This window comes from Capricornis sumatraensis, chromosome 6 (assembly GCF_032405125.1).
Source record: "Capricornis sumatraensis isolate serow.1 chromosome 6, serow.2, whole genome shotgun sequence".
Classification (NCBI taxonomy): Eukaryota; Metazoa; Chordata; class Mammalia; order Artiodactyla; family Bovidae; genus Capricornis; species Capricornis sumatraensis.
In genome coordinates, this window is record NC_091074.1 from 87589547 (window position 1) to 87877904 (window position 288358).

Sequence of the window (288358 nt, forward strand, 5' to 3'; positions counted from 1 at the left end):
CTTCAGATTCTCTCATGGGGGTCAGACACCATCTGCCAGACTTGAGGGGTCACATATCCAGGATTCCAATGACCTCTTGCAGCCCAGCTTGTTAGGAAAGAGAGGCTTCCTCATCCCTCCTCCATGAGACATGGGAGCGGGAGCAACAGCATAGCTCCCACCAAAGAAATCCCTTCTCTGACGTTCAGCTTCTTTTGTGGCCTCTCTGACCTCTCACAGGCCAGGAGTAGGTGGTCAGCCAAGGTCCATAAATCAGTACTTAAATAGCCTCCTACGAGGCAGAGGCAGCGGCAGCCTTTGACTCTAGAATGTGACAGAAATGACGCCTATGTTGTAGGGCTCCACCAGCGCTAAGACAGAATCCCATTCCTGCATCCTCTCTCTCATACACACACTCACATACTTCTTCATCTTCAAAGTTCAGCCGAAAAGGAAAGCAGGGAAGCCCACCATCTTGTAGTCTGCTGAGATATTTCTGAGGAAACTAGTAACCAGGTGTCATGGTTTCCCCATCTCCCTCCACCCCCCATGCTCTCACTTATAATCGTTCATAGCTGCATGGATTTGACATTTCCATTCCTATCCATGATGCAAGCTCAACACCTTCTGAAGGGGAGAGGGCCTTAGGCGAGACAAAGAACCAAAAGAAGACAAAGGCAGGCAAGAAGGCAGTTTTGTAATCATGCTGCTGCTGCTGCTGCTAAGTCGCTTTAGTCGTGTCCAACTCTGTACGACCCCATAGATGGCAGGCCACTGGGCTTCCCCATCCCTGGGATTCTCCAGGCAAGAATACTGGAGTGGGTTGCCATTTCCTTCTCCAATGCATGAAAGTGAAAAGTGAAAGGGAAGTCGCTCAGTCGTGTCCTACTCTTAGAGACCCCATGGACTGCAGCCTACCAGGCTCCTCTGTCCATGGGATTTTCCAGGCAAGAGTACTGGAGTGGGGTGCCATTGCCTTCTCCTTTGTAATCATGCCTGATACCAAACAGTCCAGAGAGGTCAGAGTTTTCATCAGGTCACTTTCTCCACCCAACTGTGTCCTCAGCTGCCACACTATTAATTAAAATTCAGAACAAATAAGCATTTCAGGACTTGAGCAGTTTCTGCAGATGCTAGAGAAAGCTTGGAAAAGTCATGGAGCCAGAGACACCAAACAACTATTCCAGATGGCCGGCACTACCAAGATGACTTGGGCAACCCCACACATGTAAAACATTTCTCTCCCAGAAAGACTGTTGAAATAATCATTTTCAATGATTCATTAATGGTTAAAAGCTTATGGCTCTTTCTTAGGCAGTTTTGGATTGGGAAGTCTTTTCTTTCAGAAGATCAGTTAATGAGACAGGAGATATGCCTTGGTGATGGTGATCAATGGCATTGTCGTGGCCTGTCCACTGGCTGCGGTTTCCACATTGTTTTACTGCTTCTCCAGGTGACCAGCCATGTAAAAGGGTAGTCTCAAACTAAATTAAAGAAAGGGCAAGGGGGTGAAGGAATGTGAAAGTACTGAATTAAAAAGGACAGGAAACAATAGTGCGAAAGAATCTCTCTCCTTATTCATTTTGGATTTATCTCTTCTCAAAGAGAATAGCTAGCAAATGGGAGGCAAGGAGACAGAGAGGGACACATTACTGGCTCAAGGCATTCAGAGAAAGAGAAAAGTGAAACATCAAGGTAGAAAGAACTGAAGCGAGAAGAAAGAATTAGAGAATTACCACCAATAAGAAATTTAGATTTTGTGAACAGAAAAAAATACACCCATATAATAAATATTAGTTTAAGTGCCTATCTGCCAAAATTTAGTCTCTAAAGCATTTATCTTGAAATTGTTTATTATTACAACAAATTAGAAACAACATAAGTGACCAATAGTATTTTAAATGGTTAAATAAATGATGGTCATTAAGACAATGATATGAGGGGGGAGGAGGTGGGGAAGGGATGGTTAAGGAGTTTGGAATGGACGTGTACACATTGCTGTGTTTAAAGTGGATAACAAATAAGGTCCTACTGTATAGCACAGGGAACTCTGCTCAATATTATGTAGCAACCAAGTGGGAAAATCTTCCTGCAATGCAGGGAACCTGGGTTCGATTCCTGGGTTGGGGAGATTCCTGAAGAAGGGAATGGTGACCCACTCCAGTACTCTTGCCTGAAGAATTCCATGGAAAGAGGGGCCTGGTGGGATACAGTCCATGGGGTCACAAAGAGTCAGACATAACTGAAGTGACTAACGCTAAATGGGAAAAGAATTTGGAAAAGAATAAATGTATGTATGTGTATAACTGAATCACTTTGCTGTATACCTGAAACTATCATAACATTGTTAATCAATTGTACTTCCATACAATATTAAAAGTTTAAAAAAGACAGTGAAATGATAGGTAGCTATTACAAATTACATACGCAAATATACTTATTGAAAGAGCACTACATACATACTATATTAGTAACTAAGGAAGACTGTAAGAGCAGATTGTAAAAAGTACAGGCAACCTGATCAAAACTGAAGGAAATAAGTTATATATGTATGTGTGTGTGTCTAGTCACTCAGTCATGTCCGACTTTTTGGGACCCTATGGACTATAGCCCACCAGGCTTCTCTGTCCGCGGAATTTTCTTGGCAAGAATCCTGGAGCAGGTTACCATTTCCTACTCCAGGGGATCTTCCTGACACAGAAATCAAACCATGTCTGTTGCATCTCTGGCCTTAGCAGGCGGATTCTTTACCACTGCGCCACCTGGGAAGCCCTATTCAGATACATGTGTGTAGAAAAATGTCTGGAAGGATGTACGCCAAATCATTACAAATAATTATTGTTAAGTGATGAGATTATAGGTGATTTTAATTTTCCGTTTTTCCTTTTTGAATATTTTTGCATATTATCCAATAAAAATATCTACATGTTTATCAGGTAATTAAAATGTGTAAAATTTTTATAAAAATAGGAAAACTTTCCAAGATAGAGAGTCTTTTACTGAGAAGCTGTACCTACATACTGGATCCCAAGGCTGATGCAAACTGTCAGTTTTGCCACCAGAGCTGAGACCAGTAACAGCTGTAAGGCAAGAGGGCCTCTTACTCTAAGGGAGGAAGCAGTCGGAAACAGGCTTTCTTATCGCCTGTTTTTTTTTTTTTTTTTTTGCTGCTCCCCTGAGTGCTGCAGCAGAAGAGCAGGCTGAGGAAGGAAATATTCCATGTCTTTGAACTCCTGCTTATGCTATTTGTTATATATATATATATATATATGTATGTATGTATCATAGAGTCCTAGGCTATCTTTATAACAGCACAATGGTATAGTTGACTTACAATGTTGTGTTAGTTTCTGATGTACAGTAAATTAATTCAGTTATGCATATACTGGGTAGCCAAAAAGTCCCTTCAGCTTTTAAATAAAAATAAAAGACACATTTTTCATTTTCACTAAGAACTTTATTAAACAACAAATTTACCATTTTGTTCTACTATGTTATGCTATTTTTCAGGCAACGTCATCTTTCCAAATTTTTTTAGTGTTTTTGAGCAAAGAATTGTTCCAGGTGCCCTTTACAGTTCTTCGGTGAATTGAAGTTTTTTCATTGAGAGAATTTTGTAAAAACCGAAATAAATGGAACTCTGAAGGCACAATGTCTGGTAAATATGGTTGATAAATCAGAACTTCCCAGCCAAGTTGTAACAATTTCTGCCTGATTATCAGAAAAATATGCAGTCTTGCATTATCCTGATGGAAGACCATGCATGTTCTGTTGACTAATTTTGGACACTTCATTGAGTACTGCTTTCAGTTGGTTTAATTGGAAACAGTACTTGTTGGAATTCATCATTTGGCTTTTCAGAAGGAGTTCATAATAGAGAACTCCCTTCCAGTTCCACCATGTTCACATCACCTTCTTTGGACGACAATTGGCTTTTGGTGTGATTTGTGGTGGTGCATTTCATTTGCTCCACAATCTCTTCCATTTCACATTATTGTACAGTATCCACTTTTCATTGCCCATCACAATTTGTTTTAAAATGAAACATTTTTGTCACATTTCAGTAGAGATTGGCATTCAGAAATATGGTCAAGAAGGTTCTTTTTCATTTATGTGAAACCCAAGGATCAAAGCAATTAATATAACAAAGCTGCTGCTGCTGCTGCTGCTAAGTTGCTTTAGTCGTGTCCGACTCTGTGCGACCCCATAGATGGCAGCCCACCAGGGTCCGCTGTCCCTGGGATTCTCCAAGCAAGAATACTGGAGTGGGTTGCTATTTCCTTCTCCAATGCATGAAGGTGAAAAGTGAAAGTGAAGTCTCTCAGTCATGTCCAACTCTTAGCAACCCAATGGACTGCAGCCTACCAGGCTCCTCCGTCCATGGAATTTTCCAGGCAAGAGTACTAGGGGAGATGATTTTCAACACTTGATTTGGATATTTTGAGTATGTTAGCTATTTGTCACATGGCATAATGTTGATCATTCTCAGTTAATGTCTTGATATGATCACTATCAACTTCAACTGGTCTACCCAGCCATGGAGAATCATCCAGCGAGAAATCTCCAGGACAAAGCTTTTTGCAAGCCATTTTTTACATATTCAATTAGCCACAGTAACTTCTCCATTTCTTGCATTTTAGTTGCAATTTAGCCTTTCTTGAAACCATAAAGCATAATATGCCAAAAATATTACTTTTTTCTTTCATCTTCAATATTTTAATAAAATGACTACACAAAAATTAACCAGTTTTGATAATTGTTTTAAATGCATTGCTGATATAACAGCTGTTTCCATACAATCTAGCAAAATTGTTTCAGATTAAAAGAAATGAAGCACTATTAGAGCTATTTTATAGAAACAACTAAACAAACCTTTAGGCCAACCTAAATATACGTATTCTTTTCCATATTCTTTTCTATTATGGTTTGTTACAGAATATAAAAGATAGCTCCCTGTGCTACACAGTAGAATCTTGTTTTATTTATATATATATATATTTATAATGTATGTGTGTATATATTAGTGTGTATCTGCTAATTCCAGATTTCTTAATTATCCCTCTCACTCTTTCCTTTTGGTAACTGTAATTTTGTTTTCTATGTGACTCTATTTCTGTTTTGTAAATAAGTTCATTTGTGCCATATATTAGATTTCACATATAAATGGTATCATGTGGCATTTGTCTTTCTCTTTCTGACTTCACACAGTATGATAATCTCTAGGTCCATCCATGTTACATGGCACACTATTCATTCTTTTTTGGCTGGGTAGCATTCCATCCTGTATATGTCCCACATCTTCTTTACCCATTCATCTGCCTATGGACACAGGTTGCTTCCATATCTTGGCTATTGTAAATAGCGCTGCTAGGAACATTGGGGTTCATGTATCTTTCTGAGTTAGAGTTTTCTGCGGATATATGTCCAGGAGTGGGATTGCTGGATCATATGGCATCTCTATGTTTAGTTTTATAAGCACAGTCGTGCACCTTTGAGGGGCACTGGGATGTTATAGAAAGAGTGATTGTCTAAGATATAGAAGTGGTGAATCCCAGTTCCGGCTCTGCCACTAAATTTGTTGACCTCAGGCAATTTCAATTCAATAAACATTTATTAAGCATTTTTTTATATGTCAGGCACACCGCTAAACACTAACATGCAAAGATGAATACAATGCTATTCCTACATTTTAATAACCCAAAGCATAGTCAGGGAGATAAGCAAACAAATGTGTATCAAACAATTTGGTATACATTATAGTAGAGATATAAATAAAATATTATGAGATTTCAGTGATGGGGAAGCCATATCTTCAGTCAAGGTAGGCAGGGTTTGGACATTAGAAAGAATGTTACTTAAGAGGTGGGCCTCTAAATGTAAGAGAAGGACACAGCAGGCAAAGTCACTTTCCTTTTTGGATCTCAGTTTTTTCATCTTAAAATGACAGCTGGACTGGAAAAACTGCCAACCTCTGCATTTCTCAGGATGGATTGACTGCCCACCATCCTGATAAAAGCTCCAGCCTTTGTTATGTGGCTAATGCTGTCCTGAACTCCTAATCACTCTGTTCAAGCAAGGTATTGGGTTACTGAAATAGTTCCCTTAAATTGAGAATTTGGATTAAAGCAATCATTTGTGTTAGAAAAGCTGGCTTAAAACTCAATATTCAAAAAACATTAAAAAAAAACTCAACATTCAAAAAACTAAGATCATGGCATCTAGTACCATCACTCCATGATAAATAGATGGAGAAACAATGCAAATAGTGACAGAGAGAGAGAAATTAAAAGATGCTTGCCCCTTGGAAGAAAAGCTATGACCAACCTAGACAGCATGTTAAAAAGCAGAGATATTACTTTGCCAACAAAAGTCCAAAGCTATGGTTTTGACCATAGCTAGTCAAAGCTATGATTTTTCCAGTAGTCATGTATGGATGTGAGAGTTGGACTATAAAGAAATCTGAACACCAAAGAACAGATTCTTTTGAACTGTGGTGTTGGAGAAGACTCTTGAGAGTCCCTTGGACTGCAAGGAGATCCAACCAGTCCATCCTAAAGGAAATCGGTCCTGAATATTCATTGCAAGGACTGATGCTGAAGCTGAAGCTCTAATACTTTGGCCACCTGATGGGAAGAACTGATTCACTGGAAAAGACCCTGATGCTGGGAAAGATTGAAGGTGGGAGCAGAGAGGATGACAGAGGATGAGATGGTTGGATGGCATCACCGAATCGATTGACATGAGTTTGAGCAAGCTTTCGTGCTTAGTGATGGACACAGAAGCCTGGTGTGTTGCAGTCCATGGGGTTGCAAAGAGTTGGACATGACTGAGCAACTTAACTGAACTGTGTTAGAAAAATGTCTCCAAACTGGGAAACAAGGCCAAAAGGATGACTGCAAACTCAATGCCATACTGACACCTTGCCCCTCTGGCCCAGTAGTGCTTATTTAATTCTATAGAAAAATGTACCTCTGTTGACATTTCTATTTACTATTGATTAGAGCTCAGACGCCGTGAGGTTATGTGCTAACTTGCAGATTTTTGTCTGGTAGAAATGCAAATTACTTCTGTTCAATAGAAGAGATGACCCAAAGGTTACAGTTGTATTGTCTTGTAGGCTATTCAGCAGATTTATCTCTCACTTACACACACACAAACAACCCCCCGCCCCACACACACACAGCACATGCACACATCATATTTCTGTGTATTTAATCCCTACTAGATTCTGTAAACCCCAGGTTCTTTAATGTTGCTTGCAGCTTTATCATCTTACTTGTTGCTTTAGTAAAAACTTAATACATTTCGACACTTGTTCATCTATATTTGAATGAGTCACGGCTTTATATTTTTTAAAATGATGATTTGTCATATTAAAAAAAAAAGATTGCTTCCTTCTTTTTCTGAGAATCAGTTGCAGAGATTTTGCTCTTTCCAATATTTGCTGCAGTGGGCTCCTGTTCTGTGTGTGGACTCACTTTATTGTTGTTCAGTAGCTAAATCATTTCCAACTCTTTGTGACCCCAGGAACTGCAGCACACCAGGCCTCCCTGTCCACTATCTTCTACTTTAGCTGGACTCACTTTAGCTGTCCACATTTACTTCTTGCTGAGCCAAGAGAGTGCAGCACTGTAACAGCATCGTATTTTAGGATTTGAAATAGCTCACTGGAATTCCCTCACCTCCACTAGCTTTGTTTGTAGCAATGCTTCCTAAAATTCACTTGACTTCACATTCCAGGATGTCTGGCTCTAGGTAAGTGATCATACCATCATGATTATCTGTGTCATGAAGATCTCTTTTGTACAGTTCTTCTGTATATTCTTGCCACCTCTTCTTAATATCTTCTGCTTCTGTTAGGTCCATATCATTTCTGTCTGTTATTGTGCCCATCTATGCATGAAATGTTCCCTTGGTGTCTCTATCTTCCTGAAGAAATCTTTAGTCAGTCCCATTTTATTGTTTTCCTCTGTTTCTCTGCACTGATTACTGAGGAAGGGTTTATCTCTCTTTGCTATTCTTTGGAACTCTGCATTCAAATGAGTATATCTTTCCTTTTCTCCTTTGCCTTTCACTTCTCTTCTTTCCTCAGCTATTATTAAGGCCTCCTCAGACAACTATTTGCCTTTTGCATTTCTTTTTCTTGGGAATGGTCTTGATCACTGCCTCCTGTAAAATGTCATAAACCTCTCTCCATAGTTCTTCAGGCATTCTCTCTATCAGACCTAATCCCTTGAATCCATATGTCACTTCCACTGATAATCATAAGGGACTTGATTTAGCTCATACCTGAATGGTCTAGTGGTTTTCCCTACTTTCTTCAATTTAAGTCTGAATTTGATAATAGGGAGTTCATGATCTGAGCCACAGTCAGCTCCTGGTCTTGTTTTTGCTGACTCTGTAGAGCTTCTCCATCTTTGGCTCCAAAGAATATAATCAATCTGATGTTGGTATTGACCATCTGGTGATATCCATGTGTAGCAAATTTGGAAAACTCAGCAGTGGCCACAGGACTGGAAGAGGTCAGTTTTCATTCCAATCCCAAAGAGAGGCAATGCCAAAGAATGTTCAAGCTGCTACACAATTGCACTCATCTCACATGCTAGCAAAGTAAAGCTCAAAATTCTCCAAACCAGGCTTCAACAGTACATGAACAGTGAAATTCCAGATGTTCAAGCTGGATTTAGAAAAGACAGAGGAACCAGAGATCAAATTGCCAACATCCGTTGGATCGTTGAAAAAGCAAGAGGGTTTCAGAAAAAACATCTTCTTCTGTTTTATTGACTACACCAAAGCCTTAACTGTGTGGATCACAACAAACTGTGGAAAATTCTTAAAGAAATGGGAATACCAGATCAGATTATCTGTCTCCTGAGAAATCTGTATGCAAGTCAAGAAGTATCAGTTAGAACTGGACATGGAACAACAGATTGGTTCCAAATCAGGAAAGGAGTATGTCAAAGCTGTATATTGTCACCCTGATTATTTAACTTATATGTGTAGTACATCATGAGAAATGTCGGACTGGGTGAAGCACAAGCTGAAATCAAGATTGCTGGGAGAAATATCAATAACCTCAGATATGCAGACGACACAACCCTTATGGCAGAAAGCGAAGAAGTACTAAAGAACCTCTTGATGAAAGTGAAAGAGAAGACTGAAAAAGTTGGCTTAAAACTCAACATTCAGAAAACGAAGATCATGGCATCCAATTCCACTACTTTACGGCAATTAGATGGGGAAACAGTGGCAGATTTTATTTTGGGGGGCTCCAAAATCACTGCAGATGGTGACTGCAGCCATGAAATTAAAAGACGTTTGCTCCTTGGAAGAAAAGCTATGACCAACTTAGACAGCATGTTAAAAAGCAGAGACATTACTTTGCCAACAAAGGTCCATCTAGTCAAAGCTATGGTTTTTCCAATAGTCATGTTTGAATGTGAGAGTTGGACTATAAAGAAATCTGAGCAGCAAAGAATTAGTGCTTTTGAACCGTGGTGTTGGAGAAGACTCTTGAGAGTCCCTTGGACTGCAAGGAGATCCAACCAGTCCATCCTAAAGGAAATCGGTCCTGAATATTCATTGCAAGGACTGATGCTGAAGCTGAAGCTCTAATACTTTGGCCACCTGATGGGAAGAACTGACTCATTAGAAAGACCCTGATGCTGGGAAATACTAAAGGCATGAGAAGGGGACAACAGAGGATGGAATGGTTGGATGGCATCACCGACTCAATGGACATGAGTTTGGGCAAGCTCGGGAATTGGTGATGGACAGGGAAGCCTGGCATTCTGTAGTCCATGGGGTCGCAAAGAGTGGGACACAACTGAGTGAGTGAATTTTACTGAACTGAATGGAATCAGGAGAGTACTTAGGGTTTGTCCTTCTGACAGTGATCAAGGTGAAGTTAACACCCCACACATACATGCATGTGGGTGTACATGTACACTTACCCTGCCGCCCACATACACACAAGATCTGGTTTGCTGATTTACTGAATCTTTATTAAAAATAAGGTAGATTTCTGAGACATCTTTATTTCCTAAGATGATCCTCACTCTTGGAGGTTATATATTTTTACATATGACCTTCAGATTGCTTTTACCCTGCATCATTAGTCATATGGTGTCTTGTATTTCATAAAAACACTTTTTTGTATGCTATCCCACTTATTCCTTAAATTATTCCTGTGTGAAAGCAGAAAGTACACAACCATATACAAAATAGATCACTAATAAGAACCTACTGTATAGTCAGGGAACTCTACTCAATGGCCTGTGGTGACCTAAATGAGAAGAAAATCTTTAAAAAGGTGGATACACATATATGTATGACTGATTCACCTTGCTGCATGGCAGAAACTAACACAACATTATGAAGCAATTCATCTCCAATAAAAATTAATTAAAGAATAAAATGTGATGCTACCAACTTTCTTTTTCTGACTCAGAGATGGATTGATTAAAAAGAGAACAATAATTCCAAAGGCATACTCTTTATGGGATTTTAACTAAGGTGAAAGTATGAATAAGAAAATATTAGAGAGTATATAGAGTTAGAGAAAGACTGCAGAGAAAATACAGACATTAAAATAACATTTTGCTATAAAACAAGGAAAAGGAAATAAAACGAAAATCCTCAGTCTAGTATCTCTGATTATTAACTGATGGGATATAAGATAAATCTGCATGTTAGAGGACATAATTATCAGCATTTCTCCACATTGGAAACAAGAAGCAAGATTAGCATAAAAAAAGATGGAGAAGAAACAGATGGAAGACAGTGATCTTCGGGACCAAGTTTAAAGTCAAAGAGGATAGTTCTTGGTACAAATTTAATCATGAATTATCCAGATCTGCTTTTCCTTCATCCCATGTCTCCATTTGCATTCTGTGCTTTTAGTCACAATGGGAATCTGTGTTAAATAATGTAATTAATTAATTCATATTTCAAATGGGAAATCATTTTTTTTAAAGCAGCATGTCATCTGGCACTGAAAAATCTAGCAAAGTTGCTGGGATCATTTGCGAAGTGTTTATAAGGACATGGAGAGTAGAATGTAAGTAACAACCCACCTGGGAAGCACACCATACAGTCCAACTCCTGCAAACTTAGAGTTTTCTAAAACCTCTCAAGCTAACACCATTCTCTAATCAAACTAACCACAGTTTTCAGGAATTCTTTCACATTTACCTTCTAATTAATTACTTTTGGGAGCTAATTAAACACATGAATTTGGGGAGTTAAGCTAAAGAAAGGATATTTATTATAAATAACTGATAACTCACTTTTAACAATTAGATACCCCAAGAATTGAGTGACATTTAATCAAATAGAGTACTTGTAAAATAGTACTTTTTCTGATATTTTTGTTGAATAAGTCAATTTCACTATCTTAATTTTACAGATGAAAGAGACACAGAAAAGTAACTTACTATGCTCACTCAATGAATCAATACATTATTATCAGGGCTATATTCTGACCTCATCCATAAGCCCTCAATCTTTTCTGAGGTTCAGAAAATACAATCAAAGCCTTCCTTTGCCTTTTCAGGCAGAAAAATATTACAAATTTTTTGCCCTATAATTTAGAAAACACCTCAATTGAAGCACTGTCACATTGCATTTCAATTAGTTACTTGCGTTATCAATCACATCAATTCACCTTTCCCAACTTTGTATCTGTGTTTACATGTGTGTTATTCGCTCAGTCTTGTCCGACTCTTTGTGGCCCCATGGACTGTAGCTCGCCAGGCTCCTCTGTCCATGGGATTCTCCAGGCAAGAATGCTGGAGTGGGTTGCCATTTCCTTCTCCAGGGAATCTTCCTGACCCAGGGATCAAACCTGGGTCTCCTGCATTGCAGGCAGATTCTTTACAGTCTGAGCCACCAGGGAAGCCCCATGTCATCTCTAATTATCTAGAAAACGTGAACAAAAAGTACAGTGGTCAAAAAAATTTGGAGAAAATCTGGATTAAGCATAAGATATTTCTTTACTGCAAGAGTTCTCAGAGGCTTTGAAAGTTACAATGTGTTATGAGTCTAAAGAATGAGATAGAGTATTTCTCAAATTTTTTGACTATGACTTTTTTACTCAAAACACTAATGAATCTGTCCAGAGTCTAGCTCTGTGCTGTGCTGTGCTTAGTTGCTCAGGCATGCCCAACTCTTTGCAACACCATGGACTGTAGCCCACCAGGCTCCTCTGTACATGGAGATTCTCCAGGCAAAAATTTTGGAGTGGGTTGCAGTGCCTCCTCCAGGGGATCTTCCGAACCCAGGGATGGAACCCATGTCTCCCACATTTCAGGCAGATTCTTTTTCTGTCTAGGCCAATAGGGAAGCCCAAGAATAGTGGAGTGGGTAGCCTATCTCTTCTCCAGGGGATTCTCCTAACCCAGGAATTGAACCAGGGTCTCCTGCACTGTAGGCAGATTCTTTACCAGCTAAACTACCAGGGAAGCCCAGAGTCTTGCTCAGAGAAGCCCATTTGGGAACTAACTGACATACTAATCTTGAGTGTATCTTATTCACTGTGTATTCACAGCGACTGCATGGTGCCTGGCACATAGTGGGTACTTTCTAAGTCAACGATTTCTCAGTTTATTTTCAACTCAGGTCTTTGAAACTCCATACTCACATATTTAACTGCCTATTGACATCTTCACTTAACCTCATGGGCATCTTGAATCCACCATTTCCAGAAATGAATTTTAGATCTTCCAATTGCAGTCTTCCTGTCTCAGTAACTGCCAACTCCATCCTTCCAGTTGCTCAGGCCTAAAACCTTGAAGTCCTTCTTCACTCCTTTTTCTTATCAATTCACTGTAAGGCAGCTTTTTCTCCACTTTAAAAATATATCCCTAATCTGACTACTGGTCACCATCATGGTCACTAAGCTGATCCAAACCACCACCATCTCTCACCTGGATTCCTGGGATGGGTTTCTCCCACCTGGCCTCCCTGTGTGTACTCTTGTCTTCTATTCTTGAGTCTCAGCATGGCAGCCAAGAGGATCCTTTTATTTATTTATTTTTTTACTTTATTTCACTTTACAATACTGTACCGGTTTTGCCATACATCAACATGAATCCGCCACGGGTGTACAAGTGTTCCCAATCCTGAACCCCCCTCCCACCTCCCTCCCCATACCATCCCTCTGGGTCATCCCAGTGCACCAGCTCCAAGCATCCTGTATCCTGCATCAAACCTAGACTGATGATTTGTTTCTTATATGATATTACACATGTTTCAGCGATATTCTCCCAAATCATCCCACCCTCGCCCTCTCCCACAGAGTCCAAAAGACTGTTCTATACATCTGTGTCTCTTTTACTGTCTCACATACAGGGTTATTGTTACCATCTTTCTAAATTTCATATATATGTGTTAGTATACTGTATTGGTGTTTTTCTTTCTGGCTTACTTCACTCTGTATAATCAGCTCCAATTTCATCTACCTCATTAGAACTGATTCAAATGTATTCTTTTTAATGGCTGAGTAATACTCCATTGTGTATATGTACCACAGCTTTCTTAGCCATTCATCTGCTGATGGACATCTAGGTTGCTCCCATGTCCTGGCTATTATAAACAGTGCTGCAATGAACATTGGAGTACACGTGTCTCTTTCAATTCTGGTTTCCTCGGTGTGTATGCCCAGCAGTGGGATTGCTGGGTCATATGGCAGTTCTATTTCCAGTTTTTCAAGGAATCTGCAGACTGTTCTCCATAATGGCTGTACTAGTTTGCATTCCCACCAACAGTGTAAGAGGGTTCCCTTTTCTCCACACCCTCTCCAGCATTTATTGCTTGTAGACTTTTGGATCGCAGCCATTCCGACTGGTGTGAAATGGTACCTCATTGTGGTTTTGATTTGTATTTCTCTGATAATGAGTGATGTTGAGCATCATTTCATGTGTTTTAAAACAAAGTAATATCATGTCCCTCCACTCACAAGCTTGCATCGGCTCCTCTTTTCATTCAGAGTAAAAGCCCATCTTACAATGGCGTGAAAGGCCCTACATAATCTGGGTCTTTGTTACTTCTCTGTCTCTGTCTCTCTCCACCAAATTCACTGCCCTCCAAGCTACTGGTCAAATAGACCAGATACTTTCCTGCCTTTGGCCTTTGAAACTCAGGTTCCTCTGATTGGAGCATACTAGACCCCACAGCCAACTTTCTCAGTTGTCAAGTATTTTCTCAAGTATCACCTACACAATGAGGCCTACCCTAACACATGTACTTAAAATTGCAACTTAGCCCCATTCCATCCCCTCCACTTCCCCTTACCCTGCTTTTGAAAAAATTTTTGTTCCATAGCTTTCGTCTCTCCTGCAGTTCTACATAATTTACAAATCTATACATTTTTTATACCTTCCTTCATTAGAATATAGGCTCCGTGTTTGATTCCATGATAACACCCAATGTACAAGAACAGTGGAGGGTACAAAATACATGTTCAGTAAGTGTTTATGGAATGAGTGAATGAGGTATAAATGAAATTCAGTGCATACTGGATACTAAATAGACTCAGACTAGTTCACTGTGAATTCTTTATGTAGCTGAGTTCTACTGGCAGAAAGCCAAACACTATGAGGCTTTTTCCCTTTCAAATGAAATAAAGATTATATTTATGGATTAATCAGACAAGCCCAGGGTGCATTAAGTCTGTGTTTACTTAACCTGACCAAGACAGAAACCACACAAAAGGCTTGGTAGTTAGCAGAATGTTGGTCTTGATGAACTTATTGAAATGTGATTACATGAAAGAGTGATGTCCAAGAGAGTTATGGAAAGATATATTAAAACCTCCAATGATATCAGTTCAGTTCATTCACTCAGTCATGTCCGACTCTTTGTGACCCCATACTGCAGTACGCCATCTTCCCTGTCCATCACCAACTTCTGCAGCTTGCTCAAACTCCTGTTCATCAAGCCAGTGATGCCATCCAACCATCTCATCCTCTGTTGTTCCCTGTTGTCTTGAGACTTCAGCCAAGTACTGCATCTTGGACTCTTTTGTTGACTATGAGGACTACTCAATTTCTTCTAAGGGATTCTTGCCCACAGTAGTCGATATAATTGTCATCTGAATTAAATTCTCCCATTCCAGTTCATTTTAATTCACTGACTCCTAAATTGTTGATGTTCAGTCTTGCCATCTCCTGTCTGACCACTTTTAATTTGCCCTGATTCATGGACCTAACATTCCAGGTTCCTATGCAGTATTGTTCTTTACGGCTTCAGACTTTACTTCCATCACCAGTCACATCAAAAACTGGGCATTGTTTTTGCTTCGGTTCTGTCTCTTCATTCGCTCTGGAGTTATTTCTTCACTCTTCTCCAGTAGCTTATGGGGGACCTATCAACCTAGGGAGTTCATCTTTCAGTGTCCTATCTTTTTGCTTTTTCATACTGTTTGTGGGGTTCTCAAGGCAAGAATAATGAAATGGTTTGCCATTCCTTTCTCCAGTGGACCACATTTTGTCAGAACTGTACACCATGACCCATCCATCTTGAGTGATCTAACACAGCATGACTCATAGTTTCATTGAGTTAGATAAGGCTGTGGTCCAGGTGATCAGTATGATTCATTTTCTTTGATTGTGTTTTTCATTCTGTCTGCCCTTGGATAAGAGGCTTATGGAAGCTTCTTGATGTGAGAGACTGGAGAGGGAAACTGGGTCTTGTTCTGATGGGTGGGACCATGCTCAGTTTCAGTTCAGTCGCTCAGTCATGTCTGACTCTTTGCAATCCCATGAACTGCAGCACACCAGGCTTCCCTGTCCATCACCAACTCCTGCAGTTTACTCAGACTCATGTCCATTGAGTCGGCGATGCCATCCAACCATCTCATTCTCTGTCATCCCCTTCTCCTCTTGCTTTCAATTTTTCCCAGCATCAGGGTCTTTTCAAATAAGTCAGTTATTCGCGTCAGGTGGCCAAAGTATTGGAGTTTCAGCTTCAACATCAGTCCTTCCAGTGAACATTCAGGACTGATCTCCTTTAGGATGGACTGGTTCGATCTCCTTGCAGTCCAAGGAACTCGCAAGAGTCTTCTCCAAGTTTGAACCACAGTTCAAAACATCAATTCTTTGGCGCTCAGCTTTCTTTATAGTCCCAACTCTCACATCCATACATGACTACTGGAACAACCATAGCCTTGACTAGACAGACCTTTGTTGGCAAAGTAATGTCTCTGCTTTTGAATACGCTGCCTATGTTGCTCATAACTTTCCTTCCAAGGAGTGTCTTTTAATTTCATGGCTGCAGTCACCATCTGCAGTGAGTTTGGAGCCCATAAAAATAAAGTCTGATACTGTTTCCACTGTTCCCCCACCTATTTCCCATGAAGTGATGGGACCAGATGCCATGATCTTCGTTTTCTGAATGTTGAGCTTTAAGCCAACTTTTTCATCAAGAGGCTTTTTAGCTCCTCTTCACTTTCTGCCATAAGGGTGGTGTCATCTGCATATCTGAGATTATTGATATTTCTCCCAACAATCTTGATTCCAGCTTGTGCTTCATCCAGCTCAGCATTCCCCATGATGTACTCTGGATGATAAACAGGGTGACAATATACAGCCTTGACGTACTCCTTTTCCTATTTAGAACCAGTCTGTTGTTCCATGTCCAATTCTAACTGTTACTTCCTGACCTGCATACAGATTTCTCAAGAGGCAGGTCAGGTGGTCTGGTATTCCCATCTCTTTCAGAATTTTCCAGAGTTTGTTGCGGTCCACACAGTCAAAGGTTTTGGCATAGTCAATAAAGCAGAAGTAGATGTTTTTCTGGAACTCTCTTGCTTTTTTGATGATCCAGCAGATGTTGGCAATTTGATCTCTGGTTCCTCTGTCTTTTCTAAATCCAGCTTGAACATCTGGAAGTTCATGGTTCACGTACTGTTGAAGCCTGGCTTGGAGAATTTTGAGCATTACTTTACTAGCGTGTGAGATGAGTGCAATTGTGCAGTAGTTTGAGCATTCTTTGGCATTGCCTTTCTTTGAGATTGGAATGAACACTGACCTTTTCCAGTCCTGTGGCCACTGCTGAGTTTTCCAAATTTGCTGGCATATTTATTGCAGTGCTTTCACAGCATCATCTTTTAGGATTTGAAATAACTAAGCTGGAATTCCATCACCTCCTCTAGCTTTGTTCATAGTGATGCTTCGTAAGGTCCACTTGACTTCTCATTCCAGGATGTCTAGGTGAGTGATCACACCATCGTGATTATCTGATGACCTATTTTGTATAGTTCTTCAAACTATATTGGGGCCATGCTCAGTAAATCTTTAATCCAGTTTTCTGTTGATTGTTGGGGCTGTGTTCCCTCCTTGTCCAGAGCTGTGTTCTCTCAGGTCAAAGGACCTGAGGCAAAAATATCCTGGAGGTAATGAAGAAAATGGTGACCTCCTTCAAAAGGTCCCATGCACAGGAGCTTTGATATATATTTTCTTCTGAAAAATAATATAAAAATCAGCTTTACTAGTATATCATTTACTCCTTGACTCTGGTTTTCTCACTTAAGCCGTGTATCTTGTAGTATGTTTAAGACGACAAGCATCTGGGGAAGAAAGGGGTTCACAGCCAGTGGCTCCTTCCCTCATTTGTTCCTTGTCAGCATCTTGTGATATACAATAGTTGTGCTTAGTCACTCAGTCCTGTCTGACTGTTTGCAGCCAAATTGACTCTAGCCCACCAGGCTCCTTTGTACATGGGGATTCTCCAGGCAAGAATACTGAAGTGGTTTGCCATGCCCTCCTTAAGGATATACTAGTTAAGTATCAGTTTTAAAAATGTATAATTTCTATTATTTGCCCAGTATTACATAAAATTAGACCAAAGTTATGTACTAAATTTTGTCCCCCCCAAATTTATGTGTAATGAATTTGAACCTCCATTGTGATGGTATCTGTAGATGGGACTGTTGTAATTAGGATTACGTGTCGTCCTGAGAAGTGGGAACCCTGCCTAATGGGGATGGAAGTGAAAGTGAAGGTGTTAGTTGCTTAGTCATGTCCAACTCTTTGAAACTCCATGGGCTATAGCCCACCAGGCTCCTCTGTTCATGGATTTCTCCATGCAAAAATACTGGAGTGGGTAGCCATTCCCTCCTCCAGGGGATCTTCCAGACCCAGGGATCGAATCCAAGTCTCCTCCATTGCAGGCAGATTCTCTACCATCTGAGCAACCAGGGAAGCCAATAAGCGCCCTGATAAAAAGAGATACCAGAGAGCTGACTCTCTCTCTGAGGGAAAGCCATGTGAGTACACAGGGGAAAAGCGGCTATGTACAAGCCAGGGAGAGATCTCTCACCAAGAACCGACTCTGCGGGCACTTTGATCTCAGATTTCCAGCCTCCTGAACTGTGAGAAAATAAATTTCTGTTGTTTAAGCTACCAAGTCTATCATATTTTGTTATGCAAAACAATACAAACAGTACAAGTACAATATGTTTGTCCCTAGGTATTAAAGGAGGATTGGTTTCAGGATGCCCAGCCCTTACCAAATTCTGAGGATGCTCAAGGCCTTTAATTAGCCCTCAGTATCCCTAGCTTCACATCCATGGATTCAACCAACCTCAGATCATAAATGTAGAACACACAGTTGGCTGAATCCTCAGATGCAGAAACCTGGATTCAGATGACCTGCTGTACTTTGTATATTTCTCCCATGAAATTGGATTAAAAGTAATACTAAAAGTGCAAACAGAATGAGCATAAAGAAAATGGTGGAGTGAGGCATTGCCTCCCCTATGAGCTCTTCATTAGCCGTATTACCAGGTAAAAATGATGATCTAATAATAATGATCCAAAATGTTGATAATTATTGAAAGCAAGTGAGGAAAGTGGGGGCTTCATTATACTATTCTCCCTACTATCATATATTTTAAACTTTTTTTCATATTTAAAAGCTTTTTTCATTAAAAATTAACTAAAAAGAAATATCAAGAACATTCCTTGAAATGTACACTTACATCCTTTATCATTAACACTAAATTTCTCTCTAGTATTTATTGTATATTGAGAGGTTAGCTAATGAAAGCGGTAAAGCCTCAGAAGAAGGAACACTTTCCAGTTTTGTGTATTTCATTTTGATGTTAACATCTTCACCTTCTGTATTTCTATGTATGTTTTATTACATACACATCAGCACCACAACATAGATGAATGGTTTATAAGTAACAACATACACATGTAATAACATACACATGTAGTGGGAGTACAAGCTCCAGCATGTTTATTGAGGGAATACAAAAAACAAAAAAAAAAAAGTTTGAGTTCTCGCTGCTTGAATGATAAGAGGAGAAGAGGTATATAAAACATAAATATGGAGAATACAAAATAGTTATTAAGGCTCAAATTAGGGAGGAGAGAGCCAATCATATTAGGATTATCTATAAGGTTAGTGCATGCATGCATTAGTTGTATACACACATATTATTTGTAACATGCATAAAGCTCTTCAAAATCCTTTGGAATGAAACATAAAACAGTATATTATTAATATTACCACTATATTGCATGCTTGTGTTTCTATATAAAGCTGCCAAAGGAGTTCTTTAATGGTCTCATTTTTCATGCTACTTATACTAAACTCCATTGAAGAGACATACATTAATCTAAATTATTGAGTTGAATTTTAATTTAATTGGACAAGACTAAAGCTTGGAGTGACTAAAGAGCAAGAAAAAAAAAATCAGCTCAGCACTCTGAAAAATAAACCTGAAATGACCTGGGACAATGGAGAACATATTTTTTGTACCCTTATATACTCATTCTTCAAATCGATGGTATACAGATGTCCTACAGCAAAGCACTCAGTGCAGTGGAAGGGCTAGTGTGAGGCTGAAAGAATCCTTTATTTTTATCTTTATGTGATAATGGTTATTTTTATTTTCAAGCATGATGGAATACTTTCACTTTGTAGTCTTAAATATAAGCCAAAAATATATCTTATTGCTATGTCATCAAGAGCACCATGATTTGTTTTGCTGATTTCAGTATGGAGACTCAATTTTTCTTTTTATAAAATTAGTTGTCCAAGTGGAAACAGATGGATTAAAGGGTTGCTATGCCCTGTGGAGGGTAGGTTGCCCAGAAAAGTAGAAGAAGAAGAATCATGACTGTGGGAACAATGCTGTTATGTTACATTTCTGCTTTCACTGCACGTTCATCAGTTTTCCACAAACTACATGGATTCTTGTAAGGTTAACCCATACTTCGTTCCAGAAGATAAAGACGTCATACTTATTAAAAGAGGTTATAGAGACCACAGTCTGTTCACAGTTGGGTGCCTAGGACTTCTGTCCTGACATCTGATGCTTTCTCCTCCTCCCGTTCCATCCCTTTTCCCAGTCCTGTGCTAAGTCCCTTCAGTCATGTCCAACTCTTTGCAATATCCATGGGATTCTCAAGGCAAGAATACTTGAATGGGATACCATGCTCTCCTCCAGGGGATCGTCTCAAACCAGGGACGGAACGCACATGTCCTGCAGCTCCTGTAGCACAGGCAGATTCTTTACCACTGAGCCACTGGAGAAGCCCCTTCTCAGTCCCACCCCCTCTATAATATTTATAATACACAGCTGGAAAGTTTATCTTCTTCCAGGCTGGGGATGTTTGTGTCTCTCAACAAGCCTGGGGATTTACTAACAAGTCCAGCCCTGACGACCACATGCCCAGAGAAGTTGCCCTGGCTTTAGTACCATCTCATCAAGAGATTCAGGACTTAAAATTTCCCAACCACAAAATCAGCTTCCTTACTCATGTGGCAAATCAAGGCTGCACAGAGGTCAGGAGAACCCGATCTGCTTTTGAAATCTGCCGGTGCTCTCTCACAGTTCCGCAGAGAACAAGTTGGGAGAACCTGGCCATGTTACCTACTGCTCAGTTGCAGTTTTCTCTCTGGAAAGCTAGGATGCTAGTGTCTTAAAATCATAGATGTACAGGATAAATAATTAATTTCTGCAAAGCACCTAGAGCAGGCCCTGTGTCTGCAGTGAGGACTCAGTGAATCATAACCACTACCAAGTAGCAACAACAAAACTATAGTACAAATTGTCCACATCCAGGAACCTGAAGTAAAATTTGAAATAAAATAATTGTATTAGTTTTCTAATGTTGCATAACAAATTGCTACAAGATTAGTGACCTCAATCCTTACAAATGTATCTTACAGTTCTGTAGGTTAGAAATCTAACCCAGGTCTCATTGTTAAAATCCAGGTTTTGACTGTATTCCTAGCTGGAGTCTACAAGAAGAACCCTTGCCTTTTCCCACTTCTGGAAGCTGCCCACTTTCCTTGGCTTTAGATCCCTTCCTCCACCTTCAAAGTCATCAGTGAACTGTTGGGACTTTCTCACATGGCACCACACTGACTTCCTCTCCCACCTCCCATCTTTCAATCTTAAGGATCCTTGCAATTACACTGGGCTCACCCAAGTAATCCAGAACAGTCCCCCTATTTGAAGGTCAGCTGATCGGCAACTTTAATCCATTTTTGCCACATAATACATTCAAAAGCTCCAGATATTGTGTATATTTGTGGGAGCAGGCAGTGCCTTTATTCTACCAACCAAAATTAAATAGAACCTCTCTGTCTCCAGAGTGAAACATATAGATTTTTTTTTTGACCAAGGAATTGCCAGAAGGAATGATAGGATAAATAGGAAACTACTAGAATGTAGACAGCTTCTCCTCAGCAAGGGATGGAAATCCTCAGACCCCCTCAGTACAAAAGTCGTTATCTTTTCACAAAGAATCTGTGAGAACCGTAAAACTATTACAACACCCTTCACCAAAGTAATTCACAGAGAACTTTAGACCTGAGAAGAGTCACCCTTCAGGTACCTTATGGATTTATGGATAGAAAAATTAGGAACCAAAATACCTAGCATGAAACAACCATACAAGTTGAAGGTCATTATAAGTTTGAAGACTGTGTCATCCAGGGGATCTTTCTGATCCAGTGTTCCAACTCGGGTCTCCCACTTTGCAAGCAGATTCTTTACCATCTGAGCCACCAGGGAAGCCAGAGAATGCCTTAGGATTTACCTAAGCTAGAGGAAGTGATCAGGGTTACAATTGTACTGTGGGAGGTAGACAGCTTTGGCCAACACAGTATCAACCAGGAGACCAAAACAGAAGAGGACTCACACCATACCAAGACCAGCTGGGAGTTTCTCCAAGGCCTTTGGTGGGAGGATGGGTGTCAGTGGTTAACATCCAGAGCCCCGTCATGCCCTGTTTCTGAACCTCTGCGTGTTCCACAAAGGCCAGTGGTGCCTAGCAAATACTTCCCAAGTCTGTCTCCAGTAACAATAATGATGCCTCTCATTTGTACAGTGATTTTCAGTTTTACAAGCATTTCACAAATATGACTTCCAAACAAAACATTTTCGTGGTATATTAGTACATTTAGAAAATAAAACTCTCCTCAAATTACTCCCTTCATGCCAAAAGTAACAAGTGCAGAAGTAATTAAGGTTTTGGTTTAGACATTACCGGGGATTATGTCATTGGTAAGAAGTGAAAGGTTTTTGAGCATGAAGTCAATTTAGCAGGCTGCCAACAGTCAATTTAGGCATCTTCTAATTGCCTTATCTTTCTTTTCTCACTTCAGGAAGGTGACTCAAAGTCCAGTTTGGAAAAGCCCTTGCTCCCCTAAGCTGATAATCCTTTCCATGACCATTATATATCCAAGGGATAAGACAACTTTGGATTTTTCTTTTTACAATAATTTTTTTTTTTGCAAATTAACAACGATAGTAATAACCTTTAGCAAGACAAGCAAGATTTCTGAAATCAATGCTATAGTTGAAGAGAATTTCCTTCAGAATAGAAAAACGCCTCTTCAAGGAGAATTAAGGCAAGGTTCCTCTGAGAAGCAGCAAAGGAAGAGTTTCCTGTCCCCTTTTGCAATGTCATAAATTAAGGAGATCAGTTCTGCCATTTCAATTTGCATTAGTCTGAGGGTCAAGCAGAAGCACATAGTAAATTCTATTTTGACTCCATAGATTCCACAGGTTCTTTCCATTGTGAAAACCTTGGTTTCAATCTCTACCTCCCAAAAATGTTTTCTCCACCATTAGCAAGTTATTCCCCTAAGTGGAAGGTTTGCCTCTATTCGTTAGGTCCAATGGGAGGGAAAAAACTCTAGTTGTTATTTATTCCTTCCTAAATTCTGGATCTATCCAAACATCCTCAACTAGTTAATACTGAAAAGGTTGTTCAAATTCTCTAACCACTTGCTTGGGAACATACCATGAAACCCTCTGAGGATAAGGCAAAGACATTTTTATGTCATTACAACACATTAGGGCGGAGAAAATGCCAGAAGGCATGACAGCATATTATTCCCACTCATAGGCAATACGGCTACCTGAAATGTTTGTTTGGTCTCTCTAACTGGATGGCATCACTGACTCAATGGACGTGAGTCTGAGTGAACTCCGGGAGTTGGTGATGGATAGGGAGGCCTGGCATGCTGCGATTCATGAGGTCGCAAAGAGTCGGACACGACTGAGTGACTGAACTGAACTGAGCTGAACTTGCCTACTTGGCTTAATGAAAATCATGTTAAAGGAAAGGGAGAGGATGGAAAATAACACAGCAGTCCATCATTGTCAGATACTCCCAACATTACATTAGATGCATCTTCAATGTGCTAAACCACAATCATAGAAGGGTTTTAAACAGCTATTAAGCACTAGGACCATGATGGGAAAGAGAAGTGTCATGGACGCTGTTACGGCCCACCCTGCTCCCTTTTAGCTGCCAGCACACCTGTCTACCAGCTACTATGAGCTCTCTGCAGCCCTCTTCTCAGGAAATCAATAACGCCTCTCTCCCTGAGACCCCAGGCTGATCAGGGGACAGGTTATAAAAGGCTGACTGCATGCCTCAAGGCAAAACCACTCTCCAGTGTTTTTCACTCTATGTGTCCTTAACCTATTTTCACAAATTCCTGCTCTGAGTGCAGTGGACTTCTCTGGGAGGGATTGAATTTATACATGCGTGTGTTATTGTTTTCCTTTTGATAAGAAAAATTGCTGGCCACTTCACAGAAGAGGTGGGGACAGTGGGGTGGTCTGCCTCACAAGTAGTAGTAGACACTCCCCACATCACTCCCATATTCCCAGCCCTTCTGGAATCCATCGGGAAACTTTTCCCTCGCAAGACCTCCCTGCATCTCTGTCTGAGGGTGATTTCCTACCACAGGCAAGTGCTCTGCCACAGGCAGGGCTGGCTAGAGGCTTGGGTATTGGCCTGACCCATAACAAATAAAGGATGTTGGTGGTGGTGGTCCTGGCCTTCTCCTGCAGCCTCACACTAGCAAGGAATAGAGGTTTGGAGGGTCTGAATCCAGAGATTCCTGGTAATTTAGCCAGGGATTCTTCCACAGAGGAACTCTGAAGAGATAGGAGATGATGAGGATGGTTACCATGACAGTGAGGCCTCCCAAGCATTTGGACTGTTTGGAAGTCAAGGACTTTGCCTGCGTGTTGGGTGCAGCTGATGGAGGTCTCTCCCATCTGAACTGCTACACAGCCCTACAGTGTAGTTGGCATAGCAACATAAGATCAGGGTTCCCCAGAACCAGATGCTCATGTATTTCCAGCTTCAGTGCAGCAAATGAGGGTGCAGTGAACGTGCAGGGAATCAGTGCTCCTGTCCCACCTTCTGGAGGTGGATGTTCAGCAATGCATTCTGGGAAGGGCTGGGATTTGGTGCCCTTTGTCCCCTAACCTGGGAGGGGCCTGCCTGCTATATATTTTTTTCCCCTCATTCCCTTGGTATTTGGAGTCAAACAAAATCTACTCAACTGAGTTTGGAAATTCTAAGAACCAAAGTAAATATATGAAGGCAAGTATGCAATGATTTCACCTGACTGCAAAAACTTTCATATTTTAGAAGAAACTAGAGTCAAAATTTTAAATATTAGAAACTGTGATTCTTTCCATGACATATTTCCAAAACACTTGACTGAAACTCAAACCACAGAGGAAATAAGATATGGCCAAAACTTCCAGAAAGAGAAAGGATGAAGCAAACGGAGCAGCTGAGAGTAGATGCATCATCTCTGTCAAGTCAATTAAGAACATTTAATTATGCACACGGCAAAGTGCTCTGCACAATATCCACCAAGCCTTCTGCATTATGGCCAGAAACGATAAACAAGGCTGTAAACAACAATCATCAAATGGCCCCACCGAGGTCACACAGCCATCTTCAGAAACCTCGGACGACCTTTTCATTTTCCAGCTAGTCACTACATTACTGCCTTCTATGGAACATGAAAGGTGGTTTGACTGACACATCAACTTCTTCAAATTTCCATCCAAGGACAATACAGAATTTTCTTCAAATTGTACCAGAAAGCCACTCCACCCAGGGAGGGTGCCATATTTAGCCCTGAGCCTCTATCTCTAAGGGAAAGTCAAGTCTTAATTTGAACTTTTATCCATAAAAGTTCTACTTCTGAACAAAGCCCTGAAATTCTTGACAGGTTGCCGCAGGAATGAGACAGAGTAGAGAGTAGAGCTGGGGTGCACAGGCAGGGGCATGGCTCTAAATCAGGTTTATAGATTGCAGTTTAGGAACTTTTATTCCATTTCTCCTCCTATGACTTCACACTCAGTTACCCCACAGTGCTGGGCTCACATCATCTCTTTTATCCTTCTTTCCACCATATCTGTGGCTCCCCCATCCTTAATAACATCAACAACCTTGTCTCTCATGACCTGGAGTTTCATGGGATCTGGAGGACCCTTGGCAGGGAGTGGGTGGGATTAACACTAAAATGAAAAGATGCCAGGACCATCAGTCCAATATCATCATTTTATCCGCATAACTGCAGTTTCCCATGTCACAGTCTGGAAGGCAAACAACCCCCTAGCCTGAAAACACCTCTTGCCTGAATTTTCAAAGGATCTAATCTTCAAGAGGACAGTCCCTCTTCATCTTTGTTAAGACTGAAGATCAGGTTGTATCCAAAGGGCCATTGCTAGTTGCTTTACTCTCATGACTGTAGCTAGAGCTTGGACCTATTCCCATGGAAAGAACCTCAGTGTACTCTCTGGAGGCTAGCAGCTCTTTTCTTCTTTGAATAAACTTCAGTGTAGACACCCACACTGCCACCTTCTCCTATGGAGGGCCAAGTGGGAAAGGGCTCCCACACTCAGCCAAACACTGGGTCCCCACCACCTTCCCCTGAGTCTAGGTGTGCACACTGTCTGTTGTTGGATGAAGCACAAGCTGGAATCAAGATTACAGGGAAAATATCAATAACCTCAGATATGCAGATGACACCACTTTAGGGCAGAAAGTGAAGAGGAGCTAAAGAACCTTTTGATGAACGTGAAAGAGGAGAGTGAAAAAGCTGGCTTAAAACTCAACATTCAAAAAACTAAGATCATGGCATTCAGCCCCATCACTTCATGGCAAATAGATGGAGAGGCAATGAAAACAGTGACAGACTTAATTTTCTTGAAAAAAAAAATCACTGTAGATGGTGACTGCAGCCATGAATTTAAAAGATGCTTACTCTTTGGAAGGAAAGCTATAACCAACATAGACAACATATTAAAAAGCAGAGACATTATTTGCTGACAAAGGTCCATCTAGTCAAAACTACGGTATTTCCAGTAGTCATGTATGGATGTGAGATTTGGACTATAAAGAAATTTGAGCACCAAAGAATTGATGCTTTTGAACTATGGTGTTGGAGAAGACTCTTGAGAGTCCCTTGGACTGCAAGGAGATCCAACCAGTCCATCCTAAAGGAAATCAGTCCTGGGTATTCATTGGAAGGACTGATGCTGAAGCTGAATCTCCAATACTTTGGCCACCTGATGCGAAGAGCTGACTCATTTGAAAAGGTCCTGATGCTGGGAAAGATGAAAGGCAGGAAGAGAAGAGGATGAAGAGAATGAGATGGTTGGATGGCATCACCAACTCAATGGACATGAGTTTGAGTAAGCTCCACAAGTTGGTGACGGACAGGGAATCCTGGCACGCCGCAGTCCATGGGATCGCAAAGAGTGGAACATGACTGAGCGACTGAACTGAACTGGTTATCTATTGCAGTGTTACAAATTCCCTACAACTTAGTGGCTTAAAACAACAACCATTTGTTTTTGCCTGTAAGTGTGTGAGTCAGCTGTGTGGTTTGCGGGCCTGGGCCAGACTCATTCATGCCGTTGTCTGAGGGGCTGACTGACCTCGGATGGCTTCACCACATGTCTGGGGTTTGCCTGTCTGGTAGCTGGAGTGACAGCAGGGACTGAGTCACATGCCCTATGTCACTCAACAGACTAGCCCGAGATGGTTCACATGGGAGTGGTAGTATTCCAAATGAAGGTCCCATGGTGCTTGTTGTGTAGCAGTTGAAACACGGAGATCTATACCTATATTTCCAACCATATTAAAGAAAATAAACAAGATTTTTTCCTTATCAACACATTTCTTCTCTGGTGTCATCTTTTGAGTTGATCAGGTTCAATGGTAAGGTAAGGAATAGACGCTCTTTGCACCTCCGTGCTTCTCCTCTCCCTCTCAGGCAACAAAGCCATGGAAGATCACTTTCTCTTGCACATCTCCTGTGGCCTAGGCTTGCAATTAGTACAGGACTAAGGGAAAATGGACTGTGCCCTTTGTTGGGAAGAGCTGCAAGGCCACATAGAAAAAGGCAGGCACACCGTGCAGATTGAGCAGCAAACCCATTTTTGCACATAATCTGTCCCACTAGGCATTTGGGATTTCCTAGTATAAGGAAAAGTTTCTCTCTTCTGAGACCTGACCTTATATGTTGTCTCAGGAATAAGTGGACTTTCTTTCAGGGAATCTTCATCTTGTAATGAGTGTGCAAGTGTCGTCACTCAATCATGTTCAACTCTTTGCAACCCTTTGGACTATAGTCCACCAGGCTCCTCTGTCCATGGGATTTTTCAGGCAAAATACTGGAGTGAATTGCCATTTCCTCCTCCAAGGGGTCTTCCCGACCCAGGGATCTAATCCGCATATCCTGTATCTCCTGCACTGCTGGCAGATTCTTTATCCACTGAGCCATTGACTAGACTATTATTGTATTATATTATATATCATTTAATTGTATTTGCATATAATTATACATTTCATCTTATATGTTACATATAATAAATGAGATAACATAAAAAATTTTAAAATGGGAGTGGTCAACTCTATCCACTGCAGCTGGGAGAACTTTTAAGATAAGATCTGAAGAATCTCCATCAATTGATCCCTAAGGGTTGGTCTGCTTAAGGCAAAACCTAGGGGTCAAACCCACATCTCCTGTATCTCCTGCATTGCAGGCAGTTTCTTTACCCCTTGAGCCAGTGTGTTAAAGCAGATGCCTATAACCTTCAGAAAAAAATGGTGAACCTGATCTGAACAGGTAATTCAGGCCGGTTACCCTGTGGGGCAGAGGAGTTCAGGCTGAAGAAAGGGGACCACACTAGCAATGAAGAGAGAAAGAGTGTGGACAAGCAATGCCCTCCAAATGCTGCCTGCATCTCTGCAGTCCTCCCCTGGTCCTGGGACACTGGGCTTCATTCAGCTCCCAGAGCTGCTGAGGTCACTGTGACTTGCGGAAAGAGGGGACATAGTCAACCTACACCCCTTTCCACTTCCAGCTCAGATATTCTCTGGAAAATGAGAACTGCATGATTGTGTTGGAAGAAGAGAGGGAGTGGGAATAGGAGAGACCTACTTCTTTCTAACGCCAATCTTCATCAACCCATGTTTGCTAAGATAATTGCATCCTGACTCTTCTCACATTCTGAGCAGTGACCCACACCCATCCTCCCCATTACTCTGTCCTGGAAACTAGAGCTTCCACATAAGTGGTGGTGCTCCCACAGGGATGTTTCCATAGCCTGACATGAGGATAACAAGTTACACTTCACACATGAAGGTGAACTTGTCAGCTGGACATAACATTTGAATTTCTAGCATCAAGGAGGCACTGGTCCCCGAAGCCATCATCACTTTACATCCCTTCTCTGCTATAACAAAGACATTTCTTCTAAATGCCTGAGCATTGTTTTAAGCGTGATTATTTTTAGAGTATTTTTTTCCTAAGTCAAAAATCCAATACAATTGTCTCATTAATTTATTCATTCATTCCACAGTATTTTTTGACGGCCTACTGTGTATCAGGTATTGCTGTAGGAGTCAGAGATACAATGGTTAGGGAGACCCAAAATCTTCCCCTTTTAAGAACTATTGTTTTGACTGATAAAAGAATAAGTTAATAGCAATATTATCAGATAATTGCTTTAAAGAAAAAGAAAACAGATAACGAGAATTCAATGTGAGGGAGCACAGACTCAGAACTAGGATGGTTGGAGAGGGCTTCTCTGTTGAACTGACAGTTGAACAAAGACCTAAAGGAAGTAAGAGAGTCATGTGACTGACTACCAGAGGGAAGAGAATTCCAGGGAGATGAAAGGTTTCCATTGCCTAGGACTTGCAACATCACTCGGGAAGAAAAAACTGATTTCTTATGGTCCATATTGCTTCTGCTCATCAAATATTTCACAATGGTTAAAACTATTTTAAAATTTCTCAGTTTATACTTTTGCTAATTAAACTGACAAAAATATGATCAAATTAGAAAATGTGTGAAGTTTTAGGGGAGGGCCTGCCACCCCAGCACATTCTCTTTCTAAATGTCTCCCAGCCCGTGTAGACAAGGTCCTACTTGTAGTCCCGAATGAATTAATGTCTTTAAAACTTAATTCTTAAAAAAAAGAACCAAAACCATATTTGCACACTCTCTCTCCACAGCTGTGATCCATGGGGATATAAGATAATGGGAGGGCAAACCCAGAGACCAATCTCAATAGTTAAGCCCTCTCTCAAACACCTGCTCAAGGAGAGGCCAAAGGTAAGGTCAGGAGAGAAGGGAGGAAGCCCCTGTATACACAGCCAGCCCCTCTAAGAATTCCTACCTCTATGCCCAGCTGGCTGAGAACAAGCCATTAGAAACACATGCAGATGGACGCCATGAAGAAAGTCAGGAGGCCACGGTAGAATGAGTCTTTAAGAAAAACAAACCTCAGGAGGTGCCCAGAGATGAGAAGATGGAATGGAAATTTTCAGTCCTGACCCTCCCAGAAATGCTCATGCCCTTGGGAGACATCAGGCTGACAGAACTAGAAATTAAAGGGTTCTGACAGGTGCCTTCACTATTTAACAACAGTTGTACCATGTTTCCCCCTTTACTTATCTCCCCATCATGGCTCTCCATGGCTTTCTCTCCTTTCCTTCTCAGTCTCTCTCTCTCTTTTTTTTTTGGCTAATCATCTATCAATTGCTTTTATTTTTGATCCACTTCACCCTCTTCTTTTTCCTTACTGTTTATAAAGTAAATATATAAAAAAATAAAAGTCATCAGTTCAGTTCAGTCGCTCAGTCATGTCCAACTCTTTGCAACCCCATGAATCACAGCACGCTGGGCCTCCCTGTCCATCACCAACTCCCGGAGTTCACCCAGACTCATGTCCATTGAGTCAGTGATGCCATCCAGCCATCTCATCCTCTGTTGTCCCCTTCTCGTCCTGCCCCCAATCCCTCCCAGCATCAGAGTCTTTTCCAATGAGTCAACTCTTCACATGAGGTGGCCAAAGTATTGGAGTTTCAGCCTCAGCATCAGTCTTTCCAATGAACACCCAGGACTGATCTCCTTTAGGATGGACTGGTTGGATCTCCTTGCAGTCCAAGGGACTCTCAAGAGTCTTCTCCAACACCACAGTTCAAAAGTGTCAATTCTTTGGTGCTCAGCTTTCTTCACAGTCCAACTCTCACATCCATACATGACCACTGGAAAAACCATAGCCTTGACTAGATGGACCTTAGTCGGCAAAGTAATATCTCTGCTTTTGAATAGTTATACAGAAATCCGATGAATGAAATGGTAGCTTACCATCTACAACAGTGTTTCTTCTTCTCTGCTCCAAATCTGAGGTAATAGTGCCACCCACATCTCCTGCCGGTGGCATCTTCCATCAGTGCTGTGCTCAGTCGCTTCATTCGTGTCTGACTCTTTGTGACCTATGGACTGTAGCCCACCAGGATCCTCTGTCCATGGGATTCTCCAGGCAAGAATATTTGAGTGGGTTGCTGTGCCTCCTCCAGGGGCTCTTCCCGACCCAAGAATTAAACTCATATATCTGGCGTCTCCTGCATCACAGGCAGTTTCTTTACCCATTGAACCACCTGGGAAGCCCATCTTCCATCAGTAAGGGCTTCAAATCACAGCTTTATATTGTGTAGAAAACATCACAATGTGTTCCTAGTCTGTGAACTAGTAATTAACCTCCTGGGAATATGTGCTTAGGTACTAAGTAACTTAAAGGAGCCAAAAAGTCATATGCATGCCAGTGTCTTTTGTAGTGTCATCTGTAATAACAGAATGTAGAAAGCAATGTAAGCATCCAAAATAGTTTAATGCATTAACAAACTTTGTTAAAGTGACTCAGTAGGAGACTATGTGTCTGTTAAAAATCATAATTATAAACACTGTGGAAACATGGAAAACTGTGTTATGTGAAAAGAGCAGAACACAAAATTCTATTATCCTCTAAGTACAGTTATGGGAAGCCAAATTGGAAAAGAGGATTCAAAACTAAGACTAGTTTTTCTCTTACATCAGAGTGGTGAAAATATAGACTTCTCTTTAAAAAATCTTTTAATGTTGTTATACTGTTTTTAATAATAAATATGTAAATAATACCAATAAAATATATTATGGAATCTATTAGAATGTCCAACACCAATCAATCATAATTCCCCACTAGTAACATTATAAGACAGTTCTTTTAATGTATTTGCAATAATTTTATGTTTCCCCATCCTTCCCATGTCACCTCCTTCTGAGATCCAGTTAAGGGTGTGAAACATTATTTAATTCCGGTGACTCTGTTTTACCTTGAGCAGTCAGTTCAGTCAGTCAGTTCAGTTGCTCAGTCATGTCCAGCTCTTTGCAAACCCATGGACTGCAGCATGCCAGTCTTCCCTGTCCATCACCAACTCCCAGAGTTTACTCAAACTCATGTCCATTGAGTTGGTGATGCCATCCAACCATCTCATCCTCTGTCATCCCCTTCTCCTCCTGCCTTCAATCTTTCCCAGCTTGAGCAGACCTGTTACCTATCTTCCATATCATGGTCACACTTTATCCAGAAAAGTTTATCCCTCACCACATCCTAAATGGCATCCGCTAAGCAGTCACCTTGCTCATTGACTAGCCTGCATCTCTATCTCTTTCCGTGAGTGTTTGGGATACCATATCTCTTTCCCTCCATCTTCAACTCTTGCCCACCTTCTAAGTCTATAACATCTCTACTGACCACCTCATCCCTCCATGATCTCTTCAAACTTCAATTTCCCCCAAAACTGATCATCTTTGCCATGTAATTCATATTACATGCTTGTTTCACAGCTTATTCTTATCTTTCCAACATTACTGCAAAATCCTTGGCGATAGGAACTATGTCTACACTTGACCTTCAAGCAAATCTCCTCTCAGTGCTTAGTCCAGAGTTACTGAATAATAGTGTTTATTGGGTGATCTATAATGGAATAGACTTAAGGGATCATCTGGGAACTGATGAATAGATTTCCATACCTTTTCTGCATCTCATCATGTGTCAGACATATTCAAGTGACCCAAACTGAGCCTCATTAACTCATTGAGAAATGCATGTGGACATCCATAAACATGAAGCTCTCTGTAGCTCATTTTCAAACCTATTAACAAGCACAGATGAATATGTATTACTAATGGGATCAGTACTTATTTGTATGGTCTTCTAGAGTAGATTAAAAGCTATAGGCAATATTATTAATAACCTAATTTATCTGTGGAGTAAATTTGTAGATTTAATGTTGTGGTTATAAAGATCAGCATGAAGAGGTTTTTGAAAATAGATGCTTTGAGTAATTTTATCTGACATATTAAATCATGAAAAGATCTGAGTTAGAATTTGTTAATAGAACACTTAAGCATGCATATTAAATGAATCATGTTTGTCACTTTTCAAAAAGCAGAGTGTTATACATTCCTAAATGGAAAATTTATGTTGTAGAATTAATAGTATAGTTGTTGCAGATTCATAAATCACTGACTATATTAAAGCAAAATGATCTGGTAAAGAGAAATTGAGCTATAGAGTTAGGAAGCTTGGGGTTCACATTTCATTCTTGCATGTGACCTTGAGGAAGTTACTTAACCTGTCTGTGCTTAAAATGCCTCATCTAAAAATAGCCCGATGCTGCCACCTTCACAGTGTTACTCTGAAGACTAAATAGTATTATATATGCAAAGCACTCAGCACAAGGGAAAGCAATCATTAAAAGATATGTATTATTATTGCTTTTACTGTTTTAAAATTATTACTGTTTTAACACAAATGAATGTCATCACAAAATTATTATTCTTATAAGAATATTCTTATAAAAACTGCACCAAAGTTAACATGAAGTTTATGAGTATTTTCAGCTGGACAAGGCAAAGATAATTTTTAAGACCCTTTTGATAAAATGAACTCTTGCTAATGTTGCCCACTGCAGCCAGCACAACTTTATTAATAACAAAGAGCATTAATGGAGCAATACTGTAGCAAGGAACCAGATTTCTCTTTTGAAGAAATCATAAATATTATTGATCTATTTTCCTTTCTCTTTTTTCAAGAAAGCTACCTGGAAGCATGTTCAGTCCTAATGGACCAGTGATGAAGGAGAAGGAATTGTTTTCTTTGAATCAGTCAGAGGAGGCTTACCTCCCACATCACCTATAGACAGAACTCTACCTCCCTGCCCAGCGAACCTTTTAAATGGCTGGGCTCTGTCCCTGAGCGCAGTCTATTACATGGTCCTTAATACACCACCTGGAAAAATATTCAGCTTTAATTAAGCTTGACAGTCTCCAAATACAATGGTGTTTAAGCAGCAAAGATTAAGTTTGTTTTCAATATGAGAGAAAATGGCAATTAGATGGAAAAGGAAACTTCAAGAATGCGGTCTCCCATGTGTGATGCTTTTGGAGGCAACTAATGAGAAAGAGAGACAGAGAAGTAAGCAGAGACATGTTTGTCTAAAATCCTCTTGGAAGCAGAGAAATCCTCTCTGAACCAGAGAAATCATGAGGGTAGAAGAAAATGATGTAGAACATTCTCTATAACTATCGTAATCATGAGGATAACTCTGTAACTGCACAGAGCAGAGCATTTTTTAATCTTGCAATTTTGAAACCACTGCTTTGTATCCCACTTTTATCACAAATGTACAGGAAAAATGTCTCGAAAGCCTCATGCGACCCCAGAGTGACCAAAGCCGATGACTAGTTCTCTGCACCACTGAACCTCTGAGGACTTGCCGATGCTGCTGTTCCCGCTGCTGCTCGTTTCCTCCTTGGGTTACAGACTTTCTCCATCTCTTCAGATCTCCCTTGCTCTGTTCCTGCCTCCACATCCCAAGCCCCATTCTCTTCCTGAGCATCGATTCTGCTTCAGGATGGCTTCATGGAGAAGGTCAGGTTTGAATAGGATTTGAAGGCTGAGCAGATTCAAATAGTCAAAGCAGTTAAGTTTGGAAGGGATGAATTGGGAGATTGAGATTGATGTTTATACACTACTATTAATAAATATAAAATAGATAAGTAATGAGAACCGACTTCATAGCACAGGGAACTCTACTCAGTGCTCTGTGGTGACCTAAATGGGAAAGAAATCTAAAAGAGAGTGGATATATGTACATGTGTAACTGATTCACTTTGCTGCACAGCAGAAACTAACACATTGTAAAGCAACTATACTCTAATAAAAATTAATTTTAGAAAAGGAACAAGAAGAAAAAAGGAAGAAAGAAAGGAGTATTACAGGTAAAATGATGACCATAGGCAGAGTGCAGATTTGCAGAAGAGATGTTTGGATGACAGTGAAGGTCTTCAAAGAATTCTTACCCTTTTCAAAGCAGACTTTCAGGGAGAGGATTTTTTCATGTTCTAGTGAAATGAAAATCTCTCAGTCATGTCCAACTCTTTGAAACCCCATGGACTATACAATTCATGTAATTCTCCAAGCCAGAATACAGGAGTAGGTAGCCTTTCCCTTCTTCAGGGGATCTTCCCAATCCAAGGATGAAACCCAAGTCTCCCACATTGCAGGCAGATTCTTTATCAGGTGAGCCACCAGGGAAGATCAAGAATACTGGAGTGGATAGCCTATCCCTTCTCCAGCGGATCTTCCCAACCCAGGAATCAAACCGAGGTCTCCTGAATTGCATGTATATTCTTTCCCAGCTGAGTTACCATCTTCTAGGGTCTTCTGTTTTTCTAAGTGCCAAGGGGCACTTTCTAGTGATTACTCTGCAAAGTTAAAAAAAATAACTCAAAAGGCAAACCCTTCCTTCACCCTTAACTCTAATGACACAAAAAACACTGTTTCAGAGGCTCCATTCACAGAAGTCTCATATCCCCCAGAAATTGTTCCCCTTGCCTAACTTTACCAGAAACACTCCTGGGCACATGGGGTATGATGATATTTGCTCTGTACTTCATTCTGAAGCAGTAGTTTGATTCCTACTGAGTTCAACTGCTGGTTTTCAAACTTTTTCTTCAAAGGAAGATCACCTCACCATTCTCACAGTTTTGATTCCTTGACTTCCTCTTCACAGAAAAGAAGACAAAGGCACTTAAAGGAAGTTATTACTTTATTACCAAATTCAGACTTAAATTGAAGAAAGTAGGGAACACCGCTAGACCATTCAGGTATGACCTAAATCAAATCCCTTATGATTATACAGTGGAAGTGAGAAATAGATTTAAGGGACTAACTCTGATAGATAGAATGCCTGATGAACTATGGACTGAGATTCATGACATTGTACAAGAGACAGGGCTGAAGACCATCCCCATGGAAAAGAAATGCAAAAAAGCAAAATGGCTGCCTGGGGAGGCCTTACAAGTAGCTGTGAAAAGAAGAGAGGTGAAAAGCAAAGGAGAAAAGGAAAGATATAAACATCTGAATGCAGAGTTCCAAAGAATAGCAAGAAGAGATAAGAAAGCCTTCCTCAGGGATCAATGCAAAGAAATAGAGGAAAAGAACAGAATGGGAAAGACTAGAGATCTCTTCAAGAAAATTAGAGATACCAAGGGAATATTTCATGCAAAGATGGGCTCGATAAAGGACAGAAATGGTATGGACCTAACAGAAGCAGAAGATATTAAGAAGAGGTGGCAAGAATACTCGGAAGAACTGTACAAAAAAGATCTTCACGACCCAGATAATCATGATGGTGTGATCACTCACCTAGAGCCAGACATCCTGGAATGTGAAGTCAAGTGGGCCTTAGAAAGCATCACTACGAACAAAGCTAGTGGAGGTGATGGAATTCCCGTTGAGCTATTTCAAATCCTGAAAGATGATGCTGTGAAAGTGCTGCACTCAATATGCCAGCAAATTTGGAAAACTCAGCAGTGGCCACAGGACTGGAAAAGGTCAGTTTTCATTCCAATCCCAAAGAAAGGCAATGCCAAAGAGTGCTCAAACTACTGCACAATTGCACTCATCTCACGTGCTAGTAAAGTAATGCTCAAAATCTCCAAGCCAGACTTCAGCGATACGTGAACTGTGAACTCCCTGATGTTCAAGCTGGATTTAGAAAAGGCAGAGGAACCAGAGATCAAATTGCCAACATCCGCTGGATTGTGGAAAAAGCAAGAGAGTTCCAGAAAAAACATCTATTTCTGCTTTATTGACTATGCCAAAGCCTTTGACTGTGTAGATCACAATAAACTGTGGAAAATTCTGAAAGAGATGGGAATACCAGACCACTTGACTTGACTCTTGAGAAACCTATATGCAGGTCAGGAAGCAGCAGTTAGAACTGGACATGGAACAATAGACTGGTTTCAAATAGGAAAAGGAGTACGTCAAGGCTGTATATTGTCTCCCTGCTTATTTAACTTATATGCAGAGTACATCATGAGAAATGCTGGACTGGAAGAAACACAAGCTGGAATCAAGATTGCCGGGAGAAATATCAATAACCTCAGATATGCAGATGACACCACCCTTATGGCAGAAAGTGAAGAGGAACTCAAAGCCTCTTGATGAAAGTGAAAGAGGAGAGTGAAAAAGTTGATTTAAAGCTCAACATTCAGAAAACGAAGATCATGGCATCCAGTCCCATCACTTCATGGGAAATAGATAAGGAAACATTGGAAAGAGTGTCAGACTTTATTTTTTGGGGGCTCCAAAATCACCGCAGATGGTGACTGCAGCCATGAAATTAAAAGACGCTCACTCCTTGGAAGAAAAGTTATGACCAACCTAGATAGCATATTCAAAATCAGAGACATTACTCTGCCGACTAAGATCCGTCTAGTCAAGGCTATGGTTTTTCCTGTGGTCATGTATGGATGTGAGAGTTGGACTGTGAGGAAGGCTGAGCACCGCATTGATGCTTTTGAACAGTGGTGTTGGAGAAGACTCTTGAGAGTCCCTTGGACTGCAAGGAGATCCAACCAGTCCATTCTGAATGAGATCAGCCCTGGGATTTCTTTGGAAGGAATGATGCTGAAGCTGAAACTCCAGTACCCTGGCCACCTCATGCGAAGAGTTGACTCATTGGAAAGCACTCTGATGCTAGGAGGGATTGGGGGCAGGAGGAGAAGGGGACGACAGAGCATGAGATGGCTGGATGGCATCACTGACTCGATGGACGTGAGTCTGAGTGAACTCCAGGAGTTGGTGATGGACAGAGAGGCCTGGCATGCTTTGATTCATGGGGTCTCAAAGAGTCGGACACGACTGAGTGACTGAATTGAGCTGAAGTGAACTGAGCAAGCTGTCCAAAATACCATTGTTATCTCCTGAGATCTATCCCATGACATATTAGGCAAACTTTGATTCAGAGTCTGCAAAGATTGTGATTTTTAATGTTAGTGAAAGAAAGGGAAACCATATTATGCATTTGGTTAAATCCTTATTTTATTACACAGAGCATGGTCATCTAAAGCATGGTCAGTACTCTCCTGAAAGAGAAAATACCTTAACTGGATGAATTCTCCCACTGAGGCATCCTGAGTTCGAAGCTAGAAATAATCTAACCTTCCCAACCCATGTCTCCAAAAATAACACATCTCCAAGAAGAAACACCATTTAATACATTTTTTGAGGCACATGTGGAGAAATACACACTATGTCATATGCCCATGTGCAAAATTACAAAAATCATTACTCTTTGCAGCTCATAAGTATAGAACATATTTCAAGGTTCAGTGGCTTAGGTCAGACGTTTGCTCTTCATCTTATAAGCTTATCTCTGAATGTATGAGCTTATGCTAGACATACTTTAATCTCTTCTTAGCTCCGATTCCATCTATTTCACTTCATAAAATATCTTTTAAAGGTATTTATGGGCTCCATAGTCAAAGGATAGAACACAAGCATTGTTTGTCTGCTGAAGACACTACCTCTTTCTTTTGTTTTGGATTACATATAGCGTGCACATCATAAATCTATTTCAAAAGTTCATTTTTCCACCTGCCTTTATGACTATCTTAGCATCTTTCTTTACCAAAAGATGTCTTAATGCCCACAATAAAATGTGTAATCCATACTAGTTACAAACTTTAGAAAAACCTATGAACATCTGCTTTAGATTATGATGGCAATAGTTCCAAAACCAACTGGGAAATCAGATAAAATACTAAAATACTTACTTGAAGGTATTGGAGAACTGCCAAGGTAACCAGGACTTGAGAGAGCAAGAGTCTATAGAGATGGGAAATGTAGGGAGGTGAGCTGATATTCTGTGAGTTGCTTTTGTCCTCAGGACATTTGCTGTATCTTGTCTTTACAATGAGTTAAAGTCTGAGAAACTGGGCAGAGAACTGTGGCTCAGAGACAAGAGAACCACTAGAACACTGGAATCTCAGGAATAGAGAAAAGAAACTACAGTTTGGAGCTGCCTGGTAGGCGGTAGTAAAGTGACCAAAAAATCTGGAGAGAGGGGAACATGAACAAATTATCAAAGTTTAGCAGAAAACTGCTGAAGACATCAAAGTTTTCAACAATCTGATGTGCTGATAAACCAAAAAGTACAGTTTCGGTACAACTCCCATTGATAAACATCCCTTGCTTTTATCCTTAGGAGGAGGGATGAGCAAGGTAGTAGAGAAGCCTTAGCAAAACTTCAGTCTAGTCTGAAGGTTTGCTATTAAAAACTTTCTGATTAGATTAAGAGAGCTGGGATCCCACTCAAGCTGCCTGTCATAGAATATGGTGAAACCTCTCTATAAGAAATTATCATTATCCCGAGTCACTGTAATTTTCATGTGCAATGTCTAGCATGCATCCGAAAATCACCAGGCATACCAAAAGAGAAAAACAAGATTATAAAAACATAAAGTAAAGACAAATCCACATGACCCAGTTATTGAAACTATTCAGAAACAGATTTTTAAATAACTATGTTTAATATATATTTTTTAAAAAAATCAGACAGCATGAGAATTTTACCAGAGAACTATAATACATTTTTTCAAAAGCATCAGATAGAAATTTTGTAACTAAAAAATTATAATAATTGAAACTCAGGGTGAACTGAATGAAAAAAAAAGAACAGAGAATTGATGAACTGAAAGATTGATAAGGATAAAACATACAGGCTAAATCATAGACTGCAAAAGAGATAAAGATATAGAAAGGAGCAAAATAAGGAAGATTCTGAAGTTAGGACACATCTGTAACTGAGTCCCATGAAGGGATGATAGAATGTGACAGAAAATATGTTTGAATAGTTTATAACTGAGAAGGTTCCAAGAATTCTGAAATATAGGAAACAATTTCAAGAAGTGCTACAATCATCAACCAGGATTACTATAATAAAAACACAGTAAGTATATCAGAGTAAAACTGAAGAAAAACAAAGGGAAAGAGAAAGTCTTGAAAGAAGCCAGAGGAAAAAAAGACATATTTACCTTCAAAAAACTAAACATAAGAGACAGTTGAGTGTTTTGTATAAAAATGTAGAAGCCAGAGAATAATGGAATATTACATTTAAAATAGAAAGTGAAAAAGAACTCAAGAGCCTCCTGAGGAAAGTGAAAGAGGAGAGTAAGATCATGGCATCTGGTTCTATCACTTCATGGCAAATAGATGGGGAAATAGTGCAAACAGTGGCTGACTCTATTTTGGGGGGTTCCAAACTCACTGCAGATGGTGATTGCAGCCATGAAATTAAAAGACGCTTACTCCTTGGAAGGAAAGTTATGACCAACTTAGATAGCATATTAAAAAGCAGAGACATTACTTTGCCGACTAAGGTCTATCTAGTCAAGGCTACGGTTGTTCCATAGTCATGTATGGATGTGAGAGTGGGACTATAAAGAAAGCTGAGCGCAGAAGAACTGATGCTTTTGAACTGTGGTGTTGGAGAAGACTCTTGAGAGTCCCTTGGACTGCAAGGAGATCCAACCAGTCCATCCTAAAGGAGATCAGTCCTGGATGTTCATTGGAAGGACCGATGTTGATGCTGAAACTCCAACATTTTGGCCACTTGATGTGAAGAACTGACTCTTTTGAAAAGACCCTAATGTTGGGAAAGATTGAAGGCAGGAGGAGAAGGGGACAACAGAGGATAAGATGGTTAGATGGCATCACTGACTCAATGGACCTGAGTTTGGATAAACTCCAGGAGTTGTTGATGGACAGGGAGGCCTGTCGTGCTAGGTTCATGGGGTCGCAAAGAGTCGGACGCAACTGAGCAAGTGAACTGAACCTTTAAAATACTGACAAAAAAATAACTGCAAATCTAGACATTCATACATAAGTGAAAATATCCTTCCAAAATGAATATGAAATAAATTTTTCAAACAAACAAAAATCGAAGGTATTAATCACCAATCAGTTCAGTTCCGTTTATTTCAGTCGCTCAGTCATGTTCGACTCTTTGTGACTCCATGAATCGCAACATGCCAGGCCTCCCTGTCCATCACCAACTCCCAGAGTTCACTCAAACTCGTGTCCATCGAGTCAGTGATGCCATCCAACCATCTCATCCTTTGTCGTCCCCTTCTCCTCCTGCCCCCAATCCCTTCCAGCATCAGGATCTTTTCCAATGAGTGGAAAAGGATCCTTTCCTTGCATGAGGTGGCCAAAGTTTTGGAGTTTCAGCTTCAGCATCAGTCCTTCCAATGAACACCCAGGACTGATCTCCTTTAGGATGGACTGGTTGTATCTTCTTGCAGTCCAAGGGACTCTCAAGAGTCTTCTCCAACATACTTGCATAAAAGATATATTGAAGGGAATGCTTAGGCAGAATGATCCCTGATGCAAACAGGGACATAATTCAGGGAGGAAAAATGAACATCAGAAAAAGTAAAAGTTCAGAAAAATAAAAATGAATATTGAGAGTGAAATAAACATAAATAATACATATTTACACATAATATACAGAGAAGGCAATGGCAACCCACTCCAGTACACTTGCCTGGCAAATCCCATGGGCGGAGGAGCCTGGTAGGCTGCAGTCCATGGGGTCGCTAAGAGCCGGACACGACTGAGCGACTTCACTTTCATTTTTCACTTTCATGCATTGGAGAAGGAAATGGCAACCCACTCCAGGGTTCATGCCTGGAGAATCACAGAGCAGGGGAGCCTGGTGGGCTGCTGCCTCTGGGGTCGCACAGAGTCGGACACGACTGAAGCGACTTAGCAGCAGCAGCAGTACACATAATATAAATATTGTTTTTGATATTTTGAATATATTATTTATACAGATATGTATGATATATGTCATATAAAATGCATATATAATTTCATATATCACGTATAATTTATATATTATAAATGTACACAATACACATAACATTCAAAATATCTTAATTATATTTATATATAATAATAGTGCCGATTATTATGATGATAATAATACAAAAGAAAGGGCTAAATGAAGTTAAGTATTAGAAAGTGCTAAGGTTATTTCAGAAAAGGTAACATGATAATAAATCAAGGATAGATTTTGTAATCACTAGGGCAACAACTAAATAACAGTAAAAGGAAATATAACTGAAAAGGTAATAAATAAAATAGGAAAAAATGAAAAAAGAAATTAGCATAAAGTTGATATCAAAACCTGACAAGATTATTATAAGAAAGAAAAATTACAATCTTCCCCATGAACATAGATGCAAAAATGCTTAACAAAATACTGATATATCCAATTATGCATAAAAAGGTAATACATTATGCTTAAGTTGATTTTATCCCAAGAATGCAAAGGTAGGTAATATTCAAAACTCACTTAATGCAGTTCCCACATTAGCAGAAAGAAAAAAAAGACGGGGGAGAAAAGTCAGCCATAGACAGTACATTTTTAAGAATTTACCATCTATCACCAGATGTTTAACCTCAGTCTCTGTGTTCTTCCCCTTTAAAAAAAAAAAAGCCCTACCTCAAAGTCCCCATTGGAATGGGTCTGAGTTTGTTTCCCCACTCTCTTGATTGGTAACTGCAATAAACACTATACTTTCCATCACCAAAAAATAAAAAAAACAACCAATCACCATTTAAAATAAACTATTGGAAACTAGGAATAAAATAAAACTACCTTGATCTCAAAAAAAGTATCTACAAAAAAACCCACAATGCATGTACATCATACTTTGTGGTGAAATATTAAAAGCTTTCCTTCTGCACTTGAGAATGAAACAAGGATGTCAGCTACCACCACTTCCATTTAACATTGTACTGGGAGACCTAGCCAGAAACAAAAAAAAGTCATACAGTACTGAGAGGAAAAATAAAACTGTCATTATTTTCTGATACGATTGTATAAATAGAACAAAAAGGAATCTATAAACTATTATCAGAATTAATAAATTAATTTAGTAAGTGTTCTGGATTCCTGGTCACTATACAAAAATCAATTGTCGAATGCAAATTAAAATCACTATGAAATACCATTACATATCTATCAGAATTGCTAAAGTGGAACAAAAATGAGTATTTGAACAGTTGGCAATGATATAAAGCAAAAATAATCCTGGGACTATAAATGTGTACAAGTAATCTGAAAAACTGATTAACAGTATCTAAGAATGCTACATATATCCACACCCAATTAATCAACAATTTGAGCCCTAAATATATACACAATAGAAATGCACCCAGATATGCATCCTCCTCCAAGAAAGAGAAAATATGTATACAAATACTCATAACAGCATCATCACAATAGCCAAAAGCTGGAAACAACTTTTCTATCAAGAGTAGAACAGATAAATAAATTGTGGTGCACTGATACAATGAAATATTATGCAACCATGCAAATATAGAACCTAATTCTACATGGATGAATGCTACAAATAAAACGCTAAATGAGAGAAGCTACACAAAAAAAGCAAATATCCCCTGATTCCACTTGTATAAAGTTTTAAAAGATCAAAACAAACCTATAGTGATGAAAATCAGAATGGTGATTATGTTTGAGGATGGTGATTTCTGGGAGACATCATGAGGCAGGCTTCTCAGGGGTTGGCAATATTCCAACCAATCACCATTTAAAATAAACTATTGGAAACTAGGAATAAAATGAAACTACCTTGATCTCAAAAAAAGTATCTACAAAAAAACCCACAATGCATGTACATCATACTTTGTGGTGAAATATTGAAAGCTTTCCTTCTGCACTTGAGAATGAAACAAGGATGTCAGCTACCTTATATTGAGTTGGGTGGTGGTTAAATGAAAGGAAGAAATAAAACTTACCTCCTTGCAAAAATGTATTGAGCTGTATGCTTATGATTTGTGTATTTTTATGTACAGTCCATTCTGAAGGAGATCAGCCCTGGGATTTCTTTGGAAGGAATGATGCTAAAGCTGAAACTCCAGTACTTTGGCCACCTCATGCAAAGAGTCAACTCATTGGAAAAGACTCTAATGCTGGAAAGGATTGGGGGCAGGAGGAGAAGGGGACGACAGAGTATGAGATGGCTAGATGGCATCACTGACTCGATGGACGTGAGTATGAGTGAACTCCGGGAGTTGGTAACAGACAGGGAGGCCTGGCGTGCTGCAATTCATGAGGTTGCAAAGAGTCGGACAGGACTGAGCGACTGAACTGAACTGAACTGAATTGATGTATCCTTCAATATCCTTCAATAAAATATTATCAACTACATCTATGAAGATTAACCATTCCTTTGTAAATTGGTACAACTAATATAGAAAACAGTATGCAGGTTCCTCAAAAAACTGAAAATAGAGCTTCCATATGATCCAGTAATTCCACTCCTAAGCATATATCCAGAGGCTATGAAAACACTAATTCAAAAAGATAAATGCATGCCAATGTTCATAGCAGCATTATTTACACTATCCAAGATGTGGAAGTAGTCTAAGTGTCCACCAACAGATGAATGAATAAAGAAGATGTGCCATATATATATATATATATATACGCATACAGACTAGGAATAAAATCATAAAATAATGCCATTTGCAACAACATGGATAGACCTAGAGGGTACTAGGCTTAGTGAAATTAGTCAGACTGAGAAAAGCAAATATTCTATGCTATCACTTATATGTGGAATCTAAAAAATAAAATAAATGAATGTATATAACAAAGTAGCAACAAACACAGATGTAGAGAACCAACTCATGGTTACCGGAGAGAGAGGGAAGGAGACAGCTGTAAGATAAGGCTATGAGATTAAGAGATACAAACTACTACATATAAAATAGATAAGCAGCAAGGAAAATATTGCTCAGCACAGGGAATATAGCCACTGTTTCTGTAATAATATTGACTGGAGTATAATCTATAAACAACTGAATCATTATGTTGCACACATAAAAATTAATACAATATTATAAATCAACTATACTTCGGTTAATAAAAACCACTCCTTTAGAGAATGTCTTTATGAGACCAGAGATTTTGATAAGATTTATGTAAAATGGAAGACATTTTGAATGGAAGGGTTAAATAAACATGTTGGGAAAGGACAGACATGTGAAAATGTAAGTTTCAACACAGAAACAGGGAGAAGTGAGTGTCTATCTGCATCAGAACTCCAGCTGTGTGCAGGCTGTGGAAATCGCTGGACCCTTGAGAATTCTCATTCTCCATCCCTTCTATAAGAGGTCTGGAAGTTACACAGAGGGAGTTGCCATATAGCCTACCTTCAAGTTCCTGTAAGTGTATTTTGCCCCTCTGTCAGTTGGAGCCTTGCTTTCTCCATTATTAGTTGGGACAGTCTCTGTGGAAGGGCAATGGTGATAAAAAGCCTGGGATCAGAAACCAGTGCAGCTGGATTCAAATTCTGGCTCCCTCAAGGTGTAAGGCTTCAGGTAGATTACTTAGTTATCTCTCTGTGGTGATACAATGATGGTAACAGCGGTCCCTAACCTTAAGCCTAGCTGTGGGCATAAAAAGATTTTATTCAGGTGAATTCCTTACCAAAGTATTTGGCAAATAGGATATTCTGAAGAACGATTAGCTATTGTTCATCAACGTCTGAGTTGTTATTTAGGAATAAGTGAGTAATATGTGAGGCCCTCCTTAAGTAGCTCCCATACAAGGAAAGATAGACAAGGAAACAACTAGCTACACGCAATCTGATAAAGCTGAGCGATGAGCATGAAGTAGAGATTAATTCACCCTAGTCATGGCAATCAGAGCCATGACATTTGAGTGTCACAGGCATCTAGAAATTTAATCCAAATGGATCAAGGTCAACTAGTATATCAATAGTGAGGTTTAGTACCTTTCAAAGGTAAACAGTAAATATTTTAAAATATCTCTTGGTTTAAACGTTCTAATCTTGTCATCATTATTGGTCCATTATTTGCCAAAAACGACAATGAGTTATTCCTTTAAGAGCTAAAAAGGACAACACCAACGAATTGTCTACAAACTTAAGCTGGTGACATGTGTGTTCCAAGATAGAAAAGAACCCTGGTGGTTAGTTTTAAGGGCCCAGTCTAGATCTCTAATTATTTTGACCCAGTCTTGACCAGTCTAGATTTAGAAGAAAGTTGTGAATTACATGAAATGTGGCCAACTAGACACTACCTTCATGCTGCAAAGATTGAGGGAATGTTCAGAGATCAAAGGAGGGACCAACAATAATATGTTAAGCATTAAAGAAGAGGTCTTCTCTGAAACCACAGACACAAGCAGCATTCTGTCTGGCATTCCTTAGTCATCACTAACTCCCAGCCTCACCAATTATTAATATCTGGATTAATGCTTTTTATGCACAAGGATTCTTCCTGTACCCAGGGCTTTGACCTGGAGCCATGGATAACAAACGGACATACAATCATGTGATTTAGTTAGCATTGATGGTGTGCTCCAAATGGGAAACCCAGTCTTCCGTGCTGTCTCTCAGAGAGTATCACAGTACCACTGTGGAACCTCAGGGCCCAAGCATAGAGCTGGATTGGGGTGAAAGGTGAGGGATGGAAGCGAGGCCAGGAAGGGAGATGGATGGGAAAGCAGAGGTCTCAGAATTTGGGGTTCTTTGTCCAGCATTCAAGGACTTTCTATTGTCCTCTTATAATTTTCCCAGCTCTGTGTAAGATCCCGACGACAAATTAGTGAACACGATGTAATTCCTCCTCTTTAGGTTCAAATTCTAGGTAGAAATAAACACAAACAACTACAAAAAGATGCAATAAAGATTGTTACAATGTGCAATGGGAAAAAGAGAGAGAGATGATCAAATATTCCTAGGCTGTGTGCTAAGAGAGGAGAAATGCCATTGAAGTGAATGCAAAAAGGAAGAACAGAAATTTAACAGAGGAAGTTCCACTTGCACAAAATCCAGAAATACACAAGTGTGCTCTCTCTATATTGGTTCTGGGATTAGCATCAGCATTATATATGCCAGTTTCTTCTAAGGTGAGAAAGGTTACCATATCCCTGTTGAAAAATGCTTCATTGATCCTAGGACCAGGATCAGTAACGAACTTCGGATAATTAAGTTATAGGACTCAGTGAACAGGGTTCTGGGTCAGAAATCCAAAGAAGCTGTTTGCTTTTTCCTTGGTCGTCAAATCCCTCCTTGTCTCCTCCTCACAAGCCAGCTCCTTTTCCTTTGAGACACACGTCAGGGGGAACCCCAATAGTTTGATTGGTGGGATTTCATTCTTGGAGTTTTAAGAACTTCACTCCTGAAGTTTTAGACTTGAAAGTCATGAGTCATTTCCATTGCTCAATTTTGCAATAAGATAGATTTTTAAATATTGACCCCTTGGAAAACTCAATGTCCACATATGATATGTGGAACTAGTATCATTTGACTTGAAAATTGTTGATTATTTACTTTGAAGTGCACCAGTCTAGTTTCCTATCAGTGAAAAGAAAAGCAAAGAGTAAGAACAAGGTACCATCCCACTCATTGCTATGGAGATCCAGTGTTCTTATGGGGGATTTAAAGAACGGGGTGAAGTGAGAAGGCACTCAGGCTCCCCGAAATTAGAGGTGTTTTCTAACCAATGGAAGTCACTGACTGGAGTTGACTCTTTTCCTGCTACAAAATTTTGAATTATATAAATTTTTACTATAGTCAAGTGATTCTGACCTTGCAAATGAGTGCCAAAAATGAATCAGTCCATAAAATGACTTTTTTGAAGTCTACCAACTTTAAAATATTAAGCACTAATTCAAAATTTCTCTGAGTTAGGTGATGCTGCTGTATTTCAAAAAATGAAATAATCTGCCTCCAAAATTTAAAGGAAACAAATGTAATAGATATTTTCACAAGGTTTTAACACTGAATATTTGAAACAGAGAATATAAAAGGAGAAATACTAGAAAATACTTTCATGAACTTTTAACAAAATATTAAGACCTATTACATTCTGTCATCAGCAATACCAGTGACCTTGAAAAATGGAAAAGGCATCAGATAAGCTGCAACAGTGAGTTCCTCCTGTAGGATCATCTCCAAGTAATTTAGACTCCAGGAAGCTTCAAAGAAAAGCACTGAAATCTTGGTTTACACTGCACCAAGCAAAATTTGGAGGATATGAGAAGGACAAATGCTTAACTCTTATTCAGAGGAGACAAAGCCTATGATGATTCCACCTCTTCCACCCCATTATTACAGGAATTTCTCTTGTAAAAGTTTGACTGTTGCTATCTTGACTCTAAGAATTGAAGATGACAAAAATAGCCTTTAATTAGCCAGTTACAAAGTATGATAATGGCTTTTCTTCACCTCTGGGCAGTTGCCTTGTGATGGTCTGACATGTGTACCTCCAAGGTCATTCCACAGTCTTTTGAAACAGTAATTTGTTTACTGCCAGTGTTTTTAAAATTTTTTCTGTTTGAGTGAAAGAATCTTGGGTGTGAGAGGTAAAGGACCCAGCTCCTGCAAGCCAGCAGATTTACTCAAAGGTCCTGACCTGTGTGAAGCGTGTCCTGGCCTGTAAACACGTCAGAATGACATTAGCTGTGTATTTACAAAGCACGGCCCTGAGTGGGTCCATTATGCCTGGTCTAATGGAACTGCATTCCTCTAAGTGCTTTTTAAGTTCTGTAGGCTGCATGGCCAATATCCCTTCGGGGTACCCAAATGCTTGATGGCCATAAATAGCAAGTGGGGCCTTCCAGGGTGATCCTTCGCTGCACTGAGCTACACTGAGAAAGGAGGCCCTGTCCAATTCGTATCTGTCACAATCTTGTCCTTTTGTCTGAGCCTCCATTACTCTTATTTATTCAACTTTCCCAAATAGAAAAGCAGAGAACAAATGAATCCATCTTTCCATCATTTGACTGACTATCCATCATCTGCTACCATCAGTTACTCTCATCAGTTGACTATGTCCCATCCACACACACTGTGCTAAGCAGTTCCCTGGGCTAACTTAAACTACCTCCATTCCTAATCCAATGAGCTAAGTACAATTACCACAATTTTACATGGAGAGAACCAAGCATCTTACAAACGTAGAGTGTGTTACTCTGTTCATTTACTACCCCAAGGTCAGCTTTGAGAAGTTAAGTAATTTTCTAAGTTTTCAGAGCTAGTAAGTGGTACAACTTGAAGTTCAAACCCTACTCTTTCTTTCCTCTGTAGCCCAATGCAGTTTGGTTTTGTAGATCTTAAATCCTGCTAGAATCCAGAAGGAAATAGCAACCCATTCCAGTACTCTTGCCTGGAAAATCCCATGGATGGAGGAGCCTGGTAGGCTACAGTCCATGGGGTCGCAAAGGGTCGGACACTACTGAGCAACTTCACTCTACTCTCTAGAATCCAGAAAGATTGCCATGACTACTTACTCTTCAATTTACAAACTGGATTTTTAACAAGTTAAGGTTAAAGAGCTAATACTCTGCAGTGTGTGTGTGAATGTTAGTTGCTCAGTCATGTCTGATTCTTTGCAGCCCTGTGGCCTGTAGCCCTCCAGGGTCCTCTGTCCATCGGATTCTCCAGGCAAGATTACTTGAATGGGTTGCTATGCCTCCTGCTTGGAGAGTTCTTTACCTTCTGAGTCACAGGGAAGCCCAATAGACAGCAGAGTATAATCCAATTCAGGACTCTCTTGTCACAGGACTCTTGCCCATACACCCTTGAGCAAACTTTCACCTGATTTCACTTAAGTGAAAAAGCTCTAAGGACCAAAGAAGGTCCACTGGCATGGGCATAAACATAAATCCACAATGTAATCAAAATGTAATTATAAAGTAATCCTAACTCAAAAAATAAAAATATCTTTATCATCTACTTGTTTTCATTAGTTACTAATATTTTTACAGAGCCACTCATTTCTGACAAGTCAATTATCTAAGATCTTCTACCTCCATTAAAATCAGCAGGGTTCTTGAAGCAAGTGATAATAGACTTGATTTTCTCTAACTATAAATTTGTGTTCATGTTTGTGTATGTCTGTGCTTATATATGCAAAAGAAGAGAAGTTAAAGGCAAAGGAGAAAAGGAAAGATATACTCATTTGAATGCAGAGTTCCAAAGAAAAACACAGATTAAAAAAAAAAAAAAGCCTTCCTCAGTGATCAATGCAAAGAAATAGAGGAAAACAACAGAAGGGTAAAGACTAGAGATGTCTTCAAGAAAATTAGAGATACCTAGAGAACATTTCATGCAAAAATTCGCACAATAAAGGAAAGAAATGGTATGGACCTAAGAGAAGCAGAAGAGATTAAGAAGAGGTGGCAACAATACACAGAAAAACTACACAAAAAAGATCTTCATGATGCAGACAACCATGACGGTGTGGTTACCCACCTGGAGCCAAACATCCTGGGATGGGAAGTCAAGCGGGCCTTGGGAAGATCACTGTGAACAAAGCTAGTGGAGATGATGGAATTCCAAATTCCAAATTCAAATCCTAAAAGATGATGCTGTGAGAGTGCTGCACTCAATGTGCCAGCAAATCTGGAAAACTCAGCAGTGGCCACAGCACTTTTCATTCCAATCTCAAAGAAGGGCAATGCCAAAGAATGTTCTCATTACTGCACAATTCCACTCATCACACACACTAGCAAAGTAATGCTCAAAATTCTCCAAGCCAGGCTTCAACAGTACAGTACATGAAATGTGAACTTCCAGATGTTTAAGCTAGACTGAGAAAAGGCAGAAGAACCAGAGATCCAACATCCATTTGATATCGAAAAAGCAAGAGAGTTCCAAAAAAAATCTACTTCTGCTTTATTGATCTACACAGTCAGACTGTGTAGGTCACAACAAACTGTGGAAAATTCTGAGAGCGATGGGAATACCAGACCACCTTAACTGCCTCCTGAGAAACCTGTATGCAGGTCAAGAAACAACAGTTAGAATTGGATATGGAACAAAAGACTGGTTCCAAATCGTGAAAGGAGTACATCAAGGCTGTATATTGTCGCACTGTTTATTTAACTTATTTGCGTAGTACATCATGAGAAATGCTGGACTGGATGAAGCACAAGCCGGAATCAAGATTGCCGGGAAAATATCAATAGCCTCAGATACGCAGATGATACCACCCTTATGCAAGAAAGTGAAGAGGAACCAAGTCTTTTGATGAAAGAGGAGAGTGAAAAATTTGGCTTAAAGCTCAACATTCAGAAAACTAAGATCATGACATGCGGTCCCATCACTTCGTGGCAAATAGACGGAGAAACAGTGGAAACAGTGGCAGACTTTATTTTGGGGGGCTTGAAAATCACTGTAGATGGTGACTGCAGCCATAAAATTAAAAGACACTTGCTCCTTAGAAGAAAAGCTATGACCTACCTAGACAGCATATTAAAAAGCAGAGACATTACTTTGCCAACAAAGTAATGTCTATCTAGTCAAGGCTATGGTATTTCCAGTAGTCATGTGTGGATGTGAGATTTGGACTATAAAAAAGCTCAGCACTGAAGAATTGATGCTGTTGAATTGTGGTGTTGGAGAAGACTCTTGAGAGTCCCTTGGACTGCAAGGAGATCCAACCAGTCCATCCTAAAGGAAATCAGTCCTGAATATTCATTGGAAGGACTGATACTGAAGCTGAAGCTCCAATATTTTGGCCACCTGATTTGAAGAACCTCCTCATTGGAAAAGACCCTGATGCTGGGAAAGATTGAAGGCGAGAGGAGAAGGGGACAACAGAGGATAAGATGGTCGGATGGCATCACCGACACGATGGACATGAGTTTGAGTAAACTCTGGAAGTTGGTGATGGACAGGGATGCTTGGCATACTGCAGTACATGGGGTCATAAAGAGTAAGACATGACTGAGCAAGTGAACTGACCTGAACTGAGAGATGTCTTACACTAATACTAGTAGTAATGCCTAATCAAAGTGTTTGACCTGTAGATATTCTCAATCAGTATTTATTGAATAAATGAATTATTTGTTGGTCAAATGGAATTTAAAATAGAATTCTAATATGTAAAATATTAACTTTCATTTAGGCACTGGGCTCCCAATTGTGATTAATAATACATTAATCATGGGCAAAATATCCTGAAGCATTAATATGTACCAGCAAAAATTTGTGCTTTAAACACTGGAACAAGAGAAATATTTCTGGGGAAAAAAAGACATTTAGATAGTCCTGAGAACTACTCTGAAGTTAAAAAAAAACATAGCATACTCAGAAAGAAATACCAATATAAAGTAAAATAGACCAATGGATTTGATTCCACTATGAAAGTGAAAGTCCCTTGGTCATGTCGAACTCTTTGCAGCTCCATGGACTATACAGTCCATGGAATTCTCCAGGCCAGAATACTGGAGTGGGTAGCCTTTCCCTTCTCCAGGGGATCATCCCAATGCAGGGATTGAACCCAGGTCTTCCGCACTGCAGGCAGATTCTTTACAAACTGAGCCACAAGGGAAGCCCTGAGTCCACTATATTAGTAGTCAAATATGAAGACACAAATCTATGCTATCTACAGGAAACTTCCAGTGAACACATAGTTAGAACCTTACACTATATCAAAGAGTCCAGTTGATCAATCCTCTCAGCCCATTAGAGTGTATGTGTGTGTATGTATATATATATATATATATATATATATATATATATATATATATATCCCATGTTTTCTCATTGCCTTTCTTTTAAACTTTGTGCAGAAACACAATTTCAGTGTATTGAAAAGTTCTATGAGAACCCAAATTTCACAGCCTCCAGATAAACCTAACATGGAGCCCTAAATCCTAGGTCAATACTGTCATATGCTGTTACTGAGCTCCAACAGAAAAGATAAAGATGGTTTATATCCAAGTCTGACAACACTACAAACCACATATGTTTTCCTAGTGGCAATTCATAAAACAAGAATCACCATGATGCAATAAGAGAGCCCTGTTTACTAATGAATGCTTTTATCAATGTTTTATCATGCGGCGGGTCAATAAAAAAGGCAGCATAAAAATAAATTAGCCGAGGATATGAGGTCTTCCCTTCAGAAATACAAAAGCTTTAACGTCTGCAACCCAGACCAGGGCTGCTGGATCACTGGAGTCTCTCCCACACTGAATGAGCAGCTTCCAGCTGCCAGTGGAGCTGGTTCCTGTGGCGACAGAAGGCTTTCTATATCTTCCAGTTACAGGATCAGCTTGGGGAATATGCTTGGTGGGGTCACAGGTCATGTGCTTAGGCAAGGCTTGAAGCAAACAGCAACAAGCCAAAACCTTCAATGGAATTTGCCCCATCAATGTGAAGAAAAACCTCACCAACTAGGCTGAAGCTCAGTAAATGGCACTGCACCTAGAGGCCTTTATAGGAGGTGGATTCTTCGACTGCACTTACAAGATGGCTAACTATATATTAGACAACAGCTATGTCATTGGCTTGTTGTCCACAAAGCTATATATTAGACAACAGCTATGTCGTTGGCTTGTTGTCCACAAAGCTCATTCATTTTCACACATACTGAGCCCCACAGAAAGTGTCTAGGTAGTGAAGATGCCCCAAAATTGCCCTGCAAGGTCCTTAGCAAGCTTATCTTTATCCTTCTGTATATCTCTTCATGGACAAGGCAATGGCACCCCACTCCAGTACTCTTGCCTGGAAAATCCCATGGATGGAGGATCCTGGTAGGCTGCAGTCCACGGGGTCGCTAAGAGTCAGACACGACTGAGCGACTTCACTTTCACTTTTCACTTTCATGCATTGGAGAAGGAAATGGCAACCCACTCCAGTGTTCTTGCCTGGAGAATCCCAGGGACAGGGGAGCCTGGTGGGCTGCCGTCTCTGGGGTCGCACAGAGTCAGACACGACTGAAGTGTCTTAGCAGCAGTAGCAGCAGCTTATATCTTCATGACCCCAACCACAATAACTTCTCACTTCCCTGAGCCCTCAAATCATTTCCAACCTGAGTCATCTGCATGACATTCACATTACTGCTCCATACTGTGGTGGTTAGTACTTTTCTGGCCACCTGCATCCATTCAGAGCCCCCAGGAAAGAGGCCTAACTTCTGATTTGGGCAAGTCATGCTGATCACCCTTATCAGAGTTTATCTCAGAGCTTTGACTTGAGCGATGGGAAAGAAGTGTTGAGTTATTATACAAGGCTTAAGCCCTGGAGGAATCATCCACAGGGAGCCTGAGAATGAAGCCTTCAAAGGAAGACAGCTGAGTCCAGCTGAAAGAAATATGAGGACCTCGCAGCTTAGTTTAAGTCTCACATCCTGTAATGCCCAAAGTCAACCTGAAAACTTGAACTTTCCAATTTCAGTAGGACAATAGATTCCTATTTTTTACCTAACCCAATTTGAGCTGTGTTTTCTTTACTTGGAAACGTGATGGTTAACTTTATGTGGCAACTTGACTGGCCTAAGGGATCCCCAGATAGCTGGTAAAAATATTTCCAGTTGTGTCTACGAGGGAGTTTCCATAAGAGATTAACATTTGAATCAGTTGACTGAGTAAGATTATCCTCACCAATGCAGGTGGGTATCATCCTATCCATTGAGGGCCTGAATAGAACAAAAGGATAAGGAAAAGGTGAGTTTGCTATTTTTGCTTGAGCTGTGGCATCCATTTCTGCCTTCAAATGTCAGTGTTCCTGGTTCTCAGGCCTTCAGAATCAAACCAGGGCTTATACCATCAGCCTTCCAGTTCTCCAGCATTTGAATTCACACTTATACCATCAGCTACCCTGGTTCGCAGGCATCTAGCTTTAGACTGAATTAGCATCAGCTTCTGTGGTTCTGCACCTTGAAGAAAGCAGATCATGGGACTTCTTTGACTTCATAGTCATGGGAGCCAATTCCTATAATAAATTAGATAGATTAATGATAGATATATAGAGGTATAGCTTATTGGTTCTTTTTCTCTGGAGAATCCTCACTAATAAGGAACTGAGAAGATTGTCATAGTTCCTCAGCATAACTTAACCTCACCAAGAGGGAAATATTCAGTAAAGTTCTGAACCTAGTACAAATATGTGAACTTAAATGTATTGCTTTATTGATCTTCTGGATTGTTCTATTCCATTTGATACTGAAATTAGAAAGTAGGCATAAACTCATGATGGCAATCGCAAACCCACTGGGTGGCTCCCAGAAGTCTGGTGCTCTCCAAGTCAGGCTGGTTGTGAATTTTTGACACCCTATGCAGAACTGATCACCCTTACCTCATTGCCTGGTTATTCAGAACTCACAGTCTAAATTGAGACTGACTTAAAAGATCATATTAAATTACTATTTTCTTTTTGTTGTTTTTGTTCAGTTGCTAAGTTGTGATGCTTTGAGACCCCATGGTCTGCAGCACACCAGACTTGCCTGTCCTTCGCTATCTCCTGGAGTTTGCTCAAATTCATGTCCAAAATGGTTAAATCTTCTGGACCCCAAATAAAGATATATGGGTATTTCCTATAAAATTGTGGCCATTTGGTCACTTCTTTCCACAGGTGGGTTAGTTCCACTTACAAATCTACATGAACTTCCCTGGGTAATTTGTTTCATGAAAAGTAGCCTAGTAGAATAACAAATTTACTTCAAATTTTAGGACTACTCAACATACAAACACTGTTTCCACAATTATATATTAAGAAGTTAGTAAAAATACAGATGCATGTTCAATGTGTGCACAGACATATACAGCCACTGAGGTAACCACACAATCACCTTGGTCAGAAAAGCAACCCATTGACTTCATCTACATTCAAAACTCACTGAGGCGCCGTGCATTATGAATCGTTTCTCAGTTCCTCTGAAGCCATAATTCTTCATTGAACATAATCACTTTGACCCTACTAGTGACATGTTGATACCTTAGGTCATCCCTGGTGGCTCAGACTGTAAAGAACCTGCTTGCAGTGCAGGTGATCCATGTTCAGTCCCTGGATTCAGAAGATTCCCTGGAGAAGGAAATGGCAATCCAGTCCGATATTCTTGCCTGGAGGATCCCATTGACAGAGGAGCCTGGCAGGCTACAGTCCATGGGGTTGCTAAAAGTTGGCCAGGACCAAGCAATTAACACTTTCCTTTTTAGAGCATTGAGGCTTCCCTGATAGTTCAGTTGGTAAAGAATCTGCCTGCAATGTGGGAGACCAGGGTTCAACCTCTGGGTTGGGATGATCCCCTGGAGAAGGGAAAGGCTATACCCACTCCAGTATTCTGGCCTGGAGAGTTCCATGGACTGTGTAGTCCACGGGATCGCAAAGAGTCTGGCACCACTGAGCGATTTTCACTTTCACTTTTTAGGGCATTATTGTTTACTCATCCAAAGTTTATCGGTGCCTGTTGTGCCAGGCAATACTTCCAGGAGTTGAAGCTACAGTAGTGAACTTGGTGGTCAGAGTTCCAGCATTCACAGAGTTGATACTCTAATAAAATGATAGGCATACATAAATAAATAAATGATTATGATTATTTCAGATAGCACAAAGCATTATCAAGAAAATACAATAGGATGATATGAAAGAGAGTGACTCTGCAGAATGGAAGAAGTTTCACTGGGTGACCGGTTTTAAACTATGATATGTTGATTGCACCCATCTGAGAATTGATGTATATAAGTACCCTTTGCCATCTTATTTTTGAACCCCATATCATATGACTTTTTTTCAAATCAGAGTAAGAGGTTCAGGATATTATCCATTTCACTGGAGATTATCTGCTTGCTCCTTTTTCTTTGCTTCCTATACTGTCTTTCTTTAGACTGGAAGAGACCATTTTCCTTCCTCTGGAGGGCCCTCCAGGGGGTCCTTGTGCCCCTTTCTGGTATAATCCTGTATTACAGACTTGCCCTAATTTTTAAAATACTCATTGCACGCAGTGATCAGCTCTTCCACACATGGGCAGGAGTTTAACAGTTGGCAGCCAGAGTCAGAAGACCACAGATGTACAAAGGTGAACAAAATGACAGAGCATACATATCTATTGATCTATATCACCTCTGTCAAAAGCAGCCCACAGATGTGGTACAAGTGCATAATCGCTCCTGAAGAAATGGGATGAATGTCTCTCTTTAGACAAGACTCTTAAGCATGGCTCTCTAGAGCGCCAGTGCCCTCTCATGGATGAGCTGGGAAGCATCTCCCACGGAATATGCACACCCTGGTACACTCCAAGACAGAGCCAGCACAACACACGACACCTCTCAGCCGCCGCCCTCCTTCACAGATGAGAGGGATCACGGGAGGCTGTCAGGAGAAGCTGACTTGGCTCTCTCATTGCTTCCCCTCCAAAAGGAATCTACACCTCCCGGGTGTCTCACTCCTAAAAATGTTTGAGCGTCATTTTTAAGGCTTCCATTCCAACCAAATATGAATCTTCCTATAATGATTCACTTTCAGAACTTATGAGTCACTTACCAGTTAGTGAAAGAGTTTGCGCAGCTCTTCCTTAATGGGGGACTTTGACCTCTGGTCAGATCTCAGGAGACTGGGCAGCTCAGAATGCTGGGAAGGGTTCAAGTGATAAGGGTCTGCCCTCAGGATAAGCTTGACTTACTAGATTCATGAGGGTGACCTTAGTTAATGTTCACACTAACTTGAAAATGCATAAGCTATTATTATCCTAAAATATTTTGCAGGTGAGGAAATTGATCCTTACTCCAGAGAAACTGGCATATGGTTAACGTTCAATAGATTAGTCCCTCATTTATTCTGCTATTTTGCTCAGCAAGGTAGATGTTTTAAAAAGAAATTTGTAAAATGCCTACTTATATGCAAGTGGGGAAATGCATGATGGGAAAAGTTGAGAGGAAACTATGACCCAACACACCATTTCTTGAATATGAGATCAATTTGATTTTTTATCCAATTCCCACTTTTAATTCAACAGCTTGAGAAAAATCTTAGGTTTCTAATTAACAAAAGGCATTTATACCAAGAATTGTCATATTTTGTTGTTGAGTGGCTAAGTCAGGTCTGACTCTTTATAACCACATGAACTGCAGCATGCCAGGATTCCCTGTCCTTCTCTCTCCTTCTGTCTCCCGGAGTTTGCTCAAGCTCATGTGCATCGAGTTGGCAATGTCATTCAACCATCTAGCCTCAGGTGCCCTTTCTCCTGTCCTCAGTCTTTCCCAGCATCAGGGTCTTTTCCAATGAGTTAGCTCTTTACATCAGGTGGCCAAAGTATTGGGGATTCAGCTTCAGCATCAGTCTTTCTAGTGAATATTCAGGATTGATTTCCTTTGGGATTGACTGGGGTGATCTCCTTGCTGTCCAAGAGACTCTCAAAAGTCTTCTCCAACACCACAGTTCAAAAGCAACAATTCTTCAGTCCTCAGCTTTCGTTATAGTCCAACTTTCACATCCATACATGAGTACAGGAAATACCATAGCTTTGACTATATGGACCTTTGTCAGCAAAGTGAAATTTTACAGAGATTTTTTTCTAATGAGAGTATTTTCCAAAGATATACTAGCTCTTATCAAATCTTGGGTTAACACCTAACCCCATCATGAAACATATCTCATCAAATCGATAGTTAATGCAATCTTGGAAAATGGGGTTAAAGGAAGCCAGTATCTACTTGTAAACAAAAGTCTGAGTTTGCTGGGGAGCCAGAGACCTAATTGCAATGTTATTATGAACAGCATTATTATTATCCTCATTATTATTAGAGTCTGTGAGAATAGGAGTCAGCAGAAGCAGGCCTTTAATGGCTTTTTGTAGGACCAGGAATGCTTAATTTAGGATAAGAAAAGAGAGGCCACTGGGAGGGTTTCTCCCCACACAGTTTGAAAGGTGTGCTTTTTCTCCTTGAAGAGTGAGAGTGTGAGAATTCAGCTAACTATTTATTCCCATAAGCATACTGGCCGTTTGGCAAGGGGAGCTTGCTTGGAAGTATCCCAGCAGCAATAGGAGAAGCCAATTTCAGATTGAAAAGTATATTAGGAAGTCTGCCTTATGGATAATTTATAGGCTAATAACTGAGAGATGACAAAGTATCTTTGCTTGGGAGTTTTGAGTAACAATATCCCCCTTTAGAAGAATTAATGCTATAGAGATAAATAACATGAATTAGATGGCTTAACCAAATTCCTCACAGTAACACAGTTGCTAAGTGACAGAAATAGCACCTGAATCCAGGTCTCCCATCCCGTCCAACGCTAGTGCTCTTTCCACTACTCCATGTTGTCTCTCCCAGGTAGGCCACAAGACTCTGGCCAAGTCTTAAAGACACAGCCAGTTACTGTTTGCAATTATTTTTTCTACTTTGTTATGGTCCTTTTAATATCTAGGCAGCACTGCTTTTTATTATCACTCATGGAGCTGAAGTGATAGTTCCTTGTCTCCCTGTGCTCCACAGTTCCCATTGTTTCGTGGCCAGTGTGTGTATGGAGCTGTCACTACATGACCTTGGGTCATGCATTCACAGTCGAAAGTCAAGTCAGTCTTGGCTGATACAATGTCAAGTTGCAGGTCAGTCTTGATCGGCACCAATATATCATGAAGGAGTAAAACAGTGATTCTTCTACAAAAAAAAATTTCATAGGGCCTGATTTTCACTCCCAACAAACCAGAACTTCTTTAAAGGAGTCCATGAGGACCAGAGCCTCTAGTCCAGTTTATCTCCTTGTCAAAGTGTGCTTACCATCAAGAAAGCTTATCACATTCCTGGTGACTTGTTTGCTTCCCTTGAGAAAATGAGAGAAAATGCACCAGGAGACTTTAAGATAGAGACAAAGATAATATACCTCTCTCCTTCTCTAGGCATTGGAAATATATTGTGGAACAGAACAGATAATGCTGCTTTCCAGAGGAGTTTGTACTATTAGTAGATAATATTCATTTAGGTCATAAAATTGTATGCTGTAAATGACACAGCTGTCAATTCTATTATGTGTATTTGTTTTTAAAAAATTCAATTTTATGTTCATATTAGAAACTCAATTTCTGATCTAAAGCAGGAAAATTTTTCAGTTTATAGACCTTGTTAAGAAATTAACTAGTTAACGATAGCATACTAAAACTATATGAAATTTGAAGGTTTTCTTTGCAAATTTCACTTATTCCTCCATGAAGTAGCCATATCAAAGCTCTTTTCTTTCCTCTTTTTCTGACTGCCCACCTCTTTCCCAGCCCTCTTGAGGGCTAATACATAAATGAAAGATCATGGAACTCATATCTGTCAAGGACCCTGAATTATATTTCTGGAGAAAGTGTTTGTGAAGAAGGAGGCCCTCAATGATCTGCCTTATCTCCATCCAACAGGACCCTGGCTAACTGAGATTTGGTTTTGGCATTTCCTCTAATTTCACAAAAGGAAAATAAAGAAGTTACATTTGAACATGTATGTGTTATCTTAGTAGAAAGCTTCTTATCTCCCCCACAGCTGCCTGCAAGCCCCAGAAGGTTTCAGGGTCAATGATTATCATCTCTCCATTTAGACACTTTGACATCTGTGAATATGTTGACCTTGAAGATTGGACCAAGTCATTCATGACAGATGTTAATTTGATTGCTCAGTTCTGACCTCTTCTGAGGTCTGGCTTTTGTCTTCATCACTATATTAAGATAGCGATAACCTCCTCAGAGTCATAAAAATGCTCTGATAAGCTTTATCGATCCTGGATTTGAAATTGAACAGATAACCAAAGTGTATTATGGTAAACTTTTAACCTACTCCCTAAGACATATATCCACCAAGACAGGACAAGAGTTCATGATTTTTTTTGTTTCTATTAAAGACTTTTCTCTCACTTGTTTTTACATTAGTAATTATTGCTTTAAAAGTAATACAACCTACTCAGTCTACTGGTATTTTTTTGCCAGCCTCTGGCAAGAGTAAAAACTATTATAAACAGGATATTATTGAAAATGCTCCTTGTAGAAAATGTTGGACTGTGAAAAAAGTGGAAGATAATAGTAAATTTTAAAAAATAGCTTATTTTTTATTTTTTAAAATAGCTTATTTTAAATAAAGGTAGACAACAGATACTCATTGCCTACCTTCAGACAAGTCCTATAGTTTCCAACCTAGCATTAGAACTGAGCGCTATCTCTTTGAGTAGTTACAGATATGAAAGTCCTAGGAGAGAAAAAAAAGCATTTTTTGCTGTGATGCTCTAAAGGAAAGAGCTGACTTGGAAGTTAGGCAGAACTGGGCTCAAATACTGGCTCTACAGCTTACCAGCTAGGTAGTCTTAGAAAGATAAAGAACCAAGTATAATTTCTTCACAGGTAAAATGAGGATAATAGAGAACGAAATGCAACCTACTCCAGTATTCTTGCCTGGGAAATCCCATGAACAGAGGAGCCTAGTGGTCTACAGTCCATGAAAAATGAGGATAAAACCCCCTTTTGTTATTAGAACTCAGAGCCACCCCTTCCTTCAAACATACAGATCCCAAAGGGACAGCGAAACCCACAGTCCTCATTCCCATATTTCCTCATTAACCATGCCCTCAAACTCTAATTAATAAAGTAACTATATATTAAAAACATGCCTTCTGTTGTGATTAGAAGGTTCCTAATCTGAGGTAGAGATATTATTGACCAAATGCTTTCAGATTGGCAGACACAGGATTTATGTAAAGGAAAAGAATTTAAATAAACTCTAACATATGGGGGAGATCATGTGTCTTAGAGACTGGGCGCAGATGGCACAAGGTTAGGACTTTGGTTGAGGCAGTAAGGAACAAGTCTGCCCCTGGTCAAGCAGGGAAGGTGGGAGCAAGATCTAAAAGTGGAGCAGAAGGGAAGGGAAGAGAGCACAATCTTTTGGGTTTTTTTTTTAAGCTTTTTTTTTTTATTGAAGGATAATCATTTTACAGAATTTTGTTGTTTTCTGTCAAACCTCAACATGAATCAGCCATAGGTATACGTATATCCACTCCCTTTAAGGACAAAGCCCAAGGACAAGACATAAATGGATAAGAACCAAATGGGTCCAAGATGGCAGACAAGATGACTCCCACTATACCTTGAGCCTCAGTACACACTCACTGTAATATAACAGCAAGCTAAATGACACACCCACAGGCATCATGACAGTTCCAAGGCTAACCATAATCAAAAGTGGGCAGAGGCTTAATTCCTGGTAATCTCTACTCCTTCCTCAAAATAGCTGAAATACTCCTCCCACTCATTAGCCTATGACAGTACCCAGCCCTATAAAAGCTGACAACCCCATACACTGGCACTACTCTGGCCTTCTGAGATGACTCACACTCTGTCTGTAGAGTGTGTTTCTGTCTAAATAAATCCACTTCTTACCTATAACTTTCTCTCTCACTGAATTCTGCGTGCAAGGAGACATTAAGAACCTGAGCTTCATTAAGTTTTGAGACCAAATGTGTGATCTCAGTTAAAAAGACTTGTAGTGTTCAAGTCCTAACCTGGATTTGGACTGGTTTGAGTCCCAACACGCCTGCTAAGTCACTTCAGTCATGTCTGACTCTTTGCAGCCCTATGAACTATACCGCACCGGGCTCCTCTGTCCATGGGATTCTCCAAGTGAGAATATGAAGTGGGTTGCCATACCCTATTCCAGGGGATCTTCCCAACCCAGGGATTGACCCCGAGTGTCTTACATCTCTTGCATTGGCAGGTGGGTTCTTTACCACTAGTACCACCTGGGAAGCATACGGGTTCAATTACCAAATCTGAATTGCACAGTTACAGAAGGTTATAGAAGAAGCCACTGACAGTTCTATTCCAAACAATCCCTGCACTAGACCTCTGACACCCTTATATCTGCTGGCACTTGAATTATTTTTCACAGTGGTGGCAGAAGTTTCTTATGGGGAAAAACATGCCCCAAAAGAAGACAAATCAGGACCACATTCAGAGGTGGTTGAATAGACCTTCACCTCTCCCTTCCTGTTTGCTGATGCTTGAAATTCTTTTGACTTGAGTGAAACACTTTTCATCCCATAATTATAGCTAAAAGTCTTCACTTTCACAAGCTTATTTCAGACAAGGTGTTGATGAATATGAGTTTCAGGCAAAATATAATCTGTCACTGAACAAAAGTCAGTGACTAGTTATCAGATCTTGCTCTGTTTTGAGAGAGGAAAGAGGTGAAGGGGGCAAGGCCTTGTTCAGCTGAAAGATGATAAAGGGTCTCCACCAGAGGGAAAGTTCATGGGAAATAAATTTTCTTACATCATGGATTTGCCTCAGAGAATTCCTATTGGCAGGCAACAGAAGCTGACTGAGATCTGAAACTTGGTTTAAGAAAGTTTGAGGGTTTAAAAATTGTTTGTTTTGTTCTTGCTTGATCAGGCTTCTGTATACACCATAAACATGTTAGGAACAACTCAGGCACTAGTTTTCTTTTGGTGGTATTTATTTCTTCTTCACAGGGACAATTGACTTTTTACTGGAATTTTTTAAAAAAAGCTTCCAATAGATGGATAGCATAGAAGCTAAAAAGGAAACTTCAACCCCAATGAGATGCCTAAAGTTCCTCTGCAACATATTACTTCTCTGATTATCCAAACCAGTCAGCCAGCCCATCATTAAGTCAGATGCTCAGATAATTAGTCAGTCAATCAACAAACAGTTGGTTAGATATTCAGTCAGTCAGACAGGCAGGTAGACAGTCTGTAAGAACAGGAGCTGTATATGATCTTCCTAACTAACCATCTATTTTCAACTCCACTCATTTCATCCCATAGGCTAATTAGCAAACTCACTGATGTAGATTTCAATAACGATATTTGAAGTTCTAAGTATTCATCAGGCTACTTTAAATGCTGACTAATAACTTATATGTCACAGATCAATTTTTACTTATACACATATCACAGAACTTACTCTTAATTATTTCATAAGGAAATTACTATAGAGATAATATGCTTGTCCATCAAGAAAGCACTAGTTAAATTATGATACACCTATAAAACAAAGTACTGTGCAGCTGTAAAAATGAATGAAGGCACATTTATGAACGTCTATGGAAATATAGAATGTTTTTTAGGTCATAGAGTCATGAGAAAACAGATAAGCCTAGTCTACTTCCACTTGAATGAAAAAAAAATAGTTTTTCCTACTGTGTATATGCATAAGTATCTCTGGGAAAATACACAAATACTAGATTATGTTGATTATATGGAGGCATAAAACAAGATGAGGGTATTGGGATAGGAGAGAAACATTTCACTTATTTACCTTTTGGACCATTTCAAAATTGATTCATAAAAGATTAAACATTAATAGTTTTAAAATACCCTACAGAACACTTTTTGATATCAGAGCACTTTGTGGGGGAGGCCACAGACACACCAATGGCCAGTGACACTTCTGCTCTTTGACAAGCTGTCCCCACCTAGTGCCGCCTTTCTCCCTGCATGACATACTCTGCACATACTCTGGCTTTGCAATTCTCACCTGTTCCCACCTCCTAGGTCCTCTTCTCATAGGCCACAAAGGTTCCCTGGTCCTTGGCACAGAGAATGTCTGTGTCAGCCCAGCATTGTCTTCTGCCTCACTCACATCCTGCAGAAAGTCCACAAGAAGTGGATAAAGAATGATATGCAATTCTATCCCCCCCACAGTTAAAGGTGAATTCTTCTAGGGACCAGAGCAAATATTCTCAGCAAAAGCCAAAAATAATACATAGGGCTGTTTTTTTTTCAAAAGCACTTAATTCACATCACTTTTTGTTGATGTCATTGCCCTTAAATTAATTTCAAGGGAAAACTGGTGAACTTTTGTCCTCCAGGAAGTTCTCCATTGTCCCTCCTCCCACCATTCTGCTTCCAACTTCTCTCATCCTCTCCCAATCAAAACACCACTAACAACACCCCCTGCTAATCCCTATTTTGCTGTCAGGCTTAAATGGGTCAGAGCCCCAATCGTTGGTGAAACAAAAGGCAGTTTGTTTGGTTTAGATGTGGGAATGTACAAACCTTACTGAAATGCTAGTTTTCATATGCTAATCCATTATAGGAAAGCACCCTGCTGGCTGGAGGCCACCAGCTGGGCAGATAGCCTCAGTTTACAAGAAGGCCTTGGGTAGGGTGGGGCAAGCAGGCTCTCTCCATTTCTAAACACAACAGAGGTGACATGCTGGTAGCACACAAGCTTTATCAGCACACAGACAGCTTTGTGTGATGTACACGGTGTTTTCAAAAATTTTTAATTAGTAACTGATAGCTAAAACATTTGGAGATGTTGCAAAATTCCAGATCTAATATCTCTTTGTTAGAGCACAGATGGCCATCCCAGACCTGAATCCCTCAAGCACTGTACTTGCGTGAGCTGAGTAGTGACAGCCCCTTTAGACAAGGCACACATTCAACTACAACATGGGCCCAGGTACTCACCTGTTCTGGTGACATCTATGGCTGAGTGACAAACTGACTCCAAAAGTTAGTGGCTTAAAACAACTATTTTATTTTGTTCTGAATTTTTCTTTCAGGCAGGTTTGGCTAAGCTGCAGTCGTCTGAAGATTTGATTGGGTTGGAGATCCAACATGGCTTCTCACAGGGCTGCAGGTGATGCAAGAGATGCTCTCTGGGGGTTCAGCTGGGGCTGTAGATTGGAGCACCCATCAGTAACCTCTGTCACATGACAGCTGAGGAGAGTAGGACTTCTTACATAGGGATGGCTCTTCCTGTAGCAAGTATCCTAAGAAAACCATCCATAAACCCATCCAGATTCACCTTGAAGGGACTTAGACAACACCTCTCAAAGTGAGATGTGTCAAGAAATTTAAGTCTGGCTTGAGCTGCCTGGATCATGTAGACTTTTGTGTATAGATTCCTGGTACCTGAATGAATACTGATAGGAACAGTCTCCCCTCCCTCCTAGTAGCCCTCTCTTGATGGGAGGGGGGGTGTGCATAATATTTACTGAGTGCCACCCACATGCTATTCCTTTATCTTACAAATATTCCTAGAGCACCTATCATAGGCCAGGTTCTTTCCATACATGTTTGAATTTAACACTTAGAGCAATACTGTGGGATAAATATTATTGCCATTATGCAGACAAGAAAATTGATGAACAAAAATCAAATATATTGAATGAAGTTGTACAGCTTTGGAAGTGTAGACCCAAGATCCTATACGAGTTGTCACAATATGTCCCATACCAAGAGAGATAATAACTTTTTTGCTGTGATCCTTGAACAAATGTCCCCATGAATGTACAGTAATGTATTTCATTTCCAGCCAGAATAAGAGATTGTCCTCAGGTGCATGCATGACTTCCCAGGGCCATGTCTCACTGAAGACAACACAGGAGTCTCCACTCCTTGAAAGGCAAGTATTTGGAAATTCAGATTCTTGCGTGTGTCAGCTGTACCCTGAAAAAAAATCAGTGCATCCTAAATGGGGATCTTCCTTCACTCCAGCAAAACTGAACAAGGCCGTAGTTCTGTCTTTTGAGCCTCCGGCCCCCGGCTCTGGAATGCATTCATGGGCATGTATGCATGCATGTAGTGAACTGTTTATTTTTTTTTTTTTCTCATCTTGGGTGGCTGGGAATAGATAAGAAACAGATCAAAGAAATAGAGATATAAGAGAGAGGTGGTTAGTGAGGGGAATATTAAATGTTTAGTCTCTGAAAAGTGAAATCCTACTCAAAAGTGTGGAGAAGATGCCCAAATCTAAGTAGGACCCAAGAAAGCCCTGGACATCACATCTGTGTTTCATACAAGGTTCCAGCCTCACTGGTCTGATCTTTGGCTTGAGATTTTTCATGTCCCTCTGAATCTCTTCTCTTTGCAGCTAGTTCTCTTTCTTTCTCATTCATGCTGCTTCTTGGCATGAATTGGAAGCTTATTCTGTTCCCATACACAAGGAGTAAAGGAGGGGATGAGAATTAATATTTACTCTATTTATAAGACTCTACTTAAAGATCTTAAGACTCTACAAAAAAAAGATCTTCACAACCCAGATAATCACAATGTTGTGATCACTCACCTATAGCCAGACAACCTGGAATGTGAAGTCAAGTGGGCCTTAGGAAGCATCACTACCAACAAAGCTAGTAGAGGTGAGGGAATTCCAGTTGAGCTGTTTCAAATCCTAAAATATGATGCTATGAAAGTGCTACACTCAATATGCTAGCAAATTTGGAAAACTCAGCAGTGGCCACAGGACTGGGAAAAGTCAGTTTTCATTCCAATCCCAAAGAAAGGCAATGCCAAAGAATGTTCAAACTACCGCACAATTGCACTCATCTCACATGTTCGTTAAGTAATGCTCAAAATTCTCCAAGACGCTTACTCCTGGAAGAAAAGTTATGACCAACCTAGACAGCATATTAAAAAGCAGAGACATTACTTTGCCAACAAAGGTCCATCTAGTCAAGGCTATGGGTTTTCCAGTAATATGTGCAGATGTGAGAGTTGGACTATAAAGAAAGCTGAGTGCCAAAGAGTTGATGCTGTTGAACTGTGGTGTTGGAGAAGGCTCCTGAGAGTCCCTTGGACTGCAAAGAGATCCAACCAGTCCATCCTAAAGGAAATCAGTCATGAACGTTCATTGGAAGGACTGATGTGAACCTGAAATTCCATCACTTTGGCCACCTGATGCGAAGAGCTGTCTCATTTGAAAAGACTCTGATGTTGGGAAAGATTGAAGGCAGGAGGAGAAAGGGACGACAGAGGATGTGATGGTTGGATGGCATCACTGACTCAATGGACATGAGTTTGAGTAAACTCCAGAAGTTGGTGATGGACAGGGAGGCCTGGCATGCTGCAGTCCATGGGGTCACAGAGTCAGACACAACTGAGCGATTGAATTGAACTGAACTGAAGACTCTACTATGGACTGAACATCCAACACAGCATGATATTCATTACAAGTAACAGTGTAGGAGAAATCACCTCCATTTCTCTTTTTTTTTTTTGGAAGTATGATTGACACATAACATTGCACGTTTCAGGTACACAACACGACTCAGTATTTGTGTACACTGTGAAGTGATCACGAGGGTAAGTCTAGTTAACATCCATCACTAAATACAGTTATAACTTTTTTTTTGTCTTATGAAGACAACTTTTAAGATCTTCTCCCTTTGTGCATCTCTTGATGCACATAGACATCCATGAATAGAAGAAATTTGTGGCAGTCATATTTGGAGGTGATTTACTGTAAGTGATCATGCTATAATCATGTATTCTGTAAAGTCATTTTAAGTTCTCTGAGAACTGGGAATTATTTATTCCACTTTCTAAAACATTTTTATTGTAAAAATAATCTTTACACAGAAAAAATTGCAAATTATAACTGTATCAAAGGGAAAGATATAAAATAAAAGTAAACCTCCTTCCCAATCCCACCTCCAACTGGTGAGGTCTTCTTAGGCTTCTTTGCCTGTTTCCTTTTTCAGTTCAGTTTAGTTCAGTCGCTTAGTTGTGTCCGACTCTTTGCAACCCCATGAACTGCAGCACGCCAGGCCTCCCTGTCCATCACCAACTCCTGGAGTTCACTCAAACTCACATCCATCAAGTCCATGATGCCATCCAGCCATCTTATCCTCTGTCGTCCCCTTTTCCTCCTGCCCCCAATCCCTCCCAGCATCAGAGTCTTTTCCAATGAGTCAACTCTTCGCATAAGGTGGCCAAAGTACTGGAGTTTCAGTAACATCATTTCTTCCAAAGAACACCCAGGACTGATCTCCTTTAGAATGGACTGGTTGGATCTCCTTGCAGTCCATGGGACTCTCAAGAGTCTTCTCCAAAACCACAGTTCAAAAGCATCAATTTTTACATCATCAGTTCAGTTCAGTTCAGTTCAGTTGCTCAGTCGTGTCCGACTCTGTGACCCCATGAATCGCAGCACGCCAGGCCTCCCTGTCCATTACCATCTCCTGGAGTTCACTCAGACTCACGTCCACATCATATGAAAAGTAAAAGTGAAAGTTGCTCAGTCATGTCCGACTCTTTGCAACCCCATGGACGGCAGCCTGCCAGGCTCCTCTGTCCATGGAATTCTCCAGACCAGAATACTGGAGTGAGTAGCCATTCCCTTCTCCAGGGGATATTTCCAATCCAGGGATCAAACCCAGGTCTCCCATATTATAGATGGATCCTTTACCATCTGAGCCTCCAGGGAAGCATTTACATCATATAAAAATATATAAACTATATCTTTCCAAATAGATTATCATTTTTAAAACATGATAGAGTTGACTCTCCATATCTGTGGTTTCTCATCTGTGCATTCAACCAGCCTCAAATGGAAAATACTTGAAAAATAAATTTTCAGAAATTTCCAAAAAGCAAAACTTGAATTTATTATGCACTTATTTACAATTATTTGCATTGTATTGTTGTTTACTTGCTAAGTCATGTCCAACTCTTTTGCAACTCCATGGACTATGGCCCACCAGTCTCCTCTGTCCATAGGATTTCCCAGGCAAGAATACTGGCACTGAAACCAGGCATTGAACCTGTGTCTCCTGCATTGGCAAGCGAATTCTTTAGCACTGAGCCACCAGAGAAGCCCCATTACATTGTATTAAGTGTTATAAGTAATCTAGAGGTTATTTAAAGTATACAGGAGGATGCGCATAAGTTATATGCTAATACTACACCATTTTATTAAAAGGCTTGAGCATCCAAGGACTTTGATATCCATGGCTGATTCTGTACACAGTTCCTCATGGATACTGATTAACAACTGTATTTCCAAAATCTTATCCAATTTACCCCATCAATCATTGTGCTATGTAAAGATGATCATTTTTTGAGGGTTTTAGTTGCATATTAAGAACTATTATTAACCTATTGATCACTCAGTAAGTTTTAAATTTGTGTTGACTAAATGATACTGAATTTATACAAACTTTCACAAACATGTTGTCCTTGAAATTCTCTTCTTCTCATAATTTTAATCATTCCTTTATTCTCCATTTTAATTCTTTTTGGCCTTTCTTTTCCCCTTTGGAAGTGCAGTAAAATACCATTAAATATGAAAAGAGAGAAAGGACAATATGAAATAGTGACAAGTCCAAATTATAGAATAATTACTAAGAATTGAAGAGCTGCAAGTTTCTTACACCAACTGCACAAAGGAAAAATGAACAAAGTTTGGAAAGGCTGAGATCTATAGCCAGTTGTTTTCATGAAAAGGTCAAAATCATTTAGTATCAATTATTTGCTTTCAGATGAGAGCATGAAAAACTTGAAAATTCAGCAATCGTTGACTAAGCAGGACTATCCATTGCTGTCTCAAATCTAAAGATACAGCCATTTCCTTAGAAAAGCCCATTACTCAAAGGAGGAAAGAGGTACAGAAATGAGGAGTACAGGTGACGATTCTGGGGCTGGTAGAGAAAAGGCAGTGCTGGAGGAGAGCTTGTGGATATCCTCAAAAAATGATTATTATGTTACCACTTCTAAATTCCACGTGGACTCAGAGGAAATGGTGGATTGTGTACCCTGAAATCCAGGTGTGTATAGTCCCTTTAAAAATTTTTTTTAGAAAATGCAAAGAAAGCAAATTTGGGCCTAAGGTAGCTCCAAAATATTTTACACCCCAAATTAGTGAGGTTCAAAATAATGTTTTTCATTATACATGTAATAGCATTCTACTAGCCACATAATTTCCAGTAATTATTAGGAATCATTCTTTACTATTAATATCTCTGGGATCTCAAAGTATTGGAAATTAACTGTCATGGGCAGCCTCCTAATTATTCATTTTCTAACTGCTGTCTTCAATACCCTAGTAAAAGAATCTCTGACAGACTATTGGAACACTAAATATAGTGGTGATATGATACTAAGTCTTTAAAAAGACTTCTCCTGTCAAGATTTCTGGAAGACAATACCAGGTCAAAGGCACATTGCCCGAAACATGAGGTAGATAGCTGCCCAGAGCATTTAACTGGGGAGTGGGGTGGAGAGAGGGGGAGAGGGTAGACTATTAAGAAAGAAATCAATCAGAAATGGATTTTTATTCTCAGACTGCTATAGAAAGCACAGACTCTCCTCCAAGTCTTTGTCTTTTTAAATGTGACATCTCATCCATTAAATGCTCATCATGCAATTATTCTGGGTTTGTTTTTTTTTCCAACTTGCTTCCACAGGACAGCAGTGCTGTGCTTGCAAAACTTCACCGTGGAAAATGAATATGGGAGAAAGAGAAGATCTGAAGAGGAGCACAATGAAGAAGCAGATGCCATTTTTTTTTTCATTAGAGTATAACTGCTCTACACTCTTGTGTTATTCCTTGCAGCACAAGGAAGTGAATCAGCTCCTCCATCTTGGACCTCCCTCCCAACCCATCCCCATACCACCCCTTTTAGGCCAACACTGAGCATGGAGCTGGCCTCCCTGTGCTATGCAGGGGTTCCCACTGGCTATCTATTTCACACACAGTGGTGTACATATGTCAATCCTAATCTCCCAGTTCACCCCTTTCCCCTGTATCCACACGTCCATTCTCTGTATCTTCATCTATCTATTCCTGCCCCACAATAGGTGGTACAATAGGAACCTATTTGATAACTGTACTTCTTTTTCAAATGCCTTCCATACCTGTTTCAGGATGGCTGCTCTCAGAAGCAAAACCCCCCACCCCAACAAAGAACATGGACGCTGGGGTATTCACCCATCAACCTCATCCATATTGAGAGGCATCTGGGGCTGTTCCCAGATGCATTAAACACCCAACTCTTCTGGCATCCCCAAAGGAGGCTAAGAGAAAGCCCTCATATGAAAGCCAAAGAATCGGACACAAGTTAGCAACTGAACAACCACAGTTGCAAGCTTGTAAAAGGAAGTTGTGGGTATGCGTTAGAATGGTGTGTACCACAATTGTGTTGACAGGATATTAACAGAAGCTGCTGCACCATCCCACCTTGTATTTGCTCATTATTCCCAGACCATGTCCTCTGCAGGTCTTTCTCACCTTCTCCAAGCATTTGTAAGTTAGATATATTTTACTCTGTACTGAGAGGAGTAGTGCTGTGGTGCTGTAGAAGACTCTTGAGAGTCCCTTGGATACCAAGGGTATAAAACCAGTCAATCCTAAAGGAAATCAGTCCTAAATATACATTGGAAGGACTGATGCTGAAACTGAAGCTCTAATACCTTGGCCACCTGATGCAAAGAGCTAACTCACTGGAAAAGACCCTGGTGCTGGGAAAGATTGAAGGCAGGACAAGGGGAGATGACAGAGGATGAGATGGTTGGATGGCATCACCATTTCAATGAACATGAGTTTGAGAAAACTCCAGGAGATGGTGAAAGACAGAAAAGCCTGGTGTGCTACAGCCGATGGGGTCGCAAAGAGTCAGACATGACTTAGCGAGTGAACAGCAACAACAGTAAGAGCAGAGAATATAGGGGAGAGCCCTTGAGCATGTAGTGATGTTAACAAATCTGATTAAGAATTATTTTGACGAGGTTTGGACGACAGGGGAGGATTCGTGCAGAACTGGTGGGAGTTCAGGATAAAATTCTTGTCTTGTATTTGCAAACAAATAACACTTCCCCTTCTCCTTTTGGCAACCACAAGTCTGTTTTCTACATCTGTGACTCTATTTCTTCTTTGCCAATAAGTTCATCTGTACTATTTTTTCTAGATTCCACATATAAGCAATATTGTGGAATATGTTTCTCTTTCTGACCTGCTTCACTCTGTATGACAGTCTCTAGGTCTATCCATATCTCTGCAAATGGCACTAGTTTGTTCCTTTTCATGACTGAGTAATATTCCACTGAATATGTGTACCACATCTTCTTTATCCATTCCTCTGCTGATGGATATTTAGGTTGATTCCATGCCCTGGCTATTGTGAATAGTGCTGCAAAGAATATCGGGATATGTGCATCTTTTCAGACCATGAGTTTCTCTGGATATATGCTTAGGAGTGGAATTTCTGGGTCCTATGGTAACTCTGTTTTTAGTTTTTAAAGAAACATCCATATTGTTTTCAATAGTGACTGTAACAATTTGTATATTTTGGAGCCTAATCCCTTGTCAGTTGCTTGCTTGCAAATATTTTACCTCATCCTGACAGTTGACTTTTGTCTTGTTAATGATTTCCTTTGTGATGCAAAAGCTTTTAATTAGGTCCATCTTGTTTGTCTTTGTTTTTATTGTCATTTCTCTAGAAAGTGTGTCAAAAGAGATCTTGCTGCAATTTATTTCAAAGAGTGCTTTGCTTATGTTTTCCTCGAAGGATTTTATAGTGTCCAGCCTTACATTTAGGTCTTTAATCCGTTTTGAGGGTTTTTTTGTGTGTGTATACTGTGAGAGAGTGTCCTAATTTCATTCTTGTACATGTAACTATCCAGTTTCCCCAGCACCATTTATTGAAGAGACTCTTTCTTACAAACTATAAGATGTTAGTTCTGTGAGAAATGCCATTGGTAAACTGAGTTTGTAGATTGCTTTGGGTAGTATATAATTTTCACAATATTGATTCTCTCTTCTAATTCAAGAACATGGTATACCTCTCCATCTGTTTGTGTCATCTTTGATTTCTTTCATCAATATCTAATAGTTTTCTGCATACAGGTTTTTTGCCTCCTTGCATAGGTTTATTCCTAGGCATTTTATTCTTTTTATTGTGACGGTAAATCAGATTGTTTTCTTAATTCCTCTTTATGATCTTTTGTTATTAGTGTGTAGGAATGCAAGGGGTTTCTGTGTATTAATTTTGTATCCTGCCACTTTACCAAATTCATTGATGAGCTTTAGTAGGTTTCTGGTTGCATCTTTAGGATTTTCTATGTACAGTGTTATGTCATCTGCAAACAGTGATAATTTTACTTCTTATTTTCCAGTTTGGCTTCCCCTAAAAGAAAAAAAAATTATCAGTAACCTAAATTTATCTTTGACCCCATGTGCTCCAGTCCCCAGATGGTGTTACACTAAAAGAAAGAACTGGTTCTAAAGAGTAGACACAAAGGAACTTAAAACACCTCAAATCTTTTCTTAGTTCATTGGACTTTTATGCACAGAAAACCATTTTTATAATTCTCTCCATCTCTGTCTTCTCAGTATCATTCACAGCAATGATAGCTGTTACCCCACAACTTTATTTTTTCAGTCTTCACTTTCCATACCTCAAAATTCTCTAAATTTCAATCCTCACAATTTGTATCTCCCCCCAGACCCCTACTGCCTGCTTTTTTAAAGATCAATTAAGACTCTATCATTTGAGGGTGGGGGCTTGGTAGTTGTTCATTTTCCCATTACATATAATCTCTCAGCAAATGCTATCCAGAAGCGTCTTTTCTTCCCTCAGGGAGTCATAGCGAGATATGTGTGTGCTGGGGGCAGTGAGGAGGGTGTACATATGAAGGGAGGAAGGTAGTGAATACTGGTTTGTCTATCAGTCTCTATCTATGTCTATTGGAAAAGCACTGAAACATACATAATAGAGAGCTCCTAGTTTCCTCTTGACTTCTACCTTCACCCTCTTTTCTTTCTTTTCCCCAAATACCTCTTCTAGCTCATGAATTTGGAATAGGCAATAAACTGCAAACTTGAATTAACAGTTCTTGGAGAATACTTTTCTGGTAGTCATCAAGTATAGAATCTAAAATAGGAATGACTCTCAACTATGGGTTTCAGTTACAGTTACAAGCTGCTACCTAAAGCAAAATGCCAAGGGCAGGGCCTCAACTTCTCCTATCCTGTAAAACTCCACCTTGACTTCCTGTGGGGAGTCCCTAGATCCTCAACTGCTCCCTGAATCAAGGAATCAGCTGAATAAAGCCTTATCAAGCTCTATTCAAGTCCCTTAATTATTTTCTTTTGACTTTATATATCTACACACACAAAGTACAGATGTACATATTCATACACATATGATGTGGATAAAGACAAAATTATAAAGCACTTTCACATTCACAGTACTTACAGAATACCAATAACTTTATGAGGTAAGCATGAGTGTGAATTATTTTCCTCATTATGCAAGTAAGAAAATTAAAAATTGTCGCTACATATATAAACCTGGGCTTCCAAGTCCCCTGAATTTCTTTGTAGTACATCTTAACATTCCATGTAAGTTTTGAGGATTCCTAAAGCACTTTGCCTACCACTCTTTCTTCTAGGTGCACAAGAAGCACCATAAAATTCAAAACAAAACATAGACAACCCAGTATTTTGGCACCAATTGTCAAACCCTGCAGTAGGCTCTATGTGTGTATCTGTGGTTATGTGTTTGCATGAATAATGTGCGATCAAATATAATCCTTTCTCATTGTGCAAAAGTAGTAAATGCAGAAAATTATAAAGAAAAAAATCACCTTTAATCAATTAATCACTGTTAATAGTTAGTGTATTTCTTTCATAAACACACACATTCATGAATCTTAATACTCTTAACATCACAGCAAGACATGGATACTACAGGAAAGGACAATGATAAGCCAATCTCCTTCCACAATAGCAATACAAAATTCTGAATAAAAATAGTATACAGTTGAATCCAACAAGTTATAAATATGATAATACACCACGAATGAATTGATTTATTCTTGAGTTAGTTTGATTTGACATTATACAAACCATTAATGCATCATATCAAAAGATTGAAAGAAGAAGAAAGTATGACCTCAATAGATAAAGAAAAAGCACTCAAACCTTCATTCTCATTCATGAGAGAAACATCAGTGAAAAGAGAAGGAACTTTCCCTAATCTGATAAGTGTATTTACCAAAATAGCATACACATTCAATAGTAAAATATTAAAATCATTTGATAACTGCGTCTCTTCAATATTTTCTTGGAGGCTTTTGCCAGCACAGGAGGAAAAAGGAGAAATATAAACATACACTAATTGGAAAGGAACAAACAAAACTGTCACTATTTACATTTAATTGTCTACAGAGAAAAATCAAAGTCTACGGAGAAACATGTTAGAATTAACTAGAGAATTAAGCTAAGTTTCTGGATGTAAGTTCAATACATGAAAGACAATTTTATTTCTGTGTATCAACAACAAACAATTATAATATCTAATATGAAAAATGAGAATCGTGCCAAAGATCTTAACAGACATCTCACTATAAAAGATATATAGATGACATATAAGCATATGAAAAGACACTCCACATCACTCATCATCAGAAAAGTGCAAATTAAAACAATTAAAATTAAAGTGTTAAAATAACATTCTCCACACCTATCAGAATGGCAAAAATCCAAAATACTGAGAATATCAAATGCTGGCAAACATGGGGCAATAGGCACTTTCATTCATTACTGCTGGGAATGCAAAATGGCACAGCCACTTTAGAAGACAATTTGGCAGTTTCTTATAAAGCTAAATATACTTTTACTATATGATCCAGCAATCATGTTCCTTGGTATTTACCAAAAGGAATGGAAAACTATATTCACACAAAAATATGCACACAGATGTTTATGGAAGCTTTATTCATAATTATCAAAACTTGGAAGCAACAAGATGTCTCTCAGTAGGTGAATGCATAAGTATACTGTGGTGCATCCAGACAATGGACTATTATTATTCAGAGCTAAAAAGAAATGAGCTGCTAAGCCATGAAACGACACGGAGGAAACTGAAGTGTGCATTACTAAGTGAAAGAAACCAATATGAAAAGGCTTTGTACTATATGATTCCAACTATGTGACATTCTGGAAAAGGCAAAACTCTGCAGACATTAGAAAGATGAGTGGTCAGTAGGGGTTGAGAGAGGAGAAAGGAATGAATAGGTAGAACACAGAAGATTTTTGGAGAAATTGAAACTACTCTGTATGATACATAATGGTGAATATATGTCATTACACATTTTTCCAAATCCATAGAAAGTATATCACCAAGTGAAAAAGTGAAAGTTAGTCTCATGGTCGTGTCTGACTCTTTGTTATTCCATGGACTGTAGCCAGCCCAGCTCCTCTGTCTATGGAATTCTCCAGGCAAGAATTCTGGAGTGGGTCGCCATTCCCTTCTCCAGGGGATCTTCTGGACCCAAGGATTGAACCTAGGTCTCCTGCATTGCAAGCAGATTCTTTACCAACTGAGCCACTAGGGAAGCCGTATCACCAAGAGTGAACCCTAATGTGAACTATCGACTCTGGGTGAGAATGATGTGTCACTGTAGGCTCATCATTTCTAATGAATGTGCCACACTTGTTGGAATTCTGCGAGAAGGAATTAATCATATGATAGAAAGCGTAAGTGGTTCTTTCCCTGCTGACATCACAGTAATAAGCTACTATTTCTGTTTTGTTCATAATAAAAGCTGGTTTTTATTTTATTCTATTTGGAAAGACTACGAAGAAAGGGGCCACATGGTACCCTGAGCCTGATCTCTGGCTTGAAACAGCCTTAAAATTTTGAAATCTTAACAGTGATGACAGAAGCTGGGAAAAAGCTGCCATTGCTAACCTACAGTTTTCTGAGTTGCAGTAGGTGGAGCTTTGAAAGCACCTCCAACACAGGCATTCCTTTTTCTGGAAGTCAACTCAAATGGGCAGGACATCCATGCACATGTCAAGCAGGGGCCAATCAAATAGTGACTTGGCAAAGCCGAGGGCCCTGTGTGATTATGCAGGGGTGAGTGCTGTATCCAGTTACCTTATTACCGGCTCTCTGATGTCTCTCCTAGATGGTGCTGTGCCTCACCCTGCTGGTTTCCTAACAGCTAGGAGCACTCTCATTTTTTAATCAGGTATTTTCTTTTAATTATTTACCAGATTAAAAAAGAAAAAAAAATAGTGATTGTTTCTCTTCACCCCCAACATGTCAGTTTCCCAAGGATGCTGCTGCTGCTGCTAAGTTGCTTCAGTCGATTCCAGCTCTGTGTGACCCCATAGTGGGAGACAAATTTGTGGAACAGTGATACGCTGGAGCACATTTCCCACCTCTGCTCTCCACCACCCCCAGCAGGAGGAGCAGGACCAGGGGCCAGGCAGGTATCTGGGACTACACAGCAGAGAGGCGGTGTGACTGGTCTCTTTTATTCTCCCCACTGCCAGCTCATTCAGACTCTCTCTTGCAAGGTTCCCTACACTATCCTCCCTTATTTGTCAAGGGAAGTAGTATCCTCCCCATCTCCAGGAGGGGAAGGCTGGGTACAGAGCAGGACTGAGGAAGCACACAGCAGATCTGGTAGAGGCCACCGTCTTCTGCTTCTGTTGCATACCCTGGCTCAGATCCCATGGCCTGAGCAGTGGACTTCATCTTAAGATGCTTTTGAAATTCAAAGAACTTGCTGTTGTCTGCCACTCTCAAGAAGGGGAGGTATGTTGTTGTATGGCTTTTTCTGGTTTATGTGTTTAAGTTATACTTAAGTTATTCACCATGGGGGCAAGGCAAAGATGATTCCTTCTAAGAAAACTTACGAGGGCTTCTCTGGTAGCTGAGATGGTAAAGAAAGTGAAAAGTGAAAGTTGCTCAATTGTGTCCAACTCATTGCAACCCCATGGACTATACAGTCCATGGAATTCTCCATGCCAGAATACTGGAGTGGGGAGCCTTTATCTTCTCTGGGGGATCTTCTCAACTCAGGGATTGAACCCAGGTCTCCTGCATTGCAGGAGGATTCTTTACCAGCTGAATCACAAAGGAAGCCCAAGAATCCTGGAGTGTGTAGCCTATCCCTTCTCCAGTGGATCTTCCCAACCCAGGAATCAAACTAGGGTCTCCCGTACTGCAAGCAGATTTGTTACCAACTGAGCTATCAGGCAAGCCAGATGGTAAAGAATCTACCTGTAATGAGGGAGACCCGGGTTCTATCCCTGGGTCAGGAAGATCCCTTGGAGAAGGGAATGGCAACCCACTCCAGTATTCTTGCCTGGAGAACTCTATGGACAGAGGCAGGCTACAGTCCATGGGTTCACAAAGAGTTGGAAACGACTGTGTGACTAACACTTTCTTCTTCTTCACATGGGGTTTGAACACCTGGGGCCCTATAGTTACCTGGGCTTCTCCCCGTCAGGTTCAAGAGACCGAGAGCACCCCTTTCTCTAGTCAGTGTATCTTTTCAGCAACCCCACAAGTCCCTTCTTCAATTGTGATTCTGAACCACTTGGGGGTGACTGCTTTCACTCTGAACACCTGGAGAGTCTGACAATTGACCTCAGGAAAGAACCTTTTACATTGTGTATTTCTCCATAATGTGGCAGCTGTTTAATTCTCCTTTTTCACATTACCAGTGTGAATGGACTAGAGCTGGGAGCTGTGTAATGGACCAACAGACAGAATAAACTGCTCTAGAGACAGCGGGTTTGGGGCATGAGGACAGACTCTGATTTAGCAAAGCTGCACAAATCTTTTGCCTTAGCTGGCCAGAACAAAGCTGGTGGGGGAAGACAAACCTAACAAAGTCCAAGGCAGGAACTGCAGGCTATGAGAGATGACGGGGCACACGCAGAAGCATATGAACGGTGACACTAGAAAGATGAGAAGACAGGGTCATGACCCCAGCTGGCAGCACGCTCCAGGTGCACGCTTTCAGAAATCCCATCTGTCCCATAGTAACGGGTGGCATCCAGACACAGCAGAGTGGTCGTCCTTCCTTCCCTTCCCAACACATCCCAAGTTTCTCATTTAAATAACTATGTACACACACACACAAGACTGGTCTCTCTTTGACATGAAAGTCTTTCACGTGAGAATCCTACAATGGCTTTAGAGAGTCAGTTCCAATTGTCTTTTTGGAAGATTTACTGCTTGGGACAAAACCTCCCTCTGATAAGGACCATTCTTTAAGTTCAGCTTCAAGTTCAGCTTCTGAGATCCTAGGGTTAGGCACACTGTTGGTATAAAATGTCTCCTGGGGGTTATCAGGCAGATCCAAAGGTTCTTTGGTGGTGTCCTAAAGAAGGATGTCCAATTTCTTCTCCAGTTTCTCACTTTCAAAGTCTAAGCCATTGGTTACCCACCAGTCAGAGTCTGAGAAACTTCATCCCAGGTGTCACACAGCTCCTGGATCTGATCCACAAGTTTCTCTGCCTTCTCCACTGTAACATGCTTCATGGTGAGTTTCTGGGAGTACGCTCTTTTTAAATGATGCTCATGGGAAATCAGAACTCTGAGAATTAGAAGAGTGCAAGAAGGACAAGGAGGATGACCTAAACAGAAGACAAAAAAAAAAAAAAAAAAAACCTTGCGTGGGCTTGGTAGAGCTCAACTTGAACTAAAGGGCGAATGACCCACATATGGTTTTACTTCACTCTAAACTACACAGAGTCAAGCAAACATTTTAAATGAAAGGAATCATGCTTTCTTTGTAATACATAGGGAGAGATGCAGTGGAAATAGCTTCCTTCTCCTTCCATCCTGGCTTCTTGTTTATCTTTAAGGATGTGTCATTATTGTAATTGTATTGTAGGGACCACACATTTGTGAGTTTGGGTCGGGGTGTCCCAACAGGGACACAGATATTTTTAAATTTTCAATGACCTGAGGAAAAGGAGGGTACAAGGGAGAAAATTCAGACTTAGAAACCTGAACTTAGAAAGAAGAAGAATAACAAATTCTTCTCATTAAAGCCTTATTTTCTTGGTTGTGGAACCTGGAGGCATATTTCTGGAGCCTTCCAGCCTGTGAGAGGAAGATGTCTTCTGCCATAGGGAGGAATCCAAGGGAAAAAGAGAAGCAGACCCTCAGGTCACCTGAGGAGCTGGGCCCAGCGCCTGTGGTTTCTGAACGCAGTCAGCCCTTTGAGTGGAGTATCCAAACCTTCCTTTCATTTCCCAGAGCACAAGTCAGGCTCTCACATTTAATACAATGTCACAGAAGGCTTGAGAGAGGAAACTTTCATTGGATTTTCTTAGACAATGGTTCTCAAAGTGCAGTTGCCAGTTGAGCAGCCTCAGTATCCCCTGGGAATGCAAATATTTGGGTCTCATCCCACATAACTGAACCCAGAACTGAAAGGGGCAGGGCTCAGCAGACTATGGTTTATTAAGCCCTCTAGATGATTCCAATGCACACTCAAATATGAGGTTCACTAGGTGTTCCATAAGGTCTCAGCCAGGTGAGGGGTATCATGTAAAATATCACTTTTAGTGTCTCCTCATTTGAACCCTCTGCCTGGTGAGGTCAGAGGCATAGTCATTAGGCTGGTCACCTGATATTTCTAGCTATCTGCTCTCTGGGCACATAGTGGGGTTATATTTCCTGGCCCTCTTGTGGTTGACCAGAACGACAAGCTTGCCAATGAGTTATAAAAGGGGCGGGGGGTGGGGAGGGCTTTAGTTGGTACAGTGGAACCCTACAGTGCATTCTCTCCCCCTTCATAGTGATGGTGAACAAATTGGCTACCCCCTCAGCCTTGATCCTGAAACAAAGAGATATGAAAAGTGCCCCTAACTTGTGCTGCTCCAAGCCACTAAGATTTGGTGGTTATCTATGGCGACTTCACTTTCACTTTTCACTTTCATGCATTGGAGAAGGAAATGGCAACCCACTCCAGTGTTCTTGCCTGGAGAATCCCAGGGACAGGGAAGCCTGGTGGGCTGCCGTCTATGGGGTCACACAGAGTCGGACACGACTGAAGCGACTTAGCAGCAGCAGCAGCATGGCTGCAGCATAGCTTGTATTGGCTGAATAATATCAGGGTAACTGATATTGCCTGAAGCTGTGACCACATGTCCTGCCATTTCTATCTGTTCTCTAATTTTGAATAGCTGGTCCCATTGTTAAAACACAAGTCCCATTTCTGTGGATCACATACAGTTTGTTGATTATATCTTTCCTGATGAAATATGAAACATATCCCTTGTCCCCCCATATGGTCCTAAACAGAGCTAGGGACACAGTTGGAGTTTAGCATATATTTATTTTAGATCCCTCATAATCCACATCAATGTTTTAAAAAAACAGTCTCCTTTTACAGCCTATGTTTCTCTCTGTAAAAGTTCATCTACGGCAAAGCACTCCTCATTCTTTCCCCTTCAAATGGTTTCTTTCCCTCCTGATAGTACTTAAATCCAGCATGTGAGTCTCCTGTTTTGTTTTAATTATTAACCATGATTAGATACTCCAAGGGTTCTGGAACAACCAGGCAACTGAACACATATAATTTTCCTGATTATTTCCCTGACTCAACCCGGAACAAATAGAAACAAACAACAGAAGTCAAAGAGGGAATGTTTGTTTTCTCGGCTATATCATTGTGGATTTACACCTCTTCCCCATTTGCACTAATGAGAGTTACATGAGTAATTCCCCCACAGTGAACACAGCCCCTGAAGTCCTTTCAGTGCTTTCTAAAGTAGTAGCAAGAATTTAAAGCTATTCTAGTGCATTCAGCTAAAAAATACCAAGTACCTTGTAGCCTATGTGAACCTAAACATCTTTCCAGAATTGGGTCTTGAGCGTTTGGAGATATGGGACTGAGTCTCATCCTCCCTGAATCCTCAAGGCTTAGCATAGAACCTGACACACTGCAAGGACTCAGTACTTGTTATCTGTTGAATGAATGAATGAATGAATGGAATCAAAGTTTTCCTTTTAATTGTTTCACGTAGAAGAAACTAAAGAACAAATCTTGGTTAATGAACCCTATAGGGGAAATAGAATTACCATATTTGCCCCTTACTCTATTCAAGTATCACTCTTTGTTTAAAGGTTTTTGCTAACTACCTATTTTATGTACAGCATAGGAAGCTTAGCTTGGTGCTCTGTGATCACCTAAATGGGTGGAATGGGGTTGGGGTTGCGAGAGAGGGCCAAGAAGGAAGGAATATATGTATACATATAACTGATTCATAGCAGAAATTGGTTCAACATTGTAAAGCAACCATATCCCAATTAATTAATTAAATTTATAAAAGGTTTCTGCCTAACCAGTGAACCCTGCAAATGTGTTTATCTCATCCCAGAAACCCCATTCTGCCAATATCTTTTCACACAATAACAACTCTGTTAAAGACAGAAACCTTTATTTAAATAGATGATGAACCTGTGACCAGAAGACCAGGAACATGACAATAATTCTTATAATAATTTTCAGTAAATATGATTATAACAATTAAGCATGCAAATAAAAAAAACAATGAAAAACAAATATTTAATCAAAGAAAGCATCACTAGAACAAAGCTAGTGGAGGTGATGGAATTCCAGTTGAGCTATTTCAAATCCTGAAAGATGATGCTGTGAAAGTGCTGCACTCAATATACCAGCAAATTTGGAAAACTCAGCAGTGGCCACAGACTGGAAAAGGAAAGTTTTCATCCCAACCCCAAAGAAAGGCAATGACAAAGACTGTTCAAACTACCGCACAATTGCACTCATCACACACAGTAGCAAAGTAATGCTCAAAATTCTCCAAGCCATGCTTCAACAGTACATGAACCATAAACTTCCAGATGTTCAAGCTTGATTTAGAAAAGGCAGAAGAACCAGAGATCAAATTGCCAACATCCACTGGATCATTGAAAAAACAAGAGAGTTCCAGAAAAAACATATACTTTCGTTTTATTGAAAACACCAAAGCTTTCGACTGTGCGGATCATAACAAACTGTGGAAAATTCTTCAAGAAATGGGAACACCAGATCACCTTACCTGTCTCCTGGGAAATTTGTATGGAGGTCAAGAAGCAACAGTTAGAACTGGACATGGAAAAACAGACTGGTTCCAAATCAGAAAAGGAGTATGTCAAGGCTGTATATTGTCACCCTGCTTATTTAACTTATATGCAGAGTACATCATGAGAAATGCCAGGCTGGATGAAGCATACGCTAGAATCAAGATTGCCAGGAGAAATATCAATAACCTCAGACATGCAGATGACACCACCCTTATGACAGAAAGTGAAGAAAACTGAAGAGTCTCTTGATAAAAGTGACAGAGGAGAGTGAAACAGTTGGCTTAAAACTCAACATTCAGAAAATGAAGACCATGGCATCCGGTCCCACCACTTCATGGAAAATAGATGGGGAAACAATGGAAACAGTGACAGACTATTTTTAGCGGGGTTCCAAAATCACTGCAGATGGTGACTGCAGCCATGAAATTAAAAGACGCTTGCTCCTTGGAAGAAAAGCTATGACCCACCTAAACAGCATATTAAAAAACAGAGACATTACTTTGCCAACAGAGGTCTGTCTAGTCAAAGCTACAGTTTTTCCAGTAGTCATGTATGGATGTAGGCCCGGTCCAGCCCCGGTGGATCCAAGGAATTCGAAGTGTGGACGGAACTGGCGAAGAGAGATTTATTTAATTAGAAATATAAGATTAGATTAGGAAAGAATAGTGTAGTAGGAAAATTAGTGGAGAGAAGAGGCTGAATAACTTGGTTTACGTGGAGAACTAAAACCTCGAGACAAGAGGTTTGCACCATCTACATTAGGCCACCAGTGCCCGTTTGAATAGTGGAGGGTGCCCCGCCTTGGGCTCCCTTTTGCATGGGTCTTAGAAGCCAGGGCAAGTAAGTAAACATGGCGAGCCTCCACGCCCCAGAAAGGAATTCAGTCAGAAAATAAAGAAGACACGGGGAGACCAAGCTGCTTCGGTGAGCGAGGCCCCAATAACTTTATTTTTTAAAAGAACTTTTATACCTTTTCCACAAGTGATGTTGTGTACATTATTTTCTGGCCTTGGAGACCTGTGAAACATTTTAAGACCCTCTTTTGATAAAGGCTGCTCTACCAGAAAACTTATTTTCCCTTGAAGTGTTTTTCTTTATATTTCTTATCTATGTCAGCCTCAAAAAGTATCAAACAAAGTTACATTTTCACAAGCAAAGGTACAGTAAGATACAACAAAGAAAGAACCAGTTAGTTCAAAAGTCTGATGTGGTCAGTTTCAAGGCTACACTTGTTTTTTCTTACATTCTAACTATGTTAATGAATGTGCTCCCAGGCGCACAGTGGAAAAGAGATATGGGAATTCAGCAACAAGCATTGGCTCAACAGTGAAATCTTACACCAGTGCTACTCTAATAACTTTTAACTCTTTGAAAGGCTTTATGTTTTAGGCTTCCGGTGCCTCTCACAGTTGGGGGGGAGGCTATAAACAATAACATGCGTAGTTGTAAAAGTCCGGGTAAGGCAAGTTAGAGAGCCATCAGAAGGGTTTGAGCTGAAACACTCCTTTCATATGCAGGAGACTGTTAACTGGAGCCCTAAGTTAACTCCTTTTAGAGGAAGGTGATCAAGGATGGCCCCCTGTTATGTCAGAAGAGTGCACAGTACAATAAGGCAGGCAGACTCTGGTTTTGGGGGGTAGATGTTCAGGAACATCTTCAGGGGAACCCCTGAAGCCAGATCACACCTTTGTGTATGTCAGGCTTCCTTCCTCATGACCTTTGCCACAGGCAGGATTTCTCATGCTGGCTCCCGGCAGATGTGAGAGCTGGACTATAAAGAAAGCTGAGCACCAAAGAATTGATGCTTTCGAATTGTGGTATTGGAGAAGACTCTTGAGAGTCCCTTGGACTGCAAGGAGATCCAACAAGTCCATCCTAAAGGAGATCAGTCCTGGGTGTTCATTGGAAGGACTGATGCTGAAGCTGAAGCTCCAATACTTTGCCACCTGATGTGAAGAACTGACTCATTTGACAAGACCCTGATGCTGAGAATGATTGAAAGCAGGAGGAAAAGGAGACGACAGAGGATGAGATGGTTGGATGGCATCACCTACTCGATGGACTTACCTCCAGGAGTTGGTGATGGACAGGGAAGCCTGGTGTGCTGCAGTCCATGGGGTCACAAAGAGTCAGACCTACTGAGTGACTGAACTGACTGAAGAAAGAATGATGAACTCTACAGTTCTATGCTAAGCAGTCAACATACCAACAGCATAAGGCTCTCAGTGTTCTCTTGTGGCCATAGAGATCTCAAGAATTCACCCTGGGATATTTAAATATTTTACCTGACTCTGATCCCATTGACCAAAATAGACCAAAGGACTCTATTCTCTGGAAGAGCTCTGACAAAGGAAATCCTAGAGGAAATGAGATGATTCTTCCCTATATTATCATGTCTTTCTTCATGTCTATTCCTATATAGAATACTTTTCTGGGTAGCTAGGATTTTGAAGTGCAATGAGATAACTTGTTAGCTTGCCCATTAACTTGCTAAAGCAATTCATTGTGCCCTAATTAAAGATCTGGTTGAAATACAAGTTTCTATTTTCAAATATAATTAATCACAGAGTAGGGTAGTTTATACTTCAGTGTGAATTAGCTTCTATACCATGCATTTCCCCCTGAATCCTCTGCCCACTTAGAATAACAGAATAATAAGCAAGTCAGTTATACTCAATACTTATTCTTTTTCTTATATATTAATAGTATATGAACAAGTATTGTATTACAGAGAGCTTAACAGTGAACAGAGAAAGAATTTGTCCATGTGACTTTTTTTCCACTTACTAGAATTAAATCATTAGAGCACAAAAGTTCCTTTACATCACCCTCTTTCAATTAGGATTATTAGTTGCAGCAACAGAAATCAACTCTGGTTGATTTGAAGCAGAAATTGAATTTACTATGAGAATATTGAGTAGTTCACATAATCACTAAAAGCAAATGACAGCCAACCTCAAACAGTGTGGGCAAGAATGCCTCAAATCAGGCCAAGGAACTAGTGAGGTCACCAGTGTCAATGGCTTTCAAACCCGGGATGTTGCAGCTTTCACCACCTGCCTGCTGGTAGGGGTGCTAGAGATCACTGTGACCCTCACTTCCACCACTCCCCTGGAAACACAGTCCCCCTGTTCTGCCACCACTACCCAAATGGGTATTTCCTGGTCTCCACTAGCTCCCATCTTGAAGTTTGGGGCACCTTCTACTGATGAGCTGAATCCTACATCTTCACAGTAGCCACAGAGGTGGCTGAGAAAGGCATTTTGGTGCCTGATGTGGAAGGCAAATTCTGTATCCAATGAAGATTCTTGAAGTAAAGATAGCGACATTTTCTTAAAAATTAAAGATTTTAATAACCTCCAAAAATTAAGTTTCTGGTCATAGAATATTCCCATTTTGATACATTTGTTAACATAGTCCCTCAAATCTGTGTGTTTTTTACCTAAGTCAAACTATATGCCATGCACATTCTTACCTTCAAATAGCTTGTACAAGTGAGGCAACTCTTATGAATTAGGGAGAGAGGATGGGAATGAACATGACCCAATTTTTCTAGTACTGAAGAAAACCTAACATGTGCTGATGAGTTTGAGAATTAAGAATCTAGAGAGAGAGAGAGAGAGAAAACATGCAATTTAAACACAGGGATGAATACTCTTTTCTTCAGGTCAAGACTCCCTTCTCAACTGTTATATATACACTGTTGTGTGATTGTTGTGAAATTTCCCTCAGTGTTTTATCTATTTTTACATTATGTTCTTTCAGGAACATCTGGAGGATACCAGGGTTAAGGAATGTCATGGGTTATATGCTGTTAATGCCTGCTCCCGCCATCTTTTAGCATTTGGGATCAATAAACCCAATGGACAGAGCACAGGGAATTAGAAGCTCAGAGGTCATTCCTGCCATCATCACTGAATAACCATCATGGGCACATTTAGAACATTTAAGGTTTAAATGTCTTTGATAGAGAAAAGCAAGTTTTAATACCTGAATTCTCTGTTCTCTGTGTTTCCTTAAATACCTCCATTTCAGAACAAGTAGTGCGGGTCTAACAAGCCAAGTTGTTCAGTTCCTCAGTTGCGTCCAACTCTTTGCAACCCCGTGGACTGTAGCATGCCAGGCTTCCTTTTCCTCCATCATCTCCTGGAACTAGCTCAAACTCATGTCCATTGAGTTGGTGATGCTCTCCAACCATCTCATTCTCTGTCATCCCCTTCTCCTCCTGCCTTCAATCTTCCCCAGCAAAGGGTGACAGGTGAATTCAGGGTGTCATTGCTTGCCTGGAGAGGAATGCCACATGGAGTCATGTCAACCGTGACAAGTGAATTTCAAAATCTGAGTGGACATTCAGTCACTTAGACTAAGTGCCATACAGTAATATCCTCTACAACACTGCTGACAAGCATTTATCCCAAATTCTACTTGAAACCGCCATGGGGTCCAGTGATTACCAGAACTCCATGGTCTTCTAGGTGGTGCCAGTGGTAAAGAATCAGACTGCCAATGCAGGACACGTAAGAGACACAAGGAGGGCATGGCAACCCACTCCAGTATTCTTACCTGGAGAATCCCATGGACAGGGGAGCTTGGCAAGCTACAGTACACAGGGTCTCAAAGAGTCAGACATGACTGAAGCGACTTAGCATGCATGGTCTGCTAAGTCAGTGCACCCCACTGTTGAACTATGCTCATTGGGTGAAATTGCTCTCTGCTGGTAAACCTCATTTCCACACAATGGTCTTACTTCTGACATGGAGTCAGAAGAACCTGCTAATGACAGTGTTCCAAGTATATGAGGATATCTCCTTGTCATCTTATCAAACATCAAGTTGTGTCAAGTCCACCTCCTTAACACATCTGGTAACTTCCCATTCCTCTCCAATATCATTTCCATGATATCCTCTCTCATGATTTACTCCCGGTTTCCTGGGAAATTTTTCTGCCTCTAGTTTTACCTCCTGCAATCCATTCTTAATATGTTAGCCTGTTTACATTTTCATCTAAAAAAAAAAAAAACCTCAGATAGTTTCTTACTGCCTTCTTCAAGATAAAGCTCAATTTATAAACCCTGTTCAGTTCAGTTCAGTCACTCAGTCATGTCCAACTCTTTGCAACCCCATGAATCACAGCACGCCAGTCCTCCCTGTACATCACCAACCCCCGGAGTTCACTCAAACTCATGTCCATTGAGTCAGTGATGCCATCCAGCCATCTCATCCTCTGTCGTCCCCTTTTCCTCCTGCCCCCAGTCCCTCCCAGCATCAGAGTCTTTTCCAATGAGTCAACTCTTCGCATGAGGTGGCCAAAGTACTGGAGTTTCAGCTTTAGCATCATTCCTTCCAAAGAACACCCAGGACTGATCTCCTTTAGAATGGACTGGTTGATCTCCTTGCAGTCCAAAGGACTCTCAAGAGTATTCTCCAACACCACAGTTCAAAAGCATCAATTCTCTAACCCTGTTAGCCTTTTATTATTTATCTTATTGCTTATTTCTCCAGGTTCATCACTCATCATCACACAATATCTATCAAACTCTGAATGACTTTGAGTTTCCAAACCCATCTTGCTCTCCCACATGAACCTTAATACATGCCCTCTGCCTGTAATGTCTTCTTTCTCTGTCAACTAGACCATTCCTGCTCATCTTTTCAGGCTCCTCTCTCGCCATCCCCCTCACAAAGCTGAATCAGGAACCCCTCCCATGCACCCTGCTCTTAATCCATGCTCTAAATATTAATGCACTGCATTAAAATTATCTATTCACTTGTCTGTCTCCACCACTAAAATGTAGTTTTGTGAAGAAGGGAATTCTATTGCCTTACCTACTACTGTCTCCCTGGAGGACACTTTAGTTCCTGGTACATTTCAGAAACATCATTATTCTATGCAGAATAAAGAAACCAGCTTCTTCAGTCTTTTCTCATATGACTTTCCTCACCCATGATCTTGGTTGCTCCCTTACCACCATCCCATATATCCTCGGGTGTTTATCAATATTTCACCTAAAATTTGATTTCTGAAGTCAACCTGGATCCTGAGGTCATGAAATGGAGGAAATAACATTAGAAAAGAAGTCTAAAATTTTACGTGACCTGTATTTTAGCTCTATTATTCTTTCAGCTCCTCTTATACTGGGGTCAGTCCACACTTGGTCAGAATTCTAGATGTGGTATTGTAATAAGTTGATAGTTCTGCCAAACATCCATAGGAGTGTTTGTTTCTCCATCTGGGAGTTAACAATATAGCCATCCATCGTATATCATATGCATTAAACAGAACTTAATAGATATTAATAAAATATTGATGCACTTGTTGATCTGGCCAAATATTTGAAAATAGCCTGGAACATTTCAGTTGGTGACTTCATCTTGGAATCCTGTGATGTGAAAGTCTTTGCTGAGTTATGTTGTTTAGTAAATACTTTGTGGGTTACTTTCTTGACATATATACAAAACAATTTTATTATTGAGTGGCTGCCTCAAACAGTGGCCTCAGAGAAACCTTTTCATCTTGACAGCATTAAGGGAATTTATTCAACGTATGTAAAGGTTGTTCCCCAAATATTCCATTTTCAAGTTCTCAGTCTTAACAAATTCCCTACATATAATGCTCTTAAGATTGTTTATTTCTTGATCAATCCATTGTGCTTTATTCTTCTAAACATTCCTAATTGCTTCTCATTATTCATTTTTTCTCTCCAGCTATATCAACATCAGCAGTGAGTCTCATTTCAGTCTGATAGTCAGCTGGATCTGTCCTCATAAACATTTCTTCTATGGCTTCATAGAGTTCTTGTACATGGTTCAACCATTTTCAAAATATGAAAAAAGTTTCATATTTTAAAACTTTTCCCCTTCAAAAAGGTGAATATGCCTGCCAAATGCATAAAATTCTATCATTAAATAACAATGTTCACAGAAAATTGTTCAGTTCTTGCAAATAATCACTGCATTTTTCCATCACTTATAACTAAACAGTATTAACTTGATTAATTAATACCTCCATATTAATAGGCGATATACAAGTATGATAATGTGAAAGTTATGGCACGCTGCACTTTGAGAAAACTTACCTAAGCAATTTAGATGATGGGAGGATGGATGGACAGACAGACTGCCTGACTGACTTTATTTTTTTCCACTTCATGTTTTGAAGCTTTGAGAGGAAACTTTTTTCTCTTTAAAAAACTTTCATTGGGCATAGAGTTATGAGAATGCGATTTAAAGCAGCCTTTCTGGAGAAGAGCACCAGCTGAACAATTACAAGTCTATAATCTTAAGCAACTAACCTCACCTGTTTGGGTCCAGTTTCCATATCTGCAGAAAGCAAAAAGTTTTATGAGTTTTTTTTTTTCCACTTCCAAATTCTTGTGATTCTATGATGTTAAAAATTATTCTGCAAATAGTAACTCATGTGTGTGGTATATATTTTACTACAACTGAGGGCAAAGTTGTGTAGAAGAGAGAGTCGTGGTGTGGGAGAGAGAACATGGCAGAGACTGCAGATGGAGAATAAAAATTAGTATTATTAATTGTAACAACCTGTTTTAGTCAGAGGACAGATGAACAAAGCCTGTAAGCCAGAAATCCAGAAATGGACTGGATTTCCCAGGACAAAAGAATCACAATGACAAGACAAGACTATCTGGATAAGAATACTGGCTAAAAATAGTCAACACTTATTGGGCAAAGAATGCTCAAGCTACTGCACAACTGCATTCATCTCACATGCTAGTAAAGTAATGCTCAAAATTCTCCAAGCCAGGCTTCAGCAATATGTGAACAGTGAACTTCCAGACGTTCAAGCTGGTTTTAGAAAAGGCAGAGGAACCAGAGATCAAATTGTCAACGTCTGCTGAATCATTGAAAAAGCAAGAGAGTTCCAGAAAAACATCTATTTCTGTTTTATTGACTATGCCAAAGCCTTTGACTGTGAGGATTACAATAAACTGTGGAAAATTCTGAAGGAGATGGGAATACCAGACCACCTAACCTGCCTCTTGAGAAATCTGTATGCAGGTCAGGAAGCAACAGTTAGAACCGGACATGGAACAACAGACTGGTTCCAAATAAGAAAAGGAGTACCTCAAGGCTGTATATTGTCACCCTGCTTATTTAACTTCTATGCAGAGTACATCATGAGAAATGCTGGGCTGGAGGAAGCATAAGCTGGAATCAAGATTGCTGGGAGAAATATCAATAACCTCAGATATGCAGATGACACCATCCTTATGGCAGAAAGTGAAGAAGAACTAATGAGCCTGTTAATGAAAGTGAAAGAAGAGAGTGAAAAAGTTGGCTTGAAGCTCAGCATTCATAAAATGAAGATCATGGCATCCGGTCCCATCACTTCATGGGAAATAGATGGGGAAACAGTGGCTGACTTTATTTTGGGGGGCTTTAAAATCACTGCAGACTGTGATTGCAGCCATGAAATTAAAAAAATGCTTACTCCTTGGAAGGAAAGTTATGACCAACATAGACAGCATATGAAAAAGCAGAGACATTATTTTGCCAACAAATGTCCATGTAGTCAAGACTATGGTTTTTCATGTATGGATATGAGAGTTGGAGTATAAAGAAAGCTGAGAGCCAAAGAATTGATGCTTTTGAACTGTGGTGTTGGAAAAGACCCTTGAGAATCCCTTGGACTGCAAGGAAATCCAACCAGTCCATCCTAAAGCAGATCAGTCCTGGGTGTTCATTGGAAGGACTGATGCTGAAGGTGAAACTCCAATATTTTGGCCACCTGATGCAAAGAGCTGACTCATTGGAAAAGACCCTGATGTTGGGAAAGATTGAAGGCAGGAGGAGAAGGGGACATCAGAGGATGAGATGGTTGGATGGCATCACCAACTCAATGGACATGGGTTTGGTTAGACTCCGCCAGTTGGTGATGGACAGGGAGGCCTGGCATGCAGCGGTTCATGGGGTCACAAAGAGTTGGACACGACTGAGCAAATGAACTGAAGTGATTGGGCAATTATTCATTGTAGGATTAAAAGAGTTAATACTTGCTAACGCACTAGAGCAGCACTTAGCACACTATAAGTGCTCAATTAATATTAGCTGTTTCTCTCAACAGTTGTACATATTTTACATTCAGTACAAATTATTATGCGACTCCAACATTATCTTCAAAACCTTGATCTGTTGCTAAGGCTCAGAAAATTGGAATGTCCATTGACCGATTGGAATGTGGAAATTCCTTTTACTTCCTCAGCCTCTCCCAAGATAAGAGTGTCAAAAACTAGTGAAGAGAGGTAAGATGATTCTAAAAGACTTTTCTTATCTCTACAAAGACCAAGGCTATGGGAGTGAGTAGACAGAAGTGCTTAGTGGGTGTGTCTGGGGTGACACTTGAAGTGAACTTAGTGACATATATCAGAGGACTTCCTGGTACAATCCAGAGAAGATAGAACCTAAGTCCCACAGGAGGTAAATGGATGTTCTGAGCCTGTGGTGGAATTTTCATTGGTCCTGCCCAACTTGCACTCTGGTGAACTGTAGTCCATAGTGTTACTTGTTAATGAGATAGGTGCTTGGGAGAAATTTAGGTGAGCAGGAATGGCCCTTCCTGTACCTCTGGAGTAACATTTCCAGGTGTGCCACATTTCAGGTGACCTTGATGGCTCATAGGAAGAATGAGCTGAGGGGTCCTTGCATGGAAGTAGTACTCATCTTGTTAAGCTAAATTTATTTCCAAATGTCCTAAGGAAGCCTGATGTTTCAAATGATAAAAGCAATGATTCAGTGAAGTGAATGATCTTCCTGTATAGTGAAAATAATTATCTGTTTTATCTATTGGTATCAGTCTGTGTCCTCTTCTACCACACCCCCTCCCCGCCACCTTCATGTTTTTCTACTGTGGGATATAGCTCTATTGCAGTAGCTTCTTAAAAAGTGACTCCAAAATTTAATGTGCACCAAGATATAAGAATATTTGTGATCTTTTTCATAGGTGGCAATCTTGGTAACACAAGAAGCATTCCCATGAGCTTCAGCTCTTTACCTAAGTAGACAAAATGTGTCTGTATATGCATTTATTAGTATAGACTACTATGACAAAGAATTCTGATTTTTCAAGGTCTTAACACAATTTTGGATATTTTTTTCTTGCTCATGACTCAGTTTGAAATGAGATTTTCCCCCAAGCCATGACTCAGGGTTCCAGGCTGCTTCCTTCCTGTAGCTATGGTTTCATGGGGAGGGGACTGAGTACAGAGGATATGCATCCAATATTAACAGCTCAAATGGGAATAGTATGTATCACTTCTGCTCACTTACCTTGGAAGAGAATTAATGACATGACTTTACCGAGATGCAAGGGGAACATGAGATATATATTCTCTGGCTGGGCAGCCACTGAAAAGGAAAATAGTGATACTTGGTCAGTTACCCATCTTTGTCACTGTTGTCCATAAGATCTCCTCTGCTCCATGATAGAGATGTGGGAAGTTCACCATCACTCAAAAACTACAGAAATAGGCAGATAGTATAAAAAGCAGGTGTGATCAGAGACTCACCCTTCATATATATATAAATATTAGGTTTAGATTTGGTTTTATGATTGCATTTAATTTCTTGACTTTGAACCGCTAACCCAATCAGAGAAAAAAATGAGTCTATTCTATTTCAGTGAATTGTACCCAAGCCTTGTAATTTTTTTAATTTGCTTGTTGAAATCTTGGTCACTGATTGAAATTTCAAGTTTTCCAGCTTTCAGTCTCCCATTATAGTCCCCTACTTCAACTCTCACTTAGATATAAGCTTCAGACTACCTGTTTATTTAACTTATATGCAGAGCACCTCATGTGAAATGCTGGGCTGGATGAATCACAAGCTGGAATCAAGACTGCAAGGAGAAATACCAATAACCTCAGTTATGCAAATGACACCACACTAATGGCAGAAAGTGAAGAGGAACAAAAGAGCCTCTTGATGAAGGTGAAAGAGCAGAGTGAAAAAGCTGGCTTAAAATTCAACATTCAAAAAATGAAGATCATGGCATCCAGTTCCATCCAAGTGTTCCAAAGTGAAAGTCACTTCATTGTGTCTGGCTCTTTGTGACCCCATGGGCTATACAGTCCATGGAATTCTCTACGGCAGAATACTGGAGTGGGTAGCCTTTCCCATCTCCAGGGTATCTTCCTAACCCAGGGATAGAACCCAGGTCTCTTGCTTTGCAGGAGGATTCTTTACCAGCTGAGCCACCAGGAAGCCCAAGAATCCTGGAGTGGATAGCCTATTCCTTTTCCTACAGATCTTCCCCATCCAGGAATCAAACTGGGGTCCCCTGCATTGCAGGCAGATTATTTACCAACTGACCTATTGGAGAAACCCAGTCCCATCACTTCATGACAAATAGATTGGAGAAAAAATGGAAACAGTGACAGACGTTTTTTCTTTGGCTCCAAAATCACTGCAGATGGTGACTGCAGCCATGAAATTAAAAGACATTTGCTCCTTGGAAGAAAAACTATGACCAAGCTAGACAGCATATTAAAAAACAGAGACATCACTTTATTGACAAAGGTCTATATACAGTCAGTGCTATGGTTTTTCCAGTAGTCATGTATGGATGTGAGAGTTGAACCATAAAGAAGGCTTAGCACTGAAGAACTGATGCTTTCAAACTGTCATGCTGGAGAAGACTCTTGATAGTTCCTTGGATTGCAAGGAGTTCAAACCTGTCAGTCCTAAAGAAGTCAACCCTGAAGAGTCTTTAGAAGGACTGATGCTGAAGCTCCAATATTTTGGCCACCTGATGAGAAGAGCCAACTCATTGGGAAAGACCCTTTTGCTGGGAAAGATTGAGGGCAGGAAAAGGGAGTGACAGGATGAGATGGTTGGAGGGCATCTCTGACTCAATGGACATGTGTTTGGGCAAACTCTGGGAGATAGTAAAGGACAAGGAAGCCTGGTGTGCTGCAGTCCATGAGGTCACAGAGTCAGACACAACTGAGCAACTGAACAACAATAGGTATATAGTTTCAGAGTGTGCCATGCTCATCTTTCCATGGGTAGAGAAGGCAAAAAGATGATGACTCCTCTGCTTGCATGGCAGTCATGAAGCCAGAAGAGAATGATGTAAGAAAGAACCACTCAAAGATCAGAAGTTTTTGAAATAAAAATCAAGGGAGCAGAGGAGAAAAATATCAGTGGAAAGTTTTGAAGGTGAAGTCGAGAAAATCTCCCAGAACCTTACTGAAAAACTAATGTAGAAAATAAGAATAAAATGTTAACAAAACTGGAAGATCAGTAGTTTAGAAGTTGAAATAGCTGAATAATAGGAAATCCAGAAGGAAAGTAAAGGGAGGAAATGTTTAATAAAATAATTCAAGAAAATTACCAAGACCTGGAGAATATACTTTCTGCATTAAGAGAGCCCCTTAATGCTCAGCACAATAGATGAAAACAGCATCATAATAAGGTATATAATTGTGAAACTACAAAACACTGAGATTAACAAGAAGATTCTAAGCGTTCCAGAGAAGAAATAGAAATTCACTTACTATGTACTATTACTTAAAATTGTTCTAGATTTTCAAGAGCAACACTGGAAGTTCACACACAGAGGAAGAATGTCTTCAAAATTCTGAAGGAAATTAACCTACCCAAACAATCAGTGGATAATGCTATGAGAAGGGAAAATAAAAACATTTTCAGATAGTCAATGTATCCAAAAACTTACCTCCCATGAACTCTTTCTCATGAAGCTATTGAAGAAAGTATATTACCTAAAGGTGAGAATAAACTACTAAGTAAGAATTCATACAACACAGGTGATAGAAAAAACAGCATAAACACACACACACACACAGAGCTCAGGAAATCTTTAGGATGGTAAGTTGTTTCAGACAGTAAAGAGTCCTCCTGCAAGGCAGGAGACCTGGTTTGGATCCCTGGGACAGGAAGATCTTCTGGAGAAGGAAATGGCTACCAACTCCAGTATTCTTGCCTAGAGAATTCCATGGATAGAGGAGCCTGGCGGGCTACAGTTCATGGTTCCACATAGAGTGGGACACTACTGAGCAACTTTCACTTTCAAGAAGGATCCCAGAATGGTTGATATGCATGAAGTACAAAAGGAAATAACAAGAACGGAAAAGTTCAAAAAATTGAGTCAAATATCTTTGATTGAATGTTTCTACCTCTCAGAAATGAACCAATGGTTATATATGTGCATCTGCAAAGTCATGTAAAAGGATATTAGTTGCAGCATTGGTTGTAAAAGCAAAAGACTAGAAGTGATCTAAATAGTCATCAAAAGGAGTCTGGTATCAGTTTCATCCACCTCATTAGAACTGATTCAAACTAGAGCCTATTACACAGAGTGAAGTAGGCCAGAAAGAAAAACACCAATACAGTATACTAATGCATATATATGGAATTTAGAAAGATGGTAACAATAACCCTGCATGCGAGACAGCAAAAGATACACAGATGTATAGAACAGTATTTTGGACTCTGTGGGAGAGGGAGAGGGTGGGATGATTTGGGAGAATGGCATTGAAACATGTATAATATCATATAAGAAATGAATCGCCAGTCCAGGTTTGATGCATGATACAAGATGCTTGGGGCTGGTGCACTGGGATGACCCGAAGGGATGGTACAGGGAGGGAGGAGGGAGGGGGGTTCAGGATGTATACACATGTATACCTGCTGGGGTCCAGCCCCCGCAGGATACAGGGGAACCTGAAGGAAAAACGGCGTCGGCAGATGATTTAGAGAGAGAGATAAGGAAGGAATATTGTAGATAAGAAAATAGAGGAGAGAAAGAGGCTGATATTCCTTGGTTTACATAGAAAGCCAATAACTTCGAGACAAGAAGTTTGCCCTGTTCACGGAGGCCACAGGTGCCTTCCCGGTCTCCCAAGGGAGTGAAGATGCAGAACGTCTTCCCGTTCAGGTCTTAGAAACCTGGGCAGATAAGTGAATGCAGGGAGCCTCTATGCTCCAAGGGATCAGCCTGAAAAAGGAAAGTAAGAGAGAAAAAAAAGAGAAAAAAGAAAAACACGGGGTGACCAAGCTTCTTCAAGCGAGGCCCATTGTTTTTATTTTTAAAAGGGTCTTTTATACCTTTACTTGTACATAGAGGGAAATGAAAGATGCAAAGTCATACAGAGTCAGCCCAAACATTACATCTGTTTTGTCTTTATTGAAACCAGGATTTTTTCTGCAAACCTTTCCCATAAACAATATTGTGTACATTATCTTCTGCCCTTGGAGGCCTGTGAACATTTTATGACCCTCTTTTGATAAAGGCTTCTCAACCAGAAAACTTATTTTCCCTTGAAATGTTTTTTCTTATATTTCTAATCTACATCAGCCTCAAAAAGTATTAAACAGAGTTATATTCTCACGAAGCAAAGGTGCAGTGAGTTACAAGAAAGAAGCAATTAGCTCAAAAGTCTGATATGGTTAATTTCAAGGCTACACTTGTTTTTCTTACTTTCTAACTATGTTAACTAATGCACTCCCAGGTGCACAGTGGATAAGAGATATGGGAACTTAGCAACAAGCATTGGCCCAATAATGAAATCCTACATTAGCACTACTCTAATAACTTTTAACTCTTTGAAAGGCTCTATGTTTTCGGCTTTCTGTGCCTCTCACAGTTGGGAGGCTGTAAATAATCACATGTGTAGCTGCAAGAGTCTGGATATATCTGCCAAGCAAGCTAAAATGCTAACAGAGGGGTTTTGATTGGAAATATTCCTCTCATGTCCAGGAGACTTATTAGCTATAGCCCTAAGTTAATTTTCTCCAGAGAAAGGTGGTCAGGAATAGCCCCCTGTTAATGTCAGAGGAGTTGGTGAAAGTCATGAAATAGTAAAACAGACAGATTCTGGTTTGGGGGTAGATGCTCAAGAAAGCCTAGGGAGCCCGTTGAGTTCTGAAGCCTTGCTTAACAGTTCTCTTCCACATAACCTTGTCATGGGTGGGATCTCCCGAGGAGGGAGGGGGGTTCAGGATGTATACGCATGTATACCCGTGGTGGATTCATGTTGATGTATGGCAAAACAAATACAATATTGTAAAGTAATTATCCTCCAATTAAAATAAATTTAAAGTTAATTTTAAAAAGAGTCTGGTAAAGTAAAGGTCTAATACATAATGAAATACTATGTAGCCCTATGAACAAAAATGGGAAAACTCAGTAAGAACAGATGAAGAATGGTCTCTAAAATACATGGATGAGTAGAAAAGGTAATTATAGTTAATAATAGTGTATTTTATATCTGAAAGTTGATAGGAGAATTGATGTTTTTGAACTGCGGTATTGGAGAAGACTCTTGAGGGTCCTTGGACTCCAAGGAGATCCAATCAGTCCATCTTAAAGGAAATCAGTCCTGAATGTTCATTGGAAGGACTGATGCTGAAGCTGAAACTCAATACTTTGGCCACCCAATGCAAAGAACTACCTCATTGGAAAAGACCCTGATGCTGGGAAAGATTGAAGGCAGGAGAAGGGGACAACAGAGGATGAGATGGTTGAATGGCATCACCGACTCAATGGATATGAGTTTGAGTAAACTCCATTAATTGGTGATGGACAGGGAGGCCTGGCATGCTGCAGTCCATGGGGTTGCAAAGAGTCGGACACGACTGAGTGACTGAACTGAACTGAACTGAAGACCACAATTTAAAAAAGATAAGGTAAAACATATATACATAGTGTGCTACCATTTTGCAGAAAAGGAACAAAAATAGAATATGTGTTTACATTTTTATATGTGTATAAAATAGTTGTGGAGAGAGAAAACACCAAAAAAAGATAAAATGAGTTGCTGTTTTACTTTCCTCATAGCGCTGTCATTATGTCAAATTACCTCACAGGTTGATTGATTCGATAAACTTGTCTGTTTCCTCCACTAGAATGCAGGCACTACAGGGGCAAGACTCAGTCTGATAAATTCACATCTGTATTCTCCACAACTAGTGTCTGGCGCACAATAGATGCTCAATGAATGCTTATGGACTGTTTGAAAGAAAAACAAGCCTTTTTTCTGACCAAGATGTGACCTTGTAAATGAATGATGAACAGGGATCACATGACTTCAAAGGATATTCTGGCTTCAGGGAAAAAACAACAACAAAAATTCATAAGAAACTGCTAATGGAATAACAAGGAATGTAAAATGTCAGCCTTCATCTATTGGTGATTGTTACAGAATATTCTGTCTCTGACTGAATGTTCCACAAACAAGCAATTAAGGTAATCTTCATCACAGGAGGTAACTGGAAGAAGTCAAAGCCACAACATGTTTCAAACAGCTGGGGAACAGCAGAAATACTGGAGGAAAAAAAAACAACATCCTGCGAGCTGGTGTTTTCATAGAATTTAAAAATAAATGTCAGGAGATGGAATGCGATCATTTACGAGGCACCAAATTAGATTCTTGGGTTGCTACAGCTGTTCAGAGGAGAGGACGGAGACTTCTACATGTTACCTTGGCAATGAATAGAGCAATGACTTGTGGATATTTGTTAGCTTGTAAACGTCAAGATTCCAACTCACAGGTCATAATAGAAGAGAAAGAAAAACTTCCAACTAGTTTATAATGTGTCCTATTCTTAAATGTATAATTAAAATTAAAAATATTCTCACCAAATTCTACACAATGGGACATAAAATCTTTCTGATTTTTCAAACTCTTTTGAGTGTTAATAGACACATCCACTCAGACATTAACAGACCTTCCTCCATGCCCCTCCTTACCCCAAGTTCTGGCTTAATTCTCTTTATTTCCTTGATTTGGGATTATGCAGCACTTTACAACATAGATTTAACATCCTCACATAGTGTCCTCTGCTCTCAGTGACCTCTATTATTCCAAAAGTAGTCATTTCTGAACATAGACTTTTCCCATTCTATTTGCCTCAAGAAAGGTGAAAGCAACAACGAATTATCTTCTCATGGTTTCTATTAGCAGGCACCACTGCCAGTTTCAGCGATGGTTTTTCATTTCTTATTAGCCCAAGTGTAGCAGATGCTGTCAGTGTAGGCCCCTGCCCAGTCTAAATCATCTGAAGTCTGCTTAAAGCAAAGATGTGCTATCAACCTCGAGCTCTTTTATTCTAACGGTGGGAGTCCCCTCAGCTGACCCTGGGCAGACCCAGAACCACCAGAGAGAAAGTGCCCCTGGAACAGCTCCCAGCTGGTGACTCAACATTGTGAAGATCCTGCTGAGGTGGGCTTTACTCATACACTGAGCTCCCCAGAGACCTGCTTGAGGTCACACAGTCTTATCTGATTGCCATCCCTTCCCAGTCTCCTCAGTCCCCTTCTGGTGTCTCCTGGGATCTACTCTCAAATAAACTACTTGCAGCTGAGTCCTTGTTTCACTGTCTACTTTTGAGAGAACCCAGCTAAGACAACAAACTAGGATATAAATGAGATATAAAAAAAGAATTTTTTTCAAATAAATAAAATTGAGCTTCTGTATTTCCAGAAGTGTTTGCAATTTCTTAGGGCCCTATCTTCTAATATTATATTTGTACAAGACTAATTTTTGAATTTGAACAACACCCTTCTGAAATTCGGCAATAATGTTTTCCCAAAGAAGAATTTTAACCCCTTGGTAATGGAACTTCTAACCATAACATTCTTGACATAACAGATTTTGTAGTTAAAAAAATAGATAGCCAACACTTACTCTAAACTAGACTTAAAATAGTCACTTACTCCTCCAAATTAACTTTCAGCTAGAAAAATAATCAATATTATATATTTTAGTCATTTTACTACTATTGCTTCACAAAAAAAGATTGGACAGTTTCTAAGATTGTGTCCTGGTGCAATGGTTTGAATGTCATGTACTCCCAGAACTCGTATGTTGAAATCCTAATGCCCACTGTGATGGTATTAGGAGGTGAAGCCTTTGAGAGATGCTTAGGTCATGTGGCTGGGGCCCTCATGAACAGGATTAGGGCCCATGTAAGAGACTCCGCAAGGTTTCCTAGTCCCTTCCTTCAGGTGAGGATACAATGCGAAATCTATGACCCCCAGAAGAGGGCTCCTACCCAACTACAATGCCACCCAGATCCTGGACTTTCAGTTTCCAGAACTGTGAGACATAACTTTCTGTTGTTTATAGTCTATCCAGTCTCTGAGATTGTGTTATAGCAACCCAAGCAGATTTTTATTGTTTAATTGCTAAGCCATGTCTAATTCTTTACGACACATGGACTGCAGCACACCAGGCTTCCCTGTCCTCCACTGTCTCCCTGAGTTTGATTGAGTTCATGTCCACTGAGTCAGTGATGCTTAATCCAAACAGATTAAGTAACCATTATATACCTTTCAAGCTATATTCGGATGGTGACAGCAATGACAAGAAAAATTACATAGGTAATAACATTTGTTATAGCATTTCCTAATTAAGCGAGTACTTTCGCTAACAAGTAGACCTCTGTATTTGACCAGTATGTTATACAAACATAGGATCTCTCCAATGGAATTTATTGTCACTAGGCAGTCTGTCCTTACAACACAAACAGAATACAATGTCATGCAATGCCAATGGCCACCCTCATGAAATAACTCCTTGCAACTTTAATAGAAAAGGCTTATTAAATCCTGAGTGATAAGAAACCAGATGGGAAAGGAAATACATGGAGAGAGAAAAATAAAAGAGCAAAAAATCTTTCTTGGCTAGCATACTATTCCTATTGTGTTCATTACTAACTGAACAACTGGCATTGATAATGCATAACAAAACAAACAATTTAATTGTTTCTCACCACTCCCTTCTAAACTTGCTCCATTAACTCATTCAGCACTGTCTCTGGATGAAATCCTGGACCTGTCCTATAGCATTTCAGATCACTCAGAAAGTAATCAAATAGTTACTTCACTAGGGTATGAAAACATCCAGACTAGTTTAACAACCACACAATTCTCAGTTCAATTCAGGATAATTATCAAAATCTTTTGATAATTAAAGCTTTTTCCTATCTCCACCAGTTCAGATCTGACTTAGGTACAGAAGTCTAGAATGAGGGAGTGAGTGGGCTGGCTTCTTCACTATTTTCTAGCTTCACTCCTGCTCAGTGACTCTGGTCTTTCTGGTTTCCAGTCCCTGTGAGGATGCAGTAGATGAAACAGAAAGAGAAATGTGGGCTGAGAGTCCATCTTGACTGGCACTTGGTTATCATCACTGTTACTCTCTGAACACAATGGAAGTCCACAGCTAATTCTCTTTTGAGAGTTCCTCAGTGATTCTCTGCTGGAGACTCCTCCTTGGCAGGTCCCTCGACTGGAAAATGCCTTGCTCATGGCTTATCAGTTAAGACTCTTCCCCCATCCCCAGGGCATTCTGGTGCTAGTCCCTCTGGTATTAGTCCACCCTCTAAGACTTCAACTGGACAAGACACTTTTTAAGACAACCCAGACCAGTTTTCCTTTGCAGGGTGCACACCTGAGTCATGGAAAGCATGGACCTTTGCCCTTGATCACTGAATGAGCAGTTTGTGCCAGATGTAGCTCTGGGGCATCCCATTTTTCTGCACATGCCCTCCTGCCTGTAGACTTTTCCTGGCAAGAGTCCAACCCCAGTCCTTTGGTTCCCAGTCTCCAGGGGATGCATTAAAGCTCCTCTCAGACAGTTTGAACTGAGAGAGATACAACTACACCTCTCTCCATGGGAGCAGGAAGTCAGTGCCCCAAAACTGCAAAAACCCTCCTGCACTTTGCCTCTTTCTGCCCTGGTGATGGGTGGTAGGCTAGAGCTGGCCAGATGTCTATAATATCTTTGAGAAGTCTGCATATGTGCTCTAATCATTTTGTCAAGGAAATTTGGGTGTTTGGGGCCTGCTTTATTATTCACAGCTTTTGTAGACTCAGCCAAAACTAAAGAAAAAAGGTCTCATTTTAAATACTATAAAATAACATGAAATGTAATAATGGCCTAATGAGAGGGAGAAAATTATACTCAGTAGACATTTTGAAAGGATAGCGCTGTATTTGTTTAGAATAAATTCCGTGAGAAAGAAACTGAGGTCCCCAAGCAACCCAGTTGTGGGTAGAACCTCCTTACATGGCAAAGACTGCAAATTTTTTTAGATTGTGCTAGGGAGGGGGAAGATGAAATAAAGCCAATTAAGTGGAGAAGACTAACAAGGCCAAATATAACCTGCCTGTTATCACTATGGGGACTTTAATATACATTAAAGCATTGACATACCCATACTGGCCTTTCCCAGTGGCTCAGCGGTAAAGCATCCACCTGCAATACAGGAGCCGCAGGTTCGATCCCTGGCTTGGGAAGATTCCCTGGAGGAGGGAATGGCAACCCACTCCAGTCTTGTTGCTTGGAGAATCACATGGACAGAGGAGACTGGTGGGCTCTAGTCCATAGGATCACAAAGAGTCAGACAAGACTAAAGCAATTTAGCATGCATGCAGTGATAAAATGCACTGAGAGGGTTTCTAGTTTAAACCAAGGGAAAGGCTAATTTTGTTGTTTTTAGGGTCCGGGTAGAGTCTGATGGTTCACACAGTGTGGAATACAGTAATGAGAGAAAGCATGATTAAGGTAGAGCTAGGCTTCTCTGGTGGCTCAGATGTTAAAGAAACTCCCTGCAATGCAGGAGATGGGGTTCAATCCCTGGATTGGGAAAATTCCCTGGAGGAGGGCATGGCAACCCACTCCAGTACTCTTGCCTGGAGAACTCCATGGGCAGAGGAGTCTGGTCACCAAGAGTGGACAAGACTGAACAACTAACACTTTCACTTTTCAGGAAAGCAAAGAACTCTTAGGGATCATCAAGACAGTACCAGGCTGTAGAACTAGAACTCTACCCATTGTTAACCAGAACGCTGAGTAGTGGGGCATCCCCAGCCCATCTACCTTAGAAGAGTGAGAAAAATAAGACACTAGGTTCATTCCTAAAACTGACCTAAATTCCCAGAGGAGATAATTAAGATTATATAGTAGAATTACAGACTACATTCAAATCCCTTCTCAATCCCTGGTTCTGCCATTTTAAGTGATCTTGGCAAGTTTCTTGATACTCCATTCATGTGTGTGCATAGTCTCTCAGTCATGCCCAACTCTGTGTAACCCCATGGACTGTAGCCCACCAGGATCCTCTGTCCACAGGCATTCTCCAGGCAAGAATACTGGAATGGGTCACCATGCCCTCCTCCAGGGGATCTTCCCAAGCCAGGGATCAAGCTCAGGTCTCCTGCATAGAAGGCAGATTCTTTACCACCTGAGTCACCAGGGAAGCATTCCATTCATGACTTTTGCTTATTTATTTATAAAATAATGCTAATGAACATTTCACAAAATTATTCTGAAAGAGGAATATACACGGGTAAAAGTACCCGGAGTATGGTAGGCATTTAATAAATTACAGTTTCCTTTTTTCTTCCTCATTTTCCCATCATGAATAAAAGGAACTAGATGGTTGAATTGAGAATAAACTCAGTAAGATTTAATAATATGACATGGCTTCCCAAAATAAAATACAAACTCAGATTGCCTTTATAGAAGTAGCACATCTGGAACAATGAAGATGATGACCACACTAACACATCAGACCTTTTTTTCCATTCTAAGTACAACACTTAAAAAAGGGTGGAAACTATTTGAAGCATCTATAGAAGAAGACAAATGAGGGTGATTAATGGCGTCAAAGTGATTTCATTTGAGGCATTATCTTTGAAAATTGGAATGTATCCCATGAAGAAGAGAAAACTTGAGCAGGGAGACAAGAAGACTCTGATGGTTGAAGGACCGATATATGGGGAAAGGAATTAGATTTGTTCAGCAAGGTCCCTAACACCAATGTTGTAGCAGAAAGAATACTAGATGGAGGTCAAGAGAATTCCAGCTGGAATCCTCTGCTGGCCAGTTGTGGGATCTTGAGAAAGTCATTTTATTTTTCTGGGCCTAAATTTTTTCATCTACAAAATGACTATTAACTATATCAGTATCTTTTATAATCTTTGTTTAAGTATCAATAGTAAATAAATTTTGCCTTGCAATTCAACAGAAGCACAAACACATACATATGTAAAACAAAATTTTGCAAAGCAAAATATGCCCTTGCTACAGCTGATGTACTCTGATACCCTATTCTGTTCCATTTTTATAAAATGCTGGTTGAGCCCTACTAAAGTGTTTTTATATATGCTAGTGGTTTCCCCAGTTTGGAAAACATTGGAATATGACATCTAGAAAGTCCTTTATAATTCTGATCTTTGATAATTCTATGAACAGTAATAGATCATGGAAAGTTTATAGAAACTCATTTCATTTAATATATAAAGTGTCTTCCAAATGGTCAGATGTCCAAAGAGATAGTGGGATTCGCATAGGGTGATAGGCTCTCTATCTTGGCAGGCATCAAGCACAAATTGAATGACCATTTATTAATAGTTGAATTTTACAGAAGGGATTAAGCACTGTGTGCTTGATCCATACAATCGTTGATTACTTTGCCAGTGCGAAGCACAAGTGATTTGACAATTATCATGAACATTTGCTTGCAAATGAAAACTAAATGTCAATGTAGACAAGTATTTAAAAATAAGACAATGTCTTTACCATTATACTTTCTTTCCCAAATATTTTAGAATAACTACAAAGGATTAACAAAGGATAATTGAGGAATCTGAGAAATAGAAGTTGTTTACTGCTCATCTGTCAAGAGCTATTCCAGGTTTTGCCTGGGAAATTTTTTAAATGTTTTTGTCCAGCCTGATTTTTCCTACTGCTTTAAGAAAACCATATTGGAACTACTAAACATATTTACTTGTTCAGAAATCAGAATACCACTGGATTAGATCACACAAATAAGAAGAATCACAAGATTTATGAAAATATTAACCTCTAATTAAAACGCATTTTCTTTACTTCCCTGGTGGCTCAGACGGTTAAGCGTCTGTCTACAATGTGGAAGACCAGGGTTCAATCCCTGGGTTGGGAAGGTCCCTGGAGAAGGAAATGGCAATCCACTACAGTACTATTGCCTGGAAAATCCCATGGACAGAGGAGCCTGGTAGGCTACAGTCCATGGGGTCACGAAGAGTTGGACACAACTGAGCAATCTTCTTCAATAGAGCAAAATGTCTCCATCTCTTTCAGAGAATTTGTGACCATGCCTATGAAAAGGGAGGAAACAACTTGATACATTTCCTGTTGTAGAATTAGAGGCCGTGACAGAAGTTGATAAAGAAAGATATGGGTATACCTTCTCATCCCATCGTGACAATAACATTGAATGTCAGGTAACTGATTTGTACCTAGAACATGTAACTCCTTCCTACAAATTCAAGTTTGGTTTATGCCCTGAAAGTGTACAGCTCATCAGATGAAAGGAGAAATGGTCATTCTTGGGAGAAGGCCTGCTTCAGTAACTATGTCCACTTTTCTCGGACGCATATGTTGTCCTCAGAGATCATTTAAATTTTGCTGTCGTTCAGGGAGGGGGTAAGCAGCCAGCACACTTAGGCATGACCAAGGTTTCAAAATGGTATATTCTGTTTATTTTGAACTCATTATGTTTATGATTCCTGCAACTGGTTATGAATTTTCAACTGTACTTAAACGTAAATATTAATTATCTTTTTCTAGTTGAACCAAAAAGTTAAATTTCCATCAGATCCATTCAAGTTGTTTGGCTCCACAATTCACTTAATTTCCAAATTTTCCTATTTAAAACATTTTGGAGTAATGGAAAACAAATTTATAGCATGTCTGATAGATTGCATTATTTCTGTCTAAGCTTACTTCAAAAGGAAAAGTAACCTCTACTAACATTTTGTTTATCATCTCCTCTAATATACACAATTAGTAATGGCCCTAGGGAGTCGGGAGGTGCTTTGTGGGCCTTCAGAAAAGAAAATATATAGACCCGGGGGCCCTAGATCATAGCCCTTAGTATTGTGGCTGGCTTAGGCAGCAAGAGACTAGAAACATGGTATATTAATGATCTGTTGCTGCATAATATTTAGCTTGTTAAAATTCAGTGCCTCAAAAGAATAATTATTTAGCTCATACATCTGTGAATTCATCAGGTGTTTCTGCTGATCTGGGCTCGTTTGATTCATATGTCTTCAGTTTGCCCTGCTCACCTATTTGCTATGTTCCAGCAGCCAGAATAGAACTTCTAGGCAAGGAAGGGTTTTGCAGTAATCAGACTTTAGTGTTTAGAAGTGAAATTCTCAGGGCCTATTTCACTATAGTTACAGTCTATCTCCAATTTCCTTTGTGACAATTGTAATAGTCTGTATTTGAATTCATATTCAAGTTTACCAAATTATATTTTTATGTAATTTACTCATTACTCTCATTTACTCTTCCCAACTTGGACATGGAAAAGAATTTTACAGGTGAGGATATGGAAGCTTGAAATGTCAGGTAACTTGCACAGGATCAAAGCATGTTTAAGTAATAGCAGAGATGGATCCCCAATTCTAACTGTGATCTCTTTGTCTGGAATGCTCTCTCTCTTCTGTTTACTCGACAAATTCCTACATATCTATCTTTGACCTAGCTGAAAAGTTGTGATCTTAAAATTCAAACGTAACTGATGACAATTGCTGTAAATCTAAGTAAGCAAAGAAAATAGATAAGAAGAAATATGGTTGGTGGGGAGACAGGAGGCCTCTTCCTGCACACCTTAGAGAGGGGAAGGGACTAAAATTATCTGACAGATGGGAGGGGAAATGCCAAAATGCACTACAGATGGGGAAAAGTATTTAGAGATCTTATCTTAAAATTCAGAGAGAAGCCAAAATAAGAACTTTTAACTGGGACTTTAATAGAGACTCTAAGGAAGGTGTTTTCTGACTTGCTAGACCCCATAGTATCAAAGGTGACAATGAGAGATTGATCACTGCTCTTTGGACAGGAAGAGCCAAAGGTAAGTGTGTGCCTGAGGGAATGTCTAGGTGAGGGGCTGCTGAGTAGAGACAGTGTGTCCATTCAGGGTCCTCCTGAGAAAACCACTCTGTTGATCTCAGCTGCCAGGAGAACTATGATGCTTTATAGTGAGGAAAATTAGATTTTCCAGTCCCATCAATTTTGCCTGATACCTAAGGGTCAACCAAGGCAAGAGTCAAAAGGAGAGAGAAAGAGCACTTTCAGGGGTGGCAGTGGGGCTGAAGAGGAGGTGGGGTGACTGAGGAGGAGGAAGAAAGTTGACCTGGGATGGAGAGAAGTTGCAGGAGAGATTAGCAGGTTGTTGTGCCAGGTGAAAAGGAAAGAGTTATGGGTCACAGACATGGAAAGGCAGGCAGGAAATGAAGTATAACCTGGGATTCTGGGGCCCTGAAAGCTGCAGTGGGCTTCCTGACAGTGCAGCCCTCCCCTCTGTTTCCTCAAGAAAGAAACAAAGGTTCAGAGAAGTACTGGGACCTGCCAGAGCCCTGGCTGGTGGAAGTCTGCCGGGACTGAAATGCAGGTGGCCTCACTTCCAGGCTTGAGACAGAGCTGGAAGGAACAGGAGGAAGCACTGGTGGAGACTAGACTGTGCCAGACGCTGCACCCAGGGCACTATATGAGCAATGCTCACCACAGTCCTGTGAGGGACACAGACTTTTCTCCATGATGATGCACCCGAGGAGCAAAGAGATCAAGTGCTTACTCAATGTGCAGAGGTAGGAAGCTGAAGAGCTGAGATGGAATCCAGGCTGGCCCCCAAACCAACCCCAAAACCATCAGTGTGAATACTGAGGCCTGCTACCTGTCCTTCCATGAGGAAGTAATTAGGATTCCAGTGACCAAAGAGTATGTCAAAGCCAAATCAAGACAAAGTTACGTATAATAGCTATTCCCTTTTCACATCCCCCTTCCCCTTTTGGTATATATATAATATACTTTTATATATAAATATAAAAGTATATATAATACACTTTTATCTGAAAGGAAAGAACACAATAAACAACGTCAGAATTCTAAGACAAGGAAAGCTGGAAACACCTAGAGACAAAAACTTTTACAAAATTCCATAGTGTTTCCAAAATAAACAGAAGGAATTACTCCTGAATTTCATAAGATTTTCACTATGAATTTCATTTCATATGAATTTCATTAGTTAAGGTTTTGATCAAGAAACCAACTTGATTAATTGATTATTTTGTTAATAAGGATAAGAGAAAGAAATTAGACACTGAAAATCTTCAACTCTAAAGTAAAGTATAAAAAATATATTGCAAGTAGACTGGCAGCTTTATTCACCCTCAGGATGATGTATAACGCCTTATCATGTGTAATTAGAAAGTCCATGGCCAACTGCTTGTATATCCATCCATCCTAAAAGAAACAGTGATGCCCATTAAAGAGGGAAGATCAATGCCACAGCGTCTCCTGCACACAGGTCTAAAGGAGACTGTTAGCGAAATTAAATAAAGAGTTTTGTTTAGATTTCAGAGACAAAGCAGAGCAGGCCTCTGACCTTGCTTCTGACATACCTGGACACTGTCCTGACTGCTGCTGTGGGTGCCAGCCACACCTGCTGTGAGTGAGGAAAGTGAAAGTGAAGTCACTCAGTTGTGGCTGACTCTTTGTGACCCCATGGACTGTAGTCTACCACGCTCCTCCATCCATGGGATTTTCCAGGCAAGAGTACTGGAGTGGGTTGCCATATCTTTCTCCAGGGAATCTTCCTGACCCAGAGATAGAACCCAGGTCTCCCACATTGTAGGCAGATGCTTTACTATCTGAGCCACCAGGGAAGTCAGAGAAGCACAATAGATAGACAGGGAGGGATCTTGGAATTTGTTAAGTCCTGGGAGGAGGTCTGGCCAACCACTCCCTGATTTAGCAACATTCCAAGATTTGTAGAACTAAGCAAACAGCATTTATTAAATTAACATAACATCAGAGCTGTAGTTCTGCTCACAGATTGATGATGATAGCGATTTACATTCTGGGATTATAAACCAGAACCCCAAATAGCAATCTTTGAGGTCTCACCCATTGAGCCAACATGCTGCCCGGGACCTTTTCCCAATTGGGACTCCAGATTTCTGTGACATGGAACTTCCCAGTGATGTTTGAGTTCGGATGTTGGTCAAAACCCAACTTGGTGATGTATCCTCTGCTCTATTTCTCTTTTCTTTTAATGTTAGTATATTGAAAGTAAGCTAGATAATTCTCCAATAAATATTTGTATTATTTCCTTGTGTATAACGAGTGGTTTATTTTGTTAACAAATCCTTTGAACCTGAAACGAAAATGAGGCACTGGACAAGACAAAACAGAGGGACTGGACAAAACAAAAGGAAAGGATTTTCCTTTTTTGATTTTTAGTTTCTTTAAGCAAGGAAAGCAAATGAGATGGCATGGAAGTTGAGTGACTTGAGTTGTGTTCTAACACTGCTCCTAACTGTAACTGTTGGCTCAAGAATGACTAAGTTCAACTCAGAGATGAAAATGAACTTTGAAGGCTTCTGAAAAAATTAAAATCACAAGAGGTATACAATCCAGGCCACTGCAGGTGTTGACAACAGATTGCCTTGATAAAAAGGAGTTCTGGTCTCTTCCAGGGTGCACAGTGGCATTTGAACAGTGGGGAACAAAGAGGCATGAAATGATTCTCAGACTGTACAAACAAGTATTGCTCACTGACATCTAGGATTTCAAGGGCATCCCCTGTAAGAATTTCTCACCTTCCCCAAATCATCCCATTCTCCCCCTTGAAATTTCATTTTTAGAATCTCATCATTTCTTCAGTGTGCTAGTTCTAGAAAGAGAACACATATTGATACTACAGAAGGTAATTATAAGTTATTAGACATCAGATGCTGTTTTGCATCCACTGAGGACATCATGTAATATATCCTTTGAATTTGTCAATGTGGTGAATTATATTGATTGATTTTCAGGCAAGCTCTCATACCTGGCATAAATACAACTTGGTCATAATGCTTTTCTCTTTTTATATATTTTTGGATTTAGTTTGCTAATTTTTTTTTTAGTACAGAGTTTATGTTCATAAATGAGATTGGCCTGATATTTCACTTTCTCATAATGTCCTTGCCAGGTTTTGATATCAAGGTTACACACATATACTATTTTTCTGTTGCTGCCATAACAAATCACCAAAAATCTAGTGGCTTAAACAACACATATCTCTTATCCTTCGGTTCTGAGGTCAAAAACCTGACACAGATCTCACTGGCTAAAGTAAAATCAAGGAGTCAGAGCTGCGCTCCTTTTTGAAGGAAGAGTCTGGTTCCTACTCATTCAGGCTGCTTGCAGAATGCAATTCCTTCAGATCGTAGGACTAAGATTCCTGTTTTCTTTCTGGCTGTACACACACAGTGTCATTCCCAGCTTCTAGAGGCTTCTGTATATTTGCCTGAAAACCCTTATCTTCCATTTTCAAACCCAGAGCACTGTTTTGTCATACCTCTCTGAACCTTCTTCCTGATCACATCTTGCCCTGTCCAGGAGAACAGAGCCTCTGTTTCAGCCAACAAAGCTTCCTTCCTTTTAAAGTCACTTCAGTTCAGTTCAGTTCAGTTCAGTCGCTCAGGCATGTCTGACTCTTTGCGACCCCATGAATCGCAGCACGCCAGGCCTCCCTGTCCATCACCAACTCCCGGAGTTCACTCAGACTCACGTCCATCGAGTCCGTGATGCCATCCAGCCATCTCATCCTCTGCCGTCCCCTTCTCTTCCTGCCCCCAATCACTCCCACCATCACAGTCTTTTCCAATGAGTCAACTCTTCTCATGAGGTGGCCAAAGTACTGGAGTTTCAGCTTCAGCATCATTCCTTCCAAAGAAATCCCAGGGCTGATCTCCTTCAAAATGGACTGGTCGGATCTCCTTGCAGTCCAAGGGACTCTCAAGAGTCTTCTCCAACACCACAGTTCAAAAGCATCAATTCTTCGGGGCTCAGCCTTCTTCACAGTCCAACTCTCACATCCATACATGACCACTGGAAAAACCATAGCCTTAACTAGATGGACTTAGTTGGCAAAGTAATGTCTCTGCTTTTGAATATGCTATCTAGGTTGGTCATAACTTTCCTTCCAAGGAAATTTGGCTGCAATCACCATCTGCAGTGATTTTGGAGCCCCCCAAAATAAAGTTTGACACTGTTTCCACTGTTTCCCCATCTATTTCCCATGAAGTGATGGGACCGGATCTAAAGTCATTTAGGATAGTCCAGGCAGGTCATGGTGGAGAGGTCTGACAGAATGTGGTCCACTGGAGAAGGGAATGGCAAACCACTTCAGTTTGCTTCCCTTGAGAACCCCATGAACAGTATGAAAAGGCAAAATGATAGGATAGTGAAAGAGGTACTCCCCAGGTCAGTAGGTGCCCAATATGTTACTGGAGGTCAGTGGAGAAATAACACCAGAAAGAATGAAGGGATGGAGCCAAAGCAAAAACGATACCCCTCTGTGGATGTGACTGGTGATAGAAGCAAGGTCCAATGCTGTAAAGAGCAATATTGCATAGGAACCTGGAATGTCAGGTCCATGAATCACGGCAAATTGGAAGTGGTCAAACAGGAGATGGCAAGAGTGAACATCGACATTCTAGGAATCAGTGAACTAAAATGGACTGGAATGGGTGAATGAACTAAATCAAATCCCTTATGATTATACAGTGGAAGTGAGAAATAGATTTAAGGGCCTAGATCTGATAGATAGAGTGCCTGATGAACTATGGAATGAGGTTCGTGACATTGTACAGGAGACAGGGATCAAGACCATCCCCACGGAAAAGAAATGCAAAAAAGCAAAATGGCTGTCTAGAGAAGCCCTACAAATAGCTGTGAAAAGAAGAGAGGTGAAAAGCAAAGGAAAAAAGGAAAGATATAAGTATCTGAATGCAGAGTTCCAAAGAATAGCAAGAAGAGATAAGAAAGCCTTCTTCAGTGATAAATGCAAAGAAATAGTGGAAAACAACAGAATGGGAAAGACTAGAGATCTCTTCAAGAAAATTAGAGATACCAAGGGAACATTTCATGCAAAGATGGGCTCGATAAAGGACAGAAATGGTATGGACCTAACAGAAGCAGAAGATATTAAGAAGAGATGGCAAGAATACACAGAAGAACTGTACAAAAAGGACCTTCACGATCCAGATAATCACGATGGTGTGATCACTCATCTAGAGCCAGACATCCTGGAATGTGAGGTCAAGTGGGCCTCAGAAAGCATCACTATGAATAAAGCTAGTGGAGGTGATGGAATTCCAGTAGAGCTATTTCAAAGCCTGAAAGATGATGCTGTGAAAGAGCTGCACCCAATATGCCAGCAAATTTGGAAAACTCAGCAGTGGCCACAGGACTGGAAAAGGTCAGTTTTCATTACAATCCCAAAGAAAGGCAATGCCAAAGAATGCTCAAACTACCGCACAATTGCACTCTTCTCACACGCTAGTAAAGTAATGCTCAAAATTCTCCAAGCCAGGCTTCAGCAATACATGAACCGTGAACTTCCTGATGTTCAAGCTGGTTTTAGAAAAGGCAGAGGAACCAGAGATCAAATTGCCAATATCCACTGGATCATGGAAAAAGCAAGAGAGTTCCAGAAAAACATCTATTTCTGCTTTATTGACTATGCCAAAGCCTTTGACTGTGTGGATCACAATAAACTGTGGAAAATTCTGAAAGAGATGGGAATACCAGACCACCTGACCTGCCTCTTGAGAAATCTGTATGCAGGTCAGGAAGCAACAGTTATAACTGGACATGGAACAACAGACTGGTTCCAAATAGAAAAAGGAGTACGTCAAGGCTATATATTGTCACCCTGCTTATTTAACTTCTATGCAGAGTACATCATGAGAAACGCTGGGCTGGAAGAAACACAAGCTGGAATCAAGATTGCTGGGAGAAATATCAGTAACCTCAGATATGCAGATGACACCACCCTTATGGCAGAAAGTGAAGAGGAACTAAAAAGCCTCTTGATGAAAGTGAAAGAGGAGAGTGAAAAAGTTGGCTTAAAGCTCAACATTCAGAAAACGAAAATCATGGCATCCGGTCCCATCACTCCATGGGAAATAGATGGGGAAACGGGGGAAACAGTGGCAGACTTTATTTTGGGGGGCTCCAAAATCACTGCAGATGGTGACTGCAGCCATGAAATTAAAAGATGCTTACTCCTTGGAAGAAAAGTTATGACCAACCTAGACAGCACATTCAAAAGCAGAGACATTACTTAGCCAACTAAGGTCCGTCTAGTCAAGGCTAGGGTTTTTCCTGTGGTCATGTATGGATGTGAGAGTTAGACTGTGAAGAAGGCTGAGCGCCAAAGAATTGATGCTTTTGAACTGTGGTGTTGGAGAAGACTCTTGAGAGTCCCTTGGACTGCAAGGAGATCCAACCAATCCATTCTGAAGGAGATCAACCATGGGATTTCTTTGGAAGTAATGATTCTAAAGCTGAAACTTTGGCCACCTCATGCAAAGAGTTGACTCATTGGAAAAGACTGTGATGGTGGGAGTGATTGGGGGCAGGAAGAGAAGGGGACGACCGAGGATGAGATGGCTGGATGGCATCACAGACTCGATGGATGCAAGTCTGAGTGAACTCCGGGAGTTGGTGATGGACAGGGAGGCCTGGCGTGCTGTGATTCATGGGGTCACAAAGAGTTGGACACGACTGAGCGGCTGAACTGAACTGAACTGATTTAGGATAGTCAAGATTTAGGATAATCTTTCTCCAGGACCATAACCTAATTATATCTGCATAGTCCCTTTTGCCATGCATGTGACATATTCCCAAATACTAAGGATTCGATCATGGACACCCTTGGGGTGCCATTATCTTGCCCACTATAGCCAGTAAACCAGAGAATTTATTCTCTTCTCCTAGTCTCTGAAACTGTTAACATTAAACTGAAGGTTTTTGCTTCCTTGAATGTTTGCTAAAACTTTCAGCAAAGCCACAGAAGTCTAGAATTTCCTTATGATAATGTATTTTTATGATTAGGAATATTATTCATGGTAAGATAGGTTCTTCTATAGTAATAAGTATATCCAAAGCATCAGTGATGTAGTGCACCAAAGACTTATTTTTCCCTCACTTCACACTTGAATACCAGTTGGGCAGATCTTTTTGATGGCTACCCTCCAAGCTGCCACTTGGTGATGCAGGCTTCTTTCAAAAAGTGAGAAAACCAAAATATGCATCAATAGTAGAATGGATAGTTTGGTATATTCATACTTGGGAATAATATATAGCAATGAAAATGAATAAATTAGAATATTCAGCAGCTTGATGAATCTTACAAACAATGTTGTATGCAACAAGCAAGAAATAAAGAAGTCATGTAGAATTATTCCAATTATATTAAGGTCAAAGTCATTCGAGAATACTGTATTTTTTAGAAATGCATAAATAAGAGGTAAAAGTTAAACAAAAAAGAAATTATAAGTAAGGATACTGGTTATCTCCAAGTGAGAGAAAAAAAAGCTTTAGAGGTTCCAAATCTTTTTGGCACCAGGAGAATTGTGAAAATTCTTTGTGAAAGACAATTTTTCCACAGACCCAAGGGAGCGGGGGATGATCTCAGGATAATTCAAATATATTACATTTATTGTGAACCTTATTTTTATTATTATTACATCAGCTTCACCTCAGATCATCAGGCATTAGATCCCAGAGGTTGGGGACCCCTGCTCTAAAGTACTCCAAAGTCATAAAAGACATACCATGTTAGTTGCTCAGTTGTGTCTGACCCTTTGTGACCCCACAGACTGCAGTCCTCTGTCCATGGACTTCTCCAGGAAAGAATGCATTCCTTTCTGTAGGGGATCTTCCCAACCCAGGGATCGAACCCAGCTCTCCCACATTGCAAGCATATTCTTTACCATCTGAGCCACCAGGGAAGCCATCAGAGTACTCTAAATTCTATTAATAAAGCCCTCTTTCATGGAAACTTGGAAGCTAAGAGACCATCTTAAATTGTGATAACCACAATCAGAAGCTTCTCCTTGCCTTAACAACAGAGTGCATCTTAAAGATATCAATATATAACCCAAAGATATGAGACAATATCTATTAAATTATTTTAAACAGCACTGCATGCAAGAAAGGGGTTTTTCATATGGAAAAGAGTTTTGAAATGGGAAAAGGCAAAGAGAAAATGTTTTCTCTCAGCCCTCACCTGACGGGGTAAGAAGTTATACTTCTGTTTCAGTCCCTACACTGGCCAAACATGTTCATTCTCATCATTTTTATTTCCTAATTCCTTGTATGTGTGTGCACACATGTGTGAACTGATGCATACCTATACATATATGACTTACTCTAAGGAGTGACTTTCACAATGAATACAATATGAATTGTTCCCCTGAGAAATCATGCCTCTGTGTGTGTATATGTGTTCATGTAAATTGCCTTTTGTATTATAGCCATTTATAGGTTTTCCATTATAGAACTCAAGTTTCAGTACACATCCTTTAATAATCACACTCAAAATAATCATAGTTTAAAATCACCAAACAACAGACTGGAAATGGGGCAGTCACAGTTTACAGTCAATGGAGCTAAATTTGGGGGTCTGTTACTGGTTGGCTGTGATCATACACAGGTTTAGATTGTGTTCTCTTCAGTTCTCTTAAAGTCTTCAGTTTTCAAACTGCTTTCCTTGGAACCCCAGTAATCTCTTAAGATATAATTATATGTTTTATGAACAAAAAACAAAAGTGTCTTTGCTTCAAAGTGGTTGGGAGAAAAGGATTAATCAAATGATGTTAAACTGTTCCTTTGACCATTTGTAGTCTCAAATGCATCATACATCTCCAAGTAAGGACACAGGAGCAGCATTTGCAGATTGATTTTTGGCTTACGTTTGGAAATGCTACTCTGGACTGCTGCTGCTGCTGCTACTGGAGAAGAAAATGGAAACCCACTCCATTGTTCTTGCCTGGAGAATCCCAGGGACAGGGGAGCCTGATGGGCTGTCGTCTATGGGGTTTGGAAATGCTACTCTGGACTAGTGATTCTCAAATAATATGAACAGTAACATATATCAACAGAGCCAAAAATAATAAAGGAAATTCCTTGATGGCTTATTCTACTTCAGTCAATTCAGTTCAGTCACTCAATTGTGTCTGGCTCTTTGTGACCCCATGGACGGCAACACACCAGGCTTTCCTGTCCTTCACCAACTCCTGGAGCTTGCTCAGACTCATGTGCATCAAGTCAGCTATGCCATTCAACCATCTCATCCTCTGTCATCCCCTTCTTTCCTGCCTTACTCTACTTATCCATTCCCAATTGCCATTGAAAACAAAAAATATCAATGGAATTGTATGCTTGTACTTATACACTGAAAGCATTATAATATTTTGATTCATTTTATAGTCTATCAGAAGACTTTCATAGCCTATGACAGACAAACTTGAGGAACATGGCCCTGGAGCATATAGCTCTTTTGTGAATATTTAACTGGCTACAATTTAATGGAATTAATGCAAAGATACAAACTTAGTCTTAAGCGTTGATTATGTTAAGCTAAATGCAATAAATTATAGCCAGTAACATGGTGGGGGGAAAGATATTTTCTGTCTTTAATAACTGTAATTTACTACCTACTGTACTAACTCTTGACTTTTAAGAATAGGGTTTCCAAGGTGGCGTTAGTGGTAAAGAACCTGCTTGCTATTGTAGTAAACATAAGAGACACGGGTTCAGTTCCTGAGTAGGGAAGATTCCCTAGAGAAGAAAATGGCAACCCACTCCAGTATTCTTGCCTAGAGAATCCCACAGACAGAGGAGTCAGACAGGCTATAGTCCATGGAGTTGCAAAGAGTGACTTTCAAGAATAGTATTTCCATAATCATCTATAAAGTAAAAAATGTCAACTATTTTGCAAGTATGCCACATGATCCCCAAAGTTCCATCCCATTAAAGAATTAAATATCTCATAAGCTTCTTAATGAAGTGTAATGGGATGTTTTTTTTTACCCTGTGGTTGGAGTTACTTGCCTTCAAGATAACTGAACTCAATAACCTTACAGAGTGTCAAAGTGGGGGAAGAATTTCTACTTGTTAAATAGTTTCCTTCTAAGGAACATGGCACAAACAACCAGGGGGCATTTAAGAGGAGGGCTACTGAAACCACATGTTAGTCATCTATAACAACAGCCAAAAAAACACATTTGTATTACAAGACTAGTGAGAAAAGACTTGCAATATAGCAGATGTGGGCTCCAGAAATGTTTTCATGATTGTGTACAATCCTTGTTTCTAATCTCCTTAGATTCATCTTGGCTGTTCTAAAAGAGGAACTGAGGCATTAGTCTTACCAAAGGCTAAACAGGACTACAACTTACTTATTAACAGCCCCAAGCAGATGTGTCTCTGAACTACTGAAATCTTTTCTCTACAATTGATTTAAGCCAATTTCTCTTTTCTTCCGTCCTCTCCCTCCAAACACACACTCTGTGTATTTACTCTCTGAGAATCACCTGTTCACTACATACTTACTGCATAGCCATTTGGTCTCCAGACAGGAACAAGCTGCTGCTATTGAAGTATGTTTTAACCAGAAATATATATGAGTTGCTGGGCAATTTGCTTAGTCTAAGAGCAAGCAGGCTTGCAATAATTAACTGGAGATGGTCCTTTTAATTTTTCATAAGTTTATTCTTGGAATGGTAGGAACTCTCCTACTATTAATTTTTGGAGATAATGCTTTATATTAGTAAATGTATCACTGATGTTTATTATGAAAACCCCTGTGAAGTATGTGACCTTACTGTGTCTGTCAAAACAAAAAATAGAGATGTTTTAACTAAGAATACAAAATTGAAGTTAAACCTGCTTCCTGATATCTGAATGTGTTTATTCTTCCTAGAAAGAAGAGGGAACAAGTGACAAGAAAATCATATTTTTCATAGTTGAAAATGTTTTGTTTAGTGAATTCATTAATTCCTCAAATATATATTGAAGATTCACTATGTGCCAGACACAATGCTGGGTTGAGGGGAATAATCAAAAAGCACCTCCAAACTTCCTCACTGTTTTTCCTATTTCATACTACGTTTAGCTTAATGCTTATTAAGTGAAGGTCATGAGTCTTCCTAGTCCTCATCAGTGTAGTATCTAACATGAAGTCTTGTAATGAAAACAATGATGAAGACAATTGCTGACACTCACTAGGCATTTATTTGCATGTGCTGTATTTACATAATTCACTCATTTAAGTGGGCGCCTTTGCAATCTACATTTCTCAGATAAAACACAGAGATACAAATGTAACTCTCCCAGGGTATTGGAATCTGGTGATCTGATACCAAAGAACACACTGTTGATTCTGTTTCACAAATCAATTAATGATAAACTAGGGAGAACAAACTTGAACTTTCTTTTGAAAGAGGAAAGAAGCTTGCTGAGCTGTCATAGAGAGGACAGATACCACTAGAAGAGGAAATAACACATACTAAGCAAGAAACTAGCATTACAATCATGCAAGACAATAGTCACCACCACCTGTAGCTATTGAGTATATGAAATGTGGCCACTATAAATTGAGACATGCTGTAAAGCACTTAATGACTTTCAAAGACTAGTATGAAAACAAATGAAAAAAATATCTCATTAGAACAAGGGAACTACAAATTAGCAGAGAGCCATTAATAAGATGGAATTAGTAAATCCTCATCTATCACTAATTACTCTAAACCTAAATGGATTTAAATTTTCCAATCAAAATGCACAGGATAGCTGAGTGGATTAAAAACAGGACCCAACTGTATGCTCACTACAAGAGTGTCACTTTAGCTCTAAGGACATACATAGGCTCGAAGTGAAGTGATATAAAAATACATCTCATGCAAGTGGAAATCAAAAGAGGACAGGAGCAGCTACACTTATATAAGACAAAATACACTTTAAATCCAAAACTGTAAGAAGAGACAAAGAAAGTCATTATACAGTAATAAAGAGGTAATTCACCAAGAAGACATAGTAATCATAAATATACACTCACTCAACACTGAACCACTTAAATATATTAAGTAATACTAATAGATCTAAAGGGAAAAATAAATAACAATACAATAATTATAGGAAACTAAAATACCTCACTTCCAACAATGGATAAAACATCCAGACAGAAAATCAATGAGAAAACTTTGGATTTGGATTATACTTTAAATCAAATGGATCTAACAGACAAATACCTGGAAAAACAGCAGAATATACATTCTTCTCAAGAGCAAATAGAACATTTGGGAACAAGTGCATATGATCTCTTGAATAGATCATATGATAGGATGCAAAACAAATCTTAGCAAATTTAAGAAGATTGAAATTAGACCAATTATCTTTTCTGACCAATTGGTGTGACCAATTGGTGCCAGAAGAAAGCTCTCATCCTTCTAGGGAACAAAGACCAGATGCCTGAGATGGGAAGTTATGCACAGGAAGCTCACCTGCAGGTAAACATAGGCTGACCAGGACCATCTGGGTCTGAGCATCAGTTCTGCTACCCATCATCACCCTTATTTGACCAGAGTTAGAAAACAGAAGCACAGAGAACTAAACTTCCTCAAGATCCAATAGTTAAAAAGTGGCAGAGTGTTACAGGATTTTAGAGTTCTTTTGCTGCTTAGGAGTCCTATTCAGCATCCTAGCCTCAACATCCACATTCTTAAGTAGGATGCTATTTTGCCTTTCAGATAAAGATGATCAAGGATGCAAAAGAAAGTCCATTACACAGTTAATGCAATTCATACATGATATATTTATGTTTGAAACCACACTTGACTGACCTAAAATCCTGCACTCTTTTCAATGTAACATACTATCTCTCAAGTTCTAAAAAATAACTATAAATTTGGTAACTCCCCTTACCCAGAGTAGCTTTCTCTAAAAGCCCATGGGTTCCAGTGAAATTCCCTTTCATAATGGACTAATAGCCCACATTTAACTCTGTAGTGTATGCCCTCTCACTGTGCTTTTTATGATCTGGGAACTCTAATATCAGAAACACAACACCATCTACTTACAGTAAACACACAACCCTTCTTTATTATTGACAATCTCTGCTATTGACTTTCTCTTTGAGTGGTCACCTTAATAAACAAGCAATTACTGGGAAATGAATGGATCAACAATGTGTTTCTTTGTGGGGCTAATAAATCTTTGGATCCACTTTCTCGACTTCTTCTACTTTATTTTTCCCACTGGCCTGAGTCCACACAACCATACAAGGGAAATAATGAATTTATTGATCAATTAGAGAATCAGAGTCCCTGATTTAACATTCTACATTAAACAGGAACTAATTGCCCAGATCCAGATGCTTTTAAAAACATATCTCAGCAATCAATAGGTCAGTGACTATGTTTTAGCTAGCAGAGCAGCTTGGGGTGGGTCAGAGGACCCAAGATGCTTTACAAACTGTATCCAAAAGTCATGGAAACTCCGGGTTCCCCCTGCCTTGTCACGGGGATGTTTTGTTTCCTTCATAAACATTTTCTGAGATAATGACTCCCGCAGTCAACGTCTCTAATGGATCCCTGAATACCTGGGGCAGAGAAGCATAAGAAGGCTTATAGAATCAGTAAGAAAGAAACAGAAGAGCACAGAGGCATCCAGGGCTTTTTGCACTTGAGCAAAGACTGAAAACAAAATAACGTGCACCAAGATGGGGGGACTTTCTCCACCCAAGAGAAAGCAGCAGTTGATAAATGATGATGCTTTCATGGAACATGGAAAAACAAGAATGCTTAGGAGGGCCTCCAAAGCATACATACAATGACCCATAGCCTCCATTTCTCTCCCTTCATCATCTGATCCTGAAGTCATCCTGCTCTAATGCCATCCTCATTTTCTAAAGAAGTTGTGGTTTCACCCTGCCTGAAGATCCATCGCGTGTACCTACCAAAGATAGGGAGTCTACATAGGCAGAAAGTCTCAGTTTTTGGCCCACTGCCAGTGGGCTGGTCATGAACATAAACCCCATACAAACTGAGGGTTTAGTCTACTCGTTACCAAGACTTCCAGTATCTCCCCAGACAGTGTACGCAGCTCCCTGTTTGCCCCTAATCTCTGTAGATGTGATGAAAAGGAAAACAGGCAGCTTATTTCAAACTCAAAGAAAAGGATGGCAACATCTTGCCCTGCTAAACTGCCTAGGAAAGAAGAGATGGGATTTCCCTACAAGGAGTCATATTTGTGGTTTAAAGGAGGCTGAGTGGGACTGGCTAAATGAGTGACTTTAGTGGCTTTAGTAACTAAATGAGTTAGTGACTAAATGCTCTCATCTTTTAAAACCCAAATGCTTATTTCCATGCAGGTGTTCTGGGGAAAAATCCTGAATAAGCAATTGAAATAAAGTGTGATCTGTAAGCAGATTTACCATCATAAACAGAAGCCTTTCAATATCTCTCATAAAACACATCCCATGAAAGCATTTTTCCCTAAGGAAAAACAAGAAGAGTGGGACTGAATGATATCTCTTGTTCTGAAGCTTCTTTGTCCTATGATTTATTTGAAGAGGTCCAGAGAGCCACTTTTTGCTACAAAGGGAGAAAATACCTCAGCTCCTCAGAGAAACAACTTGTTTTCATTGGTATCAGAAAGTCTCCCCTTCCCAAAGTCTTCTTTAAACACCATAGTTAGCCTAGGCCAGCATCTGAGCTAGTGGCTTTTATAGTTTTGCACAGGGTGCTTTCTATCTGGAGACACTACAGAAGAAAACTCATTTGCACCACGGGAGCAGGTCTCAATCAGACACAATACATCCAATACTATCATTTATTGATAAGAGCTACCAAAACTGTCCTATACGTGTTACCCTAATTAATCATCCCAACAATCTTCTAGTATCAACTTGATTTCATAGGTGATAATGCTAAGGTGAAAAGAGATTAAACAAAGTTCTTGGAGTTACACAGGCAGGAAGTAGGGAAGTAAAATATCTAGCCAAGTGACTCCAAACTCCATGACCAGGACCATTCAGTTGCACCGCTTCCAGCACTAAGGGTCCCAAACAGAAAGCCCAAATGAAGATGCAGCATAAGGACACTGGTTTCAGTGCTCAACATGGCCACCACATCCAGAAGACCATCTCTAGGAGACAGTCCCTGCCATGAGACTGCCAAGTGAAAAGTCTGTTTCTTTCTTATTTGAAGATGTGCTTAGATTCACCACACATGTTTTCCTCAGAAGTCTCATCTGGAAATGGGTCTGGCTGCACACACTGTTGACACATTTGCTTTCTAGCTCCTTGTTCTGAGGCTGACTTTCAGCACTTCTTGGCAGGCTGAAGGCTCTGGTTCCTCCTCCCTCTGGCACCTCCCTGGGTCAGAGGTCTTATGATGAGAATTAGCTCATATGTCTCCTCATCTTTCTTCAAAACATGTTCATTTAATAAACATCCTCCTGATGAAAATTCTGTTTGTTTCATGAAGCATATCAATGACTCCACTGGACAATGTCCTCTTTTTAACATGTATCTAAGAGCTGGGAGACAAGGAGCATCCTTTCCGAGGCTTACCAAAATAAAAGAGGGGGCTTTCCTCATAGCTCAGTTGGTAAAGAATCTGCCTGCAATGCAGGAGACCCCGGTTCATTCCCTGGGTCAGGAAGATCCGCTGGAGAAGGGATAGGCTACCCACTCCAGTATTCTTGGGCTTCCGTTGTGGCTCAGCTGGTAAAGAATCCACCTGCAATATGGGAGACCTGGGTTCCATCCCTGGGTTTGGGAGATCCTCTGGAAAAGGGAAAGGCTACCCACTCTAGTATTCTATCGACTATGCAGTGCACGGGGTCACAAAGAGTCAGACACGACTGAGTGACTTTCACTTCACTGACTAAGTCAGTGGGGGATTAATTCAAAAATATCTTGATTTCAAGCCCACAAAACAAAAAGGTAGAAAAGTAACAGCAAGTATTTATTGAGGTCTAACATTGTTCATCCTGAGACTATAAATGTCTAAAACTTTATAATCTAGTTGCAAAATCAAGATGGATAAAGTTTACATATTAACAAACAATACAAAATGTTATCTAATTAAGAACGGTGCACTGTTGACTGTAAATGCATTGAGTAAGACCATTGAGAACAGGAAAACGCAAAAATTTTGAAGGATAGAAATTTAATTCATCAACACATTGTCAAGAAAAAAATCAAGAAATTAAGTTCTATATATACATATCACAACCCTTAGAAGAAGGCATTATCATCCCCATTCTTGACAGGTTATACACAAAACATCAAGTATGAAAACACTAGAATGCAAATACTACTCATATAAAGGATATACCTGTAAATATTGCTACCTTTAAATATTGCTTTAAACCTCTCCTTGACTTACTTAATTTTCTTTCACGTTGAAAATAAAGAGGTAGTAGTAGGAATTACAACTGAACTATTTTTGACAATAATAAAAGTGACAAAAATCATGATTGTAAAAAGTTAGTTATGTGGATAATATTTCACTGTATAAACACTAACTTTTAGTTCCAGACCTAGAATCAACACTCTTTGAGAGGAACCTGATCTGAATGCAGGACATGGCTGACACAAACTTATTCACTAAGCAGGAAAATTATAGACAGAAAAATTACATATTTCATTTAAACTTCATATAAGTAGGAACCTGAGAGCTTCAGAAGCTTGGGGTATTATCTTTCAATTAAGCTTAATACTAAATATAAAGACCTAGGGCAATTTCTAAAGGGAAACGTGATCTTTGAGTTGAAAGGACCTTTGTAGGTAAAGTAATCAGCTTTACAAAGGGAGAAATAGAAATGGAAGAATAAATCTGAAGGTGCTACTGATCATTCAACTGATGACTAACCCTAGAGGCTGAAGGATTCTAATTTTCCCTTTTGGATGAAGACTGGAGCTCCTCTAGGTGAAGTACAAAGATTAAAAACATGTGTGTGTGTATGTGCTGAAGCAAACTGCAAGTTAAAAAATATAGTATTTGTTAGCTCTTTTGCCCTCAATTTTAAATCCTCAATTTAACCTAAATTACTTATTCCAGGTGGCTCCCAGCTACCCAAGTTGCTCAGTGGATAAAGAATCCACTGCAATACCGAAGACACAGGAAAACATGAGGGTGATCCCTGGGTTGGAAAGATCCCCTGGAAGAGAGCATGGCAAACCCTTCCAGTATTCTTACCTGGAAAATCCCATGGACAGAGAAACCTGATGGGCTACATACAGATGCAAAGAATCAGACACAACTGAAGCAGCTGAGCATGCACGCACTTATTTCATATTTTCTGCACTCTTTCTCAACTCATCAGGGAAGCTGCAGTCAAACATGACTTAGGCTTTGGGCATCTGAAGATGGGTTGGATTTCCGAGATGCCACAGCACATGGTGCCGGTGGTGACAGGGAGCTCAGCAGGGATGGCCACAAGAACATCTACATGTGTCTTCCTGTATACGGAAATCACAAGGCAGTTGGACTTTCTACATGTACTTTCCACTGAACAAGGCAACCAGGTAGAAGTCACACAGCCTATCCTGATCTAACTCTGGGTGTCAGGTAACATCACGTCTACCATGTCTTGTTGGTTTCAGTAAAGTCATATAGCCAGGCAAGCAAGATTCAAGGGAGAGGAAATAGATGCCACTTTTTGGTAAGACATAAGCAAGACCACATTGTAGAAGAGAGTACAAGATGGAAGATATCATTGTGACCATCATTGGAACACACAACCTGCCCCCTGAGGGTCACATGGGCAGAGTTATAAAGGTAAGTGGCTCTATACTTTATGAAATCACTGCCAAGGCAGGAATTCTGTTGTGTAGAATCTAAAACTCCTTAGGCACAGCTGGTACACCTCCTTTAGGAGATTCTCTGACCTTCCTGGGGGCACTGCTAGGGAAAAAAAAAACATCCCTGGAAACACAGACCATTAATGCCCTTCTCCTTGGGATATATTTCTCCCTTCTCTCAAGAGAACTCAGCATAGCCTATATTATCAGTTGAGATTTTTAAAAAACAAAAATCGGCAAAAAAGTTTCTTCATGAAACCCCCTGAGACATGGGAACACCAAGTTCTGGCTTCTTGAGGTTGAGAAGAAGGGGTGGGAAGAATCAGAGAGAGTATAGTCAAGGACAAGCTCCTCAGAGGGGAAGGAGATCAGAAAAGCATGATGATGTCTGTCGTGGAAAGTGGTCCTATGGGGTAGCCCCAATTGGTTCAAATTGTATTCCAGATCAAGGAAAAGTTCAAGGAATATTGCACATTTTTCTGAAAGATATAAAGTACCACAATATGCTTTATCCCTCAGGTGATAAAGTACAAAGGAAATGGAGCCTCTCCACTCTTTCCCAGAGCACTGTGGCTTCCACCCTTAATGTCCCAGAGACCTCAGCCTCACTGGGACATTTCGAGGGCCCCCTGGAGGAGGGAGCGGCAGTGGCCCAGCTCAGTGGGGAGGTGCTACTAGTATGAGTGAGTAGAAGACAGAAATGCTGCTCAACATCCTACAGGGCTCACTCGGATCAGCCCACAACAACAAAGAAAATGTTGACCCCCAAATGTAAACAGCAACAAGGTTGGGAACCTATCATAAATCCATCCAGAAGCATTTTTAGAGATTTCTCCAAAGTGTCAGGGGTAACTGTATGCAAGGGAAATCTCTTCATGGTTTTCTAGAAAGGACATGGGAGACCATAAGACAAGCTCTTAGTTAGATTCCCAGCCTTCTTGGGACTCAGCTGTGTGTTATGACTCTTGAAATTTTGAAAAATTATTTCTTAATTCAACTCTAGCCAAGCCATCATCTCTTTTCTTTCCCCCTTTCCGGTTTTTTATGACACTAATTTCCTCACCACCCTCCTTTCTGAAATCCAGTTGTCAGGTGTTGGTTGTTGTTTGTTTAAGCTATTTGCTACCTGGTGAACACATGATGCCAAATTCAGTTGGGTATTTCTAAAACAGAGAGGTGCTGAAATACTCTAGGTAACTGTTATCATCTAATTTCAACTGTTCTTCCTGCCTTGACCAGGGAGCCCATTCCTGTCTTGTTGCTCCTCCACAGGTCTTGGGCCCACCTCCTCCTCAATCTCAGCTTGTTTCATATGATACACTTCCAACACAGTCTTGCTTTCATTTAGTACCAGACATCTTTAACACAAGGCAGACTAGTCCAAGTGTGACAAAACAGTAACACTCAAAAGATAATGTGAGAGCTGGTGGGAAGAGATAAATGCCAACTAGTGTGCCCTTAGCCTACCAGGGAATAAGAAATTAAAAAAAAAAAAAAACTGCGTTGGAAAACCGCAATAACTATTTAATACTATCACAATTTGTTTTAGTATATTATCCTTCCAAATAGTCCCCTAATGGCCTGAAAGATTTGAAACACTTCCAAAACATTAAGAGTTTTCTGTATTCAGTCACTGGGCAGTCTGGACTTTAGGCCTCAGTTTGGCCAGAAGCCAGAGAATACCAACTGAGAGCGACTTAAATTTGCAAACTCTGTAGTAACCCAAACAGCTTAGCCTCAGAGGTCAAGATGTGGGTTCTATCAACACCATAAATTTGGATCTCTTGTGCACACTTAGCAAAAGTACTGCACATATATGGGGAATTTTTCATATGTCCCTTCTTGCCGCACATTTTTTGGTTTCTTGTGTTTTTCTAGATCCATTTTCAGTTTAACAAGGTGATGCCATCACCTTCTCTCAGCAAGATGGCTGTTGAGAATTATAAATGGCTCCCACTTGTAAAGAAGTGATGTAGCAAACACCCTGTCTGTATAATGTCAGAGGAGTGGAGTAATCTTTCTAAATATTAATCTGTGTTTCAACCTCATTCTGTACCCACCATACACTTTTAATTTTATCCTGACGAATTCTTTCCTCCCTGTAACGAACAGATGTGAATCATCCATTGGGAAAACACAAACAATGATCAGGGTTAATATGAGAGACAAAAAGAGTCCAGGATTCGTTTTTTACTCATAAGGACTATAGAAAATTCAAAGATGATAAACGAGATAAGAGGAGTAGGCAGGGCATCAAAAATAGGGAAGATAAAATGAAGAAACGTGAATTCTTAGGGAAATAATCTCCTGGAGCATAGCAGGGAGCCAAGTGGAAGTGTACTCAGTCCTGAATGGAACCTCTTACACCTATGCATGCAGGGCCCCTAGTCTGTCCCCAGTGAGGGTCCACATGGAAATGAAGACTCTCTGGGCCTTTAGAAACCCTGTCCAGGTTTTTAACTTCCAGAGTAGAGATCACAGGGGTGATGGCAACTTGAAGGGGAGATTTGCTAAAAGGAAGTAATTTGAAGACTGACCTGAGACCTACAGGAAGCATACATCCTTTTTTTCAGTATTATACTCCATTTATAGTTATTATAAAATGCTGGCTATATATTCTGCTGTGAAGTATATTCTTGTAACTTATTTTATACATAAGAGTTTGTCTTAGTCCCCCATTCCTGTATTGCCCCTCCCCCTTCCTTCTCCCTAATGGTAACCACTAGTTTGTTCTCTATATCTACAAGTCTGTTTCTTTTATATTAAATTAACTAGCTTGCTATATTTTTTTAGATTCCACAGATAAGTGATATCATACAGTATTTGTCTTCCTCTGTCTGACTTATTTCATTAAAAATGGGCTCAAGGACATCCATTTTCCTGCAAATGGCAAATTTTCATTTTTCATGGTTGAGTTCAGTTCAGTTCAGTCACTCAGTCATGTCCAACTCCTTGCAGCCCCATGGACTGCAGCAGGCCAGGCTTCCCTGTCCATCACCAACTCCTGGAGCTTGCTCAAACTCATGTCTATTGAGTAGGTGATGCCATCCAACCATCTCATCCACTGTTGTTCCTTTCTCCTCCCACCTTCAGTCTTTCAAAGCATCAGGATATTTTCCAATGAGTCAGTTCTTTGCATCAAGTAGTCAAAGTATTGAAGTTTCAGCTTCAGCATCAGTTCTTCCAGTGAATGTTCAGGATTGATTTCCTTTAGGATTGACTGACAGTCCAAGGGGCTCTCAAGAGTCTTCTCCAACACCACAGTTCAAAAGCATCAATTCTTCAGCCCTCAGCTTTCTTTATAGTCTAACTCTCACATCCATACATGACTACAGGAAAAATCATACCTTTTACTAGATGGACATTTGTTGGCAAAGTAATGTCTCTGCTTTTTAATATGTTGTCTAAGTTGGTCGTAGCTTTTCTTCTAAGAAGCAACCGTCTTTTAATTTCATGGCTGAGTATTTCATTATTTATATACCTATATATATATTCCAATCTTCTTTATCCATTCATCTGCCAATGGATACTTAGGTTGCTTCTATATCTTGGCAAATGTAAATAATGTTACTATTGAACTGGGGTGCATGCATCTTTTCAAATTAGTATTTTTGTTTATTTTTCAGATATATACCTAGGAATGTAGAAGGAGAAGGGGATGACAGAGGATAAGATGGTTGGATGGTATAACTGACTTGATGGACAACTTTTATGAGTTTGAGCAAACCCTGGAAGCCTGGCATGCTATAGTCCATGGAATCGCAAAGAGTTGGACACCACTGAGCAACTGAACTGAACTGAAATTACTGAGTCATATGGTAGTCCTAGTTTTAGGTTTTTGAGAAACCTTTATACTGTTTCCTACAGCTTCTGCATCAATTTACTTTCCCACCAACAGGATAGTAGTGTTTACTTTTCCTTCTATCCCCATCAACATATGTTATTTCTGTTCTTTTTGATGGTAGTCACTCTGACCAGTGTGAAGTGATATCTCACTGTGATTTTGATTTGCATTTCCATGATGATTAGCAACTGTGAACATGTTTTCATGTGCCTGATGGCCATCTGTATTTCCTCTTTGGAAAAATGTCTGTTTAGGTTTTTGGCCCATTTTTAAAATCAGATTGTCTGTTAGTTTTTTTTTTTTTATGAGTTGTATGAGTTATTTATGTATGTTTGATATTAAGCCCTTATCTATCATCCCATTTGAAAATATTTTCTCACATTCAGTGAGTTGTCTTTTCATTTTGTCAGTGGTTTCCTTTGATGTGCAAAAGCTTTTAAGTTTAATTAGGTCCCATTTGTTTATTTTTGTTTTTATTGCCTTTACTGAGGCTTCCCTGGTGGTTCAATTGGTAAAGGATCTGCCTGCAATGTAGGAGACCTGGGTTTGATCCCTGGGTTGGGAAGATCTCCTGGAGAAGGAAATGGCAACCCACTCCAGTATTTTTGCCTGGAGAAGCCCATAGACAGAGGAGCCTGGCAGGCTATGGTCCATGAGGTTGCAAAGAGTTGAGCAATTGAGCAGCTAGCAGTTTCACTTTCACTTTTGCTTTAGGAGAGGGATCCCAAAAATATTGCTAAAATCAATATTGAAGAGTGTTCTACCTGTTTTCCTCTAGTAGTTTTATGATTTTCAGTCTCAACGTTTGGGTCCTTAATCTATTTTGAGTTTATTTTTGTGTATGGTATTAGAGAATGTTTTAGAATATTTCCATTCTTTTATGTGTAGTTGTCCAGTTTTCCTAGCACCACTTATTGAAAAGACTGCCTTTTCTTCATTGTATATTCTTGGTTCCTTTGTTGTAGATTAATTGAACATAAATGCATAGGTTTATTTCTTGGCTTTCTGTTCTGTTCCGTTGATCTATGTGTCTTTTTTTGTGTGCCAATACCATACTGTTTTGATTACTGTAGACTTGTTGTATAGTCTGAATTCAGGGAGTGTGATTCCTCAGCTCTGTTCTTTCTCCAAATTGTTTCAGTCATTCGAGGTCTTTTGTGTTTCTGCACAAATTTTAAAATTACTTGTTCTAGTTCCATTGATATTTTGACAAGAAATGTACTGAATCTGTAGATTGCTTTGGTAGTATGGTCCATTTTAACAATATCAATTCTTCCAGTCCAAGAACATGCTGTATCTTTTCATCTGTTTGTGTTGATCTTCATTTCTTTCATTAGCGTCTCATAGTTTTCCAAGTATAGGTCTTTTATCTCCTTAGATATATTCTTTTTGATGAGATGGTAAGTGGAATTTTTATTTAATTTCTCTTTCTGGTAGCTCATTGTTAGTGTGTAGAAATGCAACAGATTTTTGTATATTAATTTTGTATCCTGCAACTTCACTGAATTTGCTGATGAGTTCTAGTAGTTTTCTGGGGCTGTCTTTAGAATTTTCTATGTATGGTTTCATGCCATCTGCAAACAATTTGGATTCCTTTTATTTCTTTTTCTTTTCTGATTGCTGTGACTAGGAGTTCCAATACTATGTTGAATAAAAGTAGCAAAAAGTGGGCATTCTTGTCTTGTTCCTGATCTCAGAGGAAATGTTTCCAGTTTTTCATCATTGAGTATGTTAGCTGTGGGTTTATCATATATGACCTTTATTATGTTGAGGTATGCTCCCTTGGTGCCCCCTTTCTGGAGAATTTTTATCAGAAATGGATGTCAAATTTTGTTAACAACTTTTTCTGCATCTATTGAGATAATAATATGGTTTTTATTCTTCAGTTTGTTAATGTGGAGCATCACACTGACTGATTTGTGGATATTCACATTAAGAAACCCACAAAAGGTTACATGTTTAACATTGGCTGTTCAGGGAAAAGTGATAGCTAATTATTAACTGTTTGGTTTTTTTTTAATGATTTTCTCCTCTCTTTTCCCTCCTTTTTCTCCTGTCCTCTTCTTTTCTCTCTTCTCTTCCTTTCACCTTCTCTTAACATGGTGCAAGAAAGGAGAAGAAACAGACTTCTGTGGCTTTCTTCTGAGTTGTTCATTTGACAGTCAGTTCTTTCTGTCCTTCATCATGCTACCTCCAACCCCATGGCTGTTCAGTTCCCAGGATGCCTCAGCACAGACACCAGTGAAGAGTTGGATGAGGGACAAGACACACCCACCTTCACTGTTCTGGCCCTCTTTTCTCCACCAGTATCATACAGAAGGCATTACTGAAGAACTGAAATAACAAGGGAATTACAGAACAAGGGAGGAAATTATTTGTATCCTGAGAAGTGAAAGTGAAAGTCACTCAGTCATATTTGACTCTGTGACCCCGTGGACTATACCATCCATGGAATTCTCCAGGCCAGAATACTGGAGTGGGTAGCTTTCCCCTTCTCCAGAGGTGGCCTTTCCCTTCTCCAGAGGATTTTCCCAACCCGGGGATAAACCCAGGACTCCCTCATTGCAGGCAGATTCTTTACCTGCTGAGCCACAAGGGAAGCCCAAGAATACTGGAATGTGTAGCATATCCCTTCTCCAGCAGATTGTCCAGACCCAGGAATCAAACCCAGGGTCAAACCAACTGAGCTATCAGGGAAGCCTAATTAAGGCTTTTCTATTGGTCACAAAGAGCCTCCGTGGATATTCTAGCTTCCTAACTTTGCTATTATGTACCTTTTAAAAAAAGTACCTTCTTCTAATCCTCATGTGAACTTCCATCAACATTATAAAAAAAAAAACCTCACCCACTACCCAAATTTTTGGGTAGTAGCTAATTTTTCCAATGACCTCACAGTACTTCATTTTGTCAATGCTCACATATTTATTAATATATTAGCATAAGCTAGGAGAATTCCTACTTCTACTTCTGCTTTATTGACTACGCCAAAGCCTTTGACTGTGTGGATCACAATAAACTGTGGAAAATTCTGAAAGAGATGGGAATACCAGACCACCTAACCTGCCTTCTGAGAAATCTGTATGCAGGTCAAGAAGCAACAGTTAGAACTGGACATGGAACAACAAACTGGTTCCTAATCGGGAAAGGAGTACGTCAAGGCTGTATATTGTCACCCTGCTTATTTAACTCATATACAGAGTACATCATGCGAAATGGTGGGCTGGATGAAGCACAAGCTGGAATCAAGACTGATGGGAGAAATATCAAAAATCTCAGATATGCAGATGATATCACCCTTATGGCAGAAGGTTATGAGGAACTAAAGAGCCTCTTGATGAAAGAAGAGAATGAAAAAGTTGGCTTAAAAACATTGGATGGCATCACCGACTGTATGGACATGAGTATGAGTAAGCTCCAGGAGTTGGTGATGGACAGGGAAGCCTGGTATGCTGCAGTCCATGGAATCTCAAAGAGTCGGACACAACTGAGTGACTGAACCCAACTGAACTGAGGGGGATTCCAGCAGAATAGAGATCAAATGTATATTCAGTATTTGGTAAGTAGACTTATCCAAAGCCCCATGTTCTTCAAAGTCTTTCCACCAATGTGAACTACAGCCTTGCTTCTCTGTTCTTCTGATTACCCAAGAAGAAATTGTTAAGTCAGTCAAACAGATGAAAACACACACATGCACACACACACACACACACACACATATATTCCCAAAAGCAAATATTATTTTTCAATGACAATCAAGATTAAACCTACCAGAAAGAACACGAACATTGTTCTACTGTGCCATGATTTATAATGTCAGTTCTGTCACTACAGAGTTTCCTCTTTCTTTTACTATTCCTAAGACTTTGATTTGCCTCTCCACATCACACACACACACACAAACACACACTTTCAGACCTGCTGGTGCTAAAAACAGCTTATCACTGAGAGAGACACTTCACAATTGTCTTTTCCTTAGCTCACCAAAGATGCTGCTAAAACTTTGAAATACATTTTTGGAGGAATGTAATCACATTCTTAGGCAAGAGCTGTCTTCCAGTCTGGGGAAGAAGACAGGAGCAGAAGTCACTTTTATTCTTTCAGTTATATTATCAATATCTTAGCCCATTGTAGCATTTCCTCATCCTTGCTACTGAAAGTATAAGGCAAGACAAAAGGAAATTTTCTCTTCTGTATTGAAGAAACCTCTTTTAGTTGCTGGGGTTCTCCCCAACCACCTGAATTCAAAGGATTTGGGGGAAAAAAATCAACCAGCTCCAGGAGGAAATTGATTGAGATTTGAAGCCTACTAGTCTCAGCTTTGTCCTCTTTTCTCACAAAATCAAATTAGGAGACTGGTCCCTTCTTCCCACCACCAAATGGGAAGAAGATAGGCCAGGTGTCCCCTCCTATCCCACTTACAACTCTTCATGACATTGTATTTCTCCTCAGGACTCATATAACTCTTTTTTCAAGGGTTTCCTATGCAAGAAAAGGTAACAGTAGCCACAGAACCTAGTGATGGCCAAAATTACAGAGAAAGTTATGTTGAAAAGAAACTTTCTTCTAGGGACAATATGAAACATTGGGAAAAGATTGGTCTTTGAAATTAAAGAGATTTGGAGATAAATCCCAGTTACATAGGATATAACCTTAGATTAGGCTCATTTTATAATGTTGGAAAACAGGAATAATAATACATATCTAAAAAGGTGGGTCATAAGTGACTTTGCCTCTGTAAAGAGCTCCAATCTGTGCACATAGCAGTGGAACAGACATTAACCTGCTTCATAACACTTCATTGCAAGAAATGTCATAGTTGTAAGAAATGTCACTGATTTGTCAAAATCAATAAATCAGATCACTTCTCATCAGGGGTTGAGAAATTCAATCTCAGGTTCTATTAGAAACAGCATTTGGACTGAGTTAAATCACCTATTGCCATAATAGAAAACTAATAAATAATGTCTAAAATAATGAAAGTTAGCTTATAATGCTGCATCTATGTGGAAACACTGGTATAAATTGCAGAAGAAAAGAAGAAAAGTGGTTCCATTAGGGGAAAAAATGACATGATGGTAATCGAGTAAGTCAGGGAATAGTTTTTATTGTTATAAATTATGTGTATAAATCTGAACACCCACGTACTAGTTTGCATATGTACAGAGGTTCCTTTATGTCTATTTTCTCAACTCAGAGTCAAAAATCCTAATAGTCTGAAAGCCCCTAAATGTTTCTTTGTTCAAAACATTTTGCAGTTAGGCAAGTATACAGAAACAAATAATGCCATAACAAAAACATTGTCCGTGATTTCACTCTACTCAACTATTTTCTTAAGTGTTGCCTGAACAATACTCACACTCTTTTCTAAAGTCTATCATTAACCCAGTCTGGGTCGTTACACCAATTGCTTCATTTCTGAGCCGCGTGTGTGTGTGTACACACTTAGTGGCTCAGTCATGTACAGCTCTTGGTGACCCCATGGACTGTAGTCCATCAGGTTGCTTGGTCCGTGGAATTTTCCAGGCCAGAATATTGGAATAGGTTGCCATTGCCTCCTCTGGGGGATCTTCCTGACCCAGGGATTGAACCCAAAACATCTCTTGTATCTCCCACATTGGCAGTTTTTACAACTGTGCCACCTGGGAAGCCCCATGAGCCTGAGTATCCTTATCTATAAAGTTTAATAGTTTTCAAAGTTTCCTTCCAAAATCTGATAGTATTTCCGTTTTTGTCACTGGCTATCAGAATGGAGATTTAATGAGCTCAGAAGAGCTGTTCAAATTAAAAGGGTTGAGAGCTGAGAAGAGTCAGCTCAGAATAGATTTTGTGTTTGCATCCCTTTTGCAATAGCTGTTCTTCTTGTATGCAGTTCCATGACCTTCTGTTCTCATTTTCCAGATTCCTATAATACAAAACAGACCCTATTTCAGGACCTGTTGAAGTCCTCTCTTGCCTCCTTCCCAAAGCTCAAGAAAAGAGAGAAGCAGTATGTACCCTGTGGGACCTGCAGAAGCTCATAGGACATAAATGGAGCTCCTAAGAGAGAAACGAGCGGTGGACATAAAGATAACACTTGAGACTGGATGTTTGCAGATTTTCTCAGAAAAACTAAGAACCACATTTAAGGCTGAACATTATACTAGTATTTCTTTATTGAGATCATATTCAGTTCAGTTCAGTCGCTCAGTCGTGTCTGACTCTTTGCGACCCCATGGACTGCAGCAGCCTACCAGGCTTCTCTGTCCATGGGGATTCTCCAGCCAAGAAAACTGGAGTGGCTTCCCATGCCCTCCTCCAGGTGATCTTCCCAACCCACAGATAGATCCCAGGTCTCTCGCATTGCAGGTGGATTCTTTACCATCTGAGCCACCAGGGAAACCCAAGAATACTGGAGAGGATAGCCTATCCCTTCTTCAGGGGATCTTCCCAACCCAGGAATCAAACTGGGGTCTCCTCCTCCTCTCCTCTGCAAGTGGATTCTTTACTAGCTGAGCTACCAGGGAAGTCCACATATAGGTCCGTGGTTATGATTAAGTGCCTGAATTTTAATTAATGTATATGGATTAAAAGCACAAACGTATGGGTCAAGGAGGGGGAACAAATGAACATTTCATTATTTTCAAATTGTATCATAGTGATTAAGGCCAGAAAAGGAAAGTGAAATTTTCTTCTCCTCTGTGTTCCACCCCTCTGTCTCTAGCTGTGTTTTGGGCACTCCTCCTCCCCATTTTCCTGAACATCAGTTTTCTTATTTGTAAAATGAGAAAATTCCATTTAGGCAGTAACCCTTAGATCCTCATGTATTTCTTTCATAATTTCACCAAACTGATAGATAAATCTTCTCAATCACATGGAGCTGGACAACAATTTCCCCCTCTCACATTCTAAATTTCCCCTCTCACATTGCCAGAATCATTCATGGGAACTTCTCTTTACAGAGCTCAGGGCTTTTTTTTCTATGATTCAAGCAGCTCATGATGGAAAATGCTAACATTCAGACAAGATTTTACCACCTGGAAAGATGGCAAGTTGAACAAAAGAAGAGTCAGCCAGTATAATTTTGTGAGAAAGACCACTATCTCTGCCAATTCAGTACTGAAATATTCAACTTTTGCTTGAAGTTAATAATCTCTATGCACCCATATCATGTGTAAGAATTTCTATGGGAGAAGCTCACTTAGACCCAGTGCATATTCTTCTGCGGCTTTGCTCAGCAACTGTTTCAGGCTCTCAGGAAGTATAGCAGAGTCCTGAGTTCTGTCCCCCATCACATTATTGTATGTTCCTCACCTGTGTTTCTTCAAAAGTACATGTAGGAGGCAAAATCTCGGACCCAAAATGCAGGGGTAGAAGAAATACGATTTGTTATATTTTTCTCTATGTGTTAGTCATTCAGTCGTGTCCAACTCTTTGTGATTCCTTGGTCTGTCCATGGAAATCTCCAGGCAAAAATACTGGAGTAGGTTACCATTCTCTAAGTTTAATTTTTATTCTGAGTTCCCACGGGGCTGTCTGATGGAAGTGTAATGAAATTCATTTCACAGTTAGTTCTGACCCTACCCCTATGGACGCAGATACAGCGTGAAAGGATGTGAGAATGACGGAACATGTTGCATGGCTGGACCAGATGTGGTCTGTCTGCACCGGCATATGTTGAGCTGAGATATTGCTGCCACTCTGTCTCTCACTTCCAGCTTTTGGTCCACCCCAAGTCTGAATGCCCCTCAGCTGAATCCTGGGGTCTTTGAATTCCACAACAGGTTTGTTTCTGCTCCCTCTCTTTCTGGGGAGTCTGAACTACCTGCCTCTGGCCCTTCTTATCTAGATGTGCCAGACAGTCATTTCTGCTCTGTAACTCTCTCAGTTTAAGAAAACTTATCCACAACTTGAAAGTAAGACAAAAATGTGATTGGGAGTTCTTTAATTGTGGCGTATCATCGAACAATCTTTAAGGGATTATCTGAGGTACTATGGCAACATTTCTCAACTGTTTTTTTTTTTCTCACTTCCCCCCAAGGAGAAAACTCTAATTATATTCTGATTTAATTTTAGTTAATTAACTTGAGCTACTTAATTTAATTAATAATCAATTGGTTTCATTAGTTGCTCTGATTTACCCCTAAGAAAAAGGAAATAAATTACATGTTGCTTAACTGTAAAAGTCATTGCTACCTGACCTTTTGGAGGTCATTCACAGATTTTTGAAGAGACTCCAGGTAGGACACTTGACAGAGGGATGAATCTTGGGAGACTCAGAGCTGTCCCCATCTGATGCAGTAAGTCAGCGTGTCAATTCTTCTGGTAACTCTTTTTCTAACCTGTGTTAACCAAACACTGGAGGCAGAGAATACACTACACTTTCTCTCTCAAATTTTGCTCAGTTGCCTCTTTGAGTTTGTTCTTTATTAACCAGAAAACAAACTTTAGGGAGCCAATTTGTTTTGATAAGCCAAAACTTATCTTTGTTAAGCATCACATCATTTCCTCTATTCTATGCCTTTTCTCTTTCTACCGCCTCCCACCTCCCTAAAATAGCTTCAGCTCAACTTCAACCTTTTCCACAGAAATAACCCTCATAAAAATTTCTGGGATTACTTACACCCCAATGAAGCTCCAATTTAACGTGTTACCTTCTCCAACATTTTTATGTCCTGACTCTGACTATGGAAGCTTTTACAACCAGCGTAGAGTACTCCAAGCCTCAGCGATTGGGTGAGGAAATTAAGGTGGGAGATGGTGGACAGAAGAGAGCTGATTCTATGGCTCCACAATAACAGGGCCAACAGGAAGTAATGCGGCAAAGAAGCTGACAAGTGATCTCAGATCCCCCAAGAGAAGTACTAATATTTGCCAAGTTACTTTGCTTTGCCAGCACTTTCAACTCTCATTTGGAGTTCTAACAGAAATACAAATTCTGTCAATTGCTCTGGTATTATGAAGAAAAAGCATGACAAATATAAAGGGGGTGGTAGGCTTTTTTGGTTTGTGTGTATTAATGGGTTCTTACGTTACTCTTAATATGTATGACTGTCTCTCTCCCTCTGCTATGAGCAGGGAAATGCTGAAGATCCTTATAAATATACAAATAAAGTGTCAAAATTAAATGAGTTTTATAAAAAGATAATTTTATTTTTAAAATAAAAAGAAAGTGATTCCTGAATCCAACTATGACAGAATTATAAGTATCAGACTTACCCTCACAGGGTAACAACATAGAGAAATTGTTTTGGACTCTAAATGTCAGAAAGCTTCAAAGATGTGAAATGCATGAGGTAAATTCTTCATTCTCTGTAGCTTTTGATTTGGAAACTTTCCAAATCATACCACAAAGACAAGATCAAATAAAGAACAGAAGTCTCAACAGGCATAGGAAACAAAATTTCACAATTGCTTAGGTAGCTGGGATTTGTAGAGGGCAAAGTACCAAAGAGGAGGGATTTAACAAGAGAAAGGACTCCCCAACATCTGTAGGATTCTCCTTGAGTCTTTGACTGAATATTAAACTGCAGAAGTTCAGGCCAGTCTTCATGTATCCTGGTAGAAAATAGCTAGGGAGGGAAGAGGTGCCTGGAGCTAATAGTGATTCTATATTAGACAGGTCTGAGATATGGAACTCTGACCAGCCAGAATGGATAAACCTCACAAACCACCATGAATGGTAGTTGAGATCTGAGAATAGCAACACTTTAGGAGGAAAACTACAGTAACCTTAGATTAAGGACAACACTAGACATATCCTATCAAAGGCTAAAACAAAATTAGACAAGGTCTAACTGATGTGCGAAAAAATTAACTGCAAGGAAGGCAAAAGTTCAATAGTCTTTAGAGGAGAAAAATAAAATCAAAGCTCTCAGCAATGTGGCATCTACAATGATCAGCATACAATAAAAATTATAACACATTAATAGAAATACATGTGAGCTATAATCAAAAATAATTAATAAAATGGACCTAGAGATGATACTAGGAAATTCGGAAAACTCAACAGTGGCCACAGGACTGGAAAAGGTCAGTTTTCAATCCAATCCCAAAGAAAGACAATGCCAAAGAATGCTCAAACTACCGCACAATTGCACTCATCTCACACACTAGTAGAGTAATGCTCAAAATTCTCCAAGCCAGGCTTCAGCAATACGTGGACTGTGAACTTCCAGATGTTCAAGCTGGATTTAGAAAAGGCAGAGGAACCAGAGATCAAATTGCAACATCCGGTGGATCACCAATAAAACAAGAGAGTTCCAGAAAAACATCTACTTCTGCTTTATTGACTATGCCAAGGCCTTTGACTGTGGAACACAACAAACTGTGGAAAATTCTGAAAGAGATGGGAATACCAGACCACCTGACTTGTCTCCTGAGAAATCTGTATGCAGATCAGGAAGCAGCAGTTAGAACTGGACATGGAACAACAGACTGGTTCCAAATTGGGAAAGGAGTACATCAAGGCTGTATATTGTCACCCTACTGATTTAACTTCTATGCAGAATACATCATGAGAAACACTGGGCTGGATGAAGCACAAGTTGAAATCAAGATTGCTGGGAGAAATATCAAAAATCTCAGATATGCAGATAACACCACCTTCATGGCAGAAAGTGAAGAAGAACTAAAGACCCTCTTGATGAAAGTGAAAGAGGAGATTTTAAAAGTTGGCTTAAAGTTCAACATTCAGAAAACTAAGATCATGGCATCTGGTCCCATCACTTCATGGCAAATAGATGGGGAAACAATGGAAACAGTGGCAGACTTTACTTTTTTGGGCTCCAAACACACTGCAGACAGTGACTGCAGCCATGAAATTAAAAGACCCTTAGTCCTTGGAAGAAAAGTTATCATCAACCTAGACAGCATATTAAAAAGCAGAGATATTACTTTGCCAACAAAGGTCTGTCTAGTCAAAGCTATGGTTTCTCCAGTACTCACGTATTGATGTGAGAGTTAGACTATAAAGAAAGCTGAGCACCAGGAGAATTGACGCTTTTGAACTGTGGTGTTGGAGAAGACTCTTGAGAGTCCCTCAGACTGCAAGGAGATCCAACAAGTCCATCCTAAAGGAAATCAGTCCTGAATATTCATTGGAAGGACTGATGCTGAAGCTGAAACCCCAACACTTGGGCCACCTGATACAAAGAGCTGACTCATTGGAAAAGACCCTGATGCTGGGAACGATTGGAGAAGGGGACAACAGAGGATGAGATGGTTGGATGGCATCACTGACTCAATGGACATGGGTTTGGGTAAACTCCAGGAGCTGGTAATGGACAGGGAAGCCTGGCGTGCTGCAGTCCTTGGGGTCGCAACCAGCCTGACATGACTGAGCAACTGAACTGAACTGAGAGATGATATGGGGCTTCCCCAGTGGCTCAGCGGTAAAGAATCCGCCCGCAGTGCAGGAATTGCAGGAAATGCAGTTTAGACCCCCTGGGTCAGGAAGATCCCCTGGAGCAGGGCATGGCAACCCACTTCAATAGGCATGCTGAGATGATATAGATGTTAAAGTTACCATAAAAAGACTTTATAACAGTTATTAGAGATACATTCTTTGATTCAAAGGAAAAGATGGACATAATGATCAAAGAGATGAAGAAAGCTCAGCGGAGAAAAAGAAACCATAAAATAATTTCAGGTAAAGTCAAAAACTGCAAAATGCAATAGCTGAAATGAAAATTTTACTGGGTAAACTAACAAGAGAGTATATATTGCAAAAGAAAATATCAGTGAATATTAGTATGAGCCAGAAGACAATGACAAGAAATCTTTAAAGTACTAGAAGGAAAAGGAGAGACTGTTGACCTAGAATTCTATATCAACTGAAAATATCCTCTATAATTAATAGAAAAAAAGAATGACAAAAACAATTGCCAAGAGAATTTTCCCCTGAAGAAAGAAATATAACAGAAAGATTTTTGTGATGAAGGGAAATGATATCAGAGAGAAACAGAAACCAAAGTGAAGGGTTATAGCATGTCAGGAAGCATGTATATGCAAGTAACTAGAAAGTATTGTTCTCATTTTTTAAATATAATTTACTATTCAAAGTGCATAAAAATGTATGATAGGGTTTATAAAATGCAGAGGTAAAATGAAAGACAACAAATAGCACTAAAAATGGGACAAATCATTTAAAACATGCCATAGTAAGTTTTTTATATATTATACTTAAAGAAATATGCTAATTCAAGGTAGACTATGGTGATGCAAGGATGTATATTGTAATCCCTATGGCAATCACTAAAATGGCTAAGAATCAGCAGGTAAGTTAAGATAGAATATTGTTTTAAATACTTCATTAATTAAAGAAGTCAGACATGATGAAAAGAGGACCAGAAAACAGAAAAGGCAATGGTGATCTTAAATTCAAACATAATAACTATTTCAACTGTGAGTGGACTACAACTACAATTAACAGGTAAAAATCACTGAACTAGACAAGTAAAAATATACCCATTTGAACTCAGAGTTCCAAACAATAGCAAGGAGAGATAAGAAAGCCTTCCTTCGCAATCAGTGCAAAGAAATAGAGGAAAACAACAGAATGGGAAAGACTAGAGATCCCTTCAAGAAAAATAGAGATACCAAGGGAACATTTCATACAAAGATAGGCACAAACAAGGGCAGAAATGGTATGGACTTAACAGAAGCAAAATATTTTAACCAAGAGTTGGCAAGAATACACAGAAGAACTGTACAAAAAAGATATCCACGACCAAGATAATCTCAATGGTGTGATCACTCACCTAGAGCCAGACAACCTGGAATGTGAAGTCAAGTGGGCCTTAGGAAGCATCACTACGAACAAAGCTAGTGGAGGTGATGGGATTCCAACTGAGCTATTTCAAATCCTAAAAGTTGATGCTGTGAAAGTGCTGCACTCAATATGCCAGCAAATTTGGAAAACTCAGCAGTGGCCACAGGACTGGAAAAGGTCCATTTTCATTAAAATTCCAAAGAAAGGCAATGCCAAAGAATGCTCAAACTACTGCACAATTGCACTTGTCTCACATGCTAGTAAAGTAATGCTCAAAATTCTCCAAGCCAGGCCTCAGCAATACGTGAACCGTGAACTTCCAGATGATCAGGCTGGATTTAGAAAAGGCAGAGGAACCAGAGTTCAAATTGCCAACATATACTGGATCATCAAAAAAGCAAGAGAGTTCCAGAAAAACATCTATTTCTGCTTTATTGACTATGTCAAAGCCTTTGACTGTGTGGATCACAATAAACTGTGGAAAATTCTGAAAGAGATGGGAATACCAGACCACATGACCTTCCTCTTGTGAAACCTGTAGGTAGGTCAGGAAACAACAGTTAGAACTGGACATGGAACAACAGACTGGTTCCAAATAGGAAAAGGGGTACATCAAGGCTGTATATTGTCACCCTACTGATTTAATTTATATGCAGAGCACATCATGAGAAACACTGGGCTGGATGAAGCACAAGCTGGAATCAAGATTTCTGGGAGAAATATCAATAACCTCAGATATGCAGAACACCACCATTATGGCAGAAAGTGAAGAAGAACTAAAGAGCCTCTTGATAAAAGTGAAAGAGGAGTTTTAAAAAGTTGGCTTAAAGTTCAACATTCAGAAAACTAAGATCATGGCATCTGGTCCCATCATTTTATGGCAAATAGATGGGGAAACAGTGGAAACAATGACAGACTTTATTTTTTTAGGCTCAAAACTCACTGCAGATGGTGATTCCAGTCATGAAATTAAAAGACGCTTACTCCTTGGAAGGGAATTTATGACCAACCTAGACAGCATATTAAAAAAGGGAGACATTGCTTTGTCAACAAATGTCTGTCTAGTCAAGGCTATGGTTTTTCCAGCAGTCATGTATGGATGTGAGTGTTGGACTATAAAGAAGGCTGAGCGCTGAAGTATTGATGGTTTTGAACTGTGGTGTTGGAGAAGACTCTTGAGAGTCCCTTGGACTACAAGGAGATCCAACCAGTCCATTCTGAAGGAGATCAGTCCTGGGTATTCATTGGAAGGAAACTGATGTTGAAGCTGAAACTCCAATACTTTGGCCACCTGAGGCAAAGAGCTGACTCTTTGGAAAAGACCCTGATGCTGGGAAAGACTGAGGGCAGAAGGAGAAAGGGACGACAGAGGATGAGATGGCTGGATGGCATCACCAACTCAATGGACATGAGTTGGGTAAACTCCGGGAGTTGCTGATGGACACACTGGCATGCTGTGGTGCATGGGGTCGCGAAGAGTTGGACACAACTGAGCAACTTAACTGAACTGAAAAAGCATACGTTAATATGTTGTTTTCAAGAAATGGACTTCAAGTATAGACACATGTTAAAAAAATAAATAAAAGATTGGAAAATTATACCATGCAAATAACTAATCATAAGAATGCTAGTGGGGCTACACAAGAAGTACAATTCATAATAAGAAGTAATACCAGCAATAAAGGCTTCCCAGATGACACTGGTGGTAAAGAACCCACCTGCCAATGCAGGAGATATAAGAGATGTGGGTTCGATCCCTGGGTTAAGAAGATCTCCTGGTGGGGGGCATGGTAACCCATCTCAGTATTCTTGCCTGGAGAATTTCATGGAGAGAGGAGCCTGTGGGCTACAGTCCATGGGGTCACAAAGAGTTGGACATGACTGAAGCGACTTAGCACACAACAGAGTAAAGATAGGCGTTTCATAATGATGCAATAACAATTTATTAAGAAAAGATAACAACCCTAAATGTGTTTTCATCTAATACAAAGCTTCAATATACTCAGTGCAAAAATCAGCAAGGTGGTGGCCAGGGAATATACTATCAGCATTCACAAGCACATCTATGGAATGAGTTTCAAGAATTGTTCCCCTCAGGCACTCAGAGAAATCTGGAAATTGGCCATGAAGGAGATGGGAACTCCAGATGTACACACTGACACTAGACTTAATAAAGCTATCTGGGCCAAGAATAAGGAATGTCCCATATCACATTGATGTGTGATTGTCCAGAAAATGTAATGAAGATGAAAATTCACCAAACAAGCGCTATATGTTGATTACCTACGTATCTGTCATCACTTTCAAAAAGCTACAGGCAGTGAATATGGATGAGAACCAACTATTATTGTCAAATAAGGTTGTAGAATCACAAAAATTAATAAATAAAGACTTGAATAAGATTATTAGCCAATTTAACTTACTGATATTTATAGAACACTACACATACCAGCTGTGGAATTCACATATTTTCCAAGCACATGTGGAATGTTTATGAAATAGATCAGCTGCTGGGCCATGAAAGATCTCAGTCCACTTCAAAGAACTGGATTCATACAAAGCATGCTGCTGCTGCTTAGTCACTTCAAATGAGTCCAACCCTCTGCGGCCCCATGGACCACGACCCGTCAGGCTCCTCTGTCCATGGGATTCTCTAGGCAAGAATACTGGAGTGGGTTGCCGTTTCCTTCTCCAATGGTAAAGTAAGAAGTGAGTGAAGTGGAGTTGCTCAGCCATGTCCAACTCCTTGCGACCCCATGGACTCTAGCCTACCAGGCTCCTCCATCCATGGGATTTTCCAGGCAAGAGGACTGGTGTAGGTTGCCATTTCCTTCTCTGCATACAAAGCATATTTTCTAAAAACAATAAAAGTATAATACAAGGAGTCAATAGCAAAAAGATATCCTTAAACATTTGGAAGCTAAGCAACAAAGTTCTAAATAACTCACGAATCAGAAAAGAAATACCCAAGGAAATTAGAAAATATTTTGAACTGAATGATAATGGAAGCAAAATACAACAAAATTTAGAGGAATGCAGCTAAAGCAATGCTTAAACGGAAATATCTAGAAAGGACAAAAGATTTAAAAGCAATGATCTGAGCTTTCATCTTAAGGAGCTAGTAAAAGAAGAGGAAAGTAAAGTAAAAGGAACAAAACAATAAAATGAAAGCAAAGTAGAAATCAGTTAAGTAGAAAATAGATACAGAAGTGAGAAGAGGTCTCTTGAAAAGATTCAGTTCAGTTCAGTTCAGTTCGAAACACAAACCTCTATCTGCTGCTGCTGCTGCTAAGTCGCTTCAGTCATGTCTGACTCTGTGCAACCCCATAGATGGCAGCCCAACAGGCTCCCCCATCCCTGGGATTCTCCAGGCAAGAACACTGGAGTGGGTTGCCATTTCCTTCTCCAATGCATGAAAGTGAAAAGTGAAAGTGAAGTCACTCAGTTGTGTCCAACTCTTAGTGACCCCTTGGACTGCAGCCTACCAGGTTCCTCTGCCCATGGGATTCTCCAGACAAGAGTACTGGAATGGGATGCCAGCGCCTTCTACAAACCTCTATCTAGACGTATCAATAAAAAATAAGAAAACACGAATTACCAAATTTCACTTATGAAAGAAAGAAAGGACATCATTCCAGATTCCACATGCATTTTAAAAAACAATTAAAATAATTAGGAACAACTTTATGCCAATAAATTTGACAAGCTAGTTAAATGAACAAACTCCTTGAAAGACACAATTTACTAAAATTATGTAACAAATTAGAAATCAAAGACACAATATCACTTACACTAGGACAAAGAAATGAAAAAGACAGAAATCTAGCAAAATGTTTTAAGATTCTATGTTCAGGTAGTTATAGAACAATGAGAAAAGAAATTTTAAAAGCTATAAATAAATGGAAAGATATTCTATGTTCATGGATTAGAAGTCTACATTGTTAAAATTCAATTTTTCCAAATTAACTATAATTCAACATAATTCCAATCAAATCTATGTAAGTTATTTTGTAAATACTGACAAACTGGTTCTAAAGTTTGTATGGAAAGGCCAAAGGCCTGGAATAAACAACATAATACTGAAAAAACAAAAAAAAGACTGGAGGACTGACACTACCAGATATCGAGTCTTACTATAACGGTACGGCAATCAAGATAGCATTCTATTGTCAAAATAATAGACACACAGATCAATACAACAGGATGAAGAGTCTAGAAATAGACTGACATAAATACAATCAGCTGACCTTTGACAAAGCGAGAAAGATTCTTTGGAAATCAGATAATCTTTTCAACAAATGGTGCTAGAAAAATTAGATGTCCATGTGCTAAAACTGTGAACTTAGACTTTATACATTTCTCACAAAAAAATTACTCAATGTAGATCATAGATCTAACTGTAAAATGCAAAACAATAAAAATTCTAGAAGACGGGAAAATATATATGACTTTTTAAGTATACAATATCAAAACCATAACCCCAAAAAGAAAAAAAGTGATAAGTAAATTTTATTAAAATTCAAAACTTCAATTTTATTAAAATTCAAAACTCCATGAGTGACACTATTGAGATAATGAAAGAACAAACCACAGATTGTGAAAAATTATTTGCAAATGCATGTCTTATAAGAACACATAATAATCATAGAACTCGTAAATCTCAACAATAAGAGAACAAAAAATATAATTAAAAATGGGCAAAAGATCTGAACAGACACCTCACCAAAGAAGATATACAGATGGTAAATAAAGCATGTGAAAAATTGTTCAACATCATTTGTAATTAGGAATTGAAACTTAAAATAACTACAGGATACAACTACACATCCATTAAAGAGTTTAATTTTTTATTAACAAAAGTATAATATGAATTGCTGGAAAAGATGTGGAGCAACAGAAACTCACCTTCATTGCTGGCAGGAATTCAAAATAGCTACTTTACAAGACAGCTTCGCAGTTTCTTTCAAAGATAAATATAATCCAACTATAAATTCCAACAATCACAACAATATAAATATAAATTACATTTATCTCATTGATTTGAAAACTTGAAGTCACACAAAAACCAGCATGTGATTGCTTGTAGCAGATCTATTCATACTTTACAAAAATTGGGAACAACCAAGATGCTTAAACAAGTTGTTATGTCCATACAATGGACTACTATTTAGCAATAAAAAGGAATAAGTTATCAAGTTATCAAAGACATAGATGAATTTTAAATACATTTTGCTAAGTAAAAGGAAATAGTCTGAAAAGACTACATAGTATATGATTCAATTTCTAGAACATTCTGGGAAAGACAAAACTAGAGAGAGAGTAAATAGATAAGTGGTTGCAGGTTTCCTGGAGGGGAGGGGGCAAAAGATGATTGAATACATAAAATACAAGAAAATGTTTAAGCTGGTGAAACTATTCCATATGATATTGCAATGATAGCTACATGACTCTGAATTTGTAAAAATCCATAGAGTTTTATATAAAGAGGAAGTCTTGAGCTTCCCCAGTGGCTCAGTGGTGAAGAGGTTGCCTGCCTGTGCAAGAGACATGACAGGAAGGATCCCACATGCCAGGGAGCAACTAAGTCCTCAACTATTGATCCTGTGCTCTAGAGCCTGGGAGCTGCAACTATTGAGCCCATGTGTTGCAGCTAATGAAGCCTAAGCAACCTAGAGCCTGTGCTCCACAATAAGCGAAGCCACTGCAATGAGAAGCCCCTGTACCACAGCTAGAGTAGCTCCCCACAGCAACAAAGACCCAGCACAACCAAAAAAATAAATAAATAAAATTATTTTTTATAAAAGGTGAGCCTTAATGTATGAAAAAAATATATATATATATACATATATATATAAAATCAGGTTGTCAGAGGATACCAGGATGGAATACTGAGGGTGACAAAATGATCTGATCTGTGATAAAAATGCATGAAACAATCTCACCAAAGGGGATGGAGAGAAAATGCTGACCTAAGTCACTTTAGAAATGCGTAGTATCTTTAAGACTGAAGGCAAAAAAGAACTGTACATCAGCATTGTGCTCTAGTAGATAAAGTTGCTTACCATGGAGGTATGGGTTAACAATCCCAAAAGTACTACACGTGTGTACTGGATTGAACAATGTAAGTAATTGACTGGAAGATGGTGGCAGCTAGATTTCTCTCCCTGTTAGAATGGGAGGCTTTGCACAAACAAGAGATAGATTGATCCATGTGGCAGTCAGTTAAAGTTGATGACACCATTAGGAACTCATGTTTAGTTTAGAACAGAGACATATGCTTACATTAGAAATATTGCAGATATATACATGAGCATATATACACACATATATTGCCATACTCTGTCAGCTGAGAGGTCCTAGAATCAACAATATCAAGCACTAAGTGTTATGCCCAGTGTCCGAGTCCCCAAAACTGAGAGAATAAGACATCCACAGCAATGCAAAGGCATAAAGGGGTTTATTGCCAGCTGGAGCCACGGCTCCCGTCTCATCCAGCGCAGTGGAGTCTTGAGGAGAACCCCGAGCCCAGAGTTACAGCAGTATTTATAAGTTTAGAATAAAGACAGGGAGTTGGCAATGGTTGATTGGCTGCAGGGGTTTCCTGGTATTTACTGATTGGCCAGTCATCATCTCTCTGATTGGCCAGAGTTATCATCTTTCTGATTGGCCAGAGTTACCATCCCTGGAAGCCCTGGAAGCATGACTCAGGGATTATTTTTGGCCTAGTGCACCTCTCTGAGACTGTCATGGCTCTGGCGAGGTTGTAACACTAAGTAGCAGTGAGCACCCTTCCTGTCCCCCAACTTCCACCACTTTATCTATTCACTAAATCCTTCAAGACACACAAGGTGCCCACCCCTTTGATCTCTAAGTATCCTGTGTACCCCTGTTTTCTCCCTTCCCATGTTCTGAGATGATCTGCTAACAGTTTTTTTTTTCTTTCACCTACTTGACACGAAGTTGCTCACTGTTTTGCATCATCTCTGTACATGGTTGCTAACATTGTATTCATGGTAGGAGAGGTTGTATTCAATTCCTAATTCCTATTAACTTTCAAGATTCTCAGTCTCAATCTGAGCAGTTAACCAAATTTCTCTCCTATAAACCACGTGGACTTGCTTTTCTTCTTATGAAATAAGAACAAAATCAAAAGAAATAATGCCAACAAAAATCAAAAGAAATAATGCCAACAAAACTGCCACTTAAATAAGCAGAGATATGTTGTCTTTAATGACAAAATCACTCCTTCCAACAAGAATACTATGCATCATCAAAGCTGGGTCCCAGTATATGGTAGCTTTGGCAGGTTCAGAGCCAATTCAAGCTCCTGATGCTTATTGTTTTTTCTGTACTACCTTTGAAAGCCCAAGAATGATCCAGAAGTGTTAGTGTTAGTCGACTTTTACGACTCCATGGACTGTAGCCTGCCAGGCTTCTCCATCCATGGGATTTTTCAGGCAAGAACACTGGAGTGGATTGCTATTTCCTTCTCCAGGGGATTTTTCCCAACCCAGGGATCAAACCCAAGTCTCCCACATTGCAGGCAGACTACTGTCTGAGCCACCACGGACCAGAAGAGCACAACCAAGAGGGAATCTCAAGATGTTGTGCTGAGATGGGGAGGGGAGTAAACTCACCCTTGATCTTAATGACTGCAACCATTCCTTTGAATTAAGTTTTTGTAGTTTCAGAAGAACTGGAAGGCTGCCATTCCAAAGACACCTGGGCTCTTATTTATTAATCTGCATGAACCTGTGATAAACTGTTCTTTCAATTCTTAGAAATTAAGAGGGGAGTGAAAGCATGAGAAACGCTGGACTGGAAGAAACATAAGCTGGAATCAAGATTGCTGGGAGAAATATCAATAACCTCAGATATGCAGATGACACCACCCTTATGGCAGAAAGTGAAGAGGAGCTAAAAAGCCTCTTGATGAAAGTGAAAGAGGAGAGTGAAAAAGTTGGCTTAAAGCTCAACATTCAGAAAACGAAGATCATGGCATCTGGTCCCATCACTTCATGGGAAATAGATGGGGAAACAATGGAAACAGTGTCAGACTTTATTTTTTGGGGCTCCAAAATCACTGCAGATGGTGACTGCAGCCATAAAATTAAAAGACGCTTATTCCTTGGAAGAAAAATTATGACCAACCTAGATAGTATATTCAAAACCAGAGACATTACTTTGCCGACTAAGGTCCATCTAGTCAAGGCTATGGTTTTCCCAGTGGTTATGTATGGATGTGAGAGTTGGACTGTGAAGAAGGCTGAGCACTGAAGAATTGATGCTTTTGAACTGTGGTGTTGGAGAAGACTCTTGAGAGTCCCTTGGCCTGCAAGGAGATCCAACCAGTCCATTCTGAAGGAGATCAACCCTGGGATTTTTTTGGAAGGAATGATGCTAAAGCTGAAACTCCAGTACTTTGGCCACTTCATGTGAAGAGTTGACTCATTGGAAAAAACTCTGATGCTGGAAGGGACTGGGGGCAGGAGGAGAAGGAGACGACAGAGGATGAGATGGCTGGATGGCATCACGGACTCAATGGACATCAGTCTGAGTGAGCTTCGGGAGATGGTGATGGACAGGGAGGCCTGGTGTGCTGTGATTCATGGGGTGGCAAAGAGTCGGACACGACTGAGTGACTGAACTGAACTGAACTGACTGAGAAGAATCTAGAAGAATATTACTTCTCTGCTCTTGTTCTTCTATTAAAACAACACCCCTATATCTCTTAGAGAAGGGCAAGGCAACCCACTCCAATATTCTTGCCTAGAGGATCCTGTGGCCAGAGGAGCCTGGCGGGCTGACATCTATGGGGTCGCACAGAGTCAGACACAACTGAAGCAAATTAGCAGCAGCAGCCTATATAACTGAGTTAAGAATAACAGCCATATTCCTACTTACAGTTGGCATACTAACATCCTAAGCAATTAGAAGGATAAGTATGAAGTGCATGGAACATTTGAAATCACCTTCAGAGACAACGATGAACACAGAGGGAACTTGATCTAAACAGCTGATTAATGAAAAACTGAATTAACTTTTTTGACTAACAGTTTAACAAGGAGGAGCCTGGCCAGACAAGGGTTAAGAATGCATTTTAGGTCAAAATGAGAGAAAACACTGGAGAAGAAAAATACATTAATTGACTTAAGAGAGATGTTAAGTAGATGAAGTGAATTTTTGTAGGAAAAATATACACAGACTCTCTGAAACTAGAACAGAGCATCAGCAGGCAGTATTTCTTCCAAAACAGTTGTAAGACCTTTAGAGTATGAAGGTGGCCCTGAAATTCAGAATGATTTAGCTACAGGGTAAAGCTACTACATCAAAACATGCTTTGATATAGTGAACTGAAATTCTCATAGCATCTGACATATTATGATCCAAAAATGTTCTAAAAGAACAAAAAAATCCCATCTTTTATGGGTCAAATGTTATCACTCTTAGCTACACCTCAGAATTCCATTAAGTCTTTTGAAGCACAAGCTGGAATCAAGATTGCCAGGAGAAATATCAATAACCTCAGATATGCAGATGACACCACCCTTATGGCAGAAAGTGAAGAAGAACTAAAGAGCTTCTAGATGAAAGTGAAAGAGAAGAATGGAAAAGTTGGCTTAAAACTCAATATCAGAAAACTAAGATGTTGACATCCAGTCCCATCACTTCCTGACAAATAGATGGGGAAACAGTGGAAACAGTGGCAGACTTTATTTGGGGGGGCTCCAAAACCACTGCAGATGGTGACTGCAGCCATGAAATCAAAAGACGCTTGCTCCTTGGAGGGAAAGTTATGACCAAACTAGACAGCATATTAAAAAGCAGAGACATTACTTTGCCAACAAAGGTCCATCTAGTCAAGGCTATGGTTTTTCCGGTAGTCATGTATGGATGTAAGAGTTGGACTATAAAGAAAGCTGAGCACTGAAGAATTGATGCTTTTGAACTGTGGTGTTGGTTAAGTCTTGAGAGTCCCTTGGACTGCAAGGAGATCCAACCAGTCCATTCTAAAGGAGATCTGTCCTGGGTGTTCATTGGAAGGACTGATGCTGAATCTGAATCTCCAATACTTTGGCTATCTGATGCGAAGAACTGACTCATTTGGAAAGACCCTGATGCTGGGAGGGATTGGGGGCAGGAGGAGAAGGGGACAACAGAGGATGAGATGGTTAGATGGCATCACCGACACAATGGACATGGGTTTGAGTGAGCTCCAGGAGTTGGTGATGGACAGGGAAGCCTGGAGTGCTGCAGTCCATAGTATCACAAAGAGTCGGACTTGGCTAAGCAACTGGGCTGAACACAAACTCTACCCATGCTACTTGTATTTAATTGTTCTGGATTGTTGTCCAGCCAACAGTAATTTTTTTAAGTGTCCCCAAGTAATTATTATTTGCAGTCAGGGTAGAGAACTGCTAATCTATAAATTGCAGATGTAAAGAATGATACGTCCTCCCCAGGAGCACAGCACCAGTGAGATAGACCACAGGCAGATCTTTCTCTGGCTCAATTTATTTTCTATCTTTTACAGGTTGTAGTTTCATGTTCCCAATGCAAGTACACAGGCACCTGGTGGCTGGGCTGTCACTTGCATTCTAGCCTGGGACCCCACAAACATTAGGGATGGCCCAAACCTCAGTCACATTCTAGAGCGAACTGTGTACCTCCTTCAACCTCAGAAGGCCCATTTGCAGTCAAAACCACTTTCAGAAGAACAAAAGAAGACATCTTGGGGTGAATCTAGAGATAGAATGCCAGGCAGTTCAACTCAGGTCTGGACCTTCTGCAACCTCTTCCAAGATCTTTACTGAGACTCTTTTCTCTGGGCTTCCTGGGAAGACAAACTCCAGCTGCTTCCAGAGAGAGAAGCTGAGATTAATGAAGAGGAAGAATGTTAGTCAATCCAGGTGCAGCAGACAGCCTGGGCCACCCCACGTACCCTGACTGGGGCTCAGAATCCCTAAGGAGTCCTGTTCATCCCTATTGACCAGGTTACTGTGTGCCATTTTTCTGGGCCTTAATTTTCTTGTCTGTGAAAGGAGACAGTCGCACCACCTTCCCAAGGCACTCCAGGATGGACAAGTGTTCCAGGGTCCATTTTTGCAGCCTAACTAAGAACCTTTCTTTGTGGGGGGTGAACAAATTGGTGTGAGAGTGGTTCTGACCCTGTGTGCACAGAGGTCATGTGGCCATGGAATCCATGAGTCCTGAACATGCCAAGTGATCATTTCGGCCCTCACTGGAGCATTAAGGCTACACAGCTGATGTGCTGTAATAGGGAAGGACAAATCATATTCCGTATTGGATCTGTTTATTTTACTTTGAGCATTGTATTTTATTGCGTCTGCTACAAGTCAAGAATGTTGCCTATAGCCTGAAATATACAGGATATCCCATTCTCAAGGCTCTGACATGAAAGGGTATAACACCTTTCCATTCATATGGAGATTAAAAGTTGCAAAACAAAGAATATTTGTTTTGTTGGAGGTCTACAGGACACCATGAGCTAACCTAAATGGACAATTGCAAGAACAAACCAAGAAATTTGTCACAACCAGCCACATCCCTTCCTCCCTTTCTAGTATAAAAGAAACCTGAATTTAAACTTAGGTAAAGTGGTTCTTTGAGACACTAGTCCATCATCTTCTCAGTCTGCTGGCTTTCCAATTAAAGTCACTATTCCTTGCCCCAGCAACTTATCTGTCAATTTATTGGCCTGTCACATGGTGAGTAGCATGAAGTTGAACTTGGTAACAGTGTGAGGCCCACAGAAAGACTGAATTTGAGAGAAAGACTTCCCTTTTTTATGACCCCAGCACTCTCTCATCTTGCTGTTCTCTCTCACCCTCAACAATCCTAATTGCCCTCACCCACACTCTTGGTCTATATTCAGGACAAGGGTGCCATCCTTGCCCTTTGCTTAGCCACTGGTGGTTCTACTCTGGAGACAATACAGAATATGAGAGGAAATGAGCTGGCAAGGCTCTGGGAAGTGAGACACAAACCTTCCCCCACCTGCTAGCGCTCCCTCCTCCACAGCTTCTCAACACCCCACCCAACAGAGCTTGAATTTTTATATAATTTATATTAGATTGTCATCAAATTAGAATGTGTTTTAAAACCCTGGCTATTTATACTTGTTTATTTCATTTCAATTTTTTTAAAGTAAATTTCCTCGTTCTGAAAATATCATAGACTTAACTTGAAAAAATTCAGATTTCAAGAACCTCTCTTGAGCATCTTTAAATTTCTTTTAAGTTCAAGTTTCAGAATAAAAAAGAAAACCATGTGATGGCAACTAAAGCCACTGAGGAAAACAAAACAGATAACTCATTCAAATGTAAACAGAAGGTAATTTAAACCATATTTCACAGATAATAGATACCATAAATCCTTATCTGACCCACTCACAAATAATTTTCCAGATAACAAACAGCTGACTTTTATCGATAAAATCCCCCGTCTCCATTTTATTCTTATAGTTTACACAGATTGAATAAGGGTAACTGCCTGATAATGCTGTGGAATTTTCCTTAATTTCTGTGCCCTTTCATTTCTAGTCCTGACACTGAAAGAAACCAGGGATGGCTCTTTGACTCTGGAGCGGATTAACAGACCACTTTCTCTCTATTTTTCTTCGATTACATTTCCCTTTGCCCTACCTTGGTCAATAAATAGGAAGTCACCTTTAGAATATCTTACTTGAGGTTCTATGCTTAGTTGCAATTTATACCATTAACTAGTCTGCCTTCATAAACAATTCATATCTGAGGTCCAGTTCATATCCAGAAAATGCTGGACCAGGACACAGCCATTTTAGCAAGCAAAATAGATCTCACCACAGCCTATTCACCCATGTTGATTTATAGCAGTAATGATAATGACTGAAATGTTCAAATTTCCTAAGGCTGCTTATACATAAACCAAGCCCTCTCTCTTGCTAGCTCTCTCTGTGCATGTGTGTATAATTTACTTGCTGCCTTTTGCCACAAATTGGTTTAAGAGAAAAATTTACCAGTTGACACAACACTTCTTGTGGAAAGATCCCACATTCAGCAAACTTAATTAAGATATAAAGACCAAGACTGAACGCTAAGCCATTTAAGCTATAGCCATTGAGTTCTGGAATCCGGGAAATCTCTCTTAGGAATTTAAGCACTTCAGTTTCAGGAGAAGAGTTTGTATATTTCCATTTAGTCACTCTGCGGTGAGCTTGATCACTTTAATGTGGCCCACTAAGGGTCACTCGGAATGAGTAATGAGATGTACTCAAACAACATAAGCTTTAATATACATCCGACCACAAAGTTTCCTCAGATCTCAAGGGTCAGTTTTCTCCCCTTTGTGGCCATGTTGGCTTTTGAGTTATGGTTATAAAGTGTCTATTTTAAACAGTAAATAAGTGATAATGCTGAACAGCTGCAGGGCACAGCCTAGAAAAATGATTGACGGCACAGCTGTCAGCTCTGCTTTCTATCACTGCACTGCTCTGAAATCCACTGTGCCTGCTTAAATGGGGCACATTAGCAGTTTTACGGTGACTAATAGGATCACCACACAGTAATTCAGAACCCGTGGCACATCTCTGCAGGGGAAAGATCAGATTTCAACAGACAAAAGTCATTAGGAAGGCAGTGATAGCCTGGGCATTTCTTTACATAGCGAAGTTCTCCTATCTGAAATTTTAAAATGCATAGCTAAATAAAAACTCCACTTTAACCCCTTCCAAACCTGAGTCCCTGGGTCTACTAATAAGCAAGCATATTTGATGTTCTCCAAGGAAATATCAGACTGAATATGATGTATCTTTACACTATTGAAAAGCACAGAAAAAGAGTCCCCTTGTATCAGATTAATCTTTTGTTTGGGAAAGTCACTGAAATGGAATCTTTTTAATTACATTAATGCAATGTAAGTTTCACTCAGAAGTTTGAGACACATCTGTAACTGGACTTTTTTATATTGTGATGGAAACTTGAGACTCTTAATAAGCAAATGAAGTATTGTAGTGTCTCTTTCTTCATCCTTGGGATATTATGAACAAGGGATAGAAATATTTGCTTAAGAGTCATGGACTCTTAAAGCCAAATTTACCTGGTTTCAGTGCATCCATTACTGAAACATCCCCTATCCCAGACTCACTGGTAATAATCTACCAATGTCCTAATCTAATTAGAGCACCTTATTTTGGGTGTTTTCTGGCTTTGGGGATAGAGTAGTGGTTAGCAAACCGTGCTTAGGGGATGGCTATCAGTTTTTATAAATAAAGCTTTATTGCAAACAGCTATACCCATTCATTTGTTGTTGTTGTTGTTGTTCAGTCAGTCATGCCCTGCTCTTTGCAACCCAATGGACTGCAGCATGCCAGTCCTGCCTGTCCTTCACCATCTCCAAGAGTTTGCTCAAACTCCTGTCCGTTGAGTCAGTGATGCCATCCAACCATTTACTTATGTACCATTTATGGTAGCTTTGTACTATGATTAAAAAAACTCTCCAGAAAATGGGCATAGAGGGAATGTAGCTCAACATAAAAAGCCCATATACAACAAACCTACAGCTAACATCATACTCAATGGTGAAAAGCTGAAAGCATTTCCTCTAAGACCAAGAATGTAAGTAGTGAGAGGACATCCACGCTCACCACTTATATTCAACATAGTTTTGGAAGTCTTAGTCACAGCAATCCCAGAAGAAAAAGAAATAAAATGAATCCAAATTGGAAAAGAAAAAAAACTGTCACTGTTTGCAGATGACATGTTACTATACACAAGAAACCCTAAAGATACAAGCATCTATTCTTAATCAAACAAACCATCTTCAGCAGAAGCCAAATTAGTTAGTTTGGATATGTAACAGGATTACCATCCTTGTATGTTTCAGGTTTGTAATGATGGCCTTTAACTCTGATTTCCCCTAGAGATAGTGTATTGGTTTACTATTTAGACAGAGAGAGGGAGTTCTAAGAATTTCCATCCAGCTCTTTTAATCAAAAGGGCCACTGCTCCAGGATGAAAGGCCATTATAGGGATTCTGCCAACAGATGTGTGTTGGGGAAGGATTCGGATAGAAGCTCTCCTTAGTTTCCAACCCCCTGAACCCCTATGCTGACTATGGCTTTCTGGGTTTCCAGGAATAAGTGTTGGCTTTGTCCAGTGTCCAATAACCCCAAAAATGTTTGGGTATTTTCATTTCCACAATCCATTTGCACCAATACATATCTGCCAGTGCCTTTAGTGAAGTCTAGAGGAAGCGTGACACTGCACACTCTAATGGGTCCTTCCACCAGGACAGCTGACCTCGCTTTACTCTGCATTCTCTCCGTGCACAGACTCTCAAGTCTGAAAACTGGACAAGGAGATTACAGTCATCATGCTTTTTTGTTTTGTTTTGTTATCTTCTGTACCTTCTGATGTTTTGAGAGCTTAAAAAATCTTGCTGACCTGGAAAGACTACCCTTCCCAGATATAGTTAATTGTTAGAAATAGCAAAGGTCTCAACCTGGAGTAGTATTTCAGATGCAAAAAAATAAATCCCTCTGTGTCTATATCTTTTCCTAACCCTTTAAATCTCACAAAGACAACCAAAATTTCTCCTACCTGAAGTTACCTTGACCAATCCATGGCTGTTTACCAGACAACTAGAGACCACCCCTGCAACCCAGGGCCTGATGACATTATTCGAACTGGTTAAGTCTAAACTGTTTACACTGCCTGCCTTGTCCTTCTCTCAGAAACCCCAATAAAGGCCATGGTCTGGGCTTTCCTCTCACCCTAGTTTCTGCCTCTTGATCAATATCCTATAATAAGCCATAGCGGAAAAACCATAAACGTGTGTGTGTGTCTGTGTGCGTGTGTGTGTCTGTGTGTAACTGTATCACCAGAAACTAACACATTGTAAATCAACTATACTTCAGTTTAAAAAATTAAAACAGAAAACTGCCTCATGCTTCTCCCATGGCTGTGTGTGGCATACCCTTCTCTCAGGAAATAAAAGTGATGAAGACCTCTCAAGGCCGCTGGCTTCTCTGTGCCATCATTCAGCTTTATAAGACTCAGGAGGAGAACAGGATTATGCCTCTATTCCAGCAGGTCAAATCAAGCCATTTTCAGCAGGTTACTGTTTTATCGGTTCTATAAATCAAATTCTATTTTAATGGACTGCCGATTCATTTCTACCCTACAGCCCCAAGATCAATTAATGATCATCAAAAATTCCTGGGGATTTCTGGTTCCGAGGCCATGTCTGTTGTCTAGCGTGGTACCTTCAGACCACCTTTTAGTTTCCACATTCAAAGCAGAGGACACGTTTACACATCATCTTGTCCTAAATCCTCAACCTATAAGGAATAGACTTACAGGGGGAGGGGGGCTGAGGATGGGGAGTATTTTATTAAAGATTTATTTTTTAAAAAAAGGAGCCAACACTAAAGTACTTAAAGTGTTGATGCTTTCTTTACCAATATATTTATCAATAGGACAGAGCTAGCATTTGCAGAGTATATACATGACAAGTCCACTCCAACATCCTCACCTTCCAAGAGCTGGGATTTCTTCTTCCACATAATACCAGGGGTTTCAGCATCTCAGTTTCATTTAACTTGGCCACCACTTAACCCAGAGTACCGATGCTAAAACAAGCAACCAGGTAGAACCAATTCCTACCACCTGAGCTAGCACATTAAATCCAGAATACTTTCCCAGAGAGCCCATATTAATAAATTTAATGTTATATTCTTTCTCCCTTTATATAGCTACCTAAAACTGCACTCCTACATTTTCAGACTTCAGAAGATCTGTAACTTGGCAAAGTTTTTCAGTATCTTCATCATATGATTCACAACTGTTTTGCAACTATGTGTCATTAGCTGCAAGAGTCCAGGCCTCAATACTCAGTTGGGTTTTCACAGTCTTCAACCCCAACCAGAGCATATAAAACTTTCCAGACTCCTCCATTTCCTTGAAAGTCAGTTGCCTGCAACCATTCCTGGTACAAGTTTAGGTATCATTCAGGGTTCTCATGCGAAAGCAACAGTATCAACCCTGAATGATAAGGTAGAAAAGAAAATTATTAAAAGATATTGCACTTCTCATAGGATTTTTAGGAAGGCTGACGAACAACCTTTAGGGGTATATGATCAGAAACATGCCTGACATCATGTTGTAGAGCTGCTGGTGGGGATGCCTCAGCCATGGTGACTAAATCAGAGGCTAAGTCGTGCCCCACACAGGCCTCCAGCATGGATCCTAGATGCCACCCTGAGCACCACAGCTTCTGCTGCCCCACCGCTTCTTCCTGAAATCATTACTCCCCTCGAGGAGAACCCTCACAACCTTCGCAAGTCCAACAGACGCCTCAGATTTGTTGATCCCCATGATTTAGTTGCAAGAAAGTCTGAAAAACTTAAAAATAGATTTCATAAAAAGAAGTAGATCTACCTCTCCCACAGGTTTACAAAGTGAAGGAATCCCCCAAAACTTGCTACAGCTTTCACCTGTAACACAGAACAAATATAATTCCTCTTTACAAATCATCACTTCCAATATAAGAAAACAGCTTCAATTTCCTTTCCTCTTCACCAGGTTTTTTACCTTTTTCTTACTGTTCATGGTGTTCTCAAGGCAAAAATACTGACGTTATTTGCCATTCCCTTCGTGCTGAGAAGGAGTGACTCATTGGAAAAGACCCTGATCCTGGGAAATATTGATGGCAGGAGGAAAAGGGGACAATGGAGGACGAGATGGTTGGATGGCATCACTGACTCGATGGACGTGAGTTTGAGCAAGCTCCAGGAGTTGGTCATGGACAGGGAAGCCTGGCACACTGCAGTCCATGGGGTTGCAAAGACTAGGACATGACTGAGCACCTGAACCAAACAACTCACCGGGCTTAACACCTCTGCCTCCCTTTAACCCTTCAGGTGACAAGATTCCAAACTTCAGCCTTTGCTGGTCATCCTCTGTGACCAGCAGATTGTCAATACCTCATAAACTGCTTAATACTAAAAACTATTTTTAATAGAGTCATCTCCAGTTTTCATGGGACTTTGGTCAATGCTGAATTCTTATTGCACTAAAAGCACTGGAATATTTGTGGTATTATTTTATTGAAGTATAGTTAATTTACAATGTTGTGATAGTTTCAAGTGTACAGCAAAGTGATTCAGTTATACATATATATATAATTTTTCCATTATGGTTTATTATAAGACATTGAGTACAGTTCTCAGTGCATACAGTAGATCCTTGTTGCTTATCTATTTTATATATATTGTGTATATACTATATATAATCCCCAAACAATAATTTATCTCCCCCCACCTAGTGAAAGTTACGCTTTCACTATCCTCTTTGGTAACCAGAAGTTTTTTCTATGTGAGCCTATTTTTATTTTGCAAATAAGTTCATTCATACCATTTTCTTAGATTCCACATATAAGTGAAAATATAAGTGTAAATATCATATGATATTTGTCTACCTCTGTCTGATTTACTTCACTTAGTGTGATCATTTCTAGGTCCATTCATGTTGCTTTGAATGGCATTATTTCATTTGTTTTTGTGGCTAAGTAGTATTCCATTGCATATATTTATCTATATGTTTACCTATTAATCTATCGATGGACATTTAAGTTACTTCCTTTTCTCGTCTATTGTAAACAGTGCTGCTATGAACATTGGGGTGCATGTATCTTTTCAAATTAGCATTTTCTCCAGATACATGGTCAAGAATGGGATGTGTTATGTTTTAAGATGGAACAAGGGACTCACTCCTGGACACATCTTGGCCTATGCAGGGGATTTCTGCTTAGTTGTTTATTTGGTGTCTTACCATAAGCTTCTGGAATGGTGACTTTTTGAGGAAGTCAAATCCCATATTTCTTTTCCTAAGGTAATCTCATAGCTTGAGAGCTCAGTAAGGAGCCTCATGGGGAACATTTGTAATAGCTTCTTGGTCAACATCTGCACCACGCTAGGCATGTAACACACCAAATGGAGTAAATAGAGAAAGAAAAAAAACCTATAATTTTGTAAATGGAAAGCACTAAGAGAAGAAGTCATTAGTTTGTTTTTGTTTCATGATGGTGGGTTTTGTTATTTGGGATTTTTTTTAGTTCTCCATTTGCAAAGTTAAGAGGCAAATTTAGAGAAACATGATGAAATTTTAATGTCTGTTAATTTGCTGAAGTGGGAGAAGAAATATGAGTAGCAACTGGAAGAGAAGAGAAGCTTTATTATAATAAAGTTTTTATACTTTATAATTGACTTCACTGAATCTATACTTAGAAAAGATTTAACTCCTCTAGAAGACAAATGTATCAGAAATGAGCAAATCTCTTCAAGGAATCAGAAGTTAATTACCAGCATAAATAGGACACTGAAACTCTTTCTCTGATGTTTACCTCTTTAGCTTCCAGGTAAAGAGACATTTGTGCTTCATTTATGAACATTGATTTTGCTTAAAAACTTATGTACAGTGACTAAAAGTCAGCCTCTAAAATTTCTGAGCTAAACATGCAAAACTTTACTTTGGCTTATGAAATATATAGCAAACACATAGTATTTATCATGGGCTGAATACCACACACACACACACACACACACACATACACACACACTGTTTAATATGAGGCAATCTAATTTAATCTGTGGCATGGAGAAGTAAAGTAGTAACTTGCCCAAAGTTTCAGATCTAGTGACAAGTGAAGCTGGAATTTGAACCCCAGCTGGCTGACTCAAGTCCATGCTTTTACCCATTATGCTTATGTAGCAAAACAAATCAATATATTTCAGTCAGTTGTAAAGAAGAAATAGTATACTGATCAACTTTTTCAATCCCTGAGAAAACTAACTTGAAGCATGTCTTAAAAAATAATAAGGCAAGGGTTTTTACAATGCTGTGTGAATTGTGCATGCCAATTTCCTTTGCCACACCACATATCAAGGAGAGCAAAGTAAAGTTGCATGTTATGAAGAGTACAGGGTCTCTTGGGGCTTGGAACTTATCTTTACAGTTTTCAGGTTGCCAGTTAATGACTGCACGTTTTTCAGACTTGAGACATGTGTCACTCCAGAGCACCTCATTCAGCCATAAAAACTGATGATAGTCAGTTCATGTCGCAGGTTAAATAACAATTTATCAATCCATATGACAAATTTAAGATGGTATTCAGAGATAAAGCCACATAGATATGCCCTGATTTGTCCCAACAGCCAGACCAAAAGGATACCATATCGACATCACAAAATATACTTTATTTTCCTACCTATTCTGCAATCTACAACCTGGCTCCAGTGTGATAACCCAGAAAGCAACATGTTGATTGTCATCATACATGCCAAAGGGACCCAGGGAAAAAGCAGTAGGAGTCAAATTTGATTAGAAAAAGATGGAAGAAACAAAAAGTGAGCTTCTGAAGGTTATTTATGGGCTTCTTTTGCCCATAAGGATTATTTTATAATAAGACACAGAGCTTCAAGTTTAAGCCAACTAAATATCTTGCATTAGCACTTTTGTTGGATTTCAGAAGAGGGACCAGAGAGATATTGATCCCGCTGCAGGCATTTTGGTGTGTATCGTTGGCTTGTTCACATGCTAACACAGCAAACTCAGTGCCACATCTCTTCTCCTGGTATCTCACCTTATTGTTTTACTAATGTCGCATTGCTCATCTCCACTGTGTCCTCAACTTCCCTTTTGTATAATGTGAGAAACTAAAAGAATCTTCTTCAACAGGCTTATGATTCTATAAGCAATTAGTTGATACTTGATCCCTACCATTTCTTTCTCCAGTGTATTTTGTTTTAGCTTCAGACCCGATCCTGAGCACACAGCACACACAGTGCATGGGCATAAGATTTATTTTAAGTAAGTTTGATAGCTCTTTTCTGGATATCCCTGTGCCAATACCCGATCAATTTATATATAATAACACCATTAGATTTTTACAAATTGTTTCATACTTCTCTTTGATGCTATTGAATTAACACATTGACTCTATCAATACAGCCTTCAGTAAACGCCAGAACAGCTGGCGATCTTAAACATATTAATCTAGAATGCTTTCCCATTAAAGTATTAGAAGTGTTTGGCATTATGTGATAATCTAATTAAAAACAAGCTATGTTTCTATAGATGTTGTAGTTAGACTGAAAAGAAAAAAAAAATGTAAGTCCTTGTCTAAAATCTTCAATTACATTTTTGGCACTAGAAGAGAAACTTAATTACCTTTTGCCTTCAAGAAGTTTAATTTTTGTCAGCCCCTGGTGAGTTCAGAAGTGCTTAGGGGAAGAGACGAATACAGAACAATAAAGGAAGAAATCTTTCTTGAAAATTCTCAGTAGAATTGACTGACTATAAAACAAGGGGTTCGGAAGCTTCAAGGAGAGGAAATGTCAGCTTGGAAGCAAATGATTCGCCTTGCCGATTTAAAAAGACTTTAACCATTTGCCTGTTATGCCAGATACTGTGCAGATACCTGTGGATGGTGAGCAAAAAGAAATCACCAGTCACTCTTTCCTTTGAAAGTCAGTGTAACCTCATTGAGGCCTGGAGAGAAGAAAGGTCAGAGCTTTTAGGATGCTTTTCCAGACCATCCTCTCTACCATTTTCGCTTGGGGGCCAGCGGATATGCTTAACATGCAGGCAACATCTCTGACCCCCAGGAGACGATGCTCTGCTCCAGGGGAAAGTCTACTCATCTATAACAAGAGCACAATACATCTTTAAAGTTGCCTTGAGTATTAAATAGACAATGTCTGTAAAATGCTCATCTATTAGTTCTGGATTCTGGTTCTGCATGAAGGGAAAATGGAAGTCACCACTCCATACCAAGTGAAAAGCTAAACAGACTGAAAAAATCAGCAACTCTTCTTAGATCTGCAAAGAAGTGAAGTTACAAGGCAACCTGCTACCCCCAAAACTGAAGGGACAACCAGGTGAATACAGAGAGTCACAATTCACTATAGCAAAAACTCAAGAGCTGAATTATCTTTGGGACCAGTGCCAAGTAAGAAAATTACAATTGTAAATGATGAATTGCTCAAGCTTCAGTGAGGACGAGTTGCAGAGATAAAAAGTTTAGTGTTATCTGTTGAAGCTCCAGTAGGTTTCCATGTAAATATCAAATAAATATTCTCTTGTGCTTCTGGCAAGAGAGAAGAAGAAATCATTTCGAACATACCAGAGCACTCTGTTCTCCTTAGCAATGAGAAACTATTTAACCAAAGCTTAACCTGGTGAGATTTTTTTATCAGAGCCTAACTAACCTGGCAGAGGAGGGGGAAGAAAACCTTAAATCCTGTGAATTCTACTCAGTCTATCTAGTGGTGAGAAAATACTGAGAAGCATTTATGTAGTTCACAATTTAGAGGCACATGCTCACTAAAGATTTGAGACCTACTCCCATGATTACCACACACACAGATCCCCTGCACACCTTACTACTAATGTTCTTTTCACAGAACTTCCTTTTACCCAATACATTATCTCCAGTTATCAAGAAAAAAATTGCAAGGCATAAAGACAAAACCATGCAGTTTGAAGAGACAGAACAAACATTGGAACTGGACATGCCAGGGGTATTGGAATTATCAGACCAGGAATTTCAAACAGTTATTATTAATATGCTAAGGACTCTGGTAGGTAAAGTAGACAATATTCAAGAACACATAGACAATGTAGGCAGAGAGATGCAGAGCCTCAGAAAAAACCCAAAAGAAATAGGAACAAAAAATGTGCTCTTGATGGACACAGCTGAGAAAAGAATCTCTGAACTTTAAGATGTCAACAGAATCCTCCAAAACTGAAAACAGAACAAAACTCAAAAAAAAAAAAAAAAAACCACAGGATATCTAAGAATTGTGGGACGACCGCAAATGGTGCAAAATACATGTAATGGAAATATCAGAAGGAGATGAGAGAAGAAAACAGAAGAAATATTTGAAGCAATAATGACTGAGGATTTCCTTAAATTAAAGTCAGACACAAAACCACAGATCCAGGAAGCTTGGAGAACACCATGTAGGATAAATACCAAGACAAGAACTAAACTAGGTATCACACATTCAAACCTCAGAAAATCAAAGATTAAGAAAAAGTCCTGAAAGAAATCAGAGGGGAAGAGGCAACTTACCTATAGAGGAACAAAGATAGGAATTATACCTGACTTCTCAGAAACCATGCAAGCAAGCAGAGAGTCAAATATTTAAAGTGTTGACAAGGTATGGCAAAACCAATACAGTATTGTAAAGTAAAATAAAGTAAAAATAAAAATTTTTTAAAAATAATAAAATAAAGTGTTGAGAGTAAAACAACCCACCAACCTAGAATTCACTGCCCTCTGTAATAATCTTTCCTTCCAAAGTGAGAAGAAATGAAGACCTTCTTGGGCAAACAAAACTGCAGAGAATTTGTAGCCAGTAAACCTTCCTTGCAAGAAATGGCAAAAGAAGTTCTTTACAGAGACAGGAATTAATATAAGTCAGAAACTTGGGTCCACATAAAGAAGAAAAGAACACAAAGGAAGGAACAACTGAGGGTAAAACACCAACTCTTCACTTGTTGTCCTTAATTGATCTACTGGTAACAATCTGTGCAAAATACTAATGGCAACACTGTATTCAATTATGTATACTTACATAAACATAACACTGGGGGTATAGCCCTTATTTGAAAGTGAACTTGAATTAGTTGTAAATATATGTTGCAAGGAGCTTCCAAGGTGGCCTCCGTGGTAAAGAACCCAGCTGCCAATGCAGGTTAAGAAACAAGAGTTCGATCCCTGGTTCAGGAAGATCCCCTGAAGGCTGGCGTGGCAATCCACTCCAGTATTCTTGCCTAAAGAATCCCCATGGACAGAGGAGCCTGACCGGCTGCAATCCATAGAATCTCAAAAAGTCGGACAAGAGAGAACCAAATTAGCACATACACACATTAATGCAAACTCCAGGGAATGCTAAAAACTTTTTTAAAAAGTAAGCTTAACTGATATGCTTACAAAGGAGAGAAAATGGAGTCACGTAAAGTCTCAGTTAAAGCCACCAAAGGCGGGGGGCAGTGGGGGGCAGGGGGAGACTAGAAGGAACAAAGAACAAGGACACAAATAGAAAACAATAATATATATTAGATACAATTCAATTGTATCAATAACTTCTCTGAATGTCAATGATCTAAATGCACCGGTCTAAAGACAGAGGTTGTCAAAGTGGTTCAAAAAACAAGATCCAGCTGTATGTTGTTTACAAAGAAACTCATTTAAATAAAAAACATCATAAATTACAAGCTGATGGAGGGAGAAAGATATGCTTTGCTAACACCGAAATCATATTGATTATATTCTTTGCAGCCAAAGATGGAGAACTTCTATACAGTCAGCAAAAGCAAGACCAGGAGCTGACTGTGGCTCAGATCATGAACTCCTTATTGCCAAATTCAGACTTAAATTGAAGAAAGTAGGGAAAACCACTAGACCATTCAGGTATGACCTAAATCAAATCCCTTATGATTATACAGCAGAAGTGAGAAATAGATTTAAGATACTAGATCTGATAAATAGAGTGCCTGATGAACTATGGAATGAGGTTCGTGACATTGTACAGGAGACAGGGATCAAAACCATCCCCATGGAAAAGAAATGCAAAAAAGCAAAATGGCTGTCTGGGGAAGCCTTACAAATAGCTGTGAAAAGAAGAGCAGTGAAAAACAAAGGAGAAAAGGAAAGATATAAGCATCTGAATGCAAAGTTCCAAAGAAGAGCAAGCAAAGATAAGAAAGCCTTCCTCAGGGATCAATGCAAAGAAATAGAGGAAAAGAACAGAATGGGAAAGACTAAAGATCTCTTCAAGAAAATTAGAGATACCAAGGGAATATTTCATGCAAAGATGGGCTCGATAAAGGACAGAAATGGTATGGACCTAACAGAAGCACCCCATCTATGGGGTCGCGAAGAGTCAGACACGACTGAAGTGACTTAGCAGCAACAGAAGCAGAAGATATTAAGAAGAGGTGGCAAGAATACACAGAAGAACTGTACAAAAAATATCTTCATGACCAAGATAATCATGATGGTGTGATCACTCACCTAGAGCCAGACATCCTGGAATGTGAAGTCAAGTGGGCCTTAGAAAGCATCACTAGGAACAAAGCTGGCGGAGGTGATGGAATTCCAGTGGAGCTATTTCAAATCCTGAAAGATGATGCTGTGAAAGTGCTGTATTCAATATGCCAGCAAGTTTGGAAAACTTAGCGGTGGCCACGGGACTGGAAAAGGTCAGTTTTCATTCCAATCCCAAAGAAAGGCAATGCCAAAGAATGCTCAAACTATCGCACAATTGCACTCATCTCACACGCCAGTAAAGTAATGCTCAAAATTCTCCAAGCCAGGCTTCAGTAGTACGTAAACCGTGAACTTCCAGATGTTCAAGCTGGTTTTAGAAAAGGCAGAGGAACCAGAGATCAAATTGCCAACATCTGCTGGATCATGGAAAAAGCAAGAGAGTTCCAGAAAAACACCTATTTCTGTTTTATTGACTATGCCAAAGTCTTTGACTGTGTGGCTCACAATAAACTGTGGAAAAATGAGAAAGAGATGGGAATACCAGACCTGACCTGCCTCTTGAGAAATCTGTATGCAGGTCAGGAAGTAACAGTTAGAATTGGACATGGAACAACAGACTTGTTCCAAATAGGAAAAGAAGTATGTCAAGGCTGTTTATTGTCACCCTGCTTATTATGCAGAGTACATCATGAGGAATGCTGGGCTGGATGAAGCACAAGCTGGAATCAAGACTGTTGGGAGAAATATCAATAACCTCAGATATGCAGATGACACCACCCTTATGGCAGAAAGTGAAGAGGAACTAAAAAGTCTCTTGATGAAAATGAAAGAGGGGGGTGAAAAAGTTGTCTTCAAGCTCAACATTCAGAAAACTAAAATTATGGCATCTGGTCCCATCACTTCATGAGAAATAGATGGGGTAACAGTGGAAACAGTGGCTGACTTTATTTTGGGGAGCTCCAAAATCACTGCAGATGGTGACTGCAGCCATGAAATCAAAAGACACTTACTCCTTGGAAGGAAAGTTATGATCAACCTAGATAGCATATTAAAAAGCAGAGACATTACTTTGCCGACTAAGGTACGTCTAGTCAAGGCTATGGTTTTTCCAGTGGTCATGTATGGATGGTGAGAGTTGGACTGTGAAGAAGGCTGAGCACCAAAGAACTGATGCTTTTGAAATGTGGTGTTGGTGAAGACTCTTGAGAGTCCCTTGCACTGCAAGGAAATCCAACCAGTCCATTCTAAAGGAGATCAGTCCTGGGTGTTCTTTGGAAAGAATGATGCTAAAGCTGAAACTCCAGTACTTTGGCCACCTCATGCAAAGAGTTGTCTCATTGGAAAAGACTCTGACGCTGGGAGGGATTGGGGGCAGGAGGAGAAGGGGACGACAGAAGATGAGAGGGCTGGATGGCATCACTGACTCGATGGACGTGAGTCTGAGTGAACTCTGGGAGTTGGTGACGGACGGGGAGGCCTGGTGTGCTGCAATTCATGGGGTCGCAAAGAGTCGGACACAACTGAACGACTGAACTGAACTGAACTGACTGAAGAGTAATCTGAATAAGGCAGGAGAATAATTTCAGACAGATCGGACTTCAGAGCAAGGAAAGTTCTAAGGGATAAAAAGAGAGGTTTTAAGTATGATAAAGGGGTCAATTCTCTAAGAAGACATCAGTTCTTAAAGAGTATGTACCTAATAATAGGGCATCAAAATATGAGAGGGAAAAACTGATGTAACTGCAAGGAAAAACACATGGGTCCACTCTCACAGCTGGAAATTTCAATATCCTGCTCAGAAAAAGACAGATCTAGCAGGCAGAAAATCTGTAAGGACACAGTCAAACGCAACACCTCCATCAGTGAATTAGGTACGATTGACATCCATACACTACTTCCAACAGCAGCACAATACACATTCTTTTCAAACTTAAAGGGAGCATTCACCAAGACAGCCCACACTCTGAGCCAAATGAGGCTTATCCCTAAGGGTGTAGATGTGGAAAGAAGTAGTTGTCATTGCTATGGTTGTCATTATTATTTTTTGGAAACAGTGTGAGAGGAAAACATTTAAACCCACAGTTCTGAGGAGAACTACATTCTCGAACATTGGAAGCAGATCAAGATGAAACACAAGCACAGTCTGTTCTGTAGCAATAGCTCACACACGGTCACTAAATAAGGGAACCATATCTATATGATGAGCTACTTTTGTCTGTTCACGGTGAATTTTCCTAGGAAAAGGACACAGAACAGAAAGAACCTCCAGCATCATGAATGGTGCCTGCTGTACAAGCAGGGAGCCCTTTCAGCTCAGTTTAAGAAACCTTAAGATACGTGCCTGCAGCGAGGGCTCCCCTCCCATCACCCCCAGCCTCACAGCATCCCCTGCTGGTGGCAGGTGGGCTCAGGGGCTCACTTCCAAGTGCATCTCTGAGTGCCCACAGGCCAGGCATCTGCACCCTGTTGGTTTTGTGCATTTTCGTATCCATGAGGCCCTTTTCATAAGGCGTGTGGTTAGAGTTGTACACAGGTTTTGAACTGCCTGCTCCAAATCCTGATTTCTCCATAAATTCTCTTATGTTTAATACACAAAGTGCTTTTTTTTTCTACAAATGCATATATTGTTCTGTAGCAGAAGGATCTACAGCTGATTTCCAGCAACAGGATTTTCATTACATGAATAGCCCCATTTGCAAGAAAAGGCTGAATGCCAAACATTTATTTCTAAACAGAACAATTCTCTGTAAATACTGTATATCATGTTCCCACTAGGCTCAGAGCTCACTACTACTGCCATAGAGAATCAGAGCCTCACGAGTCATCGGATCTGCCCTCTGTGATCTTACAAACTGCCAATGGGGGCTTGCAGGTACTTGTGCTGGGCAAGTGTAAGATGCAAGGCATTTTACATTCTGTCATAACTCAGTCACACAAGTAATTAATGCTCTGGACATGCAAAGGAAGAGAGATTGCTCTCTGGGCTAAGTGACTAGGGACATTTTTAAAATAAAAATGTTCTTTACCTGGATTATTCATTCACCCAGCCAGAATATTTATTGAGCACCTATTGTGCCCTAAGCTCTGTGCTAGGTGCTGGAAATCCTAGGAAGATCAAGTCAAATATCGGCCCCTGTGCTCATGGAGCTTATAAGGAAGACAAACCTTAAATAAAGAAATGTAAGAATTGTTTAATTTCTATTTTACTAAGGGATCAAAATAAAGAAAAAAACCTTGAAGTCAGAGGAAATTTTATTAGAGGGGTGAGAAGAGAGGAGGTCATTCTTGGGGATTCTGTTAGATGGTTTTCCATGTACTTAATTGTCATGACTTCAGGCCTCTCAGTTCCATGGCAGCCAGGGAGCCCTTGGTTCCTTCCCAGATGGCCGCCGTGGCACTGCAACATTTTGCATTGGTTCATCCTGAATGCTAGTCATAAACTCTGATGAAGGAGCCTCCTCACCAAGGAGCACTGAAACTGCAGTCTTCCTTCTTCTCTTGCTCTCATACTTAGGAATCACTAGTCATCTGGATACCCTATCAGTAAATTTGCTCTTGCTGCTCAGAGCTGCCTCCTCACATCAAGAGGCAAAATGCTACCTTGAACCTGGGCTCACACACTCGGCCCTTGAAAACTCTGGGTAAGTATCACACCCCTAGCTTTGTGTGGGAGAGTTACTTTACGAAAGAGCCCTGGACATCTGAGCTAAAGGAATCCCAATATTTATTGGGGCAGAGGATGGGGGGAGAGTGGGAGGGTATGGGATAGCTTGTTGATGTGCTAATTTGATCTTGTCCTTACAGTCTCTTTTCCCTCACACTCATCTCCACCTCCAATTCCATGCAGGTAGATGGGCTTTTGTGCTTCCTGAATCTAGAGAAAGTTGTTTTGCTAGGCAAAACAAACAAACAACAAAGCTTCTGGAAGACAACGTCTCTTTCATTCTCTTATGAAAGTCTGAGTTTTTAAAGAGATTGGGGTAAAGCAGTTCAGAGGGGATGGTAGCAGGTATTCCTAAAGAAATTGGGAAAGAACTTAAAGCTTCTGCAGGGAACAAGTGCAGCAGAGAACTGAGATGGCCCTACGTTGGCTGGAGGGCTGCTGGGTTTCCATTCACAGCTGGCTTCCTCATTTCTTTTGAGAGGCAATGAAGTGGGGGGTACACCTAAATTCAAGCCTTAAGCAAGATTTTTCCTTTCTTTCCTCCAGCATAGCTCAAAATTCCAGAGCTCCTGGAAGCATCAGACCCCTATGTAGTCTTGGACTCTGATTCTCAGCTCCCTTTCTCAATAAGAACACATACATGACCCTGGAAATAGATGGGGAAAGTATGCTAATAATCTCACCTGAGATTAAACTTGCACCAGCCCTGTGGAATGAGGGAGGGGGGGCGGGGTTGGAATCAGATGTGATTTGATTTCAAATAAGTAAAGTTTTATGACAAGCATTTCAGACGTATCTGTCTTCACAGCCTAAGAGTCCTATCCACTATACTTAATCTCTTTTTCCACTCTTTACTTTGTACAACTAAATAATTAATTGCCTTGATAGCCTGTCACTATGTTGTTCTTTAATTGTTAAACATGTGTTAATAATTCAGAAATCTGCTGGTGACCTCCCAACACTTCCATGATTCTCACAGGCCTCAAAGCTCTTTGAAAGTCGGTCGTTCTTGAATGCAGAGTCAGTTAAAAGCTTTCTGGTTTGGTCCACTCTCTAGAAGGCATCTTGTTTGCCAGTAAGGTCCTAGGGTTAAATGGAAGACAGAGTTCAAGGATTTTGAAGCTCCGATTCAATTATAGTCAATGAGTGTAAGAGATTCAGATATGTCACCGTTGAGTGCATTCACCCGGCCTTGGGGAGTGCCTTTTTTTTTTTTTCCTTTAAGCTAGAGAACTCTGTCATTGGAGAAACTTCACTCCTGGGATTTAGGGTTGCCAGACCCTATTAGTCAATTTAATCCCCATTTCAAGCAGCAATAGGTGAGAATGAATGGATAAAGTGGTTACATACGGCTTCCAGGAGATTAGCGCTCCATTTTGTCCACTGGTCATTTCCCCACACCATGTTCTGTTCTTGAGGCAGCCTGATGTAGGGGTAGTTGAGCTCCAAAGAGGAGCTGCCCTTCCTTCTGCTATGAAATCTCATCAGATTTCCAGGCACTGGGTGGTCAGGGGGGAAAGTTTATTACTTCAATACAGATTTAGTATAGATAGAAGTCCCTCAGACTATCAGGTCTTTGTCATATGCACTGATTATATGGTTTTAAAGATATAAAAAATCTAAAACATTAAAATAAAACACCTTACAAATAAACTAGGAACAAGAATCTTGTCCAAGACCAATTAGAGTGGGTATGGAGAAAACTGGGGCGTGGACCCAAGTCTCAATCTGGCGTTGTATTTGTCTCGCTGTCTCTTCAACTAGTCAAAAATAATTCTACTTTATTTCTAACCCTTCCCTGAATCTCAAAGATTTGCTTTTTTTCGCTTGCATCTAATTTTCTCTGTGGCATTTTGGGAGCCCTCCAGGAACTGAGCATCAGCAGGAAGATTATTTTAAGCTGAAAAATCTTGGTATTCGGCAAGCTTTGAATACCATTAATTTCCATATGTTCTGAGGGTTATTAAATGTTTTTCATGTGTTTTTATCCCCCATATCATTTCCTTCTTGGGTTCTCTCCTGACTGGGACCGTATCGCCGACCCCAGTAAAAGGTTCTGTTGCTTTAGTGCACTACTGTTCTTAACTGATAGTTAACATTTGACATCTGGGATCTATGTCTGCTGCATAAGTGGCTCTGAGCCAGACTCAATTTGCTGCTTTCATCAAACTATTTGTCAGCCTTTGAAGTTGGGACATGCAGTATTATTCATTTGTGATGTCATTGCACTAGGCAGAACTTTCAAAGTTAAATCCTCTAAATATTCATGATGAACATTTTTGTCAAATACTAAGGATCACCAAAATTAGTTGTGGCACTGACTGCTGAAATGAAATGATACCTAATTCTGAGGGTCGGTCCGAAAGCTCGGTTCTCATCTCCTATGCGATACCAGCACTCGGTCTGAGCAGATATCAGAAGTGACCCCTCAGGTTACAGAGTACCAAGCTCTTAGCAGGATGCTAAAGATGTTAGGCAGGCCTGGAGTTTTCCCTGAAAATAATCAGAGAATTTTAGGAACAGACCTAAGCACTAAAGGTCCACCAATTCTTATTCCAAGGACCTTGAGGATGAGCCTGGAGAGGCAGTTTCAAGAATCTCTAACTGAAATTACTACCTCCAAGAAATATCCCCACTCCCATTTTCATTGCAGGGTTATTCACAATAGCCAAGATGTGGAAACTACTTAAGTGACCTTCAATAGAGGAATAAAGAAATTGTGGTGTGTATGTTCAAAAGAATATCATTCAGCCATAAAAAGAAGGAAATCTTGCCATTTGTGACTACATGAATGGACTTGAGGGCGTTATGCTCAGTGAAATAAAGTCCAACAGAGAAAGACAAATACTGTATGATTTCATTTATATATGAAATATAAATATGCCAAACTCATAGGAACAGATAGTAGAGAGGTGGTTGCCAAGGACTAGGGGGAGGTGAGTGAGAAATGGGAAGATAACAGCCAAAGGGTACAAACTTCCAGTTATAAGACAAACACGTTCAGCATGGTGACTCTAGTTAACAATACTTCTTATATACTTGAAAGTTTCTAAGAGAGTAGATCTTACATGTTCTCACCACCAAAAAAAAAAAAAAAAGAATTATGTGGGGTGATGGAGGTATTGTGGGCTTTGTGTGTAGGCTCAGTTGTGTCTGACTCTTGTGACCCTTTGGACTGTAGCCTGCCAGGTTCCTCTGTCCATGGAATTTTCCAGGCAAGAATACTGGAGTGAGTTGCCATGCCCTGGCTCTAGAGGTTCTTCCCAAGCCAGGAATAAAACCCACGTCTCTTGCAGCTCTTGCATTGGCAGGGGATCCTTTATAACTATTCCACCAGGGAAGCCCAGATGGAGGTGCCAACTAAGTTCATTGTCGTAATCATTGCCCAATATATAAGCGTATCAAATCATCAAGTTCTATACCTTAAACTCACACATGCTATCTGTCAATTTTATATCAATAAAGAGAAAAAAATTAAAAGGAAAAAACTTAGGAGGATTCCTTTGGGAAACATAAAAGAATTCTTAATGAAGGCTTTACTGTGTAACCAAGTAACTATGTAACCCTGACAAGATACTCTTGCAAGGAAAGCGTGTCATAAGCTCTTTAGGAGCCTGGAATGAGAACTGCCTTGGCACAAGACAAAGTGGACCATCCATCATTCTTCCTACCAAAAAGCTCATGTCCACGTTTCTGGCATGAGTAAGATACAGCTCCAGGGTAATTTGAAGGTGGGGATGGAATCGGCGTCCTGGAAAAAACTTAATTATAGATATAGAGGGAGATTAGAAACAGATGGTGTAGTAGGAGAATTAGTGGAGAAAAGAGGCTGAATAACTGATTTACATGGAATACCAATCACCACCTACGTAGGCCACAGGTGTCTTTTCATTCTCCCAAAGGAGAGGAGGCACTGAGGCCTCCCCGGTCCGATCTCAGAAGCCCAGGCAGAATTAGCAGGCTTGGTGAGTACCCACATTTCAGATGGTAATTCAGCCAGGAAAGCAGGGAGCAAGAAAGAAACGACACGGGGGAATCAGTCTTTCCAGAAACTGATCCGATTTCTTTATTTTTCAGGTTTGTTTATATATCTTTTTGTTATATATAGGGATGAATACAGAGTCACGCAGGGGTCAGCAGACCTGACCCTTGTCACAATTAGGTGCTTCATATAAAATTATATAAAGGTCTTATGAGTTTCATCATCTTTTAGCCATGAGGTCTGCTGACATTTTATGGCCCTTTCTGATACCGGTCAGTTAACCAGAAAACTTATTTTTCCAGGGGTGATTTTTTCTTAAATCAGGTGCCATCCTCCAAATAAAGTTGCATTCCTATAGGGTGAGGGTGTAGTTAATTACAATTCAAGAAAGGAATTTACTTAACCTAAGGTTTAACATGATTAATCTTAAAGGTTAATACTTATTTCTCCTATATGCTAGTTATATTCATTCTAAGGGCAGGAATATGGAGATTTAGCAGCAAATATTGGCTCAACAAATGTAAACGCTTCACCAATGTTTCCCTTAAGATCTATTTTGTCTTAAGATAGTGATAAAGTTACATTTTTACATAGCATAGTGATTTATAGTGATTTATAACAAAGTACAGTGATCTATAACAAAAGAGAAGATTCATTAACTCAAAAGTCTAGTATTGCTAACATCAAAAAACTACTATATTTCCTTTTCTATATTCCAAATACATTGATTAAGATATTCCCAGGTGCCTAAGGATATGGAGGCCTGATGGCAATCATTGACTCATCAATGAAAAAAGCCCTATGCTAATACTCCAAACTCTCTGTGCTGTTTATGGTTGAGAGATTGTCACACACACGAGCTAGTCTGTCAGCAGAGAGGTTTGACCTGAGACATCCTTGTCACACCCAGGGCAGGGAATTAGCAGTAATTATTGGCACGACAAATGAAGAAAAAACCCTTCACCAATATAATTCCTAATCAACCCACTATACTATACTAATGATCTTCTAACTTCTCAAAAGAGTCTGTATTTAGAAAGTTTTAAAACATCCCGTGCCTCTCACAGTTGGGAGGCTGTAAACAATCACATGCGGCTGGACGAGCCTGATCAGGCAGGCCAGAGAACCTTCAGAGTTCATAAGGTGAAACACTGTTGTCACACCCAGGAATTTTTATTAACTGGAGCTGCAAGTTAACTCCTTTTCTGAGAGAAATGGTTATGGGGGAGAGCTCCCCGTAAAGTACTCTGGTTTGGGGGGTAGATGTTCGGGAACAGGGGGTTTCCTGAGGCTTAATCACGCCTTTGCGTATGCCAAGCTTCCTTCCTCATGACCTTTGCCATGGGCGGAGTTCCTCATGCTGGCTCCCAACACAGCTCAGATGAAGTATTCATAAAATTGAAAAACTAAAAAAGACCTCCACTGTCCTATGGGAACCAATCAACTTTCTTCACTCTATGATGGACAGACATATTAAAAAAATTTCTACAACTTGAAAGATATCACCATTAAAAATGTTTGTTACTCTCTGCCTGTATTCCAGGATCCATGTAGTAAATTTCAATTAAGAGTTAGTGATCTAGGGAGAAAACTCACCTCCTGGTGAATGAATATGTATCCTTTTTATCATCACATGATTAAAGTTTAGTCCTCACTTCATTTTACATTTTTGATTGCCTAAGAACTCATTACTAAAGTGAATATTATAATAATAGCAGCTATTTCAGCCTGGGTTTATCCTTTCATATATAAGTTTTCATTCCTTATTATATGAGTCTAATTACTTTTCTTTCTTTTATTGTCACTCATCTCAAAGATGCTTTATAAATAGGCAGGGTCTAACTAATTACATTAAAAATTAATAAGGGCAATCTAAAAGTCACATTAATCCCAACTTAATTCCAGACTCTGTTGTGTGCACAGGTCACAGTCAACTTCCACATACCTTGAAAGTAAAAGTGTTATTTGCTCATTCATGTCTGACTCTTGCGACCCCATGGACTGTAGCCTGCCAGGCTCCTCTGTCCATAGGATTCTCCAGGCAAGAAGACTGGAGTGGGTATCAAACCTGCATTGCAGGCAGATTCTTTACCGTCTAAGCTACCAGGGAAACCTTAGCCCCTGAGATAAGTCAGCCTGACAGGGCTAGCCAGGCGGTTGTTGTGGGAATCCTGTCCAGCAGTGAGAGGAGTGAGCAAGAAGGAAGGCAGAGAGATACAGATTTCCCCCCAACCCCCAAGCCAAGGTGGCTGTGGAAGCAGGAAGGGGAGAGCTAGGGTTGGACATGAGCCACCTTATCTGCATGGAAGTTTTTTAGATTCACTGACCTCAAAAACATTTAGAGCTGAATTAAAGGAGTCATGGTGTATCATGCTGTCCACAACATGGAATGTTGTCCAGCGCAGTAATGCTCACAGATGCAAATGGGAAAGACAAGATGTTTGCCTCCACCTCAACTACATTCCTATCACACACATGATGCTTTCTGCTTGGAACAATATGAAATTTTTAGAGCCCTGATTCCTTCCTTCCTTCCTACTGTCCCTCTTTCCTTCATTTCTTCTTTTTCCCCTTCCTTCCTTACCTGCTCCTTCCCTGTTGTTCCTGGGACAGAGCCAAATGTCTGTGGGGATCCTGCTGTGGGTGGTCTCTATGAGAGGCTGGCAGCTGTGCAGGATTCCAGACAGGCTGGCTGGTTTCTTCCCCAACATCAGGCACAGTCTGTGCTCAGCAAGAGTGCGTGGAACTGAGTTGAGTCCTTTCCAAGAGACCATGAAGATTATAGAATCTAAAGACCAATGAAATCTATAAAATATTCAGTGTATCCATTCATTTGAAAACAGAAATCACGTTGAGTGGTAGAGGGAGTCAAGAATAATTCCCTATCTAGGCCATTCAGATGTGAGTGCTCCATAAATGGTCACTCAATAAAGATGAACTTTGATGAGAAAGGTGAAAATCAAACAAAGCATTAAATAAATACAGTCAACAGAAATTCCTTTTTCAAGCATATATCAAATGCAGTGATTCATTTGGATTCAAATGTGTATATATTTCAGGTTGACGGATAAAAGGTGACTTAGGGAGACACAGAAAGTAATTGCATCCCTGACACTAAGTGTAAAATGCAATGACGGTCTTTATTAATCTGGGTAAGGTGTTTATGTCTCTTGAAAGACAGTCATGGAATGGTTCTATCATTCTTTAAACAAGTTAGCTCTGGTCTCTCCCCCACCCCCAACTCTCTGTGCTCTGTACAGTCAGTGACACAGATGGTATTACTTTTTAGGAAGAAGACTGCCTCCAATATTAGTCTTCCAAGCTAAAACCTCTCAACCAGCACTTTATTCGTGGCAAGATGCATCGCCTATCCCTTGAGAAGTCATGAGTACAGTCTCCCTTTAAGGGCACTTAAAGTGGACTGAAATTGAATAATCTTTGCAATTTACTATGGCTATTTCCCTCTGGTAGAAAATAAACTTAGACCTGCAGAGAGCTCAGAGAATCACAGCAAGCCAAAGATTTGGGGTTTGGAGAAAAGCCCTCCATCGTTTCCCACTCCCTATAACCACCCACCTTCAGGCCACAGATGAAAGAAAAGTATCTGTGCCCACAGATAATTTGAATGATTTCTCTGAATGTGACTCATTTAGATGAAACATATGGAAACTCACTTTGGCAAAAATGAACCAGGAAAGGTGGGGGTGGGGCAGGAGGAAAAAAATAATCTGTTTGACTAAATTACATCAAAAGCAAGGTTTCCTCTTCAACAGTACTTATATCCTCAATGGGTTATTCCACATTTATAAAACAGCTTATGTTCCATATAGACCTTAGAAATTGTTATGTTTCTTCTCATTTGTATTCAAAGGAGACACAAGGAAATCTCTAGATGTAAAATGTGATTATGTTCTGGAATTTGCAATACTGAATTTTTTCACTGGGCTGACTGAAAGAAAGTGAAAATGTTCTTTGCTCAGTCATGTTCGACTCTTTGTGAATCCATGGACCGTAGCCTGCCAGGTTCCTCTGTCCATGGGATTCTCCAAGCAAGAATACTGGAGTGGGTAGTCATTCCCTTCTCCAGGGGATCTTTCGAACCCGGGGATCAAACCCGGGTTTCCTGCATTGCAGGCACATTACCACCTGAGCCACTACCATAATCAAAATATGGATCCACCCAATCTCCATTTCCTTGGTGTGGCGTAGGTTTACTCCACGTTACACAACTTGTGCTCCCTAAGAACTTTATCCCTTGACTTACTGGTATTACTGGAAAAGTTGTATCAACATATAAGCTAGGCACGGTAAGAACTACTGGCCCAAATGTGATGGATATGAAGTCACTCTTATCTCAACATGACACCAACAACATGCACATAAGGGAGCAGTTATACTCAGTGTCATGCAGGATGCCGCACACAAAATGGTATGTCTGTTCCATCCTTATTCTGAGGAGCATACAATATCTGGTGGCCTCAGATAAAATTACAGATACAAGTTAGAATCATTCCACCAAAGCACTTGAGTGCACGTTAAGGAAGGGGCTCCTCATCTTTAGAGGCAGGCTTTGTGCCAAATGCTGTGACTCCCCCTCTCATGTCCCTTAATCCTACCATCTCTTTGTGCTTTGGATGACTCCACCACCAATTACCTGCATCTCTGGACTTGAGAGCTTTTTCCAGAGCCTAGAAGATCGCCCTACCGACATGTGCAGCCCAGGAGTGCTGGAAAATTAGCGCATCTCCAAAGCAACCCTCACCAAGGACCAATGAGAGTTGGAGGATAAATACCTCAGCTTCCTCACCTCTAAGTGGAATCATTCTGAGGCATGTGCTTTCTTCCATTTCCCAATTTCCCCAAGATTAAGCTATAATTGCTCACCTTGGTAACTAGTGTACCAATTCATCCTTGATTGACTGCCTTCCCATCCCTGTATCACTTTCCTCATCCTTCTCAATGTTCCATGCAACTCCTAAAGAAGCTCTTTGCACTTGAATCTTTGCCTCAGGTCAGCTTCAGAGGTAACCCAACTTATGACAAGGTGAGTCCACCCTCTAGGTTTGTCAGGAAATGCATCAGTGAGGAGCCACATCTGGACAAGAAAAAAAAAAAAGGAAAGTACTCATCTCTTCTATGACCAAACTTGAGAGGATTCATGGTTGTGCTGGTGTGACAGACACTGCTGGTTACATACTCCTCAGCAATTATTCCTCCCTCCATAGTCAATACAAATCAATTTGGTTTGGCCACAACAAGCTCAGAGTAGCTAAACCCCTCCCTCAGCCTCTGAGGATGAGCCAAGCTCCGTGCAAGTCAATGGGACTGTTCTATTAGCATTTGCTGATAGTCTTCAGGGAAGGGCAGTTGACTGAATACCAGTCTGTGAGGCATAAGCAGGACTTCACTGAGGAGATCTTTGTCCTGTAAATAAACAGAGAGCTGGAAAGAGGGAGAGCTTCATTTTTGGCCTTCACCTTCCTTCCTATTCAGGCCACCTTTGGGGGATGCTTGGAGTTATTGTAGTCATCTTATCCCCGTGAGAGAAAAGTCATTATATTGCTAAACCAACCCCAAAACTTCCTACCTCCAGACTTCATTTATGTAAGATCAAAGTTGGTCAAGATTTCTGTTGCTGACACCCCCATGTATCCTGGTTGATGCAGATGCAGTTCTAGAAACCAAATCAACAAGGAAGGATGGCTTGCAAGGAAAAGGGCTCAAAGTAGCAGTGGAAATGGGAAATCCCATATCATACTTTTCCTATGTATCATTTTCATAGTTCACTTTAAATGTTTCAGATGAAGAAGACTGATGTTAATATTCCATTTCTCTCCAGGGAGACTCCTCCCAGAACTGTCTCTATGTGGTAACAAAATTTTTAACCCAGCTTGGGTCCTCAGGCCTGCTTCCACCTCGGCCTGAATTCCTTCCCCTGCAGGTTCCTGCCTCACCTCCTTCAGGCCTCTGCTTGACTGTCACCTCCTCAATGACAATCCCCTATGAGATGACATTAGCTTTTATCTCATCATCTCTTCTCAAGGAGAAAATATATGGGGTAAAATGAGATTCATCCCATGAAGCAGGAAGGTTATTGCTGTCATTATAATTGGTGCATTAAAGCTTATAATGTGGCCCAGAGTGACCAGGTTATTAAAAGCTAATGCTACAGATTCGTGCACTATCAAAGAGACTGGCTGGGTCGATGCAAGATGCCGTTTTCAAATATGAAACACACAGAATTATTGGGCCCTTATTTTAAAGTCCTCTTAGCCACCTATTTCCAGTAATAGTAGTTAATATTAAGGAATCATCCTTTTGGTTGATCAAATTTCTTGCAGAATTTTTCTGCTTTCCTTTTATTTTGAGGAGATGGAGCACATATCTTAACTCCCATATTTTAAAATTGTCACCAAATCACGTGTTTCCCCTTAGGAGGGGAAAGGAGAATAGCTCTGGGCCAATATATCTCCTCTTTCCTTGAAATCTCTACTTGAATGACACAAAGCACCCAAACTTCATACCACATATGCAAGTCTTAAAAGTTATTCACACATCCCTCTCCTTGGCCTTTCTCTACCTGTACAGGATAGAAAGCTAAAATACTACATTTCCAAGCCTCCATTTAGTTAAGAGAGGTCATGAAACTTAGATCAGGCCAATGTGATGTCAGAAAAGTTCCTGGGGAAGAGAATCCTTCCCAAGTAAAAGGGAAAATCTTTGCTAGGATACAGCCCTCCACCTCTTGGCCCTTCTGCCAAGTTTCTACTTGTAAAGCAGGTACAAGGGCAGGGTCACAGCAGCCATCTTGAACCATGAGGAGATAAGCAAAGGGGTAAAGGGCTACACGTCACAGTAGGTAGACAAGAAAGAACCTCACTATCCCTGAACTGTTGAGCTACTTTTTAAGTCCTAGAATGTGTTACTGTAGGCTCTGTTCTGCAAACAGCACACACTCCTGACCATTCCAGTAGAACTTTCTGTTCTTTGCAGCTGATCACTAACATAAAGACAGGGACTGAACTCATGAAACCCCCTCTCACTTGGCCCCCTTTCCATTATCTTTTTCACAGTAAATAATATTTACATCCTCCTGAACATATAGGCCAGAAACCTAGGAGCTATTCTTGACAATATTCCCCCTTTCATGTCCATATTCAAGTCATCATGGCCTAAATGTCCAACCACAATCATCAGCTTAATTCCCAGTTCCAGATACCACTGTCCTTCATCAGAGTGACTGTGACAGCCTCCTTGATTGTCTCCCTCTCAATATGAGATCCTCACATTGAAGGAAACGAACCAACAGGGAAGGTGTCTTGAGCTAGAGAGTCTCAGTTTGAAAAGGTCAAGTCTTTCCTCAAAGGAAGTTATTCTTTCTTAACGGTTCTCTCAGTCATTGGGTCACAAGGATTTATCTCTTCCCACCTTCACATCTAAATAATGTGACTCAACCAAAGGAAGCAAGGAGTAGAGAGAGACTATATTTTGTGAGAGTGAGAAAATAAATATGTGTTCCTGAGGGAGGGATGTCTTTTCAGCCTAGAATCTGGAAAAGGATCTTTGTCTAGTTACCCTATAAGGATGATTAGGATGGACTGGAGAAAAACAGGGTGTGTAACATGTGACATTTTTCTCCACCTTCACCCAAAGATGCTGAACTCCATTTCACTCTATCCCTTTCAAGAGCCCAACTTGGGGGTCAGAAACCACAGATTTAAGCCTCCAATCTGCACTATGTGAACTTGGTGACATAGGTGGTCATTTTAGCCTCTCTGAATCACATATTTTACTTTGGCAACTAGAACAAGGTACTAGTTGGTAAAGACTGAACCCATGCAGAAATGTGCCAAGAATCAATGAGCTTATATATATGCACCCCATTTGTGCTTTGCAAAGCTTATATACACATTAGTACATTTATTTGGACTTCTCATTCCCCAGACTCTACACTCTCTTCACTGTATTTAGAAACCATAGCGTTATGTATTCTTTCACTCCTAATGAAAGAAGGTAATTCTCCCAAGGGCCACACCCTGAGTACCAGCCAGCTTTCCTGAAACTCCAGACTTTCTCTGTTGGCTTTGCCCTCTTTCACATGGCATTTCCTCAAGCCCCTCATGAAAATATCTTCCTTTGACCCAATTCAATGGTGTCCTGGGGAACAATTTACCCCCAGAAGTAAATTACAAGTTACACGCACAGGCACTAGCTGCTTATCATACAACTTTCAGGATCTTTCACACAAAACTAAGTGTGACAGGGAGAGACATACTGACCTTCTTTGATCAGGAGGTCAGGGTGTCTTGTGTTTATATCTGTGTTTGAGGTCACCAATCCCAGTAGAGGCTGTGGCACCTGCAGGTGTGACATGCACCCTATGTGAGACAGCCCCCACCATTCTTGGAACCAGCCCCAAATCCTCACCATCAACAATGCAGTAACTCATGGTGGCGGTTTAGATGTTAAGTCATGTCTGACTCTTGCTACTACATGGACTGTAGCCCGCCAGGCTCCTCTGTCCATGGGATTCTCCAGGCAAGAATACTGGAGTGGGTTGAACTTAAAGAAAAGCTAATCTCATCACCTCATTTCACAGGTGAGGAAATCTGAGACCCAAATGGGGCAACACTCAGAGGTAAACCCAGTCTCACGTTTCCAACAGGTCCTCTCCCAGACCTGCTAGTTCACTCTGTGTGGTTGTTAAAGGTCATTCACAAAGAAGCACTCTTTTGCTTTCAGCCTTCAGCCTCTGAAGATCCCCTCTGGAGCTATATTTAACATGCCATCTCCTTTCTGTCTGCTTATTCGACCATAACAAAATATCATAAACCGGGTGGCTTAAGCAATAGATATGTATTTGCTCACAGTTATGGAAGCTAGAATTCCAAGATCAAGGTGCCAACAGGGTTGCTATCCAGTGAGAGTTCTCTACCTTGGTTGCCGTCGGTTGCCTTCTCCTATGGCCTTGCCTCTGGGTGTGCATGTGGGGAGAGAGGAATAGAGAGAGAGAGTGGGAGAGATCTTCCCAATTTTTATAATACAAACATTTCTATCAGGTAAGGACTCCACCTCACTTAACATTAGTTACCTGTTAAAAGCCGTATTTCCAAATACAATCACATTGTATTAAGCATATGGATTAGTGCAGATGCGCATGCTAAGTCACTTCAGTCATGTTTGACTCTGTATGACCCTATGGACTGTAGCCCCCCAGGATCCTCTGTCCATGGGGATTCTCCAGGCAAGAATACTAGAGTGGGTTGCCATGCCTTCCTCCAGGGGATCTTCCTAACTCAGGGACTGAGCCCTCATCTTTTGTCTCCTGCATTGGTAGGTGGGTTCTTTACCACTAGCACCACCTAGGAAGCCCCATGAACTACTGGTGGGAACACAGTTCAGCCTCTAGCACTTTCACCACCCACTACTCAACAGTCTGATTTTATAACCCTTGAGCTCCAACTAGGCATTTGAAGAACATCAAACTGTATTAAGAATATCACTTATTGTTTTTAAATATACGCAGAACATGACAATGGTTACAACATTTATTCTTCTAGACCACGCAAAGTATTCATTTCACTCAACATGTGCTAAGTCGCTTCAGTCATGTCCAACTCTTTGCAACCCTAAGGGCAGAGGCCTACCAGGCTCCTCTGTCCATGGAACTCTCCGAGCAAGAATACTGGAGTGAGTTGCCATGCCCTCCTTCAGGGAATCTTCCTGATCCAGGGGTCAAACTGGGTCTCCTGCATTGCAGGTGGATTCTTTACCACTAGCGCCAGCTGGGAAGCCCTCACTCAATATGCTGCTGCTGCTGCTAAGTCGCTTCAGTCGTGTCCAACTCTGTGCGACCCCATTGACGGCAGCCCATCAGGCTCCCCCGTCCCTGGGATTCTCCAGGCAAGAACACTGGAGTGGGTTGCCATTGCCTTCTCTGCTCACTCATTATACCAGCCCCCAATTTACTGTGTCCGAGTAGTGAGTCCTGAACGTCTGTTTTGCCTAAAAAAGGAAAACAGACAATTCAGTGTATCACTCCCTAACTTTAATAACATCTGGAGACAATATGACAAGGTTGATGTACTATAACACTTGTTAAAGTGAAACTCAACCCACATTGCTTTTACAAACCACCAGGCAGCCAATTAAACATCCTACAGCCCATGAGCTCAGTGTCTGCTAACAGAAAGGCCAAGCAACCTCATTACTGGCAAGATTAATTTCATCACTTTTTTGTGCTAAGTGCCTATGAGTCACTCCCAAAATTTAAAACACAAATACAAAATATTAATGGAACTATTTCCCAAATGTGTGGAATTCCTCATGGCTCTCTCTGCCCACTCATTTCACCTCTCCTGGGTCACCTACCTACAAAACTCTACTGGCAACCCGCATTTTAGAAGACATGAGTTTAGGAACCTCAAAAACAAAAATAACAAGATGTGCCACCTTCTACATATTTGCAAATCCGGGATAGGGCATGCATTTTTGTACTGTAGGAAGAGTCCTCTGATCCAACAACTGGCATTTGTTCTCACATTGGAAGCTTTGCAAAAGAAAGAGAAGGAAAAGACAAAATTTAATTCTAACGTAGAAAGCAATCTGTTTTACAGCTGGAGGCATTCAGAAATGCGCAGCATGGAATGATGCTGTTTGTGCTGAGAGGTGTCTGGGGCGCTGAGATCCTCCCAGCTGGGAGTGCCTTGGTTCAGGTGCTGAAGCATGAAGTCCCCAGAGGGCCTGCTACTCCCTCTTCTTCACCATCCCCCAGGAGAGCTTTACTCACAAAACATGCACTCTGACCAATGACTGAAGTATATCAACTATTCTCATAGATCTTAAGGAAAACACACGATCCTAATTTTAGGTGTTTGAGAAGCAAAAAAAAAAAAAAGAATTTGAGTTTGCCAAGAAACATTATGGTGATAACCCTCTTACTTATATGTGAAACCCAAGGTCTATCCCAACTTTCAGACAATTAAAAAGTGATGCTCACAGCAGGGCTCTGGGCCCAGGTGTGGGTAACAGTATTTAGCAGGTATAGACATACCGTATACAAGTTCAGTCGCTCAGTCTTGTCCAACTCTTTAAGACCCCATGGACTGCAGCATGCCAGGCCTCCCTGTCCATCATCAACTCCTGACTCATGTCCATTGAGTCAGTGATGCAATCAAACCATCTTATCCTCTGTCATCCCCTTCTCCTCCTGCCTGCATTCTTTCCCAGTATCAGGGTCTTTTCAAATGAGTCATTTACAACAGAAATATAACAGTGTTGGTTAGTAATCATCTTAATGGGCTATAGACACACTTAAGTTAGAACGTAATATTCTGAAGTCGTTTCCTGAAATAAGACCTTTTACCAAAATACATTGTAAATGTAAAATGAAATGATAAAGGACTAGAAGGAAATGTAAACAAGTATTGTATTATCTAAGGAGGGAGGTAGTCTTTTTAAGTATGATACCAATGACAGAAATTACAACCGTAATAGATTTGACCACCTAAAAGCTAAAAGCAATCAAACAAATTAAAGGGGGGAAAACGTAAGAGCAACAAAGATTACTAACATAGAAAAGTACATCAACAAAATTGAAAGCCTAAAAAGAACAGAGAAAAAAATTTGGGCAACAAAGAAAACAGATAAAGAATGAGTAAACTTAATGTGGTGGCGGTTTAGTATCCAAGTCATGTCCAACTCTTGAGACCCCATAGACTGTAGCCTGCTAAGCTTCTCTGCCCATAGGATTCTCCAGGCAAGAATACGGGAGTAGGTTGCCATTTCCTTCTTCAGGGGATCTTCCCAACCCTGGAACTGAACCTGGGTCTCCTGCATTGCAGGCAGACTCTTTACCGACTGAACTACAAGGGAAGCCCCAAACTTAATGTACACAAAGCAATTAAAAATCAGGAAGAACCCCTGTGTGATTCCCTCCTTTGTGACTGTATCTCCATCCACTTTCTCTCCTACCAAGTATTAGTCAGTACCCCAAGGACAGTTTGGTTGAAATGAACATGAGTCCTTGAGGCCTAGAACTGACCAAAAGTTGTGATTTTAAAGTGGGTTATAATGGAAGAAGCCTGAGCACTGAAGAACTGAAGGCTGAGCATCAAAGAATTGATGCTTTTAAACTGGTATTGGAGAAGACTCTTGAGAGTCCCTTGGACTGAAAATAAATCAAACCAGTCAATCCTAAAGGAAATCAATCCTTAATATTCATTGGAAGGACTGATGCTGAAGCTGATGCCACCTGATGCAAAGAGCCAACTCATTAGAAAAGACTCTAATTCTGGGAAAGATTGAGGGCAGGAGGTGAAGGGTTCGACAGAAGATCAGATGGTTGGATGGCTTCACCGACTCAATGGACATTAGTTTGTGCAAATTACAGGAGATGGTGAAAGACAGGGAAGCCTGGCATGCTACTGTCTATGGGGTGGCAAAGAGTTGGACATGACTGAGCAACTCAACAACAATAATGGAAGATGACCTACAGTTATCTTTAAGATTAACTGATACAAAAGATAAATTGCACATTATTAAAACAGTGGCAATGAATTCTGCAAGCAGTGAAATTTGGCAACTTTAAAAATATCTATATAGCCAACAGTTTCCCTTGGAAGCTTTGAAATAGCACCACTTGTGGCTTAGAGTTAAGGGATGGTTCAGGGCCCATGCATATTAGTGGACAGTACTTGGTTGGTGTGAAGGAAGATGAAGAATCAGAAGATGAAGAAGGAGAAGGTACATCTCTAAGTATGTCTGGAAAGAGATCTGCTCCTGAAAGTGGCAGCAAACTTCCACCAAAGAAAAAGTCAAACTTGCTGTGAAGGTGATGATGATGATGAAGATAATGAGGAAGCTGAAGAAAAAGTTCCAGAAAAGGAATCCATATGAGATGTGTGTGTGTGCTAACTCACTTCAGTTCAGTTCAGTTCAGTTCAGTCACTCAGTCGTGTTCGACTCTTTACGACCCCATGGACCACAGCATGCCAGGCCTCCCTGTCTATCACCAACTCCCAGAGTTTACCCAAGCTCATGTCCATCGAGTCAGTGATGCCATCCAGCCATCTCATCCTCTGTTGTCCCCTTCTCCTCCTGCCCTCAATCTTTCCCGGCATCAGGATCTTTTCAAATGAGCCAGCTCTTTGCATCAAGTGGCCAAAGTATTGGAGTTTCAGCTTCAACATCAGTCCTTCTAATGAACACCCAGGACTGATCTCCTTTAGGATGGACTGGTTGGATCTCCTTGAAATCCAAGGGACTCTCAAGAGTCTTCTCCAACACCGCAGTTCAAAAGCATCAAATCTTCGGTGCTCAGCTTTCTTTATAGTCCAACTCTCACATCCATACATGACTACTGGAAAAACCATAGCCTTGACTAGACGGACCTTTGTTAACAAAGTAATCTCTCTGCTTTTTAATATGCTGTCTAGGTTGGTCATAACTTTCCTTCCAAAGAGTATATGTCTTTTAACTTCATGGCTGCAGTCACCATCTGCAGTGATTTTGGACCCCCCAAAAAATAAAGTCAGCCACTGTTTCCACTGTTTCCCCATCTATTTCCCAAGAAGTGATGGGACCAGATGCCATGATCTTAGTTTTATGAATGTTGAGCTTTAAGCCAACTTTTTCACTCTCCTCTTTCACTTTCATCAAGAGGTTCTTTAGTTCTTCACTTTCTGCCATAAGGGTGGTGTTATTTGCATATCTGAGGTTATTGATATTTCTCCCAGCAATCTTGATTCCAGCTTGTGCTTCATCCAGCCCAGCGTTTCTCATGATGTACTGGGCATATAAGTTAAATAAGCAGAGTGACAATATACAGCCTTGACATACTCCTTTCCCGATTTGGAACCAGTCTGTTTTTCCATGTCCAGTTCTAACTGTTGCTTCCTGACCTGCATATAGGTTTCTCAAGAGGCAGGTCAGGTGGTCTGGTTTTCCCATCTCTTTCAGAATCGTCTACAGTTTATTGTGATCCACACAGTCAAAAGTTGGCATAGTCAATAAAGCAGAAATAGATGTTTTTCTGGAACTCTCTTCCTTTTCCATCATCCAGTGGATGTTGGCAATTTGATCTCTGGTTCCTCTGCCTTTTCTAAATCCAGCTTGAATATCTGGAAGTTCATGGTTCACGTATTGCTGAAGCCTGGCTTGGAGAATTTTGAGGGTTACTTTACTAGTGCATGAGATGAGTGCAATTGTGTGGTAGTTTGAGCATTCTTTGGCATTACCTTTCTTTGGGATTGGAATGAAAACTGACCTTTTCCAGTCCTGTGGCCACTGCTGAGTTTTCCAAATTTGCTGGCATATTGAGTGCAGCATTATCATAGCATCATCTTTTAGGATTTGAAATAGCTCAGCTAGAATCCCATCACCTCCACTAGCTTTGCTCGTAGTGATGCTTCCTAAGGCCCACATGACTTCACATTCCAGGATGTCTGGCTCTAAGTAACTGATCACACCATAGTGATTATCTGGGTCATAAAGATCTTTTTTGCACAGTTCTTCTGTATTCTTGACACCTCTTCTTAATATCTTCTGCTTCTGTTAGGTCCATACCATTTCTGTTCTTTATTGACAGTCACTTCAGTTGTGTCCCACTCTATGCAACCCTATGGACTGCAGTCTGCAAGGCTCCTCTGCCCATGGGATTCTCCAGGCAAGAATACTGGAGGGGGTTGCCATTCTCTCCTCTAGGTGATCTTCCTGACCCAGGGATTAAACCCACATCTAAAATGCATAAGAATCAAACCAGAATGACAAGACTCAAAACTATCGACACCAAGATGAAAAGGTCAAGAATCTCAAAAACATAGGGAAACTCCTAAAACACCAAAAGGAGCTGATTCTATAGAACACATTAAGTAGAATGCAAGCAAGCATAGAAAAAGGTGTTTCTTTTCCCAAAGTAGAACCCAAGTTCATCAATTATATGAAAAACTGCATCTAGATGACTGACCAGAAGTATGTTCAAGATCTCTGGCAGTCAGAGAAATGTCTTTTAAGAAGATAGCTTAAACAGTTTGTTAAAATTTTCCATCTTATTTTTGTAACAGTTTATAATCTGACTGTCTTTTTTTTTTTCAGTTGGGATAGTGGCATCTTTATTTGTACAGGAAGGGATTGGTTTGTTTTATTGTATTTTCTAATTGAAGTTTCAATTTAATTTAAAGTTTAAAATAATTGATGAGAAAAAGATGAGTCCCCCAATAGGAAAAAATTATAGTCAAAGGACACACTCAGATAATTTACAAACACAGAACCCAAATATTTGGGTTTTTTAAGTATAATGTCCTTAGTAATAAAAGAAATGAAAAGTGTAAATATACATATATTTTTTCATTTACTAAGTTGACAATTTAAAAAGAAATAATGGAAGCAATTTTGGAAAAGAATGTGGGGAAACTTATAAACTGGGGCTGGGAATGACAACTTATCAGTTTATTTCCAAGTTTATAATTTTGCAGTAAGAATCAAAACTCCCAAAATTTACATTTTGTTTGACACTGGAATTCCAAACTCAACCTAAGGAAACAACAGTGGATAATTGCAAAAAATGAAGCTATAACACCCATGACCATGTTGTTTACCAGAGGGAAATAATATTGGGAATATCAATACAATATATTGTATTATATTTATACAATATAAGTGTATTGTATAAATACACTCATACAATAGAATATGAGGCAGTGATTGAAAATTATATCAGAAAGGCATTTACCACTATTAAATTTTGATAGGTTCCTAAAAAATAAAAACCTTTATTAAGCAAGAGAGTTCCAGAAAAACATCTATTTCTGCTTTATTGACTAACCAAAGCCTTTGACTGTGTGGATCACAATAAACTGTGGAAAATTCTGAAAGAGATGGGAATAACAGAACACCTGATCTGCCTCTTGAGAAATCTGTATGCAGGTCAGGAAGCAGCAGTTAGAACTGGACACGGAAAAACAGACTGGTTCCAAATAGGAAAAGGAGTACGTCAAGGCTATATATTGTCACCCTGCTTATTTAACTTCTATGCAGAGTACATCATGAGAAACACTGGACTGGAAGAAACATAAGCTGGAATCAAGATTGCTGGGAGAAATATCAATAACCTCAGATATGCAGATGACACCACCCTTATGGCAGAAAGTGAAAAGGGACTAAAAAGCCTCTTGATGAAAGTGAAAGTGGAGAGTGAAAAAGTTGGCTTAAAGCTCAACATTCAGAAAACTAAGATCATGGCATCTGGTCCCATCACTTCATGGGAAATAGATTGGGAAACAGTAGAAACAGTGGCAGACTTTATTTTGGGGGGCTCCAAAATCACTGCAGATGGTGACTGCAAGCATGAAATTAAAAGATGCTTACTCCTTGGGAGAAAAGTTATGACCAACCTAGATAGTATATTCAAAAGCAGAGATATTACTTTGCAACTAAGGTCCGTCCAGTCAAGGCTATGGTTTTTCCAGTGGTCATGTATGGATGTGAGAGTTGGACTGTGAAGAAGGCTGAGTGCCAAAGAACTGATGCTTTTGAACTGTGGTGTTGGAGAAGACTCTTGAGAGTCCCTTGGACTGCATGGAGATCCAACTAGTCCATTCTGAAGGAGACCAACCCTGGGATTTCTTTGGAAGGAATGATGCTAAAGCTGATGCTCCAATACTTTGGCCACCTCATGTGAAGTGTTGACTCATTGGAAAAGACTCTGATGCTGGGAGGGATTGGGGGCAGGAGGAGAAGGGGACTACCAAGGATGAGATGGCTGGATGGCATCACGGCCTCGATGGACGTGAGTCTGAGTGAACTCTGGGAGTTGGTGATGGACAGGGAGGCCTGGCGTGCTGCGATTCATGGGGTCGCAAAGAGTAGGACATGACTGAGTGACTGAACTGAACTGAACTGAATATATGTATTAATATATAAATGATAATACCCATATAAAAGAGTAAAAACGTATAACTAAAATGCTAGCAGTTACAAAATCACAAATGATATTTATTTTGTTCTTTTTGCTGTTTTACTTTTTTTTTGCTTTTTCATAGTTTCTACATTGTCTTCAAATAGCATATAACTTTTATAACCAAAAAAAGGTGTTTTTTGTTTAAAGAAAATTTTACAAGCATAAGGGAAAAACCAGTAGTCCAACAAGCTTATGTGTTTCCCACCAAAGTAAATGGTTTTCATTTACGGCTTCCAAAGAGCATGCTGCCTCTCTTTTTCTCCCCTGATCTGCATCCAACTCTGTTATAATTTCCTTCACATCATGTAAAAAATTACCCAAAACCCCAAGCTCACTCATTCAATTAACTCCCTACCTCTTCCTTACTCAGTATTCAATTAACATTGAATCACTTTAAGTCTTGCTATTTTAAAACCTGCTCTAGCTAATCTTTTTTTTTTTTTTTTTTTTTTTTTAACGATCAGCTCTGGGTTTTACTTCTGAGCCTTCAAACATCTCTGAGAACAACGGGATCTTTGTCAACAAGTCACTTGGTTGTTCTGGGCCTGTTCTCTGGAGTTCGATAGGTATGTAAGACAAAATGGAACAACTTGGACGCTTCCAGCTCAGAGCAGTGGTGTGCCAAGGAAAGCAAAGAAAGCAGGCCTGTTAGGGCATGAACATACCTGACATGGGTCAGGGTAAGGATCTTTCTTTAAATGAATTACCCCACACAGTTTTGTAGGAAGCACACTGCAGGCTCATGCTGTATGGGTCTCTGGCCCTTGTCTGCAGTCAGCTCCCTGTTGTGACTTTGGACAAGCAGTTTAATTGCTCTGTGTATTCTTTACATCATTCCTAAAACTATGGTATTATTTCTAGATGACATCTAAATTGATGGGCCTTCCTGCCCCTTTTGACCCAAATTGTGTTACTCTAAGGGCTTCCTTGATAGCTCAGATGGTAAAGAATCCACCTGCAATGCAGAAGACCTGGGTTCAATCCCTGGATTGGGAAGATCCCCTGCAGAAAGGATAGACTACCCACTCCAGTATTCTTGCCTGGAGAACCTGATGGACAGAGGAGCCTGGCGGGCTACTGACCATGGAGTTGCAAAGAGTTGGACACAACTGAGTGACTAAGCACAGCGCAGTGTTACTCTAACAAATTCATCAAGTCTATATAATCAGCCAAGCCCCCTTAAAGTATTAATAGCTCACCAGCCAGTATCACTACAAATACATTTCTCTTTGTTGCTGTGTGTACTGAAGCTATCTAGCCTACTTCACAACTATTACATATTCATTATGTCCTATAATAATAGATTCCTTTGATCCTTTTCCTCTATTCTCCCATCCTTCATTTTTCTCCCTGTTCCGTCCATCTTCTTGCTTTGATTCAGGCTACAGTGAGTCACTTACTTACCCTTACAGACTAGGGAAGAGCCCTTTATTTTTTTTAACCTAAGGGAAATTAGTCATTGGAAATACTTTGATTTATTGCAACTTATTGCATATATTGTTATTTCAAAGTAAAAGAGAGGCAATCAGAAAGCAGAAGAGCAAAAATGATAAGAGTTATCAGCTAGATGGCCCAAGCATGGGACTAATTTCTTGCAAAGTTCACAAACACAGCACTGTTCTCTAATCAAAGTAAGACTCTCCTGACTCTCTGATCCAAGAGAAGAGATCAATACTAACTACATGCTGGAAAGGGTGTGGACCACTCATCACTGGTGGAAATGTGCAATGGCACAGCCACTCTGGGAAAGAGTGAAGCCGTTTCTCACAAAACTAAATCTGCATTTACCACATGGCCTGACAAATACACTCTTGGGCACTTGTGCCAGAGAAATGGAAACTGATATTCACACAAAAACCTGTACATGGATGGTCAGCTTTATACACAATGTCCCCAAATAGGAACCAACTGAAATGTCCTTCAGTGGGTGAATGGCTAGAGATTCTGATGCATCTAAACCATGAAATACTTCTTTGCAATAAGAAGAAGCAAACTATTTTTTAATATTTATTTACTTTTATTTATTTATTCATTAATTGGCTTTGCCAGGTCTTAGCTGCTGATGGGATCTTCAATCTTCTTTGCAGCATGCAAGATCTTTAGTTGCAACATGTGAACTGTTAGTTGCAGTGTGTGGGATCTAGTTCCCTGACTAGGGATCAAACCCAGGTCCTCTACACTGGAACCTGGAATCACAGTCACTGAACCACCAGGGAAGTCCCAGGAACAAACTATTGACAGCTTAACAACACATGAGAACTTGCATGGATCTGAAGGGAAATACACTGATGGAGAAAAATTCTCAAAGGCTATACCTATACGATTCTTTTTCAAAAAAATTTTTGTTGGAACTATGCTGCTGCTGCTGCTAAGTCGCTTCAGTCATGTCCGACTCTGTGCGACCCCATAGACAGCAGCCCAACAGGCTCCGCTGTCCTTGGGATTCTCCAGGCAAGAACACTGAACTATAGCTGATTTATAATGTTGTGGTAGTTTCAGGTGTCCAGCAAAGCGATTCACATTCTTTTCCATTTTAGATCATCTGTATGATTCCTTTTACACATTATTCTCAAAATGACAAAATTATAGAGTTGAACAGCAGATTAAGGGTTGCCAGCACTGATTAGTGGGGAGGGGGAAGAGAAGGAGGAGGTTGTGGCTACTAAGCGAACTTTGGAATGGAACTATCTTCTACCCCAGTGTGGTAGCAGCCACACACTGCCCAGCTGATAAAATTACAAAGGAAGGCAAGGGCACCCCACTCCAGTACTCTTGCCTGGAAAATCCCATGGGCAGAGGAGCCTGGTAGGCTGCAGTCCATGGGGTCGCTAAGAGTCGGACACAACTGAGTGACTTCACTTTCACTTTTCACTTTCATGCATTGGAGAAGGAAATGGCAACCCACTCCAGTGTTCTTGCCTGGAGAATCCCAGGGACAGGGGAGCCTGGTGGGCTGCCGTCTATGGGGTCGCACAGAGTCGGACACGACTGAAGCGACTTAGCAGCCAGCAGCAGCAGCAGCTATACACAAATGAGTGCATGTAAAACGGGTAAAAATCCAAATAAGGTCACTGGATTGTGTCAATATCATCAATATCAATTTCCTGGATTTGATATTGTACTATAATTATGCAAGATGTCAAGAGAGGGAAATCAATGCTAACAGCACATATATGGACAATAAAAAGCCACCATCAACTTAAGAGTATTGAATTTTTCCTGTAAAGCCTTTTTATCGAATGGAAATGCAAATCTCCCCTATAGTCCACATTCCCTGAAATTTTAAATTATTCCTAACTTTAGGTGTTCTATTTTGTGGTGGTTGTCATGGTGATGTTTAAAGAAAGGGAGAACTATAAAGTGCCATACAAAGATCCTATGTTCTCCAAGTCACTGGAATAGTATTTCCTTTCTGTAGCATATGCCATTGGTTCCCCATCCCCAGGCTTAGCCAACCCCAGTGGTCACCTGCAGGCAACACACCCGAAAGCTGATTCCTCAGGAACAACCCTCAAGCAAGAAAGGGCAGGAGTTGGTGGCTCTCTAGTGTCTTCCTCCCTGGGGGGTGGGAGGAACCTGCAGTGAAATCTGTACTATTTCTCAAGGCATCCCCAGCAGGATTGAACCTCAGTTGCCCACAGCACTAATCTGCCCATGGTCGCACCTTTTATTGGCTCTTCTTTCCTTCCTGTGTCTCTCTCCCCTCTCCTTCATTCCATCTCCCAAATAAACATCTTGGACCCAGTTCCTTATCACAGGGGTCTACTTTTGGAAGGACTCAAAATCAGATGCTCACACGAAGGATACCTAGATGCAAATTACAGGGCCTGTTCTCTAATTTTACCTTCTCTGATCAATACCAAACCCCAAAAGCAACTGCCACACGCTTCACGGAGATTTAACACAATTTGTCTAAGACTGAAAACAGCATTTCTGGTAAATACAGTTTTGGACATTTTTAAAGCTCCTATCCTAGCTGTTGTTTAGTTGCTAAGTCATGCCCGATTCTTTTGTGAACCCGTGGACTGTAACCAGCCAGGCTCCTCTGTCCATGGGATTTTCCAGGCAAGAATTCAAGAGTCGGTTGCCATTTCCTTGGGGATCTTCTTGACCCAGAGATCAAACCTGCATCTCCTACACTGGCAGTCAGATTCTTTACCACTGAGCCCCAAGGGAAGCCCTCCATCTTAGTTTCCTGGTAACAAATATGGACATTTAGCCACTAGGCTGTTTGTTTACCAACTAACTATAAAGCCTTTTTTATACAGGTTACATTTGCTGAAGCAAATCTGCATTCAGTGTGTATGTCTTTAGAAAATGACAATACTTGTATTCAAGACTCGAGAAGCTCAGCCTGGATCTGCAAACCCAGTGGTTTCATCAAAAGGGTCAAAGTGTTGGCTAGTTTCAAGAAGCCCCCCTTAGTGACTCAGGAAAGTCTGAAAATGAAGAAAGTGAATGGATACTTTGGGATCCTGTGTGTGTGTGCTAAGTCACTTCAGTCATGTCTGACTCTTCACAGCTCTGTGGACTGTGGTCCACCAGGCTCCTCTGCCCATGGGATCTCCAGGCAAGAATGCTGGAGTGGGTTGCCATGTTTTCTAGGGGATCTTCCCAACCCAAAGATTGAACCAGAGTCTCTTATGTCGCTTGCATTGGCAGATAGGTTCTTTACCACTAGGACCACCTGGGATACCCTTGGGATCCTGTATCTCATGCTAAATATAACCCACCTAGACTAATAGCCAGCTTGAGTCCTATTCATTAGTATCTTGAAACACTCTTCTCTGAAACTTGGCTGGTATCAAGACTGCCCTCCACTGGCATCATTTTCAATTATTTTTCTGTAAATATGTTTATATCTGGGTATATCTGGTTAAGTAGGCAAATATCTTAATATACTTCTAAAGCCTTGGAATAAGATAGCTGAAAACAAAAAATAAATTGGGAGTCTGAATATTTAAAGCCCAGTTCTGTGTGTACCTGGGGAGCAGGGGTAGGGGCTGCAATTCTGACCATGTCCCTTGGACTTCCTGCGTATGTTTACTTACCCGCAAAATGGAGAATTTTAATTAGGTGAGAATGAAAAGCCAAGCTTTGCTCAGTCTTGACAAGTCTTTTATTCTAGACAATGTTTTTGTTTCAGAGAAATGGGATCCACTGACAGTATTATTAGCTATGCGCTGATTCATTCACTGAGCAGCCTCTGTGTAGCAAGACTGTGGATGGGACACTAAAATATTCCCGTGCATCCACAGATAGGCCTGCCCCAACATCTTAGCTTCATTTGCCCCAGATCCAATGTCCCAGGAGCCAGTGTCCTACAGGTCAAGTTTAGGTCATGTGCTGGTCCCCAGCCTCTCCAAAAAGACTGAGAAAAAATCTGGCTTCTGTTGACTTCCATGGAGGCAAGCTAAGGGAGCAGCTGTCACCAGGAATTGGGGGCCACTAAGATAACACACAGTAGTGAGTTGCCCCAGTAAGAAAACAGGATACTTTTTTTTCTTTCTTTTTTTTTTGAAGTATAGTTAATTTAAGCTTGTTCTGGTATACAGCAAATTGATTCAGTTATACATATATATGCTTATTCTTTTTCACATTCTTTTCCATTTTGGTTTATTACAGGATACTGAATATAGTTCCCTGTGCTATATAGTACAACCTGTTGTTTATCCATGTTATATGTAATACTGTGTATCTGATAATCCCAAGCTTATAATTTATCCCTGCCCCTTCCCCATTGCCCTTTGGTAGCTATAAATGTGCTTTCTCTGTCCTGAGTCTGTTTCTGTCTCATAAACAAGTTCATTTGTGTCATATTTTAGATTCCACACATAAGTGATACCATGTGGTATTTATCTTTCTCTGTTTGACTTACTCCATTTAGTATGATAATCTCTAGTTAATCTAGATAATCTCTAGCTGCAATCTCTAGCTGCAAATGGTATTATTTCATTATTTTTTATGGCTGAATAGTATTCCATTGTGTATACATACCACATCTTCTTTATCCACTCATCTATCAATGGACAAATAAGTTTTTTCCGTATCTTGACCATTGTAAATAGTGCTGCAATGAACATTGGGGAGCATGTATCTTTTTGACTTAGTTTTCTCTGGGTATATGCCCAAGATTGAGATTGCAGGATCATACTGTAGTTCTATTTTTAGTTTTTAAAGGACCCTCCATGCTGGTCTCCATAGTGACTGCACCAAATTACCTTCCCACCAACAGTATAGGAGGGTTCCCTGTTCTCCACATGCTCTCAGGCATTCATTAGGAAATCAGGATATTAAAGGAAGAGGAAGATTTGGATGTTAGTCACCCAAGAGATGGCACATTTCCTCCACAGCTGCCTACCTGAGTTCTCCAACACAGTTCAAACATATGACTGCATATGTGCATTTGGAAGCGAGAGAGGAACCATAAACTTCATCCTGTGTACTAATGCTTCTGGCTTAAGCAGAAAGAAGTTGAGTCCAGGGGGTCTCTCACACTAGTGGATGGATTACTCTCAACATCATTTTTCATAATGTTCTCACAAGAGACAGAGCCATGAAGAAACTGTAAGTACTTGCTTGGGTCCGCTTTTCGGGTCTGTCTGACACTCAATATATTGTTACCACCGCGTCCTCAAAGATGCCAGCAGAAAGGATGTCTAAGATAATATTCAGGACAAGAGTACTATTCAGGGCCTGTGGATACATAGGGAACTTCCCAGTGTTGTATGGATGGACACCACTGGCCATGCTGGCTCAAGAGGGCAGAGAATTTAGCTCTCCTCTGATTGATGTCATCAGGCTGCAAAGATCCTCATGCCTATTTAGCACTGGACTCCTCTGTTTCCACCACTGCTTTTTGTACCACCTCCTCTCTCGATAACCAAATGAAAAAGTGAAAGTGTTAGTCACTCAGTCGTGTCTGACTCTTTGTGACCCCATGGACTATAGCCCACCAGATTCTTCTGTCCGTGGAATTCTCCAGGCAAGAATACAGGAGTGAGTAGCCATTCCCCTCTCCAGGCGATGTTCCCAACCCAGGGATCAACCCTGGGTCTCCTGCACTGCAGGCAGATTCTTCACCATCTGAGCCCCCAAGGAAGCTATCAGTGTAATTGAAAGGACTCTAAAAAAGAAAGTTTAACATGTGCTCAGTCCTCAAGTGTTTAAAACTAAATTTGGTACAGAAATGCAAAGGACTTAGAATAGCCTAAAGAAGTTTGAAAAGTATCTCAAATATATCAAACTGTACTTTCAAATATGCATAGCTCATCTTATTTCAATTATGTTTCAATAAAATGTTTGTTTGTGTTTTTTAATGAGGAAAATCACCATGTGGATATCACGAACATTCTGTACATAGGCCTGTGCAAAGGCTCAGCCATGAGCTCATTTATGACTGTGCCCCTCTGAACCTCACCCACCCAAGAGGGAAGCATTGTCCTGTATTTTTTGGTTATCATTCCCTTGATATTTTTAAAAATACACTTACTATACATGTAGCTTACTTCTGTCTATGTTCAACTTTTGTAGAAACAAAGTCATAGTCAATATATTATTCTGTGACTTGCTTTTCTTGTTCTACACTTTGTCAGTAATATTCATGCATGTTGATATATGTAGTAGTAGTCTATTAATTTCACTGCTGTATAATATTCCAAAATGATTTTATTCATTCTATTCTTAATAGTCATCTGGATTGTTTCCAGTGTTATACTGTTTCAAAAGACATTGTTGTGAGTATATGCACAGTGATTTATCCTGGGCACATGCTTAATCATAGACTTCCTGAGACATAGCATAGCATATACACATCTTCCCCTTTATTAAATAATATGAAATGATTTGCAGGTACTTGTATCGATTTACCCTCTCACCAGTAGCATACGAAAGAGGTTGCTTTACACCCTTAACAAAACTTAATATGTTCAGACTTTCTTCAGTTCAGTTCAGTCACTCAGTCATGTCCCACTCTTTGCGACCCCATGAACCACAGCACGCCAGGCCTCCCTGTCCATCACCAACTCCTGGAGTTTATCCAACTCATGTCCATTGAGTCAGTGATGCCATCCATCTATCTCATGCTCTGCCATCCCCTTCTCCTCCTGCCCTCAATCTTTCCCAGCATCAGGGTCTTTTCAAATGAGTCAGCTCTTCGCATCAGGTGGTCAAAGTATTGGAGTTTCAGCTACAACATCAGTCCTTCCAATGAACACCCAGGACTGATCTCCTTTAGGATGGACTGGTCAGATCTCCTTGAAATCCAAGAGACGCTCAAGAGTCTTCTCAAACACCACAGTTAAAAAGCATCAATTCTTCCAGTGCTCAGCTTTCTTTACAGTCCAACTCTCACATTCATACATGGCTACTGGAAAAATCATAGCCTTGACTAGACGGACCTTTGTTTGCAAAGTAATGTCTCTGCTTTTTAAAATTCCGTCTAGTTAGTGTTAGTCACTCAGTTGTGCCCGACTCTTTGCACCCCATGGACGGCAGCCCACCAGGCTCCTCTGTCCATGAGATTTTCCAGGCAAGGATACTGGAGTGGGTTGCCATTTCCTTCTCTAGGGGATCTTCCCAACCCAGGGATCGAACCCAGGTCTCCTGCACTACAGGCAGATTCTTTACCAACTGAGCTACAAGGGAAGCCATAAGATTAGGGTGTTAGCAGGGCCTGCACTCTCCTAATCTCATCTCAGCTGGTCCCTCTCCTAATCTTGAGTGAGTGAAAGTCGCTCAGTTGTGTCCGACTCTTTGCGACCCTGTAGATTATACAGTCCATGCAATTCTCCAGGCAAGAATAGTGGAGTGGGTAGGCTTTCCCTTCTCCAGGGGATCTTCCCAACCCAGGGATCAAACCCAGGTCTCCTGCATGGCAGGCAGATTCTTTACCAGCTGAGCTATCAGGGAAGCCCTAATAGTCTGTCTAGGTTGATCATAACTTTCCTTCCAAGGAGTAAGCGTCTTTTAATTTCATGGCTGCAATCAACATCTGCAGTGATTTTTGGAGCCCCCCCAAATAAAATCAGCCACTGTTTCCACTGTTTCCCCTTCTATTTCCAATGAAGTGATGGGACCAGATGCCATGATCTTCGTTTTCTGAATGTTGGGAACTTTAAGCCAACTTTTTCACTCTCCTCTTTCACTTTCATCAAGAGGCTTTTTAGTTCCTCTTCACTTTCTGCCACTAGGGTAGTGTCATCTGCACATCTGAGGTTATTGATATTTCTCCCAGCAATCTTGATTCCAGCTTGTGCTTCCTCCAGCCCAGCATTTCTCAAGATATACTCTGCATATAAGTTAAATAAGCAGGGTGACAATATACAGCCTTGACATACTCCTTTTCCTATTTGGAACCAGTCTGTTGTTCCATGCCCAGTTCTAACTGTTGCTTTCTGACCTGCATACAGATTTCTCAAGAGGCAGGTCAGGTGGTCTGGTATTCCCATCAGACTTTCTAAATGTTATCAATCTGGGGTGTATAAAATGACATCACAACTAGTCTTTAGTTTGCATTTCCTAAGAGGGCTTCTTTGCCTGTCTGTCCTCCCTGCCAGATGTTCAGATCCTGAAATACAGGATGCACACATAATGGGTGGCTCCAGCATGTAGCAGGGTGTGTCTAGTATGAATGACGACCTAACATTAGTGGAATGAATACATGATGGTAATTTATGGGCTTCCTGATCCTCAGGGCTCGGAGGGAAACAAAATAGGATGTCAGAATGTGGAAGAGAGCAGGGTAGCAAATGGTTTGTTGATCCCATCTCTTGCCAAGTTAGATCTCACAGACCCTGGTGGGAGAGAGTACAAGAGAACAGAAGCGCAGAGCTGGGAGGAAGGAGTCCTGCCTCCTTTTGCTTTACTTGTCATTAAATCCTCTGTCACATGCACTGGACCTCACCTTAGAACATTAACTGGGGTTAAGAATGGAGGAGGAGATGATGCTACTTTGTTGCCTCTCTCTGCTTCAGAGTGACTGGCACCCAGGACCAAGAATTGGGACTGGAGATTCCTCTGCCACCTCAACCAACCACATCTCAGGGTAATTTATTTGATGTCTACCTCCATTTCTCAGACAGAGACCAAAGGTGGGCCCCTCTAGAGAGTGAGTAGTGAGCAGGGCAAATGCTAAGTATTATTAACAAGTCCACTCAGAACTTGCTGGTGTTGGTGCCAGGCAAAGCCCTTGCAAGCAGCCCCACTGGGCTGCTGCTGTTGCGATGGGCTATAACACCAGACTCCCATCACCTACCTGATTCCCCTTCTGCCTCCCCCAGCCAATGGCAGTGCACTTCTAGCAGTTGCCTCTTTGCAGGAATTTGCACCAAAATTAAACCCATCAAACTGTCAACCCCATTGCTGGGGCTGCTCCCATGTCAGCCTATGTCATGACAACCGATGACAGAAGTGCCACTATTTAGGCTTCATGGGGAGCATCTCTTTCCTTTTTTAAATCTCTTTAAAAAGAAGCTGAGCAAGGTGTCTGCTGCGCAGGGCAGTGAGGGATGCGAAGGCACACAGGCAGGCTCTATATCTGCTGGGGGTGGCACTTCCTCTAGAATTTAGGAAGCCAATCACGCAGGGAACTGGGTTCTGAAAAGAACAGCCTTGGGAGGGAGGGAAGGAAAGGGAAGGGACCAACAGGAGTCTTGTCTTCTTCTCCCTGGGGTCCTCCTCTTCTTAAAAACCACCCAGCATACTTATTTGCAAATGCAGAATGATAGCTCTGGGTAAAATTCAGCCTTGCATTGCCGGGATTGTAGGGGAGTGCCCACCAACTGGAGGATCTTTGTCCCAAGGCCACTTTAAAGCTTCTGGAAAAATTGAAGATTCTCTCCTCCACCCCTTCCAAGTGCACTGGCATTTACAGTGTGGAGAGAGGGGGTGGAGTACACCTGAGAGCTTCTTACCCCAACACAAACAGCCTCCCCTTTGACAGGCCTGTGATTCAGGATTGCTCAGAACAGAGAACCTGGGGGAATAAACAGCATTAGCTGAGTCCCTGCTGCGTCCCTGTCTTCTAGGAACGTGCATGCACGTGCGCACGCGCACACACACACACGCTGTCTGTATACTTATGACGACTAAATGGCCCAAAACATAGATTAAGCATGTTCACATTCAGCATCTGAGCCCAGAAGAGGAAGGAATCTTAGCATCCATCTTAGCATCCTCTCAATTTAAGAATGAGCAAACTGAAGCCCAGAGAAGTGACTTTCCCAAAATTACAAAGCCTGATAGTGACAAATAAGGGAAGGGATCCCTGAATCCTTTGCTCCTGTCTTTGGGGGCTGAGTTTGACCAAACAAGAGAAGCTGATCAGGAATGCTTTCTCTAAAGAAACACAGAGAACAATGAAGCATTGCAGAGAATCCCTTCCAAGGGAAAAGGTTTATCTGAAGTTCTTCTGGAAATGAGAAAAGATCGGAGAGAACTTTGAGAACGGACTTTTTTAGAACATAAACACTGCAGCTTTACTTTATTTAAATAGGGTTAGAGTGAATGTTGAGGGAATCTTTGCAATATGGGCAATGCCAAGGATGGATGAGACTTTAGTCTTCAGTCATGCCAAGGACATCACAGAATGTCCTGTGCAGCTTGCTGCTTGGTGGCCAGTCTTCTGGGAAGAGATCCTGTCTTGGGTAATCAGGTATTTGTCAACAGCCAGGTTCTGAGCCAGCTCCAGAGCTTTCTACAGACATAAGAAGAGACTGCAGAATAGCAATGTGATACGAATGATAATAAAAACACTGGCTTTCACTTATTGGGCACATATTGTATGCCAGGCACTCTTCCTAACAGCAGCTAAGTCGCTTCAGTCGTGTCTGACTCTGTGCAACCCCAGTACTGGAGTGGGTTGCCATTGCTTTCTCCGACTCTTCCTAGAACCTCATGTTAATGGTTGGATTCAGCCTAACAGAAATGCTGAGTAAATGCTAGTCCTCTCTTCTTCGCACTTACAGATAAGCAACCTGAGAAAGTCAAACAGCCACTAAGTGTCAGAGCCGATATAAATGACTGTCCCAGATCATACTTTCAACCCTGCTGGTGTCCTAGCTGGGGATCTGGAGCCATGTACTCTAGATTTGCCTCTGCTACGGGCAAGCCAGCTCCCTCAGCTGTCCCCCAGGAGGTGAAGATTCTGGGTCTGGCTCCACCATAGATGTGTGACTCCAGGCAAGTGTGCAGTGGCAATTATCTCAGCAGGCATGGGCTGCCCAAACCCTGCACTCTATAAAGGTCTTCAGCCCTGAGAGTCCTGAGAAATAATCTCTGAGTCATGGGAAATTCTTGCTTGATTAGAGTGTCTCTGTATACCTAGGCTCTTGGGCCACACCAAAGAGTTTATGTTAACAATGTGACTTATAATGGGGGTCTTTGCCACTTTTTGTCAGTTTGACCTGAGAAGCGGGCTGGAGACTGAATAACTAGAGTCAGTCATGTGGGCATTGCCTGCTTTGGGGAATAATTCCCCAGAAGAAGCCCTGGATATCAGGCTCAGGTGAGCATCTGTGGTTAGCAAAATTTTGCACATGTTGTCACACTCTTGTAACCAGGCAAATTAAACCCTGTCCATTGACCACACAAGGACACAACAACTAAAAGCTCACAGGAGCCCTGGTTTTTCCTGGACTCCACCCTGAGTCTTTTTTTTTTTTCTTTTGCTGATTTAATGTGTATGTTTTCATTGTAATAAACTGACTGTGAGTATAACAGCTTTTCCATTTTTCTGAGTTCTGTGAGTCCTAGCGAATTGTGGAGCTAGAGGGTGAACTTAGTGACCTCTGACATGTGGCTAACTTACCCCTCTGACCCGTTGCATCTTCATATGTTACATGAGGGAGCTGACCTGCAGCCCTCCGTGACTTCCAAGGGTTCTCCAGCTCTGTCTTAAATTCTACTTCACAATTGTCTCTTTTTTCCTAGTCCCATATGTCCTGTTTGCAGTTTTATCTGCACTAGGGGTTTCTCTCCTGCTGGTCCTTGCTATTCTTCTCAAACAAAAAAACCTTTGCTGGTAGAGAAAGTGGTATTGTCATGTCTTCAAAAATATGTTGCAAAGCCCCTCAGTATCCATTCATCCCCTCTTTCCATGGTAATGGAACCTATTTTACCTGGGTACATACAATAAAGTAAATTTCCCAGCCGATATGGACTGAATGTTTGGGTCTTCCTAAAATTTATATGTTGAAATATTACTCCTCCATGTGATGAAATTAGGAGGTATGATTACAATCTTTGGGAAGTAATTAGGATTGGTTGAGTCCATGACTCTAGTACTCTTGCCTGGAGAATCCCGTGGACAGAGGAGCCTGGTGGGCTACAGTCCATGGGGTCGCAAAGAGTCGAACATGACTGAGTGACTAAATAACATAATAATGAGGGTGAAGGCTTCATGAATAGAATTAGTGCCCTTGTAAGGGTTATGAGAGAGCTCCATGCTCTTTTCTGCTCTCCTCTGTATAAGGGCACAACAAGAAGTTGGCCACCTGGAAAAGAGTTCTTACCAGAATCTGACTATGCTGGTACCCTGCCTCAGACTTCCAGCCTCCAGAACTATGAGAAATAAATTTCTGTAGTTTATAAGCCATCAGTCTATGGTGTTTTGTTACAGCAGCTTAATCTAAGATACCAGCCTTCCTGGCAGGTAGATGTGGCCACGTGACTAAGTGCTGACCTACAGTGTATGAATAAAAGTGTAATTTATGACTCTTAGGAAATACCTTAAAAGCAGAGGGCATGCCATTTTCATCCCTCCCTCCTGCCTGTGCCTGGAATGCAGGCACAAATGGTGATGGTGGAGTCTGAAAGGCTTCTTTGTCCATCAGGAGGAAGCCACATTCTAAGGATGGCAGAATAAGGAAATGAAAAAAGTCTGGCTCCCTGGGGATTCCATTAAGACACCTCTCAGCCATGAACTGTCTCCTCCAGAACTCTTTTTCATGAGAGAAAAATAGCATCCATCTTGTTTAAGCCATTATTATTTTGGATTTTCTGCCAATGGAACTGAGCTTTTCCTAACCAACACAGACTGCCTCTCCCACCTAATGAGAGGTTTAGCAGGGCTCCCCATCTGAGCCCATCTAGTGCCTGTGCAGGAAAGCCATGATGATTCATTTAAAAGCACTCCATTCAAAATATGATCTTCTCCAATTTCCTACAAATTGAATTACTAAGAGACCAATTGGATTTTTCAAGTCCCTCAAAATGTTCTTTTTAGATGTTCTTGGTATTAAATAGTAACAGAATTTAAATGGCATCAACAAAACACGTAGACGTGACTCTGATGATAAGTTACATAAATCCGGGAGGCAAAGAACCTCAGCAGTGCAGACAGATGCAGCAGAGATGGAAACCAACAGGCAGGAATGCGTAGATTTGCCTCTAGCCTCCACCATCTTGTGCTGGGTGACCATCTATTCAGATTCTGGGGCACCTTCCCTGTTCCTAGAGAGAGGGAAATCTAAACAGTGGAAAACAGTAAACGAGTAAGAACTGTGATATTCTCATTTCCTGAACCCTGTGGTCTCTAGACCCTCAGCTCCTTGAAAACAGAAGCTGAAGCTGCATCTTGCTGCTGCTGCTGCTGCTGCTAAGTTGCTTCAGTCATGTCCGACTCTGTGTGACCCCATAGATGGCAGCCCACTAGGCTCTTCTGTCCCTGGGATTCTCCAGGCAAGAATACTGGAGTGGGTTGCCATTTCCTTCTCCAGTGCATGAAAGTGAAAAGTGAAAGTGAAGTCGCTCAGTCGTGCCCAACTCTTAGCGACCCCATGGACTGGAGCCTACCAGGCTCCTCCGTCCTTGGGATTTTCCAGGCAAGAGTACTGGAGTGGCATCTTATTCACGGTCAAATACCTCACGCTGAGCACAGTGCCAGGCACAGAGCAAGACCAGTGACAAGGGGCCAGGCTTTGAGCCCTAGCTCCACCAGCTTCGTAACCTGAGCTCCTATAAACATCCTCCTTTTTGTGACTATGTATTGAGCCCTTACCCTGTGCCAAGCATTGTGCCAGACACTTTATCATCAACTTCACTAAGCTTCTCAGCAAGCTTATAAAGGAGGTACTGCTGTTCTCCCCATGTTGCGAATGAAGCACACGAGCCACCAAAAAGTTAAGTATCTTGCCCAAAGTTATTCAGCTCCAAAGAGTGGACTAAAGATTCAAACTCAGAAGTCTGACTCAAAAATCCAAGCACTTCACTCCACTCCACTGTAAGAGGAAACCATGACACAGATGATGGTGGTGATGTTATTAATATTATTAATCCTACTACTGATTGGAAAGAAGGGGGATAGATAACACTGGTGGGGAGCCTGTGTTTGTGCCTGGATCAGGACTATGTTTGATCATTTTATCTATTTTGTTTCATTTCATCTACACAGAGACTTAGGCCCAATGCACAAATGCATCAACTCCCCCAAGACATCACCACTGTAATAGTAGCATCTGGACTTCATTTCCAGTTTCCCTGACCTCCAGGCCCACATCACTTTCATTTCTCAGTGCCACCTCCCTGCCCACGACAGGTGGAATGGCCCCTGACCATCACATCAACTCTTCCTGGAGAACTAACATTTTCAATGCCAACAGGAGGCAATCATCATTGAGGAAAGCTTTAATTTAAAAGTATTAATAATTATATTATTTAATATTAAAAGTATTAATAATTATATAATTGATATTAATAATAATATTAATTATGAGTAAAGCTTTAATTTTAAAGTATTAATAATTATAATACTAATAAAAATCATTTATACCCCAACTCATTCCCCCCCAAAATATCTAAGGCAATGTGAAAGGCTGCACAAAAGGTTAATAAGATAATTATTGTTCATGGAGAGGGAAGATGTGGCTAATTAGTCTTAACAAAATCAGCTGGGTCTTTGGCACAGGGATGGTCATGGGTCTGAGTTGGTGTTCAGACTCATGAGACACAGAGACTTTGACCTCATACCATGTTCACGCAGTTGCTGGAAAGAGACTGAACCGGAAATGCAGCAGGTCTAACCCTTCCAGCTCACGAGGAGAACGAGTGGCCACCCAAGGGCAGAGGTTCCTTTGCCCCTCACCTACACTGAACATGCCTGGCCACCAAGAACAGGAGTCTGGTGTGTGGGCTCATCTTTTCACAGCAGCACAGAGCACCTTGGCTTCCCATTGACAGTTTGTACCACCCTTATCCTGTAGGCTCAGTGCATGTTCACCAACTCACAGGGCTCCCCCTGCCCAGAGAAAGTCTCCCAGATCAGAGACATAGCAGTCTTTATTCTTCTTGTCTCTGTAGTTTCCACCCAGAAACACTATGAGGAAGACTATCTCAGAGGTCACCCAGGACTGAGGCCAACTCTGGACCTCAGGTATCAAACTCAAAGATGAAAAATTCAGAGTTATATTGTATGAGCTCTACAGCAGTGAGAACTGAGCTGAAAGTAATGACAAGGCCCAACTCATGTTGGCTTAAACACACAGAGGTTCATTTTTCACAAAGCAGGGATGTGGTCCATGGATGAAGTCCATGGAGTCAGTCCAGGGATGCAGTCCTGAGCTGGTGCAGCAGCTGAAGAATGAATCCCAAGGGTATCAATTTCCATCCACACTGTTGCCTATGGCTACCACTCTGTTGCCTATGGTTACCATAACAGGAAGCAAAGGCTCTCCCCCACAATCTCAGAAAACACCCTCTCACACCTCACTCATGGCATCACAGCCACCAGGGGATAGCTGCAAGGGAATCAGGGAAAGTGAGTGTTTGTAGCTGGGCATAGAGCTGCTCCAAACAAAATGGGGTTCTGTTAGTAAGGAAGAAGGGAAGATTGGATAATGGGTAATTAGGCAGATAATCAGCAATTTCTCTCACACACAGCAACCTTGAAAAGAGTTCTCAAATCCACCAGGCCCCATATGATTTTAGGCAGCCTGCTCTGCACACATGGGCCTCTTCCTGGAAGGAAAATCTCCCTCCCTCCTACCCAGGCCTCCTCCTCTTGCTCCCATGAGACTTCACTGAAAAACACAGGTCTCTTCCTTCACACACTCCTCATTCCCTGAGCTAGCTGTCAGCCTTTAGGGAAACCACCAAGGAATTTATATTCCAGGCCTAATTTTTAGAGCTTCGGTAAGGGCCTGATTTTACAACTGGAATTTAGAAAGAATGTTCAAGATCACAGCATTTCTCTGGCTAAGTTGGGACCACCATGCCCTCAGGCAGGTCCCTGGGTTTGCTTCATTTTATTTTGCCAACAAAATGCTGGCCTTGAAGTCATGTTCCAAAGACAAAATGGCTAGCATGACCCAGATATTTCTTCAGGAATCTGGGCGCCATAAACGGAGTGTACATTAACCTAGTCTAATGAAAGCTGGCTTTGTAGGTAGTGAGCTCCCTGATATGGGAAACAGCCAACAGGTTGGCCCACCACTTCTTAAAGGCAGCAAAATGTGCATGTATCAGAAAAAGTTTGGAGTTTCCATCCAGCTCCGAAAGTCGATGCTTCAGCTCTTTGTGGTTTGCTTTAATTTCCCTCTTAAAACAGCATCGGGCAAAAATTGTGGGGCTCCCAACTTAGAGAGAGATGAGTCACAGAGTTTAAAAATTGGGTTAAAGAAAGTTTGGTGGTAAATTCGTCTTGGGGTTGACTGGGATGAAATTCTAGATGGTTCTCCTGGGCATCAATTTAGAAGTTTTCTTTAAAATCTTGTGAGAAGAGATGCCTCACAGCAACTTTATAAGGGTTGTTGGTATCTGGTCTCTCAAGGATTTTCCAAACCAGCTCAGATTTCAGAAAGGACAGACTGAAGGGATAGGAAATTGTGTAACTACTGTTAGCTATAAAACTAACAATATAAACTAATCTTTCCTCTCCTTCAGGTGGGGAAATCTGAGAATGGAAAGAGAAGGCATTATTGAAGGTAAAAGAGGATATCCTTAGAATAAAGTTTTAAAAATCTTAATCCTAGGGTTTTAGAACCTACAAGTCCTGTGAGCAAGGTGTACAAGTCTCTATTGTGCTCTAAATCAAATCAAACCTGCTTCTACACAAGTGAGTCCTAAGATAACAAGGAATATTTGGAGAAGATAGATAAATGTAATTTTTTTGTCATTGGAAGAATATTTAGAAACTAATAACCCATATGTGGTAGATTGATTACAAAAACAGTGTTCAATTATTCACCACTTTCTATAGCCACACCTTTTAACTTGTGAACTTACAGCTCCATCTGTCAAGATAGAGTCTATTTCTCCAGGCTGGATCTGGTCCAGAACTTCTGACCAGTAGAATGTAGCAAGAATGACAATGTGTCAATTCTAATTCTAGGCCTCAAGAGAACTTGCTTATTTCTGATATTTTTCAGAACCTTACTGCTAACATGAAAACAAGGTCAGGCTAGCCTTCTAGAGGATAAGAGAGCTCATAGACAAGAATCCACTTATCCCAGCAAAGCCAGCTTAGATCAACCTACAGCCAGCCAGCCTCCAATCAAGTGAGAAAGACCAGCCAAGATCAGCCAAGTTGCCTGCCTGACCCACAGCTAACCTCAGAGACAGGAAGGAGTCTGTCAAGGAGCTCATAGATTAGTGACCAATTGTTGTTGGTTAGTCTCTAAGTCACATCTGACTCTTTCAACTTAATAGACTGTAGCCCACCAGGACCCTTCTGTCAATAAAATTTCCCAGGCGAGAATACTGGAATGGGTTGCCACTTCCTTCACCAGGGGATCTTCTTAACTCAGGGATGGAACTCGTGTCTCCTCCATTGGCAAATGGATTCTTTACCTCTGAGCCATCAAGGATGCCTTTGTGAGCAATAATAAATGTTAATTATTTTAATCCAAAGTTGGAAAACTTTGTCCAAAAAGGACCAGATAGTAAATATTCTAGGTTTGACAGGCTTTATGTACAGTCTCTGTTGCATATTCTTTTTGTGTATTTTAAACACTTTAAAGGTAAAATATTTAAAATGATTCCTAGTTTGTGAGCCCTATGAAAACATGCCATGGGCTGTATTTGGCTCATGGGACAGTTTGCCAACCCTTGTTTTAAACCACTGAGCTTTGGGATGTGTTGTTACACAGTAATAGTTAACATGCCATGTGGGTTTTGTATGCTTTTATTTCTTGTTCCCTTGCAGACAGAAACTAAACCATCAGGGTAATTGCCTCTGAGATGAAGAGACTGGTTGATATTGGACACAAAAGGGCCATTGATCAACTTGGAATCTTAAAGCTGATATTCTCAGTTTCTTGAAACAACCTAGATATCCATCAGCAGATGAATGGATAAGAAAGCTGTGGTATATATACACAATGGAGTATTACTCAGCCATTAAAAAGAATACATTTGAATCAGTTCTAATGAGATGGATGAAACTGGAGCTGATTATACAGAGTGAAGTAAGCCAGAAAGAAAAACACTAATACAGTATACTAACACATATATATGGAGTTTAGAAAGATGGTAAGGATAACCCTGTATGCGAGACAGCGAAAGAGACACAGATGTATAAAATGGACTTTTGGACTCTGAGGGACAGGGAGAGGGTGGGATGATTAGGAAGAATGGCATTGAAACATGTATACTATCATGGAAGAAACTAATTGCCCAGTCTATGTTCGATACAGGATACGGGATGCTTGGGGCTGGTGCACGGGGCTGATCCAGAGAGATGATATGGGGTGGGAGGTGGGAGGGGGGTTCAGGATTGGGAACTCATGTACACCCGTGGCAGATTCATGTCAATGTATGGCAAAACCAATACAGTATTATAAAGTAAAATATAGTAAAAATAAAAATTAAAAAAATATATGAAAAATAAAACATCAAAAAAATAAAAGATAATGACATCTTAGCCATTGAATGAATTCCGATTAATTAGATATGAGCAAGGGTATAAGGACTGAAAACCAGCACTGGAATCATAAGATAAAGATAATAATAATAACACCTCCCACATATAAAGCACTTAACTTCATCAAAACACTTTCACTTGCATTATTCCCTTTGATTTTCAGCAGCATATTTTTTAAAATAAAAATGCCATGTTTATGAAACTCAAAATAAATAAATAAATAAATAAAACAATAGCCTGAAAGTTGGTCTTTAAGATGAGGAAGATTTCTGAATTTCAGGGACTAATGGCTAAGATTATGGGGTTCCAGAGGAGGGTGCCAGATCAGATCCAAAAAGTTGGATAGGACCAACCTTGCATCAGTGGGAGCAATTGCTGGAGTGGAACAGAGAGGCCGTTCTGCAGCAGAGACCAGCCAGGAGCCAGGGACAGAGTGAGTCTGCCCCTGCCCCTACAACCATGAAGTCAGGTACCCTGGTCACCTATACCTGCAGATAGCATGCGATGGAGAAGGGCAAAGGAAGGGAGGGAAGGAAGGAAGGGGAAAAACGGAAAGAAAGGAAAAAGGAAAAGGACGATTGAACATTTATTTAGTCATGCTTACAGAGAGTCAATAGGCCATTTTAAGTCATGTGACTGGACTGAGATTATTGGATTGGACTAAATTTAGTTTTTCCTTATGACTCAGTGGGTTGGAAACTTAAATAATGACAGTCACTTGTAGGAAACAATATATGCCGAATTACGTCCCTGCAAACACAGGGGGCTTCCCTGGTGGCTCAGATGGTAAAGAGTCTGCCTGCAGTGCAGGAAACCCAGGTTCAGTTCCTGGGTCAGGAAGATTCCACTGGAGAAGGGAATGGCAACCCACTCCAGTATTCTTGCCTAGAGAATTCCCTGAGAGGAGCCTGGTGGGCTATAGTCTATGGGGTCACAAAGAGTCAGAAATGACTGAGTAACTAACACTTTCACTTTCAAGCATAGATGGAAATCCCCCAGCACCTGTGAATGGGACCTTATTTGAAAACAGGGTCTTTGCATATGTAATCAAATTAACTTAAGGTCATTAGGATGAGCCCTAATCCAATATGGCTGTGTTCCTATGAGTAGAGGACATAGACACGCAAGAGAAGATGATGATGTGATGGAGGGGCTGAGATTGAAATTATGCAGCTGCAAACCATGGAACATGTAGGATTGCTAGCAATTCAGAAGCTAAGAGAAAAGCATGGATCCTGTGAGGAAAGCCCTGGGTGCCAAGCTTGGCCCTCCTGACCCCCGGATTTCAACTTCCAGCCTCCAGAATTCTGAGGGAATAAGTAAGTCTCTCTTGTTTAAACCACCCAGTTTAAGGTATTTTGGTACAACTGCCACAGGAAACTAATTAATGCAGAATCCATTTCTTTTTCAAAGAAAATAGTCACATCTCCTAATTAATACTGATAATGATTTCAACACTGTTTTCCTTAAACTCACTTCTGAAATTCAAAGTAGTCTTCAAGGGTCCCTCAAACTAGGGCAGAGATGGAAGCATTATTCTACACCACAGAGTGGACAAGATGAACATGGAGACCTAGGGCAATGGCATATTCTCTGAAGACTTCTGTTTGGGTTTGGGTTTTGAAAGGGAAGGGCTGGGTTTTTTAAAGTGTTTTCTAAGAATACTTTTTCAGGGTCCTAACTGGTGTGCAGTTAAGGTCATCTAGACAGCCAAGACTCCTGAACCCCATCCTCAGAGATCTTGATTCACTTTGTTTAGATAAGGAAATCCAAGAATCTGCATATTTAGCAAGCACCTTCTAGTGGTTCTTGGGAAGCAGATAGAAAAACCCTACCCAGAAGCAGCCAGGGAAGACCCCAGCTTTCAAAGGTGGCAAGGAGGTCCCATGCTTCTCCTGTCCACTTGGGAAGCTGTCCCACTGTGAGGACTGGCTCTTGGGCATAAAGATGCTCCTCACCTGTAGCGTCTCTTGGGGAGGAAGAGAAGCAGGGCTGAAGCAGCCTCATCCCTGGTCCTCTCTCCTTTTCCAAATTAGGACCCGGGACTAGACTCTGGGAGAAAGCCGCCCCCTGGTGGCCATGCTTGGTTTTCCAGGTACTCATGTCAGGAGCTAACCATCCCCACATAAACAGGTGACACTCTATCAATAACACAGGGCAATGGAGCAACTTACTGTGATCTTGACTCATATGGTAATAAATATGAAATAGGAACACAGAGACGGAACTTCCACAGGAAATGGTAATTGCATTTTATGGGTCTTAAATTTCATACCAGAAGAGAAAATCACTAATGGGCTCTGAAGAGCTAAAGCCAGGGTCTTTTTTTTTTTTTTTCAAAGCTCTTGCAGAAGAAAGCAAGACAAAAGTGTAGAACACATGGTAGAGTTAGGATGAGGTCAGTGGGAGTCAAGACATTTGGAAAGAAAATCTCTGTGTAGTTTTAAGAGGAAAGATTTTTGAGCAATATAAATCAAAAGAAATTAAGATTTTTAAAATGCATTTAATTTTTCAAAGCAGCAAACAGCTATTACAAATGAATTGTATTTTCTCCGCCCTACCCCATTTCGCGGGTTAAATTACAAAATAGAAAAATAATGAATCCCATTGTTCAGTCCTTGGGCCCAACCAATTTCTATTGTTTGCAAGCATCTGTGTATTCATGATAAGATAATTTCATAATCTGACCCAACACCTATTATATGTCAGGCCATTCATATGTGTTATCTCTGATCCTCTGAAAACTTCTACAAGTTAGATACTACTAATCATATTTTCAGATGAGTAACTGATGTTCAAAATAGTTAAATAAACTCACAGTATATAGTGAATGAGGTAGAATTAGACTGAGTCTAAAACTCAAGGACTTCTTGAATTCTTGCTCACTTCTCTGGAGAACTTGACATGTCTTGAAACTTCATTTTCCATACACAAAAAAGTAATTATGGGAATGGGAATTAATGTTAAATGGGTGTGAGTCATCTCACAGGGGTAGCAAAATGTTCTAAAACTGGGTTGTGGTGATAGTTGTACAATTCAGTAAACTTAATTAAAATTATTAACTTTCACACTTAAAATTGGTAAAGTTTATGACATGTAATCTATATCTCAATAAAGCAAATATAATGTGAAAGAAGAATTAATATATTGAAACCAAAAGTAGAATGATAATAAGATGTGTGTGTGTTAGTCGCTCAGTGGTGTCCGACTCTTTGCAGCCCCACAGACTGAAGCCCACCAGGCTCCTCTGTCCATGGGATTCTCCAGGCAAGAATACTGGAGTGGCTTGCCATTCCCTTCTCCACTCGCTTTTCTCTTATAATAAGATGTAAGAGTCTAAACGAGGGACATCTCTGATGGTCCAGTGGTAAGAATCCACCTTGGAATGCAAGGGACATCAGTTCAATTTCTGGTGTCCCTTGGAAAAACCCACATACCATGGAGCAAAAAATCTTGTGCCCCACAATTGCTAAGCCTGTGTGCTTGAGCTCTCAATGCCCCACATCTGCTAAGCCTGTGTGCTTGAGCTCTCAAGCCGCAACTACTGAGCCCAGGTGCAGCAACTACTGAAGCCTGTGCACCCTAGAGCCCGTGCTTCACAACAAGAGGAATCACCACAGTGAGTAGCCCTCACAACACAGCTAGAGTAGCCCCCACTCGCCCCAGCTAGGGAAAGCCAGCACACAGCAAAGAGCTAGTGCAGCCAAAAATGGAATAAATAGAGAGTCCAAGGGAGATACACCTGGATAAATTCGTTTTTCCATAAACTTGGAAATAAGATTAAGGGTAGCCCTGATGAAGAGAGAATTGCCCTCAGCAGAGCAGGCCCAGGGCTTTATGGTAAAGATAGATTTGCCTACATCAGGCTTCCTCTGTGACTGAATTTCTCTATTCAGTGATAACCACTTTTTCAGTGGTTATCCAGTTATATGTGGCTCTTATTTTTGCCCTCCTAACAAAACCTATTTGCAAAAATTTGTTTATACTAATGTGTAAATGACTAACTTGTACATAAAGGATCTTTCTGAAGGACATACAAGTAATTTTAAAACTCCAAATATGTAATCATCCTTTCTGTACCGAAAAACACAACAGAACATTTCACTGGGATGTCCAAGTTATTTCAAAATCAACAAACAAAATTCAAACTCGTTATTACCGCATTCCCAACTGCCCCACTGGTTTGGACTCTCCCCATTCTAACTTTCCTAATCCATGTTTCCCTGTCTCCTAACATAGATCTCAGCCACTCGTAATGTCCTCCATCTCCAAGTACTTCTGGGAAATTCCAGAGATTATGTTTTATCAGTTCTTAGAGCATCTGAACCTGTCACATGACATCTGCCAATTTTTATCTTCTGCTGCTGCTCCAACCCCCTCCATCAGATGCATAAGCAGTCCTCAACCTTTGTTGAGGGACCAGTTTCATAGAAGAAAATTTTTCCACCGACTGGGGGTAGGGGGATGGTTTGGGGATGATTCAAGCTCGGTAGGGTTTGCACTCCTATGAGAATCTATGCCGCTCCTGATCTGACAGGAGGCGGAGCTCAGGTGGGAATGCAAGTGAAGGGAAGTGACTGGAAATAAAGATGGAGCTTCGCTCACTTGCCTGTCATTCACCTCTTGCTGTATGGGCCAGGTCCTAATCCGTAGTGGTCCATGATCCGGGGATTGGGGATCCCAGAGATATGCCTCATCTTTGCCATAAAAGCACCATTTTGTTACAGATCACCACTTCCACTGTGTCATTCCTTTACCAACTGGCACTCTGCTCTTGATGGATACTTATGCATCCTCTGGACAAGGCTGCCCACCCAGGCATCTCTGTTGGCACATGGGGACTCAGAAAACCGAGCTGTGTGCTGTTCTGTGTTGAAGTAGGAGAGTTCTCTTTTCCTCTCTCATGTGCTACCCTGTTAGGAAAGTCTCAGATCAATCCTGTCTTCCTCCCCTCACCCTATGGAAGGAAATCCAGAACCAAATCCAGGGATATTGTCTGAACAAGATCTTCTACTAGGAAGGACCATCAAATAACGTACTTGCATTTAATAAAAGGAAATATTACCAAAGCACACATTTTTCATCTTGATGGACAAATCATCCAAGCTCCTTTGCTGTATGTCACCTAGAGCAAAATCACACTGGAGCCTGCTTTTATAGCTGAACCTGCAGTGAACTGACCCATCTCCGCAATACCTCCAACTACCCCCAGCTTAGGGACCGGAGAAATTAACCCCACATTGCTGTAGATAACCTGGGCACAGGACAGAATACTGCAAAGCTCCTTACCACAATAAAGCTTTGAAGATATTCACAAATGTCAATTAACAGACAATTGTGTTTTAATTTGTTTAAATCTTCTTATTAGCCTGCTGGGAAGCTACCCTTCTTGTTGATCTGAATGGATTTGGAGGTTTTGGCTTCTGTTCCTTCTCCCCTGATTTTAATCCTAGGCAACCCTCTGAGTATTACTTTTTCAGATTATTCTCTATCAGCACTTCAAAATATCAGCCTTGGTTTGTTTGTTTTTTTTTCCTCAGTCCAAAGAAGCAACATAAATCTGTTGATTTCATTGACATCTCCTGGGGTTCTAAAGAGTCTGAAAATATTGAATGTGACCCCTACATGATCCTCCTACCAAGTATTATGATCTCTTAGAAGCATTTCTTTATTTTCACTGTCTCATTGTACCTATTACTCAGTACGCATGCACACTTTCACTCTGGGATTTCCAATTCCCCTTCTCTTCACTCTATTAATTGCTCCTTTCTGTGTAGACAGGGTTTGCAATGTATTTCCCTAAACAGCCTTCATGCTTTTGTTTCATTTACTATTTTCAGGAGGAAACCAGACCAGGTCTTTGGAATTGCCTGCCGTGTCTTAGGAAATAGAAAGGAAGGACAAGCCCGTGGTAGTGCTTTCCACCCATCAGGATACGAGATGAAACAGCTAAATCTGCTTCCCTGCCCTGGCACTCACACCCGAGATGCTGAGGCGGGGCCCAAGCAGCACCAGCCTACCACAGCCCCCGAGGAGAATGCCTCAAGCAGGAAGATGCACCTGGCACTCTATGAGTCGTGAAGAAGGGCATCCTGAAACAGTCCTGTCCTTGGCAGAGGTGAAAGTCTAGCTGGAGAAGTAAAACCCACAGACGGGAAACAGTGAGGGAAGAGGAAGTAGCTGCTACACTCCTGGAGGCTGATTCTTAGAGAATTGAAGGAGGGTGGGAGGAGGCATCTGGAGGAAGTGAGACTTGGGCTGATCTTTGAATGAGCGGGATTAAAAACAGGCAGGGGGAACAGGAAAGCATTTGGGGTAGTGGGTGAGCAATTAGAGAAATGACAGAAAGCAGGCTGGGGCCAGTGAAGCAAAAGCCAGCACCTTCGAGGGTAGAAAACAAGGGGTCTCCTTGGACCAGAAACACTGAGGACGCATAATCCTAGAACAGGAGCCCTGACCCTAGAGGAACAAGGTGAGAGAGCCTGGACCAGGACCCAGAGAGGGCAACTCCGAAGGGACCCCCTGGCAGCACCTGTGGTCTTGAAGATGGAGGCAATCCCACCCCAAGAGGCCCCACAGGAAGGGAGCCAGGGGAGGCCCAGTCTGACCAAGTGCTACCCGCTGCCACTCCCCAGTCTCATGCTGAGCATTGGCTAGGACCACAAGCTACCAGAGGACCTCTTGGTGGCTCTGAAGGTGAGCAGCAGACACCTGGATGGACGGGGACAGAGAGCAAATCTGGAAGGGTGCAGAGAGGAGTCAGTAAACGAATCGCCTGGAGGCAGGGCCAGCAAGTCCTACAGCAGCTCAAGCTGGACCTGATGGGTGTTTAAGCTCAACGTGGAGGATGCTGCTTTCTGAACAGGTGAACTGCAACCGGCCCTCTAGTCCCCCAGGTCTCTGCCCAGATATTGCATGAGCGCCCCAGACCCCAAACACATTCTAACACATCAACCCTGTTTTATTTCCCTGGCAGCTCTCATCTGCAACAACGCTGTTCCCTTTGTTGATTTTTATCCTGTGCTCCCAGGAGAGTCAAGTTTCTCAAGAATCTCTCTTGTTCCTCACTGAGAACAATGCCCGAGTCCTCACTCATTGAAACCTAGACAATGATCACTCTTGGACAGAACAAAACACAGAAGCCCAAGATACAAATTGTGCTAAAAGCAAACTCACGTCTACGAAGGAGCTAGGGAGCAGGGCGGGAACTGGGAGGGACAGTGGTAAAGACTTCTTTTCTGCTAAATGTCACAGGGTGACATGTTCTTCCCTGGTCATATCAGGTGGCCAAAAAGTATGAGAGGTGGGGCTCCCTGCCACCTCCAGTGAACTGTCTCTGCCCTTACTTCATGGAGCTGGTAAGGTTCTCCAATCTGACAGCCCAGATACTACCTACATGATGTCTCTCTCTCTCTCATTTGCTAAAGCCCAGGAGGCAGCTCACAAAGCTCTGAGCTCCGAGGTTCTTTCCGGCTGCTGGGTCCCCAGCCATACATGGATTTCTGCTGCACCCATTTCCTGGGGGAGGAAGGTCTGTTCTGACATCAAACAGTCCGTCAGCATCCCTATTTCAGAGACTGCTGGCATGATGAGTGGGCCGCACAGAGATAGTGGGAGACGATTAGCTCATCTCTAATTATATGGGATTTACGATTAGGCAGCAAGTTTATTTTGGAACACAGCAATAACAAGAGGCACAGTACTGGAGGACGAGGGGGCGGAGTTCTAGCTTGGCCTTTAGAATATAATGGCTTGTCATTGCCATGGAAACCAGCTCCCTGGGAGTTTGCAGGCACCTTGTTCTATAATTATAAGAGATCTGATAAGGGCTGGGGGGGTGGGGATGGTGGTGTGTGTGTATTTTTTTCTTTATAAATCGTATTCAGTGGCTGAAAATAGAAGGACCTGGAGAACAAAGCCTGTTATTAACCACCATCTGCTAAGAAGCGGCTGCACTTCAGCTGCCTGGAGAGGCTGTTACTGCAAGCTCTGCAGATGTGTCCAGAATGCCAGGAGTTGATCTGGACGCACTGTGCCTGTAGAGGAGAGGGGTGTGTCCAGTCAAATCAGGTGGGAAAGGGATTTCAGGCTGAAATGACTCTGGTCGGGCTTGTTGAGATGGATGTACCCACTGTCTGAGGGGGAGCTGCGGACATTCCTCACCCCAGGAGAACGGGCAGAATCTCCTCCCTCCCTCTTCCCACCTACCCCTCACTCCCAAATTTCATGGCCAAGTGCAATCCCAGCCATCCCAGCCTTGGGACTTGGACTTTAGCACATTTCTTAAGCTTTCTGCACCTCTGTTCTTTTGCAATTAAAAATTCAATTCTTAAGAGGATTAAACAAAATAATTACGATAAAGGGAACATGTTCGGCAAACTGTAGTTTGTCACACACAACTGGACTCTCGGGAGAACGGAGTCTTACTTTGAGAGAAAATTGCCCTTCATTAAAAATCAGACCCCCTCTCTTCCAGTTGAATGCTTTTATCAATAATTCCACAGTAGGGATGAATCTGTGCACAGAGCAGCGATGGAGATGTAGACATAGAGAACAGACTTACGGACACGGGTTGCGGAGGAGAGGAAGAGGGTGAGATCAACGGAGGGAGTACCATGGACGCATATACACTAACATATGTAGATAGATGGCCAATGGGGATTTGCTGTGTGACTCAGGAAACTCAAACTGGGGCTCTTAATGACCTAGTGTGGGAGTGTTTGGGAGGTGGGAGGGAGATTCAAGAGGGAGGGGACATATGTACAGCTATGGTTAACTCATGTTGATGTGTGACAGAAATCAAACCCCCCAAAAAACTGTAATTCCCACAGCAAACGTGGGAGGTGGTATTATTCACATTTTAAAAGCTAAATAAAGACCTTATGGCTCAGAAAGAAAAAGTAATAGTAATTCCACAGTAGATATTAAAGAGACTAGGATTGGGACTTCCCTCGTGGTCCAGTGACTAGGGATTCATGCTCCCAATGCAAGGGGCTTGGGTCTGATCCCTGGTTAGAGAACTAGATCCCACATGCTGCAACTAAGAGTTTGCATGTCAAACTTAAAAAAAAAAAATTTTTTTTTAAAGATCCTGTATGACAGAACTAGAGATTCTGCATGCTTCAATGAAGATCAAATAACTCATGTGCTATTTGGCACAGCCTGGCACAGCCAAATAAATTAATAAATAAAAATATATAAATAAAAAATAAAGAAAACAGGGATATCTTATAACAATACCTTTGATTTGTATATTATTTTATAGCTTAAAAGTGTTTTCATCCTCTTTTACTGGGGTGTATGTTGCCTTAATGGAGAGAGCACTGTCTGCATTGATTCATTTATAAGAAAGCCCAGGCAGTTTGGAAAGTTGTTTTTCTAAAGGGCCTTCCCTTTTTAAAAATGGGTCATGGTCATTAAAAATGAAGCCTAGCAGCTCTATGGCTGTGTATGTTAAGGGCACTGAGTCAATAAAATCTCCAGGAGCTTTTTTCTAAAGCTATTCAAACTCTAAAGAGTCCATCCAATTACCTTCTAAAAGCAGGAAATGGGTGAGAAGAATAAAGGACGATGCTTCATTTTATTCATGACCCAGCCCACCACTGTATTCAATTTGTATTCTTTAAAATCCAGAGACACATTTGGGGAGAAATGTCGTTCTTGCGTTTCTCTCCTATTATCAATATAAATAATTCCCATGGATCACTCATCACTTCTGGAAATAGGAGAAGAATGCTTACTGCTCAGTGTCTACTATCAGCTAGGATTATGTAATGTTTCAAGTAAGAGAATCCCAAATGAACAGTGGCTAAAGGGAGATCACGAAGCATTTATCCCTCAAGCAGGGCTCCAGAGGTAGAGCACAGGGCTGGCTGGGGCGCTCTGTTCATGGTGTTCTTAGGGACTCATTTCACCGCTTTGCCGTCTCCACGGCCTGGCCTCCTCCTCATGGTTCACTAGGGTGGCTAGGGCACTGGCTGTCACAACCACATTCCACAGAGTTGAATGGAGACGGGACAGAGTGTACAAGTTGCCTGCCTTTTGAAGGAGGTTCTTAGGAGGCTCCATACAACAGTTCTGCTCACATCACCAACAGTGGAGGCTGGAAAATCATGTCTTTTGGCTAGGCCACTGGGTTCCCAGCTTAAAGCCTGGGGTTCCAGAAGCAGGGGAGGTGGCTTTTAGGGAAAACCAGCATTCCCCATCTGTGTTTTTTACACTTTGATTTTGCTTCCACATCCCTTTTTGCCAGATGACACCCTCAGAGTCATCCTCAATTACAGATTCAACTACATGGAGCCAGGAAGTTTCTGGATGGCCTGAGCTAACCAGGGCCCTTGTGGTAAGTTTGGTTATTTATTCAACAAACACATCTGCTGCTCCTGGATGCACAACCACACTGTAGGAGTGAAGGAATAGGTTAAGCCTCACTTCTAACCTCAGGAGCGTACCTTTTCTATGAGAAAACACAACAACCTCAAAGCCCATGGTTGACAACAGCCAGAAACCAGCCTAACCTGGTCTAAGCAAAAGCAGGAACTTACTAGAAAGATCATAGATGACCTCATAGATGACCTCATAGATGTCTAAGACAGGAGACTGTCTGGATCTCCAGGGGATGAGGATCAGGCCCTCTCAAGCCGTGCAGGCTCCCACTCTCCCTGCCTGTGTCTCTTTCTTGTTGATTGTCTGCTTTCTCTGTGGAGAGGATAACAAGCTTCTGACAGTTTCTGAGCATTTCATTTGGTAGCTTTAGCAGCCTAAGAGAAAGAGAGACCAGACATTCACTCTGGTTCAAAGTCAGGAAACACCAAGAACAAATCCATTGGTTCACCTTAGTCCAGTGCTAACCCCAGGAAAATCAGGTGTATCCAGGTGGGCAAGGCCAGCTGAACCTCAGGGACAGGACAGGAGGAGGGCAGTTTCTACAAACAGGTGGCTAGAGGGATAGATTAAACCAGTAAGTATCCATAGCAACAGTCATTCTCCTATGATCAATTTCCACAAGAGGTCAAAGTTCTCTGGGAAACAGCCACAGAGTCATTGTCACTGAGTGCTACCTCACTTGGCTCTGGCCTCCTGGTTTCCAGGTTACCTTCTTATGTGTCCTGAAGAAACAGGCTCTCTGCCCACAGCTCCAAAATGGCAGACATGTGAACCTTCCAGACCTGGCCCAGGGAAGGGCTCACCTCCAAGCCAGTGGGACATCAACATCCAAGAAAGTATCAGGCTAGATTATTTTGTCCCCCACCATAAATTTGACCCTGGAAAGAGGCCTCTTGAAAAGTGAGTCCAAATGCAATTACATCCACCCAGGAGGAAGTGATGCCTGGGTACTCACACATCTCAGGATGAGTAAGTCCCTAATGGTACTCTGAAAACCCTCAGCACTTCCACCTCAGTATTCAACAATTCAGAATCACCAGAAGCAGGTCAAATTAAACTCCCATGAAAATTTTTTTAAAAACTTAAATGTATCCCTTGCCAAAGAAAAATTGACTCCATAGCTACTGTCTGGATATACAGCATTAAATATCCCACCCCACCCTGAGGTCACACTGCTCAGGGTCATTTTTAGATAAGTTAACACCATCTCCTGTACACAAAGTATCTCATCTCCCATTATTTTATCTTCAGCTTTTCTCAAGAGTGAGAAAAACAAAAAGACTAAACATACCACCTGGGTCTCCAAAGCATTCATCATGAAGGATTCACAGCTGTTGCTAGAATACTCCTACTTGCCTCTCTGCGGCTGCCTTTAGATAAACTTTGCTGCTATTCCTCAGAGCACAGAACAGCAGTCTCCCAGTGGCCACCTGACTTCCTGTCAGAGCAGCAAGAGAAAAGCAGAGGTAACCAGCGGGGCACTCAGCTCTCTGTGCTCCAGGAACTGAGCACTGGGCTGCATGACTCACCCAGGCTGTGCAACATGGTCTTCGGGAGCTAACCCAGGAGCCCTCCTCCACTTGGGAGCATCATAGCAGTTAGCGTCTTGGACACACTACTCAACTGTAGACATTTAGGGTCCTAGCCACAGTCCCATGACTTTCTGTGGAAACTAAAGTCATCTAATCTTTCTCATCCTTGCTGACCTCCAAAATAGGATAATGCCTCCTTCAAGAAACACATATTGGTGTATGAAATTCCTTTGAAACTGCAGAGAGTGTGATGAATTTTTTGGCCTCATAAACACAGAGACTAAAGACATAGCTATTGAAATGAAGGACTACATACAAGCAGGTCTATGCATAGAGACAATAACTTACAGGGTTTTCCAGCTGCCAGTGTCAATAAAGGGCTTCCCTGGTGGCTCAGATGGTAAAGAATTTGCCTGCAATAAGGAGACGTGCGTTCGATCTCTGGTTTGGGAAGATCCTCTGGAGGAGGGAATGACTACCCATCCCAGTATTCTTGCAATGGAGAATTCTTGCCATTCTTGTCCATGGAGAACTCCATGGACAGAGGAGTCAGTAAAAACTAGAGATCAGCCATCAGAAATGGGGTCAGGGTCAGACCCCTAATTCCTATTTTCTTGATTCTCTTCCTGGAGAAGTTCCTTCACTGAGTTCTTGCAAGGACCTAACCATCTTCATTTATAAATTAAATGTGTACTTTTTTTGTTTTAAAAAAATGAAGGCACAATATTAAAAAATTATATCAATGCTTCTTACTCCTAAAATATACATTCACAAAATAAAATCCATTTTACTTAAGTTTTTTAAAAACCTTTTTTATCTGTCCTATCTCTTGCCTTTGAAATCAACCTGACACATCTTTGAGCCAAGGACACACGACACCCAGGCTAGCTGCAAACACCCATCCAGCCACAGAAAACATGCAGAACTTCTCTTTCCCCTACTTTCCCTTCTCCAAATCTCATCTCTGCCTCTCAGTGGTCTCCTGGCTCTTTAATTCCAACTTCAGTCTTGCCTCTCGGCTTGGAGACATTTGTTCAGAGTTTGAGTTCCTACCTTGTGCCCAGCACTCTTTGCTCACCCATCAAAAACCTGTAGCCACCTGGGGCTCATGGTCCTGTTTACTCCTGATTCCGCGAGTTAGAATATTGGTTTCTACTAACAGGTTCTGAGTTGTCTGGACAAGGCATGGTTTAACCCCTTGGGTTTCCAATGTTAACTCCATAATCAAGAAAAGGAGAGAGTGAACATAAATGCTATGTGGAACTTTCTAGAAACCAGATTCAATAAAACCCAATCATCTACAACTGACACACAGACCCCTAAAGCAGAGGCATTTCAGTTCCCACAGCTTCCTTCCATGGACTTTCGATAGAAAATGGTCAAGGTGACCTCAGTTCCTCTTGACATCCTCTTCTAGACGGAGACACTGGGCTGGATATGTCCATTATACACCATAGGGCTGTTCTCTCTGGAGCCATTTAGAAGATTTGGGAAGAGAAAACAAAATACCTTCTTCAAAACAGAAGTTCCAAGTAATTGAAACATCAAATTTACTTGGGTTCAATTTCTAGCAATTTTGATGCACTATGTCTGTCCCTGAACAATACTTTGAGGTGAAAAAAACAAGCAAATAGCTTCATTTCCAGTACTAGTTTGAAAATTAGCCACTAGGTGATGGGTTTCATCAACTTGCTTTTTCAGGTACTTTGAAGTGTTTTTAGTTTGGCCCAACATAGAATTTTATAAGAAGAGCAAAATTTTCAAGGTAAGTTGGAAGCCAGCAAGTGACTCTAAATTTCAGCATCTCAACAGCACATCAAATACTTGTGAAGCCAAACAGATGCAAAGGTGCTGTAAAACTGGTAACAAAGGACACAGTTACCAGTGTTCTCTGTGCAAAATTTGTAGCAACCAAAGCATAGAAGAAGCCCTGAAACAGAAGAGCAGAGAAAGGAGATAAAAAGAATTTATGTTACCCACCCCTTTTCCTTGCAAAACTCCACCTCGGAGACATTGGCCTGTGCTTCCCAAGAAGCTGGTAGCCAGTCTCCTACTGCAAAGAAATTAGTCTCTGAAATGATCTCTGTAACATACAGTAGCATTCACTTGTGCTGCCTACCAAGTATTTCACTCTCTTTCCTAGGTCTATGATGGGATTGTGTGTGTGTGTGAGTTGTTCAGCCATGTCCGACTCCTTTGTGACCCCACGGACTTAGCCCACCAGGCTCCTCTGTCCGTGGGATTCTCCAGGCAAGAGTCCTGGAGTGGATTGCCATTTCCTTCTCCAGGGGATCGTCCCAATCCTGGGGATCAAACCCGTGTCTCTTGCATCTCCTGCATTGGCAGGCAGGTTCCTTACCACTAGTGCCGCCTGAGAAGCCCATATGATAGAACTGTGCCTCTCCAATCCCTTGAGATTAGATATAGCCATATGACTCACTTTGGCTCGAGAAAAGTGATGTGTGTCACTTCTGGTTGGAAGCTTTAACACCCAGGACACAAGTAGCCACACTCCTTTTGCTTTGGCTGATGTGACCGGAAGCTCTCCAGATAATGGCTTCTCCAACAGTCTGAAGCCTACAGTGAGTACTCAGAAACAGTGAGAATTGAACCTGCTATGTTAAGGCTCTGAGAGTTGCGGGTTGTTTGTTACCAAGCATGACCCCACCCATGCTCGTGGCTACTCATCTGTCCTAAAAGAGGGTTGTCAGATATTCCTCAAAAATACCAGACCTTCAGTGGATACAAGGATAAAACACAGGAACTTAGTTTTTTAAGAAATCAAAAGCATTTATATTTTGTAATATTTACATTTTAGAAACTGTTCTTTTAACTATGATAACTATATAGAGGGGGAGCTGTCAGATTTTTCTGTATAGGACCAGATAGCAAATATCTTAGCCTCTGTGTGGGCCATATGGTCTTTGTCGCAAGTACTCAACCCTGCCAATGGCTTACAAAAGTAGTCCTAGACAACATCTAAGTGAATTCCAATGGCTGTGTTTCAGTAATACTTCACTCTCAAAAATACATTGTTGGCCACATTTGGCCCATGGGCCATGGGTCTGCCAACTCCAATAGAGAGCATTGAAGGCATCACAGAATTGACTTTATACTGGCTTTTCCCATCGTTCAGCTTCACTTGTTGACTTACACATTTTTAATTACACTGAGAAATTCTTCTACAACTGAATTCAAGACAGGAATCAAAGTAGGAGATAACAATTTGTAGAGCTTCTATTGATTAAATAACTGTGTGGCCCCACAAGGAAAGATATGGTATAGTTAAAGTTAAGAACTTCATCATAAAGGGAATTAGGAAAGAGGCCTTTTCTTCCTATATGAGATCATCAATTTTTTTTTCTTCCATGGTTGGATATTTACGAGAAATGTAGCATGCACTGAAGCTAAAAAAATGCAGTATAACAACTATCCAAAGGACACATTTCCTTGGCTACCTTGCATAAGATTAAAAAACTGCTTTTTAAAATGTTCAAAAAGTATACTGGAAAATAATTCCTTATACAATGCAAATGTAATCTTTTTTTCAAGAAAAACACTTTATCAAGAAATTAAATTTTCTCATAATGAAATAAAGGGCCAATGTATTTCTTATTTTGAGCAGTGACCATTCTGACTACAGATATAAGTGAACAGAATAAACGCAGTTCTGGAACTGCTACCTAATGTAAGAGGGTGAATTATTGGCTCTGAGTTCTTTCTTTCCCCCTCATCCTTGTCAGCTGACTCCACAGTGCACTTCTCCATCCCATTGATGGTAGGCCCAGGCATTTGATTTGTTTTGGCTGACAGAATGTCAACAAAATGACAGTGTGCCATTTCAGAGCAGAGGCCTTTAATGATTCCCCATGAGTTTGCTCCCTGTCTTGTACTTCTGCCATCTTCCATGAGGAAAGCATGTGCTTTACAGCTGCTCTGTGATCTCAAAAATAAGTAACAGACTTGAACCCAACTCTGAGCCTAGAGTAGAACTGTTCCCACTAATCTGCAGATCTGTGGGTGGAGAAATTAATGTTTGTTGTTGTACACCACTGAGATTCTGGAGTCATTTTTATGCCATATTATCTAATCAATAGTTGACTAATACAGCTATTACTGACCTTTTTATTACTTAATCAGAAACTGTTTTCACAATGACATATGAAAAAGTGTAATTTGTAAATAAATGGTCATCAGTTCAGTAACAATGTTTCAATTCACTCAAGAAACTGAGCCATCAAAGTGTGATTAAAGCTAAGAATTTCATGTAAGTCATTTTCAAAAAACTCTGAACTTTTCCAGTTTTTAAATAGTGCAACAGGATAGTATTATGAAGTATTAACAAATGCGTCCTCAAGTATTCCCTTTGTTTCTCTGAATTATTATCCATAGGACCTTTTCTTAGCCCACCAACTAGGAAAGAGACACATTAACTTAGGAAAGAATGTTTCCAACAATGGATCGCAAGCTTAATGGTTCACAAAATCAATTAAGTAGGTCTGGCTTCCTGGTGGCTCAGAGGGTAAAGCGACTGCCTGCAATGCAGGGGACCTGGGTTCAATTCCTGGGTTAGGAAGATCCCCTGAAGAAGGAAAGGGCAACCCACTCCAGTACTCTTGCCTGGAAAATCCCATGGATGGAGAAGCCTGGTAGGCTACAGTCCATGGGGTCGCAAAGAGTCGGACATGACTGTGCAACTTCACTTTCAACCAATACATTTTAAATGAAAATAGAATAGAAAACACCAGACTCATACGTAAAAAGGTAAACATACATAAAAATACATAACATACTTAAAATTGTAAGCATTGCTTTCCAAATATATATGGAAAAAACTGAGGCTGAAATATGATAGGTCAAAATGATCAAAAACTTTTGAGAGACACTACCTTAAAGGAAGTTCATTTTAATGGAAACAGCTGTGCTTAGTAGCTCAATCTTGTCTGACTCTTGCGACCCCGTAGACTGTAGCCTGCCAGGCTCCTCTGTCCATGGGATTCTCCAGGCAAGAATAATGGAGTGGGTTGCCATTTCCTTCTCAATGGAAACAGAGGACTCAAATATTTGGCTCTAGTACAATACTGGACCCTTCCGCCAATTCTAATTAGCACTTTACTTTCTACATCATTCTGAGGCCATAACTACATACAATATAAAATGGAAAAGACCACAGCAAATTATATGCTAAACAGTGAGTTACTAAAGTCATTCCCATTAAAATCAGGACAAGATAGGAATGTACATTATGACCACTACTTCTCAATAGTGTTTAGAAACATTTAGCTAATGCCCAAAAGCAAAATAAACAAAACATGAAAAAGAAGATAAATATCTTTCTTCCTTTTAGATGACATTATTGAATAAAACAGAATTAATTTGATAAAGGAGCTAATTACAAAATAAATATTATAAATTAACATTTTTTATGCAGATTAACAATAACCAATTAGAAATGTAAGTGAAAAAATTCTACATTGTGATTGAAACTGTATATAGGGACAAGTATGTTTTTTAAAGGTATAGTACATAAGTGAAGAGGCAAGCCACAGCGTAGGAAAATATATTTGCAAAGCATATATCCAACAAAAAAACTAATATTCAGAATATAACAAAAAATTCTTTAATCAATGAGAAAAAGACAGGCAATCGAAGTTTTTTAAGGCAAAAGTTTTAACCAGACACTCATGAAAGAGTCTACCCAAATGATCAATAAACATATGAAAGATACTAGGCATCATTAGTCCCAATGAGATATACTACATACTCATCATAATGGCTAACATTTTAACAACTGACAATGCTAAGTTGGCAAAAATGGAAACAAATGGAACTCTCACAGTGCTGGCAGTAGTGTCAGTTGGTACTGGTACTTTGGAGAAGGTCTGGGATTCTCTGTTAGGGTGAATAAGCAAATGTACAATCCTGTTTCTTGCATATACTCAATGAAAATGTGTATATAGGTGCACCAATGTACGTGTCTAAGCTTGCTTTTAGTATTATTCATGGCAGCCCAAACTAGAAACAACCCCCCCAAATGTCCATCAACAGTAGAATGGAGGGATAGAAATGTAAAATGCTGCAGCCACTGTGGAAAATGGTATGGTAATTCCTCAAAAAATTAAACATAGAATTATTTTAATTCCACTTGTGGATACTCAAAATAATAGAAAGCAGAGATCTGAGTGGATATTGGTACACTCATGTTCATATGAACAATATTCACAATAGTCAAAAAATGGTAGCAAGCCAAGTGCCCATTAATGGATGAATGGATATCTACAAAATAGTTTTATTCAGCCTTAAAAGGAAGGTAAGTCTTATATATATCCCAACATATATGAACCTTGAAAACATGTTAATTGAAATAAGCCAGATACAAAAGGACAAATATTTTATGATTCCACTTATCTGAGGTCCCTATAGTAGTCAAACTCACAGGGGTAAAAAGTAGAATGGTAGTTGGCAGGCATTGGGAGAAAGGGGAACAGGAAATTATTGTTTAACAGGTATGGAGTTTCAGTTTGGATGATGAAAATTTCAGGAAATAGATGGTGGTGAATGGTTGTGCAACAGTTTAAACATACTTAATGCCACTGAACTAAACACTTCAAGATGGTTAAAATAGTAAATTTAACCATATATAAATATGTTATATATACTTTACCATAATAAAAATTTCAAGAGTAAAATGGATTAATTATGATATATTTTATATAATGTAATAATGTTTAACAATGAAAATGAACAAACTACTGCTACACAATATCATAGATATAAAATTTTTGTTATCCAGTAGCTTAAAAATGTACATGTGCACGTTTGAATATGTATATAAACTAAACAATGACAAAAATAAATGCAAAGGAACAATTTTACATCCTTAGGACTTTAGAAAATACATTTCTAGCAGTTTTAGAATTGCATTACATTCCAAGTTTAACCACAAAGCTTTCTGAAAGCTGAGGCCAAGAAAATTTCAAATGATCAAAGCAAATATTTACATAACTTTTCTTTTCATATTTTTCCAAAATTTAATAAAAAAGAAGCAAAAATATCAGACTATTTTTTTCATATTGGGCCGTGGCCTCCCTTCCCTAGACTGCAATGTCAGTGCCCTCCTGCAGCATTCTGAGGTTGTAACTATGTAGAAGACCATCTGACTAGGAGATGAAATAGACAAGGCAGAAAATGGTCACTTCTAAGGTGTGAGATATGGAAGAGACAGGTGGGGAGTCAGGAATGGCCATTGGAAAAGTGTCCTGCAGAAACAGCAAATTTTTCTTTACTGTTTTTGATGCAGAAAGAATGATGTATTGTTTCAAGAAGAATCACATTTGCAGCCAGTTATTCAAGAGTTATAGGAAGAGAAGATGCCTGCACAGTTAGCTAAGTGTGATGGTGATGGGAAACGCTGAGCTGGAAGAGCACAAGCTGGAATCAAGATTGCCAGGAGAAATATCAATAACCTTAGATATGCAGATGACACCACCCTTATGGCAGAAAGTGAAGAGGAGCTAAAAAAGCCTCTTGATGAAAGTGAAAGAGGAGAGTGAAAAAGTTGGCTTAAAGCTCAACATTCAGAAAACTAAGATCATGGCATCTGGTCCCATCACTTCATGGCAAATAGATGGGGTAACAGTGGAAACAGTGTCAGACCTTATTTTTGGGGGCTCCAAAATCACCGCAGATGGTGACTGCAGCCATGAAATTAAAAGACGCTTATTCCTTGGAAGGAAAGTTATGACCAACCTAGATAGCATATTAAAAAGCAGAGATACTACTTTGCCAATAAAGGTCCATCTAGTCAAGGCTATGGGTTTTCCAGTAGTCATGTGTGGATGTGAGAGTTGGACTGTAAAGAAGCCTGAGCACTGAAGAATTGATGCTTTTGAACTGTGGTGTTGGAGAAGACTCTTCAGAGTCCCTTGGACTGCAAGGAGATCCAACCAGTGCATTCTAAAGGAGATCAGCCCTGGGATTTCTTTGGAAGGAATGATGCTAAAGCTGAAACTCCAGTACTTTGGCCACCTCATGCGAAGAGTTGACTCATTGGAAAAGACTGTGATGCTGGGAGGGATTGTGGGCAGGAGGAGAAGGGGATGACAGAGGATGAGATGGCTAGATGGCATCACCGACTTGATGGACATGAGTTTGAATGAACTCCAGGAGTTGGTGATGGGCAGGGAGGCCTGGCGTGCGGCGATTCGTGGGGTCGCAAAGTGTCGGACACAAGTGAGCAACTGAACTGAACTGAACTGATGCATAAGCACTCAGCCTCATCCCTTAAGATGAAAGGAGGATGCTGGCAGCATTCTGGCAGACAATGGGAGGAACCAAAGGCAGCTCCTGCCACTAGCCAGGGAAGCCAAGCCCAACTAGCCCTTCACTGCTTCAATGGCAAAGAAACAGAAGAAAGCAACATGGAGCCTAGGAAGCAATGCAGCATGACTAGAGAAAAAGGAAATGGTGCACTTTGGTTGCAGAGGAAGAGCATAATTTTTATAAGAGCAAAAATCATTTAGTTTTCATGTCAATGTATGGCAAAACCAATACAGTATTGTAAAGTAAAATAAAGTAAAAATAAAAATTAAAAAAAACAAAAACAAAAAAATAAAAATAAAATGAATGAGAAACACTCAAATTAAGCTAAAGTTATTCCCAAGCTCATAGCCTTATACTACTCTGCTATTTTTTATTAATTAATTTTTACTGGAGAATAGTTGCTTTACAATGTTGCATTAGTTTCCACCATACAGCAAAGTGAAATCAACTCTACATGTACATATATCCCTTCTTTGGGGGAGATTTCCTTCCCGTTTAGGTCACCACAGAGCACAGAGTTCCTTGAGCTATACAGTAGGTTTTCATTAATTATACATAGTATCAATAGTGTATATACATCAATCCCAATCTCCCAATTCAATCCACCCTCCTTTCCTTGTTTTTGTTTTTAAATGTATCTCCTTAAAAAATTATATACCTAACATGTATAATATCATAGATGAAACGAATCGCCAGTCCAGGTTCGATGCATGATACTGGATGCTTGGGGCTGGTGCACTGAGATGACCCAGAGGGATGGTACGGGGAGGGACGAGGGAGGGGGTTCAGGATGGGGAACACATGTATACCTGTGGCAGATTCATGTTGATGTATGGCAAAACCAATACAATATTGTAAAGTAATTAACCTCCAATTAAAATAAATAAATTTATATTTAAAAAACAACAACAACAACAAATTATATACCTAAATATTGGGTTAAATAACGTTCCCCCAAACCTCACATCCACCCAGAACCTCAGAACTGGTCACTTTAGAAATAGAATCTTGGCAGATGTAATTAGATGTAATTAGTTAAATTAAGATGAAGTCTTAGAGGATTAGGGTGGGCCTTACAGGAAGGCCTTACAGGGTGGTGTAATTAAAGGAAGAAGAGATACATAGAAACCCACCCAGGGGAGGCCATATAAATATGGAAGCAGAGATAGGAGGTATACACATACAAACCAGAGATTGCTGGGAGCCTCTAGAAGCTAAGAAGCAAGGAAGACTTTCCCACAGGAGCCTTCAGAAGAAGTTGAGCCTTTCTGACAGTTTGATTTTGTTCCTAGAAAGATGCCTACTTTGTAACAATTGGTAACAATAGCCTTAGGAAGCTAATACAGTGAGATATACAAAAGAGTATACACATGTAAATTGACAGTTCAAAAGCAATAACAATAACATAAACATCCATTTATCCATAGTTTGACCTTGGAAAGAAAGTTGCAAGTAATTATGAAACCCCCTAGAGCGCTCCCCCTCACCCATATCTGTGACCCTTGTCTTTACTCTCTGGATTATGTATTAAGTATTTTTTTCCCCTTTCTCTGTAATTTCTTCATGCAGACATATGAATAAATCCCCAAACAATATGCTATTTAGTATTGCTTGTTTTGAGCTTTTATGTAAATTGAGTCATATCTTATATATTCTTCCTTATGTGTTTTTTACACAGCATTTTGTTTTTGAAAGTAATTCATGGTGATGTATAATATTGCATATACAATATATTTTTCATTTTACAACTATTTGCAATTAAATGGTTCCCAATATTTTTCCATTATAAACAATATTACCATAAACATTCTTCATATGTCTTCTAATACACATATGCATTATTATGGGGCAATAACAATCTGAACTGGAATAGACTTGGTTTAAATAGTTTCTATCCAATAGTAGAACTGATGAACTATAGGTTATGTTTATGCTCAACTTTATGAAAATTATACTTTAAAAACAATAATAGAATTAAAAAGAACTTCTTAGATATCAAATCAGACAAAATGAGGCAGAAAAGAGAAAATAAAAGGCAGTTAATCCAAAAATCTGACAAAGAAGGAAAACACAGACAAATCTCACTTGGGAAAATAGGTGTGAAAAATATAAATAATTCAAACCTTAAAGTCCATAGTAATAATATACCATTGCCAGGTTGACTTTACAAATATAAGCATGATGAAATATCAAAGAAAAAAGCATATAATTTATAAAATTAGTCAAAGTGTAGAACTATAAGATCACCTCAATCAGTATTGAAAAGATACTTGATAACATTTACAAGGGCTTCCCTGATAACTCAGTTGGTAAAGAATCTGTCTGCAATGCAGGAGACCCCAGTTCGATTCGTGAGTTGGGAATATCTCCTGGAAAAGAGATAGGATACCCGCTCCGGTATTCTTGGGCTTCCCTTGTGGCTCAGCTGGTAAAGAATCTGCTTGTAATGCTAGAGACCTGGCTTTGATCCCTGGGTTGGGAAGATCCCCTAGTGAAGGAAAAAGCTACCCTCTCTATAATTCTGGCCTAGAGAATCTATTTTTCTTAAAAAAAAAAAAAAACAACTTTATGAATCAACACTAGAAAAATAGATTCTTAACATGATGAAAAATATCTATAGTAACTAAATTAGGAACAAGAATAGAATACTTGCTTTCACATCCATTATTCAAACCAGAATTTCCAATCTATATATTAAGAAAAAGAAAGTGAGGTACAAATATTCTAAAAGAGACATAAATTAGAAAGGAGAAAACTTCCTGTTTGGAGATGATATGATTTGCAGATAATTTTTCACCTAGGTAACGAAAGACTAATTTCGTATTGTAAAATTACCATTGAAAATTTTCAACAGAAAGGAGACATATACATATTACTTGTCAGTGTGTCCAGCAAAGACATTTTATCCAATATCCCCCTTGTCATGCTCACTCTCAGATATAAATTTGTTATTATTGAAGAGGGGATGGAATTTTCTAACATTCATATCATTATCTCTTTGCTTTTCTCTCTTCCTCTATGTTTTTTCCTGTCAGATCAGACATTTGAATTCATGTACATCAAATTCATATTTAATCTAACACCATTATAAATAAAGCCTTGATATCCAATTATACCCATATGTAGATTCTGCTTTTACTTCATGCCAAGCTTGATGCAAAATTCAAACCTGCTACAAATCCCACTTCCCAATAAATAATCCTTTAGCACCAAAGTATTATTGGGAGGGAGGGGAAAACTAGAATTTTCCAGGATATTGAAAGTGGGAGAGGTCAAGGGATGGGGTATACGATTTTGCTCTGTACTTTGCACTCAATTTTTCTGTGACACCAAAACATTTCTAAAAATAAATTTTATTAATTAAGAAACTAAAATTTGCTAACCATGTAGCCAAATTGAAAAGCTAACAGCACATAGCACACATTATTTCCATCAAACAGTTCTTTCTTAAATGACTCCTGCCAACATACCCCTGTGGGCAATCAAGGTCCCAATTCTTGGACACTGGCTGGATTAAGAGGCCCAATTCTAGCTTTATCCACCTGAATCCAAGCCAAGGATTGGGGGGTGGGGGCGGTCAATGGGATCAGTTGGGTGCTCTCCAAACCCCATATTTGAGAACTTTCCTTTTATTCCTCATCTACTCTTTTACTTATTTTAAAAGCTTATTTTAAAGCAAAGGAGAAAAAGATGGATATAAGCATCTGAATGCAGAGTTCCAGAGAATAGCAAGAAGAGATAAGAAAGCCTTATTCAGCAATCAATGCAAAGAAATAGAGGAAAACAACAGAATGGGAAAGACTACAGATCTCTTCAAGAAAATTAGAGATACCAAGGGAACATTTCATGCAAAGATGGGCTCGATAAAGGACAGAAATGGTATGGACCTAACAGAAGCAGAAGATATTAAGAAGAGGTGGCAAGAATACACAGAAGAACTGTACAAAAAAGATCTTCACGACCCAGGTAATCATGATGGTGTGATCACTCACCTAGAGCCAGACATCCTGGAATGTGAAGTCAAGTGGGCCTTAGGAAGCATCACTATGAACAAAGCTAGTGGAGGTGATGGAATTTCAGTTGAGCTATTTCAAATCTTGAAAAATGATGCTGTGAAAGTGCTGCACTCAAGTTGCCAGCAAATTTGGAAAACTCAGCAGTGGTCACAGGACTGGAAAAGGTCAGTTTTCATTCCAATCCCAAAGAAAGGCAACGCCAAAGAATGCTCAAACTACCGCACAATTGCACTCATCTCACACACTAGTAAAGTAATGCTCAAAATTCTTCAAGCCAGGCTTCAGCAATACATGAACCGTGAAATTCCAGATTTTCAAGCTGGTTTTAGAAAAGATGGAGGAACCAGAGATCAAATTGCCAACATCCGCTGGATCATGGAAAAAGCAAGAGAGTTCCAGAAAAACATCAATTTCTGCTTTATTGACTATGCCAAAGCCTTTGACTGTGTGGATCACAATAAACTGGAAAATTCTGAAAGAGATGGGAGTACCAGACCACCTGACCTGCCTCTTGAGAAATCTGTATGCAGGTCAGGAAGCAACAGTTAGAACTGGACATGGAACAATAGACTGGTTCCAAATAGGAAAAGGAGTACGTCAAGGCTGTATATTGTCACCCTGCTTATTTAACTTATATGCAGAGTACATCATGAGAAACGCTGGACTGGAAGAAACACAAGCTGGAATCAAGATTGCTGGGAGAAATCTCAATAACCTCAGATATGCAGATGACACCACCCTTATGGCAGAAAGTGAAAAGGAACTAAAAAGCCTCTTGATGAAAGTGAAAGTGGAGAGTGAAAAAGTTGGCTTAAAGCTCAACATTCAAAAAACGAAGACCATGGCATCTAGTCCCATCTCTTCATGGGAAATAGATGGGGTAACAGTAGAAACAGTGTCAGACTTTATTTTGGGGGGCTCCAAAATCACTGCAGATGGTGACTGCAGCCATGAAATTAAAAGACGCTTACTCCTTGGAAGAAAAGTTATGACCAACTTAGACAGTATATTCAAAAGCAGAGACATTACTTTGCCGACTAAGGTCCGTCTAGTCAAGGCTATGGTTTTTCCTGTGGTCATGTATGGATGTGAGAGTTGGACTGTGAAGAAGGCTGAGCACCAAAGAATTGATGCTTTTGAACTGTGGTGTTGGAGAACACTCTTCAGAGTCCCCTGGACTGCAAGGAGATCCAACCAGTCCATTCTGAAGGAGATCAGCCCTGGGATTTCCTTTGAAGGAATGATGCTGAAGCTGAAGCTCCAGTACTTTGGCCACATCATGCGAAGAGTTGACTCATTGGAAAAGACTCTGATGCTGGGAGGGATTGGGGGCAGGAGGAGAAGGGGACAACCAAGGATGAGATGGCTGGATGGCATCACTGACTCGATGGACGTGAGTCTGAGTGAACTCCGGGAGTTGGTGATGGACAGGGAGGCCTGGCGTGCTGCGGTTCATGGGGTGGCAGAGTCAGACACGACTGGGCGACTGAACTGAACTGAAACCTCAGCCACATGATAGCTTCTATCCTTCAGGATTATTCAGTCTGTTTGCAGTAAAACCAAGCCCTTCATACAAATAAAAGTTAATATCAACTGCTGAGATGCTAGAATACTCTTCACCTCATTTAAAATTTTTCTAATACCATTATGTAATTAATATCAGCATTAATTCATTGGAAATATTAAGGGAAATATTTCCTTTCACACAACAACCAGGACAAAATAACTATGTGTAAAGTCAAAAGAAAATGTGCAGGATTTGTAAAAAGAATTACAAACCTTTACTGGGGTACCTAAAAGGTACAAAAAGTGGAGAAATATACTATAGTCCAGATTAGATAGAAGCTTTATATTGTAAATATGACAATTATCCCCAAATTAACACCTAATGGGATGAAAATCTCATCAAATTCACAACTGGATTTTTAAATTTGAATTTAAAAATAAATAGAATAATAAAGTACTTATATTGTTACATAGAAAAGAAGTCCTCAGAAGAATAGAACAAAATACAAAAATTATATAGGAGAATATCAATAGAATGAACTCAGAAAAATTTAGAATTTTTGTATGCCAAAATAAAAAAGGCTCTGAAAAAAATATAAAAATTGAAAAGGTACACGATATCCTAAAATAAATTTTCAACATATAAAGCAGACAAAAGATATATTGGAAGAGGTGTCTGTAACCAACTGGAGAAGGCAATGGCACCCCACTCCAGGACTCATAAGATCAATAAAATATGAGCTATTATTCAAGGAAGTATTTTTGGGGATTCAGGAGTTGTACATTCTCAGATGCCATCATGGGTGTCAATCTGAATAACTTTTTTTTAATATACATAAAATCCATAAAATGAGCAAGGACATTTGGGTTTTTGGTCATTCTTTCAGGAACAATGTAGTCCAAGGAAATAGTTACACAAAAAGTATAATTATCTGACCAAAAGAATTTTGTCTTGACTTTTATGAACAGTGAAAAATTAGAGAAGACTTGAATTTCCATCATTTTCAGGATCGGTAAATAAAGTACGGCATTCCCACGCAATGGACCGTTGTGCAACCATGAAAAACAATGATACAATTTCCAGCAAAGCAGCAACAGGACTAGCAGCAGCCCTCACCTTCACAGGCACCACCGAGGGGCCCAAGAGCAAGAGCAATCCAGCTCAAGGGGCAGCAAAGAAAGCCAGAGAAGTAAGCAAAATGATCCACCAAACTGTAGCTGCAAATGTTGAAACTAAGCTATGAAAAGACAACAGGAATGAGCCAATCTTCAGAGTGAAACCCAAAAACAGTGAAAGAGGAGCAAGAGGAAGAGGCTAAAATGGGTCAGGAAGACATTAAAGAAGATGTAACTGCAGAAAGCAGAGAGTCCAGCCTCTGAAGAAACAGAAGCAAAAGAAGCCACATCTGGTGTGATAAACATCCTCTCCTGAATTTTTCCCATGGTCTCCATTCTACCCTTACTATTCAACTGTCTAGTAAAGGCATGTTTTTAGATGCTCTAAAAATAATTAAGGATGCTTTTAGGAATTTAGATGAGTGTAAATGTTCTTTCTTTCTTTTTTAAATACTTGTTTGGCTCCACCAGGTCTGAGCTGCAGCACATGGGATCTTCAGTTGTGACATGTGTACTCTTAGTTACAGCGTGTGGATTTAGTCCCCTGACCAGAGATCAAACATGCCCTCTGCATTGTGAATGAGGAGTCTTAGCCACTGGACCACCAGGGAAGTCCCTAAATGCTTTATCTTAAGAGGTAAAATCGGGTACAATTGTTCTTTTTCTGCACATTCTGGAATTCGAAAAATATCGAATTAAGGAAGTCTTTGAATCTTGTGCTCCAACTTTCCACTCCATAGGCTGTAGATGAGGAGAGTTATATCTTTTAACATGAAGTGTAATTAAATGCAATTTGCAATTATAATCACGCTCTTAGTACATCTCAAACATTTCATTGCTGATCTTCTATACCCATGCTGTTCTTTGGTAGAATAATCTAAGGAAACTGCCCCTGATCTTGGCCCTCTTGGTCAGACTTGAGTGCCAGCTGTGACATCTGTGGTAGCAGTAACCACGTTTATCCTACAGCTTTGATAGGAATTTTTTTTAGCATGTTGTGAGCTATTAAATCATGAATTAATGGGATTTTAACCTAAAAATTTATCAATATTTTATCATATTAGTAGTTTATATCCTCTTTCAAAGGATAATTTTCCTCCAAATTTTAACTGAAGTGATCGGGTAACTTTTTAGAAAAGGACTGCAATCACTTTTTAAAGATTTGTTAGCACTTACATAAGAACAGTGTGCTGTTTGTTTAGTCGCCAAGCTGTGTCTGACTCTTCTGCGACCCCATGGACTATAGTCCACCAGGCTCCTTCATCTATGGGATTTCCCAAGCAAGAATACTGGAGTGGGTTGCCACTTCCTTTTCCATTTATATAATCTGTGAAGAGATAAAACAATAAACCAATAAAATATCAGTTATATAAATGTTGATGCTGCATAGGTACTACATTTGAAATCAACAAGAGTTGATTTCATCGACTCTTAGGCCTACATTTTTCACACAGATTCTCCTGTCCTCCTAACTGCTTGGGTATGAATGAACTCCAGCAAGGCTTTTATGTATTTGTCATTTCAAATTTGACTTATACAGTTTCTTGGTATTACATATGCTGAGCTTAATTATTATTTATTATAAAATGTCTTTCAAAAGATTTTACCATAACCAGCATTGAAACAAAATTATTCAATGTGTACAGAAAGATGTGGAAACATAAAAGAAGAGCAGAAATGTAAATTACTGAAGCAAATTATCTCATTGGAAGAATGACCTCAGTTTCATATTTTCTGGGAAGAAACAACCAGTGCTTGAAGGAACCCAAGAGAGAAGATACCCAAAGTGGTGAAAAACAGGAAAATACCTTCACACACCATACAATGCAGCTTAAAGGGTGGAGAAACTGGCAAACTTCAGCACAGAGGATTTCAAAAGCATCAAGAAGCTGGTTATTTCACACAGAGAAAGATAAATACTGCATTGTCTCATTTATAAGGGAATCTAAAATAAACAAAGAACAGACTCATGGAGTCAGAGAACAAATTGATGGTTGCCAGGGGCAAGGGATGGGGCTGAGCAAAATGGATGAAGTGGGTGAAGGAGTCCAAAGGCACAAGCTTCCAGTCATAAGATGCATAAGTCCTGGGATGTAATGTACAGCATGGTGACTATAGCTTATAATTCTGTCTTGTACTCTTGCAAGTTGCTGAGACAGTAGATTTTAAAAGTTCTCATCACAAGAAAAAAAAACACGTCATGTCTGGTGATGGAGGTTAGCTAGACTTATTGTGATGATCATTTTGCAATTTATAAATACTGAGTCATCATGTTTGCACACCCAAAACTAATATAGTGTTAAATGTCAATTTTATATCAGTTTTTTAAAAAGGAAACTGCTTATGACACAGGACTGTTCCATCAACAAATGTTGTGCTATGGTTTAGTTGGCAGCTGTTGCTTGCTTGCTTTCTTTTTCTGACTCCCTCTTCTTCCTTCTTTCTCCCTTCCCTCGCTCCCTCCTTCTCTCCCTCCCTCTCTGTCTTTTTCTCTTTCTTTCTTTCTCTGCAGTACATAAAACAAAGGGATGCTAACAATCAATGATGTCTTGTAGTCAATGAAATATATTGAATCGCTTCTTTGTTAACAAGAAAATGTATTCCTGACCCATTTTAAATGTTCCTTTCAGGAGCACGTAAAGTAAAATTAGAATGATGCAGAGTTAGCATGGCACCTGGCTAAGGATAACATACAACCTGGTGACGTGTTTTACATTTTTTCTTTTTCTTAATCGGAGTGTTTATTTGTGAATACTTATCCAGCTATAAACTTTATGTTTGTGCATATTTTTCTGAATGTGCCATGCTTTAATGTAAGTTTTCTGAAAATATCAGTGTATAACAGAGTTTGCATAGTGTGGATCCCATTTTTGAAATGATGGGAGGTCTATATGACTTCTCACATTGGTGCACATATTTCTGTATGTCAGCCCAGAATCCATATGTCAACAAAAATTATGGAAAGACAGGTAACTTCTGCTTTCTTCTTCATGATTTTTTGTGTCTGAATATTTTTTACAGTGAGCATGTATTTCTTTCACCATGAGAAGAAAAAGACAGGAAGACCTACTCCAATTTTAAAAATACATATAGTTAAACAAAACCTGCATATTCTTTGAACAGCAAATCCACTTCACAGAATTTGTGTACAGAAATAACTAAGGATATGCACAGCAACTTAGCTGTGAGAATGCTCATCATATTTCATATCTTCTATTCAGTATTTTCATTTGAGTATTTAGTCTAAAAACTGATTTGAGATGTAGACAGATATTTATTTACAAGGTTTTTCATCATAGTGGTTGCAAAATATCAAACAGTTCCAATAACGTGGGGATAGTTAGATAAATTACTGTACATTCATGTGAGGAGCATAGTCACAAACATGGATAAGGATTTTGGAGAAAAAAAAACTGTGATGATATAGGAGACACTTGTTAACACTGCCACATGAAACACTAATACAAAACTCTCAGTGCAATATAAACCATATTTTATACAAGCACAAAATATATATGACATATATATGCAAATAAAAAGGAAGAAATATGTGCAAATGTTTATAATGGTTATTCTTAACTCAGGTGATAATTTTTAATTATCTTTTTTGTACCTTTCTGTATTTTCTGTATTTTCCTAATTCTCTAAAATGAGCATTATATGTTCTGTAAATTTCAGAATCTACTCCAGTATTCTTTCCTGAAAAATCCCATGGACGGAGGAACCTAGTAGGCTATACAGTCCATGGGATCACAACAAGTCGGACACAATTGAGCAACTAACACAAATTTTAGAAAGTAACTTTTTTAAATCACTACAGTTATAAGTACTTTTATAGAGAGCAAACAGCCACATCAAAACAAAATTTTCATTCTAGAAAGAAGCACAGAAAGTGCCTCAGGCCCTGCTTCTCAACTCCTGTACTCCCATTATTGAAGGATGGCCTGTTACTTGGTGCCTATTAGGTTCATTTAAATGCAGATTCCATTATACCTGCTCCTTTAGTTACCTTGCCCAAAATAAAGCAGAAATACTAATGGAGGCAGGCAGAGGAATGTAGTTGTCAAGAGACACAAGGATTAATGTAGAAGTGAGGGAGAAGAGATAAAAGTAATCATAATAGTCATAAAATAATGTGTGTTTGCCTTTTCATACTGTTAATGGAGTTCTCCAATAATTTAGCCACCTGATGCGAAGAGCCAGCTCATTGGAAAAGACTCTGATGCTGGAAAGATTCAGGACAGGAGGAGAAGGGGATGACAGAGGATGAGATGGTTGGATAGCATCATTGACTCAATGAATACGACTTTGACAAACTCCAGGAGACAGTGAAGGACAGGGAAGCCTGGGGTGCTGCAGTCAAGGGGGTTGCAAAGTGTCAGATACAACTTAGTGACTAGACAACAACCATGAAAATAATGTGTGTTTAGTGTCCAAGCCTTGAAACATATAGACTTAAGGGCAAAAGTGTATTAAAATAATCCATATCCAAATTCAGAATGTGATTCAAGACACTAAAACTTTTATGCAACACTCTTCTATTAAAAACTTTTAAGTTATAAAATTTCATGGAAATGAACGAAGTTTAAAAAGTCAGACAAGGAACTTTAAAATGCTTTTGGTTGCACAATAAATATTTATTTTTATAGATTAATATTATATTATCATATTTATGTGTGAAGAGAAACATACACAAAAAATATAATTTGATTGAATTTTGAAATCCTTGTTTTATACCCAAAATGGATCATCTTGTACATTGATTTAGTTCAGAATTCAGCAAATTAATGTCTGTGGTTTTACTTTTCATTCACATTTTAACTCAGAACTTTCCTTACTAAAAAGGGGATGAGAGAAAGCAGTAATGAAAAATGGTCCTGGCCAGTAGTATATTTGTCACCTTATGATTTTCTTGACAATCTTACTAGAGAGGAGAAAGTGAAAGCGAAAGTCATTCAGTCATGTCTGACTCTTTGCAACCCCATGGACTATACAGTCCATGGAATTCTCCAGGCCAGAATACTTGTGTGGGTAGCCTTTCCCTTCTCCAGGGGACCTTCCCAACCCAGGAATTGAACCAGGGTCTCCTGCATTGCAGGCAAATTCTTTACCAACTGAGCTATGAGGACCGACCACATCACTAGTCTACTACCACTGGATGATCAAGCTGGCCAACTTTTTTTTTTTTTTTTTTTTGGCTGAGCTGGGCCTTCCTTGCTGCGAGAGGACTTTCTCCGGTTGCCATGTGCAGACTTCTCACTGCAGTGGCTTCTGTTGCTGCAGAGCATGGGCCCAAGGTGGGCGAGCTTCAGTAACTGCAGCACACCAGCCCCACAGCTGTGACACACAAGTTTAGTTGCCCTGTGGCATGTGGGATCTTCCCAGACCAGGGATCAAACCCATGTCCCCTGCATTAACAGGCAGATTCTTAACCACTGGACCACCAGGGAAGTCCCAAGCTGGGCAATATTTTGATACATAACAAACCATTCCTTTACCTGACAGACTCCTGATCTCCCAAGAGCAATGCAAAGCACAATGCATCATCTTCCTAATACCTTTTGCTGTTGTTGTTTAGTCACTAACTTGTGTCTGACCCTTTTGCGACCCTAAGGACTCCAGGCCACCAGGCTTTTCTGTCCATGGGATTTCCCAGGCAAGAATATTGGAGTGGGTAGCCATTTCCTTCTCCAAGGGATCTTCCCCACTCAGGAATCAAACTCTTGTTTCCTGCATTGATGGGCAGATTCTTTACCACTGAGCCACCAGCGAACCTACAACAATTTGGGGGCCTTTACTTGTGTCTGCTCATGCCTTCTATAGTCACAAATTTTTCTCAATGTAAACATCTCAGATCTGAGACAAAGGGAAGTAATTTTGTGATGAATTAAGTTTAGAAACCACTACATCCTTTTCTTAGAAATTGGTGGTGTTATTATCATATTGAAGGCTCTGAGATGGCCCATGGTAAGGATAACTCTGTCTAATCTAGAATTGTCTAATGTAGAAATTCCCAAATGTATTGACCATGAAGCCTCTTTCTTCTTTACCGTCTGCTAATATCTCGTGGGACTAGTATTTCTGGGCCTATTCTTAGGGAAACTGTAGCTCTAATCCAAGTAAGGAAACCGACCATGAGAAAAGTTGAGTGACCTACCAACTATTCACAACCATTACGAGGCGGGGCTGGAATAGGTGCCCAGTCTTCTGATCTACACCCATTCGGATCTACATTTACATCTGACCTACATGCCAGGTCTTTACCTGGCAACTTGTCTCTCACCCACTTCACTATTAATAATAAGATAGCTGAGCAAAGAAGAAACTAACAAGTCTTCATTTAAAATATGTTCTCCTTATTTCATGACCTTGTTTTACAGCTTTTCAGCTGAAAATGGTTCTAGTCCTGTCAATTCTCCAGATTATTAATGAAAACTGAGGGACTTGTAGTAATAGTAGAAAAATAAATGCTTTATGAAAACTGAGAAAGAAATGAGGGAGAACTTTATTCTGAATACTATTAGTTTTTCTTTCCTTAAAAAGCATTGAATTTAGCTTTTCTTTCCTTGAAAAGCATTGAATTGTGAGATTTTTATTGGAATAATAAAATATATGATAAATTGTAATTGTATTTTATTCTCCAAAATTTAATTCTTGAAACTATACAATGGAAAGAACTATAAGAACAATTGCCATGCAGATCAATGGGCTTTTCCATGTATTTCTTAGCAAGTGGCTCAAGTAATATTAGTTCAGTTCAGTTCAGTCACTCAGCAGTGTCCAACTATTTGCGACCCAGTGGATTGCAGCATGCCAGGCCTTCCTGTCCATCACCAACTCCCGAGTTTACTCAAACTCATGTCCATGGATTCGGTGATGCCATCCAACCATCTCATCCTCTAACATCCCCTTCTCCTCCCTCCTTCAATCTTTCCCAGCATCAGGGTCTTTTCAAACGAGTCAGTTCTTTGAGTTAGGTGGTCAAAGTCCTGGAGTTTCAGCTTAAGCATCAGTCCTTCCAATGAATATTCAGGGTTGACTTCCTTTAAGATTGACTGGTTTGATCTCCTTGCAGTCCAAGGGACTGTCAAGAGTCTTCTCCAACATCACAGTTCAAAAGCATCAGTTCTTTGGTGCTCAGCATTCTTTATACTCCAACTCTCACATCTATACATGACCCCTGGAAAAATAATAGCTTTGACTAGACAGACATTTGTTGGGAAAGTAATGTCTCTGCTTTTTGATATGCTATCTAGGTTGGTCATAACTTTTCTTCCAAGGAGCAACCATCTTTTAATTTCATGGCTGCAGTCACCATCTGCAGTGATTTGGGAGCCCAAAAAAATAAAGTTTGACACTGTTTCCTCTGTTTCCCCATCTATTTGCCATAAAGTGATGGAACCAGATGCCATGATCTCCATTTTCTAAATGTTGAGTTTTAAGCCAACTTTTTAACTCTCTCAAGAGGCTTTTTATTTCTTTGCTTTCTGCCCTATGGGTGGTGTCATCTGCATATCTGAGGTTATTGATATTACTCCAGGTAATCTTGATTCCAGCTTGTGCTTCTTTCAGCCCAGTGTTTCTAATGATGTATTCTGCATATAAGTTAATAAGCAGGGTGACAGTATACAGTCTTGATGACATACTCCTTTCCCTATTTGGAACCAGTCTGTTGTTCCATGTCTAGTTCTAACTGTTGCTTCTTGACCTGCGTACAGATTTATCAGGAGACAGGTAATGTGGTCTGGTATTCCCACCTCTTTAAGAATCTTCCATGGTTTATTGTGATCCACACAGTCAAAGGCTTTGGCGTAGTCAATAAAGCAGAAATAGACATTTTTCTGGAACTCTCTTGCTTTTTCGATGATCCAGTGGATGTTGGCAATTTGCTCTCTGGTTCCTCTGCCTTTTCTAAAACCAGCTTGAACATCAGGGAGTTTACGGTTCATGTACTGTTGAAGCCTGGCTTGGAGAACTTTGAGCATTACTTTACTAGCATGTGAGATGAGTGCAATTGTTCGGTAGTTTGAGCATTCACTGGCATTGCCTTTCTTTGGGATTGGAATAAAAATGGACCTTTTCCAGTCCTATGGCCACTGCTGAGTTTTCCAAATTTGCTGGCATATTGAGTGCAGCACTTTCACAGCATCATCTTCTAGGGTTTGAAAGAGCTCAACTGGAATTCCATCACCTCCACTAGCTTTGTTCATAGTGATGCTTCCTAAGGCCCACTTGACTTCACATTCCAGGATGTCTGGCTCTTGGTGAGTGATCACACCATCGTGATTACCTGGGTCGTGAAGATCTTTTTTGTACAGTTCTTCTGTGTATTCTTACCACCTCTTCTTAATATCTTCTGCTTCTGTTAGGTCCATACCATTTCTGTCCTTTATCAAGCCCATCTTTGCATGAAACGTTCCCTTGGTATCTCTAATTTTTTGAAGAGATCTCTAGTCTTTCCCATTCTATTGTTTTCCTCTATTTCTTTGCATTGATCACTGAGGAAGGCTTTCTTATCTCTCCTTGCTATTCTTTGAAACTCTGCATTCAAGTGGGTAATATCTTTCCGTTTCTCCTTTGCCTTTCACTTCTCTTCTTTTCATAGCTATTTGTAAAGCCTCCTCAGACAACCATTTTGCTTTTTTGCATTTCTTTTTCTTGGGGATGGTCTTAATCCTTGCCTCCTGTACTATTATATGAACCTCCATCCCTAGCTCTTCAGGGAATCTGTCTATCAGATCTAATCCCTTGACTAACTTCCTGACTTCCATTGTATAATCATAAGGGATTTGATTAGGTCATACATGAATAGCTTTCCCTACTTTCTTCAATTTAAGTCTGAATTTGGCAATAAGGAGCTCATGATCTGAGCCAGAGTCAGTTCCTGGTCTTGTTTTTCTGACTGTATAGAGCTTCTCCATCTTTGGCTGCAAAGAATATAATTAATCTGATTTCAGTATTGACCATCTGGTGATGTCCATGTGTAGAGTCTTCTCTTGTGTTGTTGGACGAGGGTGTTTGTTATAACCAGTGTGTTCTCTTAGCAAAATGCTACTACCCTTTGCCCTGCTTCATTCTGTACTCCAAAGTCAAATTAGCCTGTTACTCCAGGTATCTCTTTACTTCCTACTTTTGCATTCCAGTCCCCTGTAATGAAAAGGACATCTTTTTTGGGTGTTAGTTCTAGGTCTTGTAGGTCTTCATAGAGTCATTCAGTTTCAGCTCCTTTAGCATTACTGGTCAGGGCATAGAATTGGATTACAGTGTTATTGAATGGTTAGCCTTGGAAACGAACAGAGATCATTCTGTCATTTTTGAGATTGCATCCAAGTACTGCATTTTGGACTCTTTTGTTGACTATGATGGCTACTGCATTTCTTCTAAGGGATTCTTGACCACAGTAGTAGATATAATGGTCATCTGAGTTAAATTCACCCATTCCAATCCATTTTAGTTCAGTGATTCCCACAATGTCAATGTTCACTCTTGCCATTTCCTGTTTGACCAATTCAATTTGCCTTGATTCCTGGACCTAACATTCCAGGTTCCTATGCAGTATTACTCTTTACAGCATCGGACTTTACTTCCATCACGACTCACATCCACAGCTGGGTGTTGTTTTCGCTTTGGCTCCATCTCTTCATTCTTTCTGGAGTTATTTCTCCACTCTTCTCCAGTAGCATATTGGGCACCTTTCGATCTTCCAGCGTCCTATCTTTTTGCCTTTTCACGCTGTTCATGGGGTTCGCAAGGCAAGAATACTGAAGTGGTATGCCATTCCCTTCTCCAGTGGACCACATTTTGTCAGAACTCTCCACCATGACTCGTCCATCTTGGGTGGCCCTACATGGCATGGCTCATAGTTTCACTGAGTCAGACAAGGCTGTGATCCATGTGATCAGATTGGTTAGTTTCCTGTGATTGTGGTTTTCAGTCTGTCTGCCCTCTGATGGAGAAGAATAACATCTTTGTATTTCTTGTTTAAAAAAGAAAAAAAGAAAAATAACTTAAAGTACAAAAAAAACTTGCTGAGCTCCTATGATATAATATGTATAAAATACTTTATACATATTATCTCCTTTAATTTTCATCATGACTGTGCAAGGTACATGCTCATATTCCCATTTGAAAGATAGGAAAATCAAGGCTCTGACAGTTAGCACAGAAGTTAGGAGGAATGTGTGCTCCAAGGCCAAGTCTCCTTAGTTTAAAACCTGCCTCTGACAGAACTGTCTGACCTCCACAAATCACTGAGCTTTCCTATGCCTCAGTGTCTTCATATGTAAAATAGGGATAACAATACTCAAAGTGAAGTCATTAAGACTAAATAAGGTTTCGTAAATGTATGTTCTTCTTGTCCTTAAGTAAATATCAAAAGCTCACAGAGTAAAAGCTTGTCCTCTCTCATGGCAATAAGCAGCTCCCTCACCCTTGAATTTGCTGTCCTATAAATGCTTTAATTCTCAATTCAAAAGCCATAAGGTGAGTGACTCTTCCAGATCATGGCATGAGTGCCCACACCTGGCACCCCATGCTGGAAGCACATCACTTTTGTACTCTGCGGGAGGCAGAGGCCTGGCTCTGACCCTCAGACAGAATGCTGCTGGACATGTCCTGAAACAACCTGCAACTAACAAGGTTCGCTTCAGACCCTCCATGTTCTGCAAAGATGTATATCAAACAGCACACATGCCTGAAAACAGGGACAACCCAAACTCAAAAACACCCAGCAAGAAAGGGGAGAAGCTGTCATTAACACGTTATCTTTAGTTTTCTCAAGTTTGTGAAGGTGATATGGAAGAAACTTTTTTTTTAACGGAAAACCTGACTGTGACCATGAAGAAAATTCACTTCAGCTACACAAATATTTATTGAGAGTTTACTGGTTCAGATCCCTGACAGATGCAAAGGAATAGGATTGGAATTTTAAGTAGTTTATAATTGGACTTCCTATTAAATATGGCAGATTGAACACCTGTGTTCCCTCCCCAGATTGCTCTAAAATAACTGAAAAAGAATTTTTCAGAAAGAAGAAATAAAGCTTAAATCCATCCTCTCAGGTTACCCCCATGCTCACTCTCAGCTAATGATCTTCCTTCATGTCTCAGGAAAAACTCTCCCAAACGCCTGTCACCTCATCTGCTTCACCTGCCCGCAGCATCTGCTCTTCCTTCCTACGCCTGAAGTGAGCTGCGCGTGGGTACCGAAGGCCGCTTTCCCACAGTAAAGCTCCCGTGCTGTAAGCCAGCTCGGAGAACCACTCCAAAATTCTCCTCCATGCTCCTCCATCGTTTATCATCTCTACTGGGTCATCTTCAACATGTAAGAAGACTACCTGAATTCTCCCTCCTTCAGCTCCCCCGCTATTCCTCCAAACAAAAGGGCCCCAAAACCATCTTACAATGTCATTGCAACTCCTCTTCCTTTTTAGGCTCACTCCACTCACATTTCCATCCCACAGTCTTAACATGGGTACCAATGACATCTGGCTCGCTAATTCCAATAGTCAGTTCTCTCTTTCCTTACTTGACACGATTTATCACCCCTCCAACTTGATACGCTCTCTTTCCTGTTCTTCTCCAACACAGGGAAGAACACACCCCTTCCTGACTGCTCCACAGCCCTCACATTTAAGCCGTTGTTCTCTCTTCCTGTTGCAGGGGAACATGTTCAAGACAGTGGCCTCAAAAGATAAAAGGAGCCTGGGTTCCTGAAGGTGTGGAGAACATCCTCTCACCTCCTTTAATGACTTGCCTAGGAAAGAAACCGGTATTGTTTTAAGATAGTATGATGGAGAGGGTATTATAGCAGTTAGCATCACTTAGCTTGACATACATTCAACCACTGTAATAGGAAGTGGTTTAAACAATGAAAAATCTGATTAATCAAGAAACCGACATCGAAGCAAATAATTTAGATATACAGAGGTAGAGAGTCAAAGAAACAGGAAAAGGAGGTGAAATGGTACATCCAAGTAGTCCTAGTAGAACGAGAGCGGGGTGGGATAGGTGTCTGCTGGTTTTTATTATATGATCAATAGTAATACTTAACTTTAAAATGTATATATTCATAACTTAAATAAATACAAAAATTATTGATTTTAAAAAGGTTTACAATTTTCAAGGAGAAGCAGACACGAACATAGATAATGATAGAATACATACTATAAATATCCAAAGTGAGCCATGATGTATTATGGACCATAGGAGAAGCTCTTAAAAGGATCGAATGCACTTGAATACAATAAAAGGTGTGCTTCATTTGGTTAGGTTGTTTCCAGGTTATGGATGTGACGGCTTCATGGTAAGGTAGAAAACTTGGGAGTATTTTCCTTCTTTTTTCTTTTCTTTCTCTTTTGAGAGGATGTAAAAAGAAGATATTTAAATAGTAAGTGAAGAAGCCGAGACTCAGGGCTCTGCTAGCACATACTATTCCTTTGTGCAAATCTTTTTAAAGCACCCTTCCTCGAGACACTTTTGTCTGTTGGAAAATTGCCTTTACCATCCTATATTGTTAGAATGAGACACTTTACTGACATCTGGTGGATAACTATGATAATATATACTCAAGCTCAAATATTCATACCTGAAAAGTGAATTGCTCTTCTTAGAAGTGTGATGTGCTCCGTGTACAACCTGTACTCACGCTTTGAGTGTCATCATTGCTAAAAATCTGTTGACTGCCCTACACCCTTGGACCCTGATCCTAATTTATCAGCTCTTCCTTTCCCGTCTTCCTTTCTCTCCTTCTCTTTCTCCCTGGCCCTCCTATCTAAGAGTGCCTGAGTGTTAGTTGCTCAGTCATGTCCTACTCTTTGCGACCCCACAGACTGTAGACCACCAGGCTCCTCTGTCCATGGAATTCTCCAGGCAAGAATACAGGACTTAGTTGCCATTCCTTTCTCCAGGGGATCTTCCCAACCAGGGGATCTTCCCAACCCGGGGATCAAACCTGGGTCTCCTGCATTGCAGGCAGATTCTTTACCATCTGAGCCGCCAGGGGAAGCCCCCAGGGAGTCTGTCCCCTCCAAAAAATCACTCCCCTCTTTTACAGTGTGAAAGCCATGGTTTCAGCAGACACCTAGACCTTTAGGCTTCTTTTATCCCAGTCTCTATCCAAACTAAGCTGTAAATCCAGAGTCTTTTGTTTATAAAACAAAATTATTTCCAACCCAATCCAGATGTAGGCTATAATTCAATTTGTCTTTTAATTAAGGCCTGTGCATTGGGTGAATGGATCCTAAGGCCTACCAACTTCCCTGAGGCTATCTGACTCTACTGTTAGGACCATAAACACCCACCCGGACTTGAAGGTAAGTACTTGCCACACCCACTCAGGTTGATTCCAAGGCCACCACTCAAAAGGGGGCCAGAAAATCAACATGTGCTTTCTTCATCAGTTCTCTTAGGCATCTAGGCTAGTTTTGCTGATGATTGCTCAGAGCCCCTGATTCAGTTCAGTTCATCCAAAAGGAAGACTTACTTATTTTTTTCCTGTTTTTTTCAACTAAGCCCACGCCCCACAACTACTGAAGCCAGTGGCCCCTAGAGCTTGTGCTTTGCAACAAGAGAAGCCACTGCAATGAGAAATCTGAGCACTGCAACAATGAGTAGACCCCGCTCAACAGAACTAGAGAAAGCCCAAGCAAAGCATCAGAGATCCAGCACAGCCAAGAAAAAAAAATTATTTACTTTCGACGAATCCTTTCTTGCCATCCATCTACCCTACTAAAGGAAAATTAGGTGGCTACAAGGAGGCAACCCAGTTTCAAGGACTAGCTCATGAGCCATTTTGATTCTTGAACATGTTGAACTGTTGTAAAATGCAATAATTCTAAGAAACATTGTCCCTAAATAGGTGGAATATAAATTCAAATGTCTTTAGCCAATTTCATCCTACTCTACTGTACGAGTTCTGAGAAATTTTTTAAGAAATTGAGATAATTAAGTCCACAAAGAAAAGAAAGAAGCCAGAGAAGGTCTGAAAGCCTTCAGATATAAAAAGAGCTATTATAAGTGTCTTGTCATTCGTTTTTGTTTCTGTCCCATAAAATTAGCTTAAACTGCAATTATGTATCATTCATTTAGAGAAAGATTTTACATGTGTAGATAAATAAGCTTTAGAAGGCTCTCCTCACTCACATTGGAGAGCTTTTGTGCTTTGTTGTCAGCTCACAGGCGGCAGGAGGATGAAGAGATGGTTTCCTGAGGTCCCTAGAGCCCTGAGTCCACCCTGCTCATCGAATAAGCACTGACTGGGTATCTCTTGCCAGATACTTGTGAGATTAAGAGTACAGAGTGAATCAACTAAAATCCTTGCCCTAAGGAGCCCATGATCTGCCAGTGGAATCCAGTTTGCACAATCCTGTAAGAGTTGTTTATCTACCACGTAAAGGTAAGTCACTCCCTTAAGCTAAATTTCTGCTGATCTGAGCATCTCTCAGACTTGCTGCCAATGTAAGTGCAGCTGAAATTTAGCCCAAATCACTGAACACCAGGAATCTATGCCTTCCCTGAGAAGATTCCTTGACTCTCAGTAAGCCAGGCAGCATGGGAGGAAAAGGGACTTTTTAAGTGTCCTAGAAGTACCTTTATATGCATTATACATTATATATGATTGCAGAGTAATGAAGGGAAGGAATTTCAACCCCAAGTTGGAAAATTCAATGCTGATCTGTCTCTTCTGCAGCTGTAGTTGAGGTTTTGCTTGCCTGTCCAGGATCACAAGGCTTGGGGAAAAAAAAGAAAATCAAAGCAAGTACATCAATACTGCACATGCTGAAATGTGAAAATGTGTCATATTTTCTCCTTCATCCTCTTAGAACTATGTCATTAGTATTATGCTTAATTAACAACACTTTTTCATAGATGGGAAACAGTCAAGGTTCTGATAGGAAAGAGATGACATACTCAAATTGGGATAATTCAGCAAATATTAAATAAAAGAACTACTTAAAATTTTGCAGGGAAAACACGGGGAATAGTGCAGTCCTCCAAACCAGTGTCACTGAGGCTAGAAACTCGGAACTCAAGGAAAGAGAGGAAGGTGTGGTTACCTGCCAGAAGGCAGAAGTCCTATAGAGGATGTCATCTTGAGAGATACTATACTCTTCTGTCAAAGGGCACAGCCCTCCAAGGCCAGCCCACAGGAGCAGGAATCCAAGAGAGCAAATACCCCAACCTCACTCTTCTCCCTCTCAACACATCAGCTGAAGCCAAGAGGGAGCTGGAGGACAAGAAAGCCCATTTGTTCAGTCAGGTTCATCATTACTAAGAAGAGAGCAGAAGAACTCTCCCCCGCTCCAGACAGGTAAAGAAAATATCCAGCCCAGAACTGGAGGTCTGAAACTGACATCCAGTTCCTAGAGTCCCCCAGACAACTTTAAGATCATCTCAACCAACTCAGAGCGATTAAGAAACAGGTGTAGCGAATTCTCAGCCCAAATTTGACCACCCTCCCAACCCACCCATCAGTCCTCCATGCAATGCACTTTCCAGCCCTGTGTCATCAAATGCCGAGGGACATCCTTAGTAAATCACCTGAATGTGTTAATGAACTCAGTTGGGGGAAGAAGTCTTTCACAGTGCATCTGTCAAATCATCATTTGGTGCATTTTAAATATCTTAAATTTTATTAGTCAATTATATCTCAATAAAACTGAAAAAATAATATAATAATTTTTTAAGAGAGAAAGGTAATAAGTCACCTGAAAAAATAAAGATACTAGTAACAATTTAGTAAATGTATTTAAGATGCAAGGTTGGAAGCATGATTACTAAATGGAGTATGTGCTTAGTTGCTCAGTCGTGTCTGTCTCTGCAACCCCATGGACTGTGGTTCACCAGGTTCCTTTGTCCATGGGATTTTTCTAGACAGGAATACTGGAGTGGTTGCCATTTCCTTCTCCAGGGCATCTTCCCGACCTAGGGATCAATCCCATGTCTCCTGCGTCTCCTGCCCTGGCAGGAGGATTCTTTACCACTGAGCCATCTGGAAATCCCCACTAAATTGAGAGACACCCATAAAAATTCAAAATCTTTCACTATTTTTTAAATAACTCTTGCTTTTCTTCTCATTGTTCTATATATTCTCTATTGTTCCAGCTATATCTATAGATAGATACAGATTCTATAAAAAAATAGAATGAGACTTTCTATTCAAAATACCCAACAGAATACAAATTTTTACCTTTTCTCCCTGCAAAATCCTACTAAAATAATAGAATAAATATATATAATTGAATCTATAGCAATTCCTGGGCTTCCCTGGTAGCTCAGCTTGTAAAGAATCCACCTGCAGTGCACGAGACCCTTGTTCGATTCCTGGGCTGGAAAGATCCCCTGGAGAAGGGATAGGCTACCCACTCCAGTATTCATGGGCTTCCCTGGTGGCTCAGACAGTAAAGAATCTGCCCACAGTGTGGGAGACCTGGGTTTGATTCCTAGGTTGGGAGATCCCCAGAGAAGGAAATGGCAATCCATTCCAGGACTCTTGTCTGGAAAATCCCATGAATGGAGGAGCCTGGTGGGCTACAGGTTTGCAAAGAGTTGGACACAACTGAGCAACTAAGCACAGCACTTAGCAGTTCCTATATACCAGAGCAGTGCCACCAGAAGGTCAAATCATGCTAAATTTAGAAATGAAGCAATTGATGGCAAACTTAATAGGCCTGAGGAACTCGTAAACTCAAAACTAACAGGTAAGGACGTCCAAAAATAGTGAGGTCTGCCCTTTAGGACATCTGAATAAGCTCAAGTCAGCAACAAGGGCTTGGAGAAGGAACCTTTAGGGGCTCCAATCTGTCCATTGGCTCTGGCTCTCTGAAAGTGCACTTCTGATGTGGCTGCGACTCTGGATGGTCACTGGGGGGGCCACCAAAGCTGATTTTTCTAAGGGGCAGGAGATGCCCTGGTAACCCAGAGCTCAAACTGCTAGGTCACCTGCCTCCTACCTGGCAAAGAAGGAGCTCAGTGTGCAGACGGAGGCATTGGAACCCACCCTGGACACTGTCAAAAACAGCGTAGTGAGTACATGTTTGAAGCTCTAATTGGCTTTATCCAACAATTGCTGAATTGGACAGCATTCAGTCTAGCAACTTGAAGAACATTCAGCTCCCAAGAGTGGTACAAAATGGAAGGCTTTTATAGAAAAGAGGTGGGGGAAGTGGGCAAGGAAACCAGTAGTAAAAGAAAAAAAGTGTTTTTGGGAGTCAGGACACCTTCTTTCTTTAGGGTAGGGAAGAGCATGGGGTTTAACAAGCAGGTTGCCTCTTCTTCCTCAGAAGGTGGGGTCGGGGTGAAGAGCACCCACCTGACAAGTGATCTCATCGGTGCTGACCAGAAAATTCCAAACTGGTTGATTAAGATTACATCTCTGGGGAAGGTCTGCAATTCAGCTTTGGTACTAGATCTAGGTTTGGTATCATGGACTTTAGTGCAAGCAACACCATCTTGGGCCTGTGATTTTTGTTTAATGGCACTTTGGAGGGGTCATGGGCTCCAGGCCCACAAACCAGCTGGTGCCAGAGCTTGTCTTTGCCCAGGAGCCTAGCTGCAGGAGCAGAGGGTGACTTTAAACTGCAACATTTCACTTTCTAGCCTGGTGGTGGTGGAGACATAGTGTCTGTTATTTATATTTCTTGCATATGCAAATATTTCATAATAATTTTTTAAGAGCTGTAACAATCTCTTGGGACAGGAAAAGTTATCTAAAACTTAGCATTTCCAACAGTCACATCTGTCTACCATTCATATGATTTCCATCAATATTATATATAATAAATTTTGTTTTTAAAAACACTATGTGTATTGTACTCCTACGCTTCAGAAATTATTTCTGTATATGTATGTGTGTGCACCTACACTCAGATGTGTAGACATGTATCCATTCTAATGTTCAGAAAATATTAACACAAGTGACTGGGATATAGTGGGATTTAGTTTGATTTGTAGCCTCCTTTTTGTACTTTTTAAAAATCACGAATTTTTCAGAACATGCACCATTTGTAGAGAACAACAGTGATTAAGGGATTCCCTGGTGGCTTAGTCAGTAAAGATTCTGCCTGCGATTCAGGAGACCTAGGTTCGATCCTTGGCTTGGGAAGATCCCCTGGAGAAGGGCATGGCAACCCACTCCAGTATGCTTGTCTGAAGAATCCCCATGGACAGAAGAGCCTGGCAGGCTACCGCCCATGGGGTCGCAAAGAGTCAGACATGACAGAGTGACTAAGCACAACACAGCACAGTGATTAAACCAAAGAACTGAAATCTTTTGACCTGGACCACATGCTGTTAAACATAATACAGAAAGAAGGAATGTGTCTCCCATTCTCCCGAGGCTGGTCAGGTCATCAAACTCTGCAAATTCGCTGAGAGCAGTGACTGCAGAGAGACTCAGGGACAATTGGCACTGCCAGGGGATCACCCAGCCTGCTGTCGAGCCCAGCCTTCACCCGGACAGTCACAGCCACAGAGACAAGCAGATCACTGGGAACACTGAGCATGTCTGAGAAGCCAACTCCCTGACCCCAGATTATCCAGTAGGACACCCAGTCGTGGTGGCAAAGGCATAAGCCACATCCATGTTCTCAACACCATGGGGCACAGGGCACCTGGCCTTGGAGCACACTACAGCACCCCTTAACAGATGCATGCATGTGCAAACACACATGCACACAAACACTCTGCACACACCTATGAAGACTGAATGGACCACTAAAGGCGACATAGCCTCCTTACTGCGTCAGAGGAGAACAGAGGCACAAACACAACTCCTGAATTCCTCTACATTGTGGGCCTGCAAGTCCTTGGTCACACCAGCTGCAGCAGCCAGCCTTAACAGCCACAGACCCCCAGGTCCCCAGAGGAATCCTGGGCCCCAATCCACCACCCAATGGGATTCACAGAAAATTAGGGGACAAGAGACGTGATGGGAGGTTCCAAGAAAATCATGAGAGAAGTAGCTTCAGGAAAAGACTGAACTTCCTGCCAACCTAATGGGTTAGAACTGAGATCCTTTATAGCTGGATGTCAAGATGAGAGGGGCCTAATCTGTTCTTCCATGCTCTTCTCATCCATCATTGCTCTCAAGTGTTACTCTTTCTTTTCAACTCTCTTCCTTCATTAGAAAGGAGAAAGGAAGGAAAGATCACCATTTATTTTTATATCTGTATATAAATTGCTATATATCTTTATATATTTAAGTATCTCTGATTTGTTAATTCAGTCTTTTAATCAGCTCCTTTATGACACATTTTCTAGGAACATTGATTCCATCCATGCATCTGACAATTGCATTCTTTTCCACCCCACATTGGAATATAAACTATCTATGTAATTAACAAATAAATGTCCTTACAGAACAGACTTTTGGTTGCCAAGGGGAAGGGGTGTTAGAGGAGGGATAGATCAGTAATTTGGGGCTAGAAGTTGCAAACTATTACATATACTTCTCGTCACATGGGTTCCAGTCTGTCCTCTGGTGCTCCTCTTTCTGCAAGGATTCCGGCTTGTCCTTGTACTTCCCCACTCTATAATCACCTCTTCCTCAGCAGCCAGGGGACTTGGCTCCAGCAAAAACAAAAATCCCACACAACCTGCTTCAACAGCAGCCCACAAATGTGCAGTCAAGTCCTGTGAAAAACATATACATGTACATATCCTAGTGGTCCAGCTGCTCTAACAACCTGGACTAGCACAAATATTTGATAACCTGTGTCTGGTTCTGGCTCTAGGTGATTGACCACACCACCATGGTTATCTAGATAATTGAGATTTTTTTTCTACAGTTCTTCTGTGTATTCTTGCCACCTCTTCTTAATATCTTCTGCTTCTGTTAGGTCCATACCATTTCTGTCCTTTATTGTGCCCATCTTTGCATGAAATGTTCCCTTGGTATCTCTGATTTTCTTGAAGAGATCTCTGGTATTTCCCATTCTATTGTTTTCCTCTATTTCTTCACAATGATCAGTTAGGAAGGTTTTCTTATCTCTTTTCTTGCTATTTTTTGGAACTCTGCATTCAGATGGTATATCTTTCCTTTTCTCCTTTGCCTTTTGCTTCTCTTCTTTTCTCATCTCTTTGTAAGGCCTCCTCAGACAACTATTTTACCTTGTTGCATTTCTTTTTCTTGGGGATGGTTTTGATCAATGTCTTCTGTACAATGTAACAAACCTCCACCCACAGTTCTTTAGCACAATGTCACGAACCTCTGTCATAGTTCTCCGTCCACCTGTCTATCAGATCTAATCCTTTGCATCTATTTGCCACTCCCACTGTATAATCGTAAGGGATTTGATTTAGGTCATACCTGAGTGTTTTAGTGGTTTTCCTTAGTTTCTTCAATTTAAGTCTGAATTTTGCAGTAAGGAGTTCATGATCTGAGCAACAGTCAGTTCCTGGTCTTCTTTCTGCTGGCTGTATAGAGCTTCTCCAATTTCAGCTGCAAATAATATAATCAATCTGATTTCAGTATTGACATCTGGTGATGTCCATGTGTAGAGTTGCCACTTGTGTTGTTGGAGTCTGGTTTTAGAGGAGTAAAACCTTAAGAATCAGTTCAGTTCAGTTCAGTTCAGTCACTCAGTCGTATCCGACTTTTTGCGACCCTATGAATCACAGCACGCCAGGCCTCCTTGTCTATCACCAACTCCCAGAGTTCACTCAAACTCATCTCCATCGAGTCACTAATGCCATCCAGCCATCTTATCCTCTGTCATCCCCTTCTCCTCCTGCCCCCAATCTCTCCCAGCATCAGGGTCTTTTCCAATGAGTCAACTCTTCGCATGAGGTGGCCAAAGTATTGGAGTTTCAGCCTGAGCATCAGTCCTTCCAATGAACACCCAGGACTGATCTCCTCTAGGATGGACTGGTTGGATCTCCTTGCAGTCCAAGGGACTCTCAAGAGTCTTCACCAACACCACAGTTCAAAAGCATCAATTCTTCGGTGCTCAGCTTTCTTCACAGTTCAACTCTCACGTCCATATGTGACTAGTAGAAAAACCATAGCCTTGACTAGACAGACCTTTGTTGGCCTCTGCTTTTCAATATACTATCTAGGTTGGTCATAAGTTTCCTTCCAAAGAGTAAGCGTCTTTTAATTTAATGGCAGCAGTCACCACCTGCAGTGATTTTGGAGCCCAAAAAAATAAAGTCTGACACTGTTTCCATTGTTTCTCCATCTATTTCCCGTGAAGTGATGGGACCAGATGCCATAATCTTAGTTTTCTGAATGTTGAGCTGTAAGCCAACTTTTTCACTCTCCTCTTTCACTTTCATCAAGAGGCTTTTTAGTTCCTCTTCACTTTCTGCCATAAGGGTGATGTCATCTGCATATCTGAGGTTATTGATATTTCTCTCGGCAATCTTGATTCCAGGTTGTGTTTCTTCCAGTCCAGCGTTTCTCATGATGTACTCTGCATATAAGTTAAATAAGCAGGGTGACAATATACAGCCTTGACGTACTCCTTTTCCTATTTGGAGCCAGTCTGTTCTTCCATGTCCTCTTCTAACTGTTGCTTCCTGACCTGCATACAGATTTCCCAAGAGGCAGGTCAAGTGGTCTGATATTCCCATCTCTTTCAGAATTTTCCACAGTTTCTTGTGATCCACATAGTCAAAGGCTTTGGCATAGTCAATAAAGCAGAAATAGATGTTTTTTTGGAACTCTCTTGCTTTTTCCATGATCCAGCAGATGTTTGCAATTTGATCTCTGGTTCCTCTGCCTTTTCTAAAACCAGCTTGAACATCTGGAAGTTCATGGTTCACGTACTGCTGAAGCCTGGCTTGGAGAATTTTGAGCAGTACCTTACTAGCATGTGAGGTGAGTGCAATTGTGTGTTAGTTTGAGCATTCTTTGACAGAATGTGGTCCACTGGAGAAGGGAATAGCAAACCACTTCTATATTCTTGCCTTGAGAACCCCATGAACAATATGAAAAAGCAAAATAATAGGATAATGAAAGGGGAACTCCCTGGGTCGGTAGGTGCCCAATATGCTATTGGAAATCAGTGGAGAAATAACTCCAGAAAGAATGAAGGGATACAGCCAAAGTAAAAACAATACCCAGTTGTGAATGTGACTGGTGACAGAAGCAAGGTCCGATGCTGTAAAGAGCAATATTGCATAGGCACCTGGAATGTCAGGTCCATGAATCAAGGCAAATTGGAAGTGGTCAAACCTTAAGGATAGGTTCCCTTAATTGCTTCTGGGTTTTCTTTTGTATTAGTTTTAATTTAGAATATTAATAATTGACATCATATATTGCATTAGTTTTAGGAGCACATCACAATAATTTGACACATGTACACATTGTGAGTGGATTATTACAAAGTCTAGTTAACTTCCATCACTGCATAGTTAAAAACTTTTTTATGAAAAGAACTTTTAAACTCCACTCGCTTAACAACTTTCAAATACACAGTACAGTATGTTCTCTACACCTATGAACTTGGTTTGTTGACTGTTTGTGATTCCATATAATAAAACTGAGATCATATGGTATTTGTCTTTCTCTGACTCAATTCACTTACTATAATGCCCTTAAGTTGAACATCTATGTTGTTCAAAATGGTAGGGTTCCTTCTTCTTTAAAACTGAATACTATTCCATTGTGTGTGTGTGTGTGTGTGTGTGTGTGTGTGTATGCATACACATATATCACATTTTCTTTATCCATCTATCCGTTGAGTGATGCTTAGGTGTTTCTGTGTCTTGGCTATTGTGAATAATGCTACAATGAACATAACTGCAGTTATAATAGTGATTAGATTCCCTTCAGCAGTAGTGGGATTGCTGCTTCATATGGTAAGTCTATTTTTAGTTTTTTGAGAAAACTTCATACTGTTTTCCATAGTGGCTGCACCAATTTACATTCCCACCAACAGAGTGCTGCTGCTGCTGCTGCTGCTGCTGCTGCTAAGTTGCTTCAGTCGTGTCCGACTCTGTGCGACCCCATAGACGAGAGCCCACAAGGCTCCTCTATCCCTGGGATTCTCCAGGCAAGAACACTGGAATGGGTTGCCATTTCTTTCTCTAGTGCATGAAAGTGAAAAGTGAAGTCACTCAGTCGTGTCCAACTCTTAGCGATCCCTTGGACTGCAGTCTACATTTTCCAGGCAAGAGTACTGGAGTGGGGTGCCATTGCCTTCTCACCAACAATGTAGGAGGGTTCATTTTTCTCCATAACCTCCCCAACACTTTCAATTCTTGTCTTTTGGTAATAACTGTTCTAACAGATGTGGTTTTTGGTTTACATTTCCCTGATGGTTAGTGATATTGAGCACCTTTTCAAAACCTGTTGGTCATTTGTGTGTCTTCTTTGGGAAAAATTTTTTGCCAGTTTTTAGTTGGATTTTTTCTGAGTTTTTATGAGTTCTTCAAATATTTTAGCTATTAATCCCTTGATATAGTCCCACTTGGGCTACTCCGGTGGCTCAGATGGTAAAGAATCTGCCTGCAATTCAGGCAGGCAGGAGACACAGGTTCAATCCCTGAGTCAGGAAGATCCCCTGAAGAAGGGAATGGCAACCCACTCCAGTATTCTTGCCTGAAGAATTCCATGGACAGAGGAATCTGGCAGGCTACAGAATATGGGGTCACAAAGAGTAGTACATGATTGAGCAACTAACACACACATAGTCCCCCTTATTTTGGGGTGTTTTGTTTGTTTCATTTTTGCATTTGTTGTTTTTGCTATTAGTGTTAAATCCAATCACATCATCGTTAAAAACAATATCAAGGGTTCTGGGTTTTCTGATGTTTGAGTCTCTGGTCTAATTAGATTTAAAGTCATGGATGACTCTGCTTCTAGTGTTAAAGATGGTACTGGTATTTAGTAAAGTAAGAAAACAAACAAAGCATTGTTTACAACACAGTCCCTTTCTAAGTCCTGCCCTCTGTCAACGAAAACTATTCTGGTCCTTGAAATATTTGGTCCAGACCTAAGATGAGAAATTATATTCTTTATAACTGGAGAATTTAATTCTTCCAGTAGTGTGCCTAAAGACTAGAGTTCATGTGTGATTTTCATGTTTTCATTTAATATCTTAAACTTTAATCTAGCTTTTATTGTATAAATGTGTACATAATTTTCTAAGTTTTTTTTTTCCTTCCCTGGTTAGCCCATGCTCTTGATAAACTCCATTATGCCATGTCATTTGGTATCTGTCTACGTAGAGCCCCTTCTAAGGAAAATCACTCTACCCACAGTCCCTCCACCTAATCTTAAATGACCTGCCTCCGTTACCCCCTTGTCTTTACAGATTGGAAAAGGAAAAGCAGGGCCCTCAGAATCAGGGTGTCACTACAGAGAAACCAAGTCAACCCTCTCTTGTCTGTTCCAGTCTCCTGGTCTCTCCTGGGACAGGGTCTCATGTTTGGGGTGGTCTCTGATATCTCCCCTTCACCTGCGCCTTCTTGCCTCCACTCTATCTATTCTGAGTCTACCTCCAACCCAGGGACATGAACCACTTTGAAAGTTGAAAGTTGAAAGTTGCTGCTGTAAGATGAGCGTAACCCATCGTTAAACTATGAACCTCACCCATCAGTCATCAACTCACCTTATCCTTCTTCCTCAAACAGAAACACCCTCCTTTTCAAGTTGCTTTTGCTACAACGTTAAGGAAATAGCCCTTCATTAGAAAATCCACCGAATGTCTCAAGTGTTGCTAAGGCTCAGAAAGATGGGACTTCATGTATGTTCTTGTGAACAAAGTTTCCTCCCATTGGTGGAAGAAATGTCAAATTACCAAGCATCGGTGGCTCCAAATTCATAATTTCGCCAGAGAGAAAAAAAGAAGAAAAAATTACCCACAGAGACACGGCCTCTGGGAAAGATTTGCTAAATACTGAAGATTCAGGTCTCATCCTTTAATCCCATCTATGTGGGGCCTCGCAGCAAATTCATTGCCCTCCCAATCACCAAAGGGCCACTTCATTCTCATGGAAGAGCCCTTAGGAACTCCAAATGCAAAGAGAGAAGCACCTCAACAGCAAGGGTTTCAGGGATATTTTCAGAAGGAGAAGTTGATCAACGAAAGATGGGAGATGGAGCAGCTCTTCAGGAAAGTTGTGCCTTGGGAGACTATTGGGACAAGGGAACTTTGATGTGGTCCCTGAGGTTGCAGATAAGGAAAGAGACTAAAAGGGTAAAAGGAGACTGGCTAGAAGCTCCACTATCAAGTTTCTTGGACTAGAGGTGAGCTTCTTAAAAAGTATCAAACAGGAACACATTGCATGCCAGAAGCAAGTGTCTGAGATGCCTAAGTGAATGCACCTTGTGATGGAGCTTTGTGAGAGGGAGAACTCAAAGAAATTCAGGGATGAGTCCAGGTTGATCATCCAAAGCCTCGCTCCTATCAGCTAGAGCATATCTTCACAACAGGGTATACGGAGATCTGAAGCTGGAAAGCACAATGGTTTAAAGCAGCTTTATTGATGCTACCAACTTCAGCATCAAGGCAATTGTGGCTTAGCTGTGGGGAAGCAACGCTGTGAAGCACAAGTGGGAACCCTGCAGTCATCAATCCCCACGGCTATAGTCATGTGTGACATTGGATCAGAGATGCACAAGGGCATGTTATTATGTGGAAACCACACTTTATAGCAAGCTCAGAAGAGAAATTTTTGACTTAGTAAGAAAGGGATAACTAACTATGTTTTGAAGATCCACTTTGGGGATTTTGTAAGTGATGTGTTAAAAGCATTTTGAAAGAACCTGTAAAAGTGGCTCTTGCAACTAGAATCACAGCTGTTGAACTGCTACAGGACGAGTGGTTAGTGGGCACTATGATTCCTCTGGCAAAGACCAACTGTGTGCCGGAAATGATTTAAGAGTGGAAAAATGACTTAAGAGTGGATTTAAGAGTGGAAATGATTTAAGAGTGGATAGACGAGTGGGGCTTCCCTGGTAACTCATGTGGGAAAGAATCTACCTGCACTGCAGGAAACCTGGGTTCGATCCCTGGGTCAGGAAGATCCCTTGGAGAAGAAAATGGCAACCCACTCCAGGATTCTTGCCTGGAGAATTCCATGGACAGAGGAACCTGGCAGGGTATAGTCCATGGGGTTACAAAGAGTTGGAAATGACTGAGCAGCTAGCAGGTAAGAGCAGAAATGATTTAAGATGGATTTGAGAGTGGAAAACAATTCAGGAACTGATGAAGGAAACAGAGCAGATGAAAAGAAGGTCAATTTTCCCTTCTAGGACAGTTGAGAAGTTACCACCCACCAGAGTGGAGCTGGTGTCATAATACTTTGATTGAAAAGGAAAACCAGCCCTCTGCCTGTGACCAATAAGAAAGTAAAATGGACGATTTCGGTATGTTCTTTTCAGCTTCCACATCTTTCAAACTCTTTCTAATTGGGCTCAAGGAAGAAACAGTGAAATCCCCAATAACCTTTCTACGGTCTTTACAAAAGTGTTTTGACCATTCACATATATTCTCATGGCTTTAAGTTGCTAGAAAATGCTCAAGACAACTTATTTTAAACTTTAAAAAATATGTTTTGTCACTACTTGCTATTAACCAGCTGCTAAATTCCTGATATATTGACTGAAATAATTAAAGGTAAATGTTAAATGTCTTTCACCTACACCCTCAAAAAGTGAATTCTGCAAAGGTGTGGGGAGATTAACTGTTAGTGAGCAAGTTTTTTAATAAGTCATGAAGCATGTAGCAAAAGCCTTCACAACATGTATATTCTTTGCACAATCATTTTTGGCCTCATTTCTCAATCTGTAAAATCAGGACAATGATGCCCACATCTGAGAGTACTGTGATATCTGAAGTTTTGTGTTCACATCAGATGAAATGAATAGCTGTTCAATAAATGCCACTTTCATTTCTTTCTTGGTGGTGGCGGTGGCTTATTTGCTAAGTTGTTGCCAATTCTTGCTACCCTGTGGACTGTGGCCTGCCAGGGTCATCTGTTCATGGGATTCTCCAGGCAGAAATACTGGAGTGGGTTGCAAACCAAGGGGATCTTCCCTACCCAGAGATCAAACCTGGAGCTCCTGCATTGCAGGCAGGCTCGACCTGCATCACAGGCTGATTCTTTACTGACTGAGTCCCCAGGGAAGCCCCTGTTTCTCTCTCACCTCTGGTAAAAATCTCATCTCATTTGCCATCCATGTCCCTTTACTGAGGTCCTGTATGTGCACCATTACCTGGCGGATCCTGTGACTACCTGTGTTATTATTTAGACCAGGTGCCATCTGACATGCACTCTGAGATGGCTTTTATTTACTTATTTATTTTTAATTTTTATTTTTACTTTATTTTACTTTACAATACTGTATTGGTTTTGCCATACATTGACATGAATCCACCATGGGTGTACATGAGTTCCCAAACATGAACCCCCCTCCCACCTCCCACCCCATATCATCTCTCTGGATCATCCCCGTGCACCAGCCCCAAGTATCCTGTGTCCTGCATTGAACATTGATGATTCGTTTCTCTCATGATAGTATACATGTTTCAATGCCATTCTCCCAAATCATCCCACCCTCTCCCTGTCCCTCAGAGTCCAAAAGTCCGTTCTACACATCTGTGTCTCTTTTGCTGTCTCGCATACAGGGTCATCAATACCATTCTTTCTAAATTCCATATATATGTGTTAGTATACTGTATTGGTGTTTTTCTTTCTGGCTTACTTCACTCTGTATAATCAGCTCCAGTTTCATCCATTTCATTAGAACTGATTCAAATGTACTCTTTTTAATGGCTGAGTAATACTCCATTGTGTATATGTACCACAGCTTTCTTAGCCATTCATCTGCTGATGGACATCTAGGTTGCTTCCATGTCCTGGCTATTATAAACAGTGCTGCGATGAACATTGGGGTACAAGTGTCTCTTTCAATTCTGGTTTCCTCAGTGTGTATGCCCAGCAGTGGGATTGCTGGGTCATAAGGCAGTTCTATTTGCAATTTTTTAAGGAATCTCCACACTGTTCTCCATAGTGGCTGTACTAGTTTGCATTCCCACCAACAGTGTAAGAGGGTTCCCTTTTCTCCACACCCTTTCCAGCATTTATTGCTTGTAGACTTTTGGATCGCAGCCATTCTGACTGGTGTGAAAGGGTACCTCATTGTGGTCTTGATTTGCATTTCTCTAATAATGAGTGATGTTGAGCATCTTTTCATGTGTTTGTTAGCCATCCATATGTCTTCGGTATGATGAGCAAGGTAAGTCTGAGGGCAAGAAGTCAGTTGCAACCAGCTCATGAGACATTAAGTCCATGAAATTCTTACTTTGTTAGCCTTGTGTTCGGAAAGAGATAGAAAATGCACCACAACCATTTGTTGTGTGTTCAGAACCATCACATGTGTGACCTCATTTAATCCACACAGCAACCAGCTGATATCAAGCATTGTCAACTCTACTATAGTGGGCATTACAGTGATGTAACATGATGGATGAAGCCCTGCAGCCCAGGGGAAATGAATGGCTCCCACAGGACAATCAGAGGTGGATTGTGGTCTTCTGATTCTGAGACCCACCCAGGGTTACTGCCCCAGGGAGACTCCTGATTCCATTCCTGGCCCAGTTGGCACTTTCTGACTCAGGCATCATGCTAGGTTCTGGGAAGGCAGAGGGCAGTGAGCCAGAGCCCTGGTTCAGCACATGAACCTGAGTTTCTACTGGGGAGTCAGCTTGTGGGGAACAAGGAAATGCACTGAGGGAGTCCCTGGGGTTAGGTGATCAGAAGAACCAAGGAGACTGTACTGGAAATGAGACCTGGAAGTACCAGCCCTGCAAAGATCTCAGAGGGGAGAAGTCCAAGCAGATAAGCAGGATGAACAGAGGCCTTGGAATGGGTGGGGAGTGAACTGGGAGGGGATGGAGGAGCAGAAAGGCCAGTGTGACTGGAGTAGAAGGAAGAATGGAATAGAGACACAGACAAAGAAAACAAATGTATGGGTATCAGGGAGGAGAGAGATGGGATGAATTAGGAGACTGGGATTGATATTTATATGGTATTATTCATAGGTAAGTAATGAGAACCCACTGTGTAGCACAACTCTGCTCAATGCTCTCTGGCAACCTAAATGGGAAGGAAATCCAGAAAAAGAGGGGATATATGTATATAGCTGATTCACCTTCCTGTACAGTAGAAATTAACACAACATAGTAAAGCAACTATAAAATGTGCATGCTCAGTCATTCAGTCGTGGCCGACTATTTGTGACCCCATGGACTGTAGCCCACCAAATTCCTCTGTGGGATTTACCAGGCAAGAATACTGGAGTGGGTTGCATCTTCTTCCTCCAGGGGATCTCCCCAACCCAGGGCTTGAACCTGCTTCTCCTGCATCTCCTGCATTGGCAGGCAGATTCTTTACTACGGAGCCACCTGGGAGGCCCAAAGCAACTATAATCCAATAAAAATTATTTCTAAAAAGGAAAAGAATGGAGAGTATGATAGAGGCAGGAAGGCAACCAAGGTCTTGATCAGCCAGGACCACATGTGCCATGGTTGGGTTGTACTTTGAAGTGTGGCAGGAAGCCATTAAAATGTTTTTAGCAGGAAAGTTTGCACCATCTGACTCAGATTTGAAAGACTTCCCTGGCTCCTGGGTGGGGAATGGAATGAGAGCCGTCCGGCTAGTGCAGGGGCTATTCATGGTATTTCCAAAGCTGATGGCGCCTGGCCAAGGGCAGAAGCAGGAAAGATGTGGCAAGGTGGACTGTTCTAGTATTTTTGAGGTATTGAGGTCCAACATGTTGGACTCTGGAGATGAACTCTATTCTAACCATGGCAAGTTTGATGTGCTGGCTAGATAACCAGAGGAATACAGGTAGGCAGCTAACTGATCTTTTGTCTCATGGAGTGAAAGTTGGGTTATATCAGCTAGTAAATGAGTACAGAGGGGAGTCTGGGTCCTTGTTTAGAAAGTTGGAGCAATGATGCTGCCCACTCCACATTAAAGATGGTCTTCACTAGGACTGAGTGAGGGGAGGGCAGATTTCTGTTTCAAGGAACTGTCACTATGTTGCAAACACCGCCTCACTGATCCTTTTTCTCAGAGGTAAGATGGCTGATGCAGAAAGATGACTTTGTGAAAAAGCTCTCCTACTATGAAGGGTTGGAGGGAGTCCCAGAGTGAGTGCCACTCTCCCCTCCAGCACCAGCTGGTTTCTCTGAGAACTGGCCTCATTTCAATGAGCCTGAGACAGTTAATAATGAACCAGTCTTCTTCTCCATCCTGCCCTCATTTCTGTGGAGCCCATCCCCGTTGCGGAGGAATATTGGGTTGGCCAATAAGTCCATTCAGGATTTCCTGTATAAGTTACAGAAAACCTGTGAGAAGTTTTTGGCCGCCCCAATATGTAACACGATGGAGCCTGTCATGTTACTGAGATCCTCACGAAGCTTTGGGGCAGCTGACCTGAGAAGTATGAGTAATGCCAGTGCTTCCTTTTCTCAAACTTCGTAGGCCCACATTTCTCCATGGAGAATGTAACACATGGAAGGTTTCATTTTGCAATTTCCAGATGTTCTTCTGTTATCTATGAGGAAGACAAATTCCATTTGTTTTCTTTGTTTGCATATTAAACACACACACAAAACCATCCTCTCATTTAGCTACAAAGCAGAGAACATTTTCTCTTTGATTTTTATCTTTCCTCTCCCTTTGAATACAGATCAAGCATGGAAAATTTCCAGCCAAAGGAATAATGTTTCCCAAAGCTGTGATGCAAATGAGGAGAGCATGGTAACGACGTACACCTGGATGCGAGGTTGACCACCCATCTTTGGCGTCCAGGAGGTCAAACACTGGTTTGGGAGGCCAGCACCCCATGCTGTGTTCATCCCTCCACAACTTGTCTGGCCACTCAGTCGCCTTGGGCTTTATTTCCCGCACTTCCAACAAAGAGGATGAAGGCATTCCTTTCTCCCCAAGGATGCCAGGGAAAGGGTATGTGAGAATCCACTGTGCGGTGTGTGGTCTGGGCCACTGTAAGATGGAAAATGTAGAAACAGAAGTATGAAAGCAAAAGACAGACTATAAGGAGACAGTCCTCTTTGATCTCAGTTGGTGATTAAAGAAATCATTATTATTCACCCAATACATATGTTTCCCACTCATTCCCTCAAAGGGCTTTCCAGGTGCCTCAGTGGTGAAAGAATCTGCTTGCCAGTGAAGGAGATGGAGAAGATGTGGATTCAATCCCTGGGTCGAAAAGTCTCCCTGGAGGAGGAAAAGGACACCCACTCCAGGATTCTTGCCTGGAGAATCCATGGACAGAGGAGCCTGGTGGGCTACAGTTCATAGGGTCACAAAGAGTTGGACATGACTGAGTGCACACACACACACATTCCCTTGAAAACTATATACAAATATATAATAAATGTCTATGTATGTCTATTTATGTATAGACACACATATTTCTCATATACAATTATATACAAGGACACTGAAGATTGCGTGTGTATTAAACACCCAGAAATCTTTTCTGAACTCCTATCCTGTGCCAGGTTCTATGCTAAGTGCCACGACTACTGCACAACATATCTTTTCTTGTGGAATTCACTAATAGTGGATGTAGAGTTGTAAACAATCTCAACCTGCTTATCAAGTGCAACACTAGGCATTTTGTTCAGATATACAGAATATTCAGAGAAGGTTCAGAAAATAGAAACTGAATAATGACACCCAAAATATCCATGTCCTTAACCCTGAAGACTGCAAATGTGTTACCTTACAGGTAAAGGAGATTTGCAGATGTGATTATCCACGTGGGTCCAGTGAAATCACAAGATTCCTTATATGAGGGCTGCCAGGGGACCAGATGCAGAATCAAGAGATGTGACAATGAAGCAGAAGTTAGAGGGGTACGTTTGCAGCTGAAGGAAGAGGCCACAAGCTGAGAAATGTGGGTGACCTATAGAGGCTGGAAAAGTCAAGGAATGGGCAGCACCCACTGAAGCTCTAAAGGGGACAGCCCTGCTCCTCCTGAAGCCCCCTAAAGGGAACAGCCCTGCTCCCACTGAAGCTCTAAAGGGAACAGCCCTGCTCCCACTGAAGCCCCCTAAAGGGAACAGCCCTGCTCCCACTGAAGCCCCCTAAAGGGAACAGCCCTGCTCCCACTGAAGCCCCCTAAAGGGAACAGCCCTGCTCCCACTGAAGCCCCCTAAAGGGAACAGCCCTGCTCCCACTGAAGCCCCCTAAAGGGAACAGCTCTGCTCCCACTGAAGCCCCCTAAAGGGAACAGCCCTGCTCCCACTGAAGCCCCCTAAAGGGAACAGCCCTGCTCCCACTGAAGGTCTAAAGGGAACAGCCCTGTTAATATCTTGAGTTGAGGCTTTTAACCACCAGAACTGAGAGAGTAAAAGTGTGCTGTTTTAAGCCACTAAATTTATAGTAATTGGCTACGGTGGTGGTGACAGGAAACTATTGCTGAAGGCTAGGAAGGGACTCCTGGAGGAGATCAGGTTTATGTTGGAAAGCCAGTAGAATGTTTCAGGAAGACAATACGGGGCAACAGGCTGGGGAAGCTGGACAAGGGGACCATCTCAGTAGCAGGTGAGGATGTGTAAGTGTGTGTGCTTTAGTAACGCTTTGCTTTAGTTTTTGTTCTGTTCTGATGTTAGAGAGTGGCAGAGAGGAGGAAGTGGTGACACTAAATAGTCTGTGAAGGTCTTAGACGGGAAGTATCAATTACCTGTAACCACAAAAATGCTCCACAATAAACCATGCTAAGCCTGTAGCTTCAGACACCATGCATTTATAACTTCTCACACATTACTGAGTCACCTGGCCAGCTATGCTGATGTGAGCAGACTCAGCTGATTTAGCTGGGCTTCTCACACATCTGTGCTCAGATCCCAGGTGGACGGTGGATGGTCGGTCTAGGTTGGCTTCAGCTGGGAGGTCCTGGGTATCCATGTGTCCCTCACATCCTTCCAGGGGCCTAACTTGGATATATTCTCTTAGGAGCAGCATGGGGGAGAAGAGAAGAAGCAGAAATTTGCAGGTATTTTTCAACCTCCTGCTTGCATAAAGACTACTATTGGCAAAAGCAAGACACATGGTGTATTAGTTTGTCAAGGCTGCCATAACAAAGGACCACTGACTAAGTATCTTACACAAGAGAAATTTTATTTTTCCTTTCTTTTTTAATTTTTTAAATTATGGCAGTATGATAACACATTTACAGGGGACTTGGAAAACACAGAACAAAGTTGCATATAGTTCCACTATACATTACAATTATTTTTAAGTAGATAGATTTTTTGAAGTATCGCTATCAAACTCTCAAAAAATTAATAGAATGAATACACACACAACAAAGATTTATTTCCTCATGATTCTGGAGGCTAGAAGCAAAAGATCAAAGTGTCCTCCGGGTTGGTTTCCTCTGAGACGTCTCTCCTTGACTTGTAGACGGCCGTCTTCTCCCTGCCTCCTCACATGGTCTTCCCTCAGTGAACGTCTGGTCCCAGCCCCCTCTTCTTACAAGGACACCAGTCATATTGAATTAGGGCCCACCTATGACCTCATTTTTGGAAAAGGCAATGGCACCTGACTCCAGTACTCTTGCCTGGAAAATCCCATGCATGGAGAAGCCTGGTAGGCTACAATCCATGGGGTAGCTAAAAGTCGGGCACGACTGAGCGACTTCACTTTCACTTTTCACTTTCATGCATTGGAGAAGGAAATGGCAACCCACTTCAGTGTTCTTGCCTGGAGAATCCCAGGGACAGAGGAGCCTGGTGGGCTGCAGTCTATGGGGTCACACAGAGTCGGACATGACTGAAGCGACTTAGCAGCAGCAGCAGCAGCATGACCTCATTTTAACTTACCTCTTTAAATTTCCTTTCTCCAAATATAGTCACATTTTGAGGTACTGGGTGGGAGGAGGAGGCTAAGACTTCCACAGCTGAATTTGGCTGGGGACACAATTCAGTCCATAACACATGAACTAATCCAGAGTCACTGTGATGGGGGGTTATCAAAGGACATGGGCCCTTGAAAGCATGAAAATTTGGGGCCACTCATATGATCAATCTACCACACAAGGTACTGAGAACTTTCATTTAGATTCATTACATGAATGGAAGTCTGTAGATTTTTAACTAGGGGGCAGGTATGATAACAATAAATTTCACTTAAGGAAATTATAGTTCCAAATATATTTCTTGCTAAACAGAACATTGATTTACAGAATATTAATAAAAGTGGATTTTAAATGTCATGGCTTTGATCCAACATCCCCATTTCAGTTATCTATTGTAAAGTAGCCCAAAATGTAGTGGCTTAAAACATCCACTTATTAGATTTCATAATTTTATGGATCAGGAGCTTGGGCTGGACTAAGCTAGCCAGCCGCTCTGCCCCTCAGAGCACTCAGAGGGAACTTCCAAGAAGAGGAAGTAGAAGACGGTAGTCTTTTAAAGACGGAGCCAGGAAACGGGCAGAGAACCTTCCACTATGCTCTGTTGGTCAAGGCAGTCACAAACAAGCTACCTCTATTCATTTCTAAAATCCTATTGGTTCCTCAGGGGCCTGAATATCTGTGTTTACATGTTGTCTTTTTTGCAGACGTTTGACAAGGGCTTTGCAGAAATGTGAGCAACACTTCAAACCTGCGTGGAGCAGTGTGTGGTCTAGAAGGTGGGTTTGCGGCCCCCTCTCCATTCTCCTGGGGGCTCACGTTCTAGAGGACTAACCAAACACCCGTAGGTGGCGCCAGACCCTGGGCCTCCCAGCGTGGGCTCCTGTATTCTCTGCTGCTACCAGTAGCAGTGGGCTCAGTAACCCCCGGAAAGGGGTGGAAAGAATAATAGAGATGATGACCTTCTGGCCCTCTCCTCTTGGTGTTGTCTTGTTACCGGGCCCCGTCCAGCAAAGGGGTGAGGGGTGCGGGAGAGCACTATGACAGTCCCTCTGCACCGCAAGAGCCTTGGTGCGGGGTGGGGGGCAAGCTCCTCTAAAAAGTGCTCACTTCCTCAGAACCTCCTCACCCCACCCACGCTGCTCAAAAGACAAAGGCAGTTAATTTTCCTGATATGCTAAAATATGTCTTGGGTTGGGCTCCCTCAAAGCACACTCTGAGACAAGGGTTCAAGTGCAAGAAGTAAGGTGATCCCAGGAGGCACAGTAGGGAAGTGGAGAAATGAAGGAAGCCAGGAGAGGACCTGTTAACCAGCAGAGCACCACGACGGGCAACCAGAACTCACCTTTGCTAGGATCTCTGGGGACGCTGTAGAAGCACCTCAGAGTCAGTCCATCCACGAGGTGGAAGCTAGGATTTTGACTTTCCAGCCTCAGATATCCTAGCTGACGACTGCTCTCAAGGTGCCAACTCCTGTGAATATTGCACCTGCCTCAGGCATGGACCTAGAAGCCAGAGAGGGCCTCAGGCAGAGCCATGGATGCTCATGCAGGAAGCTGCCAGCACGTGTAGAGAAAGAACAGGAAGTGGTGGAGGGATAAGGATGGGATACCAATAATGTCTGCCACCAACACAAACCCAGGAACCCACATCAGACCTTACATCAAGACCATTTTTACAATTACATCACTGATATATTTTTGGCAGAAAAAAAAAAATCAAGTTTTGAATGCTGTGCCTTCAGCAAAACAAAATACAGTGAAATAAGTTCAAACAGCACAGACAAGCATGCAATCAAAGCTACAAGATACTCTCATGTCTGTCTCCGTTTTCCATTCCATGAGGTATCTGCTCTCTTTACTGTTTCTGTTTCAAATGGTTGCTTATAATCATCCTGCTAAATCACATCGTTATCCAAGGACAACTGGCACCAAGAAAAAAAAAGCCACTTAAAGTGAACCCATTTAAAATGGAGATCAAAATTTCACAGTAAATGGTGATTAGGAGATTATCTTGGAAACTGAAACTAAAATGATAAAAATAAATGTATTTTTATTTAATTAAACTTTTACTATAATGGCAAGTGTGCACTAGTTCTTAGAAAGAATAAAGAATAAATCAAGCATTTAAAGGGTTGGGGAGTAATTTTGCAGAGAAAATTGTACAATAACAGAATAGGACATCGTATTTGATTTTCATTGTTCAATCAGAGAAGAATGGTCATTTTTGCAAAGAGCATTTGAAGACTTAGTAAATTCCAAGCACTTCTCTCTATTGTGTGATACTCAAATTCATTTCCTCTGAATGACTGCACCGTGTTATCCTGCTCAGCCTTCCTCCTCCCAGATCCTTGCATGCTTCACTCCACCAGTCCCTCGTCTGTCGCTGGCTTTAAGTGTAATTCATGCAGCTGTTCTATGTCACTTTCAAGTTTGCATAAACTTCTATATCTTACTGAAGGTTTGCAACCAGTCCATTCTGAAGGAGATCAGCCCTGGGGTTTCTTTGGAAGGAATGATGCTAAAGCTGAAACTCCAGTACTTTGGCCACCTCATGCGAAGAGTCAACTCATTGGAAAAGACTCTGATGCTGGGAGGGGTTGAGGGCAGGAGGAGAAGGGGATGACAGAGGATGAGATGGCTGGATGGCATCACTGACTTGATGGACATGAGTCTGAGTGAACTCCGGGAGATGGTGATGGACAGGGTGGCCTGGCGTGCTGTGATTCATGGGGTCACAAAGAGTCGGACACAACTGAGAGACTGAACTGAACTGAACTGAACTGAATTGACTGAATTAATTATTGCAATAGGTGAAGATAACTATACGTGTCAAGAAGGGAAGATGTCTTAGTAGGAACTAATTATTTTACCAATGTTTATACAATCTGGGGGCTTCCCTGGTGGCTCAGACAGTAAAGGATCTGCCTGCAATGCTGGAGACCCAGGTTCAGTCCCTGGCTTGGGAAGATCCCCTGGAGAAGGGCATGACAAGCCACTCCAGTATTCTTGCCTGGAGAATCCCATGGACAGAGGAGCCTGGTGGGCTACAGTCCATGGTGTCACAAAGAGTCCAACATGACTGAGCGATTAACACTTCACTTCACACAATTTTTGAATAGATGCGTACTTCAACAACTTTTGATTCCCTCTACTGCCTCATAACTACAGAGACCAGCATAATGAATATTCAGATAGCGGGGACCACCATACCTCCATTTCTTAATTTACCAACTTTGGACAATGTCCGCCCACATTTCCACTGTGAAAAATGGGAAATTACTCCCCACAAGAGTTGGACAATCCCCTCCAAGGCAACTGAAATTAAACTTAATTCAGATCATGTCTCTAGATCTGTTCTGTGATTAGTTTCATGGGGAAACTGAAGTGATCAACTGTGCCAAAAACACATATCCATGTGCAGCAGAAAAAAAACATCTTTGATGTAACAATCTATTATAAAAATAGGGGCTAACGTCAATGGTAATTTTCAAACCAAAGTACCTGTCCTGTAAAGTGGAATCTAAATCTAAAATCTAAACAAGAGTATCCTCAGGGGCGGCAGTTTCCAAACCTGATAACACATCCCAAGCACCCAAGAGCCTGACTCCCCAGCCTCACTAGTGGCCTCTAGGAGCAGAGCTAGGGACCTGGGCTTTTCGTCAGGAACCCCAGGTTTACGATCCGTCTGGGGTCACCTGCAGCCCAGGGCCTCATGAGGGCACTTCAGCACAACTTCTCTAGAGGCGGCCAGTTACCCTGACTAAGCCAGAGGCACACAAGTGGGAGGAGGAGTGGGGAGAGCAGGGGAAAGCCAGTCCACGTGCACCTCACCCTGCTAGTGCCGCGGCAGGCTCCCCACACGTGCTGTCCTCTTGCTTCCCCACAGCACTGCCACCAAGCATTAATATTCCCATTTCACAGATAGAAAAGCTGAAGCTCAGAGAGGCCAGGCAAATTATCCAGGCCATTTAGCTTAAAAACGGGAAAGTCAAGATTTGAACCCGCGTAACTTGATTTTGTAAGACCATTTCTAGAGGCAGGGTGGAGAAGAGGGTGTGATGGCATTGAATGGGGTTCCCTCAAATTTCACATAGTAAAAGTCCTAACCCTCAGCACGTCAGTATATGACTGTCCTTGGAAATAAGAAATTTCAAAATGTATACCTAAGGTTAAATGAGGTCATATGGGTGGGCCCCCATCCAGTAGGATCGGTGTCTTCATAAGATGAGAGGGACACCAGATATGCAGCAGTACAGAGGGAAGAGCTGTGATGGGCACAGGGAAAAGATGGCATCTTCAGGTCAAGAAGAGAAGGCTCAGGAGAAACCAAACCCGCAGCACCTTGACCTTGGACTTCCAACTTCCAGCTAAAGGTCTATTGTTTGAGCCAGCAGGTATGAGGGACTGTGCTATGGTAGAGAAGGAAATGACAACCCACCCCACTATTCTTGCCTGGAGAATTCCATGGACAGAAGAGCCTGCAAGGCTACCGTCCATGGGGTCACAAAAGTCAGACGCGACTGAGTAACTAACAACAACTGTGTTATGCTGGCCCTGGCAAACTAACACAGAGTAAAGCGGAAAATGAAAGGAGGAAGAAGATAAGGGGAGGGAAAATAAGAGAAAGGGAAGAGAACAAGCAAGAAGGAAGCATTCGTTTCCGGTGGCACTTGGGGTTTGAGGGAGGGGCTTGCTTATCATAAATCTGTGGAAAAGCAGCAAACAAAACGTGGAGGAAACCTGTTAACCCCCGACAGCAAGGTCCGTAGAATGAGCTCTCTGCATATGTCCCCGTCGCTCCTGAGCATCAGCGGGCCCCCATCAAGGGATGACCTCCGCTGCCCTGCCTCCTGCGTTCGGCATGACAGGATGCCCCAAACAAAGGCATCAAGAGGAAGTGGTGCTGAATTCTGACTAAACAGTTGGATTCTGTTTTTCAAATGGGTTTTCAAATTCATCACAGAGGGATGATTCAGATCTGTGTTTTTCCTAACTTTGCAGCCCTGTGTTTTCCCCACTCTGACCGCTGCTAGTTCTGACTTCAAAGGTCCAGAGAGGTTTAAAGAAGCGAATTGAAGACAAGCAGCTTTGTCTCCATCAAAAGTGGACTCCACAAAGCAGCCGCAGCCCTCCATAGAGAGCGTGTTGATTGCTGCGTGTTCACGGTTAACAGCATGTCAGCTGGGGAGGCGTCCACCCTGGGGCTGCTGAGGCACCTGCCGAGGTGTGTTCACAGCAGATGCTTCGATCTTGCTTTAATGTCATCCAATCATTAGAGGAAATGGAGCTTGAAAGAGATTCTGTCCGAGAATGCAAAGGGCTGAGTACCTCACACTAGTAGCTGAGAAAGCAGGGTCTTCAAAGATGTGATAAATTCATGACCACGGGGAAGTGTTGTTAGTGCTAGAAGGGAGGGAGGGTTTTGGTTTGTTGTTGTTTTTCTTTTTTTTGCTGTGCGTTAGAGATTCCAAGAAAATAGAACAGTTTGTTTGTTTTGTCATTTGAAAAATAGGAATTTATTTCTCACAGTTCGAAAGCTGGCAGTCCAAGATCAGGGAGCCAGTATGGCCAGAACTGGCAAGATCTACAAACCTCTTTGGATTTGTAGGTGGCCCACTTCTCACTGTGTCCTCTCATGGTGGAAGGAGCCAGGGAGCTCTGTGAGGTCTCTTATGAGAGCAAAAGAGGGCTCCCCCCTCATAACTTAGTTCAGTTCAGTTCAGTTCAATCGCTCAGTCATGTCCGACTCTTTGAGACCTCATGAATCGCAGCACGCCGGGCCTCCCGGTCCATCACCAACTCCCAGAGTTCACCCAGACTCACATAACTTAATCACCTCCCAAAGGGCAACCAATTCACTGAGGGGTTAGGATTTCAATATATGAACTGGGAGTGGAGGGGACACAGTCAGATCATAGCACAAGGTGACCAGGGAAGACTCCTGAGAGATGTTTGAGCTGAGATTTTCAATGAAGTGGGACTTCTGTGGTTGCTGGTTATAGATACCTATCTATAGGTATAGATACCTATACCTGCTGGTTATAGATACCTGACTATAGATATCTATAGATACCTATCTATAGATACCTATAGATACCCATAGATAACTCAGAGTGACAGGCACACAAACTCCAAAAGAATTTATTGACTTGTCTTATTTCAGAAAGTCGCAGGTAGCTGGGTTCAGGCCACAGCTGAACTTGAGACAAAGTCCTTAGTTGTGTTAGTTTGTGTTTGGCTCTCACTATACCTTTCCCGTCTGAGAACCAGGAAAGCAGCCATGCCCTCCTCCTTCCTTGATTTCAGAGAGGGTTGTGTTGGAAGGAAAACAGCATGAGTTGCCTGTACCCCACTCACCTTTGGTTTCCCTTAACCATGGCATCTGTGGGAGGGTACCTGCCTGCGGGAGCCTCTAAAATATACCCCAAAACAAGGACATCAGTGCACACAGCTGTTTAGGAGGCGATGCCACCTGATGCTAAGAGATGACTCATTTGAAAAGACCCTGATGCTGGGAAAGATTGGGGGCAGAAGGAGAAGGGGACGACAGAGGATGAGATGGCTGGATGGCATCACCAACTCAATGGACATGAGTTTGGGTGAACTCTGGGAATTGGTGATGGACAGGGACATTAAACTCTGGTGTGCTGCGATTCATGGGGTTGCAAAGAGTAGGACACAACTGAGCAACTGAACTGAACTGAACTGAACTGTCAGGAGGAAGTGAAGGAGGGGAGGAAATGGGCAGGTTAGCAATGTGGGTGACAGGAACTCAGGCCTGCCAAGAAGTTCTGGGAGATGGTGTGGGATGCCTCTGAGATATCCCAGTGAAGAGGGATGTTTATCCAGCAGTTGCACCCATCCCTGGTTGAGGGCTGCTCCTGGGAACAACAGCAGCCCAGGACTTCATCCTGCCCTGTGAGCTGGCCATGGGGCCCTAGAGGCCAGAGGGAGGCAGAGGCCACATGTGCTTGCAGTTGGAAGGGGGTTTCCTATGGGCTTGAGAATCATGAAGGCTGGAGGGACTGAGATGGGACACCACAGTCTCTGCCACGGGTGTTATTCTAAGTAAAGAGGGAGAGGTGTTGCTTTTAAGGACAACAGGAAAGAAGAGAATTCCTAGGAATGAAGGGGTCACAAAGACTGGCAACTTTCACACATAGGTTGGTCAAGACCTAAGGTTATGGGTCCCAGAGGGGTGTAAGGACTCGACAGGCCATCCGGGGTTTGTCTTCCACACTTGGATCCTAGGAATTGCTCCTATCACTGGGGTTTAACCTCCTAGTGTGAACTTCACAACTGCCGATCAGAAGAAATGCCCAACAAATCTTCAAGGACACTTAACCAATCAGAATAGATATCCCACAAGTTAGAACTGACTTTCAACAGTCAGAACCAACAATGGTCATTAACAACGGGTTGATTCAGGAGGATATTTCTAGCTGCAGGGAAACACAAACCTAAACACAGGCTTGAGGTCAGTGAGGTCTGAGTGTCAATTCCCTGTCTTCTCTGTCTGCATCCTTTCTCTCCTTTCTATTCTCTCTTTCAGCAACCCAATAGCTTCATGTGGCCCAGTGTTCTTAGCTTCAGAATTATCATTCAAGAAATAATCACTTATCAGTCATTTACACTATCGTCTGAATTTAAGACACTAGCGCATCTGAACAGTGAGCTTCATCTTGACCATGGAAAAAAAGGTAGAATCTACATTAAAGACACAGCAGCAACAGAGGGATTTCCCCAGAAATGGCCTCATGGTGACAGCCCACAAGGGTAGGCTAAAATCAGGCCAATCTTACTTTAGTGTTTTTAGGGAGATGGTGGCCTGCCGGTCTTTGCAGACTTGTCACAGGTACTGGGTCTGGTGTCCCTCAAATATCAAAGTCTAATGACATCCTAGGTTACCAACACAGCTCTTCCTACTGCCCTACCCACACATAGCAGTCTCATTAGAAACCAGCTCTGTGTTTTATTACTCCAATACATGGTGAGAAGCCTCAAGTCTGTTTTAAAAAGAAAGTCTTGTGCCAAGGACAAGATGATACCAGCCAGGCTCCAAAAAACACCGTGCGTGTGCTCTCAGTTATCTAGGATTAAGGCTGGCTGAGAAAAGGTGAGGAATAGCTCCTGTCCATTCCTCCACAGCCAGACCTCCTGGAATGTGAAGTCAAGTGGGCCTTAGGAAGCATCACTACGAACAAAACTAGTGAAGGTGATGGAATTCCAGTTGAGCTGTTTCAAATCCTGAAAGATGATGCTGTGAAAGTGCTGCACTCAAGTTGCCAGCAAATTTGGAAAACTCAGCAGTGGCCACAGGACTGGAAAAGCTCAGTTTTCATTCCAATCCCAAAGAAAGGCAATGCCAAAGAATGCTTCAACTACCACACAATTGCATTCATCTCACACACTAGTAAAGTAATGCTCAAAATTCTCCAAGCCAGGCTTCAGCAATATGTGAACCATGAACTTCCTGATGTTCAAGCTGGTTTTAGAAAAGGCAGAGGAACCAGAGATCAAATTGCCAACATCCACTGGATCATGGAAAAAGCAAGAGAGTTCCAGAAAAACATCTACTTCTGCTTTATTGACTATGCCAAAGCCTTTGACTGTGTGGATCACAAGAAACTGTGGAAAATTCTGAAAGAGATGGCAATACCAGAGCACCTGACCTGCCTCTTGAGAAATCTGTATGCAGGTCAGGAAGCAACAGTTAGAAGAGGACATGGAAGAACAGACTGGTTCCAAATAGGAAAAGGAGTACGTCAAGGCTATATATTGTCACCCTGCTCTTTTAACTTATATGCAGAGTATATCACAAGAAACGCTGGGCTGGAAGAAACACAAGCTGGAATCAAGATTGCCAGGAGAAATATCAATAACCTCATATATGCAGATGACACTACCCGTATAGCAGAAAGTAAAGAGGAACTAAAAAGCCTCTTGATGAAAGTGAAAAAGGAGAGTGAAAAAGTTGGCTTAAAGCTCAACATTCAGAAAACTAAATTATGGCATCTGGTCCCATCACTTCATGAGAAATAGATGGGGAAACAGTGGAAACAGTGTCAGACTTCATTTTCTTGGGCTCCAAAATCACCGCAGATGGTGACCTGCAGCCATGAAATTAAAAGACGCTTACTCCTTGGAAGGAAAGTTATGACCAACCTAGATAGCATATTCAAAGGCAGAGACATTACTTTGCCAATAAAGGTCCATCTAGTCAAGGCTATGGTTTTTCCAGTGGTCATGTATGGATTTGAGAGTTGGACTGTGAAGAAAGCTGAGCACTGAAGAATTGATGCTTTTGAACTGTGGTGTTGGAGAAGACTCTTGAGAGTGCCTTGGACTGCAAGGAGATCCAACCAGTCCATTCTGAAGGAGATCAGTCCTGGGTGTTCATTGGAAGGACTGATGCTAAAGCTGAAACTCCAGTACTTTGGCCACATCATGTGAAGAGTTGACTCATTGGAAAAGACTTGATGCTGGGAGGGATTGGGGGCAGGAGGAGAAGGGGATGACAGAGGATGAGATGGCTGGATGGCATCACCGACTCAATGGACGTGAGTTTGAGTGAACTCCGGGAGTTGGTGATGGACAGGGAGGCCTGCCGTGCTGCAATTCATGGGTTCACAAAGAGTTGGACACGACTGAGCAACTGAACTGAACTGAATTCTTCCACAGCAGCATCAGGCCCCACCTGACTGTCCTCAGAGCCACAACTCACCTGAGATTGGACATCTCAACCACTCCACAAAGCCTAGGCAAGCTTCTCCACCCTGTCTTCCAGCCACTTCTCAACACGCTGTCCTGGATTTTGTTTTTTTTTTTTTCTGAATGCACAACTGGAAGAGATCCATTCCCTCCAGCTGACCTGCCCGTGGGTTCCTGCTGCTTATTCAGAAGTTCAAGGTTGAGTCTGGCTTCGAGGTCATAAAACAGCCAGTGTCATGCATCTTTCCTACAATCTTCTCCCAGGTTCAGAGTCCAGAGAACAAAGCACCCCAACCTCAGTGAGTAAAATAACAACTCTTTAACATGCCCATTGATTCTGTGGATCCAGAACCAGACAGACACAGAGGGGCATCTTTCCTCTGCTCCACCATGGCCTGCGGCCTCACCTGGGAAATGCAGAGGCCAGCGTGACCCAGCATCAGGAGGCTGGAGTCACTGGAACACCCAGGACTGAGCTGGGAGGACAGGACTGCTCGCCAGTGCACCCCCATGTGGCCACTCTGTGTACAGCAGCCTTTTCCCCTGCCCTGGCTGGCTGAGCTTCATACACAGGTGCTCAGACACCACTGAGCGTTCAGATCCACAGGGCAGGCACTGCAGCTCCTTCTATGGCCTCAGAGTTCCTGTGATGCCACTTGCACTGCATTTTGGTGACCACATACAGGGCACTGGTCACGTGATTCAGAGGGAAGCGACTCAACTATACCACTTGACGGGGAGAAAAGCATGGAGCATGAGAGATGTTATTGGGATCACCTTTGGAAAATACTATCAACCCCATAATCCAAAGGCATTTGACACACTGGCTCCTGATCAAGCATGTCCACACTCTCCTACCCCTTGTCCCTAATCTTCACCTGTCTAAATCTGACCCATCCCCCAAGGCCCACTACAAAGGGGGCCTCCTCCATGAAGCCAGCACCCCTGCCAAAAGTAAACGCTCCCTCCTCCCCACTGCCCCCATGGTAACTGTTCTTCTCTGGTGCCTACCCTCTCCTACACTGCATCCTCAGTTCCTGGACCTGCCCTGATTCATGCCTCATCCTCCCGCTAGCCCTTTTATGTCTGGGAATTGGGCTGGCCCACTGCAGATTCAAACTCCATACATTTTCCAAGAGTACACCGTGAGGGGCAAGCATAATGGGAACATCGTGTCCTGGGCGTGTGTCTGTGGACAAAATATGTCTCTGCAAAGTTTAGGAGCCTTTGAACGCAGCCCAGGGCTGGCTCAGCCCCCAGCTGGCAAGCTCTGGTGAACAAGCTGGACAAGCTGGACATTGTCATTTATATTATCCAGGCCCACATTCCCACCCATGATTCCTTTAATAAGAGTCTCTGAAACGAGGTTCCCTAACACTAGAGAGACATTGCCTCTGGAGCTGCATGGGGCAGGCTGGCACACAAAGCTGTTAGCTGTACAAAGTCTCAGGACCTGTTGATCCTCAGGTCAATCCGAGACATCTCGTCCATCTGGTCAATGGCACTCGTGAAAAACTGTGGCTGCTTCATCCTCTTTTCCCCCAGCTTTATTGATGTATAATTGACAAATAAATTGTAAAATATTTAAAAGGGTACTGTTATGCTCCAAGCCCGTATCTCCGAACCGACCGAGAGAGCAAATCCACCACAGTACTGCAAACCCAAGAAGGGAGTTTGTTTATTCCTAGCGCGCTAGGGCCCAAGTCTCATCCCACACAAGGGAATCTGACAAGAGCCCCGAACAAAGGAGTATGGCGGCTTATATACAGGCAGTTCTTTGTCTCAGTTACAGGAGTAGCTGGCGTTAGATGATTGGCCAGGCAGGATGAGCGCATATCCTGTCTCTTTCTGGTAAACATGACTCAGGTCCTAGAGCGCGTCGTTTGGTCCCTAACATCCCCCCCTTTCCTTAGATCATATAGAGGAATCTTCCTCTCGGTCCTGAGACAGTTTGATATTGTTGTCGAAGCACAAACAGCCGTACTGTATTTATGCGTTCCTTTACAAAGGCTGCAAGTCTATTGATAATACATGGGCCAAAGGTAAGCATTAGTAAAAGTACTAGCAGGGGTCCTAGCAAGGTGGAGATTAAGGTAGTCAGCCAAGGGGATTGTTGAAACCAAGACTCAAACCATCCCTGTTGAGCCTCACGTTCCCGTTTACATTGGGCTAGTCCCTCTCTCACTTTGGCCATAGATTCTCTAACTATTCCTGTGTGATCCGCATAGAAACAGCACTCTTCTCCTAGGGCAGCACAGAGTCCCCCTTGTTGCAGAAAGAGCAGATCTAATCCCCTCCTGTTTGCTTTTTTATGGATTGAACCTTATTCTGACTTGTGCATAATTGCAACTTTCACAGCTAAAAGTTGGATTTCCGAGGACCCTAGGAAGGGGCTTGGCGAATGAAAAATTAAGTAAATCTCGATTTCCTACTTCCCAGCGCCGAGGTCCATCATTAGAAGTAACACAATCCCAAGTTTTAAAATGAGTCTTGTGCCCCCCCACAGGTCTTCCAGTCATGTCTGGGTGTGCCTGGGCATGCCCAGAACCCTTGTTCTCGGAGATAACCCCTAGCCCAAGGCACATTTACCATCGGCTTAAGGTCAAAGTACAAGTCTGGCCACCATGTGTTTGGTGGATGTATTGCGGTAGTGGAGTTTAGCACCTCTCGTGTTAGTCCATTTTGCAGCTTCCAGGTGATTTTGACGGGTTGATGCGGGTTCACGCTGGCAACTCCGGAGCAGAGTAACTGGGTCATCCACAAGAGGGCCCAGCCGAGTTGTCCTGGTCCTGTTGGCGCCTTCGAAGCTTTAGCCTCAGGGGGTTGGATGGGTGCAGAGATGCTTTCCATTTTTTCTTAGCGTCTTCCTGCTCTGCTGAAGCAGCTGGGCGTACGTGGTTGCAATGCACCCAAGGCCCGATACCATCGACCTTTAGGGCAGTTGGGGTGGTAAGAAGAACATAAGGACCCTTCCATTTGGGTTCTAGTGCCTTGGTTTGGTGCCTTTTGACCCATACCCAGTCTCCTGGGCCAATGTCATGTGAGGGAATAGTTCCCTTATTTTGACCCACATGTATTTCCCGGAGCAGTTTCCAGACACGAGAGTGCACCTTGCTTAAGACCATCAAGGCCTCTTGGAATTGCCCCAACGTGGGAGGCGGTAGTTTCTTTCCTTTAAATATTGGACATACAGGGGAAGGTCTCCCATACAGAATTTCAAATGGGGTCAGATTAACTTGATAAGGAGTATTACGCACACGGAAGAGGGCGAAGGGAAGGAGGGTCACCCAGTCCCCGCCAGTCTCTATAGCCAATTTAGTTAAAGTTTTTTAGAGTCCGATTCATTTTTTTTACTTGCCCTGAGCTCTGTGGACTGTATTTACAATGTAACTTCTATTTATTTTTCTCAGATGAGTAGACAAGTGCAAACGCTCACATAGTTGCCGTCCCAACTGAGCAGGGAGTATCAAGTAGCTGTCTGAGTCTTGGTACCATCCATCTTTATCTTTTTGAAGGTTGGTGTGTTTTTGGATCCAAGCAAAGTCTGTGGATGAATACTCAGGGGTTGGGGGCAGAGTTCCCATACCTGGAGGTGGAAGTCCGATCGCCAACACAGGGGTGATGAAATCTTCATCAGCTACTTTTTGAGCTGCCAGGTCTGCGGCACGATTCCCTCGTGCCGTGGGGCTGTCACCCTTCTGATGTCCAGGTACGTGTACTATTGACACAGCCTGAGACATCTGTATAGCCTCTAAAAGTCTACGGATTTTAGGCAAGTTTTTAATTTTTTTTTTTTTCCAGCTGTCAAAAACCCCCGTTCCCGATATATTGGGCCCTGGATGTGTACCGTGCCAAAAGCATAGCGACTGTCAGTGAAAATAGTTATTTTTTTTCCTTTGGCTCTCTCTAATGCTTGAATCAGGGCAATTAACTCTGCCTTTTGTGCTGAGGTATCCGGGGGAAGGGCCTCTGCCCATACCGTCTGTCCAGAGTCATCTACTACTGTGGCTCCCGCCCGTCTCTGTCCATCTTTTATATAACTGCTGCCATCTGTGAACCATTTTAGCTCACTGTTATCCAGTGGAGTATCGGTTAAGTCTTTTCGCATTGCTGTTACCCCGGCCAGTCATCACAATCATGGAGGGGGCTATTTTTCTCCGGATTGGGCAAAAGAGTGGCCGGATTTAGAGTGCAGGGCATTTGGAAATGAATCCGTGGGGTGTCAAGTAGCAAGGCCTGGTAGTGCGTCAAGCGGGCATGAGAAATCCATTTACCTGGGAGTTGCTTTAAAACTCTCTCTATGGCATGAGGAGTGTAGACCAAGAGTCTCTGTCCATAAGTCAGTTTATCAGCATCGTGGACTAAGAGTGCGGTGGCCGCGATGATACAGAGGCAAGGTGGCCATCCGGCTGCCACTGGGTCCAGTCTCTTGGAAAGGTAAGCTACAGGTCACTTCCATGGTCCCCATCTCTGTGTTAGTACCCCTTTTTCTATCCCCTGCTTTTCATCTACAAATAATTGGAAAGGCTTAGATGGATCAGGGAGGGCAAGGGCAGGAGCTTCTAGCAAGGCTCGCTTGAGCTCTTGGAAGGCCTCTTTTATTGGCTTAGTCCATTCCCAGTCCTTGTTTTCTTTGGTCCCTTCATATAGGGGCCTGGCCTTTTCTGCAAACCCCAAGATCCATAACCAGCAATATCCCACAGTTCCCAGAAATTCTCTCACTTGTCTAGGGTTAGCCGGCTCAGGGATCTGGAGGATGGTTTCTTTTATAGCCTGTGTTAGCCACCTCTGGCCCTGTTTTATCTTATAAGCAAGGTATGTAACCTCTTGCTTGGCAATCTGGGCCTTTTTGGCACTGGCCCTGTAACCTAAAGTCCCCAAGGTTTGGAGAAGGTCACCTGTTGCCTCTTGGCACTCTTTTTCTGTAGCCGCTGCCAGCATAAGGTCATCAACATATTGTAATAAAACAATGGTAGGGTGTTCAACCTGATACTCATGGAGGTCTTCGTCCAGGGCCTCATTAAATAACGTGGGCAAGTTTTTGAAACCCTGTGGTAAGCGAGTCCATGTCAGCTGCACAGGGGTCTGACTACCATCTTCCTGCCATTCAAAGGCAAAGATCTCTTGGCTTGCGGGGGCAAGAGGCAAACTGAAAAAGGCATCTTTTAAATCTAAAACAGTGTACCAAATGTAGTTTGGAGGCAAGTTGCTTAGCAATGTATAAGGGTTAGGAACCATAGGATGAATATCATTCACCCGTTTGTTGACTTTTCTTAGATCTTGAACCGGTCTAAAATCAGTTCCCCCAGGCTTTTTCACAGGCAACAGGGGAGTGTTCCATGGGGACCGGCACCTTTTCAGGACCCCAGCATCTATGAGGCATTGTATATGAGGAATAATTCCTTGTCAAGCCTCTTGACTCATGGGATACTGCCGTACCCTCACCAGGGAAGCGCTGGCTTTCAGTTCCACAATGATAGGGGGCCTCTGTTTGGCCAGTCCCATTTCTGCTGTTTCAGCCCAGGCCTGAGGGCATCTTTGAACCCATGGTTGTACTTCGGGGCTTACTGTCGCTGGGGCCTCTGGCAAGTAGAGTCTGTATTCATCTTTTAATGCCAGACACAGGACCTGAAGAGGATGCCCGGTCCCATCTAAAACCGACACTTGTCCGTGGTCGAAATGAACTTGGGCATTCACTTTAGACAGTAAATCCCTTCCCAACAAGGGCGCTGGACACTCAGGTATCACCAGAAAAGAATGGGTCAC

The 288358-nt window shown here is 40.9% G+C and overlaps 2 pseudogenes; both read left to right on the forward strand.

Annotated features, from left to right (window-relative positions):
* Window positions 1–187928: 187928 nt before the first annotated feature.
* On the forward strand, window positions 187929–190365 carry LOC138080779 (nucleophosmin pseudogene; annotated as a pseudogene).
* A 51290-nt stretch (window positions 190366–241655) lies between these two features.
* Window positions 241656–241756, forward strand: LOC138081562 (U6 spliceosomal RNA; annotated as a pseudogene).
* Window positions 241757–288358: the final 46602 nt, after the last annotated feature.